Source organism: Plecotus auritus (genome assembly GCF_963455305.1).
Source record: "Plecotus auritus genome assembly, chromosome: 4".
NCBI lineage: Eukaryota > Metazoa > Chordata > Mammalia > Chiroptera > Vespertilionidae > Plecotus > Plecotus auritus.
In genome coordinates, this window is record NC_137775.1 from 25,805,384 (window position 1) to 26,063,171 (window position 257,788).

At 39.7% G+C, this 257,788-nt stretch overlaps 2 protein-coding genes across 15 annotated transcripts in view; both read right to left on the reverse strand.

Annotated features, from left to right (window-relative positions):
* Window positions 1-13,725: 13,725 nt before the first annotated feature.
* MAP7 (microtubule associated protein 7) lies at window positions 13,726-163,079 on the reverse strand (the record flags this gene model as incomplete). 14 transcript variants are annotated; one of them, XM_080665970.1, is made up of 19 exons in its annotated part: window positions 148,272-148,332; window positions 147,761-147,900; window positions 71,439-71,540; window positions 66,679-66,756; window positions 52,007-52,170; window positions 50,318-50,435; window positions 46,705-46,815; window positions 41,224-41,337; window positions 36,160-36,311; window positions 32,677-32,792; window positions 32,082-32,365; window positions 29,618-29,852; window positions 28,377-28,539; window positions 28,031-28,132; window positions 27,404-27,454; window positions 27,248-27,305; window positions 24,608-24,710; window positions 16,643-16,866; window positions 13,726-15,001 (listed from the first exon to the last, which is right to left on the reverse strand). In XM_080665970.1, the coding sequence occupies exons 2-19, from the start codon at window positions 147,891-147,893 to the stop codon at window positions 14,991-14,993; spliced, it is 2,319 nt and encodes a 772-aa protein (XP_080522096.1). In that variant the 5' UTR covers window positions 147,894-147,900; window positions 148,272-148,332. The 14 variants fall into 14 exon arrangements, with proteins under 14 accessions (XP_080522096.1, XP_080522102.1, XP_080522101.1 ...); XM_080665976.1 differs by lacking the exons at window positions 147,761-147,900; window positions 148,272-148,332 and adding an exon at window positions 162,946-163,079 and having other exon boundaries at window positions 36,160-36,287; XM_080665975.1 differs by lacking the exons at window positions 147,761-147,900; window positions 148,272-148,332 and adding an exon at window positions 162,946-163,079.
* Window positions 163,080-170,734: 7,655 nt separating this feature from the next.
* The window catches only part of MAP3K5 (mitogen-activated protein kinase kinase kinase 5), a 167,488-nt gene continuing 80,434 nt past the window's right edge, over window positions 170,735-257,788 (reverse strand). The window contains exons 8-30 of the mRNA XM_080665978.1: window positions 245,442-245,554; window positions 239,802-239,961; window positions 237,411-237,564; window positions 231,430-231,537; window positions 226,865-226,914; window positions 224,358-224,453; window positions 221,611-221,692; window positions 216,420-216,553; window positions 209,436-209,563; window positions 208,876-209,012; window positions 207,598-207,703; window positions 202,547-202,704; window positions 200,048-200,225; window positions 199,277-199,297; window positions 198,001-198,178; window positions 197,742-197,910; window positions 192,246-192,431; window positions 188,947-189,052; window positions 180,565-180,808; window positions 174,726-174,838; window positions 173,943-174,052; window positions 172,397-172,473; window positions 170,735-171,719 (exon numbers count right to left, since the gene is read on the reverse strand). Coding sequence (XP_080522104.1) covers window positions 171,647-171,719; window positions 172,397-172,473; window positions 173,943-174,052; window positions 174,726-174,838; window positions 180,565-180,808; window positions 188,947-189,052; window positions 192,246-192,431; window positions 197,742-197,910; window positions 198,001-198,178; window positions 199,277-199,297; window positions 200,048-200,225; window positions 202,547-202,704; window positions 207,598-207,703; window positions 208,876-209,012; window positions 209,436-209,563; window positions 216,420-216,553; window positions 221,611-221,692; window positions 224,358-224,453; window positions 226,865-226,914; window positions 231,430-231,537; window positions 237,411-237,564; window positions 239,802-239,961; window positions 245,442-245,554 — 2,881 coding nt within the window. The 3' untranslated portion in view covers window positions 170,735-171,646. The remainder of the gene's footprint in view (window positions 171,720-172,396; window positions 172,474-173,942; window positions 174,053-174,725; window positions 174,839-180,564; window positions 180,809-188,946; window positions 189,053-192,245; window positions 192,432-197,741; window positions 197,911-198,000; window positions 198,179-199,276; window positions 199,298-200,047; window positions 200,226-202,546; window positions 202,705-207,597; window positions 207,704-208,875; window positions 209,013-209,435; window positions 209,564-216,419; window positions 216,554-221,610; window positions 221,693-224,357; window positions 224,454-226,864; window positions 226,915-231,429; window positions 231,538-237,410; window positions 237,565-239,801; window positions 239,962-245,441; window positions 245,555-257,788) is intronic.

The following is a 257,788-nucleotide window of genomic DNA, read 5'->3' on the forward strand; positions in this document are numbered from 1 at the left end:
AATTGATATTTTACCTGGGTTTCTGCATGTCACACAACACAAAAAGGGTTAAAACTATATTTTCTTTTTAAATCCTAGTCAAGACAAGCAGATAAGTGCACTTTGTCCATGCTAATGATCTTTGCAAAATACTCCTACAAATTCAGACACTGTATCTCCAGCTTTGGGCTTCCTTCTATTGTCATAATAATAGCAATAGTAGCAGCAATAATTATAGTAGCTAATATTTATGTCAAGCACTATTGTAAATGCTTTCTTCATCTTATTTCATTTAGTCACTATTTACCCTAGGAGGTGGGTACTATTATTATACCCATTTTACCAATGGGAATACAGGAACAGATAAGTTACCAGGCAGCTCATAAATGCCACAGTCAGAAGTGAAACAAGGATTAGAACTCCCATTGCCCCAAATTTCAACAGGATGCGTATCCCTGCCAGTTTGAGTCTAGCTTTAGAGATCTTTCAGATTTGCAGCATCAGGGTAAGAAGGCTCTGAGGTCACGCTGCTGAGCTGCTTTGGCCTCATCTGGATCTGAGTTACTGGTCCCAGATGGAGTGATATCTGCTAGTGAGAATTAAAAGCAAGAGGCTTTTCATGTCCTCATAAAACCATTCTCTGGGCAACACATAACAAACTTTCAAATTTGTAAGAAGTATAAATCTTTAGTGAGCAACAGCTTGGATTTTCTCTAGAGGTGAAATGTGCTGTATCTTCATCACTCCATAGTGAGGCTCATTTTCTATGTGGATTTTAAAAAATTGCCTTTGCAGTGAATTCTGAAAATGTTTAGCATATTTTTTTTCTCTTTCTTGCTAGATGCCATGAAGCAGAACTTTTTCTCTCTGAAATGAAATTTAATATTTATGTTAATTAAAAACAATGTTTTTAGTTATTTTGAAGGAAGTCTTAACATGATATTCATTTGTGCAAATTTGTGCATTGTACCATTTACCTGCTATTTATCCCTCCATTTTTATACATTTGGAGGGATATGTATAAAAATGGAGGGATAAATAGCAGGTAAATGGTACAATGCCACAGACTACAATCCATAAATATTGACTACCACATGGTATAAAAGAGTTTAATAAAATTAGAGGTAGAAGGGAATAAAGGAGAAAGAGAAGGAGAAGGAGGAGGAGGATGGGAAGAAAGTAGAAAAAAAAAACAAAGATGATGGTGATGTGATTGTAGGACACAGATTCTTCATTTGAAATAACCCTCGGAAAGCAACACGTATTTCAAGTCACCTCACAGAACTGCTGAGAAATATTAGAGCCCATATCAGACTGGCTTTTGGTACCCTGGGGTTTATTAATGACTACAACAAAATTGTGCTTATTTACAAGGCTTGTGGTCCTCTGAATAGTACAGCTCTGGTCTTGAAAAACACACGCATTTACATAGCACATGATTTTAGAAGGCCAATTTTACCTGAAATTATTGTGGAGGCTTGATTGTTCTTCATTTAGGCCAAAAGCTTGAATAACACATTTAGCCCATTTATTTTATTTCTTTCCCATTCTGCCTTTTGTTATTCATTTCCTGAGAGGATAAAGCCTAGTGTAGAAGGAGCCGTGACAAGGGCATACAGTATACTTAATAAAGATTATAGGCTGTGTTCAGAAAGTGCCCAGTGTCAAAACGAAGGTTAGAAAGGATTTCTTTGCTGGCTGTGTTTCCTTTAATCCCATTTTCTGTGGCCTTGAATAGGATTAGTGCTCTAGGGCTCGGGGAAGGATTGAAGGAGGTATGAGATAGAGGGGGAAGCAGGGCGGTGGACAGTGTGTGCAAATGCTTTCCAGAATTGCTCTGTCAGCCTTTAGTGAGGACACTTTCAAGCTTATGAGCTGCAGTGTTAAAATATCACTATGTTGGTGGAACTTTCTAGTACAAGTGAAGTCACCCTCCCTGATGGGAGGGGGGCTAAGATTTGCTTCACTCCTATTCTGTGCCAAGCACTTTATTATATTAGAAAAAAAAATCTTCTCAATCAGTTTCCTTTTAGCATAACACACCTAGTGTCAGGGTATAGAATGAACATTTTCACACTTTAATCATCATGTTTCTTATACTTCTGATGCTTAAGTAGTTGAGTGAGAGCACGAAGTGGTAGAAAAAGAATAACATTTAGAGTGAGACATATCTAGGTTCCAATCCTGCCTCTGGCTTTTACCAAACGTGAGACGTGTGTAGGTTCCTTAATTTTTTCTGAGCCTGTTTGTTCATCTGCAAAATGTTAAATGGTTTTATAATTGCAAGTCTTGCAAAAATGTTGTGAGAATTGAATGAGAAATGCAAATGAAGAGCTCAAGAGCCTGGCTTGTGGTAGGCAAAGCATTCATGCTGTAGAAGCCATGTTTGTTTTTATTTTCCTATTCAATGAGATACTTATATATAGGTCAGGACTGAACTTTGATTCTCACTCCCTTTCCAATTTTAAGGTCATTTTTCCTATTGGTAAGGCAGAGAAGGGGTAGGAAGCTCAAAGATTCATAAAAGTCTTCTTTATAGGCTTAGGATAACAAGGAAGAGAGAGAGAAAAACCAGAAAGAAAAATAAAGACAGGAAGGAGTTCACTTAGTTTTTTTCTTGTTCTATTTCTTTTTTTAAGATAATTCAATTTGACTTTTATTTATCATTGTCATTAGGTTTTGCCTTTGAATACTTACGTTTTTAGCCATTAACTTTTGTATCAAGATTTTGTTCATATACTAAGTATTGACCCTTTTGAGGGAGAGCAGAGTTGATTTTTGGACCTGTTTCTCCCCCCTCTCCCACCTTACCTGTCTTGAAAAACAGAAAGAAAATAGTGCCAGAATGGCCCAATTACAAACTTATCTGTTATAAAATATGAGGCAGCATTTGGTTCCACATTAGATCACAACATTTTATCTAAAGGTGATTTCTGTTTTCAAGAATCCCTGTTGTTTGCAGGGAATGGAATATATCTCAATGTTAAAATGGCAGCATACGTGCTTTAATTAAACTAGTGCTCAGAATGGGTGAGGAATGCTTAATTAGGCCCGCTGGGTATGAGTGATGTCTCCCCGGTCCAGGGTGGCTCCTGGCCCTGAGAGAATAGCTTCTCCGAAAGCAGTGGCTGCTCCCACCAGACTCAAGTGGCCAGTCACCATAGAGGTTTCTTTTTCTCCCTGAGAATGTTTGCCAATAGAGAGGTATTCTACTGAGTCCATATCTCATTACAAAATCCATGTCATCGTCAGTTCTAATGAAAACGGGAAGAGGGGAAAGAGAGAGGGAGAAGGAAAAGGAATGAATCTGCTTAGAGGGGCTGAAGCTTTGCAGAGTGTCTGTCTCCTCCCGGCCCCTCTCAAAGCTCTTACAATCCTGTCCCCTGGGTGAGGTGAATTCCACACAAATTGAGGAGCCATGTCTCCATGGGAACAGCATGGAGAGAACAAAATGGGGAATAAAGTTAATATTTATAGCCCATCGCTATTGATTTTATGTGCTGGCTTTATTCATTAAGTTATCCCAGGGTTGTGTTGAGTACAGGAAGGTACGTCTCATGGGTGCCTTAGTTCTCAGATCTATTTTTTCATTTCCTTTCTAGCCCATCCCTAAACTGTCAAGCACAGATAGTGAGCATGTACCAGCTGTGGCGTTTATCTGTGGACCTCTCCCTGTGTTTGGTGGACAGGTCACAGGCTTTGGAGCCAATGTAACCTGGGTTCAAATCCCAGCTCTGGAGCCCGGTTTCTTTATCTCTGTTATAGGAATAATGATACTTACCTCCACTGGCTGCTGGGAGGATTCAAAATGCTGCGGAGTCCCTGAGTCTGGTGCAAAGCGGGCCCTTGACAAATGGCTGCTATTGTTCATGTTATTGTTGACCCTCTGCTCGCTTAAATGGTTCTTGTCCCATTAGAGCTTATATCTAGAATAGGAAGAAAACATTTTCTAATTAAACATCGGGATTCTTCAGGCCTGAGAAGCATAAATAATGACTTTGTTTTCAAGGTCTTATTGCCTTGATGTATGTTTTTAAAATATCTTGTCAGTTGCCCGTGACTTCTCTATTTTACTGTTATTTTCAGGCTGCCAGACAGTCTGATTTCATCAGCCCTGAAAGCCCAAGACACAGGATACACACCCCACCTACAAAAGCCTCTGCCAGCAAAGCCTATTTGTTTTGTCATGGCAACCCTTGTCATTTCGAGCTGGAGCGTGAATGATGATGTCATTATCAAGAGAGGACCAGGATGCAGGCTGAGAAGCCAGTCTGAAATGTAGCGTTAGAGAGAATTATATCTCGGAGTTAGACGATCATGATACATAGGGAAGCCATCAGCACAAGGCACTTAGGGTTTATATAAACAACCTCATGCTTTGACAAGGAAAGAATTGGGTTTTTACCTTAAGAGTGATACCTGTGTGTACGTGATTTTAAGATCGAATGTATGAAGCTCCTTCAGTTGGCAGGTAGATCTCTGCTGGTGTTCAGTGAAACTATAAATGATTGTCACCGGGTGTTGGTTCTTTTAAGTTTTGGAGACAAAGTGTGATGTGGTCTGATCAGAGATCTGCTGCCTAGAGATAGGGACAAACTGGGGAGGGGGGGAGAGGGGTGCATAGGAAACAGATGGCCCACAGGGGGGTCTGACAGTTGCAACCAGGAAGAAGGGCTCTGGCCTCCTGATAGACTCTATGACCAAACAGGGACCATTTGAAGAGTGAAAGTGGGTGCTGTTAGCATTCACCCTGGACAGCGACATAAATGAGGACTGTCCCTGCACACCAGATTGTGTGGTCATGGCACATACATCATGGCCACAACCTGATTTCCTCCTAAGAGAGGAGCTCTGATGTTTTAGCATTAGAAGTGCTGCCGCACAGCAAGACACCTGGGAGGGAGGTGCTGGCCACCCACATGGAGGTCAATAGAAAATACTGGAGAGGAGAGGGAGTTTTTCCATTATTCCCTGCTAGCGTCTTTGGCTAGCCTACTAATTAAATTGACATAAGACAGATTAACAGGAGAAAAATAAATTTAATTTTGCCCGTCATATGGAAGCTAATAGAAATATGAGGCTCAAAGAAGTGACCAAGACAGGCAGCTTTTATACCTTTCAAACAAAGAAACAATTACTTGTGTGAAGAATTGACAAAGGGGTTTGGGCAGTAAGAGTCACCTGGAACACTCTCACAATCATACCAAATGAATGATAATCCTCGGCAAAGAAACCTGGAAATGTGTCTAATAGGATCATAGTGCTAAGAGGAGGTTTAGCAGTCACCTAGTGCAATTGCGTGTTTTTACAAAGCCATGCAGCCGCACTGCAGTTAGCCTGAGCCGTGCATGAGGCAGGCCTGAATTCACAGCCTGCTCCTGTCTCTTAATAGCTGTGTCTTCCTGGACCAGATGCTTAGCCCCCTGAGCTCATGGCTTTGCTGGGATGATGGTGTAATGTATATAGAGTGATTTGGCACTGTCTCCACACAGAGTAAGACCTCAATAGATGGAAGCCATTGCTACTGAATGACTTGCTTGAGATTATAGTGTCTGTTTATGGCACAGCTGTGGCAGGAATCCTTCAACAGGTCAAAATTGTCATTATATTTTATGTGCTAATGGCAGGCAGAAGAAACAGAGAGCATTCCAAACTTGTGTACATATACTTTTTAGCTTTTATTTTGGAACTAGAGGCCCGGTGCATGAAATTCATGCACGGAGGGGGGGGGGTTGTTCCTCAGCCCAGCCTGCACCGTCTCCAATCTGGGACCCCTCAAGGGATGTCCAACTGCCCGTTTAGGCCCAACCCCCTAACCACTCCCTTGCCAGCCTGATCAACACCTAACTGCTCCCCTGCCGGCCCGATTGCCCCTAACTGCCCTCCTCTGCTGGCCTGGTCCCCCCAATTGCCCTCCCCTGCAGGCCTGGTTTCTCCCAACTGCCCTCCCCTGCCAGCCATCTTGTGGTGGCCATCTTGTGTCCACATGGGGGTGGCCATCTTTGACTACATGGGGGTGGCTATCTTGTGTGTTGGAGTAATGGTCAATTTGCATATGACCTCTTTATTATATAGGATAATTTCATATTCTAGAAAAAATTACAGGAACAGCACAAAGAACTCCCATCTACTCTCATGCAGATTCCCAGTTGTTAACTTGGTTCTCTCTCTCTCTTTCTCCCTCTCTCTCTTGAGCTGCACACACACACACACACACACACACACACTTATCTCTTATATGTATATTACATATATTTCCCCTCTAAGTTATTTGAGGATTACAGACATATGCCCTAGTACCCTTTAATATTTCAGTGTGCAGCTCCTAGTAAGAGTACTTTCTCACCTATGAAAGTAGAACTATGAAAGTCGGAAAAATTAACATTGATCCATTACCACCAATTAATTCAGGACCCCATTTGTTTTGCCTATTGTTCCAATATTCTTTTAGGAGTATAGGTTGCATTTAGTTGCTGTGTTTTCTTTGATATGGAGATGTTTTTGTCTTTCCTTATCTTTCATGGCCTTAACGTTTTTGAAGAGTACAGGCCTGCTATTTTGTAAAACGCTCTTTATTTTGGGATCGCCTGATGTTTCATCATCATTAAATTCAGGTTATGCATTTTTGGCCCTCTTAGTAGGCAGAGCTAAGAAATAAATGCATATATATGTATTAGAGGCCTGGTGCACAAAATTCATGCACTGGGGTGGGTGTCCCTTAGCCCGGCCTGTGCCCTCTCACAATCCGGTACCCCTTGGGTAGGGTTCCTAGGCCTGGCCGGCGATCAGAGCCTATTGGGGCTTTCCATCCCTTGGCTGCCGGCAGTTGGCCCCGCCCCTGCCTCTGCCACTGCTTGCCATCTGTGCGGCGCTGCCCCCCTCCCTCGCCACCGGTCACCTCCTGCTGTGGCAACAGGCGTGGGGTGCAATCGCTTGACTGGCCTGGGCCTCCCTCTGTGGGGCAATTGCTGGCTGGACCTGCACACCCGCCACAGTGTTGCTGGCCAGTGGTCTGGGCTTCCCTCTGTGGGGTGATCAATCACGGGGCCCCCAGATCGATCGCCCCATAGAGGGAGGCCCCACCCACCTGCTGCAGTGCCATTGGCCGGGTAGCCTGAGCCTCCCTCTTTGGGGCGATCACGGAGGGGGGCCCCCCCATCAATAGCCCTGCCGGACGGTGGTCTGGGCCTCCCTTTGTGGGGCGATCATGGGGCGATAGCACCCGCATCACACCTGCATTGGCTGGCCTGGCACCAGTGCATGTCATAGTGTGGTCTTCCAAAGGTCATCTGGACTGTCGTTCTGCTGTTCGGTCATTTGGTCGATTTTCATATTATGCTTTTATTATAGTCTATAATAATAAAAGCATAATATGCCAATTAGACTGGACAGCCGAACAATCTTTCAGACATCCTTCCGGACGACCTTCTAGACGACCACGCTATGAAACCCACTGGTGCCAGGCCAGCCAAGAGGGATGTGATGCAACTGGTCAGGGGCCCAGCCATCGCCCCATGATCACCCTGCAGAGGGAGGCCCAAGCCAGTGGCTGGTGGGGCAATCAATCAAGCAGGGGGCTCCATGATTGCCCCAAAGAGGGAGGCACAGGCCACCTACTGGCGGGCTGCAGCAGGTGGACAGGGCCTCCCTCTGTGGGGGTGATCCATTGCGGAGCCCCAGCTGGGTGGGCAGGGCCTACCTCTTTGGGGTGATCGATCGCAGGGCTCCTGGACTGTGAGAGGGCACAGGCCAGGCTGAGGGACCTCCCATCCCCAGAGCATGAATTTCGTGCACCAGGCCTCTAGTATATATCCTATATAATAAAAGTGTAATATGCTAAGTGTCCAACCAAGTGGTCGACTGTTTGGTCAACCACTTGACCAGTTGCTATGATGCACACTGATCACCAGGGGGCAGACGCTCTGACCAGTACGTTAGCTTGCTGCTGGGGTCTGGCCAATTGGGACTGGGCAAGATGGCCTTGATCAGCCCATTCGCTGGCCAGGCTGAGGGACCCCACCCATGCACGAGCACTGGGCCTCCAGTATATATATATATGTATATATATATATGCACACACACACACACACACACACACACGTTACCCTTGTAATTAGCTAGTTATTAAAAATAAGAAAAGAGGAAAAGGAAGGCCAGACATTATAAATATGGCTACCTGGAAAGCTGCAGCTTTACACTCCCCAGGGGACCACTGGTCCATTCCCTGCAGATCACTAGGGGAAGGGGTCCAACAAAGGGGAAAATGGGTACATGTGCAGTGAGTTGGGGTGACATAGGGAAATTGCTTGCTTCCAGTCAAACCTGGGAACAGAGATCACTGACTAGAGGGGGTGGAGCCAATGCAAGCCTGTTAAAATTTGGGAATACATAATCCCTCAGACAAAGGAGTTCAATCACTCTTGGCACTTTTGGCTCTTGTGGCTCTCTTTCCCTCTGGTTTTCCTCCTGCTTCCTTGCATTCGCTGGTGTTCCTAATAGCTGCATGGCACATGGCCATGCAGACACCACACGCAATGGACTGATGGACTGCAGCTGGGAACACAGACTAAGCTAGCCTGATGCTGGATTGGACTATGCTCCAACATGGAACAAAAACTCTGGGCCATGGCTTTGATCTTAGCCCTACTAAAGGCACAGATGGACTTCTTCCTTGGTGGGATGAAGGGAAATAGGAACTTGGAAATAAGGGTTTAATTCCACAGAAATAAAGCTCTGTGGAAGGGCAGGAGCCTAACTTTGATGAGCCAGTTAACAAACCCTGACAGGGCTCACTGGATCACACTTTTCCAACATTGTCTAATTTTTCACGTCCCTGCTCAGCCCTTTCCCTCCTAATTCCCTTTAAAGATACCAAATCACCTCTTTTCCTTATTGCAGTAGTATATTATTAATATCTGTCCTTACCACTTTATTTAGTGTCTGACTTTATTTTTGCCTTCATTTCTTTACAAAACACAGCACTTTTTTCATTAACTATTCATATTTTCATACCACTTCTACTTGATCCCTATAAAAACATCTTAAAAAAACAGCTTTCTGACTAGCATTTTATATAAGTAGCAGTAACAATTTATTTTTTTTAAAAAAAAGTTAATAATTTTCTGAGTTTAAGATGTTATTAGAAAGGTTGTCTGATTTTTTTTCCCTTTTGATTCTTTCTTTCAGAAAATGCTACAAACTCAATACTCCAGCTCTCCCAGAACTCAGCAGAAGCAGCACAGAGACGATGTCTTGGGGATTAGGAATGATCACACCGTGAGAGTCTTCAAGGACTGTGAAGAGGAGTAGGGTTTTAAAAAAATGTAGTGATCTCAGTACAAAGGATCTGGGACATCAGTACAAGGTGAGAAAACAGAATTCAACACTGGAACCACTGGCCTGAAGATAAAGACTAAAAGTAATGATGGAAACACTTGGATGATCACAGACGATCACAGGCCTACATCTACCCAGAAGTTAAAACATGTTCACTATTGTTAATTTATAGCTGGTAAGCACTGAATTATGCTGCAAATATTTGTCACTGACTGGGTGTGATGTAATGAGAATGAGAACACTCGAGTGAGTTTTCCAAGTTGAATTTATTCCTTTATTCAAGAACAAGAGCTGTGTTCTTACTTTTTAGGGGATAAAATGTTACTTGTTTGTAAAGTTATGCTAATAATAACCTTAGTTCCAGTTTCCCAGGAAGCCAGCCCTCTAGCAAGGATTTGAGAACAAGTAGTTGATCTGGCTGGTAAAGGGAACGCCTCTCAGATAATGGAGGTCAGGTTCAAGGAGAAAGGCAACCCAAATGGAGTGTTATCAAGCCAGCTATCACAGTGACAGGAGCTTAATCCAGTGAGGGAAAGATGTACACTGTGCACTTACCCAGCTCCTGACATGTCAGTGTAGATGTATGGCCTGGGGAATGGGCCACTGAGAGTGGCCTTGAGAGTAATTTTATTTATTTTTGCTGTTCTTACCTTGCAAGATGATGTCAGTTGATGTTGGTTCCCCATTTACCTTTTCCAACCCTCCCCCAATTAAATCCAAACATCCGAAAGTCTGGGACACTGACTTTCCAGCCAGAGGTCATGCCAGTTGGCAACATCAACGGCCTTGGGCAGGTGCCGCTCCGAGGGAGGCATGTCCTGCTAACCATTCTGAGGAGGGGGAGGATGACTCCAGTGAGAGCAATAGAACCTTCCAAGGTCCTTCCTGATCCTCAATGCCAATAAGGAACTCCAAACTCTTGCTTTCCTAATCCCCTTTTTTCTCTGATATCTGTTCGTCAGACAACTCACTTTAGAAAGGGGAAGGAATCGTTAGATACAGTCTGAACATGATTTGCTTAACTCTCCTCTCAGCAACTTCTTGCTGTGCCATCCAGCCTTCCTATAGCACTTCCTGAGGGCCAGCCAATGTAACTTATGCAGAAACATTTATAGTCATCCCTGTGGCCAACAAGGTAATTCCCATTCTGTCAGTGGATGTCAAGAAGTGCTTCCCAACACATAAAAATATAAAGTAACTATAATTATTTTTGGAAAGAACATTTTGGGAGGGATGGAGGAAGGAATGATTGGGAATTTAAACAGTAATATGGTAACACTAAAAAATGATTAGAAACTCTAAAATTGTAATACTGTTCTAGAGAAATGAGATCCCATCTGTTTAGCTTGCTCTGTATAATACCCTAGAATGGATAACGTATTTATTTTTAAGAGGAACTTAAGGCCACTATTGAAAAACAATGGTGAATTCCCACCTCTAAAGCAGTGTCCCGCTGGCCTTGCCAGAGGCCCTCAAACGGAAGAAAAAAAAAATTAACCTTTATTGAATAACTACTGTGTTAGAAGCGCATTTAATTCAACTTTTATAATGACTATGACAACCCAATGAGATGGACAATATTCTGGCATGTACAGATGAAGAAATGGAGACCTGGAGAACACAGGTAACTTACCAGGCCTCAGATGGCTCACAGGTGTCAGACCTGGTATTCAAACCTGTGGAGGGCAGCTACAGTGTTTGGACAGGTTCAAGCCTCAGACTAATGAGAGGGCACAGTCCTCTCATGGCCGCGTGCAAGTCCCAGCTTGGAAGGCAGAGCCCTCCCAGCACAATTACAGCCAAAAGCTATAGTTGTAAGCTTGAACCTATGGTCCGAACACGTGGCCCCACATGCCTGAGTGATGTGGGCTTGATAGAGTTCAGGTGCATGTAATTGAGTAGGATTGAAACTCACGAGAATGTTGTAAACATCTTGACCATGCCCTTACTTTGCCTCATGGAATCTGGCTATAAAATAAAGACACGGCTTGTAGTCCGTGGCGCTGTCGCTAGCTCTCCATCAGAGAGGCTCTCCATCAGAGAGGACAGCGTCCCACCCAGACCCAGCTTTCATTCTCTTGTCTGTCTTTTCTCAATCCTTCACCGCCCCCTCTCAGGGTCACCGAACCTGGCTAAGCTGGCGCGGCACATAAGGCGCTCAACATGGGGCTGAGTATGCCATGGCAGTGCTGGCTCCCCACACAAACCTAAGTCTAACACCAGATGCTGGCCCTTCACCATTCTTCTGTTGCTTCCATCATTTGCCCTGTCTTCTAACCCTCACCTTTAGTCTTCTGCAAGGTCTTTGAGATCCAGTAACTCGAAAGTGATTGTCAGTCCTAGTATTTTATGTGTACATTTTAAAGCAGCATTTAAACATTTTTTTTCTTTTGAACGTAACCAATCTTGACACTACTAAAATTATTTTTATCTTCTAAAATTGTAATAAAACCTACCAACATAACAAGTCATCAAGGAAACAGTTACTAATACAGTATTTTATTGGTAGCAGACTTTAAATTGCCCCTTCTGTTCACAGGCAGGCCCTTTTCTCATCCTCCTCTTGGCCTTCAGAGCTCCTCCTCCAAACCAATGAAGTGCCACTGTGAGAAAATGACAACCCAGAGCATTTCTGAGAGGTTTTACGTGTTGATGAGTAATAACAGCATGAGGGGTGGGTATGATGTTTCTTGGCAATGAGGTCATTTTTAAAAGTTGCTTTTTTCCCTGGCCGGTATGGCTCAGTGGTTGAGCATCAATCTATGAACCAGGTGGTCATGGTTCGATTCTCGGTCAGGACACATGTCTGGGTTGTGGGCTCGATCCCTAGTTTGGGGTGTGCAGGAGGCAGCAGATCAATGGTTCTCTCTCATCATTGATGTTTCTCTCTCTCTCTCCCTCTTCCTTCCTCTCTCTGAAATAAACAAAAACATATTTAAAAAAATCCTTGTGGAGGAAAAAATAAATAAAATGTTGCTTTTTAATGTTCTATGCACAGTATAGATGAAGGCCAATAATCAAATACTTTTCATCACTTTTTTAAATGCAAAAGGTGGAATTTATTGATGCCTTTTAAATTTCTTTTAATATACTATTTATTTTAAATTGTTTTAATATAAACTTTGTGCGCATGTATAATTGAACTTTAATCTCACCCTGGGAGTAGGCCAGATAACATTTGAAAGACCCCAATCTGGTGGTTAGGTGGGTGCTTTAAATATGGTCACCTAAATCTACACCAGTGTTAATAAGCATAAGGGATGTAATTTTTCATTAATGAGAGGAGCTTGAAAGGTAAGTGGTTGCCTAGACTTTTAGAGACAAAAAAATGGATGAAATGGGATATAAGAATATGGCAGATCTTGCAAGCTCATGACTTTTGATTAATTACTCGAGTCTAGAGCTGTTTGCTCCTCTGCCACCTTCCCCTGAACCCCACATTTAAGACTGTTGCTGATCCATTTAGGTTTCCTATTTGGGCCTTCAGAATATCACTGCTTCTGCTTCACTGTAAATCCTTCAGTCAAGGTGACTGTGATTACAAGCAGGGAATCTTCGCCAAGTTTTGTGGCCTTGCTTGCTAATATTTGTTCATGTGAAAGAACTCTGTTTTGCTTTTATTGTAGTATACCACCAGGTTATGCAAGGGACATATAGCCTTACCATCCAGTAAAATATGGCAATTAATCTATCAAATGAATCTGTGATTGGTGACTAAATTGTCCTAGATAGTCTGCAATGAGGTGGAAGGGAACTAAAAGTCCATCCACCCTCATTCCATGGAGAGGGCCATATTTGATCCCTGAGCACTGCCTTTAATGTAGTGCCTACTGCAGACCTCTGTGAGAACTCTTAACTGATCTTCAAGAGCTGGACAGAAAGCAATTCAGCCATTCAGGTCAAGGTCATCCTTTGGCAGTGTCATTCTTAAGACAGAGTTAACAATTTTATACCACTTCTAATTACAACTTGATTACTCAGAAAGCTTTCAGTTTGCTAATGATTGCTCAAATTTAAAAATATAAATTAAAAAAAAAGCCAAAATAGAAAATTGCTCTAATTTTAAATAAATCTATTCTATACACCTGTTCAGAAGAAGCTGAGAAAAAATGTCATTGAGGACAAATGAAGGGCAATTTGAAAACTCAAGAATCAACCTGAGTGAAATTATGAGAAACCTAAAAGTAAAACTATGTCAAACACATTTCGGTGTTTCATGCTGGGTCAATTTAAACAAATAAAACCACGTTGTTGAATAGATCTTTTTAATATGATTATGTGTACATGGACAACTGGGTATAGGGAAAACCCCAAATTAACGTTTTAACAAATTACAGCTACTGTATTACTAAAGATGATATGCTTGGATTTTAAGGAAATAGTCCAACAAATGAATAGTCTCTCATTCAATCTAGATTAACCAATCTCTCTTTTAATAAAAACCAATACACTACAGTGGTAGAAGTTTACTTTTTTTATACACTCCACATAGAAACATGTTTTCACTCCCCTTCAATATTTAGTTATTCGTAGCCTCTCAAATGGTAAAATAAAATGGAATTTTTATTAGTAAAAGAAAGTGCAAGTTTGTACAGCTAAGCTCAGCAGCAAAAGTGAAGAATGAGAAGTGAAAGCTGATGGATGCCACGCAGAAGGACATTCATAACGGTGTCCTGCAGTGTCCTGTGTGCCAAACACAGTCAACATTCCATCATTTTTTCATTGCTCTTAAACGAGCAAAACCAAATTCTTTTTTTATTTAAAGAAATAGTAAGTCTTTATTCCCCTTCCCCCAACATAATTTGACATCAGGTAAGGCAAAGACAAGTCCCACCATCACTGGGGACAGCAGCAATACACAGACTTTGGAAATAACCCTGAATCATCAGTAACATTCTCTCATGGTAACATAAGGAATGAATCTATCTGCACTGTTGTCAGATTACTCTAATTTATTTGATTAGCTTTTCTGGAAAAACTTTATAAATACATTATTTAAGAGGACAGTAAATTATTTTCTTGCTCTGAAAAAATAATGTATTTTTCCCCCCTTCACATTTAAAAAAATGTTTAGTATGCCTTTGGAAAAAGAGATGCAAGAATGTGACTGCTGGGTTTGCAGAATGTCCATGTACAAGTTGCATTTACAAGAACCTGGTAATCTGCCTATAATTTGCCTCTACAAATAGAGCTCTTTGCAATATTATTTAAACAGTCTTAATTTAAACACCTCTCCTACTCCCTCTACTTATAGAGCAAAGAGGTACTTGTTTTTCAAGTATTGTATTGTAAAAGGTAAATTTTTTGTGCCAATTTTACCTGCTAGCTTTTAAACATCAAAATATCTATGTGAAAAGTCATGCCAAGTCAGCCCATTTCTTTTACAGAGAATGAATTAAAAAACCCCTTGATTTGCTAAATGGGGCTCACGGGAAAAAGCCATTTTAAAGTACGGAAGAACAAGGAGCATTTCTTTTTTTCTATTGGCGAAAATTATTAGAAAAGCTACCCAGTCTGTTGTCTTTAGCTGGTTTTAATAAAGTCTTTGCAAAATGATGGTCAGAAATCTTTAGAAAACTGGAGGATGGGGGGATGCTCCTTTACAGCATGGAAGGAATTTCTTTAATTGTAGAAATTCTTATTAAGTTTCAGCTTTGGTTCTTCAGAAGAAATGCTCATATAACTTCTATATTAGGAGACAGAAAAAAGAACCGGTTAATATACTTATTTAAAATCTTATTTAAAGAATATTCTAGTAATTATATCTTACATTTCTAAAACTTTACCATGCTCCAAGAATAGGCAATTTCATCAGGATCCACGATCACATATTTTAAATGAATTCTACCACCAATAGGAAAACACATGTCCTTTACTTCAAGTTAGGCTTTCTTTGAGGTTAAGGACTTACATATGTCTTTGTATCCTTGGTACCTGATGCTTCCATCTACAAACATATGTTGGAGATTAAATAAATGTCTGTCGATAAATAGTCGTGACCCCAAAAGAAACCTTACATCACTTAAGATCACAGACATTGGATTACTTTCTTAGAGAAGGTCTGGAAGGGTGGGCACAGTGAGAACGGAATGACAGATAAATCAAAAGGTGATTTAAGGCCTGGCAAGTGAAGCAGAAAGTCATCTTAGATGTTCCTGCCTTCTCTATGAAGCTGCACCAGCAGTGTTTCCACCAACATGCAAGTAACCAGACTGTTCCCAGAGGCTTAACAATCAGAAAGTCAAACCTGGGATGGACCTTACAGCTCCCTTTTACAGTCTAGAAAAGTGGATCACTAAAGTGAAGTTATACTCCCAAGGTCAGTACAATAGAGAAGCAAAAAAGACTTAGTTGGATAGGTGGTTCAACATTGGCGTTTTCAACAATTTAAAGTGGAAAATATTTGTTATAAGTTCACCGATGGAATGTAAAAGAAAAACAATTTGACCACAGATAACTCCTTCATGACTCCATCTAAACATGCTGAATTTGGCCAGCTCAGTTCATTATAGTATAATAAAGATATGCTGGTCAATACATGAAAGTGATCTGCTGGGAAGAGAAGTTGATAGAATTCGAAAAGATTTGATAAAAGATGGAGCTGGATTTATCCTAATTGTCTTTAAGATTTATGGGACCATGCTGTTGAGTTGCTATGACTACTAAGTTGGTAACTTTTGAGGTACTCCTTATTTATTTGAGTCCTGTAAAGCTATTGTTCTTGTACAAAGACCTCAGATCAAATGTGAGTCCCAGAGACAGAGTATAAGAGAGTCACTGGCAGTTTTAACTACAGCTACAGCCACTCAACAAGGAATGGAAGATTCTTGTGCTCCCAGTTCAGAATATGGTCACATTACCTAAATCGTAACTCTCTTCTTACATGTAAAAAGGACAATAGTATATGGTCCAGGTTGCTTAACCCAAACAAGAGAAAAATGATGGAAGAACATGATGGCAATCTTCAAATATCTGAAAATCTGAGAAAGATGGAATAAAAACCAACTAGTTTCTCTAGTGGGCAGAACTAGCCCAATGGTCCCCAAGTTATGGTCAGGCATTAAGTGTATGTCTTTATCTAACCCTTGTTGGGCAAAGGGTGTTGCACGCTGAATTTCCACACTGAGTGGGAGACTAGCAGGGGCCTTAGAAATTGCCCAATCCAACTCAAAATTCAATTTCTATGATCCCTGCACAATCTTGTCCTTGTGGCTTATTTGGTCCATTGAAGGACAAAGTGTGCCACAATCACACTGAAGAAGGTCCATGCCCTCTTGGGTGTCACATAGATCTGATGATTACTGAAGGGAATCCGGGGCAAGCTTACCTGCAGTCTGTTGTGTTTGAACACCATCCACCTGAGGCAGGGACCCAAGCGTCCCTTCATCCTCAAAGGCCAAAATTGGATTCAAAGGAATCTCTGGGTTCTCACTGTTGGCGACATCTAATCTGGATGGCTTAGATCCAATGGGTAAGTTTATGATTTCTTCAAAATTTTCATTCTCAAGAGAAACTCCATTTTCATTTGGCTGTTTTTCCAAATTGGGATTACTGGGAAATTAAAAAAATCAAAATTAAAATGAACTCATGTTAAAACAAAAACATATTTTTAGGACAACCAAATACTGTTTTATAACAAATAATTTTATAAATTTACAATCAAAATGTTAGACTAACTGCATCATTACTAACAAAAATGGTAAATTCTCACATATTTGTATATTAAATTCTTATTTAAAAAAAATCTGTTCTGAATCAAGCAATGAATGCATCAATAAGTGGAACAAATCAATGTTTGCATTTCTACATTACTTTGTCTGATAAAGAATAGCCCTTATTAGGATCTTCACTTCAAAGATAAGAGGTTTAGAGTTTGGAGGTCAGTGGGATGATCTACATAAAGTCACACAACTACGACGACAGTCCAGACTGTATGCATGATCTCCTGATCTCTGGTCCTGTGCTTTTCTCATTATGCATTCTTTTTTAAAAAATATAATTTTATTGATTTCAGAGAGAAAGGGAAAGAGAGAGAGAGAGAGAGATTAAAACACCAATGATGAGAGAGAATCATTGATTGGCTGCCTCCTGCATGCGCCCTACTGGGGATCAAGCCCGCAACCCAGGAATGTTCACTTGACCAGAATTGAACCCTGGACACTTCAGTCTGCAGGCCGACACTCTATCCATTGAGCCAAACCATAGGGCTCATTATGCATTCTTTACACTCCTGACTATTCAAATTCTAGCTCTTCCTGGCTATTCCAACTTCCTAAAACACATGTATAATTTTATAGGTAAAATGTTTAAGACCAACCTTCTCATCTTTGTCACTTAAATCTTTCTCTGACTCTACCTTGATTCTCATTGATTAATTCATGGTTACTTTTTTTGGATTTATTTTTTGAGGTACCTTAACTGGCCATCAAATACTTAATTTTCTACCTACAATTTCTCTTAGATTTTTCACCCGCTTCACAAGCTTCATAAACAAATGGGCAGTTCTTTATATTATACTAGAGGCCCGGTGCACAAAATTCGTGCATGGGGGTGTGTGTCCCTCAGCCCAGCCTGCACCCTCTCCAATCTGGGACCCCTTGAGGGATGTCCGACTGCCCAGTTTGGCCCAATCCTACTGGGATCGGGCCTAACCAGCAGTCGGACATCCCTCTCACAATCCAGGACTGCTGGCTCCCAACTGCTCGCCTGCCTGCCTTCCTGATTGCCCCTAACCGCTTCTGCCTACCAGCCTGATCACCCCCTAACCACTCCCCTGCCAACCTGATTGATGCCTAACTGCTCCCCTGCCAGCCTGTTTGCCCCTAACTGCCCTCCCCTGCAGGCCTGGTTCCCCCCAACTGCTCTCCCCTGCAGGCCTGGGTCCCCCCCAACTGCCCTCCCCTGCAGGCCTGGTTGCCCCCAACTTCTCTCCTCTGCCGGCCTGGTCACCCCCAACTGCCCTCCCTTGCAGGCCTGGTCCCTTCCAACTTCCCTCCCCTGCTGGCCATCTTGTGTCCACATGGGGGCAGCCATCTTGTGTGTTGGAGTGATGGTCAATTTGCATATTACTCTTTTATTAGATAGGATGCTTACTGTTAAGCTTTACAATGCAGTTAAACCATGCCTGTGCAGCAAATGGATGCTAGGTTAATTTCATTGTTCACTTTATCTGACTGCAGCAATAGACATATATTTTCAAGCTGATAGTGGACTATTTAGTTATAGAAAGAGGTCTATGGTAAGAGACAGGCCAGAGACCAGAAAATCAGTCTCTAGTGTCACTAATGCCAAATGCTCTAACTTTAGCAAGTCAAATACTTTTTCCATCTCCTTCCCAAATGATAAAAGAAAGCTAATGTACATCCAATCTTTCCATTGCTGTTTTTGAGGAGTCTTTGCTTTCCACCCCCCATTAGGGAAATATTTGCTTTCCTTAATCAATGAGAAGGACTGATTTTGTGGAACTCATGCTAAAGCATTTCTGATTTGAATACAGGATGGGGCAAAAGTAGGTTTACAATTGTTCATATGAAAAATAATACAATAATTAATAAATAATAACACAAGAATAAACTTTGTTTTGCATACTCACAACTGTTAACCTACCTTTGTCCCACCCTGTGTTTTGGTGCATTTTAAAGTATCAAACCTTTTCTTCTAGAAAAACAATAAAGATGCCTGTCCTAAGTATGTCACAAGGCACTGCAAGGTACTTGGAAAAATTGTTTATAAAAGAGCTATGAAAGAAAAACATAAAAATGTTACACAGACTCAGAGCATGATGGTGCTTTTCTGGTATTTCACCAAGGAGGGGAGAGGAGGTTTGGCATCATAGTAGTCTGCATGAGCACGCACATGCATGCACACACACGCACGCACACATGCTTAACACCTGCCCTTCCAAGTGCTTGGGCTGCCACACCTATCCTCCTACTCTTTCCCAGTACCAATGGGCTTTCTGTAACCAGGGAAACAGTCCTGATTCTCATCCCAAAGAAATTTTAAGAAGTTTTGGCAAAAGATAAAGCAGAGAAATGCATCTGCAAAGCCCTCATTCCTTGGCCACCTCAACTGTCTGGCCCTTGTAGGTGGCATGTGCTAACAAGCTGCAATGGCAATGCCAAACCCAGACTTGTGTCAACAGCTGACTTCATTTCCCCTTCCCACTCCTACCTGGCTACCCCACCCATTCTTACTTGTCAGCAATTGGAGGAATAATTGTGCCATATGCTTTGGGTAAGCAATTATTAAATGTTCAGAGGACACTGACCTGCAGAAAGTATAACACTGAAACTGAAATCACTGGGTTATGAATCTGTGTGTACTCTCAGAATAAGAGCACCAGCTTTGAAATTCCCTTTCTTTGTCCACTCTGGAGGTTGGAGCTGAATGCAAGACTCTTGAAGCCTGTGTACTTTGCTTGTTCAGTCCAAAATCCAGAAAAGAGGGCTGGGACCATGGCAGCGATCTGATAGTCCATACCACTTATTGTAGCTAGGGCCTTATTTTTCCTTAATGTTTATTATCATGTTATAACAAATAATTAAAAAGTGATAAATCTTTTTCTGTTTGAATGATAGCGGCTTGGGTATGTTACTTTTTAATTAGGCAAAAACAAAAAAAAACCCACAAAAAAAACTAAAACCCTAAATACAATGATAAACTCCTAAGATTTGGAGGAAAACCATTAGGTCAAACACCAAAATTACTACAAATCCCTTACTTGAGAGAAGAAACATTCGATTGAAGAGATAGCTCCCTAGGGCTAAGAACAGCATAAAATGTCTTCTGGGGCATTAGGACGGTAAGATAGTAGCCTGATATACCCATGAATTTTTAGCTTCTGTAATAGAGATTCTCAGCGGGGCGTGGAAGAATCTATCAGAACGACCTGAGAAATTTAAAGAAATTTCCTGCCTCACCCCTTGTGTTTACACCTTTATCTTTTGTTTCCTGTTCTAAAGCAAGTTTCCTATTCACAAGAAAACACTCTCCTCCATTAACGGGCACTTCCCTCTGTAAAAACTCTCTCCAAAAAGGGCTTCTGGAGAAGAATCATCCTTGCTCAGGTTTACATATTTCTTTGAAAGCTGGCCAGAATTTTTATAACACCAATCTTCTTCAATTCTACCTATTGTTAGTGGGGAGCCTGTCAGGCAAGGATAATGGTCTTCAGGCTTTAAAAGGATTGCACCCCAAAAGCTGAGAGCCAAAGAAACCGGAGAGGTTAGCCATGTGACTCAGGACCCTCAAGGTCAGGAGTGAAGGTCAGGGAGTTTCTCTGCTCCAGGAACTGCTGCTCCTCCCAGCTACAAAAGCAACCTGAGGAGGACATTACCAGATTTCTGGGGTTGGGTATGGCGAGTGTAACCTAGTTTACAGCATTCATTTATTTTCTTGAAGAGAAAACAAACCAATGTATTAGGTACAGGAGACATTAGGGAAAGCGAAACTTCTCCCATTCTGAATTAAAGGTATTGATTCTAAGGAGTGGAATTTTCTAGTGAAAACAAACCGGACCACAGTGCTGATAGCATTTGTCATGGTGGATTTCCACAGAGTACTAACCACATCAAGGTGTTCGGAAGGGGCCCTGGCAATCTGCAATTTGTGATTTAATTCATGGCGGGCAAGCTGGAGGCATCTATAACTCTACATTGGGTGTATAGTAGGGTATTTAATACATATGTTGAATCATTATGAGGATTATGGAATGCTTCATTAAACATAATGCACTGAGGTGAAAAACTATGACTTTGATAAGTGATTTCAAGATCACCTTGAAATTGGGAATAAAAAACATAATAGATGTGACTCAGTTGTAATTTTAAAGTCTTTAACAGGTTTTCAGATGCAAAACTGTTTAAAAATGAAGGTCCCCACTGGAACAAAGTGAATGTGTATTCATGAATAGGAAACTGCCTTAGGGAAGGGTATTAGAGGGAGTTATAAGCAGGTCCTTCTCTAGATGGAAGAGTATGAGTGGCAGAGAGCCCAAGGATCGGTGCTAAGACTGGTTTAATAATAATCTAGAAGGTGTGCAGGAAGAAAAATGTAAGTATGCAAATAAAGTTTATTCTGGGAAATGGTAGTCATAAGAATAACCCCTTGAGGATAAGAGGGAAAATCATCCAATACAGGCAAGGTAAAAGCAGTGAGTTTAAAGAACTCTACGATGAACCATCCTTAAAAGATAGTGAGCTGTCAGTCACAATGGAATTAACAGATCTTGGAATTACTGTAAACTGTTTCCTGGTGATTCCTTGTTTCGATGGTGAAAACAAGACCAATAAAATGTGAGGCATAGAAAGATGGGATACCAGATACAACACAAGAGCATTTTTCTACAATGTCACAGTGCAGCTACACCCAGTCTGTGTACTGTGTGTCTTTTGGACACTGCACCTTAGAAGCATAAATAAGCACGTGTTTGTGCACTTCTTTTGATGTATTTGTTAATATAAGAGATGATGCAAAGTGAAAATACAGATTTTTCAAGATAGAATGGAGAAATTTAAGGGAGATAGATTTAAAAATAATGAAGGGAAGCAGAGTTTCTTAGGCTACATATCACAAAGTTTGTGTCCCAAGCAATGGAGAATAAACTTAGCAAGCACAGTAAGCATTCCCTACAGGCCAGGGTCATTCAGTAATGGGTGATGTTTTTCTAACTGATGTCCAAGTCTCTATGAATTTTTACAAATTTATGTTTTTACTGATAATTTTTAAACCAATAGAAAAATAGTATGACGATAAATAGGGCTGACTGTCACAAAGCTAAGTCTTATCGCATGATTTAGTGCTCCATTTTGCGTTTGTACTTCAGAGTATACTGATAAGAGGTGGTATCAGCTTATGTGACAAGGGCTAAGGACAAATGAACTAGGTTCACTGGGTAAATAAACATTGCGTTAGTGACAGGTAAAAAAGTCAAGTGCCATCATGGCACACTATCTGAGGAGATCTGAGGTTTTAGAGCAGATTAAATAGAGAAACGCAATGGGTGAAATGAATCATCAGCAAATCACAGTAGCATAAGCACCCCTAAAGCAAAAGGGCTTGCTCAGTACCACATGTATAAGGTTGACTTAATTCCAGAAAAATAGCGTTCTTCACAATAAATGACTTGTTGAATTTGAATGTTCTTGGTCTAAGCAGTGTTATTTTATTTTTAATCCTCACCCTAGAAAATGTTTTACTGATTGTAGAGAGGAAAAGGGAGAAAAGAAAAGAAAGAGAAAGATTGATGTATAAGAGAAACATCTATCGGTTGCCTCTCCCACTGGGGATCGAACCCATAAACTAGACATGTGCCCTGACCAGGAATTGAACCACCAACATTTCAGTGCTTGGGACAATGCTCCAACCAACTGAACCACACTGGCCAGGGCTAAGCAGTGTTATTTTTAACTTCAATTTGTGATTTGTTGCTTTGGCTTTCCAGATAAATAATAGCTATCAAAATTTTAAACCTAAATTTATATTTATAAAAATAAAGTAATTCTTGGATAGTTTCTTTTTTCCTTTAAAGGAGAGACACACTGGAGCCAAAGTATTAAATTTGTTAAGGTGATTCTTGTATTATATCCTAATGTTTATATTTGGATACTAATCTGGATCTGCCTGTATTGATAGGTGAAAGAGTAGAAAAAGCATATGCTTGTATTTCTCCTAGTTGTTTGATAGGGATCATCTTACATGCATGACAAAGGACAGTTTATTACTTGGGTAAAGATGGAAGACACCAGTAAGTTGACAGTGCTGTATGTTTAAAATATAAATTGTGTATGGAGGAGGCTAAAAGAAAATAGAACTTTATTATCTATATCATTTTACATAGTAAATTTATGTTTCAGGTTCTTATATAATGATTAGTAACTTGGTGATTTTACCTTTGAAGACAGTCAGTTAATGTATAAACTAACTTAGGTTACACAGTGGCTTAATAGGCCTGTTCTTTTTTTTAAAATATATTTTTATTGATTTTATACAGGGAGGAAGGGAGAGGGAGAGAGAGAGAGAGAAACATCGATCAGCTGCCTTCTGCATACTCCCTACTGGGTATGTGCCTGCAACCAAGGTACATGCCCTTCACCGGAATCGAACCTGGGACCATTGAGTCCGCAGGCCGATGCTCTGTCCACTGAGCCAAACCAGTTAGGGCAATAGGCCTATTCTTTATCATAATGATGGCGTTCACTCTGTGATTTTTTTATTCCTTTCTAAGAATCTCTGAAATTAATGAATTGAACATAAATTACAGCAGGTGGAAACAAATATTTTATATGAAGAACAAACTGTAACTAAAAGAATAAAATATCATTTAATATACATGTTAGGTAATTATGACAATAAATTTACTCAACAGAATTGAAAGCTTATCATTAAGATCTCTCTCAGGAATATTATTATCTTTGGTATTATAGTGGGCAAAATAACAAATATTTCACTGTCACAGAAAGAGGTTAATAGATATGATTTTGGACATCTTCGGATGACATCTTTTCATTGCTGTCAATCATGCTGTAAAATGTGTAGTGTGTATTTTTAGATTTAAAAAATTAACTTGAGGACTGTCAATTTTCTGATGCAGCAGAGATTCTGGCATTAGAAACTGGAAAACTCATTAAATAATTAAACTCTGAAAATGAAAATAAGTCATAGCTGAACATTTGAACATTATTGCAATTATTTCTCAAGTTCTTCATGATTGTGTTTTTAGGTACAGCTATGACTGCCCCCATTTTTCATTTTTGAGTGTGCTCTTATGATGTTGTCGATATTAATGCAAGGAAAGAGAAAGGCAATCTTTCAACACATGCTCCTTCCTTGACTGTTAGCAACTGTTTGAATCTTCAATAAACCCCACTTCTACTAACATAGCATAAGAATTACTGGTATCGAAATTAATTTGACTGTGGAACCAACACTGCCTTATTAAATATTATAGTAAAAATACAGTTGTTATATATACCATTAAAGGGTGTGCACATGGTCTAGATCATATTAAATATAAACAGAGAAAAGTAAATTATTCCTTGTAATTTTCTTTAACAGTCACACAAAATCCTCACTGCCATATTTAAAGACGCAAGAAAAAAATATTTTCCCTTTCTCACAGAATTACTAGCTCAACCAAAAATTAATGAACCTAGATAAAGATAAATCCTAATGTTAAAACTCTGAAATCCCAGCAGGCCCAGGAAATTCTGGTGGGACTGGGGTGGGGGTAAAAACAGTAGTGACTGTTCTAATGCATATCCGTAAAAAAGGCCCCGGTTGCTTGACTCACCTCTCCACAGTCACTTTTGATTGGTGTGAGGTAACCACATGTGGGCTGGCCGCTGGGTCTCCATTTCCTGGAGAGTTCATCATACCCGGAAGTGCAGAGACTGCTGGACGTGGCAAAGAAGATGGAACAAAGGGTTATTAGTACCCTACTGTCAAACCCACACCCCAGGAGCTAGAATGCCCGATTTCGGTACTGGCTCTGTTAGTTATCAACTGTGTGACGTTGGGCAAGTGACAAACTCTCCGTGCCTCAGTTTCCTCAGGGATAGTGCCTACCTCATAGGCTACTGTGAGAAGTAAATGTATTAACACATGTGAAGTACTCAGAATGGTTTCCGGCACAGTGTCAGTGAAAACGAGTGTTATTATTTTTGCTTGCACTAAATTGACTCTGGACAAAAGGTATGTAATACTGAAAGCAAAGCAATTGATGACGATTGCAGTAAGCTGACTTGATTAGACTGTCGCTGAACATCTTTACTGAAGGATTTGTAACAAATCCCCATGAAATACCTTCAGTGATAAAAAATATGTTTTAAAACTCAGTTTGGTTCTAGTCACACTTAGAATGTTAGGGATTTCATGAACATTACCTGACTGTGCCACCTTATTATTCAATGCTCAATGTCAGAGTCCAGCTTATGCCAGCAATACTGATGACTTATTCTAAAACTGGGGACAGGGTTACTGAATGTCTGTTAAACCTTCACAGAGGTCAGAGTTGCAGGGAAATTTGTGGCAGTTTATGGTTTTAAGTTTGATGTGAGAGAATAACTGAGATAATTCTAAAGAAGTGTTATTTCAACAGCCTGGCACAAATTCAATAAAACCGTCAGAGGTACAAAGAGTCTGATAACAGAAGTAAAGAAGTGATTGATAACTTTAAAAGCTGCCAACATTTGCAAAGCTGGTAACAGGCAGCTTCGGAGAAGACTTCGGATGGGTCTGTAAACTCACCTGCCCGCCCGCCCGCCCTAGAATCCTCTTTGGAGCACTGGTAACACCACTCAGCCCTCAACCATGTGGGGCCAAGAGAGGAGAAATACTTGTTAGCCAGATAACCTCAGGCCTCTTTTTAGTGGTATTAACTCAAACCAATTTCTTATGAGTATTGATAAATAAAGATATAACAACTGACAAGTTTAACCTTCCTTCTTGCCTTTTGTTCATTCTCAGATTGAGGTATAAAGAATACTGAAAGAAGTGATAGAGGAACAGCAGGGAGGGGAAAGATGAACAATTAACAATATGGAGGCAGGCCATGCACACACTATAGCATCAACCCCTCAAATAAACCTGAGCTGGTGCAATTTACATCCTGATACCCTTATTCTGATGGCTCACTGGGTGCTATACCTCCTAACAACCTATCTAGTACAACATTCTCGAAGACACCTGCTAAAAATGCAATGGTACAAATATGTTACCACTAGGGCTACTCTTCAAACAAATACAATTAGGGCATCTTTCACAGAGCGTGAAAACCCCACTATAAAGCAATCATGACCAGAGAAACTAGGATAGTTTCTATTGAAATAAAACCTAATTCCACAATACAAATATTTTACATTTGGAAACTCCCAGAACTGACAGAGAATATTCTTTCACATAAATCATTTCATTTGATCTGTACTCTGATCTTTACAAATAAACAGAAAAACAAACTGAGGTATCTCTGGTTCTTTCTTTTCATATTGATATTATAGATGAGGAGAGAGGAAGACTTGAATGAGGAGCTACCTACAACCACCCGTATGTACAATCATGAAGACCACGTGGGATCACGGAGGGAACAGAATTAGCAGCTGGTGACTTGGACTCCAGCTGTGCAAACTGGCCTGTCACTCAATGTGAGTGCTCCTGGGAGGTAGGGATCTGCCTGTTTGGTCACACCGAATCCTAGCACCTACTACTGGGCCTGGCACATAGCAGGTCTCTGAAAATGCTGTTGACTCCAAGATAAAGCACCATCTCCCTCACAAGGCGGCAGTGGAAATTCAATAAGCAAATGCATACAGGATGTACCTGACACAAAAAGGGCATTTAATAAATACTAACTGAATCTTTACTTAGATCAAATCTGGTTTAAAATCACCAAGAAATTAATCTCTCTGTCTATAGCATATGAATAACCTTCTAAAGAAACTATAACAGATTTTTAACTCTATTCTGAAGTCAGAACTAAAAGAAATACTATTTAATTTCCTTTTTGAGACTTGCCATATGTACAATTTGCCAAAAATATGTACGTTTAAATGAAATTTAATTTTGTAAATGTAAAGAAAAAAGTTTGTGTGTACACATATATACATATCTATCTATATAGCCATATATAGGTATATATACAGATATATACAAATCTATCTATACACACACACACAGATGTATATAAGACTAAAACGATTTAAGATATTAAGTACTCCATTTGTGTATAAACAAATGTGAAAAAACATCGTCCAGAAATGCTAGAGAGTTTTACACAGGGGAAAATGTGTGGACTAGATGACATACACCTAAGTTTCTGTGAATCAATTCTATCTTTTTGTGTGTTGTTTTTTTTTAATCAACCAATGACCATCTTGACCTCTAGAAAGTCAATTCAAAAATTCTATATTTGAATTGAGTTCTTTGAAATAAATACCTGTTCCTCCAGTGAGAGCTCCCTTGGCTATATCTCCATTTCTCTGATCAACAGTTTTCTACCAAAGAAAATAAGGAAAAAGACTTTTTAATGTTAAAGTTACAAGTGAAGTAAAGAAAAGCCATTAGGAAGAGCTAAAAATGGCCATCTCAATACCTTATCTGTAGCTTCTGTTCTCCTGGTTCTTTTCATAATCTCCTCAAGTCGCTATAAGAAAGGAGGAATTGAAGGAACAGATCAGATATAGGAAGAAAGCTGGCCTGGCACATTTCACTTACTAAGCAAATAGTAGGTCATTAAAACACACCTGTTATTTTGAAAAATATAATACTCCCTGCTTTGTCTTAATTGGAGTTATTCCAAAATGTTAGAACTGCCTTAAACCATATGAATTGGACCTAACTTTTTGAAGGGTGAACTATAAATGGTGATTTCTTTGGAGGAGATTTTTTTTTAAGATTTAATATATTTTTATTGATTTCAGAGAGGAAGGGAGAGAGAGAGAAACATCAATGATGAGAGAGAATCATGGATCGGCTGCCTCCTGCACTGGGGATCAAGCTGCAACCTGAAACCATGACTCCTGGTTCATAGGTTGAACGCTCAACCACTGAGTCACGCCGGCGGGCTGGAGGAGATTTTTAATATTGAGAATTACTTTAGTTTATCCGGAATGGGCAGAACACGTTTGTTTTCTCATGGCAATAAGCTAGTCTCTAGATCTTTAGATGGCTTCCAGTCTAGAAGGAATCAGAACCGTTAAGAGTCCCAGGCTTCCGCTACCTTCTTTCTCTCCAGGCGCTCCTGCTCTTCTCTCTGGAAATGCTTCTCCCGTTCCTGCCGGGCCTTCTCTGCTTCCTCACGAACACGAGCTTCTTCTTCTTTCTAGAAACAAGAAGTGGGCAGGTGCCTCTTACAGGCAGGCTTGGTCTGCTGCCCCAATCACTCGGGGCGCCCAGGGGTGGAGGCGAGAGAGCAGGTGGACAAAATGCAGAAAATGAGAGCACGCACAAGACTCAGCAATTCTAACGACCCACTGCCCAGTTTCCTCTGCTCATCGGGGATGACCCCTACCCATCGGGGCAAGGGGCAGCCCTGAGCTGTGTCGCCCGGCGCCCCGGGACCCCACCTGTTTCTGCAGACGCTCCGTCTCCTCGCGCTCGCGCTCCTCCGCCTGCCTCCGCAGCTGCTCGGCCCTCTCCCGGGCCTGCTCTGCTTCCAGCCGGCGGGCTTCTTCCTCCCGGCGACTTCTCTCTTCCGCCACCCTTTGAGCCAGTTCCTCTCTCTTTTGTCTGGAGAAAGAGAAGAACCAAACAAAGATATGTGAGGGGAATTGAGTGGAGAAAGGGGCTCGGGTGTATGGCTACTGCCTGGACAGTTTTGTTCCGAGTCTGGCAGAAAAGTCTCCACAGGATGCATTCCCTGCCATTCAGAGACAAACTGGGAAGCCACTTCACTCTTCCTCCTCATCTTCCCCGTCTCCTGTTGCCTTGCGGCAAAATGCAACCGTTTATATGTGGGAAAGAGCTTGCTTTGTAAAAGAATCTGCAATTTAACTACCTCTAAAGGCTGAAAGTTATTTGATGCTCCTTTCCCCCCCTTACCCCCCGCCCCCCAATCTTTGTCAGTAAACAAAGGTCAGGATGTTCTGTCACAGGACAGGAGGAAGACGGCCTATGAACATCCTGTGGGGACCAAGCTCCAAGACAGCCCATCCTCCCAGGGGGCAGCTCTGCTTATTTGAAGAACAATTTTGTTGACATTGGCCTTACTAGCCCCAGAAGGAGACCAACTATGCAAACTGTCCCTGGCAATACGGTCTGGCAGGCAATCACCTGGCACTATCTCACCTAGCCACCCTCTAAGAGGACGTCTATCTGGAAAAAAGAAAACACGAACTTTTACTATTCAGCTTTAAAATGATAATTAGAAAGATAATGAAGAAACATGGAGATTAGAGATATGTTAAGTAAAAAAACCAAACAAACCCAGCCTTGTACAATTGTATCTCTTCTGTAGCTATAATTATGTAAATATATATGTGTATATACTTATGTATGAAAAATATAACTAACTGCACACTATTCACAGAGACTAGAAAGGATTATTCAAAATGACACAATTATTGAAAATTGGTTAAGATTGTGGATTTTTTTCTTTAAACCTTTCTTCATTAATGTTGTTGTATTGTCAGTGTAATAAGAAAATGTGATTTTAAAAAATCAATAATTACAGGAACACCAGGTAAGAGTAAGTCAGAAATAGTCCCATTCACCTTTCTCACTGCTACCACCTCTTCTCTCACCAACTGAAGACTGAATCCAAGTTATGAAGGTATCCCTATATCACTTAGCAATGCCACTGCTTTACCTTTCAAGCTCTTCCCTCTCCCTCTTTTCCCTTTCCTCCTTCTCTCTCTGCTCTCGGGCCAGCCGCCTCTTCTCAGCTAGCAGCCTTGTGGCCTCTTCTGGGTCGGTGGTGCCGGCCGAGATCTTAGGAGAAGCACTGGCAGTCACAGTTGATGATGGTACTGGGACTGTCGCTGGGACCGAGGCTGGGACGGAGGCTGGAGTGGGGGCTGGGGCTGGAGCTGGGGCTGGAACAACTGTAGAAAAAGATACAAGGAGAAAACCAATTGGAAACAAAACCCAAAAAACAAAACAAAAACTAGCATTCCCTACACCCCAGACCTAGAATTCATCATTATAAGAGAAAAGGGAATGCTTATTACTGTGTGTTCTCACGGTTTCACTGTATTCTATCTGTAACCAAGCAACAGATAACAAAAAGCTGCAGGTGTATGTGAGACATCCAACAAAGCTGACACTTTTCAACAAGTCTAATTTTAAAAAAAAATATATTTTATTGATTTTTTACAGAGAGGAAGGGAGAGGGATAGAGAGTTAGAAACATTGATGAGAGAGAAACATCAATCAGCTGCCTCCTGCACACCCCCTACAGGGGACGTGCCCACAACCAAGGTACATGCCCTTGACCGGAATTGAACCTGGGACCTTTCAGTCCGCAGGCTGACGCTCTATCCACTGAGCCAAACCGGTTTCGGCAACAAGTCTAATTTTTATACAAGTTAAATCAGTTAAGAACATGTGTCATGTCAAATGTGTACTGAGCATAGAGCCTCACATTAGGTTCTGTGGGAAGTTATACCCTGAGCAAAAAGAAGGTGAGACCTTCCATTTGCCTTTGATTAAAAGTTAAAAATCCTTCTCTTTTGTGACTATTCCTTACTAGAGGACTAAAGCTGACCATCCTCAGCATCCATGCCACAAACCAGACTCAGGCTGGGAAGATAAGACCCAGTGAAGATGTCCCTTTTGTCTACTCAGAGCTGTGTCCTGGTCGGAGGCAGGAGGAGCCAAGAACCACTTCAGGAGCTGGCACTCCTCTACCTTACACATCCCGGTCCCCACTGTCAGTCCCGATGCCAAGATGCAGGATGGGAGCAGAAGTTCTCTGACCTTATTCAGATTCAGGAAAATGACCTAGAGAGCTGGCACAGCAGGGAGCACCACACAGAGGCACTGCAAGGAGTGCACTCTGGGCACTGACCATTCCAGACGCTCCTGTCAAGATTTACATTTCTCCTTCCACTCCCACGGGTTTTTCTTTACGCTCAGGACTCTCTTTGGCCTTTCTTTTCTCTTTTGCATGCAAACAAACACTGGACTCCTCCATTCTCTAACAACCCTATTCGTCTTGAGCCATCAATTCTTTCTTTGCTCTTACCCTCAATCTTCAAATTATCTTCAAATTATTAAGGAGAAAACTTTTTAATAAAGACAATTTTCAACAAGAAATACTGAATTCCTAGGTCCAGGTGATTTCAAACTTCTAAAAGCATCTAGTTAGCTGGGAAGAGGAGATCCACTGAATCTTCTGAAAAAAACTCTAACCTCTGTCAAGCACATGGGCTAAGCCAGTGGTCCTTAAACTCCAGAAGCACAGGAATAGGATAACTGGCCACTCTGTATTTTACCTGGCAATCCTGCACAGGAGTCACATGGAGAATTTAGTATCTTTTTGAGAACTTGGATCCCTCACATATTCTGATTCAGTAGGTTTGATGTAGGGCCAGGCTTCTGAAGTTTGAAACGCCACAGATATGGTGGTTTAAAAATATCTGCACAAATTCTTTGACAATCATCCCTTTAAATGGTGGAGACTAATCCCCTCCACTTGAGTGGGACTTGCTTCCAATGACCAGAACATGACAGAAATAGTGATTTTTGTGTCTTCTAAAACTAGGCATAAAAGATACTGTGGATTCCTCCTGATTCTCTCTCTTAGATCACTCAGCTTATGGAAAAGCCAGCAGAGCAAGCAGACAAATCGTGAGGACATCAAGCAACCCTATGGGGAGGTTCACATGTCATGCAGCCAAGGCTACCTGCCAACAGCCATGTGTATGAGCCACCCTCCAATCATCTAGCTAAGCTGCTTCCAAATTTCTGACCTGAGACTCTGTGTCATATAAAAATTGTCGATTTAAGCTGTACAGTTTTAAGATAATTTGTAATGTAGCAACAGATAACACAAGTAATTCTGATGCTGGTGATCTGAAGACCATATTTTGTGAAAATAATAAAGGAATTAAAAACCATAACTGAATTAATATGCCATGACTCATCCAACAGTAGGGTTTTGGATGTACAATTCTACTTTCTTTATAGGTAAGAAAACTATACGTAAGAAAAGGTCCCAAAATTAGCCTCAGAATAAAATTTCTAATTCCCCAAAAGGGGAATAAAGAAGGCAGAAGAAAAGGGGAAAGAGCAAGCAACCGATATTCCACCACAAGTGGGTTGATTCTTACCAGAGGCATCCTCTTGTTCACCAGGTGTCCCCTCTTCAACTGTTGCTTCTTCCACCTTCACTAAAGGTGTTCGACCCTTTAGTGGGGGCTCATTGGCAACTTTCTGAGGTTCCTTCTCGGGGTCTTTTCTCTCAGGCTCCACTCTGACTTCTCTCTTGACAGGGCGGATGTTGCCAGGGGATGGGGGCCGGACCTGAGCAGGGGTAGCTTTGACTGGTCCGGGAGGCAAGGAAGATGTAGGTCTGGGTGTGCCAGGCAAATGAGGAAGGGACTTGGATGGGAGCCTGGGGAACAAACACACAGCATGAAGAGGAGGGAACATGCCAGAACAGGCTTGCCAGAATCTCCATTCCCCAAGCTCCTTATCATATAATATAAAAAAGAAATGAAGGTATTTAGCCTTGTATATTTGTCTTTTATGTGACAAATGCAGAAATATTCCTGTTAAAGACCCATACCAGTTTTCTTGAAGAAAAAAATGTTATTCCCTAAGTTAAGGTCAAACCGTGTAGGGGGAACAGCTTCCTTTCAGAGGACAGAGGCTACCACTTCTCCAGCATGGAGCAACCCCGCCAGCCTCTTACATGCCACTTACCACAGTCGGGGGGAAGCTGGTGATCTGGCTTTGGGATGAGATGGAGACAAAGCCCTTCGGATGCCGGATGTGCGGTGGAAGGGTACGTTTTCTCTCTCCCTCTCTCTTTTATGGCCCTAAGTTCAGAGAAACACAATAATTAGATTTTTTTTCCCCATGCGTCAGACAATCCAATTCAGGGTATTCAGCAATGGAGCTGCAATCCATCCAGTCACATTTTAGATATTTTCTAACCTTCCTTATATATCTCCATTCCACCCCAAACAAAAGGCCTGTGTTAGCTTTAAAGCAAACATTATACTAAAGTCACATAATGTGACACTAATAAGAAGGTTCTTGATGTGTGATTTGGATTTACATTTGTAAGAAAAAAAATACACTTATATTTTTAGAAAACACCTATACTTTGTATCTAAAATTACTGGGAGCAAAATCTCTTATAATCTGGTTTAACCCACACAAATGTCAAAATAGAAGTCACTTCCAGTCTCCCCCACCTCAATTTTTAATTAAAACACACTTTATATCTTTAAATTCTTTAACACTTTTCTGGAACATACCATAGCTCAATCTTTTTTTTTTTTTAATTTACATATCAGCTATATCAGACTTTAATTAATATTTTTATATTGATGTTATACTAACAAGTTCTTAGTGTCTTTCTGCTCTTGAAGAAAAAGTCAGGTTCAAGGTGAGGAATTTTAGATATTTTTAGTCTTCTTCACTAGGGACGAAATTGTAATCCGAGGGAGGGCCAAAACATCAGCCCTCCTCTGACTGCCAACCAGGAATCCAGCCAGAGAGATGACACCTTCCCTAAGTTGGAATGGTCAAGGGGAAACCCAGACAAGTGTTCTAATCGCCTAACATTAACCATGACAAAAAACTGCACAGGGTACAAAAGGCTCATTTCAAGTGTTCTGGGATGGAAATGGATGCTTGCTGGAGGCACCTGTGTGAGCACCTGGCAGTTCTTCACTCTGCGGGACCCTTTCAGGAAAGCAGACGGCGGGTATACAAGGAAAGGGGCACAATATTATCTAGTCTCAGGGCCAATAAGTTTGTAGTGTACCTTCTCTTCTTTCTTTTTCTAGCCTGGTTCATGCATCAACTCCTGTCTTCCTACCTTTTTTGTTCCTTCACTGTCCCTTCTAATTGCTTCTCTCCTTTCCTTAGTAGCATCTTAGTTGATGGACGGGGCCATGGGAGTGAGGGCAAATCTAGTATCAAGTAATACTCAATGTCTTCCAGAATACAACACATAAAGAGTGGGCAGCAAAGATCTTCATAAGATGCGTGGCAGCTCTATATCACTGGAGGCTTCCATCACCACTTTTTGCCCCCATCTCTGGTCTCAGTATAGGAGGTGGGGCCTCAGACACCAAATGCAGTCCTTGTGTAGCAGAAGCAGCAGCCACCATATGGGACCCTCCTGACAAGTGTACAGGGTGGTAATTATGTCTCCCTGGGGAGGAAGGCTCAGGGCTCTTCACAAGGGAGGCTGGGGTTAAGCACTTCAAGTAACCTTGTTTTCCCTTTTTATTTAAAACATTTTTATTTGGCTGAAGTCAGATCAAGGATAGAGCTGAATGGGAAAACAAGGAAGGGCGATTTGTGATGTAGAGGGTTTGGGGATGACTTTCATCATCTGTACCTTGATAAGACAGTTATCAGAGAATGAAACTACATATACAGGTGTACAATACTCAGTCTTTTTTTAAAAGTAGCAGTGAACCAATTTTTTCTTTCCTAAAACTGACCTCCTTTTAAATCACCTTAAAGGGTTAGGAGAGCAGTGGGAAAACAGTTTGGAAAAATGCTCAATACTTGATATAATACCCTCCCAGGCAGATAGATGTTTTTATCCTTTCATTGATTTTGTTCCCAATCAATCTCTTGTTTGGATACCACACATATAAAGGTGCTCTTAATTCTTATCCTGATCTGAGTAAATAGCCAGTGGTCTGTACAATAATCTTTCTTGTTAACACTTTTCATAAGGCTAAGGTGGAACTCGTGCTCATGTCAATGATCTGGACAACTTCCCAGCAAGACAATTAGAGTTAGGTTTAAAATACAAATAACTCTAAGAGAGACAAAACAAACAGACACTCAAGGCAGCACTGTCCAGTAGAATCTTTTGTGATGACAGAAATGTTCTAAATCTATGATGTCCAATATGATAGCCACTAGCCACATTTGGCTATTTGAATTTGGTCTAAATTAATTAAAATTAAATAACGTTAAAATTAAATTTAGTCTCACAAAACGTATTTCAAGTGCTCAATTGTAGCCATTTGAATTTAGATCTAAATGAATTAAAATTAAAATTGAAAGGGAATTAAGAAAACAATTCCATTTATAATTGCATCAAAAAGAACAAAATACTTAGGAATAAACTTTACCAAGGAGGCGGAAGACCTATACACTGAAAACTAGAAGACACTGCTGTCAGAAATTAAGGAAGACACAAATAAATGAGACAACATCCTGTATTCATAGACTGGAAGACTTATTAATATCAAGGTATCAATTTTACCCAAAGCGATCTACAGGTTCAAAGCAACCCCTATCAAAACCCAATGTTATTTATTTTTTAGAAATAGAAAAATCCATCTTAAGTTCATATGGAACCTCAAGGAACCCTGAATAGCCAAAACAATCTTGAAAAGAACAAAGTTGGAGATGTTACACTTCTAATTTCAAAACATATTACAAAGCTACAGTAATTAAAAGTGTGGTATACCCCAATAAACTAAATTTTAAAAATTTAGTGTGGTGCTGGCATTAAGACAAATATATAGGCCAATGGAATAGACAGAGAGCCCAGAAATAAAACCTTGTGACAAAAATCAAAGGATCCTTGAAAAGGCTGCCAAGATCAATCAATGGGGAAAGACAGTCTCTTCAACAACTGGTGCTTGGAAAAGTGGATATCCACATGCAAATGAATGTAGCTGCACCGTTACCTTATACCATATACAAAAATTATATCAACATAGATAAAAGACCTAAATGGAAGGCTTAAACCTATAAAATTCCTAGAGGAAAACATAGGGGAAGCTCCATAATATTGGATTTGGTAATGGTTTGGATATGACACCAAAGAACAAGTAGCAAAAGCAAAAATAGGCAAATGGGACTACATCAAACTTAAAAGTCCTGTGTAACGAAGGACATAATCAACAGGGTAAGAAGGCAACCTACAGAATGGGTAGTTCAGTCACTCAGACACGATTAAACAAAGAAGAGTTTTTATGTTCAAATTCAAATTTTTGGGAGTAAAATCTCCAAGTGGAGAGGAAGTATGGGGACACTACCACTCAGCCAACCAGATTCAAGACTGGTGGGACAGATGGGATGGTGCGTGTCACCATCTCCCAATCTTACACCCACTCTGCACCTGGGAGGGCGGGGGTGTGTGTGTCCATTCTGCACAAGAAATAGCACAGATTTGCCTCGTCACCCCCAAAGGCTACTCACCGCTGTGCCGTAGAGAGTCCTCCTTCGCGCAGAGCCATCAGGCGGTGTTACTAAGAATTTTGTTCGATCCATCGGATTTCTAGAGTGTGTAGCTTTGTAGGGCATGATGTTGATGGGGCTGCAAGATGCTGAACGAGGACAAATGGGGATAACTAGGGTGCAGGTGATTGTTTTACACACAAGAGTGCCAGAGGAGCAGTTGAAGGAAAGCCAAAAGCAGGTTCAGGAAAAGGAGCAAAGCAGAGATAGAGAGAAAAGCAGGGAGAAGATGTTATTACCTACAGATATCCAGGCCCTCATACTCAACTCTCCTCAGTCCTGTCAGTTTGTGGTGTGTCCAAGAGGAAGGCATGTCCAAATGAAAAATCTGGAATATATAAGCTCTTTGGCTATTTAAATACTGATTAAAGAAAAAGATGTAATCCAATAATTATGGAAAGCAATGGCCTTATATTCCTATAAACTCATGGTTTGGTAAAATGCTACATTAACGATAGGTAATTTTTATAGAAGGCCTGCTTTATAATCACATTTTTCCTAATTAGCTTTAAGAGTGAAGAAAAGGTGGAAAGACAGGAAGCGAGCAAGCAAGCAAGCGACTATTTCAGGAGTAAAGTTCAATAGGCAGTGATAAAAAAAAAAAAGCAACTAAATTTTAAAAATGTTAAACAACCATGTCTTACCAAGTGTTAAGACTTGTTTGAAGGATAACTAATAATTTCTAGAAAAAAATTCTGTGAATGTTTTATCTATTTAAAGGCAAATCAAATGCATGCTTGTGGATTTTCCCAGAAGCCAAAGCATTTGAAGGTTCATAACAAGCAGCAGCAGACTGTATGGGGAAACAGGATGTCATCATTTAAAATGGTGAATAGAACACAATTATGTTAGAATTGCCAAAAATAAAGTTGAATCATGCATAGCTTTACAGTTTTACTCAAAATGGAACTTTTTTGAAAAACCACAAAGTTTCTGACCATTCACCTTCAAAGGAACATCGTCATTAATCAAGGGATTCTGAGCAACGATGGTTTAAAGACATTCATACAATAAATACTGCAGAGGTATCTAAAGTGTGGTCACTAAAATTCCAAGGCTCATTTTCAGATCTCATTCAGAAATCTTGTTCTCCAGCAAAAAAATAAGACAATTAAACATGACCACTGAGGAGAATTGTATGTAAGTGAACTGTTGTAAACATGGTTTTACCCAATTCTAGCGATGGTAGCAACTCTTTTAAAGAGACCATTCAAGCCAGCTGAATATACTAACAGTATTAATAAATTAAAAACTCAAAAGTTTACAAGACAAATTTGGGATAATCTTAATTTCAGAGTTAGAGTTTAAAAATATTTTTATTTTGGTTTAATCTATAGACAGAAAGTGGATCAGACTGCATCTTTCACCAAATGCCTGCCAGGATCTTCTGGTTATCAATGGTCAAGGCAGTAAATAGACTGTAAATTGCATTCTCTTTTCCCATCATCTGAACACAGGACTTTATTTCTTCAGGGTAAACAGAAATATTTTGCATTCCCTCAGCTCTCCTGAAAAGAATATGTGTGTCTTACTTGGGAGTTGACACAGAGCTTTGTTTCAGATCTTAATGGTGAAGGAAGATTCCTCTATATTGTGAGGAAGGAGGACCTTCTCTCGTTTCGTTTATTGTGGTAATAGGGGAAATAACTTGAAAATAACCTTTTCTCAAGTGCCACAGCAAAGCATTTGCATTTCCCAGACAAGGAAATAGTTCATTAATGTAAAACTCTTCCAAGCCAATTAAATATATTTAGAAAATAATATCCTGGCATGAGGCACTTCTGTAGGATTAATGACCAGGAGAGGCACACATTGTCTAGGGCGCGACCAGAGGGCCACTAACTGTGCTAGGGGATCAAGAAACTCTAGACAACAGCCTTGGCTCTGAGGCCATAGGTCTGACACTGAGAAGAATAAAGCACAGAAATATGATTTCTTTTTCCTCTAGTGAAAAACGGTTATTTTGGGGGTATTTATGGAGCAATTTTGAGACCATCCTGGATGTAAACCAATCTCATCATGCCTCCAGTTTATTCTTTATTATGGTGCCGAGGTAACATTAATCAAAGGATGAAAATGTCTTAAATCTATCAGTGTAGTTTACACTAAAATCTTCAAATTTAACTGTTCAAGGAACATTGCCTGGCTAAAATAAACACTATAAATTCCTTCTAAGGATATTACATTTCACGAGCTTCACTGTTGTTCTTAATAGCAACTACTGAAAAACCTGAAACTTTACGTCAATTATTCTAATACTCTTGCTCTTCTGAAGAAATAGTAAGAGCAATCTATAGTTGTCTTCCCCATCCCCCCAGAATGTTCTCCTTATCTCAAAGTAAATTTGTTACACATGAGAATTCTTCTATAGAACTGTCATTGAGAAAGTCTTCCACAATATCTGTATTTTCTCTATCCTTGGTAGCAAGCGTGCCTTAATTTAAATCATTCAAGATTTTCTATATGAAATGATGGGTGAAGAGAAAAGACAATGCAGTTCAAATGGTTGGAGTGTGGCATGGAGAATAGAAAAATTACATAATAGAATAATAATAATATTAAATTTATTGAGTGCCTCCTATGTGCAGGCACTATTCTAAGCATTTTACATATATTAACTCTTTTAATCCTGAGCCCTAATAATCACAATTATTTTAAATGTATTTTTTAAAGTGGGCATGGAAAAGTCAACCCAAAGCATTAGGTACAAATGAGATTCTGATTTTCAGTTCTCAACTGCTCTCATGGCTTGTTTTGGAAGTTTGCAATCACTGAACATCTTAGGGGTGACTGTTTTGATCTGCTACTGTAACCCTGGCTCTGGATGCAGGTCATCCTCTTGCCAGTGGCAATTGGATATAAGATGAACTCAAGGGGCAACACTAAACTGGGAAAACAAGAAAGAAAAATCAATGAGAGCAGATGGAAAAGTGTTTCTGACAAGATACATGTAAGAGATGTTTACACATGTAATTTCATATGGGAAATTTTAGAAACCAACAGTTTTGGTTCATTAACCATAAGCTGTACCGATGCAATAACAGGTAACAACAATCTAAGGAACATATTAATGAAACAGGCAACTCAAGGAAAGGCTATGCATTGCTTCACACTAAAGTAAATTAAAGAAATGAGTCAATCTGTGACAAGGAGAATGGAAACGTTGCAAAGTAAAGAAGAACCACTTAGGAGGTAAAAAGCACCTGACTGAACATAACAATGGAGAAGGAAGGTGGGAAGATGGGTGGGTAGAAGAATGGGTGGAAAATGAGGAAATGGTGTTGGAAAAGACTAGAGGAAGAGTAAAGAATTGACAACAGTTAGTGATGACAGAAATAGCAAACAAAGACAATTTTCTAGCTGCAAGGCAGTCTTTTAGTATGAAAACATACAATATGGAGATTCATAAGCACGATAGCCATAAACTATTGTTTAGATCCTATGAAAGAAAACTGAAAAGCAGTTTTAGAGGTTCTTCAATTAGCTGGACCTAAAGAAAAACTTCCATGACTTGTATAAAAGTATGCCATTCACAGGCATAAGGAAAGAAAACTTCCTTGAAATAAGCTATACTTTTTCCTCCAGAAAAATCTCAGATGTGCCCTAGCCAGTTTGGCTCAGCGGATAGAGCGTCGGCCTGCGGACTCAAGGGTCCCAGGTTCGATTCTGGTCAAGGGCATGTACCTTGGTTGCGGGCACATCCCCAGTAGGAGGTGTGTAGGAGGCAGCTGATCGATGTTCCTCTCTCATCGATGTTTCTAACTCTCTATCCCTCTCCCTTCCTTTCTGTAAAAAATCAATAAAATATATTAAAAAAAAAATCTCAGATGTAACATGACAGCTGACAAGTTACTTTACAGAAAACACAGAACATTGTGGTCCAGCTAGTTGAATGCACAAGGTACACAGAGCATCACAGGGGTGCCATGGATGGAGGGTAAGCTAGTTTAAGGTCCAGTCTACTGATTTCCTAAGTGGCTCCGGTAAATCACTTTAGTCACTGGGTTCCACAGGCAGGTGGTGGGAATGCCTAAACGTGCTTTCTTGACTACCTCCCAGGGGTACTGTGAGAATTAGTGTTGATATTAGCTCATTGGCAACCTGAGATGAAAGACACCATAAAACCAAGAATTATTATTTGTAAAGAGGGCTAATGGATAGGAAGAGGCCCGCAGAGGCAAGGTGTTTTTTAAAGGGAATTTTGTGAAGAGGTTATGCAATTTCTTAAGTGCCAACGACGAGGGCTAGTAGACTGGTTATATCGATATACCAGCTGTGCCCAAAGATAGCTGGGAATATCTAAATGAAATCACCATGTGATGTTGCCAAAAGCCTAATATGTATCTTCCAGCTAGATATATTAAATTAATTGGCTCATTCAGGAATGTTTTGCATTTCAAAAAAGTAAATGAGTTATAATTAATTATAATAACCAGTACCTGGTGCATTTTACATACTGTATTTTCGAAGTATATAACAAATAAGAACACTATAACTAGCCTTCTCCACAAGTCTTAAGAGTTTTGGAAGGGTACTCTTCCGAGATGACATATAAAAGACTGGCACAGGGAGGGTAAGCAGCCAGCCTACAGCCACATTATGAAACTGTATGCTTAAATCGGCTTGTGCTTTGATTTTTTCCCCAAGTCCACATGTTAGCATATTAAATTATTTCTGCCTCTGATCATCTGCTTAGATGCAAGGGCAGAAAGAAAGTTAGGGAAGGGGAAGGTCTTTCTGGGAATGTTCTGAACAGACAGAAGTATCTGAAGCCTCTGACCACGGGGAGGGGATCCTTTGTCTGCCTGGCATCTGGTGTCCAGATAAGATGCTAAGATGGATGTGAAGAGGAAACAATGCCAGGGCATGAAACCAACACCAATAGACACATTTCCAAAGCTATTCCACCCGGAGGAGAGAGAAGCACACGCTGGGAAAAACGAAGATGTGATCAGATGGAGGCTCAGCTATGCTTCACCAGGAGGACTTTCCGGCCCCAGGCAAGTTGCACCTTGACAGTTTTACCTGAATCTCCAGACAAGGCAGCTGTGCTTTTACTCCTGGCCAGGAACGAGTGCGTGGGCGTCAGCAGTCTGTTAACAACGCTGCTCTCCCAGGGGCTGAGCTGCAGGCGGCGAGCTAAACGTCACCACATAAGCAAGATGTTAGAAGCATTCCTTCCAGGGGCAAGAGGGTGCAGAGCATCACACCTATCGTTTCCACATGCCGGCCTTCGAGAGAGATGGGCTCTCTGGCGAGGACAGTGGGTGAGGAGTCAGGGCAACAGGAGCCCTACCCAGAGGAGCCGTTATTCTAGAGCATTGCCTCTCTTCAAAGGTTCATTTTGTGGCAGGCTCTATTAGTTGTACGGACGCAGTTTTTGCTAACCACCCTCCTATAGCAGTCAACAGATAACACAACAGAAATGTTATTTCCACGACAGGCTTGGCATGTATCACTGACTCCAGTCATACCTATCTGCCGTCTGCCCTTATCAGGATGGGCAGTGCCTGCTAGCACACCTCAGCCAAAGGGCTTCCTAAGTACCCTGAATAATCAGCTCCACCAGTGGCCATGCCAGCTTAATGCAAGACTGGATTTATAAGTAAATAAAGATAGAAAGGTCTCCATTACATTTTGATAGATCTCCATGAATTGTTACATGGGTAAATGGGGGGAAATTAAAGATAATAAAATGGAAGAGGACTCATGCACAATTCTGTATAGAATTTCCTTTTGACTTTTCCATTCAGCAAGTCAGGTTCTTTCAGGTCCCTGTGTGACAGCAACATAAAATTTTGGGGGAGCATAAGGGTAAAGTTGAAGCAAGATAAAATTAAACAGAAAAGCCAAAATCCAATATAAACATAAATGAGAGATTACTAGTTGGTGTGAAGAATCTGGAAGGTAAATTTAAAATAATGAAGTATGGTCCCAAATTATATTGGGGCTTGGCAAGCCCACTGTTAGGAAATGCATGCCAATCATAAATAATTAGCTTCCATTGTTAGCTTCCATTGATGGCTCATGAAAATACAGAGGCTACTTTCTAAAATTCCAGGAAAGATGTCTACAAAAATCACTCAAGTGATAAAATATCTTTATTTTAGAATGCATTTCCAGTGACTTATAAAAGACTTTAAAACTGTCTAAACCTGGCAAGGCCACTCTGTTCCTCATGGTAAACAGCAGGTATAAGTCCCTTTGCCTCTGGAGCAGTTGTTCTTATAACAATCTTTTATATAACATGTTTGAAATAAATGGCATTTATATTCTAGGAAAGTAGTTTTAGTTATTAGAAGCCATCCAGTATTACATGTATTATAGAAAATATTTGCTTCTATTTCAAAGAGGTACCAACTTCCAATAAGAACCTTAATTATCTGACTTAAAAAAAGAGTGACTATTTTGATCAAGGCTCTGGTGAATTTAATAATCAGTGAATTGTTTATTAGATTTTTCTGGTTATTCGGAGAGCCTTCATGCTTAAATTAAATCTTATCTAACAGCAAGACATTAACAAAAAGATCTATTACAAAAACCAATGTAATAGGTACAGAGGTAGTATAATGTACTAATTGAGAAACATGCTAATTACAAATTGCAGTATGGTAGTGTATGTGTGTGTTGTGTATCAACAACAAAAATATTGTAATCTAGAATTACAATACATCCACAGAAGATCAATGGGGGAAAATGATTAGGATTAAATTAAAATCTTCCACAGAACTCTATTTTTAGTAGATGAGAAAGGGAAGAAGAGATGAATGCTTCCTTTTTTAGATAAAATAGAATTGCAGAGATGGTTTATCATCGAAAAGACATGTCCCTCTACCCTACCCCTTCATTAAGTTCAATTAATCTTTATTTCTGTGCATCCTTAAGGCATCAACCAAAATTTGCCTCAAATGAAGATCATTAAAAACCCTCTTTGACTTGTGTTTAAAGCATATCTAAAGAGATTATTTAAAAGCTCCGACCTGTGAATGAATGATTTTGCTAAGAGACACGTTCCCTCTTCTACCACCTTCACAGCTATGCCCTGAGCAAAAGAGAGATAGATCTCTTCCATAAGGTAACTTTTTAGTAAAGATATGGACAGGAGAGTGAGTTTATGTTTTTTTGTTTTATTTTTTCACTTAGAGGGGCCTGATTTTAAGATGATAAACTCTGGAATGAAGAAATATTAATTCTCATGAAATAACTCTAAAGTATCGATCCTGTTTAAGCACTTAAAATGAGTTACTGACAATCCTCATAATAGACCACCTGGACCAGGGAGGCAAACAAACATGCTAGATATTTGCACCTGCATATTCCCCATGAGCAGAAAACCATTATTCGGTTCTAGACGATGGAGAAACCAGGCAAGTGTTGCCAGGTCCTGATTTTTCATTAAAAGTAGAAAACCTAAATTATATATTCCATTTTAAAAATGATGCCAATTAATTCAAATGAAAAAACAACAACAACAAATCCCCTGCTCAGGTCAAGCAGAACATGCCTGTGTGCAGAATTCAGTTTGAGGTCTACCACACCATGCCCTCTGTCCTAGACTCTAGGAAAAAATGTATAGACTAATTTTAAGCAAAGAGTAGGTGACTTCATTCTTACTTTAAAAAAAACCTCATTATTTGCCCTTGAGAAAAAAAGCTGGTTAAACAGGTAACTGAAGTTAATAAGAAATACACACGTTTAATGTAAAAATTTCCAGTGGCAATATTCACTCTATTGCAGCAATTATAGGAATCTTTGGTAGTCAGGGGTTTCCTTCTAACTCGGGTCATTTTATCAGTCTATGATGCTATATTCAGGTGTGATAATCAAAATATTTAAAAACTGGTAGGACATGGATGCCACTCATTAGCTCTGGAGGACCCGGGGAAGCATAGTTTGGGGAAGTGAATACTTACCAACTGGTATGAAAATATTTGAGTATTTTTAATAACCAGTACAGCATTCCAGCTGAATATCAACCTTGAGAATATCAGAGCCTCAGTTTAATACGAGCTCCCAGGCCTGTGCTGTGAGGTTGAGAAAGCTCAAAGCACCTAGTAATGGTATATGGATATATCCTCTAACAGATTAGTCTGTAAAAGCCTCTACTTTAGTAATTTAATAAAAAAGCTTTATAATTTGATGATAAAGCATAACCAACTTTTAAAAATAGCATAAAATAAACTAAGTAAATTACTTAAATTTTTAAATTAGGAAGTTCAAATTCAGGAGAATTTCTATTTTCTTTAAAAGACCCAGGCTTCTCACTGTCCTCTTGAGGGTTTTGCTTAACTTAAAAAAACTGCTTCCTGGAACTGAAGGAAGCCCTGGATGACCTAAATCTGTTAGATCCAGAAACTTTTTGATAAATGGGAAAAAAACAGAACTCCCCTATTTAGCATCTCCCTCCTATCCTATTGGTCAGCTTAGTATTCAGTTTTATAAGCCTGTACCATGATTCAAGGGGCAGTTTCCTGGCCCCAGTTATGACTTGTTTATTAAACTTCCCTTGACCCTTAACCTTTCCCAAAGGAAGAATGCACAGAGTCAGGGATGATCTTAGGAAGGGCATCCATGAAGGTAAAATCTGAAGATACAGTGCAGCAACATATAGCCGTGGGCAAACTACGGCCCGCGGGCCGGATCCGGCCCGTTCGGCTGTTCTATCCGGCCCGCAGAGCCGAAAGAGCGGAGGGTTCTCTTGCTCTCCCCTCCGCTCCTTTACTTTGAATTTATATTAGTTCACACAAACACTCCATCCATGCTTTTGTTCCGGCCCTCCGGTCCAGTTTAAGAACCCATTGTGGCCCTCGAGTCAAAAAGTTTGCCCACCCCTGGGTTAGGAGCTGGTAATCACTATTCTAGTCCCTCTTCTCTAACTGTCAGCCTCTGGGATACTGGTTCAGGCCCTTCACCTATTCGGGACTCTTACCCCAACTAGAGTAGATGAGTCATCCAACAAATTCCCCAAGTTTTAAGACCCTTTTTCTTAAGAATATCCAATCAGATATTATCATGCAGAATCTATAAAACATCTTATTTCTCGTTGACTCAGCATTGTCCTTCATAGGAAGTGTGAACAGGATGTTGTCTGGCTTATTGCCCATCTCCCACTCTCAACCTTACCCTAACTTAGCCCTGTCCTGGAGGAGGCAGTATGCAAGGTTTAACTTAAAAGTAGTGTAAAATCCCAACTGTAACTTGTCTGATATCTAGGCTCCCCAAAAGTATGAAATTAGAATAAGTGACCAGTTCCAAAGAAGAGAAGAATAGACAACTGTAAGAATAGCATTCACATGCTATATTTTAGGTTATATTAGGAGAATGAGTTTGAAAAGAAAGGCTATTTATTAAAGGCCTCTAATTTGACTACATGTCCAATATTGATTTAGGCAAATTAGGTTAAAGAGAAAAAAAGGAATGATTTAAGTTAAAAGGCAAGAACAGGAAGTTGTTCAAACATTTACTGTATTAAGTGATTAGTTATAAAACAACATCAGCACATATAATATTGTACATTATGACACCATAATTTTATACAATATAAAATACACAAATACACATACGCACATACAGAACATGCACACATTACATTCTTTTTCAAGACTACTAGTATAAACACTGAGCCTTTCCCCATCAGTTTCTTAATAAAGCACTTAAAGTAACCACAACTTGTTACTTTTAAAGAGTATGTATTTTTATATTGCACAATAATATTTTTGTTTTGTTTTTTAATGTAAAATCATTTAAATTATGTAAAACAAGTAGCTTATCTTAAAAGCTTGGTTTTTCCTACCATGATATATAAAAATATGTAAAATAAAACTTTCATTTAATAAATAACATTCATGTACTGTAAATCCATAAGATGAATAAAACTCAAAATTAAAATAAAATTTTAATTGGAGGATTATGATTATTAAAATTTTTAGGAGGCTTCACTGATGATATTATTGAATTTAGGCCAAATCCCTTAAGAGTAAATGAATGGAAACCAAAAAACCAGTCACACACACACAAGAAATGTGGCAAGAAAGGTTTGGTTAAATGAGAAGTTAGCAAAATGAAATCTACTAACATGAATCAATTAAGAAGTATTTTTTTTAAAAAAAGAAGATCAAAGACTGGAATTCCCAAAGTACAGATGAAAAGTCAAAGACAGTATGATTGAAGTAAAGTAAATGTTCATAACAAAGATTATTTGCATGTTAGTGGATAAGTGGGTGATTTCTGGAGCTGTAAACTCAGTTTACTAAAGAGTTGAGAGAAGCACCGCTTTCATCACTGCTAAATGCAATCATTCAGCCAAGTTCTAAAATGAGAAATGTTCTTGTCGCAAGGAAAATGCTGCTCAGCCGTTTATTGCTTTTTTATTCTGAAGTTTTTTTCTTCCTATTTAAGAAACGTAGGGAAAGCAACTTCAGATGCTTATTTTTATCTGTAAACATCCAGAAAAAAAAGCATTAAGTAAATAACAGAACACTTTTTTCGTTTTCCTTTTGACTGTACCTCTATCTGGAGAATTTAGTAAAGTTGCAGATGAAGAGGAGAGCCGCTTGCTAATGACGGGATCAACATGTTTCGAAAGATTCATGGTGGAAACTGACCGCCTGTCTGGATCTAAAACAAATGGAGATAATGCTAATTGACAGCCAGCATGCAGGATTGCAATTTCCTAGTTCGCTGATGGAAGGAAAAACTAGGACTGGATGCTTTCAGCTCTATCCCTAGATCTTTCGTGATAGCACAGTTTTCCAAGTGGACATTTGAAAGGTAACTTAAAGGGTAGAAATAAAATCATTTTTCTTATGGGATAAAATAAATGTTCAGCTCACCAGTTTGTCAGCCAGGGAAATTCAAGCATGTTATAATATGACGAATGAAGGCCAGTGGAGGGCAACTAAAACAATGGAGGCAGATTGTGAAGCAAAGAGAGGGCCATACATGTGACAGCCTTTATCATTTCCCAAAGCAGGAACAATGGGTAGACACAGTGCTGGTAAAACAGAGTAAACTCTAGAAGACAAAGAACACCAGGTTCTGCGAATCTGCCGATAGCTCGGCTCGCAGGGTCATTTGCACCCAGGGCATGAAAGTTCATGATAGGAAAATAGATTAACCAGAAAGAAGAGGAAGCACTATAGCATTTCTTTCTAAAAAGTCTACTAATAACCATATCTCTAAGCTGTTCTAGGCCCTAGAACATAGAGTTTAGTGTGGTTTACAAAGGTAGAAACAGCCCACAAACTTGCCTGACAAAATGGACGGTAATAGAAAGAAAATCAGAATTCCTTCCTTTAAGTATATTAACAATATTGTTCATCCTGCAGTCGAGTAATTTTGGAGCAATTCTTAAAGTTCAAGTCAGAAGAGAAATAGCAGTTACTTAAAAGGCAAAAATCAACTCTATTAGTTTGCTGTCTGTGCAGTGGAACCAAGTTGTAACAATACTTGGTAGCATAAATCATATTCCCTGAATAAAATTGTGTATATTAAAAGTCTAAAAATCTCATCATATTTATTTAGGAGGCAGGTAGATGGTCTATAATAGCCAATGGGGCTTAGCCATATTTTTTTTTATTTTCTATTATTCACATCTTCTAAAACCAAAAACAAACCAAAATATTCCTTGTGGGAGAAAGTCGTTCAAAACCTAGTTGCTATTGATCTAACTAACCTTGGTAGTACAAATTTTACAGTAAACTTTCCCCCACAGAATAACCATTTTTGGCCATTATTTACAATATAGAGGGAATAAGCAAATCTTCCACCAGCATCAGACATTTCTATCTCCTATTGGGGCTCATTTTATGGTTGAAGCATTTAGTTATTTAAAAAAAAATCCAAACATCATTTCTGTGACTCAAATTTATTTATAACTGATGGGCCCTTAGGGTGTTCCTAACATAAAGATTCAGGATAAAATGTCAAAAGGAACACCTTAATTATGAGGTTCAAGCACACAAGGAAGGATAATGAAAGATAATTCCAGGTGATTTTATAGCAATCCATTTTCTGATATTGCTTTATATGTTAAGCTCTAATTAGCGAAAAATTGTGTCTACATGCAGGCCTATCCTGCATGGTTAAAATTATGGGGGTATAATATATATTTATTACATTACTTTATACATAATAAGATAATTTTTAATCATTTCTTTTTCTCACTGAACCAAACACAAATTCACGAAAGGATTTTTGACGAACTGGCTTAAACATTAGTACAAAGTTTACAAGCCAGTGCTAGTTGATGTGGGAGCAGTCAGACAACACACTGATTTAATCTGATTAAATTTATTTTTTAGGGCCTTTTGTTGGTCAGTGAACACTGAATGAGTACCACCAGGAGTCAGGCATTGCTGTGTAGTAAGGGGGTATTCAAAATGAGGAAGGTCTGATTGTTGCTCTCGAGGTCACAGCATATCATTTTGACCTTTGAGAATTTTGGTGTATTCCCATTATTTCCAACCTTCTCTCATCTATGTAGCAGCAATTTGCTCTCATCCACAGCCCTTATAAAAACGAATTTTATCCAACATTTTACATTCTCTTGCTCTGAGTGGCAGTACTAACAGCCATTTATTGAACTCTGAATGCGAAAGCAAGAATTAAAGCTAGGGAACTTTATTTCCCTTCAAAGAAAATCTGTAACAGAGTATACTTCTGCCTACACATGAAAAACAAAGCCAAGGAAAAGAAAAACAGTAAGGTTATAAAAATATGACAGCTTTTCTACATGGAACATATGTGTAAAACTATCCCTAGAGTGAAACTTCATCTGTAAATGATCCTAATAATCATAGACTTGATAGGTGCCCCACCAAATAAGAGCCAAGAAAACTGCTTTCAATTTTGATTCACTCTGATAGAAAAGTAAATTATAGTAATATGACTTTAGACTTTTTTAACATGAAGGGGTTATAAAAATACACTAAATGTTAGAAATGAAAGAGAATAGAGCAAACAAACAAAAATCCATTAACATTTAGATTACAACTACAGGTGGCTACACAAGGATGGAATGGGAGTGGGGAGGGGAAACCAAACTGGATGTGCTTTGATCCCAGGTAATTTATTCGCTAAAAAAAAACACACCATTTTTTAAAAGTCTTATCTTAAAATGATCATTTAAGGAGAAAGTAAACATATCACATGTAATTATTTCAACAGCTTTAAGTCACCTGAGTTATATTATCACACTTAAGAAACACTGTGCTATATCCCAGATCTAGGTCTATGCAATAGGATATTAAGCAAGCATTATGACTAAGGTGGTGATGGTCCAGCTATTGATGAACTCTGGCCCTAGGTCTGAGGTGCTAGCTACAGGTCAGGCAATCAGCAATCACAGGGAGGTCTGTACCAGACTTTCTAGTACCACCCAAAGTTGTGAAGTGGTGGTCCAGGCCTGCTAAATCGAGAAAGGTGAATGATGATTCAACAAAACCACCTGGGGACAGAATGTAAGACAATGACTTTTCAAAGTAAATTAAAAAAAGAGGCTATCAGACTCACACAAATGAAAAAGAACTGACACACTATATAAAATTCAAGGTGGATTGAATTTACAGTACAAAAATAAGGCCTTTCACTAATTCCAAATTTCAGTATTCTCATGTCTATTTAAGAACAAGGGAATAGCTAAGATATCTACTATTTGTAGCCTCAAAACCTGCACTTTCTCTTACAAAGCTAGTGTTGCATACCTTTAGGGTCAGAATACATAAGCTCATAGTATTGTTTTTAATTAGTCAATAGGCCTATAATTCTTCTAGTGTAAAAGGTAAAACTGGCGAACCAATTTCATAATCCTGAAACCCTATGTAAATTAATTAAACTAATGTAGAGGTGAAACTAGCATGTTTATTTAGAAGCATTGCATAGATTTCTCTCTCCTCAAGGACTTTTATAACAAATGAGAAAAGCAGTCTTTGTTAAGGGGGAGAATCTTATCTTCTTACCTCCATCACCCTCTTATCCTCAAACAGTAGAAGCATCATTTAATTGTAGTGTCATTGTTTCAGCAGGATTTTTGTTTTGCAAACACAGAAGGAAAAAAAAGCAACTGCACTGCTCAGGAAAAACAAAGAAGGGACTGTGAAAGTGGTCACCGCCAGTTTACCTGTACTGTGAATGCTGGGGCTCGCATGGAGAGGGCCTCCCCATGACCATCGGTTATGCTTCTGTTTTGGCTTCTGGCTCCTTTCCATCGTACGTCGTACAACAGCTTCATGGCGCTCCTTAAATGGAACAGAGCAGCTGATGATTACATTCAACCTGGTTGTTTAAGGTTTCTTTAAATATTTTTTTTAAAAAATTGATTTGAGAGAAAAAGAGAATGAGAGAGAGAAACAATGATCTATTGCTCCACCTACTGATGCATTCATTAGTTGCTTCTTGTATGTGCCCTGACCTGAGATCAAACCCGAAACCTTGACGTATCAGGACAATGCTCTACCAATTGAGCTACTCAGCCAGAGCAAGGCTTCTTTAACATAAGACAGAGTGAGAGGGAGTACTTGACCTCAGTACTCCTATTTCTTAACATCTAGGAAATAGATTTCTAAAAAATATGGTTTTATTGACCTTTTTAAAAAAATGTTTTTGTTGATTTGAGAGAGAGAGAGAGAGAAAGGGAGGGGTGAAGGAGGGAGACGGGGAGAGATAGATAGATAGATAGATAGATAGATAGATAGATTGATAGATAGATAGATAGAAAGAGAGAAACATTGATTGGTTGCCTCCTGCATACACCTGATCAGGGATTGAACCTGAAACCTGAGTATATGCCCTGGATGGGGAGTCAACTGGTAACCTTTAGATGCATGGGGATGACATTCAACCAACTGAGCCACACTGGCCAGGGTTACACCTTATCTTAAAGTGAGAATATTATCAACCTCGGACGGTTACTGAAATCATTAGGAGTCAGTTGAAAAAGCCTGCTGCGTACAGTAGGTACCTAACAAATGATCTTTATTATTACTACTGGGAATGTGATGCTTTCACGGTAGTGCAGGTCTTACCTTACACAGATGTTAAACACATGTGGTACCATACCTAAACAGTGGAATTTAGAATCTGACTCCATAACTTACTGAGTTGTATAACCTTGTTATTTTACCCATCCTAATTCTATATTTCCATTTTTGCCAAGATTCAAGGGTTGAATAGGGATAAATGAGACAATCTAGCATGTGAAAAAGTTTGTCGATGGAAAAGCCCTATAGAAATCCAATGACTTGGCCTGACTGGTTTGGCTTAGTGGGTAGAGCGTTGGCCTGTGGACTGAAGGGTCTCAGATTTGATTCCGGTCAAGGGCACATACTTGATCCCCTGAAGGGTTGCAGGCTTGATCCCCAGCACCAGTCAGCACACATGTGGGAGGCAACCAATTGATGTGCCTCTCTCACATTGATGTTTCTCTCTCTCTGTCTCTTCCCCTCCCTTCTACGCTCTCTGAAATCAATGGAGTAAATATCCTCGGGTGAGAATTAACAACAACAAAAAAAACAAATCCAATGACTTGGAATGATCTTGATATTTCAGTATAGATTAACTGAACATAAAGAAGTTATAGGTCTAGAGCAGAGAAAATGGGCTTTTAAAGTTTCTGTGGAAATAGGAACAAGCACACCATTCTCTACAAGACTTCCACACTTCAACCTCCTTCCACACTGTGTCTGTCTGTCCAGCTGCTTACTCTGAGACAATTTTGCCACTCAGCACCTTAATGGGAAGTTTCATAGCAAGTCTGCTGCATTTCTGCAGTAGATGCACCTCCCACCCATTTCCCAGAGCGGCACATTACTTTGTCCTCCTCTAGTCTCTGCCTTCGCTTTTCCTCCACAGCAGCCCTCCTCCGCTCTTCCTTCAGCCTCTGCTCTTCCAACTTCTTCTTCCTTTCTTCCAGGTGCTTTTCGTAGTGCTGCCTGGCTCGCTCTTCTTTTTCTAACCAGAGTATTTCTCTTGCAGCTAGGAAGAAAGACAAGGCGAATCAAACACAGGCAGCTTCAAAACTTGAACAGTTAGGGCTGTGTAAGTGGCGTGCAATTAACACATATGGGTTCTTCGGTTTTGTAGTAACAAGCTGGCCTGTGCTTTCTTCAAATTTTCAGGAAAAAAGTACTGTGGTTAATTTTTAGCATTATTTCATATGCTAACAATGAGTTGAAGAAGATGAATGGAATTCTGCTCTTTGGGAATTCCTACAGTCTTCTAGTTTGATATACAAGTTGTCCCCAAAAATGTATATGCACTTTGAATAATTATCAATTACCATGGGTTAAACCTGAAAAGAAGGAAACATTAATTGAGCTATCAGCTGATAAAGTATATATACATTTTTGGGGGACAACCTGTATTATTACAATATATATATCACATGCTCTGCTCTCAATTAAGATAGTGATAAGATGCCCTAAAAACCAACAGTACTATCCGTCTCTCTCTTTTTAAAAAATGATATATTCTTCAGATTGAAAATGTGACTACATTTGTTTCAATAGAGCACTGGTTCTCAGACAGAATTAAAAGGACTTGGGAGAAAATCCCAAAGATTGATAGTTAATAAAAGGTATATTAAATGCCTCACAGACACACATATCACACTGAGTCAGATAAGCAATGTGAGGGGCCAAATCAGGAACTGATCTTGTGTCTGAAGAGCTCATAACCTAGTTAGATAAGAAAACATCACGAAATGAATAGAAACACAGAATTCAAAAAATAGTGTTTAGTGACGAAATGCTTCTTTTCTTCCTTACATATACATGTTCCTTCCTCCTGTTAGGGGAAAATATACAAAACTAATTTTTTGAGCCATGATAACTAAACACACCTTTAATATGAGTTACTAAAATTATAGGCAAAAGTAGCCAAACAAAATTTAAAGCATAAACCCTGAAACCTGTGGATATGCAATATAATACATCTATTTCTTAACACTTAGCTTGCCAACTACGTGGTCTTTGACTTTTATATCCTGTTTTGAGGCAAATTTCAGATTATTTGGGGACATTTATGAATGTAATATATTGCTTTTCTGTACGAAATCCAAAAGCCAACAAGATAAAATAAGAGATAAACATTTTTATGAAATATTAAATATCTTTAAAAATGGTAAGGTAAAATAAGAGTTAATTCACAGATTGATTTTCCTTAAATAATGTTTTTCATCAGATTACTTTCTTGCTCATGAATGTTTATTTTACTATTTCCTCATTAAATTTCAAGTCCCCCAGTTTCTCAAGTCCTACCTACACTTGGCCTTAATATTGTTATTTGGCCTTACTCTGTAATGCTCTCCATAGTACCCATTTCATTCTTAAAGTAGATCTGTCTCCTTACTACACCTTTCAAACAAACCATGTTTCTCCCATATCTTTGCTGCTGTTGTTGTAAGTTACTTAACCTTTCTATGCCTCACTACTGTTATGCTAAGTTGTGGATAAATATAGGCCCCTCCTCATAGATTTACTATGAAGATTAAAAGAATAATTTCACTTAACACAGAGTAGTTCTCTGCACTTAGTAAACTTTCAAGAAATATTAGTTATGACTGTCATCTTTGTCACTATCATCATCATCATGGTTTCAATCCAGAAAATTAAATTTGGTTCTTAAGGTTGTGTTATCTCAATAGGAATAGACATTACTACAATTATAATTACTATTTATTTATTTATTTATTTATTTATATTGTCTGAAGTTTTACATATGTTTCCTTTTCCCCCAATTGACCCCCGCCCCCCAGTCATTCCCACCCTGGGTACCACTGCCCCAGTGTCTGTGTCCATTGGTTATGCTAATATGCATGCATATGAGTCCTTTGGTTGCTCTCAAACTCCACCCCCCCCTCCTCTCCCCTACCATTTGTCTCTGGATCTATTCTTGTTTATCAAATTATGTTGATCATTATATCCCACATATGAGTGAGATCATGTGATATTTATCCTTCTCTGACTGGCTTATTTCGCTTAGCATAATACTCTCCAGTTCCATCCATGCTGTTGCAAATGGTAAAAGTTCCTTCTTTTTTATAGTGGCATAGTATTCCATTGTGTAGATGTACCACAGTTTTTCAATCCACTCATCTGCTGATGGGCACTTAGGTTGTTTCCAAATCTTAGCTATTGTAAATTGTGCTGCTATGAACATAGGGGTGCATATATCCTTTCTGACTGGTGTTTCTGAATTCTTGGGATATAGTCCTAGAAGTGGGAACACTGGGTCAAATGGGAATTCCATTTTTAACTTTTTTGAGGAAACTCCATACTGTCTTCCACAGTGGCTGCACCAGTGTGCATTCCCACCAGCAGTGCAGGACAATTATACTTACTTTTAACCCAAATAATCTCTTAAAGGAAGAACGTATCTTTATCCATTAAACTCTTATCAAGTGCCACTTCCATTTTTTTCTACCAGGAAGTCAAGATCCTATTGCAGAGCCTTCTTTAAACAACTGTCTTTTTTTAAAAACAGTCATACAGAAAATAGGCAAACAATGGTGAAATAAGCAAACAACACTTTCATATTATTGCAGAGTATGCTGGTGAATCCTAGAATTATTACCAAGTACAGATCATGCAACTTTTTAAAATTGAAGTATAACATATAAAATATTTCAACATTTAAATAAGAATTTAAAAGTTAATTTATCCTAAGAGGTTTAGCTATTTAAAATATCTCCTAAGGATGCCAGATAATGTGAAAGTCTTAAATCATTAAAAAATGATATTTTTGAACACAAGAAAAAAAATCAACAACTGCTGTGGACTGAAGTGTGCTCTGCCCCACACCCCCCATTCATATGTTGAAACCCTAACTACCCAATATGACAGCATTTGGTGACAGGGCCTTTAGGAGGTAAAATGAGGTCATAAGGGTAGGGGTCTAATCCAATAGGATTAGAGGCCTTAAAAGAAGAGACACCAAGTGCTCTCTGCACCCTACTCTACATGTTCAGATGCTCCTTTGAGAACAAAGCAGGCTTCTGCAAGCCAGGAAGAGAGCGCTCATCAGAAACTGAACCCTGCTGAACCCCGATCTCAAACTTTCCAACCTCCAGAACTGTGAGAAAATAAATTTCTGTTGTTTTAAGCCACCCAGTCTATCGTATTTTGTTATGGCAACCTGAGCAGACAACTCATTCAGTATTTAAATCATTAACAATCACTAATTTCGTAGAGGCAGCTCTGTAAAAGTATAATAGCATGTCCAAAAAGAAACTATGATGAATATTATTAACCTTTACTCATGTGAAGTTAATATCCCCCCCTCCAATTCTGGGATCGTAATATAAAAAGAAATGAAAACCCACTGTAGCCCCCGAAATACTGGACATTAACACGTCAGTCCCACCCTTGAGCTGCTGCCACCAGGATTATACTTTAATGACACTGTGACAGTGTGTCAGTGCCACACGAAGGGGAGCTCCACTATCAATCTGGACTCCAGTTAGAAACACACAGCGACTCTGGTACTGAAAGAATAAAAAATAAAAAGCAGGGCATTGTAGTGGATAGAGCACGGGGACCTGAGTCTACCCCCCGTCCCGCTTCTGAACAAGAAGTGACTTCTGTGGTCCTGCCTGTCCCCTCAGATTGCTATGGTACCATCTTCCTGACAGAGTGACCAGGAGGGTCCACGGTAACATACAGAGCACTTAGCACAGTGCCAGGTATGTCGTAGGGACTCAATACATGTAGGTAATTATAGTGAGTGAATTGTTTTGTTTTTTTTTACTCATTATTATGGATTTATTAAAATATTTTCAATAAATAAGAAATAACAGGTTAGTAGCATTTATAAAGAACTGTAGTCTATAGCAGATATCCAAATGTTGTAAAATTCCAGTGGACATCATTTTGAATAATTTAACATTCAAATCTAACCCAGCAAGTTTAACAGCATTACACAAAAAAATCATAATTCAAAATCATTAATTAATGAACTTATTTTGCTTCCAAAAATTATTTCTTGGAACATCACGCTTAGGATCTGCTTAAAGTATAAAGTATGTCATAAAAAGTTATAAAGTTATTGATATTTATTTTGTTTGGGAGAATGCCTCGCTATACAGGACCATGAGCACATCTTAAAAACATGGCAACAGCTACAAGCCACACAGACCAATTCCTGTGTGACATCTGCGGCCTGCTCCCAGAAACCTTCCCTCACCCTTCAACTCTCCTGCTAGCCTTTCCTGATCTTGCTTATTAATGGATCCCTTGGTGGATCCCTTTATTTTTTGAATTTTTATTATTTTTTGTTGTTGTTCATCCTTGCCCAAGGATTTTTTTTAAATTTTATTTTATTGTTTAGAGTATTACAAATAGTAGTATATATATCTCCTTTTTTTCTTTATTGACCTTCCCTCAGCCCGCTGGCACATGCCCTCATCCCACCCCCGCAGTGTCTTGTGTCCATTAGTTGTGCTTATATGCATGCACACAAGTCCTTTGGTTGATCTGTGAGTGAATCTTTTTGATGGTCATATTAATTCCTGTCCTATTGCTAGAGAGAAAATTCAGCCAAGGGGAAGAACACAGGTAGGACAGAGAACTCAAATGGCGCATTTTGCACGCATGGGCTGGGTGGACTCCCCATTCAGTCACATTCAACAATCTACTGCCCGGTCTGGTCCTTCTGCATAGGCTTACCTTTGTGTAGGTGGAGTACAAATTTCACTATCAAATGAAGGAAAGAAAACCATGACACTCAGAGAACAGAGTAACATTATCACTTAATCTCTGACACACATACAGCTGCTGTCCTAGTTTCATACTGAGATATACAAGGATATAAATAGGTTACAAGTAACACTGGGTACCAGAATAGCCAGTAATATCCTGAAGAGCCAGAAAATGATAATATCTGAGTTCAGGTACAGATTCTGTCAATGATCCTGTGTGACCTTGGGGAAATTACCTAACCTATCTGACTCTAAATTAGGAAGTGTGTACAAAGAGATCTTCAAGCTCTTTTCAATGAACTCCCATGACTCAACTTTTTGTTTTTACCTTTGAGGACATGTGTGGGATTATAATTAGGTTTCTCTTTTACTTGCTTTTTTATGTTAAAATTTTAAATCTTTGTACTGTATGTTAATAATGATTGATTACATTCAAGTAAATTTCATTTTAATGTTGCTTTGAAAACACTGACTACATGTGTTAAATAATAACTCTAAGGGGAAAAAAAGGAATCTAATTTGGCTAACCCTACATCATTAACCCTAGGCGGTGGAATGGAAAAATAAGAAGAGCATCTGTGCAAGAAATACTGATTAATTTCATTTAATAGTCAAGAAATGAGAATGAAAGGTAATCACCAGTAGTATAGAAAATTACAGCACCACTTTCACATTAATAAGGGGAATCATGGAAATTCAATGCTTGTATCAAACCAACCCCTACCACTAAAGCTACCCCTCCAATAAAAAAGGAAAAAAATAAAGTTAAAAAAATAATCTAAAAGGAATAAAATCAAGCCTATTACTTACGACTGAAATTTTTAGACCAGGCCAAAACAAAAACATGAAGTTATTTGTTGTTGTTGTTGTTGTTTTTTAAACTTACAACAAAGTGTCAAATAAAGCATAAAAATAATGAGCAAATAGCTACCAGGCAGGTAAAAACAATGAAATAAATGTAGGAATAGTACTACCAAACAAAATGGAATTGAAGATCAAATGAGGGGGAAAAAAACCTCAAAGGAGTTAAATAGCTCTCCCAAGATCACATAATCTAAAAGAATTGCAATTTTACTTCAGCTCTGATTCCAAAGCCTGTACTCTCAGGTACCACACAATACTTCCTCCAGAGTCACATGCCTCCTAAAATTTCCACTTGAATTTCCCAGTCAGATGCATCACATAACTGTACTGATTAACTGCATATTCATCCATACCTCAAATCAGAACCTGCTGTTTTCTATATTGATAACAAATTCACTTAACCTCCAAATGCTCTACAAAAGGTCCTCCTCAATTTCTCCCTCATAAAATCAATTATATCTCAACAAAGCAGTTTTTTAAACAAAATTTTTCCTTCATGGATGCTTCAACCTAACTCAACACATCTAAACAAATGACTCTATCATTTTACACCAGAACTATCTCTAAAACTTTGTATCTTCTCTCAATCTTCTCCCCTGGAGGCTAATGGGACTGAGGTGCTGGGACAGGGGAGTATCCCTGTGGAAGACTTTCCTTATACAATGGGCTGAAGGAGTTGGAGATAAGAGAGCCACACAGTGTCAAACCTTATCTTCAGGGTTATCATCATCATGGTGAGATGTCTTCCCCTCTTACTTTGTTCTGACACCCACATGATTTACAGGTATTATCTTCACAGTCACTCTGTGAGGTAGACACTGCCATTAAACATTTTATTATGAGAAGTCTGGGACACAGAGAGGTGAAGTAACCTGCCTGACATCTCACAATAAGCCAGTGGTGGAACTGGAATTCAAACTCTGGACTGTCTGATTCTCGAAGCACACAATGAGCCATTATACTAAAAGACATGATTTGGAACACCTCCCTATGACTAAAGCTCCTCCTCTAAATTGGGACAAGTTGGTCATCCATTGGGAAGATCCTGATCTCCTAATGTCACTCTTAGTCTTTATCATCATCTGTTTATAAGACCCTTTACTTTTCAGATTTTAGATCTTTCAGCCTTCAAGGCAAAGTAAATTTGAGAGAAACAAATAATGTCTGCTTAGTCATGATGATTCATTTTATGTTAAAGCTTCAGCCTCTGAGTTACCTAACTCATCCCATAACAAGCATTTATTCTTTTCAGCCCTGAGCCTGACTCATGATATAGCTCCTTTGGTATGTGCTGATGTCCATATCCCTCCCACTATCGTGTATTCAGATCCCTCAGATGCTCATAACCTGCCTGACAGCCTTAGGAGCGTTTGTGTCATACATTCATTAAGTGATAACTTCAGGAGACCAGATGCCAAGATTGACCATAGATCTGCCCAAGTTTTATCCAGAAGAAATTTGGATTAGAAAGACTGCTTTCCCAAAGCCCACCCATTTTTATTTATTTATTTATTTATTTATTTATTTATTTATTTATTTATTTATTTAGTTAGTTAGTTAGTTAGTTAGTTAGTTTTTATTTTTGGTGCGGGTTCTGTCAAAAGCAAGTACTGTCCTAATCAAATAATGTGAAGTATGGCCCTAACCGGTTTGGCTCAGTGGATAGAGCGTCGGCCTGTGGACTGAAAGGTCCCAGGTTCGATTCCGGTCAAGGGCATGTACCTTGGTTGCGGGCACATCCCTAGTAGGGAGTGTGCAAGAGGCAGCTGAATCAGTGTTTCTCTCTCATCGATGTTTCTAACTCTCTATCCCTCTCCCTTCCTCTCTGTAAAAAAATCAATAAAATATATTATAAAAAATAATGTGAAGTATGAAATCAGGAGCAGTGCCATTTATGACTGTAATCAGAGGCACAGCATTCCTGGTTATTTACTAATTAACCCTAACTTCCCTATCAACATTTTTGAGATAAACATTCTAAGTCAGATTAAAACGATCATTTATTACTTGTCTACACCCTTATTATTAATATACTGCTGTCCCTGAGTTGACAACCCACTGACATTAGAAAGAGAAAAAAAGGCAAAGTAAAAAAGCTGTGACTGGATGGGAAGGAACTCTGGTGAAATTATCTGAGAAAAGAAGAACAAAACTCAAATATAATTTAATTGACATATGTTTGAAGGTCAAAATCCTTTGTCCATTACCTTATTGTTGTTTCTAATATATTATATTATAATACATCTTTTATAGCTTTGAACTTAGCTATAAAATCCAATATAAATGAACTGAATGACAGAATTTATTAGCTCAAAATTTTCATCATGAGCTATATGAGTCAATCACCTAAGCCTTTGAGAATCTTCCATAATTTTATAGAATCCCTGAAAGTCCTGTAGGGAATGTGACTCTAATGACATCAATAATTTGTATCACCTTCCAAAAGGGAAACCCTGAATTTCCCTAAACACAGAAGACTATTTCTGTGGTAAACATTCCTTAAATATTCTCTTGAGTTTTGTCAGCATACTATAGGACTATTGCTTTTATAATAACATATACGAAGAACAAGCAGTTTTAAGACACAACTATTTGATAGATTACCTTTGTATATTTGTTCCTCTAAGAATAAGAATTTAAGACTTGCTTAAGAATAAGAATTCAAGACCTGTTTGACTTAACAATTATAAAGACAGGTATTAACTGATAATTTGGCAATGTCTTAACTAATTTGCAGTACACCTGCTGCATTCGTCTCTACTTATATTCAAGTGCACAGACTTACTATGCATTTAACATTCAACAAGTAATTGTTAGACACTGACTATGTGTTCTTGGTACTAAGCTATAGAAATAAAATAATGACAGTCCTTTTTCTTATGGAGCTTATATTCCAGTGGGGGCAGACAGACATATATGGAATGTGTACATGCTTAGATGTTGAAACTGTTGAAAAATAGAGAGTGCTAGCCCTGACTGGTTTGGCTCAGTGGATAGAGCGTTGGCCTGCAGACTGAAGGGTCCCAGGTTCGATTCCAGTCAAGGGCATGTTCCTTGGTTGCGGGCACATCCCTAGTAGGAGGTGTGCAGGAGGCAGCTGATCGATGTTTCTCTCTCATCGATGTTTCTAACTCTTTATCTCTCTCCCTTCCTTTCTAAAAAAAAAAAATAAAAGAGTGCTAGTGTGAAGTTTGAGTGAGGAAAGGCCTCACTGAAAAGATGGAATTTAAACCACACCTGAAGGAGGAGAGGGAATGAGCTATGCAGGTGGAAGCATTCCAGCTGGGACACAGCAATTTAAGTTCCAGAAGGTTGATCTTTTCACTTTAATATTCCTGGTCCTGGCTCAATAGTAACCACACATTAAATACATTAAATATTTATTGAACGAGTAATTAACTACAATAGCATGAAATTGCTAAAAAAAAATAAGAGTGGTGATCGTTAGTTTTCCTTTAAGCTACATAGGATAAAAAATTATACTGTTACACAAATTCTACATGCTCTGATCCTCGTAAATGTTTTTGAAGAAAAATTGGTAACCAGGATCTATTCCTAGTTCATACAGACAGAATTATGTACTCAGTGGACTCCAAAGCTGACAAATGATCAATTCAATGAAATTTTCTCAAAAAGTTGTCAAAAACTGCTTGCATTTTGCCCTCTCGCTGTGTCAAATGAAGCAGGCACTTGGCACTCCTGCATCGCACTTGAGCGGGGAAGTAGTCTAACCCAGTGGTCAGCAAACTGTGGCTCGCGAGCCACATGCGGCTCTTTGGCCCCTTGAGTGTGGCTCTTCCACAAAATACCATGGCCTGGGCGAGTCTATTTTGAAGTGGCATTAGAAGAAGTTTAAGTTTAAAAAATTTGGCTCTCAAAAGAAATTTCAATCGTACTGTTGATATTTGGCTCTGTTGACTAATGAGTTTGCCGACCACTGGTCTAACCTTTCCTTCATATGATGGTTGCATACGTGCCCAGCTTTGTAATCTCAGGAAGTCCACTGCCAGCATGGAGGGCACAGGGATCGGTTTCACTTAACACCGTCACCATTTGTTGAGGACTTTTAACATGACAATGTCACTACTTGCTGAGAAATTTTAACAGGGATCTTGATGACCCCATACAAATTAAAAACATGCTTAAACAGCTGATGTGGCAGAAAAAAAGAGGGTCTATTAACTACTCCATTTTTCTAGATTCTTTCGGTTCCTTCCTTAAGCTAAAAATAAGATAAGTGACATTGTATTAAATAAATTACATTATTTGATAAGCCCACACAATAAAAAGTACAACCACTGTGTTAATTTGCTACTAAATGTGATAATACATAGTGAAGTATTTAGAACACTGCTCAATAAACATTGATATTACTGTTTATGAATAAGGTTAGGGTAATGTTTTTTTTGTTGTTTTTTTTTTAAAATATATTTTATTGATATTTTACAGAGAGGAAGGGAGAGGGATAGAGAGCCAGAAACATCGATGAGAGAGAAACATCGATCAGCTGCCTCCTGCACACCACCCACTGGGGATGTGCTCGCAACCAAGGCACATGCCCTTGACCAGAATCGAACCCGGGACCCTTCAGTCCGCAGGCCGACGCTCTATCCACTGAGCCAAACCGGTTTTGGCTAGGGTAATGTTAATATTAGTACTTAATTAAAAACTAGGGTTAAAATCAATAAAAATCAAGAAAATCAGTAAATATTTATTACACATCTGTTTATATTTAGCACTGTGCCACATATTAGCATACAAAGAATTGGAAAGCAATGGTCACATCCTTTAAAAGCTTAAAATATAAACAGCCACGGAGGTCTATAAAATCTAACTAGAAAAAGTTCAGCGGAGTATAAAAAGGTGAAAGATAATGAAGACTAAGAAGGTGTCAAAAAGAAAGACTGGTACTAACTGTGACAGAGCTGGACTGATGAAGTACATCAATCAGATAGATTTGGTGACTGAGATATAAATGCATTAAGGCCTGGACTAGGATTATAGCAGAGGCAGTAAATTTAACGTCATGGATCTGAGATTTATGCTGAAGACAGAGGAAGCTAGTCTTATGAATAAATGGATTAAGGATAAAGGAAGTGTGGCAACTTGCACTTACATACTGGGCTAGAGAGAGCTGCAGCCTGAGCTAGAGGACTAGGCTGAGTCCAGATTGACCACTGGTAGCTACAAGTGGCTCAACAGGCCAGTGTGGAGACTGGTCAGTGCACAGCATTGAGCCACCAAGGAAGAGAGAACGTTTTAGTCTTCAAAAATCCCTAATACTAGCACAGGTAGAAAGATACCAGTTCCTCTAGCAGCACCAGAAGTATCAAAAATAGCTAAAAGGAATAATTTTGGGGGCCCCCAAAAATACTGGTGCAATTGATCAGAACAGAGAAATGACCCAAAGGAGTAAATTTTGGAGTGAAAGTTAATGAACAATTTAGTTGTATAGAAGGTGAGTTTCAGATAATAGGAATACATCGACTGCTTTATGAGTAGATGGAGATGTTGAAACCATTTGAACAAATAAGATTTCCCCCCTCTAGGAAAAAACAAAATTAAAGTTCAGAAGAGAGATGGCAAAAAAAAATGCAGAAGTCAAGAGGGAGAAGTTTGAAGAAATGGCCTGAATAGAGTCAGATGGAATAGAATGGTTGTGCGATTCCTTCATGTATAAATCTTTTAAGGCAGAAAATTAATGCTTTCAGGGTCCAAATGTTCAACCAAAGAGAGAGAACAATCCCAAACATGAAAATTTATGCCTGATTTTATGTGATAAATGGAAAGATAATGTAGAAAGAGCTGGCCACATGACATAATCCTACCATAAAAGCATTGAAGCATGACTCAGAGGTTTAACACACAGAAAGTCATTAATAGGGCCTCCCATTTGCAATCAGTACAAACATGACATGCCACCAAAAAAACAAAAAAAAAACAAAACAAAGACCTTCATTCTCTCTACCTTGCTTTTTAAAAAACCGTGGATTAAAGAGAATCTTTTAATGTTAATTTCAACCCTACATCCAACAGTGAATAATCAGTTTCACTGGCCAATCACTTTAAATTTTGCTTTGTTGGAATTTCTGGAATGGGTCCCCCCCTTTTTCTTTCTTTTTTTTTTTTTTAACTTGGAAAGCTTAAAATTTAAAAACTTTGTAATACTGATGTTACCAACTATTTTTTGTTTTCAAAAAAGCACAGTCCAAAGATATGCTATTCAGTGACAGGCAGTCTCTCACCCCCTTTTAAAAAAAAATTCAACTGCTCCCATAGCTTCTGCAAAGCACAGTTTATGGGTAGTTCGTCAGGTGTGCCCTTAGATTTTCTTTTAGTGCTAAAGATTTTTTAAATCAGCCTTATGTATTCAAAGGCACAGCTTAAATTAGATGCTAGACTTTACATGGCTCTTTACGAATGCATGTAGTGCATTTGCAGAATGTTTACTTGTATATTTATGAAGATTCCAGGGAGCCTCTCAAGACTTAGTTTCTACTATGATGGCGTAAGTGGAAAAGAATAAGCAAAAAGACACTTACAAAATTTAAAAATACAATGCGACTAATGCAAATAAAAAATTAGAATTTATCTATTTCATTAACATTATGATTGTTAACAACAACAAAAGAGATGAGATCAGAATTAAGGAAAACTATATTTAACTTGGCAGGGTTAAGAAGAAAGAGAAACACTCGATAGTATATATTGGTTCACCAAACAAGTAAACATGTGATATTAGGGTAATACAATAATATGAACATTACTTTGACCCATATAATAATCTGAGGAGCATGTTGGATCTGTTACCAAATGCCTTCTTCGCACCTGTCTTTGCATCACTGCCCTCCAGTCCCTGCCTCTTCTGTCTCCTTGGATGACTCTGCTTCACCCTCTGGTTGGAAGCTCAGGTGGCACCGGACATCCCCAGGCTGGGTTAGGTGCTTCTGTGGTTCTCAACACCCCTTTGCACACCCATTCAACACCAGCCTGTATTATAATTGCTTTGTGTTCATCTGCTTCCTCACTGGACTGCAACTAGCCCATGAGGGCTGGGTCTCCACCTTAACTCACCTTTTTAACACAATACCTGACAAATAAAAGTTCTGAATATATAAATTAATGAGTCATGCTCTGCACCATTGATATGAATTGAAATATGGGACTACATCTTAAGAAAAAAAGCTAGCCATTTAACAAACAAAGGTAGGCAACCTGTAGGGAGCATTTGTAGGCTCAAAGCCATGAGTCTTATAACTTTATAGAATAAAAAGTGAAATCATTTTTGTTTATCCAGCATATTCATGCTTCCTGCAAAATAATTAATAATGCATGGCTTTGAAAGACAAAGAACCCAAAGGGAAAGGTATGACGTAATGTGTAAAAGCTAACTCACGATGGGATTTAAGTCATAAAGGAGTAGGCTGATGCTGTTGAGCTGCTTCCACTCAAGCAGACATGAATCCACGTTGCAATTCTAAGGAGACATTTAATAGTGTAGGACCTGGTCCCACTGGAATGGGGTGGAAAGTGGAGATGAAGGATACAAGTGCTAATACTTGGGTGGATCCAAAACCAGAGTGCAAATACCAGCCACCCAGGCAGCCGTCAGTTTGTTCTTTTTGCTCATCTGGAGTCTCTTCCTGCTTCAGTAACGCTGTTTTCCCTCTTTCTCAGTTCTGGTCCACCTGTCAAACCAAACTGGACCAGGGGCAGTGGGCACAGTCCACAGACAGCCCTACTCTCCAGGAACCTACCAACCTGCGGAAACCCACAAGGGACAGGGGACTTCAAGACTGGGCCAAACTCTAGGCACAGAAAATAGGAGAGTTGTTCACTTCCAGCAGGTCGTTGAAATTTGTGTCAAAAAAACGTTGGCAGCAAAAGGAATGACTTCATATGATCATTACAGCAAGGCAGAGAAAGAGGCCTGTGTTCAGAGAACGTAAATAATGCCAATAGACTTTGAAAACCATATTCTAGGGAATTTCACAAATTTGGGTTCTTGAATAAGAATTTAAAAAAAGATGGGATGCAAGGGCTGGGTTTCCCAACTGAAACATGAACTCCTAAAAAATAGAAAGATTTTGGCAACCTAAGTCAGCCCTGGTCTTAAAATACCCAGACACTTCAGAAACACAGACATACTGACCAGGCAATTCATCTTCTCAACATACATAAAGAGAGGATCCTGTTTTAGCAACTTTGCATAATGGACTGCAAAGTAAAGAAGGAGCTGGCACCAGCATCCTTGCTCAATGTTCTGGAAGACAATGATCATGATTGCTGAGTGCTCTGATCTTGGCTTCCTGGTAAGCTAGTCCTGGGACCCAGCTCTCTATGTGATTATATGGCAAAATACTGCAGTTGCTAACCTTTCACAAGGGCCTCAGGTAACAAAAGAAAAATCAGAACCCTCAGCATGAGATCTTGTGCTTTTCCTGGCAGCAAAGTGGCAGCATCTGTCTATAAATTCAACAGCAGCATTATTTTAAGATGGAAAGCAGCAAGTGCCCCCTAGCAGTGTCTAGTGTCTCATAACTGTTCCCATAAAAAAGAACCATAAGCTTACTGTCCTTGCATTTTTTTAAATTGTAAAATGTAAGCTGAGCCATCACAGCTCTCATATATACATTTCCCCCAGTGTCACATTAAACTGTGATTACAATATAAGAAGATGTGCAAATGACCTTAATCCTGGGCCAGACTTGACCGTTGCTTCAAACCTGGTCCTATGTTTATATCACATACTAAATTCTGTTTCACAATTAATTTGCAAAACTCATAAAGGCATGCTAGAGAGCATGGTTATGATAGTGATGTCCATTTGCTTAATGTTAAGTGTCCATTACTCTAGAGGGGAGAAAGTACCATTTCAACAACAGTGTTCCTGAAAGACTGAGCGAGGGATAGAAATATAGTACCTAGCTGCTTTTCCCGTTCCTCACGCCGCTCCCGGGCCAGTCGCTGCCGGTCATCAACCCGTAGCACAGGTGGAGGGTCTGAAAATGAGATAAAAAACATGGTATGAAGAACATATTTTAAAAAATAAACTAATTATATATGCAGATAAGTATCTTTTTATCCAGTAAACTTGATAAATAATATAATGCTACATCTTATAATTTGTACATACGACTATACTTTCAGTGATAGAATTTGCTAGAATTTTTTGAGAATTTCCTAGCTTCTTTCTTCTATTTAAAAATATTATAGCCCTGGTTGGGTAGCTCAGTTGGTTAGAGCGTCATCCCGATATTCCAGGATTGCATGCTCGATACCTGGTCAGGGCACATACAAGAATCAACCAATAAATGCATAAATAAGTGGAACAACAAATTGATGTTTCTCTTGCTCTCTCTCTCTCCCTCAAATCAATCAATCAATATAAAAACATTACAAAGGAGAGTAAATCCTAAGAGTTCTCATCACAGGGAAAAAGATCCTGTTTTTTGTATCTATAGGGTATCCCAATAAACATATACATACACTTTGAGTAATTATAAAGGCAGTGGTTATTAAGATACATTTCATTTTCAAAATTGTGTATACATTTTTTTTTGATACCCGGTATATAGATGATGAATGTTAACTAAATGTATTGTGGTAATCATTTCCTAATATATGTAAGTCATTATGTTGTACACCTTAAACTTACACAGTGCTACATATCAATTATATCTCAATAAAAATGAGAAATAATAAAAATAAAATCAAAAGACACATGGCAAACAATTATGTATAAACATAACACAACTGTAGCCTTTTGGCTATTTTCCTCAAACAATATGTACGTATGTTTTGTGTTCCTAAGCTGCTACTGAACTTCTATTATTTTTTATGCTTTAAATGTCTGTTCCTTAATAACAAATAGAATCCCCAGTACAGTTATTCTGAATAGACATTCACCAATTGGATATGAGAACCCGGCCTGCAGTCAGATAGGTTGAGTTCAGTTCCTGAACTGTCACTCAGTGGCGGAGCTACTTAGCCACTTCTCTAACTCCCCAGCTATGACAGGGGTTTCATGGGTCTTTACTTATTACCTATAAAATAAAGACACATAGAACCTATCTCACATCATTGTAAGGATTAAACAAAATCATTCTGTACCAATGTTAGTATAGCGCCTAGCATATGGTTAAGTCTCAGTAAATTCATTCATTCACTGAACATATGAAAATAATTTAACATTATGACCATCCCGCATTGTTTCCCAATAGACCTAACATTGTCAGAATAAAATTAAGTTACTGATTCTCAGAAGGAAACGTTTTAAGAGAAAATAGAACTTTGGTATAAGTAACTTGCAGCTGTACTCTCATTCAATGTCCAATCTGTGATGATTAAAAAGTACGGTGACCACCCAAACTGGGGCACTTTTAAGAGTGAAAGGGAGTGCTAGTAATATTCTGTCTTCGATGACATGCATACACCTGGACTGTCCTGCACAAACTGGAACTGAAGAACCATTCTCGAAGATCAAGCAAGCCAATCCACATCTGCAAGACTTCTCTCTGAACAACTACTATTTATACGACAAATAATTTCTTCTAGGGCTTTGCATTTTACGCAGCACTTTCACATATATTATTTTACTCTTCACACAAATCCTAGGAATTAGCCAAGCATTTATTCATTCAATGAAGAGTTAGTCTACCTATTTTCCAAGGAGAAAACTGAGGAAAATATATATGACTAAGGGAGATGGCACAGTTAAGTGTCCAAGTTAAGACACTTAAAACCAGATCTCTAACTCAATTCTGTGCGAATGGCCTGATGGAGCAGTGAGAGAGGAGCTGCACGATTCCAAGTCAGGCATTCCTCTGTGAGGAAAAATTATTTAGAAACAATTAAGTAGAACTAAGTTTCAGTGACTCTTTTGAAGACCTGTGGTGGAGGGTTGGAAAAGGATAGGGATTGCGGGATGTTTAATGAACTTGAATTTCTGCTTTTCTCAGGTACATATAGTTCATGAAGAAAATGCAATTTTCTCTTCTAATTGGGTCAAACTCTTAATCATTTGAAAGCAACTGATGGAGTTATAAAGAACCATCTCCCACTTCTGTAGACATGGACAGTTCTGTGACTTTGCAAATTGTCTCTTTTGGTCTGGGTTCAAGCATTCACTGCTGAGAGCACTGGCCCTTCTGGATAACCTGAGACACCATGTGCCCATACTTATAAAAACACCACAAGAGCTTTCCATTCATGCTTCAAAGATAAAAGATGAACAACCTGAATGTGAACAGATGCTTTCTAAATCAAAGAGATGTTCTAGAGTTTTCTAATGGGTTTAAATTCTCACAGAGTAAAGAAGGGAAGGAAACGAAAATTTACTGGATTACAAGGGCCCCTTAAAAAATCCTTTATATGATCAGGATGCCCTTGTCTGGTTAGGGCAATATTTAAAATATCCCCAAATTGAGCAAGTATTTTTTTCCCCAAGTTCTAGAGAATGAAAATTAACAACCTACTCTACACAGACATTCCCATGACTCATATCCGATAAAATGAAAGGGTTTTACTCAAGCCTAGTCCTCCAACATGGACCCTCTCATATTATCATTTGGAGATATGCAGGAAAATAACATGATGGTTTTAAAAGTAACAGCCTTTTTTGTATCTTTGCTTATCTCTATATACAAGAAAGCAGACATAAGAATGCTTAAAATATACAATTAACCTGAAATGAAATGTCTCCTCATTTAACCTGACTTTAGCAACGTAAATGAAATGGCTCTGTAAAGAGATGGCCAATTGGGGTGGAGAGTTTTTGGCCTCTATGCTTTCTCTGCACTCTATGCAGCTGTGTCTTATCACATTGGATTTTGTGTTAGAAGTATCTATTCACATATTAGTTTACTCCACCACAATGCCAACTAGAAGAGTCGGGTTTGTGTCTTTTAATAATACTAGAGGCCCAGTGCATGAAATTTGTGCATGGGGGGGTGCCCTCAGCCTGGTCTGCACCCTCTCCAATCCAGGACCCCCAGGGGATGTCTGACTGCCAGTTTAGGCCCGAACCCACAGGGATGGGGCCTAAACCAATAGTCGGACATCCCTCTTGCAATCCGGGACTGCTGGCTCCTAACTGCTCACCTGCCTGCTGGCCTGATCACCCCTAACTTCTCTCCTCTGCCGGCCTGGTCACCCCTAACTGCCTGTGCCTCAGTCCCTGCCACTGTGGCTTTGTGCGGAAGGATGTCCGGTCTAATTAGCATATTACCCTTTTATTAGTATAGACACCCTTAGTACCTACACAATGCTAACACCAGATGAATAAATGAGTCATTGGGATATAGAAGTATAAATTGCACAGTCAAGAATGGAAGAAATTTTCATTGAAAATTTCAGAATGGTATAAAAATTGATTAGGATTGATTGAAGGGTAGAAAAAATCATAAGTGATTATTGATAGGGAGAACAAGGGGAAAATAGTATAAACCATTTAGTTATATTCAATTCTCATGGCAAAACAAATGGGTTTTCATACTAAAGAACTTTTACTTCCACAAGGATGTTCACTTGAATATAAGGAACAAAAGCCCTCCAGAATAAGCCCAGTGAGGATAGGGGTCTCATTGTTTTGTTCATACACTATCTCTCACAGTCCCAGGCATAGAACAATACATATAATTATAATTAGATGGTGGGTGGATAGATGGATGGATAAATGAATGAATGGAAAGGCAAAACAACTAAATGGGGAAATCTCGGCTTGCTAATTGAAACTCCACTGAAGGCTACTCATGCAATATTTGTAATAGTACTTATTCTTCTTCTAAGTGACCAGCCGATTTAGGTCTTATTTAAAAGTGTCTTATGTAAGACCTTTTCCATGTGGGATAAAGCTCCACAAAGGTAGATATAATGGCGACTGTTTCCTATGAGGCTAGATGCAATTATTTCTATCTTTATTATTATTATTTTAATTTATTTATGTTTATTGATATTATCTCACTGATTTCCTGTTCTTGAGTAACTTTGGCCTTGGAATCAGCATGAAGTAGACTTCCAAGACTCTCGTATTCGATTTGCCTTTACCTTCCTTTGGTTATCTCTCATCATCATACAGTCCATTAGTCTCTCCCAAGAACCACACATGGTTGTTGGATACCTGGAAGCAAATGCATTGTCTATCCAACTGTTTGTATTATGTTTACAGACCGCTTCTTTGGATCACCGAATAGAACAGACTATGAATCATAGGTTATTAAATGAAATTACTGTATAGCTGTGCAATCATTGTAAAGATTGATGAACAAAAACATAATTCTATGCCAGCTTTTGTTATGTGTAAAGATGTTCTTAAATGGTTTTTGAAAAAGTCACAAAAGTGATATGCAATAATGCTGGGCATACTGAAATGTGTCATACCTATCACTTCAAACAGGATAGTAAAATTATTACTTCTTATACACTGCTTGACAGTAAACAGTGCATCCACCTACCCCATCTCAGACTATCAAAATGATTCTGAGAGATAAATAGGGAATGCCTTTGAATGTCCATTTTAAAAAGAGAAAATCAAGGCTTTGAGAGGTTCTCTAACAAACTCGTACAAGTCAGTACGAGTGTGTGTTTTGGTGGCAGAATGGAACCATGCTCCCCTGAATCCTAGCATGTCTTCAAGGTTTTTGGGATAACCTCCCGTTTCCACAGCAAATGCACTGCATCATACCTGGCTTATTTCCTGAGTGGTTGCTATTTTGTCCTGAAATAGCAGAGGGCGGCCGGTTGGAGGCAGCAGTTTTCTTCTCATGTACTTTGTAGCTGTCAGGCGCTACACAGATGAGACAAGAGAAAACACATATTTAGTTGCTTAAAATTTATTCAGAAACTTTCACCTACTCAATATTTTACTATTAACCTTTGTATCGGGTACTAGGCTAGATTTAGGAAAGATAAAAAAAGATGACACACACAAAAAATCTTGCCCTCAAGGCTCATGCTGTTCATTGGGAAGGACACATCCAAAAAGCAACAGCCTTGGTGTAAGGAGCCAATCCTGTAGTTGTGGCATGTTCACGGGTCTGTGAAGCCGTTTACCCTGCTGTCCCAGTTTTCACATAAAACAACCGTGTGGAAACATGATTGGAATCTAAAACCTCTGATCTTAGTTCTTACAGAGTTCATGTGTTAGGCAGCAAAAAATTCCAAGAACACTACCAAGTAGGTCACCAAACGGGAACCAGGATATATAATGTACTATGGTTTTGAAAAAGCTTTGGACAAAAGTTCAACAGCAAAGACTATTAAAGAGACTAAGGGAAGTGTATTCTAGGAAAGGAATGAAGGGCAGTAATACCAGGCAGTTCTCTGGTTATATAAAGTATAGGGTTCTCCAGGACCAAACGATTTTTCTTTACCTGTATTACTTTATTTAACGTATGTCCAGAGGATATTTAAAGGATGTTTGCTACACTTATAGACAGAAATCATGTCAGAGCCTTTGCAATTACCTGAAGTGTTTTCCCAGTTATCAACATGGATCTCTCCTTCACTTTCTTTGGGTCACTGCTCAAAGGTGACATTAGAGAGTCCCCTTGACCCGTTTGAACTAGCACCCCATCACTCATCACTCCCTACTTCTCCTTACCCTGCTGTTTATAGCCCTTGCTTCCTGACTACCTCTTTTCCATTAGGCTGATATTGTCTAGAAAACGGAAATCATCTGCTCAAGGTTTTTAAACCTGAAAGAATGTGATAATTATTGTGCTTCAAGAAGACTAAATTTAAAAATGTTACCCAAGATGTACTAAAAAAATTACTAAATTTACAAAGTTTACCTTTGATCTCTGAATGGGGAATATACTGAATTTTTATGGCCCTCTCTCAATTACATATACTATCAGCTAGCATGGAAAATCAGACTAAATAGTAAAAAATATCTCATGCAACTTAAATATTGCTCAGTTTCAATTTATTTGCATTAAATGCTCAAGCAAACATTGATTGGTTTAACTTTTATCCAATTGAGCTTTCTTTGCTTTATTTTCAGGGAAAGGTCTATAAAGATATAGTAAGAGAATGGGCAGGCTGCTAATAAACAGTAAAAGGTCTCAAATCAGTGGTTTCTGATAGGATTTTGCCACTTGAAATTTTACCAGGAAATTCACCACTGGAAAAAGGCTGTATTCTGTGTGTACACACTCAATGCTGGGGGATGGGGACACATCTAGGGGGGCATGAGTGAAGCCAGAATAGGCTCTGACTCTGACCCAGAATGGAAATCAGAAAGTGTGATGGCTTCTAGTAATGGTGAAAACGAGTTGTCAGCTGTCATCACCTAGGCAGGTGAAGCCCATCCTAGTTAGTCTTGCCTATAGTCTCACAACTTTAGAGGCAGCCCCTAAAGATCAAAAATTGTACTTGGAAACTTTGCCCTTATTCTGCAAAAGTTAATCTTTTAAAACTGCTCATAAATAAGTTAATAATTAAGAAAGATAAACAGAAAGGAGTGCCACCCAGATTTGGAGTGTTTTCATTATAATTAGTAAGCTGTTTAGGGATCTTCTACTTATTATTTTTAATTAACTGAAAGATGATTAGGACCACTTGTTTAAACTATATTTCAAATGTATCCATTTCTTTCTTGCCTTATTATATTTGACATAATTTAAACTTTCTCTGGTAAATGAATATCTGCAGTGCCCCAGGTCCTGACAACAAATATCACCCTAACCGAATATTATGTCACAGTGGGACACAAAGGAGATTAAAAAGACCACAGCATGCTCCAGCAGCTGGAGTCTAGCTGGTTTGGCTCAGTGGATAGAGTGTCAGCCTGCAGACTGAAGGGTCCTCGGTTCGATTCTGGTCAAGGGCACATGCCTGGGTTTTGGGCTCAATCCCCAGTAGGGGTCGTGCAGGAGGCAGCCGATTGATGACCCTTCCTCTCTGAAATCAATAAAAACATATTAAAAAGAAGATCATAGCACATTCAGTACGAGTGACTTTTCTGAATAATCCCTGATAAAAGTATTTTTTTGTTGTTGTTGAAATTTGCTTTATTGTCTTGAACCTCAAATGTAAAAAATAAATTGCAATTAAACTACAGGTCTGGCTACTTGGATTCCAATTTATTTTTATCTGTCTTTTATTAGATCCACTCTAATCGAACATCTATCTACTAACTTACTATCATCTGAATCTCAGAAATTCATTTCTATCCCAGAACACGTACTCAAGACAATTTTTGAAATCTATTTTAAGATTTTTTTATGTTCATGTAAAACAGGTTAAATTTAGTAAAATAAAGGTAATTAAAAAATTGTCAGCTGTTTAGTCCAAGATTATATACTGCTAATTTCTTACAATTCAGTTGGATATTTGTTTAGTTTTCAAGCTATCTTTCCACATTTTATCAGTTTTTTTTCCCCCTCTGTTATTACTGTAAGATTCCTTATTTCTCCAAAAACCTCTCTGGTTAACACTCTATTTTGGTAAGAGGGAGGACACAGACTCCAAGAGACCTGCGTTCGAATATGAGCCCTGTTACTTACTAACTGAATGACCTTCAGAAAGTTTCTTGACTTCTCCGAGTAGGTAGTAAGGGGGCGAGACTGTGTAACTCACAGGGTTGTTGGGAGGATTAGTGGAGAAGATGGATGCTAAAAGTCTATCACAGGGCTTGGCACACAGCAGGTATTAACAGCCATCCAGTCTCCTTCATCTTTTATGCCCTTCCATCGAGGTGCCGGGCCTCACACACCCACAGCTCCTGTGCAGTGTAGGTGTTTGGAGGTTAGTGGGGTGTACGTGCTTTCAAGTCAAGCTGACCTGGCTCTGCCGTTTAAAACTGTGAAGCCTCAGTGTGCCACTTAGCCTCAGTCCTAATCCCCATCTGTAGAGCAGGAAAACACACTTACTTTCAGAGTTGTGAAAATTAAATGGCAGGCTCAATAAATGGTAAAATGTGCTCTTTGCTCTCTATTTATTTCCTGTGCAACTGTGGGACAGTGGGTTCCTATTTCCGCAGGGCTTTGCTCACCCAGCACAAACAGGGAGAGCAAACTTATGTAACTTGTTGACAGTGGTCCTGGGGAGCAAGGTACCAGGGAGGCAGGAAGGTCTGGCTCGGCTGCTGGGTTCAGAGGTTTTCAGCTCAGCCACAGCCCTGAGGTAGGCTAAACTTACTGGGAGGTTTATAGGGTACCCTAGTTTGGAAAGAGGTGATCATCAGTCTTTCTGAGACTTAGCAAGATGACAGTTTTCTGAGATTTAATGCTCTTCAAGTTATCATCACATTAAATAAATATAAGCCTTAAAAAACAACAACCCCTTAAGCATAATGAGAAAATAAAACCTTATGAGACTTTCTTTTTTTTCTTTTCTTTTTTTTAAATGAAGTGCAAGGACTTTCATGGCTTAGGAACACAAAGAGAACTCGAATTTATTCATGTAAGATCTCTGACATTTAAATACCTGGAATGCTAGGTAAGTAGCAGATAGGATCACATATACCATTTTTAAATTTGCCATCCTATCTAATAAAAGAGTAATATACAAATCAGGAGAAACCAAGATGGAGGCATAGGTAAGCACCTAAACTGCTGCCCCGCACAACAATTTCAAAACTACAACTAAAAGACAGAACGGACACCATCCAGAACCACAGGAAAGCTGGCTGAGTGGAAACTCTACAACTAGAAGGAAAGAGGAAAGCTCACGGAGAAGGAGCGGCAAAGAGCTGAGGTACGGAGACACGCGCGCGCAGAGAGGAAGGGCGGTGGAGTGCCTGGCTGGCTTTCTGTGGCGGGAGGGGGAAGGAAGCCCCCGACCACTGAACCCCAGTTCCGACTGCACTGAACCTCAGTTCCGGGCGAAACCCTGTGGACCCAGGCTTGTACAGGGGGAGTTTGGACTGTCGGGTGGAGAGAAAGGCACACGGAGACTCAGAAACTCAGAGACTCAGGGGAGCCGCGGCGGCAGGGGTCTGGAGGCGCGAGTGTGCACAAGGACTGACTGCGGAGGTTACCACAGGCTGACCCTAGTGGAAGGGAGTCAGAGGCTTCTGACTGCACTGAACCGCAGTTCCGGGTGAGCCCCTGGGGACCCACACTCTCACGGGGGAAATCTGGACTGTAAGGCGGAAACTCGGGAACTGTGGAAGGCAGAGGTCTGGACACTCCCGAGCAAAGGCAGGGCTGACGGGAAGCCAAGACTGTCTGCTCCGCCCTGAAACTCCGCCCCTTCCAAGCTGAGCACAGAGGCTATTGCAATTTGACAAGGCTAATCCTATAAGGCTGTCTCCAGCACCGAAAAACTCCCAGTGTAGACACAGCTGATCCTCACAGCCAACTGGCCTGCAGGTCAATTCCTCCCAGTGATACCAACAACAATCAAGACTTAACTACAACAAGGCTGTACACACAGTCCACAAAGTGGTGCACCAAGAGTGTCCACCTCAGGTTAACTGGGAGGCCGACCCACTGGGCCATATAGGAAACCTAGCACACAAAGCTACCCTACCAACTCAGGGAAGCAGTGAAAAATGGGGAGACGAAGAAACAGATCACAAACGAAAGAAATGGAGGAAAAAAAACGACTGGATATAGAATTCAAAACCACGGTTATAAGGCTTTTCAAGAATATCCTAGAAAAGGCCGATAAATATAATGAGACTCTCGAAGATATGAAAAATGACCAAGTAGAAATTAAACATACACTGACTGAAATAAAAAATATTATACAGAGACCCAACAGCAGACTAGAGGAACGCAAGAATCAATTCAAAGATTTGAAATACAAAGAAGCAAAAAACACTCAACTGGAAAAGCAAAAAAAAGAAAAAGGAATCCAAAAAGTTGAAGATAGTGTAAGAAGCCTCTGGGACAACTTCAAGCGTACCAACATCAGAATTATGGGGGTGCCAGAAGAAGACAGAGAGCAAGATACTGAAAACCTATTGGAAGAAATAATGACAGAAAACTTCCCCCACCTGGTGAAAGAAACAGACTTACAAGTCCAGGAAGCGCACAGAACCCCAAACAAAAGGAATCCAAAGAGGACCACACCAAGACACATCATAATTAAAATGCCAAGAGCAAAAGACAAAGAGAGAATATTAAAAGCAGCAAGAGAAAAACAGTTATTTACCTACAAGGGAGCACCCATACGACTGTCAGCTGATTTCTCAACAGAAACTATGCAGGCCAGAAGGGAGTGGCAAGAAATATTCAAAGTGATGAATAGCAAGAACCTACAACCAAGACTACTCTACCCAGCAAAGCTATTATTCAGAATGGAAGGTCAGATAAAGAGCTTTACAGATAAGAAAAAGCTAAAGGAGTTCATCACCACCAAACCAGTATTATATGAAATGCTAAAAGGTATTCTTTAAGAAGAGGAAGAAGAAAAAAGTAAAGATAAAAATTATGAACAAATACATATATCTATCAACAAGTGAACCTAAAAATCAAGTGAATTAAAAATCTGAGGAACAGAATAAACTGGTGAATATAATAGAATCAGGGGCATAGAAAGGGAGTGGAATGATAATTCTCAGGGGGAAAGGGGTATGTGGGGTGCAGGAAAAGACTGGACTAAAATAGTACACCTATGGATGAGGACAGTGTGGGGGGAGGTAAGGGCAAAAGGTGGGTTGGGAACCAGGTGGAGGGGAGCTATGGGGGGAAAAAGGAGAAACAATTGTAATAAACTGAACAATAAAGATTTATTAAATTTAAAAGAAAAGAAAAAAAAAGAGTAATATACAAATTGACCATCACTCCAACACAAGATGGCTGCCCCCATGTGGACACAAGATGGCCAGCAGGGGAGGGCAGTTAGGGGTGACCAGGCTGGCAGAGGAGGGAAGTTGGGGGCAACCGGGCCTGCAGGGAAGGGCAGTTGGGGGGAACCCAGGCCTACAGGGGAGAGAGTTGGAGAAGACCAGGCCTGCAGGGGAGGGTAGTTGAGGGGGACCAGGCCTGCAGGGGAGGGCAGTTAGGGACAATCAGGCTGGCAGGGGAGCAGTTAGGCATCAATCAGGCTGGCAGGGGAATGGTTAGGGGATGATCAGGGTGGCAGGCAGAAACAGTTAGGGGCAATCAGGAAGGCAGGCAGGCGAGCAGTTGGGAGCCAGCAGTCCTAGATTGTGAGAGGGATGTCCTACTAGGATCGGGCCTAAACGGGCAATCGGACATCCCTTGAAGGGTCCCAGATTGGATAGGGTGCAGGCTGGGCTGAGAGACACCCCCGAACCCCCCGTGCACGAATTTCGTGCACCGGGCCTCTAGTTAAAATACAAATGACTCAGGTGACTGCCCAATAGTTGAATTACTTTCCTTCATTTTTTAAAAATAGAGAACTTAGCCACATACTATGATGCTCAATAAGTCTTCGCCTGCTGCATAAAATCTTTATTGATCTTCCTGCTAGCTTGAAAGCTTTATTCCATTAGTGTCATGTGTGCATGTTGGAGAAAAGACAAGATGAAGGATACAGAGAAGCACCCTGGTGGTCTGGGACTGTCTCTAAATCATTCTGAGCAAAACACAGAGGCAGCATACATACAGGTCTCTCATCTAGCAAAAATTTTGCAGCTCCAGTGGGTGCCCCAACGTGCCTCGATGCTCCACATCCTCCGTAACTCACTGCATTCCGTGCAACGTCCTCCTATGAAAGTCCTGGGCTTCTCACTGCTTAGTTCCTATTGTTTGCTTGAAGAGTCTTCTCTCAATTGATCAAAATAACTAGTCCAACAAATGCTTCATTTAGTGAAAAGTCTTATTAGAGTAATAAGACTTCAGAGGCCATCCTAAGTTTAAACCTCACTGATGTGTGGTCTTCACATCCGCAAGGATAAGTATCTCTGTCACTATCTTAAACAAAATGTGGAATGTGGGTGGGGAAACAGAGAAAGTTTCACCCCCAGCTCTGCATGGGCTCTTCTGGACTTTGTGGACATACCACCCCCAGGTGACACACATAGCTCTGGGAGAAGACAGAACTAGGCTTTGAGCCACATGCGACTGCCATATTTTGCAGTAGGAAAAGCTGACTATTGCAACTTCAAGTTTCAATCTCATAATTTTGATCTATCTATGAAGAAAAGAGTCATAGCAGGACTGAGAGTGCTATCCTTAGACATGCTTGATTTTGCTACAGTGAATCTTAGCCACAAGCATGACCATCTGCTGAGTTCCGAGTCTTCCTAGTGATCACAGGACCTGGTGTGGTCTTGGGGGATCTCCAACACCCTAACAAATAGCTGATTTGAGAATTTAGCTGCAGAATACTGTTATGGCAATTGAAGAATATTAAAAAAAAAGTTTAAAATCATAATATAATTTAGGGTGTTTCACCTAAAAGTTTCTACTTCACAATCCTTTTGCTTGTTTGCTTGACATTTCATTTTTCTTCTGATATAGCTGCCAGGAGTATTGTAATATTTGAATCATAGATTGTAAATATTTTATCCAATGTTACTTATGAAAGTTGCATTAGAACAAGAAGGACATAATGCATTCTTGTAATTCCTAATGACTTTTCTGATTATTCCACATGATGGAGAGCTTGCCCTTAGTTTATAATTCTTCACTGTTATATGTGAAGTTGCGTAGTAATGATCAAAGCTCTTGGAAGTTAGCATCAGAAAAGAAAGAAAATGTTTAATGAAATTCTAAAATGGTTTTGACATTGTATCAGGCAAGACTTAAAATCAAATGACTGTTTTTGCAGTACATAATAGAAAGGTCGGCCCAGTATGACTTGTAGTACTTCGGGAATTTGCGTGATATACTCCACATACAACAGTATCTGACTTACACGGCTTGGGGAAAAGCATGCGAGCATTATGCCTCTCCTGGAAACATCAGAAAGGCTACAAAGCAGGCATGTCAGCTTTGAGAGATGTGTAAACCCCAATCTTTTCCCAAAGCAATTTAATAGATTTGTTTGTTAATCTGTTCAAAAGGCAAAGAAATATCCATCTTTACTGAAATAAAGAAAAGCATATTTCAGAAAAACACATGTTCCATATATTTATTGGGAACTATTGGGAATCACTTCTTAAGCTGATTTGTTTAGCTGAAAGGAGTAAACATACACACTTTAAATTCAACCACAAAGGCTTTTATCTAAAAACAAGCAAAAAATAAATACAACAAAAACCTTCCTTCAGCCAGATGGCAACACTATAAATAGAATAGAAAATGCTGTATTTTCCACCTGATTAATATAAACCAGATTAAAAGGCAAGCCGTCCTGTCCCCACAGGTAACACACTTTCCTGGAGATTTGCTCCACAAATTATCTCTGCCCCATAATATGAGTAAGGTTTATGACTAAGCAAAGCACAGGGCAAAGTACAGAAAAGAGGGGAAAAGCCTAACCATATTAAAAGTTTTCCAGTTACACTGAGAAATAGTAAATTAGAGAGATGTCGTTAATTGTCCAAATTTCAACAGCTGAATAGGGAGTTTATCAAATTAGATCCAATTCAATTAAATACAATGTGTAATTAAAAGCAACTATTTAAATAACTTGGGAAAGAAAAATAATTAGAATTCAATTTTATTATAATCAGCTTCAATTAACCAACTAAAAGAAGTTGTTTTTACTTTTAACAGGATACTATTGTACGTTAAAGAAAGCTAAGCCCTAGCTGGTTTGGCTCAGTGGTTGGAGGGTGCCTGTGGACTGAAGGGTCCCGGGTTCGATTCTGGTCAAGGGCACATGCCTGGGTTGTGGGCTTGATCCCCAGTAGGGGGCATGCAGGAGGCAGCCAATTAGTGATTCTCTCTCATCATTGATGTTTCTATCTCTCCCTCTCCCTTACTCTCTGAAATCAATAAAAATATATTTTTTTAAAAAAAAGAAAGCTATAATAGCTAATGCCAGTGTTTTACAAAATGACTACTATAAGCCACAAAATAGAAAAGGTAGAAAGTGCAAAATAAAATGATCAAGGTAGAAAACGTATAGTTCTTAAAGAGTCCCAAGTAATCAGTGGAGTCAGTTTTAAATACCAGTTTTGCAAAGAAATGTGACTGTAACTTTAATTCCGTATTAGTTGACTGAATGAGTTTAATCTGTGAAATAAAGACACATATACACAACTGCAGAATATCAATAATTAATCATTCCTCCTCTGCAGAAAATATAGCAAATACTTAGCTTTAAATTTTCTTATGTAAACTCTGAAACACTAAATAGGAATGAGTGATAATGAAAGGTGACATTTATTCCAATTCATTTCATGTAACCACTGAACACTTAACTTACAGGTGGTTTAAAATTATGGGCCAACCCAGTCTCACATGCTGCAGTCACTTCTACACCAGCCTCATCATCACTCCAACTATTTAAATACCATCATTCTTTCTTAGAAAAAAAAACACAAACACCTTGAATTGGTATTCACAAAATAGTCACGGGGATGTAAAGTACAGCATAGGGAATGTAGTCAATAATATTGTATTAACTATGTACAGTGCCAGATGGATACTTTAAATATCAGGGGGAACACTTTGCAAAGTATATGATTGTCTAACCATTATGCTATACACCTGAAACCAAAACAAAATAATACTGAATGTAAAGTGGAATTGAAAAATAAAAAGTAGCCTTAAATTTTTAGAGCAGTTTTAGGTTTCAGAAAGCACAGCGTTCTCATGTACGCCCTTCTCCATTTGGGCACAGCTCCCCGACTATAAACATCCTGCACAGAGAGGCACCTTTGTTTCAATCAATGAACCTACACTGACACATCGTCAGAGTTCACTCTTGGTGTTCTAGGTTTTGACAAGTGCGTAACGTCAGGCACCCACCATTGCAGTACCAAACAGAAGCCAATCCATTTCTCCAGCACACTTTTGACTTTTACTACACTCCAGGTCTGCCCCACATTGCTATCTATGATATTAAGTGGGGGGATGGGGATAGTAAAAGGCTACAGAGGACAGTTCATGAACTAAAAAGGAAAGAACAGTGCCCACAAAACTAGGTGGTGGTTAGAGAATAAAAATATCTTAGGTGTTGTGTCTTAGATAATGGTGGCTATTCATTCAGGGTGTTCATATGAAGGCTGGACACACTGAGGGATTCTCTACATGTTTCCAATTTTTTTTAAAAAAATATGCTTTTATTGATGTTTAGAGAGACAGAAACATCAATCGGCTGCCTCCTACATGCCCCCTACTGGGGATCGAGCCCATAACTGGGAATGGAACTGATGACCTCTTGGTTCATGGGTCAACGCTCAACCACTGAGCCACACTGGTCAGGCCATGTTTCCAATTTCAGCACCTCCTTTATTAGGCACATCATGAATCTTACACATTCTAATTGCTTCCAGAAGTCGGAAAGCAAAACAGGTGCTGGTTCATCACATTTAAGCAAGTCAGCATTTAATAACAGAAGGAGCAGTTAGAAGGAAAAAAGTGAATAAAACATACCAGATCAGGGTTTGAATAACATCTTTTGTGATAGAAATCATTTCCATAGGGTTTCAAACAACTTCAAAGCCAGTGGGTTTCTGTAAAGAATGTGCAGCGTTCCCAGAGCAAACCTAGTCACCTAGAAGAGCTCTTGATAAGTCCCGAGCCACAGTCCTTCATTCTCACAGCTAGTACCGTAAGGCCCCATATATGACTGCTTATTAACTGCAGGGAAGGACTCAGGGGTTGGCTACAGAAGGACTAAATTAACTTCTCCACCAGCTATTCTATAAGTATCAGCACAGAATGTATTAATGCACACTTGCCTATAAAAAGAGATAAAAATAAAACTTTCAATTTTGCTTAATTTTATTTTTAAAATAACACTTATTAAATTTTTTTATACTACAGAGAGACTATGAAGATAAACATTTGAAAAACCCAGAATTCCATCACCCAGATAACCTGCTTATTCTTTTTATCTTAAAAAAGAAATGCCTTTCATATGGTTAGGAAAATCAAATAGTACATAAAGCTGTAAATAAAAATAAAAAGTCTCTTCCCTCCCTCCTTTCTTTCTGAAAAAAAAAACACAAAAAAACAAAAAAACAAAAACAAAAACAAAAAAAAACACAGTCTCAATGTACATATACATTTGCTTTCTGTTTATTCACAACATCATGCTACTTACTCTTCTGTCCCTTTCTTTTCTCATTCGGTAATCCTACTTGGCCTACTTTTCAAGTTCCTTCTTTAATTACACAGCATTTCATCATTTCCAATACATGTCCGAAGTAACCAGATATCCCCTATCGCGCCTTCTCTGCAACTTTAAGTCCTCTGAGTCTTCATCGATGTGTGCGAGGGGACCCCGGCCCGAATTGAGTGCGATTCACCTCCCTGTCTCCACGCCAGCACCTCATCCCTGGCCCCCTGTTGGTGTATCAATTAATCTCTTGCAGTTGGGGCCTCTCTGCTTCTGCCAGTCAGGACCCCACTGAGAAGGCAACCTCTTCTAAAGGAAAGGACTACAAAGAAAGAAACTCCAAGAGGCTTTGCCTTCCTGGGAGATAGGGTAATGTGAACAAAGGCAGGACTGGGACCCGCAAGGAGCCGCAATGTTAGAACTGAATCAGAAGTATAAACTAGGTTTGTTCCACGTGGATACATTTACCACTTCTTCCTCTCTCCGTTTTGCAAGCCAAACCTGTATCGGTTCAAGCTGTGGCTTCTGCCAACTGATGGGAGACGCTGTGGGCTGGGCTGAGGATGAATTGCTTCTCTGGCATCTTCCCTGCTTAGGAAATGGAGCAGCACAGCACAAGGGTGGAACACTTCCCGGCCACCTCTGTGACCCTTCAAAGCCAGAATCATAGGCTGTTGAGCCTGGGGGTGAGGAGAGGAGCAGAACTCTGACCACCCGGAGAAGAAGGCTGGTGACACCCACATGGACGGACAGTGCTGACTCCCACTGAGCAGCTCTATGCAGAGGCTGTGTTGGGACTCTCACTGCTAGCGACTTTCAGGGGTATGCAGTTTGTGGCCTGAGAATACTGTCGGATCTATTAAATAATGAAGACTATCATCCTGGAATGCCAAGAAATGTGACTAAGTCCGGACTTTGCTATGCTCAGAGTGGCAACCAGAGACTCAGTATCGGGCCAGGAAAAGGGATGTCAGTCACAAAGCATTCCTCCAGTCTCCTCCAGGAAAAGTAAAAGCGCGATTTAAAACATGTTCTGTTCTCTTTTTTATTACCTTTCTACTAGACATGGCATTTTGTTTATTCAATTTCTTCCATTTGCCACACTCCAAATGTCCCCAAATAGAGGATCTCAAATTTTGGAACCTGTCAAATATCTAAATGTAGTAACAAGTGAAAACAAAACAAACAAAAGGAAAGGATCCCAGTCTGAAAACAAGAGAGCCGTTTTACAGAGCTCTGCCAACTCTCAAAAGCACAAAGACGACAGTGTGGCAGGCGTGACACCCTGGCACACAGCATCGGCAGACGGAAAGGCTCTCTGCGAAAGGACAGAGCACTAATGGCTATTCGGTTTGTAGACTGCAACTTAGATGCTCATTTTCCAATATGTGTATGTACTTGAAGTAGGCTACATCCATTTCAAACAGGAGAATACTACCACAAAGTCCAAGTCTGCCTAAACTATAGCTCCTTCAGGGTCACGTAGAGCTAAGCCACAACTAAGCTGATAATCTGACTCCTTTCCTCTAAGTGCTTCTGGAATGCATTAAATATGACCATTTCTCACTTGACAACCTCCACTTGAGAGTTGGTAGCTATTGCAGTTAGCGAAGCCAGAAAGAGGGTGAGGGAGATTGAGAAAGCAAACTTGTATAGACAGCTCCTCCTAGAAGAAGGGGGAAAAGTCAACAATTACCAAGAGGAGGTGGGAGGAACACAGATGTTAGTCAGACTGTTGCCCTTCCATTCCAGGGAGCCCTGGACTGATCAATGGCCTGGCCTGTCTCCCCACCCTGTTCTTTATCCGAGAATCTGCTCCTAGACAACCGGCTCTATTTTCAAAACCCCCATAAAGTCATTGTCAGACAGAATAATATTTAAAGAACTGTCTGGGTTTTCTAATGAAATGTAAATGGATCTCACTGTAATCTTTGAGGGTCCCCTCAAACCTGCCACCTTTCCTGGATACACCAGAGAAGTCTATGAATGACATAGCATTTTGGTTTCTTTTCTTCTTCTTCTTCTTTTTGATTCTTTATTGTTGCAATATGGTTTCTTTTAGTTGACAAATGAGACCCAAGCCCACGACTTCTCCAAACTTTTTTGTTATTCTATTTCCTTTGACTGGAAATCAAACCTACAACCTTGATGTATTGGGACGATGCTCTAACCAATTGAGCTACCTGGCCAGGGCTTCTACCTCCTTTGTTTTATAGCAGTGAAAAACCTAAGAAAATTTTCACGAGAGTGTGTACTCTCTGTAAATAGTGGGGCAGAGAGAGGCTGTGATACTGAGCTTGATCTCCATGTAGACAGAGGAAGGAGAAAAATTATAGTTTGGTGAGGATGAGGTAGGAAGAAGGAATTAGGAGAGAATCAGCTTTCGAAATCCATTATGATCAATTTGAGGGTACAGAACAGTATTATTAGCATAAATGTTTAAAAACTGTTGAATGAATAATTCTGAACATTTTCTTTGAGATTCCATGAAAACATCCTATCTAATAAAAGAGTAATATGCAAATTGACCATCACTCCAACACACAATATGGCCGCCCCCATCTGGTCAAAGATGGCTGCCCCCATGTGGACACAAGATGGCCACCACAAGATGGCCAGCAGGGGAGGGCAGTTAGGGGAGACCAGGCCAGCAGAGAAGGGCTGTTGGGAGTGACAAGGCTGGCAGAGGAGGGCAGTTGGGGGGGACCAGGCCAGCAGAGGAGGGCAGTTGGGGGGGACCAGGCCTGCAGGGGAGGGCAGTTGGGGGGGCCAGGCCTGCAGGGGAGAGCAGTTGGGGGCAATCAGGCCAGCAGAGGAGGGCGGTAGGGGGTGACTAGGCCAGTAGAGGAGGGCAGTTGGGGGAGACCAGGCCAGCAGGGGAGAACAGTTGGGGGGGACCAGGCTTGCAGGGGAGGGCAGTTGGGGGGAACCAGGCCTCAGGGGAAGGCAGTTGGGCAGGACCAGGCTGGCAAGAGAGGGCAGTTAGGGGCAATCGGGCTGGCAGGGGAGCAATTAGGCATCGATCAGGCTGGCAGGTGAGTGGTTAGGGGGTGATCAGACTGGCAGGTAGAAGCGGTTAGGGGCAATCAGGAAGGCAGGCAGGCGAGCGGTTGGGAGCCAGCAGTCCTGGATTGTGAGAGGGATGTCTGTCTGCCTGTTTAGGCCCGATCCTGGTGGAATTGGGCAGTTGGATATCCCTCAAAGAATCCCAGATTGGAAAGGGTGCAGGATGGGCTGAGGGACACATACACACCCCCACCCCTGTGCACGAATTTTATGCACTGGGCCTCTAGTTACTACATAACAGGTTAAATGGGCTTTTGTGGTTTATCAGTTGCACATGTAATATTCTTATGATGTGAATATGTGTTTCATCTTTCAAACATCCAATTTATCTGGAACACAACACCATATATCATTGAAAATTTCCACTTCTTTAAAACACTACAATAGTCTGGTAAATATGTATAAGGTGAGGGTCACATGTGGACATTAGAGATAGTTGAGAATGGAAGTTCATTTAATAAATAAGTACAATTTGACATTTAGACTTAAAAATATCTTGTCTTAGAAATAGTATCAGTACCTCTGGATATGCAATTTAATTTTCTTTAGGCAAGATTTTCTGGCAGGCAAGCTGAACTTAACTTTGCAAACAAATATTCAGGAATGAAAGTATGGTAACCACTGATGCATGACAAAACTTGATTTTTCATTTATCTAAAAGACAACCTTTTTCATATCTAAAAACACTGCACAAACATTTACTCCACCTCAAAGCAGAAATGGGAAAGATGAAAGGGATGGCTGATGCTTATCTCATTAGTGAGAGTTGTATTTCATAAGGAAACATTGGCCTTCTCTTTCTATAACTCATACCAAATTGATTTTAGAACAACTTAAGTCATTAAAAAATCACATTAAAGTAGTACATGGACACTGTTCTTCAGAATGATAAAATTAATGTGTGACCACATAAAAATGTGGTCTTTGCATTGAATAACCAGTTATATATAATTTTTGCTATATTAACATCTATGCCCTATAATACAAGAGCCTCAACTATACGAGCATTAGTGGCATGAAGGTATAACTCCATCCACTGTATAGAGAGATAGAAATAAATGCAAATGACATTATTATGTTTCATCTTCATCATCAAGGTTGCTTTTTTTTTCTTTTGTTGTTGTTGTTGTTAATCCTCACCTGAGGATATTTTTCCACTAATTTTTAGGAGGGAGGGGGAAAGAGGGAGAGAGAAAGAAACATGGATGTGAGAGATTCACACGGATTGGTTGCCTCCCACCAACTGGGGCTGGGGATCAAATCTGCAACCCAGATACGTGTCCTTGACTGGGAACCAAACCCAATGACCCTTGGATGTATAAGCCAACACTCTAATCACTGAGCCACGCTGGCCAGGGCAAGGCTGATTTTTAAATCCTCCACCTGCACTTGTACTATGCTGGGCTATAGTACCAGGTGGGTTAAGCAGATTAGACAGGTGAAAATCTGAGACCTCCTGGATACCTGAAATTTTACTTGCTATCTGGTAGAGTAATAGTTCTATAAAAAAGAAAAATATTTTGCAATGACATAGATTATTGTCAGAAACACTTGCTTACGGTAGAAATAATAAAGAAGGTACATTCTATTTTCTTCAGATTCAGCAAAAAACTGCCTCGTTGCCTCTCCTTCCTCCCTCCACTGACTGACTGGAAAGCTGTCCGGTCCATGTTGGAGGTGCTGCTGCTTCTGATCAGAGTGAGGTGTGCATGATGAGAACATAATTAGCCCCATTGGACTCTTTGGTAATTGGAACTGGATAAGGTCTGGAGTCATTCTCAAGAGGCCTGCACATATGTATGCGTTTCAGCTTTCAAACAGCCCATTTATAAATGGCTGAGCATCTCAGCACTCACCCAGGGCAGACAGAGGGGAAGTTCCTTCCAACCTCCATGCCAGAGCCCTTGGTCCACGTCACAGAGGTGCCCAGAGGCCAACAGCTGTGTTCCTAAGAATTTAGCTAGCTGATATACCACCGTGTGGCGCAGTTCTTCCCTGGAGTCCTGCCAGCACCATCTCTGTGAGCATGTCCCTAAAACTCGCTGCTACTTACAGAAATCAAAGTGCTGGGCTATAAAAATACCGATATTGATCTGACTTACAGAAGTTTGAGGTCATTTAGCTAAGACTGCATATAAGAATGACAGTTTCATCTAAATTTTTATAGATACAGACAGAATTCACAGCGACTTCAGAGAGGTCTACAAAACATCCGCTGACAATACATGTTAGTTCCCATTGATCTGGTAATTATTCTAAACCAGCTTTAAAAGCTTGTTCATTCTCACATCACAGTGAAAAAAATATAAGCCCTTTTATAAAACCCAACTTTAACAAAAGTTCAGGCTGAATTATAAAAGCTAGAAAAGCGATCCTAATACTATAAAATGTTCAAAATGTTAATTATAAATATTTATATTTTGGTTTTAGATTATTATAAACTTTCTTAGATTATTTAAAATCATGCTTCAAATTCTAATTAGTTAAGTCCAATTTAGTATATACTACTTCTACTCATTCAACTCCTGCTCAGCAGCCTTTGAGTCTCCTCTCTCTAGTATCAGATTAACTCAATAACAAAGGAAAAGACCTAACTCTACAACACTCTGAACCAACACTGTAAAATGGGAGAAACACTGACAGCTCATTATAAAATCCAAGCTTTAAAAAGAAAATAAGACAGCAGAGCCACTGTATAGGAAAACATATAATATTAGTAACAAAAGCATTTAAATTGTGAGAGCCATTTACCAAGCCCCATCTAATATATATAACAAGCACTATGCTAGAGACTTTATGTACATCACATCTAATTTCTATGGTCACCTTGCAAAATAGGCAATTAGCATCCCCATGTTCAATGGAAACATAGAGCAGAGAATAAGAAGTGATCAGAATAGGGTATCTGGTTTGATTCCAGAATGTGTGGTTTCCATTCACCGTGCTGATCTTGGAAAAAACAGTTAGACAAACTCACCTGCTGGACTACCTGGAGAATAACTGAGACCTGGTCCAGGGGCCCAAGGGCAGACCAATGGCTTTTTCTTTTGTTTGTTTTATCTGAGGAAAGAAACCAACTATAGGTCTTGGGCTTCGGATGACCTCTCTTAACCCTTGAGAACTTCTGTGTCTGCCCTGTGAAAGGTCAACCATGCATGTCCAAACACACCTAAAGTCACAGCAGTTGTACTGTTTCACAATATTTCATAATACTAGTAAATACATAATAGAGTCACTGGTAGTTTTAAAGAGAAATTGAGAGGTCTCCAAGAAATAGAAGCAGGACCTTCAGTGAAATTAGAGAAAATCCATTTGGGATGGAAACTGTGTCTTTCTCTTTTTCTTACATCTCCCCCTCCTAGCTTAATTAAAAGGTATAAAATGGAGAGAACAATAAGCAATTCTCATAGTAATCTGATAGTAAGTACAAGATAAATGTTTCAAGCACTTTCTCTGCCAAAATTCAGGCAATAGAGCACAGTTGATAAATGCAGCTTGGTCTTAAACTGTACTAAATTGTATTTCACCAAAGCCAGACATTAATTTTATGTTCAACAGCATTGTTGATAAGTTAATACCTAAAACTGTACAGCAGGTCCTCAAATAACATCCCTTTGTTATAACATTGATAAAATGCCCTAGGAACTTAAGTCTCATTTATATCAATTAACCTATGGTAAAATTCGTTTCCTTATATGTCATTTGGCTTAAAGTTGCAGAACCTATTGATGATGTAACTGAGGACTTAATGTACAGGATGCATAAAATCTTCACCATGCACCCGGAAGCCTCAGGCCTGTGCTCTTATTTTCTGGAAATAAAAGTAATGTGAGCCCAGGACCACGTCTCCTTTTAATCTCTTTTCAAAATAAAGCACAACATGTTCAGCTCTATATTTCATTTCCCTCTAAGTTTCCTGCACTGTCATAAGAAGCTGATTTTTTTCTAGCACAGAATTAAGCTTGGGTTATATTAATAGCTGAGTAGACACAAGTGACTTTTTTAAAAAAAAAAACAAACAGTGTAGGCCTGGAAAAATAGAAATCTTGGCAAGACAAGGAAAACAGTGACAAGTGTGAGAGTCAGGGGCCAATGTAGAGATATAAATAGGGACGGACTAGCTGGCGTAGCAGTCAGCTTCACACCTGGCCTTGCTCTGGCTAGAAAGGGTAATCTTGGACCGATGGCCTGTCTAATATTGTCCGATTCAGTTTGGACTTAGTTTATTATAATGAGCTGTTGGTCTGGCTGAGCAGGTTAGCTTGGCTGGCTAGAGCAGGAGCCTGAAGGCCAAAGCACGATCCCTTTGCTGCCTCGGCCGTGCATGGTTGTGGGCAAGTACAATGAATAATGGGTGAGAGGTGTGAGCTGGGTGGTTATATATATAATGACTCAGCAAAATATTTAATGAGCAGGAACCATTCCCGGCATAGCACCACAAAGATACTGTGTTGAGGTTAAAGTCACCCAAGGGAGGCAGACGCAGAATAGGTAAAAGATAATGTGGTAAGTACTGTGATGGAGGTATGTACAAGGTCCTATGGAAGCATAGAGAAAGGTGAGGGAGACTTCCTGGAGCAGGAGACACCTGAGCTGACCTTAAAGAGTGAGTAGACACGGGCGGGGAGAGGGCTGCGTGTGGCACTCTGGCCAAGGAGAAGGCATGATAACCAAAAACAGAAAGGAATTTATCATCATAGGAAAAAGGGCAGAGATATGCATCAACCTTCCATCATACCAACTAGAAAACCTCTCAACTACTTTTTATAAATGAAAGATTGCACATTTTCTTTATATCCTTAAAAATACTTTGCTAAAAGATAAAATTTTTCTCTCACTTGTTGCAAGGAGGAAACAACACATTTCATATGTTACTGCTGTTTTAAGTAGTTACAAGCTCAAAACTACAGAGTCAATCTTCCTCATTTTTTTGCAATGGAATTTTTCAATCAAAATAAATCTTTTAAAATGTGACAAAACAGTTCTTGTAGAACAAGCTTTCAAAGCACTTTTGTTTAAAGCAGTAAGTAGTTCTCATATGAGGATTTGTATGAAAAGTACCTATGGGCCTTTAAAACAGGGATGGCCGGGTGCCACCCCTACCTGCTGAACTGCAATCCTGAGGCATAAAGCTTACCTGTATATTTTTAAATAGCTCCCTAGGAGTATGATGTACATTCCTGGTTTAGAACCAATGGATTGCAGCATTTAAAATAGGATTTGTCTACCACAGGCTTAAGTGACTTTTCATTCCCTTGGCAAAAAAGGCAAGTCTGGATTTCCTGGGGTAATAGTTTAAGAGTTGGTGGGCTTCAGCCTTCCTCTAGCCCAGCAGCCTTCAAACGGGGGTAAGCATGCGTCTAAGGGTAACTTGTACTCTTCCCATAAAAGGATTTTAACTTTGTTTCTGCTTTGGACTCCCTTGACAAAGGTCAGGCTGGATCCCCTGTCAGGATAGTATTTTTAAAGAGTGTAGGACTGGAAAAAATAGAAATCTTGATAAGACAAGTAATACAATGGCAAGTTTGAGAGTCAGGGGCTAATGTATTAAAATTATATAATGTATTAAATTACATAAAAAAGCATAAATTAAAATACACAGCATTTAAAAAAACACAACCATATTTAAATTATATTTACAAGGTTATCAAGATGTTAAGATGTGTATACTATGAAAATAGATGTGCTTATTTATTAACCCATTAAATAACAAAATCTAAGGACATGCCCAATAACTGCCATGGTTTCAAAGCAGTGATCAGTTTAAACTGTCTTCTGAGAGATCTGAAAGAATGGCAATGTGATATGAAAATATCTGACTTCTACTGAGGCAAATGCTACTCTAGATTTGTTGTTCACATTCATAATGAAAGGAAATGTTCAATTTCCAGGAGAGGTTACTGGAAATAAAGATGCAGTTGTTTTCCACATTCTCAAACTCTGAGTTAAGAACCCTTGTGAAAGGAATACGTGTACATGGAGGGTTTTAAGGGAATCAATTTCCAGATTCTTTCCTAAAACCCCTTCTACCTCGCTTTTCATATTCCCCTTCTCCTACTATTATAAGAACAGCACACCACTTACGCATCCTGAGTGCTATGAGGTTCGTGGTTCCGGGTGTAAATCCTCTGAAGTGCCATGAGAGTGGTGAGAAAATGCTCTGCTCCAGAGAAGGATTCTCTTAAGAGCAGGCAAGAAATACTATGGGAGCAGAGCCTTGCTTTATGCAAGTGAAGTGGATCAGGTTCTGCCACCCCCAAATGCGACACTTTGGCACAATGATTATTTTGAGCTGAAGGCAAATGAGCAGGGCATAAATTTCCCTTTGTGAAAGTGACAAATTTCCATTTGTAAAGGTGTTCTTTCCCATAGCAGGAAGAGGAGAATGACTCATCACCAGAGACAACCTGAGTCTGCACTGTAAACCTTATTAAATAACACTTATCCACCATTAGTTTCTCTCATGTATTTGCCTTCCGACAATTTACCTATCTTAGGTACCCAAACACCTTTTCTTTTGTCTAGTCACTTCTCCACAATTTATCACCCTTTGTTAAAATGGCATATAAAATCCTGGGCTTAACAGCCTCTTTGGGTTTTCACTTCTTTGCTCTGAGGCACCCATGCATGTAAAAATATTAATATCAATAAAGAAACATATGCCTTTTCTCCTGCAACTCTGTCTTTTGAAAGTTTAACTTGCAGAACCCAGTTAATATATCTAAGAGGGTACAGGAAAAGTTTTTCTATCCCTACACAAATAAAAAGGTTTGCTTTGCCTGCCTGTCTATATTAATGCGTCATTGCCATAGAACACAGATTAATATACTTGTTTTCATTAAAAATAAAATCAGTCTTTTTCTGTTCAAAAATTCATAAGTATGATATGACTGACTGTTAAATCAATCAGCTTTTGGGGGTAAATGAAATAAATGAGTTAAATCTGTAGCTTCAAGGTTTTGATAAAAAACGTATTAAAAGCATGCATATACTATATAATTTTCTTCTAAAATTATATCCTTCAAAATGACAAACTATTTTAAACTAAAAAATTTGTATTTCAATTTCTAAGTGTATAAAGGGGTACATGGTTTTAAAATTTCTTCTAGTACTCATGCAATTAAAAATATGTGAAGGCAGACCAATGTTTCTTAAGAGTATGGCCCACAAGCCTCCTTCATCAGAAACACTTGGGTATTTGTTACAAATGCAGATGTGTATGCCCCACCTCAGACCCATAGTATTTGAATCTGTAGGGTGGGGCCTGGGAATATTCACCTTTAGCAAGCATCATGGTTGAATCAGATGTACACCGAAGTTGAGAACCACTGTACTTAATGTTACTTTATACTCTTTATTGCCTTTTGGTGAAATCTTCCAGAAGCAATACAATAAAGTTTAAATCATTTTTTGGACTCATTTATCCTTTGACTTTCTGCCCAGGCATTTGTTATAAGCTAAATTATACAAACTCAACACAGGCTACTGATACCTATTCAAAATTTATATGGCAGAGTCAGTGTCAGTGGGAATCATCTCTTTATGCATCACTTCATAATTTTCAGCAATATAGAATAGTGGTATTTTCTTTAATATGTTCTTCACTTTATTTTATTATATATATATACATATATACATATATACATACATACATACATACATATACATATATATATATATATATATATATATATATATATATATATATATATTGATTTCAGAGAGGGAGAGAGAGGTGGAAACATCAATGATGAGAGAGAATCATTGATCAGCTGCTTCCTGCACACCTTACACTGGGGACCAAGCCCACAACCCGGGCATGTGCCCTGACCAGGAATCCAAACGTGACCTCCTGGCTCATAGGCTGATGTTCAACCACTGAGCCACACCGGCTGAGCTTTAATATGTCCTTTAAAAATTTGATGACATTTTTGGATACGCTGTAACAGGAAAGTAGGTATTCCCTTTTCTACAGGCATGACCCTACCATATGTCTTAAAAATAGACTTAAACAATGAACCTGCTATTTATTATTGTCAGAAAGGTGGGTTAAAGCTCAAGGTGTCTGACATTCCATGGGTGATTTTTAAGATTTCTAAAAAATTTCCTAGGCCAAAATAATATTAATCATGCTACTTGGAGCTTCAGTTTTTAGACTTTAATGAATAAACATTCAGCAAATGACCTATTTTAAAATTATTCTTGAAGAAGTTTGGCCCTGCCCTCTGTTACTCCCTAGAGGCAAGTGTGCTGACTGATTAAGCATACATCTTTGTTAGTTTCTCAGTTTTCATGTGATTCCACTATTAATTGTCAACATAGAGTGTATGCCAGAAACGAACCACAGAGTACAAGATCTTGTACTCACTGTTACTCAATAGCTAGCACATGCTCAGTTTCAAGAAACTATATTTACGGAGACTATACAGTTGACTAATGCTTGTGGGTGTGTATTCTAAAATCTAACGCTGCATTAAGTCAAACTAACAGCTATGTAATGAGCCATATTGTCTTCTTAAAACCTCCTTTTAAGGTCAGTCCTACTTTAGCATATTAGATACATACACTCTGGGAAATTAATCTGTATTGTATGCACTGGATGTTCAACCTGTTTTTAATATTTTAATACTTATTTCTACACTAAATAACAGCCATGGCTAAAAAAGAACACACAAAACCTTAAGTACTTATACCAAAATCAGCATATTTTAAAATGCATACTCTCACATGTATACCCCACAAACAAGTTAAAGAAGTTTTTAAACTAAATATTTCTGTTTCTTTTCTTAGAACATCTCTTCTTTTTCCAACAGAGCAGAAATAGGATATAAAGAGATTTGTTTTAATATTATTTCAACTAAGGTTTATACTTTATGTTTTTAAACTGTATTACTTAAAGACAAAATAAATCCTCAAAGATTGGCTGAATAAGCATCCTTGTTTTTTAAAAAAACACTTATATACTTGGTGCTTTAAGAAAATTGAGAAAAATACTGTTCTTTTCATTCAATTTATCCTGAAAGTTATCACTCAAAACTTTTTAAAGCAATAACCTTCATATGTTGCTGTGCTAAAATACAATATAAAAGAAAAAAAAAAAGCAAGGAAGTCCAAGCAATTAGAAATAAGCTATTTCAAGACTTCTGAAAGAATATGCAGATTCTGGGACTTAAATAACCATGCTCTGGGATCTGTGCTGGTGATAGGGTTCAAGGCAGGCCACCCCAATATGTTCCACTTTGGTGTATTGATTATTTTGAAGTAAAGTTACTCATGAAACAGCGGGTGCAAGGACACTCGGACCCTCTTTCCTCTGCCTGAAAGCAGGAAATAAATCTCATGTAAAAGGTACCCTCCCTGCTCCAGGAAGTAGAGAGGCATCCTTATCACCAGAGAGAGAAAATTCAAGGCTGAGAAGGCTCTGTAAACAAACCCTGTTTAGTTTCTTCACAATGAGTACCCAAGCCTAAATTTCTTTGTCTTGTCAGTTCTTTATAAATTTGCTTCTTTGTCTAAAAGGTATACAAACAGCCTGCTCCAGCAATTCCTTAGATCCCAGACCTCTGTATGCACAAAATTAAGTTTGTCTTTTTTTCTCCTGTTAATCTGTCTTGTGTCAATTCAATTATTAGACCAGCTACAAAAACCTAGGAGGGAAGAAAGGAACAGTTTTCCTCCCCTTCACTGAGAAACATACATGAGCTTCGCTGCAATAAGGTCCACTTGACAACACTGTTATTTAAACCTTTGTATGTACAATGAGAGTCAATCCTTTCACAAGGCTGTGATGGTTAAAGAACAATGAATTCTCATCAAGCATTCCCATTCTACAAAACGGAGTTATAGCAATGTCTGACAGATCCAAGATACAGAAGGAAAAGTAATAAAATGATCCTTTCAATCAGTTGTTGAGAAAGAAAAACACAACTATTAATATTTTATTACCTTTAAAGAGGCTTCATGACTAAAAGTATCCTCGCCTTGGCCGGGTGACTCACTTGAAGCACCGTCTCGTTAACCAAAAGGTTGTGGGTTCGATTCCAGGTCAGAGCACATACCTAGGTTGTGGGTCTGATACCCACATGGGAGTTAACCGATAGATGTTTCTCTCTCATATTATGCTTCTCTCTCTCTCCCCCTCCCTGTCTCTCTCTAAAAATCAATAAAAAACGTATCCTTGGGTGATGATTAAAAAAATTAATGAAACAATCCTTCTCCATCCATCCTTTCCAACTGCCCACTGTACTAAGTGCTTATGCCCTGGGGATACAATGGTGGGTGGGAGCAGGCACCAGCCTGCCCACATGGAACTTAATGCTACAGGTCATAGGCATCTACCAAATGACCACACTGATGAAGGTTACATCATAAACTGGGATAAGAACTCTGAAAGGAAAGAACTTTCTATGGTGAATATGTAGCAAAGGAGCCTGAATAAATGCTATTTAAAATCAGTGGGGCTTCTGTTAAGCCTTTGGTTCTCACCACAATTCAGGACACAACTCTAGGAAGAAAAACAGTACAACTAAAACAACTTAGAATCCAATACTTATTTCCAAGGAGATTTGTTCATTTAATTTGTTTTTAAGTAACAATTTTACCCCTACCACATCATAAATGCAGGGTTTTTTTTAATGGAATGTAATTCCCACCATGGAATACTATACCTATCCTACTAAAATTTTAAGATTTTAATACTTCAGTGTAAAAACAGTATCTTAATTAAATTATTTTTAAGAGAGGCTTTTTTTGGGATATACGACATTTTTCCCCCCAAAGTGGCTAAATTTTCTCGGAAGAGGAGAACTAAGTAGCATAAATCAATATTCCATTTTTTGAAGGTTACTACAAAACCAGCAAGCAACTGCAAATGCATGGAGGCAAAAACCTTTCTATTTTTCTCATGGGTATAATTTCAAACCATTCTGATGACAGCTATTGGCTGCAAGACCTGTGTACAACATTCAGCAAATTTCAACAAAGCTTAATAATTAATGAACATCCTATGTCATTAATTTATAATAAATCAAAGCTACTTTAGAGTTTTCAAATGCACTGCTTAAGATTCTTCCCAAATGTAAACTAGCTGATGGTGACAGCCCTAAAATTCCTTGATTTGAATGTGTCATAATATACCTTCTGAAAAATCCAGCCAGTGTTCAAGGAGTGAGTTAAGGGTCTGGAAGTGGGCAGGCTGCCTAATTACTTTCTGGAATTAGTGAGAGGCTCTTCCTGCAACTAAATAGATGTGGAAATAAAGAGACTTCCTTCCCAAAACAGGAGAAAAATTATTTTATTATTATGATTATTTTAGCCATCAGGATTCTCACCTCTTTCCTATGAGATAAATTCTGGTGAATTTTTTTTTTTTTTTTAATTCTTTATGTCCATATGGAGCATTTGATCAAAAAAATTTTTTTAAATCCTCACCCAAGGATATTTTTTGCATTTATTTTTTTAAAGAGAGAGTTGAGGGGAGGGAGGAGGAGGAAGACAGAGAAAGAGAGAGAGAGAGAAAGAGAGAGAGAGAGAGAGAGAGAGAGAGAGAGAGACATGGATGTGAGAGAGACACATCAATTGGTTGCCTCCTGCACATGCCCTGACCAGGGCCAAGGATGGAGCCTGCAACCAAGGTACATATCCTTAACAGGGAATCAAATCTGAGACCCTTCAGTCTTCGGGCCAATCCTCTAACCACTGAGCAACCGGCCTGGACTGGTCAAAAATTTTGACTGCATTTGGTAAAATAATGAACTTTAATATAAAATAAGGCAACTGAGTGAAAAAACAGCTTCAGAATATTCAGCCTAAATAATTTATTATTGCTACTTATATCAACAAAGACAGACCACTTAATTTTAACTGTCACTATTGACAGAGAGAAACCTTATTACATTAACCCTTAGCTTCTGTTAGTTGTCTCTCCGAGTTCCAAGTACTTCCCCACAATTTGTTGTTCCCCGAAGCCCTAATCCCTGTTTCCTTTGTTAAAATTAATTTCTTTTCTGTGAACTCCTGGGTACACAGAAATGAATAAAAGTGTGTACCTTTTCTCTTCTTCATCTGTCCTTTGTTAATTTAATTCACAGGCTGCCAGGGATTTAACCAAAGAGAGCAAAGGAAAACGTTTTTTCTCCCCAACAACTACTTATAACTGTAAAAAATCAAAAGCAACAATGGTCAATGAGGGAAAATTCTTCCAGGGATTATTACCTAACCAGTAAAAATAAAAGTACTAAAATAGAAGTAGGCTGTACCATCAATAACTGCTCATAATATAACAATAAAAATTATTAGATTTTAAATATACACATTGATACTGAACAGGGAATACACGAAAATTGCTAAAGGTACATTAGGATGACAAGATTATGGGTGATTTTCCTTTCCTGATTTTGCCAAACTTTCTGGAATGCTTTGTTACACATTGAGAATTTCAGACATAAAAAAAAAAATTTAATAAGCATGCTTACAAAAAGATGATTGAAAAATAAGCTGATATTTTTGTCACTAGAAATAGGTTTATCTTCCTAATTCTTCACCAAAAAACATTTACATATCACAGAAAACAAAAGGAAACAAGTCTATCCTGCTGTTTTTCATTTCAAAGATTGTCTGAGTTCTTCAAGGTAGAAAGAGTCCTCCGTCCCATCCCCTCTTATTACAAGCAAATTTACCATGTCCTGGCTGGTGGCTTGTAGAACTGGCCTCATGCAGCATTGTGGAACCACAGAGCTCATCCCTTGCTGTGAGGGAGCTGCCTTAGCACATACCACACCAAAGCAAAGTCCAAGATTTATCCCAGGATTAAAAAAAATATTAACTGCTCTAAACCTACAGCACAATTGATAGTTCCTGAAGAACACAGCTCTTCTCTAGACCTCATAAAAACACATCATTTCCATTTCACGCTTTCTAAGGCGTGTGTAACTCTTAGGTTCCCATGACAGAATTTCTTCCTTCCTGTTAATCCTCACCCGAAGATATTTTTTTTCCATTGATTTTTAGAGAGGGTGGAAGGGAGGGAGGAAGAGGGAGAAAGAGAGAGAAACACTGATGTGAAAGAGATATATTGACTGGTTGCCTCCCCCATGTGCCCTGACGGGGGGGCCAAAGATCCAACCTGCAACCCAGGTACATGCCCTTGACCGGGAATCAAACCCAGGACCTTTCGATGTGCGGGCCAACGCTCCAACCACCGAGCAACACAGGTCAGGGCACAAGGTTTCTTCAATCAACTTAGTTGCTATTGGTTACAGCCGGTATGATGTCTATGAAAAGTCTAAAACACTATACAAAATTGACACAACTGCCTGGCCAGTGTTGCTCAGTGGTTGAGCATCAACCTATGACCCAGGAAGTCATGGTTCAATTCCTGGTCTGGGCATATGCCCGGGTTGTGAGCTAGATTCCCAGTGGGGGGCGTGCCTGAAGCAGATGATCAATGATTCTCTCTCATCAGTGATGTTTTTATCTGTCTCTCCCTCTCTCTTCCTCTCTGAAATCAATAAAAATATATTTTAAGAAAACAACAGGAAAAAAACCTGACACAACAGAGGGTTACCTTAGTTTAAAGGCCCCATCTTATTCCTAACACAAACTGTACAACTTTAAAGACATTTAAGAAAATACATAAATATTTAAGAATATACTTAAGAATGTTTTACAAATATGCCAAACTCCACATATTTGATAACTAAGAGAACTCTCACATATGTATAGATATACTCATGTATGTAAACAGCTTTTGCTTAGTTCTTGATGTTTTCACCTAATCTGAATCCAACTAAAATTCCTGAATTACATACTTAGACCATGGCTATTGACTAGTATTGATAGCCCTGAATTATAAAAGCATCATACTTAAATGCTTATTTAAATTATGTATTTTGGTTATCAGAAGTAAAATAGAAAATTCAAAGCAAGAAGTCTTTAAAAAATGTTAAACTTTGACTCAGTACTTTTGTAACTCTTGTGTTACAAAAAACCATGAAAACTGGGCATTGTTAATCTTAGATCAAGCAAGTAGAAAGCTTAAATATTAACTTTTACCTTCTTGGTTCTCCATCACATGTACTTGCTATTTAGGCAATGTTATTTCATTCTGTCTGCGATAAGATACCAAGAAAAATTTGTATAATATAACAGATTATGATCCAGAAATGGATTACGGCACTGTCTTTTTAAATAGAATAGGTCTTGTAGAATAGTGCCTTCTAATTAAGAATGATTCTCATGTATTAAAAACTTAACCTATATTTTGAAACTGGCCTATAGTTCAATTGCAAGTTATTTACTCATGTCACCTTGAGGTTCTGATAAGAAAAACAAAGTATAATGTCAAGATAGTATACCAACGCTTGCAAATTTCGGTTCAGACAATATTCACCAGACGCTGTGAATGACTCAGTGAAATGCTACGAAAGAGGATTGGTGGCTTTCAATGTGTGATTTGCATCTTAAGTGATAAGTGGTAAATCTTGGAAACTGAAATTAACATCTTTAGGTTTTGTGACAATGTGTTACTACCTTAATGCCCTTCTTATTGATTGAAGTTTGCCTCTGTTCTTTCATTTTATTTCTAGATCATATCCAGCAGATTTTTATCTCTGAACTTGAGCAACTCTGGCTGGACAGCGTAGATTTACTCGCAACACACATTTCCTAGAAAGAGAATTTTTCACTTCTGTCCTTGATACGCCCCTGCCAGTGCTCTTTCCTTTGGAATATGTGCATTTTGTTATAGAGGAGGAAGTTACTCCATTCAACCTAAGATACTTTGAGCTCTCAGGAGGTTTAGGCAAGTGAATGACGGTACCGAAAAATTTAATTGCATTGATGCTTATTTCAAAGATCACCCAATCTAAAGAATCCTCAGGCTCAGAAAAGTAAAAGTTATAGAACATCAGAGAAGTATTTTCTCTGGAGAAATTTCTACCAGATTTTTATACAGAGTAAAGTGGCCAGTTAATATATTTTTAGAAGTTTGATCCTATATCATTTAAAAGGCAAATCATATACTAAATGATATGTATAGAGTTAATAACCACAACCACAATGGTCATTTACTGAACACCTATTATGTTCCGGACTATACCAGATGTGCTAAACACTTTGTCTCATTCACGTAGTCTTCACAGTGAGCCTGCATGCTAAGCAATATCCTCCCCACGGCACAGAGATGAAAGCCAAGGCTCGAAAAAGTTAAGCAATTTGTCTAAGATTAATGTCTAAATTGTGAATAAAATCCACATCAATTTGACTTTAAAACCTAGTATCTTAACCTCCATGCTACAGTATTTTCTAAAAAAATTTTTTTTCTAAACATGGCAGTCTTTTTACTGTTTTGGTTTCTGTCCCCACCCCACCCTCCGTTAATGATATTTTGACAAATATATAATGTATTTAAAGTCACAAAGCCTTTAAATGATCATTTAAGGAAAGAACTTGCATTATTTTTTAGTTTCGGGTAAGACTATAATTTGCTGTATGGGTTAAAAGTCACTTTCTTGGTTATAAACTCACTTGACCATCTTTTTTTGTTTTGTTTTGTTTAATCATTTGAGAATCTTAACTTGAGTTGGCAGGTATGACTATTGTCATCTTATAGGGGAGGGATGGAGTTCAGAGAGATTAAAGGATTTGCTTGTGGTCACACAGTTTGAGCTGTGTGTAGAAATCTGCTTTCTGACTCTAAAACATTCTTGATAAAGGTATAGATTCTATGTAAGTTTGAGAATCACTAGTGTTTTGTGGGTGATTTAACAAAATGTTTAGCTTCTAGAAAAATATGCTAACATAAAAATTCCCGGTAAAGAAGCTTGGGTTTGCCTGGCTGTGTGGTTTTCACTGAGTGTGTGGAAAGGGCTGCCCCTCTGAGCAAAGTTCTGACCTCGCCCGGGGCTCAGAGGACGAGGGATCTCTTGTGGCCTGGGACCTGGGATTTTACCACAGAGTTATGTTTTCTACAGTCCTTCATGTAATTCTTTCTCACCATGGAAGTCCACATTTTGGTTTTCTGTTCTGCTAGGCACATGGTTAATCATCTGTCACAGGAAATAGAAACATTTCCTGCTGACTTTTTCTTTTATTTTTTCCAAAAGTTGAAACAAATCATTAGTGCGTTGTCAACCATTAAAAAAAAAACAACCATCATGTTCTACTGCAGTAAGACCCTTGGTTTTTACATAAAACCATATTCTCATTTCTGTTATCTTATGTGTTTTATAAATAGAATAGGTGTGGCTTTGTTGTCCTACTGAAGACTAGATATTGATTCATTAGACAGAACGATGAGGTGCCTACTGGTTGCCAGGCACTATAGTAGGCGCTGGGGACATAGCAGTGAACAAAATAGCCAAAATTCCTTGGCCTCATCAAGCGGACATTCTAGTGTGAGGAAACAGATGACAAACACTATTGTATCAGCGAGTGCTAACTGCTAAGGTGAGACTAGGCCAAATAAGGATAGAAAGCAGTTCTTCTGGGGCATTGGGGTTGGGGGGTGAGGGGAGATTACTCCTAAATCTATTACAGTTACTGCAGAGCAGCTTGATGAGGAAAACAGGGTCTGCCCCCGCAGCTGTATGGACTTGCCTGAATGAGCAGGGGGTGCCATGGGAAGTGCAGAGCACAGCTCCCCCTTTCCTCTCCACCCCCAAAAGTCATGTTTTTACATTAAATTTTAATTTATGGAAACAATAAGCCTCTATGTTTCCTACTTTTCCAAGGTCTACTATATATATCAAATTAAAAGATGGACACTGGACAAGTAAGCTACAATCCAGCATCTTAGAGAAATTTAGTATTTTTAAACCACTTATCTAAGAATTTTTTATCAATTATCTGGATTTTTAAAAATATTTCCCCTCTATTTAAAATTTATCTATTGGACATTTACCCAATTTTCTTACTGAGTAACCCATATTTTAGTCAACTCAAGCAATCTTATTTTAGCACATTTAAATAAGTTATTATGAACCCAGAGCTTATTATGCATCAACTGTCTTATGCTAATACATTAATACTGTATGTAAATATGCTTTCTGTATAGAAAGATACGTCTCCATAAAACAGACTCATTAAGTATAAGATGAATTTGAGAGTGACTTACCTGAACAAATACACATCATAACACCTGGAAAACCAGGCATTAGGTGTGGCACTTCACCTCTTCTCTAATGTATATACACAGTCCTACAGAGTAGAGGTTATTCCCATTGCACAGTGATGACACTGACACACTTATAGCATATAAATAACTTGTCTAAAGCACAGAACCAGGGTCAGAGCTAGAAGGCAGACTCAGATCCAGTTCCAGGGATGTTTCTAACATGCCGCTCTGACTTTATGTTTTATAATCATACCAAAAGCAAACCACTTATTGACACCAAAAGCCATCTCCTAATGGTTACTGGATACTGACATTATATATGACATATTGCTTTCCTAGATCAGATGTGTTTTTATTCTGAAATTTGAAAATATTATGTATGAAAATGAAGATATATAATATTTTAGAAAAGGGCAAGTTATTTAGTAAATAAAGCAGCTTTGTTATGCTTAAAAGGTGATTAAAAATACCCCTCCAAAATGAAGCACATAGGATTTCAACGACCATAGTTTTCTCGGTAAAGCCCACACGTGATTGAGTTTTTACATGCTCTGGAAGTGGAAGCATTCTGGTGAGAAAAGTTAAAACAGAGCTCCCCACAAACATCCCTCTAAATAGGAAAGCAATCATCTTTCAAAATCTTCCTGATCTGATCCAGATACCAATATTAGGAGCATTAAGAAATCATCAATAAATTATGTCCTAAACTTTTCTTTGGACAGCAGCATAATTATGCGTGTAGCTTGCTACTACCTCAATCCAGTCCTTTCTTTAAGAAGATACTTAGAGTTTTTAAGAATTTTCTTTCTTTCTTTTTTTGCCAAAAGAAAAAAGGTGGGAACATGGAAAATGGAGAATAACAGTGGTTTGCCTTTAATTTTTATAGAGGCTCTAGGACAATGAAGACAAAATATAAATCCATTATCTCTAGAACACAATAGAGTGATTAATTTCATTAAAATTTCCACTCTTTTTCTAAGAACATTAAAAACAACAAGGTTTCCCCCCACAAAAAACAAAAGGATCTATTAAAAGATTTCCTACTTTGCACCTGTTGAAAGTGTTAATTTGACAAAACTGGTTTAAAGAGTGCCCAATTCCTGTATCCCCTTACTAAGAGTTTCAAAACACATTTTAAGCCCAAGAACTTACAGTCCAGCTTAGTGTCTTCCATCCTAAAATCCTTCTTTCTTGATTATTCTGCAACATATCTGAATGTCTTCCTCTTGCTTTGGGCTCCTCAGCCAGGCAAAGACCAAAGAATCAGGGACGGGGCCATTTAATAGACTTAAGTATTATCTTTTCACACAGCTCGAGGTACACTCAAGGGAGACAGGCAAAGGGTGACAAGACATGCAACTCTACAGCCACTGTATTTTAAACAGTAACCTTGTTCACTGAACCAAGCAAAAACCGAGAAAGGCTTCTGTTCAAAAGAGCCAGTGAGGCTCAAATGGGTGTGGGTTGGGAGCAGGGGAGGCCTTTTCTGGTTAAGAAATGGTTGCTACACATCAGTTTGATCTCAGGGATTCAAACTCAGCTGGGCCCCAAACAGTTCGTGCATTAAACCTATATTAAAAACTGAATTGCTTACCAAAATCATCTAAATGTTATTTGTTCTGTTCCCAAACTCTTCTGCCTTTTGGTTTCCTGATGTATTAAAAATGACATTTAAAACCCTGAAGATTATGGCTGATTTTGTTCCCACACCAAAAGCATCTGAAAAGGGTGATCATTAAGAATTAGTCAAGCAGAGAGACCTCTGTTCTTTTTCTCCCTTCATTGAGAACAGACAGAGAGCTGTAGAAAAAAAAAAAATGCATGAAATGAAGTTTCACTGCCCTTTAAAAGGTCCAGAAGATTGACTTGCTGTAGCAAGGGTTGAAAATTCTGAAGGTCTTCAAAGAGTAGAGGAAGAATAAATGAATATAAACGTAAATGTTTTAGAAATTATTTCTAGATAAATTAAGTATAGATCCTCAGAATTTGTTTCTTTCCAGTCCATGATAAATTGCATTATATACTGAATTCGACATCTATCACGACTTTACCTTAGGCTTGTCTTTAAAAGGACTTTTTGTCTAGGAGCAGACATAGAGAGGGAATGAAAAAAGGATAATGTCAAGTCCTCACTGTGCCCTTATCAAATTTAAAAACATGTGACATGGGGGCCAGAGTACTTTGATTAAAACCAATTAACTTAAATTAGTTTGGGTGAGTAATGGGGCTGCTTTGGAAAAGGAAATGCAATGTTTAGAAAAAATAACTTCTTTTAAGCCTCTCTGAGTGGTGGGACTTGAACCAGTAAAGAAACTGCACACAGGATATCTAAGATGTAGGAGGGTCAAGCGCCCACCGGACTTGGCAATGAACCTTTTTAATGCCCTCAGAACTACAGACTACTTACTAGGAGCCAGTGGAATGTCAGGTGTAGTCCAGCACCATCCCAACCCCTCCAGGGTTCCAGCATCACAGCGGCCAAAGGACCATCACTCCCCTTAACCAGTTGCTTTTATTTTCAAAAATAGCCTGTATAAATATAGACACTATCTCCAGTGCAGTGTTTCCAACATGGTACTATCGACATTTTAGATGGGATGACTGCTTACTGGGAGTGGCAAAGGAGTGCGAGGACGCTGTCCTGTGTGTTCTAGGAAGTTTAGCAGCATCCCTGGCCTCACCTGCCATATCTAATGGCACCATGGCCACACACTCCTCCTCAGAACTGAGTCCATCAAAAAATGTCTTCAGACATTGCCAAATATCCCCTGGGAGACAAAATTATTCCTGGTCAAGAAACAAAAAATCACAACCCTAGTGTCTCCAAATCCATGGTGACCTTGTTCCCCAAGCAGGGCTTGAGTGGGGGAAATAAACACAGACACTTAGAATACAAGTGCTTTCAACTGCTGCACTGCTCTAGTTGTTGTTGTTGTTCTGAGCAGACCTTAACGTTGCTAAGAGGGGTGTGGGATGGACTCTGCAGGAAAGGCTGGTCAATGTTCTCCAAGCTGTGACTGGAGGTCATAACCGTGCCCAACGTGCCCCCCTGGGCTCATGTTTGGTACAGTAGCTGGGATGTACTCAGATACTGCCTAAATGTCTGAAGAAGTGGAAGAATTCTCTAATTCAGTCCAATCAAAGCAACCAAATCCATGAGACAGCATAAGCACTGACATAAGAAACAAGTTGGCTACTAGTTTCAGGAATTTTTGAGGTATGTTATCAAGATATTAACTTATTTCCATAATTCCACACCCATAGATTCAGTTGGGCACCATGTTAGGACTGATACCTTAAATTGCCTGGTAGCTCATTTAACCATAACCAGGTCAGGAACCATGAATTTATCAAACAAACAAAAGTACTCCTATTAGCAAAAAAACAAACAAACAAAAAAACCAACACAAAAAAACTTTTCATTCCCTCCTTCAGAATCTATATATTCTTCAGACTCAAATGTACCTAGCTCAGCTTTGTACTTTCCAGTTCACTGAATATTAGAAACACCCAGTATTGGGGGGACAAAAAGTTGTTATGAGGGGCTCCTAGGTAGTTTATACCTTCCAAAGCTTGATCTCCAAAAACAATCATCCAACACGGCTATGAGATTAATGTTTCTAGAATGCAAATCTGGTCATATAATTTCTTTGGATGACTCAATTTTCCTTGGGACCCACTCCAGCCCCCTTAGCATGAGATACCTGCTCTTCATGGTCTCACTGTGGCTTTTCTCACCACGTTAGCGGCACCACCGCTGCTTGTCTAGCCTTAAAACAACTGCTTTCGGTTGCATTTCCCTGAACTCAGTTTTCCTCTCACCATCAGTTGTGTACATGCTGCCACTTGAAGAACCATCTCCCTTCGGCTGGCTGGGTTCCATGAGCCTTATTATCTCCACTTTCCATCAGCTCCTCAGGAAGCCTCCCCAGTGCCTCCCCTGCTGTGGCGCCCATCCAGGGCACTGCGATCAGCAGCGTGCACAGCTGGGATTTAGAGATGGGAAAGAGAAGGGCCAATGGAAGAAGACTCTGCCTTCGGAACTATAGATTCTTCCTCCCATAAATGACATTCTTAACCTCACTGATCGCCTGTCAGAGGTCAGACATGCTTCTCAGGGCCTTTACACGTATGAACTGGTCTAATCTCACAAACCCTATTATCATGCCAATTTTAAGATGAGAAAACTCAGATATACCGAGTAGAATAACTTGTGGAAGCTAGTGAGTGGCAGACTCCATCTGCCCTCTGCCTGGGTGACTTCCCACTTCCAAGTGCCCAAGAAGCATCAGGCCAGAGTCGCCTGCTGATGAGAAATGACTGGTACGGCAAGCAGAGAAGACAGGCAGGGAAAGGCAGGAGGTGACATTGTGTGGAGACAGGGCACCATTCTTCCCTTAGGAACGACAGTTTGTAACTAACTGGGGCTGTATTCATCCAGAAAAACAGCTGAATGCTAACAAGAGAGGAACGAGAATAAAGGGTTTTGTATATGACAAGTGGCTCAAGGAGATGTCTATGTTTGGTGCATGGAGCAGTGGGTACCATCAATGACGCATCATCTGACACTGTAACTATCATAGAAAGAAGCACATTTCCAACATCACCCAGCATTGTTCTTTTCTCAAGTTTAAGGCCTTGGTGTGTCAGTCCTATTTTGGTTTAATCTTCAATGCACAGCAAAACTATTTCAATGTAGAAGACTGGCAGATGGATGAAGGCAGAAAGGATAGTTTATAATTACGAATTAAGGAAATGGAAATCACTCTTCAAATACTGTAAGTTTTTTAAGATAATAAGTACATAAATCCTGAGAAATTAAGGGTAAATAAGAATTTTTAAAGTGTATCTTACATAATAATCTCTAATGAATATAAAATACGGCACATATTTTGTAAAGGGACTTGAATTATAAACTAGACTACAGAATAGCTTTAGGAAAACTGAGGAGTCTACCTTCTTCCATTTTTTTATGCTTATGCATCTCAATGACCAGCTGCTTGTCTGAGAGGCCTCCTCCAACTGCTCTGTGGTAGAGGCGATGACTCCTCAGCTCTTTGCTCCAACCTGAGTCCCCACTGTTATCCTTAAGTCTGCAGAGCACCCTGTCTTAACAGGGGAGCACGTGGCAGAGGTTCATGCCCTTCAGCATTTTCTTTCTCATCACATCTGCTAATTTGTCACCTGTTTCCTTTTTTTTTTCCTTTCCTACTATTCCCTCTTAACTTTGGGCTACTAATAGAGAAACCGGTTCTTATAAAATAGGAACCTTTAAGCTTCAACAAGGATTCTATGAGATTATGAGATATCCAGTAGTGTTTTTGTTTTTAACAAAGCTTCATTCCACAGGAAATTGTGTGATCCAGCATTGTTTTTCACTCCTCCGAAAACAGACGGGGAGGCTTGTGTGTATATGTAATAACAAATATATGAATGAGTAAACACACACACACACACACACACACACACACACACACACACAGAGATGAAGAGCTAGCTGCTCTACATAGCTACTATGAAAGGATAAAGTTGATGGAGTTAATGTACTCTGGAATGGGGTCCCATTTGGTTTCTGTCCCTAGGACCTAGGTGACATGGAGCAAGTCATTTACTCTCTAGAACTGTAGTGTCCACTACAGTATCCCCAGTCACACATGACCATTGAAATTAAATTAGAGTTCTGCTCCTCAGTTGCACTAGGCTCAACAGGACATTGCTCATAAAATGGACACAAATGTAGCAGTAAATTCTCTTTGTAGATCAAATGTACTGGGATAAGCACATTGATCGGAAATTTAGGGGAAATCAAATTTTGAAGTCACCTGATTGCCTTAATAGACGGTAACTAAATTTGATGAGTTAATGCTCAATCCCACTGACTTTTTTATTCTTTAAAATATGAACCCATAATGCATTTTTACAGATGACAAAAATAGATATTAAACTCCATTAGTGGGCTCCACAAGTCTGTTGCGGATGAACATTTTCTTCCTCTTCCTATAACCCTGTGAAACACCAAGTACATCTAATGGACCAATTAGAGTGATAAACCATCACAGCCTGTTCACTGCTATAGCTAAACAAACCGCTCTGAGAACAAGGATAACTGACTGCGAATGAAAATTCTCTCTCTAAATCCTGGACGTAGGAAAAACTGAGCAGCTATCTGCTCAGAGCACCAAAGTCAATGGGAAATCACAAAAGTATGCAAAAGGCTAAGAGGTATATTTGGGGGGAAAAATTCTATTGGGAGGGCAGAGAAAAGGGAAAGCACTACATTCAAATCCTTCATAAAGTAATATATCAGGAGGCAGGCAAAATCATTAACCAGCCAGGAGACCCTCGGCGATCACCAGGACAGGTCAGAGGTCACCAGAAGACAAAGCGGCCTCCCGGAAACAGAAGCAGTGCCGGTGTCATAGCTGTTGGTCTCCCTCGCAGCCCTTTACTTCTCTAATAGATCATGTGGGTGTACCTACTCTGCTTTTTTTCAGATTAAATCCTCTGCACATCATTTCGCTAATAGCAACCATATGGGAAGCAGCTGTAGCTTTTCTCAATTCTAATTTTCATAAGCATTAGAAACATGGACAAAAATAGCCCCGCAGCCTGTCAAAGCCCCTACAGACTGACCTAGTTGGGCGCAGCAGGCAGAGTGCATCTGAGCTGGTTAATCCTGCCCAGCGTGGAGGCTGCAGTGCCCAGGGCCCCGCAGCAGCTTGCAGGGTCTTCACAATGTATGCGGTTATCGCTGAGGGGTCGCTCACACTTGGGCCTTTGAAACCATTTTAGCGTGGGTTGGACTAAACTCCCTACCACCGTCTCCAATTCAATTGCGAAATAGGGAGACTTCTGAAATCACCATTCTCAAAACAACAAAGATTTAAACGAACAAACAACATAAATCCCTAACAATATTAAATTGCAAATGCTAAAATGGGGATAGTATCTGTAACACGTGTGGCCATAAAAAGGTCGGGATCCTTTATTTATTAAAAAAAAAAAAAAAAAAAAGAAGAAGATTAAACACCCCAATAGGAAACAGCAGAAAAATAAATCTGTAATTCAAAAAAGAAAGGAAAATGCTAACAAGCATGTAGAAATATTTAACATCACCAGTAGTCACAGAAATGCCACTTGAAACAATAAACCATCATTTATTTGCCCATAAAACCCACAGAAAACTCAAATAACAGGATATCAATCTTAGCTATTTTAGAAGAATGTTTCAAAAATGCTTCTGACACTAAGTGGAAAGAAAACAGGTTGTAAAACCATAATGTACAATAATACAAGTTTGTAAATACACACAACTTTGTAGAGTTTACAAAGGCCAGAATATATATAAAAAATGACAACATAGCTATAAGTAGATGGTGGGATCACGTCTGATTTAAAGACAACTTTAATCCTTTCTTGCATTTTCTAAATGTCTCAATATTCATTACTTCTCTTATTAGAAAAATGCACATTACATTTAAAATGCTTCAGCAGTCACTCGTAAGAGATGCCTGGGGACTATTTCTGTTCATTTTCTGTGCTCCTGTTGTTAGTGTTGGTAGAAAAGATGCTTGAGGTTGTACCACTAACATGGGCACTCACTTCTTGGGCTAATGTGGGAGCTGAAAGTCCTGGTAAGAGGCATACTTATTCTGGGAAAAAGGTTTCTCAAAAAAACAAAACAAACAAAAAAACACCCTCTCAAAACAGACAAGCCTTAAGATAAAGGGGCAGCTTATACTTTACATACTTTCACATTATGTTCTTATTTAGAAAATTATAACTTATTTCACAAAAGGCAAATTTCTATAACTGATTTCATTTTCAAAATCCCTTTTAAAAGTTTCAAGTAGCTTCTAGATAACATTCCTGTACAAGCTTTTCCCCTTTTGAAAAAAAGACATATGCTAAGTATTAGCTTCTCTCACATTTTCATTCATTTTTTTCACCTCTGAAGATGGTGGTGACACTAACTACTTTGGCTGTCTTTTAAAAAAGATTTTCTTTTTTCCTTTTTTTTTTGTATCATCAAATATAGTGAAAGAAAATATGATTCTACGTTTATTTTATAAATAGTATGTGCTCCCCCACCCCAATTATCCTCTATAATAAAAGGCTAATATGCAAATCAACCAAACAATGGAACGACTGGTCGCTATGATGCGCACTGACCACCGGGGGCAGACACACAACGCAGGAGCTGCCCCCCTGCCAGTCAGTGCACTTCCACAGGGGGAGCTCCACTCAGCCAGAAGCTGGGTTCATGGCTGGTGAGCACAGCGGCGGTGGCGGGAGCCTCTCCCGCCTCCAAGGCAGTCGAACATCCCCCAGTCGGACATCCCGAGACCTCCCGTGCCCTGGGCCTCTAGTCACTAATATAAAATCCTACTTTGCTTATAAAATAGAAAGTAGTGTCTCTTCCTGTCAAGCAACAAGTATGTATTGATTCTTGCTGTGTGCCAGGCACTTCTTAGGTTCTCATGTGCTATGAGAAATAGCTATGAAACATTATAGAAGACACATGCGATACATTTTCACAGGACCTGTGTCAGTCCCTACAAAGGCCATGCTTTTTCCTTCACCACTGCTCTCTTTTTGCAATTTTCTTCAGATTTCTGATTTTAATAGGAACATGTCTCTAGTAGATTCTAATGTCCCTGGTAACATCGAAGAGGTTCCAAATTAAGGCCATTTCTCTACTTTCCAAGAACTTTGTATCTTTTCATGACACTTCAGAATACATCTCCCCACTTGTGGAAAAAAAAATCAATTTATACATTTACTTAAGTCTTGAAAAGCAACTCAGGCACCTTCAACTAGAAAAAGGTCTCTTTTTAAGTTGCTACTAACCAGGGAATGCCTGATTAACATCCGCCCTTTATCCCCAACACTAATAATTCTGTTCTCTTCTTTTCCAATCCTTTCTAAGCGTATAACCTTATTTTACCTCTTTATGCTAATTCCTTTTATTTAGTACTCTAGAATTCCTGGGTAATTATGTAACACTAGAGGCCCAGTGCACGAAATTCGTGCACTCATGGGGGTTCCCTCAGCCCGGCCTGCACCCGCTCGCAGCCTGGGAGCCCTCATGGGATGTCCAACTGACGACTTAGGCAAGCAGACCTAAGCCGTCAGTTGGACATCCTTAGCGCTGCCACGGAGGAGGCAGAGGCTCCCACCACTGCCACTGTGCTCACCAGCTGTAAGCCCGGCTCAGGATTTCTGGCTGAGCGGCACTCCCCCTGTGGGAGCGCACTGACCAGCAGGGGGCAGCTCCAGCATTGAGTGTTTGCGCCCTGATGGTCAGTGCATGTCGTAGCAACCAGTCGTTCCACCATTTGGTTGATTTGCATATTAGCCTTTTATTATATAGGATTGGATTTATTACACTGAGGACCTAGATGATCCTGCAGACCCAGCCCCATGGCATTCTCTTGTTTTCTACCACGGATGGATGTACACGGAGTAGGATGACCAACTTAAAAAAACTGCCAGCACACTGGTACACAAAGGCAGACTAGGAGGGGTGATGGCATCCCACAGAACTTTTTGAGCACCTTATCTACTGTTTTAAGATTATGAGGAAAAGAATAAGCAATGGGAGCAGTGCGCCTGGGGAAGAAGCATCGTCTTCAGAAGCAGGAAAAATTAAAAACACTGAAATAGAAGACCGTGAAGAATTTAAATGATTATTAAGAGGACTATGGATATCAAGAGGAGATGATTTGTGATTAAAGTAACACGGTAATATTTAGTCAAACCTGAAATCTCAGGAATTACACATTTATTTCAGAATAACATGATTTAAAACTAAATATATGCTACCCTCAACTAAGGGGTATTTTTTCCTCTTTTAAATCTTTATTGTTGAAAGTATTAACAGATGTCCCCCTTTTTCCCCCACTGCCCTCCTCTCCCCCCCCCCCCGCCCGCCTCCCTCCTTCCCCCCCAGGCCTTCACTACATAATTGTATCCATGGGTTAAGCCTATATGCATATAGGTTCTTCGGTTAATCTCTTCCTGCACCCACCTCCCCCATCCCTCTGAATTTCATCAGTCTGTTCCATGCTTCTATGTCTCTGGATCTATTTTGCTTATCAGTTTATTTTGTTCATTAGATTCCACATATGAGTGAGATCATGTGATACTTGTCTTTCTCTGACTGGCTTATTTCGCTTAGCATAAAAGGGTGCGTTCTTAACCAAGAGCATAGTTCCCTCTGCCAATATGGTTTCCTAATCTGAAGATTTAAAATCTGTTTTCCATATTCCGGTTGTGAAAAGCTAGTCAGAGTTGCCAAGGCAACAACACAGCCCTTTACAAAAAATGAGAACAGCGAGCTCAGGATACCAAGCTTGTGGAAGCGTTGGCTATGGCACAGAGTCCACAGGCACTTCTGAACTGGAGACAGCCAATTCCACTTCCACAGATAACTGTCCTCATGAGCTGGCACAAGAAAGACTTCGGGAGCTGGTGAAGAGTGAAAAGTCCTTCTATATCTACGTGCAAAGTCACAAATGGTAAAGTGCATGAGTCACGAAGCCTTCAGCAGCCCCATGCTGTAATTGCTAATCCTGTAGTTTTTAAGCTCCGCCTTCAGAACAGAAGTGGCACAAGCAACACGAAGAGCCAAGCAAAGAAAATAACCAGGAAGCTTTTTAAAAATCCCACTTAAAAGCCGCCAGGAAGATTTTCTGAAGCAGCTGGATAAAACTCTGGTAATGTAGGCATGTGGAATAAAACATCCATGGGAAAGCCTTGGTTATTCTTACAACGTTTGTTTTAATACTACAAGTATGCTAAAATAATGATGTTCAGATACCCTATGCCCTCAATTAATTAAACTTTACCTTTGTATGTTGTAAATAGCAAAAAACAGCCAGTTCAACAACAAACAAACAAAAAAACAGGAAAGCCCATGATAGTGCTCTTGCATTATTCCCAAACCTCACCACCATGTGTATAGATCTTCAGTAAGCACCCTCGCTTCTCTATTAATTCCCCCACATCCAAACCACCAAAGGATCTGAGGAGGGATTTTTTAAACCATTATGGAGTTGATTATATTTCAGTGTTATCAAGTATGGCATGAATTGGTTTTTCTTTTGGACACTTATATTTTAACTTTTTAACAGCTACACACACACAAAACGCATCCCTTCCAATATGTAATTTCCAGCATCAGAAGACAACATGATCTTCTGGGGTCCGAGTCTGAATTTATCCTCTCAGGATAAATGGGAGCAAAGACTATTGAAATGCCCCACTTCTCCCCAGACACCCACCTGTGCTGCTTGGAAGGTGAGCTCACCTTGGTGACAAGCATATTCCCATCATCACTGCCTTTAAGGGGCTAGAGTCCCATCTTTTCCAACTACAGGTCTCCCTGACAGGCCAGTGCCTGCAGACCCTCCTCCACCCCTGTGGGCATTCGTCTCACCCTACCCCTAAGTATCCCTCCTTCTTTCTCCCCATGACCACTCCTCCTGATGAAGAAAAACAAGCTGATGCATATTTAATACTGCACAGACTTCTGGCATTACTATAGGACTTTGTGATGTTTTGTACTTTAATAAATTTCTGAAGTCCTAGAATCTGACTCTACCTTCCTATGTCATTTTTGCCATTAATAATGATGCTTCTGTAAATGAAAGGTATTGACTATAAATTCTCAGACTACTGACTGCGTTTTTACAGAAAGAATTTTTTAATAAAAAGGTTTTAAAACTGCAAAAGCCTAACATTTCAACAGATTTCTTTCCTTGTGTTTTGTGTTATGCTGAACAACACAAAATTGCCATTTTAGGTACATAATGGTCAAATATGGCAATTTCACATAGTTTGACTTAATATCTGACCCAATTTATGCCAATAATGTCAAGTGCCAAGACGAGCCGTTTGTGCAAGACAGATGACAACCAGTGAGCCTCTTGTTCCTGGGACAAGGCTTTTATGACTAGTGACCTAGATTTCACACCCGGTGAGGCCCGAACCCAGTCTATTAAATGGCATCACTCAGTTTATCATGACAACTACTTCAGACTATGAGCAGCCATTAGTCACACAACAACACAGATGAAGAAACACAAGCTGATGAGCAAACTGTATATTCCTTGCATAAGGTTGCATCACCAACAAGCAAGGACCAGAGCTGAGAATAAAACAAATAATAAAAGTCGAGATTTAATATCTCTCTCCTCTCTTAATTTTATTTTCAAAATCAATTTTATAACCCATCCTTTTAGTGGGTCAGAGTGAATGGAAAGCCTAGATTTAAATACTGAAATGAACCTAAAAGCAAATGCATTAAAGTGATGCTCCTGTAATCTTCCCCACAAGAGTGGCTGACTCCGTTTGGCTTCACATCTGATCTGAAAGAATGGCTTTAATGGAAAACAGCAGAATACTCATATTCTAAGTGCATTCATTTTGTACAATAAATAATCACCACTGAGAACTTCTATATTATTTACCATTTATATTCTCAACATTTAACTAAGTTGCTAGGAAAATTGGAAAATAACAACAATAACAAAAAAACATCTTCTTCTGTCCTGCTCCCTTACCCATGAGCTTCTATTCCATAGGAGATGATTAGGATATATAAACAAAGAGCTGTAATGCAAGACATTGTGAATTTATAAACTACTGGCAGTAAATATAACACATATACAATAATTTATTTTAGTCTTTGGATTCAGTAATATGAAACATAGTATTGCACCCAGTGTCTTTACATAACTTTTAAGCATTCTTGAATTTGAAACTTATATTCATCCATCTTGCTGGCCCCATCCAATCTACTAATGAAGGAAGAAAAATGCGAAAGTTTCTTTCAAATAAGCATGGTTTGTTGCAAATTAGTACATAAGATTTAAAAATATGTACAACCTTTGCTCTACTAGTTCCCTTTCTTTGAGAGTTTGAGAAAAGGCATTTACACTTCTCTTTTGTCTGAGTTTTTATGTGAAAAATAGAGGATTCATTCTGATTACTCAGTTATATCAGTAGGGTTGTAAAGATATAAGATGAATAATGTATGTAACTCATTTCCAAATTATAATAGGTACTATCTCCATACAAGAAGTATATAATATAATACAGCAAAATTTAATAAAAATAAAATTATACATCTTAATCTGGTTAGATGAACCCAAGAAATTTTTCTGAAAATCAAAAGAGTTATAGAGGAAATGTCAAATGATGTTTTCATTTAAAATATTCTCAGATAAGAGCAAAGGCAGTAGATTACAGTAGCAAACAAATTACTTCACATCTGTTTACTTGAAAGGAAGAAATGCCACTGAACAAAAATTGTGTGCATACATTTACACATTTTTTTATGTAAAATTCATGGATCTTATGTTCTAGAATAAAACATTCTGTTAAAGATTGAAAAAAGCCTTTTGAATAAATTCATACAAAGTGTAACTCTATTATGCTTAGTGTTAAGAAGTATCCTGAGTACATATGTCTTCAACTTCTATTTATTTATTTATTTATTTATTTATTTATTTATTTATTTATTATTTTTATTGATTTCAGAGAGAGGAAGGGAGAGGGAGAGAGAAATAGAAATATCAATGATGGGAGAGAATCAGTGATCGGCTACCTCCTGCACACCCCACACTGGGATGAGCCTGCAACCCATGACCTCCTGGTTCATAGGTTGATGCTCAACCACTGAGCTACACCAGCTGGGCTGTCTTCAACTTTTAAAAATAAATATTTGAATAAGGGAGACCAAGGAACTTTCTGTCAGTAAAATCATCACCCTTAAAAGTCAAAATAATTACCTCAATAAAGTTTTGCAAAGTTATTTCTATGAAACATATTCCAAATCTATACTGAGAGCATATCTTTCTCCTCATGATTCAATTAGTTTTCAAAACTCTGAAAGCTATGAGATGAGTGCTTTGCTGCATAAGCGTGCTGGTCCCCATCCTCCCTTTAAGTCTAAGAACGCCATCAGACTCTATCAGCTAGCATTCCACAGCATTTTACAGGGAGGCAGCATAAGTTGAAACCCAGCTCTACTACTGCGAGGCTATTATTTAGCCTTCGAGCCTCAGATTCCCCATCTATAACAGGGGAATGGGGATGGGAGTGGTACAACCTACCTACCTCTCAGGTTATAACTAATGCAAATCTTTCCAGTTTTTAATATCTTACCATTTTTAATTTGTAAGATATAAAACCACTTCTCTTGACATGTGGATTGCTTGGAGAGAGCCTGTCTTTGCACACCAGGCAATCAGCATTTGCTGGGCTGAGCTGGTGGTAGAAGGGAGCGTGCTGAGGTGGTGCCTCTGTTTTGCAGCCTACCTCCAAACAGACTGTCACTCAGGCAACAGGAGAGGGCGACATGGGGATCTGCACAAGAAAGGCTGCATTCACTGGGGGTGATATGCAGTCTCGAATTAGAATTCTGACAGATTTAGTAACAGATTTGGTGGCAGCTGTAGTATTTTTTATTGTAAAAGTTGACACATTTTACTTACATTGTCCTTTGGGTAAGGCATATGATTTTCTGGGGAGAAATCTCTGACTAAGCATGGTAGAAGTATTTGCACAGAAAATCCCATTGCTAAAAGTATCCTATGGTTGCACAACAGAGTGACTATACTAATGCCACTGAATTACATACAATTGAAATGGTTAAGATGGGAAATTTTGTTACGTGTATTTTACCACAATTTAAAAAACTCTTCAAGAGTCACTATCCTCTTTCTCTGGTAGTTTCATGGATACCAAGGGGCTACAACTAATTTAAAGAGTCCCTTTATTATTGAGTCACGGTTAATGAGATAAAAGTTATATCAACAGGAGACAGACAAAATACAAAAAAACTGGTGAATTAAGAAATAAATTGTTGCCCTAGTCCAGTGGTTGGCAAACTCATTAGTCAACAGAGCCAAATATCAACAGCACACGATTGAAATTTCTTTTGAGAGCCGAAAACCGACTTCTGCGCATGGGCCACGAAGTTTCAATTGCACTGTACATGCGTGCCCGCACGTGGTATTTTGTGGAAGAGCCACACTCCAGGGGCCAAAGAGCCGCATGTGGCTCGTGAGCCGCAGTTTGCCGACCACTGCCCTAGCCGGTTTGGCTCAGTGGCTAGCAGCTGTGGGCAAACTACGGCCCGCGGGCCGGATGCGGCCCGTTTGGCTGTTCTATCCGGCCCGCGGAGCCGAAAGAGCCGAGGGTTCTCTTGCTCTCCCCTCCGCTCCTTCACCAGCAGCAGTGTTAACATGGCAACATCGGGAAACACTGCGCAGCTCCTTCTTCTGAGTGGGCGGATTTATATCTGCCCATTCAGTAGAAGGAACAACCTCTCAATCTTCCAGAGGCTCCTTGTAATGTCCTCGGACACGTCTCCCGACATCACCCTGGGAATGAGTAGACACGTTATCGTGGTGATGTAGGGAGACACTCCCCTGGAGAGCACAGTATCAGAGCATTAGCTAAAAAGGAGACCAACAACACTGTTCCCACTGAAGTGGATGTTTTAAAGACCAAAAACCTTTCAACCCAGTCTACATTGCCATCTACATCTACGTCCCGGGCATAATTTGGAAGTTGCACTAAAGAAAATGTTTAATTTACTGTTTACACATTTTGTTCTTTTCTATTTGTTTTAGTTTTAAATGATTTTATTATATTTAAGTTTAATTTGAAAGGCTTTTGTACCTTTCCTTTGTTAGGCAATTTTATTTTGCCTTTGCCTTCTTCAATATAAGGTATGTTATTGTGCTATGATTCTCCATTTTTGGAAGTTTCAAATTATAATAATTAGTGTTTACATTCTTCTTGTTAAAATGTTTGAAATGAATAAAACTATTGAAATAAAAAAAGACTGTACCCTTTTATGTAATGATGTTTACTTTGAATTTATATTAGTTCACACAAACACTCCATCCATGCTTTTGTTCCGGCCCTCCGGTCCAGTTTAAGAACCCATTGTGGCCCTCGAGTCAAAAAGTTTGCCCACCCCTGGGCTAGAGCGACGGCCTGCAGACTGAAGGGTACCAGGGTTCGGTTCCAGCTAAGGGCACAAGCCTGGGTTGTAGGCTTGATCCCCAGCAGGGGGCGTGCAGGGGACAGCCGATCTATGATTCTCTCTCATTGATGTTTCTATCTCTCTATCCCTCTCCCTTCCTCTCTGAAATCAATAAACATATATTAAAAAAAAAAGAAATTGTTTCTAGCTTTAAGAGTGGTCCTATGAAACAAAACATGAGATGACTGGCAGTTTCACACTGCCGAATCTGTGACAGAATATTTTCTCGTGAGCTTCTGGATTCAGTAACATGGAATATAAGTAGTTCCAGATCAGGATCGCACTGGTGTACCCTGAGACCTCATATACATACCTGATGACCTCATGCATAAACACACATGGTCACACCCCCAACACACACACACACACACACACACACACACACACACACACACTAGCAGAGAGAAAGTATAACAGCTCATTTTATAAAGCTAAGATCTTCTCTGAAGCTTCACATACAGCAGCTTCAACCTGATAAAAACAAAGCTATTGGCCTAAGAAAAGTTCTGAAAGTTCTGTTTGATTCTCTAAATTGCATTGACTCTCTTTTTATTTAACACTGTTGCTCATCCTCTGAATATGCAGAAAATTAAAGATTCATCCAAAGACTGGAGAAAGACATTATGTAGGTCCACTATCTAACTTCCTACAGAAAAGTAGTTTCCAAACTGTTTGTGTCGACAGCTTTCTCTAAGAGAAGTTGATGAACTCTGAATCTTCTCAGAAAAATGTACACCCAAACAATTGGGTGGGGACTGTTCCAATTTGGTCAGAGCCCACCTAAACTCATTCATGGCTCCTGTCCTCCAGATCCTTGGTTTAAATCAGGGGTGGGGAACCTTTTTTGTGCCAAGGGCCATTTGGATATTTATAACATCACTCAAGGACCATACAAAATTATGAACTTAAAAGTTAGCCTGCTTTATTTGGTCAAACATTTAATTAACTCACCCCTAATGCCTTGGCAGGGCCAGATCAAATGATTTCTCGGGCCATATCCAGATGTTACCCACCCCTGGTTTAAATACATAGGCTTATTTTCATGGCCAGTGGGAATAAGTTTTAGAAGTTTAAATGCTTCTTATGCTACAAATTATAAAGGGCATACCTTACATCCCCAAACTACTTTGTGTGTCACAAACATACTAGACCAGTGGTCGGCAAACTCATCAGTCAACAGAGCGGCAAACCGTGGCTCGCGAGCTACATGTGGCTCGTGAGCCGCTGTTTGCCGACCACTGTACTAGACCCATCTTTCTCTATCCAAGAGGTAAGGCCAACAGGAAATTCATGAAAAAGTTGGCTTTTTTTCTCCTTTAAAGAAGAAGAGATGTCCACGATGGGTTTCATGACCCAGGTCTTGGCAGGGTGGGGCACTGCTAAAGCTCATTCCTAGTAGCAGCTCCTAGTTACCTATGATTGGAAGGGAAGCTGAGTTGTTGCAAAAGGAGACTCAATAAGTGTCCTCTTACATGCCCTTCATTCCATTATGTCATGCAATTAATGAATGGGTAGGACAAGTTTTATGTCCAAACTATATGGCGAGAACACTCAAATGAACAATGGGAAAAAGTGTAAATATTTGTCCATGTCATGTTTCCCTGGGTCTCCTTTTCTTTTTGCCTGAGACTGCAATTCCTCAAGACCTTATCAATTTCCATATACAATAATAGTCTCCAACATGTGAACATGGCACTTAACTGGAATGCAGAAAATAGTTCCCCCATAGAAACAGTAATATATATATGTTGACTCAGCTCCTAAGCTGACACACTAATGGCCCATTTGACCCACAATCCAATCCATAATCTAAAGCTGAGTACTACTGCCTTCATTGATGCCACATAGCAATATTTCCATGGACCAGAGTTTCAACTTGAACTGCCAGGAACACATCCCCTGTGGTATGAGGACAGAGCGTTCCCTAATACCAAAGCCACAGTGATGGCTGTCAGAACCTCGGGGTGAAATGGAAGGGCCTGGTTTCTGGAAGGAAGGAATAGTGGAACCATAGAGGCTACACTTCTTGGTCAAATAGCCCCTGCATCATCTCCCACGGCCAGCCCCTTTCTGGTCTTACAACCAATCCCTGAACAGCAGCCTCATCATCTCTAAAATATAATAATAATAGTTACTATTATTTAGTGCCTAAAATTTCCATTAATGATACCATCTTCAAGCAAATTTAGTAAGTGCTGCTCTCCACCTCATTTTACAAGTAAGAGGTCATCGAGCATGCCAGATGACACTCAGTTAAGCTTGGAGCCAAAGTTTAAATCCGGATCTCGCCGTTTTTCTCTCTAGTTCTGAAGCCTGAGCAATTCCATCAAATCAGTCATTGTTAAGTTGGATTAAATGAAAATATCAGAGAATGTAGTCCAAATCCTGACACGTGGGAGATACTAAATGTGTCCCCTTTTTCCTTCTCTTGGGAATTGGCTGCAATGTACCAGTGATTTCTCCTCCTGGCTTCTTCCCTACCTTCATGCCCTGTACTAAGTACTTGGCAGAAGGACCCTGCTAGGTAATATAGCAAAATAGATATAATTTTTTTCCTCCTGTATCCTTTCTCCTCTTCTTTCTATTCACTGAGATCGCACAGGGTGAAGGGTTTTGTCCTTTTCTTAGGTCATATGTCTATTTGAGAATCTAATAAAAGCTATAGACTTTTTTGGAAAAAATGCACGAGGACATACAAACATACTTTGTATTAAAATTCACAAATCCACGAGTCCTGTGGACTCCAGCATTTTTAGGGAATCCCTGTTAAGAAACTCAACCACAGAGAAAGAATTCTATATTTAGATTCTTACACTCCAAAGTTACACCTATCTGCCTTTTAGAGGAACACCCAAGAAATGTAGAGTTCACCATCAGCTTGGTGGTGGAAAGCACAGAGTAAACAGGGCCTGTATGTGGGGCAATGGATGCAACTGAGGACATGGAACACAAGGACCTGCCTGCTGCAGGGACAGGGCAATGGGACTTATACACTTTTCTTTCCCATTGATTTTGATCAAATAGTACATCCATTGGCTCTAAAATGAAATGAAACCCAGAAGGCTGTGTGTGTCTCGGTGCTCTCAAGTGTCTGCATCTATGTGAAAGTGCTTGTCTGTGCAAAGGAACTGGATGGAGAAGGCTTGGAGGTCGGGAGAAGAAAGGTCTAGTCCCAGACATCAGTTAAGAGGGAACAGATTGGTGATGGAGGAGATGGAAAATTGTGTAAGCAGAGAGATCCCACTTGGCTTGGGTGGCTGTACCTACAACGTATGTATTTATAAAGAATAAATGCTTTAGCCCAGCCAGTGTATAGCTCAGTGGTTGAGCGTCGACCCAAGAAACAGGGGGTTGCTGGTTTGATTCCCAGTCAGGGCACATGCCCAGGTTGTGGGCTCAATCCCTGGTAGGGGTGTATAGAGAAAGCAGCTGATCTATGATGTTCCTCTCTCATCAGTGTTTCCATCTCTCTATCCCTGCCCCTTCCTCTCTCGATAAAAATCAATAAAAAATGTATTTTAAAAAAGAATGCTTTAAATACTGTTTATATGCAGCTATGCTTGAATGTACATTGAATATGAATATATGAATGTGCTAGAAAGTAACCTCAACTTTGATCCAAGAACCTCATTTATTACGTTAATGACAATGCATTCTAATAAAGATGAGATGTTTGAAATCATTTAGAATATCAAAGGTAATATTTTAATCGGCTTAGGAAAGATTTATTTTGCAACTTCTGGCAAATGTATATATTAATCTTTTCAGCAATTTATTTGCACAGCCCAGTTGAAGAACCTTGCTAAGTTGGCTGTAATGATGTAGGAAGGAATTTCTGAATTATATCCTCTTAGGTGCCAAATATAAAATACAAACCTGGCATTTAGTACATACATGCTTTAAAATATAACATGCACCTAGGTACACTTAGAAATATATTGGGAGGAAAAATAGACCGTGCATTTGCATATAAGCCTGACATACTTTCCCACCAGTATTCCACATACATCCAATCACAGATGCTCTGAGGTCAGAGAACTCCAGCAGCTGTGGCAGACTGACAACACAGTGCCTGGTGAGCCATGTCTAGGCTCCTCTGCAATCCACTCCTCCCACCAGGAGCTGGGGTCTCTTTCCCTACTCCCTGAATCTGCACTGGGCTAGGGACATGCTCTGACCATGCTCTGTACATGACAGAATGACCTTGGATGACTTTCAAAGCTAGACCAGAAGAAGCCTTGCTGGTTCTGTTTTCGCTCTCTTGGAATGCTTCCCTGAGATTACCTGTCCTAACAGGTCTAACAAGAGGCCACAGGGAGGAGAACCAAGGTAGGCAGTCACCATGAACTGCCTGGCAAGTGAGTGAGGGCATCATGGACCATTGTGCCCAGCCGACACTCTAGTTCAATGTAGCCCATGAGTGAGTCCAAGCCAAACTGGTAGAATAATCACAAAGTTAGAACACGGAATCATTAGAAATAATAAATTGCTGTTGGTTTAAACCATAGTTTTGGATTGGTATGTTGCACAGCAATGGTTAATTGACTCAGTAATATTTAATATAATTTGAACGTTGTGTTATGTTGTGGAGCTCTGTTTCCTTTAGGCCTGACCTAATGTTTTCAGCCCTTCAGCTCTTTCCCCTGGACGTGAAATGTCAGCCTGACTCTTTTGCAATGATGCACTAGGAGGTATGGAGACTTCCAGGTGTGGGATGTAACCTCTGGGCTGGTTAAATGTCATACCTCCTGGAGGCTCAGAAATACACAGATGGCCTTTTAAGAGTCTTCCTGGACTTGCAATAAACAGGTTGAAAACTAATTATCTTACTTGTTTTTATTAATATTTCTTAAATTTATGTACAGCACACATTTACATCAATATTTAATACTAGAAGTGTTGTAGGTCTTTATTTAGAAGTTAGGCGATATTTTTATGACCAGAAACATGCTGTAGGAACTTAGCTGTTGTTTATCACAATTAGCCTATGGGAAAATTGGTTTCATTCTATATCATTTCACTTAAGCTCGCCATTTCCAAGAACCTATCAATGCCATTAAGTGAGGACTTACTGTACTGACTACATCAGCCCCTGTCTTACCTAAAGAACCACAACCAGGATCTTGCCTAGAACTTAGGAGAAGGAAGTGCATGAGATGCAGCTGAAAGACATGTAACAGAAAGGATCCAAAGAAAGGAGGAAAAAAAACAAACCCAACACCTATAATATAGCTCAATGTTGCAAAATATCAAGAGTAATATTTAAGAGTGTGAACTTTAGAGTCACAGACGTGGATTCTAATTCAGACTCTAGCACTTCCTAAGCTGTGTGATCCTGAACAAGTAATTGAACCTCTCTGAGTCTCAATTCAATCATCTGAAAAGAGGATTTCAATAGTTATCTCTAGTCACAGGATTACTGTGAAGATTAAAGTAAAATTATCTATATAAAGCACCTGGTACAAAGTGCTCAAAAAATATTGTCAATTAAACAATTATCCTGATAAAAAGTTCCACATTCCACAGGTTTCACTGGCATCCCAGGCTGGGAAAACTTTTGCACATAATCTCCAAATTGTTTCTTCAAATGGAATTTTCCTCAATTCCTTCTTTATGGAGCATATTGATAATATCTGACGTGTTTTCCAGTTAATCCCTACATATAAGTGCACTTATACACAGAGGGAGGATTTGTTGAGCTGTTGCCTGGAGTTGCCTCAAGTGTAGTAAAAGGCCTTTCACTAATCTTGAATCATTTTGGAACTAACTCTAAATAAATTAAATTCTCTCCAGGTTTTAGATTAATGTGAGAGACACTATCATCCTGTAAGAAAAGGAGTGCTAAAGTAGTCAAGTGTTGTACTGGTGGTTATACTACTAAGAGTTTCTAGCTGGCTCCCAAAGGGATTTGTATGGCTGGAAGCAGACCTCTGATTAAGCAGATTCTCACAAGGCAGGTGTTCCCAAATCTGCTATGATTTATAAGCAATCACATACTCCAATCTTAAACGTTTCTCTAAATTTTTGTTTTAAGAAGAGTATAAGTTCATCTTTTATAAACCATAATCAAAACATTTTCTAGCAATGTCAGGGAACATAAGCTTAAAAATAATTTGGGGGGAAATGTTAGGTAGCATAACATTTAAAATCTACCACTAGTAGATTTTAAAGCAGAATATCTTTCCAAATCATTGGGAAGATGCACAGAAAAAAGACTGGGAGAAAATACACCTAAATGTCAACAGTACCTTCTCTCAATGATACAATTATTGTGATTTTTTTAAGACTCTTTTTAATATAAATTTTGCATTTTACGAATTTGCTAAAAATAATCACATGCTACTTTTCTATTGAGTGAGGAAAAATACAGAATATAATTTCCAAAGCAGAAGTGACAAAGTACAAATTTGTCCTCATTCATTTGCGTGTTGAAATAGTTTACCAAGTCTGACATTTTACTTAAGTCACACTAATTTAGTGCCAGAAGGAGAACAGTGACAGTCACTGCGAGGCTTTGGGGAATGGACCCCCTAAGGCGATCTCCTCACTGTAAAATTCTGAAGGATGTGGGTTAGAAGAGCTGGCTTCCCTTCCAGATCTTACCATATCACTGTGAGTAGAACAGAAGGTGGCTTGGAGTCTGACAGGTGTCTGAACACTGGTCCACCACTTACTGGCTGTGTTATTTTTGGCTCATTGCTTCACCCTGGAGCTTCAGTATTCTGTGTGAAAGAGAGCTCAAAATCTTCCTTAAGAGAATTTTGTGAGAATACATGAGAGAGAACACATGGAAAAGTGCCCCTCGGGGCCTCTCACGTGGTGAACGCTCCATTCATAGTGGTGGCCCTCATTTCTCCTACTTACTGAGTGCTATACAGCTGGCAATGGAAACATTTTCAAACCTTTCTTTCCATTACTTTCTCTTCAATCTTACACATCATTTATTTCACCCCCATTATTTATTTAAATTCTCGGTCCCAATGTCTTTTATTATATACATGCCAAACAAGTAATTTACAGAATGATTAAACCATAGCATGACTTAACTTTCACGGCACTTATTCTTCCAGAATACAGAAAACAAACAGGTCCACCATGGCTGGCTCACATGCCGCTCTCAGATAAAGCCCCAGGAGAAACACTTAAGTCCCCATCACAAGTTTCTTTTCTACGCTCATCGGAACATCCACATGAAAGGGGAATCAGGGTCTGTGCATGAGGCTGCAGAATAAAGAAAGACCCATCCCACGAATTCAGAGGGCCAGGGGCAGCCAAGGCTTCATGGACCAGGGCTGGGCACCCATTGAGGTAGAATCTGCTGCCAGCTTCCACAGCAAGAACAAGATAAGGCTAAAATGTTTTCTTTGTGCATTTTTCACCAGCAGCCAAGTTAGGTTTATAGACTTTGTTAGATGGCAGGGGTTCAATTGTGACACTCAGAAAAATTCAGAAGTATCAGGACTTGTCAGAGAATCTACCAGAGGCCATTTAAAAAGTGGCTCAGTTGGTAGAGTGTCATCCTGTGCAACCAGAGGTCAATGGTTCGATTCCAGGTCAGGGCACATGCCCAGGTTGTTGGCTTGATCCCTAGTAGGGGCATGCAGGAGGCAGCCAACTGATAGTTCTCATCCACGTTTCTCTCTTTCTCCCTCTCCCTTCCTCTCTCTAAAAAATAAATAAAAACATTTTTAAAAAATCTAACATTCATTTGCAACAGACCAGCTCACAGCTTTGGTACCATGTGGTGGCAAATGAAGAATTTCCTAAATGGTGCTTTGCACCCGTGCAAACACAAACACTACAGAATTTCCTAAAGTGGTGCTCTATGTGCAGCTGACACATATACCCCACCCAAAATTATTCCCTGGTCAATTAAATCCAGTAAATTCCTTTTTTGGTGAGTCAGAATAACATATTAAATGCCCCTACAAGTCCTGCAGACAAGAAATACATTTCCTAAAGTGATCTGAATTAGAATCCCTCTTTTGTTGGAACACCCATTAACATGCTGCAAAAGGTGACCTCTGGAACACCAGTTTGGGAAAGCCAGCTTCACAGCATGCATGGTGAAGCAGTGCATGGCAGAGCACTAGCAGGGAAGGTGCCTTATGGATGCAGGTGGCCTTGTTTGTGAGCACATCAGACACTCCCAGGGAAATGCCCCAAAATCTGGGAGGGATACTCTGTCAGGGATAGAGGTCCTGAATCAGTAAGTTAGAGCAATGACCAAGGTAGTTTTAAATGATAGGTATAATAATAATTAGACTTAATTTAGTATGATTATGCTAAGGACAGCTCTCCTCCCAGGAATTCAGATTGTACCCTTATAATTGACATAGAGAACACGAATACTTTTTTATTTCCAGCAAAGAAAATTCCTTTTTTTCCAGGAAAATAAGACACCCATACATGTGTCATGACATGTCGTTGAGCTGAGAGCACAAGTGCAGCAGCCTCCAGACACGCAGTCTGGTCTGCAAGTCTATGCTTCCTCTGGTTACTAAAATAGCGCCCACGATAATAAAGGAAAACCCACAGTCAGGTATAGCAAACTCCCTACCTTTTAATTATTCATGCTAATGCTTTGCATGGGTAGACTTTATACTTTATAAATGCTAATCAGACCCAAAGATTAAATGAATAATGGAAAGCCACAGATAATGACCAAATTGGATTTTAACAATGTTTTCAACACATGCTCTCCCCAGAAATCTTCCCAAACACTGCCTCTGCTCTCCCCTCCTCTTAGAGTCTTCATCCTAAAAGAAACCTTAGTATAATTAGTTTTATCAAGAAGGCCCACTTAACTTTTACATCCTTTGCTTTTTCTCTAGTAGTGGTGCTAAATGACCAAAAGGAAGAAGCAATAAGAAGAGAAAACCCAAAATGCTCAGGCCCATAAACCATATGCACTGTTCAAGAAGGGGAATGTGAAACCCGCTCGAATGCCCCAGCACCCTGTCAGTGGAGATGATCACTGCCCTCCCTTCAGTTCCGCACGGTGGAGGTACCATCTGTTTCTCTTCCCCGTGACTCAACATCCCTGCCAAGAACAATGAGCTTTAAACCAGATTGCTGATGCAGTAGTCTCTCTGTCCTCTTCCAAGGGGAAAAACACCTAAACAATGCTGGTGTTCCCATTATTTAAAAAAATCTACTTTAGCCAGTGTCCAATTTTACTAATTAAATCCAAGTGTCATTTCATACCAACCTAACTGGCAAAAATCTAAGTCTTACTAAATCCTGTCTAGGATATGGGGAAAGGTGGACCCTCGTATAATATAAGGGGGACTATGCTGAGAAACTATCTTGGAAAGCAATTTGGCATGTGAAATTGCACATACCACTTCTAGAAATATACAGAGAAACCTGCACAAATGCCCAAGGAGAATTCTATAAATGGTTAATGCAGCACAATTTGTAGCAGCAACAAGGCAAAACAAAACTACACTAATCAACTTCTCTGTCCACCAGTTGGGGAATAGTAAGTCAACTGCAGTAAAGTCATATTAAAGAATTAAACTGTGGCAAACTCACATTGCAGAATTCTGGACATCAGTTAAAACAAACTATATTGATCACTTTCGGTAGGTGTTTATTTCAAAACTTAAGCGAGGAGAGAGAAAAATGGCGGCGGAATAGACAGACGTGTTCCGAGCCTTGTCCCGGAGCAGAAAGAAAGAATAGCTGAGGGTCGCACTAGGAGTGTTTGTTGGCAAGTTGGGGGACAGCTGAACTCCAGAAGAAGGTGGGAGACTGCTAGACGGGGTTCCCCTGACCTGGCAGCTCCCACTGCGGCTGGGTCCCCTCCCGGAGCTGCGGGCTTGGACGTGGAGTCTGCGCCATCTTGGACCGAAAAGTGGAGCTTATCGGAAGCCTGAGAATCCACAACTGCGGCACCCACGGAACAGCTGCGAGCCCCAGAACAACGCTCCCCAATTGGCGCAAACACACGGGTTCAGAGGAGCTCTACACTCCACCACGGAAAGGTCAGATTTCGCCTGAGATAAGGTGAGGTCTCTGGTCCCAGCACGAGAGAGGAACGCGTGTTTTGCGGGAGCTGGAGGACCAGGGAAGTCTGTGCCTAGAAAAATCGGTGGCTGCTGGGGCTGGCGTGATCTGTGAATGTGGAAGGGGGTCCTCAGAGCTGCTAACAGAAGGGCTCTCTAAAAAGCAACCCATTTTGATCTGAAGTGCAGGGACACCCTAAGAATTTCAGGGGTGTGCTAGACTTACGCGCAGCCACGGAGTGCGCACACTTGGGCTTTTTCCTCTTGAAACTCTTGCTTCTGATTACTAAGCCCAATTCATAGGTTCACCCAGTTGGGGACACCCTGGGAGACTGCAGGGGAAAGTTGTTTTTCTGGAACCTGGGGATCGGAGCGGGGAGTGACCATCGGAGAGCCAGCTCTGAGGCAGACCACTCCCACAAACCGGTAGTGAGTGCCACAGGGAAAGAAGGCTCTAACACTCCCTAGAGAGGCCATAGATAAACCCGGAAGTCAATCCAGAAACACTGCCACCCAGGGGCTGAATCACAAATTGACTCTTGTGTAATCAAAAATAAAGGAATACGAATTAAGACACACCGCCTGCTTAAAATCAGGACTGGCTTACATCACTGAAGAGCAGTGGAACACAGGGAACTGCAATACTGTCCAGACTGAGAAACAGGCATGCCAAACAGAACAACAGAGGAAGTGAATGACCTTCACTACTCCACATTTTATTTTTATTTTTTATTTTTTTATTTTCATTTTTTGCATCTTTTACTCAAGAAACTAATTTTTTTCCTCACTTGATTTTACCTTTTTAATTATTACATTTTTATTTTCAATCCGTATTATTACTACTGCTATTTTATCTTTTTTTTTTTTAAGTGTCATTTTATTTTCTCTTCATTTTGTTTTGGGATTAATGTTCTACATTCTATTTTTATCTTTCCTTTAGCATCATTTTACTCTATCTCAAATCTACCTTTATGCCATCACTCTCTTCCTCACTTTTCCCTTTTCAGCGTCCTGTTTATCTTACCCCTTTCCTGCTTTAGATTTTCCCTATTTTTTCTGTTTACCCCCTTTTAAAATTTCACCCTACTTATATATCTAATCTCCAATCCCCTGCTCCAAGTCCATACACACCTCTCTCTTCGCTGTCTTAACTATCCAAAAAATTGTTCTTCTCTCTGTCCTTTTGTTGTTGTTCGTTTGAATGTAGATTATATCGAATTTTTATGTTTTTGTGAGATTGTTTTGCTTATTCTTCTTTTGTTTATTTGTTTGTTTGTTTAGTGCTTCTGTTTTCCCTTGCCTCACTCAATATTAGTTGGTGTTGTAGTTTGTATTAATCCCCAGGTACTTGTTACTGGCATTTGCTGGGATAAGTGATTGTTCTATTGGAGTTTTATCCCCAATATATATAGTCTGTTTCCCTTTCTCTCTTAGTCTCTTTCTTGTCTCTCTTACTTTTTTTTCTTCTTTTTTTCCCTTTTCCCAATTTCATTTTGACACCCCCTTTTTTTTTCTTCTTCTTCTTTCTTTCTTTTTCCTCTTCTTCTTTCTCTACTATCCCCTGATTTGTCTTTCTCTGGTGGTCACCTTTATTGGAGGTTGTTAATATCGTGAATACATTTCTGTTCAGTGCCTTGTGTGTTGTACCTGGTAGTGCTGTATTTTGTGCCTTTAAATCGACGCAGGAGAGAGAGAACTACATAACCAGACACCCAGAGAAGAGAGACCATGGGGAGACAAAGACACAGCCCGCATATGAAAGAAAAGCAGGCATCACCAGAAAAGGAAGTAAATGAAATGGAAGCAAGCAACCTTCCAGAAAAAGAATTCAGAGAAATGGTCATAAGGTGGCTGAAAAGAATGGAAGACAAATTCGACAATATGAGCAAGAACCAAGAGGAAATGAAGAAGAACCAAGAAGAAATGAAAAATGACATCGCTGCTGTAAAGAACTCAATAGAAAGCATCAAGAGTAGACTAGAAGAAGCAGAGGACCGCATCAGTGAGCTAGAAGACAAGATGGGAAAAAATACCCAAGTACAGCAACTTCTAGAAAAAAAAATTAAAAGGCAGGAGGAGAGTCTAAGGGAACTTTGGGACAACACGAAACAAAACAACATCCGCATAATAGGGGTTCCAGAAGGAAAGGAAGCTGAGCAAGGAATAGAAAACCTCTTTGAAGAAATAATGACAGAAAATTTCCCAGATATAGGGAAGAAAAAACCCACACAAATCCAAGAAGCTCACAGAGTCCCAAGCAAAATGAACCCCAAAAGACCGACGCCAAGGCACATTATAATTAAATTGGCAAACACCAACGACAAAGTAAGAATCTTAAAAGCAGCAAGAGAGAGACAGAAAGTTACATACAAAGGAACCCCCATCAGACTAGCAACTGATTTCTCAACAGAAACTCATCAGGCCAGAAGGGAATGGAATGAAATATACAAAGTCATGCAAAGGAAGGGGCTGAATCCAAGAATACTGTACCCAGCAAGGCTGTCAATCAAAATTGAAGGTGAAATCAGGAGCTTCACAGACAAAAAAGGACTAAGGGAATTTATTACCACCAAACCAGCAATGCAAGAAATGCTAAAGGGTCTACTGTAAAAAAAAAAAAGAAAGAAAGAAAGAAACAGGAAGCGAAGAAGTAACACAGGGGTAAAGAATAGGAATGGCGACAAATAAGTACCTATCAATAATAACTTTAAATGTAAATGGATTAAATGCCCCAATCAAAAGACATAGGGTAACAGATTGGATAAGAAAACACGACCCATATATCTGCTGTCTACAAGAAACCCACCTCAGAAAAAAAGACGCACACAGACTGAGGGTGAAGGGATGGAAAAAGGTTTTCCAGGCAAATGGAACTGAAAAAAAAGCTGGGGTAGCAATACTTATTTCTGACAAATTAGATCTCAAACTGAAGGACATAACAAGAGATAAGGAAGGCCATTTCATAATACTAAAGGGAGCAATCCAACAAGAAGAAATAACTCTGGTAAACATATATGCACCCAATACAGGAGCACCCAAATACATAAAAAAACTCCTGGAGGATATTAAGGGAGACATTGACAGCAATACAATCATAGTAGGAGACTTTAATACCCCACTATCACCATTGGACAAATCCTCTAAACAAAACATCAGCAAAGAAACATCAATCCTAAATGACTCACTAGACCAGATGGAATTAATTGACATCTTCAGAACATTTCACCCCAAAGCCACAGAATATACATTCTTCTCAAGCGCACATGGGTCATTTTCAAAGATAGACCATATGTTGGGACATAGGCAAAGTCTCTTCAAATTCAAGAAGATAGAAATCATATCAAGCATCTTCTCAGACCACAGTGGCATAAAACTGGAAATCAACTACAATAAAAACAACCCAAAGAAATCAAACACATGGAGACTAAACAGCATGCTATTAAACCATGACTGGGTTACCAGAGAGATCAAAGAAGAAATAAAAAACATCATGACAACAAATGACAATGAAAACACTACAATCCAAAATCTATGGGACACAGCGAAAGCAGTCTTGAGAGGGAAGTTCATAGCTCTACAAGCCTACTGCAAAAAACAAGAAACAGGGGTAATAAATTACCTAACCCAACAACTCAAAGAGTTAGAAAAAGAGCAACAAGAAAAGCCCAGTGTAAACAGAAGGAAGGAAATAATAAAGATCAGAGCACAGATAAACGACATAGAGACCAAAGAAACAATACAAAAGATCAACAAAACCAAGAGCTGGTTCTTTGAAAGGATAAACAAGATTGATGAACCTCTAGCCAGGCTCACCAAGAAGCAAAGGGAGAGGACCCAAATAAACAAGATCAGAAATGAAAGAGGTGAAATAACAACAGATCCCGCCGAAATACAAAGGATTGTTAAAAAATACTACGAACAACTCTATTCCAACAAACTGGACAACCTGGAGGAAATGGACATATTCCTAGAAAAATATAACCTTCCAAAACTCAATCAGGAAGAATCTAAACAGCTCAACATGCCAGTAACTATGGAAGAAATTGAAGCAGTCATCAAAGAGCTTCCGGCAAACAAAAGCCCGGGGCCAGACGGCTTCACAGGAGAGTTCTACCAAACATTCAAGGAAGAACTAAAACCTATCCTCCTCAGACTATTCCAGAAAATTCAAGAGGAAGGAACACTTCCAAGCTCCTTCTATGAAGCCAGCATCACCCTAATACCAAAACCAGATAAAGACAACACAATGAAAGAGAATTACAGGCCAATATCCCTCATGAATGTAGATGCCAAAATCCTCAACAAAATTCTAGCAAATCGGATCCAGCAGTACATCAGAAAGATCATACACCATGACCAAGTAGGGTTTATCCCAGGAATGCAAGGATGGTTCAATATCCGAAAATCAATAAATGTGATACATCACATAAACAAATTGAAAGATAAAAATCACATAGTCATATCAATTGATGCAGAAAAAGCATTTGACAAAATCCAACACCCTTTCTTGATAAAAACTCTCAACAAGGTGGGAATAGAAGGATCATACCTCAACATAATAAAAGCTATATATGATAAACCCACAGCTAACATCATACTCAATGGGCAAAAACTAAAACCATTTCCCCTAAGAACAGGAACAAGACAAGGATGCCCACTCTCACCACTCCTGTTTGACATAGTACTGGAAGTATTAGCCATGGCAATTAGACAAGAAGAAGAAATAAAAGGCATCCAAATTGGAAAAGAAGAAGTAAAGCTGTCCTTATTTGCAGATGACATGATATTGTACATAAAAAACCCGAAAGACTCTATCAAAAAACTAACAGACTTAATAAATGAATTTGGCAAGGTAGCAGGATACAAAATTAACGCCAAGAAATCTATGGCATTTCTATACACCAACAGTGAACTTACAGAAAGAGAGACTAAAAAAGCAATCCCATTTTCCATCGCACCAAAAAAATTAAGATACTTAGGAATAAACCTAACCAAGGAGGTAAAAGACCTATATGCAGAAAACTACAGGACACTGAAAAAAGAGATAGAGGAAGATGTAAACAGATGGAAGAACATACCATGTTCATGGATTGGTAGAATCAACATCATCAAAATGTCCATACTACCCAAAGCAATCTATAGATTCAATGCACTCCCCATTAAAATACCAACAGCATATTTCACAGACTTAGAAAGAACTCTCCAAAAATTCATCTGGAATAAAAAAAGACCCCGAATAGCCACAGCAATCCTGAGAAAGAAGAATAAAGTAGGAGGGATCTCAATACCAGATTTCAAGCTGTATTACAAAGCCACTGTCCTCAAAACAGCCTGGTACTGGCACAAGAACAGACATATAGATCAATGGAATAGAATAGAGAATCCAGATATCGACCCAAACCAATATGCGCAATTAATATTTGACAAAGGAGGCATGAGCATACAATGGAGTCAAGACAGTCTCTTCAATAAATGGTGTTGGGAAAATTGGACAGATACATGCAAAAAAATGAAACTAGATCACCAACTTACACCATACACAAAAATAAACTCAAAATGGATACAGGACTTAAATATAAGATGGGAAACCATAAAAATACTAGAGGAATCCTCAGGCAGCAAAATCTCAGACATATGCCAAAAGAACTTTTTCAGTGATACTGCCCCTAGGGCAATGGAAGCCAAAGAGAAAATAAACAAATGGGACTACATCAAAATAAAAAGCTTTTGCACAGCAAAAGAAACCATCAACAAAACAACAAGAAACCCCACTGTATGGGAGAACATATTTGCAAATGGTATCACAGATAAAGGTTTAATTTCCAACATCTACAGGCAGCTTATACAACTTAATAAAAGGAAGATAAATGATCCAATAAAAAAATGGGCAACGGACCTAAATAGAATCTTTTCGAAAGAAGACAGAAGGAAGGCCAAGAGACACATGAAAACATGCTCAAAGTCACTTATTATCCGAGAGATGCAAATCAAAACGACAATGCGATACCATCTCACACCTGTCAGAATGGCTATCATCAACAAATCAACAAACGACAAGTGTTGGCGAGGATGCGGAGAAAAAGGAACCCTCGTGCACTGCTGGTGGGAATGCAGACTGGTGCAGCCACTGTGGAGAACAGTATGGAGTTTCCTCAAAAAACTGAAAATGGAACTCCCATTTGACCCAGTAATCCCACTCCTAGGAATATATCCTAAGAAACCAGAAACACCAATCAGAAAGGATATATGCACCCCTATGTTCATAGCAGCACAATTTACAATAGCTAAGATTTGGAAACAGCCTAGGTGCCCGTCAGCAGATGACTGGATCAGAAAACTATGGTACATCTACACAATGGAATACTATGCTTCCATAAAAAAGAAGGAATTACTACCATTTGTAGACACCTGGATGGAATTAGAGAACATTATGCTAAGTGAAATAAGCCAGTCAATGAAAGAAAAATACCACATGATCTCACTCATTTAGGGATAATGAAAAACATTATAAACTGATGAACCAAAAGATAGTTACAGAGGCAGTAAAGTATCAAACAGAGTGTCTAATTACAGCGGTAAGGTTAGGGAGAGGTGGGGGAAATAAGAGATTAACTGAAGGACTTGTATGCATGCATATAAGAGTAACCAACGGATGCAAAACATTGGGGGGTGAGGGCAGGTATGGGAGTGGGGTGGGGGGGGCAATGGTAAGATATGTACACATATAATACCTTAATAAAAAATTTGAAAAAAAAAAAAAAAAACTTAAGCGAGGAGAAAAGTACAAAATAGTAAATCGATACATTAATAAGATGTAATTTATATCATTTTAAACACATAAATGATATTATTTATAGGGCCATATATATAGTAAAAGTTCAGGAACAGACAGGAAGAGTGCATGTTAATCTCCCTGAGAAGGACAAAGGGAGGCGGGAACGAAAGGAGACAAGACCATGGAAGGATACATAGGGAAATATAACATCAGCTATGCTATAATATTTTATTTACAATTCCCATAAATATTATATATATTTAATGCCAAGTATTTAAATATTTTTAAATGGTCTGGGTCCCAGGTATATGGATATTTATTATGTTAGCTCTCTGCTTTTTTATGGTTTTTCTTAAAATAATGATTTTCAAAATATTATAAATTATAACTCCCTTTTAAAGGACAAAATGTTAATTTTTATATATGGAGACAAACTGTAGTCTAGTTTCATTCTTTTGCGTGTGGCTTTCCAATTTTCCAAGCATGTTTATTAAAGAGGCTTTCTTTTCTCCAATGTATGTTTTTGGCTTCTTTGTTGAAAATTATTTGCCCATATACATGTGAGTTTAATTCTGGGCTCTCAATTTTGTTTCATTGTTTTTCTAACATAGGGGTGCATATTTCTTCTGTGTACATGTTTTCAAATTTGGGGGGTACATCTACCCAAAAGTCATTTGAAAACATTTATTCACAAAGATACATGCACCCCTATGTTTATTCAACATTATTCACGGTAGCCAACACATGGAAACAACAGAAGTGTCCTTCAACAGATGATTGGATAAAGAAGATGTGGTGATATACATACAATGACGTACTACTCATCCATAAGAAAAGATGAAATACAACCACTTGTGACAACATGGATCGATCTTGAGAACATCATGACTAAGTGAAATATGTCAGACAAAAAATGTCAAGAACCATGTGATTACACTTATATGTGGGATATAAAACTGAAAGAACAAATGAACAAACAAGAAAAACAAACAAACAAAAACTCAGACACAGACAACAGTATAATAGTTACCAGAGGAAAGGGGAGAGGGAGGATGAAAAAGTATAAAGGAGATCAAATATATTGTGATGGAAGAAGATTTGATTTTGGGTGGTGGGCACACAATGCAATACACAGATAATGTATCATAGAATTGTACACCTAAAACCTACATAATTTTATTAACCAATGACACCACAATAAATTTAATAATAAAAAAATAAAGGCCAAAATGAAGGATAAAACAGCAGACCAAAAAATTATTTAACCTTACAACAATGTTTAAGGAGAAAATGAGTTGGGTTATCAAGCCATAAAATAGAATTGGCCTGAATCTTGCCTTAAGAACATAATAATATATTATAATTTCAAACACACTTGAGTGTCCTCATTTTTGTGTGGCTGATATAAAAAGTGCTGTTTGGCTCACAATGCTATTATAAAAGTAATTATCAAGGATAATGAGTTTCAATAAAAATATTTGCTATAGCCATACAATCACTAGGCATCTGAGATTATTTTCATGTTATAAAAAGTAAATGTAGGAGAAACATAACCTTTAATTGATCCTTACTGAGCAGGTACAACTTTCTTTTAACTTGTTTCAAGTGTTCTAAAATTTAGAAGTCTCAGCAGAAATGCTGGCTTTTTTAGAACTCTTACAATAAAGCCATCGAAATAAGAAAATTTTCCAAATAACCTTCACTACATTTACATGTTAGCTTGTTAGTGCCAAGTACAGTTACAGCACATTTCACATAGTCCCACCTAATGCTTCACAACCCTGTTATTAATAGGTGTTGCTATTATCCCTGGCTTATAGATGAAGCAGTAGACACAGAATTATTTAGTGCCTTGTCTGAAGTATACAGTTAGGAGGTGGTAAAACTGGCTCCGGAATCCAAGTTATTAATTCCTCCACCACATTTCCTCCAGGAGACCATGGCGACGCTGCTCAGATACAAGTGACCTCAATGCAATATTGACATATAATCCTCGATTTTAAATTTCAGAGATACTTCTATTACATTAAAACCTGACTTGCTCATTTTGCCAGTTAGAAAATTTGGTTTTCATGAGTTGGACTACACTATCAAAGACCTGTCACATCATTAGACATCATGATGTATTACTGTGATTCTAAGTAGGAGATCTTCAAAAGCACCAGGAAAAGGAAATTGATTTTTCTCAACCTGTTAACGTATCAGAGGTCAAGTATTCTGAATTTTGGCACCAATACATTCTGCCATCCTAATTGTTCTAAGCTATATATTGATCCAGTATATTTGCTGTGGCTTCACACAGGGATGCAGGCTCTTCGTCAATCACCATCTTAGAAGAATGAACTCTAAGTGTCAGGGCCACAAGGGAGGAAGCAGATAATGCTCAATGCTACAGGCTTGTCGGGGATGAACCATCAATCATAAACCAAGATGGTTTCTTTTTGTTCTTTCTGTTTTAACTTTTCCACTAAAACATCACAATAAAGTTTTAAGATAAAATATGCTAGAGGAAAATGGAAATAGCCACATATTCAGGAAAAAAAATTCCTATTACCTAGAATCATTAAAGAGACCTTAATCTTGGAAGAACCAAATCTAGGACAAAGGGAATGACTAAGTAGGCCTCCACTGTAATGACTAAGAAAGGAATTCAAGAAACACCAGAGTCCTGAATTACAACTTTGCTTTTTAATGCATCACCTGAAAGTAGTATGGCCTCATTCTTTAACCTTATTCTCTCAAAGTAGTAAGATATAGACCAGTAATGATATTAACGCACTCATGAAGCATCTACAGTAGTAATGATCCACAAGAAATGATCAAGACATTCTCAGATGCGGCCCAGAGCATTCAATTTGCATTTCTCTTATCTATAATGCTTCACCACAAATCATATCACTATCCACATAATTGTAATCATCCTTTGGCACTAGGATTTAGTTAAATCCAATGTTGGTGGCCAATAGTCACTTAAAATCTTACCCTCTTTCCTTCTCTAAAATCACAATAAATGAAAACAGTTCTTCTCTTTTCTATCATTTAGTTTTACTAATAATACAGGCAATATATCTTTCTACCTATTTTCTCCCTCTATTTTAAGCAAGTAAACTATAACCTAGAAGCTAAATTAATACATCCTCAATATTCATAGCAAAATGTCAGAAAATGCTAGAAGAGTGAGGTAGAGTGAATGAGACATGGGGTCAATACCACCTGCAATGTGATCTGACTAAAACAATTGGCCAGTAGCAGCAAGTAAGGGTTTGCTGAGGGCTGGAGAACAAGACAGTGGAACAGACGCAAGTACTCTTACAATAACACTCTGCAGCCTTAAAGAAGAAAGAAGAGGCTATGTGGGAATACTCAGAGCCTGCAAGGAAGGCCCAGGCATCATTCCAAGTGCATTGTTGAAATGGCCATCCATGAGTTCCAGGCTTGAAAAAAAGGACAAGTGAATTGGAAGAATACTAGTAACTGTGAGAACACAGAGGGTTCACTAGCCTAGGGTTCATGCAGAGCATGAAGGGTTCGGGAGGTATGAGACCATGGTGCAGGTAGGAGGCTAAGTTCACATATCTGGTAATACCCAGCACATTGTCAACATGAGGTAGACACAAAAATCAGTGTTTTCTTCATCTGAAGTCTGTAGGTGCCTTGGGGGATTTCAGAGTTTATGATAATGTAGGTGGAGTGGTGGTAACAAGTCCCAGCAAAGACCTACACTGCTGGCTGGCTGGCTAAATGAAGTTGAAATGAGGCCATGTAGCACCAAAATAAATGTCAATGTCACTGCAACTTGTGGCAGTGGAGTAAAGATGATTTTCAAAGTCACATGGATTGTGAGAAAATGTTGTAAAGTTGACTGATGATCGGAAGTCTTGACCCAAGTGGCCAATTTGGAGCTCCATTCATAACGAATGCTAATGCTAATGCTAATGCTAATGCAATAGTATTCTAAACTACAAGATGGACAAAGGGGAGCTATACGATAATGAGCACCACCAAGTAAGAATTAGGAAAAGGATTCAAAACTGCAGTGTCAGAAGAATCAGGTGACAAACATAAAAAGGAAACGTGATTCCCAAAGGAAGCCGAAAGGGAAGACCCAGAGTGCTGAGGTTTTGAATCCTAGAGTCTCTGCATCTTTCCACACTGCTGGCTGAAAGGTCTGCACCAGGAACTATCTATCTAAAAAGAACCTGCTTTTCTGGGCCTTGAAAAACGGCTGATGCAGAGACAGTATTATAAAAGAGAGGCGTGAAAGGAAAGTTCTGCAGGTGGCTTAATGAGATGCACTGGAATGGGTGGGGAACCGGAGGAAACCTGACTAGGAATACGCGGGACTGCCGAGTTCACAGCAGCTCCGTTCTTACTCCCAGATGTTTCCTAGTCCCCAAAGGACTGGGTGGAGTGGGAGACACTCGTCTAAGAGCTCTGGGAGAGTTTTAGTCAGCGAGGATTTGTCTCTCATATAAACTCCCACTGGCTTACAACTTATGCTTTATAGTCATGAAAGTGAATTTCAGTTGTTCAAAAGGGAGGTAAGTGCTTATAATATGTGACCATAATGAGTACATACCAAAAACACAAAATAAACATTTTATAATGAGCTCTAGCAGTTGAAAGAAAGATGGTAGAAAGTGCTTCTGCAATGGTCTGGCCTGGAATTTGGTCAAAGTAAGCCACTGTAGAATTCCATACATAACGTCCTAGCAGAAAACTATCAATGTGTCATCTCTGCATGAACACTGTGGGCAAAGTCTTCAATACAAAAGTCGTTGTCCCATCACCAAGCAGGATGATGACTAATCTGTTATCTCCAGGTCTTTCCCAGATTCAGACCAAAGTCCTGGACCCTGGAATGTTCTAAGGCCTAAACAGCTATGTTCTCTCATTTTCTTGGGCTGGCAGTGCCAGTGTGTCATCTCTTGTCAGTCATGTAACAAATACGTAGGAAGCCTCCACTATGTATTATGGGCTAGGGGCACAGTGAGAATGAAATAGTCACACTGCCCTGTCAGAACTTTAGTCTAGTTGGGGAGACAGACATACAACTACTCAAACAAATGCTTAATCTATAGTTTGGTTGGTGCAAGAAAGGACAAGTTCATGATCCGAGGAGAGCCTAGAAGATGGGACCTAGCGTGACCTGGGACAGTCAGGTCAGGAAATGACACTTAAAGGGAAGGACAAGTAAAGCTGACCAGGCACAGTGATGCGCAGGGAGAAGCTGAGTGCCCACCAGGTAGAAGGAGGAGCCCTGCCTCAGATACACCTGTGCTTAACAGCAGCGGCGTGTGTCATCCACGAAGGCGCTTCCACCAAATGTGCCCTGACTGGTGAAAGAAAAGAGACCACAGAAACAAAACAGAGAAAAAGGTAGAACAGGAAGTCCTGGTGCTAAAAATAGCTGGCAGCCCCAAATGTGAGCACCTACAACCTGAGTCACTGGTGAAACACACACACACACGAAGGCAAAAAACAACACAAAAAGTACAAAACATAAAGTGAAAAATATTCCTTTTGCTTGGTTTCCAAGACAGCTGAGACAGGCAGCCACCATTAATCTCAAGGAATACAAGGTCTACTCCCTTAATCGTATTTAAAATAAAAAGTGAGGTGATCCGACATAGTATAATTTATTTCCTACACTTCACACGACTAAATTACAGGGCATAGCAGTGAGTATCTACCTGTCACCTAGTACACCTGACCCGCATGAATGAACACAGGACAGGGATCCAGTCACACAGGCCCCCTGTGGGGAAGGGACTGCACAGGCCTGAGACAACAGGAAGCCTTCCTGGAAATTTTCACTCACAAGCAAGTTAAGGTAAAAGGTAGGAGCTCAGACCATAGAAAGAATCTCCATAGAAAAGAGACTGATTAAGGGCCTGGAACAGACAAAAAGAATATGTTGGCAGAAGTGATCAGAAAATGCGGGACATCGGATTACAAATTACCATTTTAAAAACTATCATTGAATGAGCCCCAGTTATTTTCCAGAGTGTGCTATTATATATTATCTTTAATCCTCACCACCACCTGCGAGCGTGATTTTATTCATCTCATTTGACAACTGAGAACCTGAGGCTTGGAATGGTTCAACGACAGGAACTTACCTGTTTCCACAGGCAGTGCTTTTTCTGTCACATCAAACAGTCTCTCACCCCAGCCTCAGTCTGAATTTCTAATAAACATTGGCAAATCTCGACTGTGGCCACTCACTACTAGTTAACATCATTAAACTTTTCCAATCATATGAACTAGCATCCCTGATAGTGTCAGGTCCTGAATTTCTTTTTTTTTAAAATATATTTTATTGATTTTTTTTTTTTATGGAGAGGGATAGAGAGTTAGAAACATCGATGAGAGAGAAACATCGATCAGCTGCCTCCTGCACACTCCCTACTGGGTATGTGCCTGCAACCAAGGTACATGCCCTTGACCGGAATCGAACCTGGGACCCTTCAGTCAGCAGGCCGACGCTAGCCACTGAGCCAAACCGGTTAGGGCCTGAATTTCTATAAGTCTATAGTAAAGGGGATCAGAGGCAACAGTTTGTAAGGAGGAAACGACTCTTGAAGTTGCCCTTTTACTTAAATTGTGTGTTTACCTTGTTTTAAAAGGGGCCTGCAGAGATTCTGCTTCACCCCTTCTCCAGTCACCCCTTGACAAATGCTCTTGATTCCTGACCTTGAAAGCAATCCTATGAGGAGTACAGATGTGGCAGCCTCCATGCTGTTACTCCCAATGATGATTTTAGGGTGACAGGTTCCACTGACTATCCTACTATTTTATTAGGCCAGCACCTTAACTTAAGGATGAATCTAGCCCCGAGAGCCATATATATTCAAGATCAAAACTGTGAAAAGAATTTTCCTTGGTTTATACTTCTAGACTCCATTCTCATTTCACACTCCACCTCCACAATGGACCTGGCATGGTAAATTCTTTGGAATCTAGACAGAATCTATTAGAATTCTCTCACTAACAAAATCATTGCTGGGAAGACAGCCTAAAAATAGAACTTTCATTATATAGTCAGCAAAAATATCCAGTGGTGTTCTGCTAAGTATTTCAAACACAGTGTCTGTGTCCATCTGTGATATGTTCTGGGCCTTTGCATCTGGAGCTGAGCTATAATGGGGTGTCTTGCCTTTTGAATTTGACAAGTCTAGAACATAAAGCTAACACAGAGAGTGTCCAACATAACCTGGGCTCTTTTTAAATGCCTAGAATATCTGAAAATGAAGATGGACTCTCTCAATAAAATTACTTTTGTTGCTATGAAGGTATTAGTTTCTGCAAAAGACAATATTGAGGTACTGCAAAATCACCTGTAAAATCTTAGGTAACAATGAATTAAATTTGAAGTTGCTCCTGGAGACAAGCTGATATTAGTGGAAATGGATACTCCATTTAACCTTCCAAGAAATAATGCCTAAGATTTACTGGCTGGGAGATTCTCACCAAATACTTGTGTTTAGATCCTATGGTTGGAACAATCAGCTATGTTAGCCCCATCAATTACAGCTCTTAAAATAGCACACAATTTTTAAGCCTTTTAGTTTTACCTAGCAAGCCAATTCCATTATATATGGTACCTCAGTATACAAAAAAATTGGTTATGTACAGGTTAAATCCTCTTCCTCTTGGACATGGTGATATGTATGGTAATTTCTACTTCTTAATAAAGAATGCCTGGGAGACAGTTATACTCTCTTAACAGATATTTATAGAGAATCCACTAAGTATAAGCCATACATTAGATATTATGAGCCATGTTCTTGACATCCCCTATTCTCATTATTTTTATATAAATGCTTTGAACAAAACATTATATATAGAGTCTCTTTAGCAAATATAAATTGTACCAATCAATTTGACTTTAAGATTTCCTTCTCATAATAGGGATCTTGGATATTACTGTTTTTCTAAACTATACTTTTGCCTCATTAGCTGTGAAGTTCTGGCGCTAAAACCTTTTGCCTAGTACTAAAATGGCACAAATAAGGACACTGGGAACAGACAACGGCCCAAGTCTTACAGGACAAAAGAGGAAAAGAAACAAGGAAGCGTGTGATAATAATTCTAGAGTGGCATTCACACTTCTTGACACAACACTCCTCTTTGAAAAGAAAAAGACTCATGATTTACAAAGAGGACATTTCAGTTGCTAGATCATCACCTATCCAATAGGAACATAAATGGTAAATGGTAGATTATATTTCATTTGGAAACCTTAACTGGCAGAAATTCTACCTTTGCAGCGGACACGCCAAAATAAGAGAAGCCACTGCAGGCTCCATAAATACACATTTTAACAAAAAGGGAGGGGTGGGGGAGAAGGAGAACAGTTTCTCAGGAGTACTGTGTCCTGATTTCAAGGAGAAATTTTATTCCTTTACAATCCAACCTGCAGTTAGCTAGCAAAAGAGACAGAAAGCATTAACTTAGATATTAATAGTAAACTGATAACACCTTGTAAACATACACCTTCATTTTTCCTACAAAGAAAATGATAAATAGAAAAGATAGATACAGAGGCAGTAAAGCATCAAACAGACTGTCAAATTACAGCGGGAAGGTTAGGGAGAGGTGGGGGAAATAAGAGATCAACTGAAGGACTTGTATGCATGCATATAAGAATAACCAACAGATGCAATACATTGGGGGGTGAGGGCATGTATGGGAGTGGGGTGGGGGGGTGCAATGGTAAGATATGTACACATATAATACTTTAATAAAAATATGTAAAAAAATGATAAATAGTATGATGGAAAACAGAGAACACAGTAGAATCTCTGGTATACTGTAAGATAAGTTCAGTGTGGCAGAGAGTAATATGATTAATGTATCAGACACATCCAAACATAGTACTGTCTCCTTCAGAGTAGCTACCTTGGAAGGACAAATCTAATATTGTCAACATTTCTTATAGTTTCTATGTGAGAAAGACCTTCAGAGTCTGTGAAAATTACATTTGAATGTTAAATTTACCTATAGTCAATAACGTTCCCTGCACTCTACCAGGTACTTAGAAAGAGGAGTAGTCCTGGCCTGTAAGAAACTCAGTCTAGAGAAGGGGACAAATGTGTGCATAGACAATTTCATTACACTCTCAGCCCTTCCCTGATTTCATTTATATTCTCGCATTCTTTGTACATACTTGTCCTCCTCCACTAGGCAGTTAAACATTCTGAGATCAGAAACCATGCCAATTATCTCTGCATCACTGCCACATGCCCCGGCAGTCATCTGCACAGAGTGAGCATTTAACAAATGTGGGTTAGGGAAAAAAATGCCTTATTACTTAATCATCACACTGTACTCAGCAAAATTCACCGTAAGACAGGTTTGTCTCAAAAAGTATCCAAGGGAGGTAGGCACTGCAGTATCTAGTCTCTCCTAAGCCGGTCCGAAGGTCAGCATTTCTCGGAGACTTGGGTTCTGAGGCATAAGAGCCACAGCATAAGCCCAACTCACTCTCAACTATGCTCTATCTGTCATAGTCAGTAATAGCAAGGCACATAAAACACTTACATTTCTATTGATTACATGGGAGAGAAGTCTCTCATTCAAGAATCGATCCAGTCTACCAGCTCACCAAACTCCTGTCTCACCCCATCAGGTCATTTTAAAGCCATTAATTATGGAAGTCCAGATGGTCATCGGCATGTTTGTTCCTACCAACAGGAGAGTACCTAGACCCAGGCAATCCTGGACAGAGCATTTAGCTTACTGAATTTAGAGAGCAGGCGTCGTTATTCCTAGTAATGACAGAACAAACATACTAAGCATAAAAACCCGGTTTGGACATGGTTGGCTGATTATAGACCAGGGAGTGGGCAGAAAACAAAGTTTCTGAAGGGTTAGTCGCGCATGAAAGATAGCCTGTGTATCATTTTGCTGTGATGCTTTGGAAATAACAATTAAGAAAATAGAAGTATATTAAAAGTTGTAAAAGATGGTATAGGCAACTACCTGGTGACTGGTAAGAACACTCTTCAGAGCAGGCAATAACATTTAAGTGGAAAAGAAACAAGGAAAATGTCTCTTTAAAGAAGGGAAAGAAATTGTCTCTAAATCCAGGTTACTGTGATCCCTTGCAGGGAAGAGACTACCTGCTCCGTGACGCCCTTAAGCACCTTCCCCTCAGGTCTCTACTGTATGTGACACCAGGAAACAATTAAGGATGGACATAACAGAGTATGCAAATTCAGAGGGTCACAGCTCGACAGATGAGAGCTATGTTGTCTAATAGTCACATGTGACTATTTAAGTTGAAATCAACTAAAATTAATTACAATTTAAAAATCACTTTTTTTTCAGTTGTAGCTTTATTTCAAGTGTTCCTAGCCACAAGTGGCTAGTGGTTTTCATTCTGAGCAGTACCTACACAGAATATCTCCATTACTGTCCTACGGATGGACAGAGCTGGACTTGAAAGTGAACACTGCTATTGCCAAAAGGCCAAATGATTTGCTACTCACACTGTAAAGTATTGTTTTTTCATCAAGAACACACTCTGGCTCAACTGTCTAATTCCTGTGCAAATAAAAGAATCAGTTAAGTCACCTCCCATTCATAATAGTATCATTAGATTCCTGAGGTCATTTGGTCCTTGGATAGAAGCTATGTCTGACAGTAAAGCAAACATCAACTATGGTACTAAGATTTCTACTGATTAAAACTTTCCTGTATATATGTTTTTTTAAATGAAGAAAAAAATATACTCTTGGATTTAAAGTAGACAGTTCCAATTACATTTAATAAAAGCAAACTAAGATTCTGTCAAGAGCCAGGAAAAAGAAAGCCAGTAGTCTTCGGACAATGCATTCGATTTAAACACTCATTCTATCATTGCTTAAATACTTACTTGCTGCCATGTACCACACAGAGGAAAATTAGGTATCTCTGTGTGTGACAGAACAATTTGAATGCGAGCTAAAGTTTAATCAGCACATAGAAACAACAAAGCATATGTATTAACTTAAGAGAACAGCTTATATATTTTTAGGGAAGGGGACGGCAAGGATACTGGAAAACTTAAAATGCAAGACTTAGAGCCCTTCTTCAAAAATGCATGATGTTGCCATCTCTGATATTTACAGCCTTGGTGGTGCATAGCCTGGATGGGTCTGAGACGAAGCCAGAGATGATGCAGTACCCAAGCCTTGAGAAGCAGGCAAGCTGCTGCTGCATTTCATCATTATGGAAACAAACAAACAAACAAAAAATAGCACAAGATGCAGGCCTCTCCTTTCTGTTCAGGAGCAAAGTTATCATCAGAAAAGTGATAAAACCTCATGGTCCCCTCCCTGTTCCCTGGTTTTGCCCCCTACAGTAGCACTCTGTTTGTTTTCCTTCTCTTCACGCTCTTGGCATTTCAGACTAGAAAAGGAAATAACATCTTGACCTTCTGCCCATGGAAAGGCTGCAGTCCTAGGTCACTTGATCTAACTCATCCCTTTCAAGGGAAAACTCACCTCATTTAACAAAAATCACCTGATGTACCCAAGGAAGGTGGGGAGAGGTTCATTTCAAACTTGATAACTCTTATCTCCTCCTCCTGATGAGGACAGAGTCATTGGTAGCTGTTTAAGTGATCATGTGCAAATTAAAGCTCTCTGGGCCAGGAAAGTAGCTCCTGTCAAAAAGGCAGCTGCTCTGAAACCTACCAAATCTGCTAAAATCTCTTCCCCCTTTCAAGCGTACCCAGCCCTCGAGTGTGTAAATAACACCATCAAATTGGGCTAGGTCTAGGAGGTCACAAGCACTCACTCCACACAGCATGCACCACAAACACAGTTTGTAAAATGTGCTATAGGCAGCGTGGGAAATGAGCTGGCTCCGACCAAAGAGTAGAGCTAATGCATACCTTTCGGTCTTCTGGAATTTCCATTCTTTTGCTGTTCATCTTCCTCATTAATGGTGAACAAACCAAGAGGAATTGGCCTTGCATTGGTCTTCTTCAGTCTCTCTTGTCGGAGAGCTGTAGCTGATCCAGGCATACCGCTGCTACTTGTTTTTTAATTATTATTGTATTAAAAATATATGCTTATGTAATTGCAGCTCCCAGGAAGCTGCTAGTTTCTAAGCTGCCCGTTCATTTGAGCACTTGTAATAGATCCCCTATGGGTAAACAGTGTGCAGACAGCTGACAGATACGACCAGCCAGTTGGCAACTGAGGCCCTGCAGTTCCCCCTCACCTAGCAGCAACCCCCCTCTAAAAGCCCCCTCCCACTGACTCTCCACAGGCACATGTGCTAGCTCTGGCTCTCTCTTACACACACACACACACACACACACACACACACACACACACACACCTTCCAGAAAAGCCCTATTAAAGGCACGCAGGTTCAGATGCCTCCGTCCACTGCCTAACCTGTTCACTCAGATCCCAGGTTCTCCTTCCTGCGGCAGCACCTTTGCCCAATCTTCTTCCTGACACCGCACGAGAAAATATTCAGCACACAGCACGGAGGGGAAAATAGGATCCACTGACATTAACAGTTGCCCTGACAACCCTGACATATCCTAATCAAGGAGGGCTGGGAGCGGCTCCCTGTCCTCGGAGAGAAGCGAAGCCGCAGCCTCCAGGATGCGGGTCCTGGGAACTCACCAGCAGAGGGTTACAGAGTGAGGCGAGGCAGCCAGTCTGCAGGGCAGCTCCCTCTTCCCCTTAGCAGCAGCCGCGGCAGGCTGGGAGGAGGAATGCAGTTTTGCTTGCACAATCAGCAGCAGAGTGAAAAGAGCTCAAGGCAGGAAGGCCTTTTCTTCTTCCGGGGGCCAGATTTTTCTCTGGTAACAATGTTTGCCAGTTCCTGGATGAAGGAAGGCACGCTGGTACCCCCACAGCTCACTTCACACTCGGTAACACATCCCAACTTTCCGGACATTCTTACAACCCCAGTGTCTGTATAAACACAGGCCTGGCCACACCTGAGACCCTCTAGTGAAGGCAGGAAGGAGGAGAACCGTACCTATTCTCAAATCACAATTTAGAATACCCTTTCTACACGGCAAATAGATACAAATGAGACTACAGTCCTCCAAAGGGACAAACAACTGCCTGGATTCTATCCAGCAAACTGTCGTCCCCCCCTGGCCCCCCCACGGCTTCGGGAAAGGCACTACCAGCAGTGCAGGGCCATTCACAACACTTGACCCAATTCCAGTCCCATTTTGGACTGTTTTCTCCAAAGCACACAATCATGTGATTATTGTTTTCTTCTGAAATAAAAGCTTTCTCATTTTAAAACTCTTCGGTTCTAGGCTGCCTAAAAGTTATGCTGTGTATGAAAAAGATTAAATTTACAATAAATGATGCCAACTGCCAAATTCAGAAATTAACTTTTTTCTTTTTTTTGCCTTTTAATAAAATTCAAGTCTGCTTAGAAAGTCCAAATCCTCTCGCCCTACACCACTCTCATACTTTTTCTCAATAATTAAACCTCCAGATCCAGAAGGGGACCTCAGGACTCTAGGGCAAGTAAAATATCCTCTCTAAATCCTTTGTGAACAATTCACTTTCCTGTGTCCCTTGGTTTTCTCTGTGATACCGGGGTGATATCATTTACCTTATTGGATTAAGAGCAAGGATTAAATTAGTAGTATTAGCAGTAAGAAGTACTTAATAAATATCACCTGCTTTTATGATATTTTATAATACATTTGTTATAAACTAGTCCATTTTTGGTGCAATTATTTTCAAGGTGTTTCCAGTTCAGCTATTAACTCCTTCTAGGAATACCTCTATTTTTTATGTACTCATATTGCCAACCCCAGTGCTGCAAATGTACTAAATGGTTAGCAAATCCATGCTTGGAAAAAATTAATTCTTTCCCTCCAAAGGCTGGGCATTGAATTAAGTTAACACGTGTTTAACTCTGTGGCTTGGAGAAATGCAGGACATTTCAGACATGGAGTTTATTTAAAATCACGTTAATGCATGAGATAGAGATTTGCAATAAATGGAGTTTTAGAGCTGAATGGGTATGAGAAAGCTCCTGAATCAGTGTCATTTTACAGGTGAGAAAACCGAGGTCCATGGAGCAAAATTTCTTTCCCAGATCAATGTTAGCTGGCAGGAGGTTTGCAATGAAAATGTAGGTCTCCGTCTTCTTAGTCCAGGGCTTCTCCTTAGCACAAACATTTGGCCTACATAGTTTAGATTCCTAGATCCGATGGCAAGATGTGGAGAGGGAAGGAGAGGGAGGACCTATGCCTCAGTGTTCCAGATCTTGTTGTTTGAGAAATGAAAAGTGGCTACAAATTGGTCAAATAATTCCATAATTCTCTGTTTGATAAACTCATCCTTTTTTCTGAATTAAACATGATTTTTTAAAAGTTACTATTTTTCTTTAATCAGGTGATCAAATAAACATAGGCCAATATTATTTTCATATCCACTTTGGTTTCTTTCTTCTGATTCCAGAGAATCAGGTGAAGATTTACACTAGCAAGACACACACAACACACACACACACACATACACACACACACGTACATACTGCCTTTTAGCAGATGGGCCTGGGTTTAACCTTGACTCAAAAGTAGCCACCATTGCCCAGCCGGTGTGGCTCAGTGTTTGAGTGTTGACCTATGAACCACGAGGTCACAGTTCGATTCCTGGTGTGGGACTGCAGGAGGCAGCCGATCCATGATTCTCTCTCATCATTGATGCTTCTATCTCTTTCTCCCTCTCCCTTCCTCTCTGAAATCATTAAAAATATATTTTTAAAAAAGTAGCCACCATCATACAACCCATGAAGTAGTGTGGAGTCAAATAAAGGAATGTAATAATAGCCCATCATCTGGGAATGAAGGTGTTCAACTTCATGTCAGATGCTGTGCTAGGTGCATTGGATATCTCATCTTTGTCAGTTACAGTGGCCCTGCAGATCAGGAAACTGAGGCTTACAGAGGTTAAAGCCACAGTGAAGTCCTTGAGTCAGGGTTAAACCCAGGCCCATCTTCTCTGAAGCCGAGGTGCTTTCATCCTGCAGCCTTGTAAATTCCGACTCCAGCGCCGACTGGCAGAGTCCCAGTCACAGCTGTGACCAGTCACTGGGAAGCAAACAGTCCAAGATCAAATAACCATAATAAAGGAAGGATTTTCCCCTAACCCATGAAGTACACATTTTTCACCTCATTTAACACACATAAATACATTTGAGAGTAGTTTCATAAATACTCAAACCCAGTCTTTAAAGGATATAGGAGTTAACTCTTAGTTAATTTCAGAAGCACTGTGGGTTTGACCCGGCGGGGGCATGGGGCTATAGTCCTCTCCCTTTTATACTCTGACCCAAAACAAAAGCAAATATGGAAAGGGGGACGGTAAGTCTTAAATTTAAATGCCCCCACAAGTAAAAGATATACTACTCTAAATTCGTTCACTCTTCCCCAACACTAATACGCATTTTCAGTTTGATGTGGTACAACCGGCCTTGCGTGTCACCTGCAGATACAGAACCTTAATTCAGTTCCCATAGGAACTGGTGTCTGCAGACTCCCAAGAGTCAACTGGGTTTTGCAACTGTTTTGTTTACATTGTTAAAATAAGAAATGATGTATTAATGGAGACTGTACAAACTTGAGAGAAATGAGACACTGCCTAGAAGAAGGGTAGATCTTACAACTAGATTGGCTTCATACAGAGAAAAAAATGTTTGCCGTATCATCATAAAATGTACTCACAATCACAGGTGAAATGGGACTACTTTTCACCACGATGAATGAAACAGGCCGGCAGGCCTTGAACAACTGCTGTTCCCACCTCACCCCACCCCCAGCCCCAGCCCCACTCCCTTGTACACAATGATTGGTGTCTGTCCATCCACCCTGGCTGCCTGATACCTCTGGCCCAGCTCCAACCCCTGAGGTGGGTGAATATGGAGCAGAGTCAAACTCGCTGATGTGCAGGGGACATCAGCTCATGACTGGGGCCTGGCTGTCACAAAGTTATATAAATGACTAAATGCATGTGGGCACATGCATGCGTGCACACACACACACACACACACACACACACACACCTTCAGGCTTCTGCTCACATTTATGCTTCCTAAGCCCTTATGTTCTGACGATAAAATTGGAAAACAGCATAGCCCATGAGTGAAGCCAAAAATATCCTCTTGCAAAGAGAAATCTGCTTAACCAGTGAGAAGCATACCCAGGTTTTCCCTTCTAAACGCCTAGTGAGCTGTACAGAAACATAACTAAAATGGGAAAGAGCCTGGTTCGTACTAATGAGGACCATAGTTGAAAACAAATTATTACTGCTGCATCCAATGGCCAGGCACTGGTAAATTAAATTTCTAGATACATGTAAGTTAATGACTTGTCAGAAGAGCCCAGAAATGCCAAAATGTATTTGCGCGTTTCTACATTAGAGGAGTTGATTAATAAGTCTTCAAAACTACTGGACTTCAGAAATCCTTTAAATATTTAATGCATCTCTCTAAGCTGCAATTTACTTCTAGCAGGAGTTTTTTAAACCCACATTTTAAAGCAACTTAAAAACACACACCCTGTTACGGTTTGAAAATGACAAAGCCAGTGCAGGTTAACGTGGAACCAAACAACCCCTGGGGAACAAAAAGGGTCCCCGCTGGGTGTCTGTCGTCCCCATACTTGAAGTTAAAGGGTTTCCTAGAACGGTGCTACTTCCCGATGGCTTCTGTGCCATCTGAAAGCATATGCAGAGCTGCCAGCAGGCTGCTGGACAAAGAAATCCTGCCCCAAGAAAGACTGGCCCTTTGAAAGGAAGAGAAAAAGGCAGGTTTGCTTTGATCTTCATTTTACCACCTTGCGCTAACAGGCACATAAGGAAAACAGTAAATACTACTGTGGTAGTGACATGCCATCAATGAAGAGGTGCTAGTCCCTGCCGTGCCTTTTGTTCCATTTCTATAAATCGTTGCTGCATGGTGAACAATGCACTGCGGCAGAATCCACTTTCCCATGTCTGCTCCACCACCAACAAATGTTAATTAACCCCAAGGGTTCATTTATCTCCACGTCAGGTGTGGATACTAAGCTTTCTTTAAAACACTTTCCTAAATGTTAGCTATCACTAGCTAAGTTGCATATATTGTAAAGTGACACATTAAAGTTTAACCCAGGAACAGACGTTAGAATGCCTGTAGGCCCTCCTGTTCATTATTCTCACTGGTAATAGTTTATTCATGTACATTACATGAACTCTTGAACTTGACAAAAGTCAAAATGTGCCCCATAAGTCCTCTCCTAATAGTAATACCCTTGTTAGGTTAGAAACCCAATTCTACAGATTCAAAATGAGGCAAAGAAATCAACTGCTGTGTTCAACAGAATCATCAGGCAGATATCCCAGGACTGTATTTCTAAACGTGATCTAATTCATCATTGGTCTGTAAGCAGTCCCATGCTGTTTTATTTTTGAGCCATCCTATTAGAAAGATTAAAAAAAAAAAACACAAAAAAAAAACACACTAAGAAACGGTGGTTCCTTGTCTGGCTTTAGGAGTCGCAAAATCATGTTAAGGATGCAAAATGAGGTGCTTTGGGGATGACATGAGAAGGGAGGCAGCGGCCAAATTATATAATGTTCTCCCACTAAGCAAAACAAGGGGAGCCACACAGGGGTGTTGATGAATGAAAGTGTGGCCCAAGCAGGCCAGTCTGGAGAGGATGGGCTGCAGGAAGAAGGAGTGAGACTTGAGAAAGAAAAACCAGTTACATAACTACGTTGTCCAGGTGGGGAAAAGGGATCTCAAGTGATAGCCAAGGGACTGGATGGCAAAGACAGGAGTACAAGAATACCTCACGTTTTTTTAACAGGCATCCCCAGGCAGCGTGGGAGGCTTATTTCAGGGGGTGATCATGGATACCAAGTTCCTGCAACAGTTCAGGGGAAAGCTGGAGAAAGGGGCAATGGAAAGGAAAGATGATGAATGTTTTTATTACAGATTTAGATGAGAACAAGGCCGTATGCTTGTAGATTAAACAAAGCTGAGAGATGCCTAGCATCAGGTCCAAAATGATCTCAACAGATCAAAATAATGGGCTATAGCTAAAGAGATTAATTTAGTGATACATACAAATACCTCTTTTATAAAATATTTTTTTATTGATTTCAGAGAGGAGTGGAGAGGGAGAGAGAGGGATAGAAACATCAGTGATGAGAAAGGATCATTGATCGGCTGCCTCCTGCCCGCCCCCTACTGGGGATGGAGCCTGCAACCCAGGTATGTAACCTGACAGTGACCTTCTGGTTCATAGGTCAACACTCAACCACTGAGCCATGCCAGCTGGGCCAAACACCATTTTTTATATTAAAAAGTAAAACTGCACAGGTACAGCATGAAGACCTCCCCAACCTTCATCAGGTACAGGAAGGAGGGTCTTTGGACAGCAAGCTCACTACACTTGGCCAACGGGATGAGGCAGTAAAGATCCTAACAGTATCACGGGCGCTATCAGCAGACGTCCAGGATGCTGAATGAGGGGAACAGCCTTCTGTAGTTCTGGTCCTCTGATCACATGGTCTGAGCTAGATACTTCTAATGGAATGATGAATTAGAACACATCCAGAAGAGAGCAAGCTAGGACTGATCGCAGGATCATTTGAAAGAAGAGACATCTTCCTCTGGAGAAAATAAGACAAGACTCTGAAGGATTGAAATAACCGAATTAAAGGTTAATGTGTGGAAGGATTTCTACTTTTTGTGTAGTTCTGGGACTGATAATTGGAAGTTAGCACATAACAAGCTGTGCTTTCCATCACTGAAGACAGCTGTGCACATACACCCATCTGGGATGAAGTGTTGCGTTCATGCATTGTAAACAGGATTTTTAAATCTCCAGAGTCTCTTCTGATCCTGTGATTCCATGACCTGATGAAAATGGGAACTGAAGCTATATATCCAGTGGAAAACAGTCAGGCGGAGAGGAAAAGCCCAAGAGAGATCAGACAGCCCTCCCTCTTGCCGTCACTGTCCCTCTGCACTTAGACCTCACATGGCTACATTTGAAGGAAGCTCCATTGTATTGTTTTACTCATTCGACTGATGCCCCCCAGAGGTTTCAGACTTAAAGCTAAACAACAACGAAAGCCTCACTGGCTGTTCTGGTTAGAGGGGGCCACTATGATTCCCGCACCTGCGGCTTGCAGGCTTTTCTCACTCTCTCACCTTCCTGCCACTTAAGGAAAACCAACTACATGAAAAACTCTTATTAGGGAGGTAATGAATAAGATACACAGGCTTTCCCTCAATGACACAACTTTGTATGGATGGATCACTACCGCTATGTGACTTGAGAGATGACATCTAAAGGTTTGTGTGAGAAAAGCAATACAGAAGAATGGTAAACCAATTCAGTTTATTAGTTTATGGTCACATTAAGCAGAGTGACAACCAGGAGTCTTTAGGCCAGTAAAGAATTGGACAGGTGAAGAAAAATACGGCTTAGAATGTATGGAGATGTTTCCCCAATCCTATCCTTAGATACTTTGCTGCTCTTCCCAATTCTTCCTACTAAAACTCCCTGAAATTAAAACTGACATCAATAAAGATTTTTTTTTTTCCAATTTAGGAAGGTTTACTATTCTTTGTTTTGACCTTAAAATTAGATTAAATTATTTTAAAATTTTCTCTTAAAAATAACTAGGATGTTTTTGCACAATTTGGGGGGTAAACCTTTGATTTTCTGAGGATCAATATTTCAGTCATGGTTCTCCTACAGTTTTTTTTTTTTGGTTCTGTTTCTCTGGAGAAAAATATAATATATATTATATATATGTAAAGAGATTTATATTAAGAAATAATGGTTATTACCATTGTGGAGGCTGGCAAGCCCAGAATTTGAAGGGAAGGTCAGCAGGCTGAAGACTCTGGTAGGATTTCTATGTTACAGCCTTGAGGCAAAAGACCTCAAGGGACTTTTTCTTTCTGTTTTTTTCTCTGAAGGCTTCAGCTGATTTGATGGAGCCTCAATATTATCAAGGGTAACCGCCTTTACTTAAGGTCAACTGACTATAAATGTTAATCTTATCTGCAAAATACCTTCGCAGCAACATCTAGATTAGTGTTTGACTAAAAAACCAGACACTGTGGCCTCGTCAAGTTGACATCAAATTAACCATCATGGTCAGTGACCCAAGAGAGATTAAGATGCTCTATCTCCACACTAAAATCAACATGCTGCAAATAAAAGCATGCCATTCCAAAATCTAAGGTCATATTCTTCACTAAAAACTATTTTCTCAAATCATTGCCCAATATTGGAATGCTCTGTTAAATAATATTCATAAACTGGGACCAGGGCTTCGCAGAATGGACCCCTTAACTCCCCTCTCTAACGACATCTTACTGAGACTCCAATACAGGTCAGCTTCAAAGCAATACCAAATAATTCCTTTTATCACTATATAAACCAAGCAGTCTGGTTGTCTCAACATTAAATGGTTTAGAAAGTACAGTAATGAGGACTTAAAAAAAACAACAACCTTCCTTGCTGTCATAGAAGAAAACTAAAGTATGTAGACATGTGGATGAGGGTGGAATAAAACATGTTTTTCATAAGAAAATAAAGTGTGTATGAAGGTTTGAGGCACAAAACTTTATATAGTTACTGGTTCATTTGATAACTAAAACCAACGCTGACAAAAAAAAATTATATACAGTTCTCCAAAATAGTTCTGAAATCAACATAGAGGAAAGAAATATCTAATTGAAATGCCAAATTATATAATCATAGTGAGTAAGTTTGAGGCTTGGTCATTTTCATTCTGTTAAAGGTGCACACTGAAAAGGATTAGCATATCCACTATAATTATCATCAACCAACCAGAACACCCAAAGCCTTAAGCTAAATTATACAGATAAGAGACAAATATACTTAGGATTAAATAGCAAGCCCAGAAGCTTTTGAAATTTGCAACTGCTAAGCCAAAAAGATTACTAATGCATCAATAATTGCTTTTAAATAAGATATGAAGCATTAATTTCCAAGAACTAGATATACAATATGTTGATCTTGTTTTAGTCTTGCCTAACCTCAGGCCATTGAGATTTTATATAGAAATAACATCTCAGAAGGATGAACAGGTTAATAAGCACACTTAGGACCACCCAAACCTCATCTCTAAAACCCTTTCGCCTTTCACATCCAAGTTTTAAGCCCCTGCCTTAAAATTCATGTGAATTTTAAACAAGCAATTGAGGAAGAATTATAATCACAAAGGAGTCTTTTCCCAAACGTCCCCAAACACCACAAATGGACCATTTTACCTTTTATCATAATGCTACACTCCCATTGTTAATGGCACTAAAATCTTTGATGTATTAAAAAGGGACTGTTCCAGACACATGCAATATTGCAGTGAAGAAATCAAATTTATGCCTCCCGGTTTGGGTCAGTGGACAGAGCATCAGCCTGTGGACTGGAGGGTCCCAGGTTCAATTCTGGTCAAGGGCACATGCCCAGGTTGCAGGCTCCATCCCCAGTAGGGGCATGCAGGAGGCAGCCAATCAATGATTCTCTCTCATCATTGATGTTTCTATCTCTCTCTCCCTCTCCCTTCCTCTCTGAAATCAATAAAAATATTTTTTAAAAAAATATATCTCTTTAAAAAACCAAAATCATAAAAAATTTCTCCCTCTCTGTCCTAACCGATTTGGCTCTATGGATAGAGCATCGGCCTGCAGACTGAAGGGTCCCAGTTTTGATTCTGTTCAAGGGCATGTACCTTGGTTGCGGGCACATCCCCAGTTGGGTGTATGTAGGAGGCAGCTGATCGATGTTTCTCTCTCATCAATGTTTCTAACTCTCTATCCCTTTCCCTTCCTCTCTGTAAAAAAATCAATAAAATATATTTTAAAAAATTTCTCCCTCTCAATTCTTTATTTTATTTTATTTTATTTTATTTTATTTATTTATTTATTTATTTTTTCTGGAGACAGTACTTCCTGGTTGCTATATCCACATCAGCACACAGGAAGTGACTTGTCCTAAAACAAGCAGCGCCCATGTCCCTATAGAGCCCAGGCTTCATCCAGCTCACTGGAAAAATACCTTCTTCTTGTTCTCGGTTTACCAACAAAAAGAGGGAGGTTTACATAACCAAAAGATGTGTTTTAAATAAACTGCAAATTGTTTTATGAACATGTTTCCCAATAGGTTCATCCATAATAGAAAACAATATGCTTTGTAAAGCAAAAAGTCATTGTACACTTTACAATGGTTGGGAATGCCCAGTTCAGGTGTCTGAACTCCATCCACCTGGTTTATTCTAGTGTTTACGTGTATCAATATATAATAAAACTATCTTATTTTTAAAAATACATTATTTTTATTGAAAAAATGATATAAATGTAAATGTTTCAAGGGTGGCTAAAGGCTTATTTGTGAGCCAGTCACCAGATTCAGAATAGCCTTTTGCTCCTCCTCCTGACATCCTTTGGGCCATTTTTTGTCCATGATTTTATTCAGTGAGTAGCAGGCCAATACCAATGTTGGACCTGATCAGTTTGTAAATAAATGGAATGACACTCTCAAATTTGACTACTTTAGTTACAGCTGGACCACCAATGACTCAATCTGAAATGCCAAACTACAGTTGTTCCCTGTGAGGTTTCACTGGATTATAAGACCATGCGGTTTTCCTATTCAAAAGCAATATGCCCTCCCATAGCTCTCCTACACTAAAAATAGTTCCACTCCCCATTTCTCAATTTATTTCAATGCTTTCTTTCTACTGTAGAGCCATCTCTTCTACTTCTATTTTAGCTCCTGACACTGGGAATTATGCAAAATCACTTTACAAAGCATATAGATATACCTTTCTATATATATAAGAGCATCTTCACAGGGAAGGTAAGAGGTAAAAAGCCACTGTTGCAAAATAAATTTCTGAGTTTATTCTAGTGTCAAGTGTGTTAATATATAATAATACTACCTTGTTCTTAAAAATAAAACTTTATTGAAGAATGATATAATTTTAATATTTTTAAGGACGGCTTAAGGTATATTGATTAATCAATTGCCACAGTGTCTACTATATAAGAAAAATCGGAGGGCATTACTCAGAGCATCTAAATCCACAACCCACCTGGATTTTATATATATAATATATTTTAAGATTTAATGTTATTAAACTTTTAAAAAGATAAAAATCTAAATTAAAAATTGAACTGGACATTATTTTCTTAGGGAGAAAAGTCTCTCACCCATCACACGCCCACACACGATAGGCCTTGTAAATGAGCCCCTGCAATTTGAGAAAGTATCTTCTAAAATTGGTGACTAACAAATAAGATGGCTTACTGATACTTTCTTTTTCATTTATGTGCTTTGAAGAAACCCCAACTGCTTGCTTCTCATGAAAGTCGTGCAGAAGCAAGCTGTATACGCTTCCTCTATTTTCCTTGTAAAGAAACATATTCCATGAAGTGACAGTGAGTGCTTTAAAGTCCAAATAGGTCTGGGACGTCCATCTTTGTGGTTTAAAGGGAATTAAAGTACACCCTAATGATTTAAAGTGTAACAATTCCATAGCAATAATATTTTAGGACACAACTTAAAATTTGGAACTATGGTAGAGTAATACAAAATAAAAAACACGCGAGCACCATAGAAATCCAAGAAAAATAAGTCAAGACGGGTTGGCATGGGTGCCAACTCAATCACAACACAATCTAAGCGCCTCCCAGGGAGCATGTAACCACCTTCTGCTGGAACACTAGTACATTTGACAGGTGAAAAGCAAGATATAAAGGTAAGCGCTAGCCACAAAACAATGGGAAAAAGTCATCTAGGCACCTCAACGAAGCATTACTAGCTTTGGGACCTGAATTTCAAGAGGGACAAGTTTAACACTAAGTTGTAGTCTGAGCCTCTTACAGTTTTTATTTGTAGATATTCGTAGACCCTTAGAGCTAAGTGAGACCTTAACGATCACTTTTGAATTTGGAAAAATGCAGTGAAAGGCATGACCAAGATCATAAAGAAAACCCATGTTTTTCTACCACACAGCTTGCTAAAGTGAGAAAAAGCCCAATTCCAGGTACTAAGTCATTTCCCCAAAGGAAAAGCAACAAAATGCACAGATTACAGGCATTAACTATTACCTGTGCATGAAAATTTAGTCTCATGAATTAGTCAAAAGCAGCTTGGAATTTGGTCTCAATCAGTAGCCTTCATAAAAATTACGTTATCGAATTAGCTCTGCACACTCCCTTTCCACTGTTATTGGGCACAAGAAAAAAATTACATATACAAAGCTTGGGCAGAGGCAGTTTTGTGAATATCAATCACTGGAACTATTCAAAATAATAACCTGAAAAGGACTTGACGTCCTCTAGTGGTGAAATGGAAACTTGTTTCCAAGACAATTATTTTTTTCGGTTCTCACTTATCACCTTTGGCTATTGAAAAATATATGTGAAGAACTGTTCATCCTCAAGAAAAAAACAATTCACCACAAGTCATGTTATTTGACTACCTTTGAGGAGGAGATAAATATATGCTGAAGGATATGTAGTTTTTAAAATGTTAGATTTATATAGTACCTTTGAATATTCTTAACAAATGTCTTGTTTTATAGGCAGTATACCACTAATGTTCAACCCATCTTTGATACACACACATACATATGTATTTAATTATGAACACATTATGGGTGTTATTTTAATAATTATCTGAGATTCTAATATAAATTGCTCTGAAATTAAACCAGTCTTTGCACAAGGACACTAAAACTAAGACATTTAGGAATGGACTCTACTTGATAATAACTAGATCTAAAAAAAGGAATAAAACAGACCCCTCAACAAATGTTGCCTCCCTGGAAAAAAACCACCTCAATATAAACCTGTGATTGTTAAAAAAAAGAAAAAAGACTTGCAGCATTTGGATGTGTATGTGAAATATGTCCCTAAGAATAAAGTATTACATTGAAGTCCTGTGTGTACAGATCACATGTTTTAAATATATGGAAAACTTAAGTTGTTAAAATCCAGGCAATCTGCACTTATTCGATCAAAATATTGCTATCTGGGTTTTAAAAAATAAATTTTCTCCTTTGCTCTTTCTTTGGCCCCTGCTCACACACATGCTTCTGAACACTAAAAACATTAATAGTAATCAAGGGGTAGGAAAAAAACACACAACAGAAAGATGTGGGCCAGAAATAAGTTTTAGTTAAATTATAAAGTACAATTATTCAAAAGGCCATGTAAAATTGTCCCTTGGAACTTGAAGTGCTAGGCAAAGATATGAAACAACTGTTTTCTGTGAAGAAGATGGGAGCCAATTAAATTCCCATTTTCATAAAAGAAAATATTTCACTGACAGCCACATGGCTGAATTGTATGTTAATTGTTAGAAACCTTGGTTCGTTAGTTAACCTGCCCAGGCAATGAATAGGCTACCTTGCAATTCACTTATATATGAACCAGTTGTTCATGGGCAGATTCTAAAAAGTATTTTGTTTCTTGTTTGTTTAGCACAAACTGGTGTGTATTAACTAACTTGAACAATTTTGTTTCAGAAGCACCATTTACATTCACAGTGAGGACGCTGCTCTCCGGTTGCCCTCACTTGGGTGAGTCTAACCCAGGGCACCCAGTTCATCAAGTTCTCTAAAAGCAATTACAAAAGCATCTCCACTTAGCCACTCCTTCCCCACCCCGAACCAAAATAATGATCTACAAATCTCTCAAACCACTCTACTGGAAATAGCATGACTTCTAAGTAAACAAGTTCAAGGCACCTTGTCGGACTAAACCGCGGGTATTTTGGCAGGAGGGATTAAGTTATTAGACTTTAGATGTCCCAACTCTTCCTAGCAGAGCAGATACATACTTTGCAAATACTATTATAGCTTTTCTGGACCTTTCACATTAAAATAAGCATGCCATCTAAATCAATAATACATTTTGGTGGGGTGGGTGGTGGTGGGGTGAGTCTTACATTTAGGAAACAGTTGTTTCCGATTATGTATGTATGTAAAGCAGCAAATGCATGGCCATCTGAATTTCTTTTAAAAATAAGAAACTGCCTCACCGCCCCCATTTCAAGTGTAGGAAGGTACCAGAGTTTACCGGCCAAGAATAGAATAAAAGGAGAGGAGACTAAGAAAGAGGGGCGGGTTTGCAAGGCAGTGTCTCCAAAACAACCTATCAGGAGCACAAAAATCGTCCACATATTAGATGTGGGGTGCGGGGAGACTGCTGCTTGTCTCGGAGTCGTGAGCGCCGGTCCCCGAGTGTGCTGTGGAGGCTGGGGCGGGGTTGGGGGCGGCCCCCAACACAGAGCCCTCTGGGCTGAGCCACCCTTCTCACCCAGGGTTGCTGTATGGACTTGGAACATGACCTCAGAGGGCCCTTTCAAGTCCAGTCTGAGCACGTCGAGCCCCCACTCGCTGGTCCCCACCGTCCCGCAACCAGCCCCTGCCCTCCCGAGCCCGCGACCTCAGTCTTTCTGGGACTCGGGTCGGAACTGCGGACACCAGGGCGGGGGACGGGCACAACACACCGCATGTCCCCCGCGCCCTTCAGCACCACCATTGTCCTCACCACACACAGCCCCGAGGAGCTGAGTGTGACCCCGGCAGTGGGGGAAGACGGGAGGGGGTGCCCAGGAACGGAGAATCCTGCCCGTCGCACCTGGCCGAGGACCTTCCGGCTGGTTGTTTGGTTTGGGATATACGATTTCCCCATTCAACTCGGCAGGTGGGAGGGGAGCAGCCGCCGTTTCTCCATTTCCTCCTCCCGCCCGCGCTCCCTGGCGCGTTTCCACCTGTTGTGGGAAAGTCGCGGTGAAGCGCCAAGGGGCCACCGGAACCGGGCCCGCGGCGCTCGGCACTCGGGCACCTCCGGGCCGGCTGTGGCGGAGGGCGGAGGGACTGTGCGCTTCGATCCCCGGTGCGCAGAGATCGGGGTGGCCGTTCCCCGCCACGGCCCCGCGCAGGCAGAAGAGGGGGTCACCGGCACCCCGCGCGAGCCCACCAACCGGTTTGCTGGCCCCTGCCGCGCTCGCTGGCCCCCCGCCTGCCCCGGCTGCGCAGTCACCTGTTTCGCTCTGCACAGCGCCATCGCTGCCCCTGTGGCAGTCGCCGCCAGCTCCTAGCTCCGCCATGGTGCTCGGATGACGCGTCCCGAGAGCCGCTCCGCCCTCTTCCCCGGCTTTGCTCCCGCCGGCCCCCGCCTCTGGGGCCCGCACTCCAGACAGGTGAGCGTTGTGGCGGAGGGAGGAGGTGCGAGCGCAAGCGAGCAGGAGAGGCCTGGGGCCCGGCGCGCCCCCTCGTGGGCAGGTGTGGCGTGGCAGCCGCTCACATGGACGCCACAGGGTCTGGGCTGTGAGAGCTTCACCTGGCCCCAGCTGCTGGCCACCGCCGCACACCGCAGCCCACTCCTGGAGGCCTGGAGTGGGGTCGGCGACTTTTAGTGGCTCTAGGATCTGGGACTGAAGAAAGCAGATCAGCCCAGGTGAGACGAGGACATCGGGACGCCCAGTTCCACGATGAACTTTGAAGCAGCCAGGTCAGTTTTGTAGTTCATGGTGACAGGGCAAAAAGAGTACGATGCCACGTGGAAAGCCGAAGTACACAGGCGGGATTCCTAGCTGCGATCCGGTCTGGATCTGTTTCTTAGGCCGCCATTGCTGCTGACCAATCTTTTCACCAGGCCTATGTGTCTGGCGAGCCGCAGGGCATACAAGTTAGTGAAACTTGTGCCCAGTGATGTGGCTTTTCTTATTCTTGGTTTCCCATTAGTAACTACCTTGTGACTTCCGTCCAGCTTGCTCAGGAAGACCAGGAAAAAGGCAACATGCAATAGTTTCTTTCTCTTCCTCTCTCTTTTTTTAAAGAAACAGATTATTAGCTGAGGAGATGCCAATTTCTGCTCCAACAGACAAGTACAGGATAGCAACAAAATGCTGAGGGGAAAAATGTGGCCTGCAAAAATGGAAACATAAGGAACAAAATTGAGCAGCGACCAGTGCCTCTAGCTACACAGAAATGCACTCCCACAGCCTGGGTTGGTTGAACATAACCAGCAAGCTCCCAGCAGCTTAAAACCCTCTCAAGGACTTGAGCAGAATCTATTGGACGCCCAAGGGTGCCTGAGAAGGGTTGGATTTCTTGCTAAAGTGACAATCCCCACCGTCCTTTAATGAAAAACCTGCCACTCGGAGCCCAGGATTGGACTGCTTGTATTTGGTTTACTGGTTCACTGGCTAAGTAGAGGATTTGATTAAGAGACACTTCACCGTGGTGTACTTAAGGATTTCCCCATAGTGCCATTTCTACAGTGGATTGGGCAAACTAATCACATTCAAATCACTCTTGTCAGACTTCTAATAAAAATAAAGCACCAGGTTTGGGGAGAGGGGGTTAAGATAGTTTTAAACCTCAGCTTGGGCCCAAGCAAAGGTTATTTTTTACTACATTAAGTCATCAGAGTGTAAAATGCTGCGAACATCAGAAAGAGTCTATTAGCTGAATTTAGAGAGGTGAACTCTGGAAGAACCTTGGGAAAGGGAAGTGATTGATTTTCAACCTTCTGATTTACTACCTACTTCAGTAAACTATGAGTACTCTCTCTGACCCCCACCCCAAATTAAGACTTAGTGTTTATTTTTCTGTGTTCATGTTTTTGTTGTGTGCTTCTCCCTTCTCCCATTCTTTGGCTAATTTTTTTTAATCTGTCACCAGTTACACAGAAACACACCGAAATTCTGCCCTTAGGCCCTGAATAGACTTCCAGTTTAATGTGGCATCTGTAACAAGGACTGCTACATGAAAATGCAGGAGTGGGTGACATCTGTTAAATGTCATACACCATCACGTTGTACTGTGTGTTGTACTTTACTTAGAACACGGAAGCCATCTGTCTTGAATTCCCACCTCCATCTCAAAATCTTTCATTCATCACAGTTCCCCTCTCCAGGGGGAGGAGCTAGAACTCCTAAAGCCATCTGCTCCCCTCCTGCCTCCTTTGAAACATCATCCTTTTCTTCTCCCTACTCCCAAAGGCCTATCCATCCAGGGATTCCACCCCAACAAACACATTCAGGACTCTATGATTCTGAAAAATTTCTTCCCTTGACTTCCAACTCTCCCAAATCTATTGTCATAATTTTGTTCACCAAAGCTAATAAATGTGTGGACTCTGGTGCATTATTGTCTTACTAGGGGCCCAGTGCATGAATTCGTGCACCCTGAAAGGAACTGTGGGCCGAGAGGCTGTGGTAGGCACAGGGGCAGGTCTCGGCTCATCCTCCATGCCCCCGTCTGGCCCCTCCTGCCGCAGCCCCCTGTCCCCTGTCGGCCAGCAGCCCCGCTCCCACTGCTGCCGCTCCCACCTGCTGATGGTGCCAGCCCCGCTTGCACCCACTGATGGCCTGGTGCTGGGGTGGGGGGTGCAGCTTGAGGTCCCCTGTCAAGCCCCACAGGGGCAGGGGATGGCATAGCCTTAGGACCCTGCTGATTGCTCGTTAAGACTCCTTATGAGAACTTGGCCTCAGCTGTGGGTGCAGCCATCTTTGTGACGGAGTGATGGTCTATTAGAATATTCCCTTTTATTAGACAGGATTATCTTTGTTTAACCAACTGTAGTCTTTCATGTCTAGGAAGACTTTCCAGGGCATGAAATCAAATTTAATAATTTTTAATCTGTCATCTCCCTAGATTTTCTTCACTCTATGAACTGATCGTCTTCCTCTTGGCTTACACCACTGGCCTGTTTTTTTCTAATTTCTCTTCGGTTAGTAATTTTTCTTCTCTACTGACTTAAAATCCCTCCTCCTTCTCAAACCACCCCAAAACCATCCTCCTCCCAAAATTGTAGGCCACAACCTTCCTCTCTCACAACTATCATTTAATGTTATCTCCATCCAGGGTGACCCCTAGATCCAGAATATATAACCCTGACCTCAGTCCTGACTTCTACCTATAAGTTCTCAATGGTCTCTGCCATTTCTATCATTGAATCATCCTACCATTAATTCATCATGTCCAAACCAGCTTCCCCCTCCAAAATTGCCTGTGTTTGAATTCTTCTCTTACATAAATTCAACATCTAGCCTTTCCTCCCGTTGTCACTGCTCAAATCATGGTTCCCAAATCTTGTTAATTTATTTTAATCTCAACCTCTCAATTCCTATTGCTCTAACTCCTACCAGGGGTGGGCAAACTTTTTGACTTGAGGGCCACAATGGGTTCTTAAACTGGACCGGAGGGCCGGAACAAAAGCATGGATGGAGTGTTTGTGTGAACTAATATAAATTCAAAGTAAAGGAGCGGAGGGGAGAGCAAGAGAACCGGATAGAACAGCCGGATCCGGCCCGCGGGCTGTAGTTTGCCCACGGCTGTACTAGACCCTCCTTCACATCTGTAACACTCTGAGCTGTTCTGTCCAATTTCTGTTCCCTCTAATTTACCCAAAACAATTTCACCAGATTAATCTCACACACTACTGCTTTACACATGCACCTCTTGCTCAAAAACCTCAATAGATCCCCCAATTCTACATAATTAAATACACTCCACTTTCCTCCCTGGCCAACTCCAATCACACTGAGCTCTATCTCATTTTCCACCTTTTACCTCTATAATTCATATTTCCAGCCAAATATGAGTTAAATGAGTCAATTCTAGGTGGGGGGTAATGTAATATAAAAATGGTTCACTTTCTCCAGAACACTTTGCAAATCCCTACTTTCTGCCTTTGTTCTTGTTGCTGTGCCCTGATTGACTTCCCTGGTTCTGACTTAATAATTCTTTCCTTCTAAGGCCTTGGGTGAGGTCTGCCTCCTCAATGAAGCCTGTTCCACCTGACCAGGCTCCCAGCAAGCTTGTCCTCTGAACCTCTCCAGGGGCTTCTGGACTTACCTTTCATCTAGACTTTAACATAGACTAGGTGTGAGTTACTGCGAATTTGTCTCTTCAACCTGATCTGAATTATTGGTGGCAGGGACTTTGTCTTCTATGACTCTCCAGGGTGTCTATAAAGTCTGGAGCTATCCATGATAATTTTTACAAATAGCTGATGTCCTTGCCTGTATTCTAAATTTAATGGGTATCATGTATATCTCTCCTGCTGCTGCCCTGCCTCACACACAGCAGGCATTCCAGGGGGTTAGCAACAATTCTTCATTGCCAAGCGTTTTTTGTAATGGTTTAATAATGAATGAAACAAAATATGCAATGATAGGATTTGGAGAAAGAGATCAAAATGTGCTTAAAAAGAAACAATGGATCTACTTTCCCTGGCAAATTCCGGTTTTGTTTCTTGTAAGGCTGTGCACCGCCCAGGTGTGTAACTGTGCTATCTGTTACCATCTTTCCAGCCTCAGCTCTGGGCCTTCACTTCTCCAGGAAGCTTTTCTTGATCCCCTCCAGTAGTCAGATCACTCAGCACTTACTGCATGTATTGTAGTTTCTGCTTGTCTTGATTTCACCACTGACAGTGAACATCGGGGCGAGAACTGTGTCGTTTGTGTACCATAATATACTCACCCACTGAGTTTTTAATGACTGCTTTGAATGAATGATAATATATAACAATAGTAGGCAAGAGCTAAGTGCTTAGTATCTGCTAAGCATTGCAGTAAGCACCTCACTTGCATTACTTTATTTAAATCTTACAACAACCCCATGAGAAAGGTAGGCGGTTTTCCCCATTTCAAATGAGGAAACGGACTTGGAGAGGTTAATCGGCCCTAGGTGAAAAGGCAAGTGGTAGTTTTGCTCCAGGCCTATGTGCTTAGACTCTTGCTACACTGAATGAACAATGAATGGTAACCATCTTACTATCATCACTATGGATGATAAAAGGGGCTTTCCATTTATCTCTCCGGGTACCACTTTGAATAAAGAGGTGGGACCTGATAGTAGAGATTTTAAAAAGGATCTCTGAGCCCTACCCCAGACCAATAAAAAGTTTCTCTAAGGTGGTGGCATCAATATTTTTAAAAAGTACACAGGTCACTTTAATGTGAAGCTGGGTGTATGATCTGGCATAGATTGATGCCAAAGGCCTTTTAAGTGAAAACTTTCATGAAACTTGGAACATAATGGAACTGCCTTCTTTTGTGACTAAGACCCACAATGATGTCTGGGAATGTATTATCAACCATGTAGGGATAGAGGAACATTTGATCATGAAGATTGGTTACAGTGAGGGCCCCCGCAGAAGACCATCATTAAAGAGTTGGTTGAGTCTGGCTGGCATGGCTCAGTGGTTGAGCATCAACCTATGAACCAGGAGGTCACGGTTCGATTCCTAGTCAGGGCATATGCCCGGGTTTCGGGCTCGATTCCCAGTGTGGGGCATGCAGGAGGCAGCCAATCAATGATTCTCTCTCATTATTGATGTTTTTATCTCTCTTTTCCTCTCCCTTCCTCTCTGAAATCAATAAAAATATATTTTAAAAAATATCCTCACTCCTTGGGTGAGAATGAAAAAAATAAAATAGTTGGTTGAACATGGGTTCACCATTATTATCGGGCAGATGAACTGTGGCTTCATAAAGAAATTACCCTGTATTTCAGTATGAATGAAATGACTTGACACTTAATTTACACTTCACCTCCCTCAAAATTTCCCACGGGGTGCAAGGGGGCAGGGCAGCTATCTGTCCTCAGGATTGGGAAGTAAGACAAACAAAGATGCAGCTATGTTGTTGCAAATATCAAATGAGAAAATACTGGTGAGAACTTTCTGGATCATCAAATACCTAAATGGGGATATCCTATCTAATAAAAGAGTAATATGCAAATTGACCATCACTCCAACACACAAGATGGCTGCCCCCATGTGGACACAAGATGGCCACCACAAGAAGGCCACCACAAGATGGCCAGCAGGGGAGGGCAGTTGGGAGGGACCAGGCCTACAAGAGAGGGCAGTTGGGGGCGATCAGGCCAGCAAGGGAGGGCAGTTGGAGGGGACCAGGCCTGCAGGGGAGGGCAGTTGGGAAGGACCAGGCCTGCAAGGGAGGGCAGTTGGGGGCAATCAAGCAATCAAGCCTCCAGAGGCGGGAAGTTGGGGGCAACTGGGCCTGCAGGCAAGGGCAGTTAGGGGTGTCCAGGCCAGCAGAGAAGTTGGGGGCAACTGGGCCTGCAGGGAAGGGCAGTTGGGGGGTGGGGTGCCCAGGCCTGCAGGGGAGAGCACTTGGAAGGGACCAGGCCTGCAGGGGAGGGCAGTTTGGGGGGACCAGGCCTGTAGGGGAGGGCAGTTTGGGAGGACCAGGCCTGCAGGGGAGGGCAGTTGGGGATGACCAGGCTGGCAGGGGAGGGCAGTTAGGGGTGACCAGGCCAGCAGGGGAGGGCAGTTAGGGGCAATCAGGCTGGCAGGGGAGCAGTTAGGCATCAATCAGGCTGGCAGGGGAGTGGTTAGGGGGTGATCAGGCTGGCAGGCAGAAGCGGTTAGGGGCAATCAGGAAGGCAGGCAGGCGAGCGGTTGGGAGCCAGCAGTCCTGGATTGTGAGAGGGATGTCCCAGATTGGAGAGGTTATAGGCTGGGCTGAGGGACACCACCCCCCCCCCCCCCCACATGTACATGAATTTCGTGCATTGGGCCTCTAGTCTATAATAATGTCAACAATAAAAATAAAGTTTAAAAAATAAAAATAAAATAAAATATATTGTACCTGGATTTTCACATAGAAATAAAGATGACTCGGCAGTGCCCTGGGCCATCCCAGATCTGTCTCTTGTTTCAACAGTGTTTGGACAGAACAGACCCGGGGACGCCCCTTCTTCGAGCCTCCGATCACTCTCCAGCGTCTTATCCAGTCACCACCTTCAGAACCACCTCGGAGACCAGCCAATACACTGCTTTGGTTTTTTTTTCTACCTTAACTCCTTATTGCCGAACAACCATGAGCTCCCAAATTCGTCAGAATTATTCCACTGAGGTGGAGGCTGCGGTCAACTGCCGGGCCAACCTGCATCTGTGGGCCTCCCACACCTGCCTCTCTCTGGGCTTCTATTTCCACCAACGATGTGGCTCTCAAGGCCGTGGGCTGTGTCTTCCTCAAGTTGGTGGAGAAGAAGCTGAGGGCGCTGAGCGTCTCTTAAAGATGCAAAAGCAGCACGGTGGCTGCATTCTCTTACAGGACGTGCTGAAGCCTCCCCAAGGTGGTGGGAAAAACTCAGGATGCTGCCCTGGCCTTAGAGAGGAACCTGAACCAGCCCTGGGTTCTGCCCGCAGACTCTCACCTCTGTGACTTCCTTGAGAACCACTTCATGGGTGAGGAGGTGAAACTCATCAAGAAAATGGGCTACACCTGACGAATATCCCCGGGCTGGCCGGCCTCCAGACTGGGCTGGGCTCACCCTCAAGCATGACCTAGGAGCCTCTGGAGCCCAGAGGCCTTTGAGGGGCCCCTCTGCGTTCCCCTGGTGTCTGGCTTTTACCTGAGCCTCTCCCTGAAACTACTAGTCATTCTTTGAACCACCCTGAAGCCTCTCCCATGCATGGGACCAAATGAAACAATAAAGCTTTTTACAGCAAAAAATAAATAAGTAAATAAATAAACAAAGATGACTCCTGTTTTGTCAAAGACTGTTACATATGGGCCAAGTGAACAGCTCTGTATTATTTTTATCTTGCATACTAAACAGTTTCCTCTGTATTCAAGAAATTTGTTTATCTCATTGATCCATCGAAGAACTTCAGACTTCATCCTTTGAATACAGGCAGGCTTATAAAATATAATATTCACCTTAAAATAAAATATTTCCCTCAATGTGAGAAATTAAGGAGATAGAAAAGGCAGTGTTCTCCACTGAGATGCTGTTTGTAGACCCCTTGAGACACACAATAGTCATTCAAGATAACTCAGGGCTTTGAGAAAAACACAGTGACTTTCTTTTATTTTCTTTTTCCTTTTCTGTCTTTCTTAACCACTCTGTTACCACGAGGAAGAACTTGAATATAGGTTTTCTTCGATTACTTGAGTAAAAGACAGATTCTATTTAATGTTATAGCTGAAGAAACAACTAGAAATTTAATACAGTAGTTTGGCTAAACAAAATGAGAATTATTTAGAATTTATCAAAACAGTATGTTGATAGTCTTTTTTACTTTTTAAAGTAAATATGAGACAATGGATAGCTTTAGAACAAGCTAACTTTACTATGATTCAGGCATGTGCAACTGGTACAGTTCAGTAGTAACAAAAATGACTCAAACCAATGTACTATAGGCCAGAAACTTAAGTTACAAAATGTATCAATATTACAATTAACACAGATAAGTATAAACCATTGCTCAGATTCTGCATATTAAAAAAAAACATAAACTTTATGCAACAATTGAAATTATGCATTTCTACTCAGATTATTAGAGCATATTACAAACACACATAAACCTAAAAAGTTGTGGTCACATTTTGGTTTTGTTCCAGTGATGCGCAATCACATGAAATGTTACATCCATTTTGTGTGAAATAAACATTTGGCTGAAGTCTAGTCAGTAGCTGCTGAGTTCAAAATATTTCCATTAAAATGTTTAGAGTAAAATAATCCTAAACATCCTAGTGAGAGTCCTTACAAAAAGTCCTTATGAATTATAGAAATAGAAGCATTTAGGAAATTTCAGTGTATTTTGCTTTTTTTTTTTTTTTTTTAACACGAGTAAACAAATACTGGGTTTAAAGTGCAGCTTCTTTCTCCTCTCCCTGGGATTCTCCCTCCTTCCAAGATCAGTTCTGTGTTAATTGTTAGAATCTCCAGGGAGGTTGGAAACAAAGGAGTGACAGTCAAGTCTGTTTGTCTCTCTGCTTGTCCCGAAAGTCAGTGATGGCCTTCCACAGTGTGCAGAGCATCCCTCCCCTGTTTAAAGACACAAGAACATGGGGAAGGGAACACTTCATTCCAACACTGCCCTTGTAAAAGAAAAGTGACTGCTTAGCTTTCAAACGGCTCTGATCAGAACATGAAGATCCCAAAGTCTTATTAGTCATTACGTGTTCTTTTTGTACATATTTTCTCATCATCCCCCCATGCCTTTCCTTTCCACTCCCACAATCTACCAGGTCCCAAAGCAAAAAGGTTTTCAGCCTTTTTGAAATGTCTTTGTTAGACAAAGATGGGCTGGTGTTGAGAAAATTATGCATATGCTTGGCCAGATAAAAAAAAATTATTACAGGAAACTCTATCAGATTATACCAGGTATTTAGATGGCAAATCAGCACCCCATCCTAATATTTCCAAGTACAGTACAATCATGAACAAAATTGGGGGATTTGTTTAAGGCAGCTTAAGAATAACTGCATGGTCTTAGTCTGAATTATTATCAAAAATATTCTTCCAGTTGATTTGCATTTACTAATATGGAAATATTAGTTATTAAGGTTCTCAATAATAGTCTAGTCTGGTCCAACCAACTCAGTTTACTCAGAGCAACTGAGAACCAAAGAGGTCGGCCCAGGATTGCAGGGTCCCAGACTTCCTGATCTCAGCCCAGGACTCTTGCCATCAGGACAACTGAACAGAAAGAAAAGTGATACCTTAGTCTCAGGCCTTTTAAGTCATCACGTGTAACACAGTAGAGAACATCCGCTAGTGAATAATCCTCAGCCAAAAACTGTGGATAAAGTAATATATGCATAAAAATTAGATATTTTATACACCTTTAATAGCAAACTCTATCCATAATGTAAACACTGGCAATAATTAAAAATGAATTTAAAAGCAAATCCACTAAAAATATAACCTTCTGGAATTATTAGTAGAAAGTTCCCTCCTATGACAAAATAATTACAAAGAGATACATCCATGACTTACAAATGCAGGAAAAGTATAAGCAACAGAATTTCTAAATGGCCGTCCAATTACATGTGCTGCTCAGAAGATAATGGTTGTCTTTACGAGGTTTGCTGCTGGTAGCTTTATTTTTCTCGAGTAGATAAGAAGTGTTCCAGAAAAAGTAGTGCTTACACTTAATTCTGAACTTACTTTACATGTCTCATAAAAGGTACTTTCAAATAATTATTAGAAAATCAGAGCCCTGAATTTAAAATGAAGCTTTTAATTTTAATTCTAAAAAATGGGGGCAATGATTTTAGAGGATCATCAGTTGCTACTCCTTAATTGAGATCTGAGTCCCAGTAAGAGGGATATTTTGGAGAACTTGATTGCATGCATTACTTTGCACAGGCACGAGAGTTGTTTAAATGTATGTAGCAGTAAGTTATTAAATGCAGATTTCTAAGGAGACCCCATATTTTAGTGGTCTAATAAATTATCAAGTCAAAAAAAAGGACATCTTTATTCACAGTTATTTTTAAGATTTAAATATAAAACTGAAATCTAATACTGTATTAAGATACCTTTTCTACAAAATAATAAAAATATAACATCTTACTGTGTGAATATGTGTATACATATATGTAGTCTTAAACATAAACAAATGCTATTCATGCTGATTACGAAGTCCATAAGGAGCAGAGAAGAATTGGGTTATTATAGATATAATATGGCTTATACAGGAAGTGTTCCTGATGTAAGTTCACTAAATAGATCTATTTTATTACATAAAGAGCCAATGCCCAGTGGAGTTTAATAATGTCACAAGAGAATTAAAAAGTTAATACACAAAAGAGAGAATTATTTTAGTTCTGTCTTGATTTCTACACTTTTCATTATTTTCAATTCAAAAATATAAAATTCCTTAGGGGTCCTGGATGACAAAGATGATTGTTTGCAAATGCTGCACTTGAATGATTTCCCCTTCTTGTCTGCCCGCCCAATACATATAGATGGTCCAGTTTATTCCTATATATTTACCACCTTCTCAAAGCACCTTCCCCAACCTCTCCCTCCCTCTGTCTCATAACATCTGATAACCTTTCTTTCACAGCATTTACCAGAGCATCATTATACTTTTATCTGTGGAATTATTTGATTATTGTCTGCCTACCCTAGTCTATAGGCCTTAGGAGGGCAGCGTGGGGTCTGAGTTGCTCAGCAGTGTATCCCCTGTGCCTAGCATATAGTGGACACCTAACATTATGAAATGAAATGAAATAATGCTTGTCCCACAGTTTTCTCTACCTGACTTATAGTGTCTTCATCAGCTCCATTTTCTCTCAGCCAGTCAGTAAGTTTAGAATCTTCAGTATTTCTGCCAGCGGTTGAGTGATGTGCAGGCGATCCAGGAATATCTAGGAGAGAATTGGGGGAAAGGGAAGCATTCTTAGCTTCACCTAAGAGAGGTAATTAATACTTCAAAAGATTTTGCTCTAAATAATTAATAGAAACAATCAAGATTGGCAGTATGAACTATAAATAAAATGTTTAAAGAGTATTTAATCTACTAAGAAATGGAGAGTCAGTAGCAAGAATGTAATGATACTCCCACCTTTAACTTTCACATCAATTTTATAGTATCTTAGAATAAACTTTGTGTACCAAATTGTACTGTTTTTCATGCAACTAAGACGAGTGTAATTAACCAGATAATTATAATAATCTTTTCCCACTATTTGCAATAATATGAAAAAAGCTAGAATACACAGAATACAAATGCAAAAATGACAAAAACAGTATTATTTTCTTCTAGTTATCTCATTATGAAATCTTTAAAAAGAAAAAAGTGGAGAGCCCTATTTACTCAATAATTTATAATCTCAGGAAAAGATGGCTATGAATCATCTTATTTTTACTGCACTTAGAAGAAATGATAATTTGCTACAATTAAGAATTAAAAGCAATCTCTATTTGTAGTTGTGGTACAAGTAACAGATGCTGATTAAGCCATGAAATGAAACTGCCTGTTGGCTTTGCTTTCTGTGGAAGCCTGGTTGAACAGTTTTCCTTGAAAATTTTCTTATTCACCTATTGGTTGGGACTTAAGCTTCAGGTGTTTAATTTCTTGGTCCTTTTCTTCAATCGCATAATGAAGGAGTGCTTGTAATTCTTTCTCTTTCTGAACCAATGCTTCCAGTAATCTGCAGAAGAAAATTATAGTGATTGACAAAATAATAAAGCTGGTGCAGCCAGAGTGACCTTCTATTCCAGGGCTTCTCAAGCAACAGTGAGCAGACACCCTGGCACTTCACTGAAATGCAGATTCTGATCCAGTAGCTCTGGGAGGTCTGGGATTCTGAGTTTCCAAGGAGCTCCCAGGCGGTACTCCTGTTGCTGGTCCACAGATTCCATGTTGAGCAGCAAAGCTCTAGAAGAGTGTGCTTCCAGACCAGAATTCAAAACCTCCATCCCCAACTGTCCGCCCCATCTTCAGAGATGTTGTTCTATCGTTTCTTTTATGCCCATAAATGGCAAAAAAAAAAAATTATACTGTTATTTGTTTAGTTTAACAGACCTATATTTTACATGTATGGCCCCTTATCAAAAAACATTGGTCAGGCCAAAACCGGTTTGGCTCCGTGGATAGAGCGTCGGCCTGGGGACTCAAGGGTCCCAGGTTCGATTCCGGTCAAGGGCATGTACCTTGGTTGCGGGCACATCCCCAGTAGGAGGTGTGCAGGAGGCAGCTGATCGATGTTTCTCTCTCATCGATGTTTCTAGCTCTCTATCCCTCTCCCTTCCTCTCTGTGAAATATCAATAAAATATATTAAAAATAAAAAAAAATAAAAAACATTGGTCAGTATGGGTAATACAGTAATCAATGCAAAGGAGAAAGGTGGTCATTTTTTAAAACTATGAATATTTGAGAAGTAACTATAGGTGAGGCCACCTATAGTATCTGGCACATGATTCAATAAATGTTACTGATCACTGTGGTTGTTACTATTATTCCTCTCCCTTCTAAGGGAGTGGCGAAGTGAGTTAAAGGATAGCTGTGTTCCTGGTACATTCAGTTCCTAGTTGGCATCTAATGCATTTTTCAAAGAAACAAGGAGAAACTAAGGTATCGTTTATACCATGGCCCTTACCCATGGAAGGTTCATCATGAGAGCCAACTGATAACCTACTTGCCTTTTCTAGCACTGTTCTCTGTCGAAACGTTCCAAGTGATGAAGACAGATGTTCTGATTTTTTAGAGAACTATCTTTGAGTAATTTGATTAGGAATTATAATTTTAAGATATATAATTATCCATAAGATTTTCAGGATAAATTGTTGCACACACTATAGCTCTTTGAAAACTGCATTTCATTTTCTGAGCATTGATAGATTTAACTCAGGACCAGATTCTTTTGTTTCTGCATCAGCTATCATGTGCTGAAAGGCAGCACCTAGGGCAACTGAATTACAGCTCTGGGAACGTCCAGGTTCAGCCTGTACTTCCTATGCAAACTTGGACAAATTACTTCACCCTGCTGGGCTTCAGTTTTGTCATTTGTTAAAAGGTAAAAGGAAAATTTCCTGGAAGAATTACTGTGAGCATTAAATGAGACAACATAGCTAAAATGCTTGGCCTTTAATAATGGCGATTCTGTTGCCTGCTGCAGTCTCAGGCCCTGGAAAAGAGCCCTCCCAGGGCTCAGGAGGGTTTCTTTCCTGACCCCTGTCTCCCCCTCTCTATCCCCAACAGGACACAGAAAACTGTGGCCCTCGGGTAGGAGAAAGGAACCTTGTAGAGTAGGCAGGGGAGGCAAAATAAAAGGAAAACAAATGGGGGCAGCCAGAGAAGGCATTTGAGGAAGACAGGTTATTTACAGTAAGCGGTGAACAATAAGGCGGAATTAAGAACTGAAAGTGGAGGGAGGGAAGGATGAAGGGAGATTTTTATTTACTCCGACAGGAATGATATTCAAAGAAATGGATAGCAAGCTCAGTATGAATTTTTAACTTGGCAGTTTTTTGATCTGGTATATATTTTTGTCTGCCTTGCTCATCTACATGTATGGAATAGTGATGGTACCGGTATATTCTTATTGTTTCCTCAAAGACCACAGTGAAACTTTCTAGAATCTAACCAATGGCTGTCCAGACTCTATTATTTCCTTTTTATCTTTAAAACCAGAACCTAACATTGGAAGCAAAGTATTGATAGGCCACCTCATTTGTCCCAAATCCATCTCTCAAAATTATTTATTTTCAGCTATATCCAGTCCATCAGTTTTGTTTTTACTTTGTCTTCAGTACCATTAGTAGGAAAATCCTTAGAAACCAAGGCATTTGCTGCCTCCGTTCCAGAAGTTTGGCAAGGAACTGTGAACTTTTTAACTCGGATGGGTGGGGACAGGTAATTCCAGAATTGTAGAATAGGAAAATTAGATAACCATTCCGCTCCTCCTGAGTTAGATTTGAACTAAATTCATTACTGTCCCACCTCTCTGTGTGAAGTTAATTATCGTCAGGACATTTTATGTAAGCAAATGTTTAAATGTAAGTAAATGTGGACGAAAGGGGCCACTTGCTAACCTGACAAGCTCAGGGGAGGCCTGCATGGCGGTCTTGCAAACTCAGAGACCTAAAGTAACCACAAAGGATGGCCTGAAATTAAACTTTAACTAAAAGCAGTTATGGTGGGTAGTCACCTCCTAGGCCAGCATCTTCCCTGACAAGGTCAACCTTTACCTTAACCGAGCCTATCTGTCTTTTTGCACCTATGATAACATATCCTTGAAATGTCAGGGTAACCTGAACTTCCCTTTTTTCCAGACCCCTCAGGCTACAACCAAATGCCCTTGGCACCAAGACAGGAGCCATAAATTCCTTCATTGTTATTGTTATCATATTAATTGTCGACTTTTAACTATCCTGCACCCACCTAAGTATGTGTCTATCATTTTACTTTTTTTTTTTTAAAATATATTTTATTGATTTGTTACAGAGAGGAAGGAAGAGGGATAGAGAGTTAGAAACATCGATGGGAGAGAAACATCGATCAGCTGCCTCTTGCACACCTCCTATTGGGGATGTGCCCGCAACCAAGGTACATGCCCTTGACTGGAATCGAACCTGGGACCCTTCAGTCCGCAGGCGACGCTCTACCCACTGAGCCAAACCGGTCAGGGCTATCATTTTACTTTTTATCCAATCTCAGAGGTCCGCCCCCCCCCCCCCCCCCGCTTTAATCTATCACCAATAGATTTCATGTAACACATCTACATCTTCTTTTATTGCAATGTATAAAAGTAGATGAAAAACCACCATTCTCTGTAGCATTATCCCAATACACTGAGAGATTCTACTTCCCAAGCAATTATCGACAGTTTGGCTCAAATAAACTCACACAAATTCTTTGCAGGTTTGAAAGTTTTTATGTTAACATAAAACAGAAATTCTAAAGCCATTTTGTTACTTTTCCCATTTAGTATTATTGATCTAATAATCAAGAGCTGGATAAACCTGATTTACTTTCATCGGTAATTATCCTAACACAGTGACTCAACTGGCAAGCTGTAAAAATTTTTAACACATGCAATATCTGACTATTTAGTCAGGGGCACTAACCTGTTTTCCCTTAGATTGTCAAATTAAGTAACAACAGCCAACACAACAACAGCTGTCTGGTGTGAATGATTCAAAATTATATCTATTTTTTGGTGTGCCCCAGAATTTTAGTAATTGGTTTATGTGTGCCATGAGATGAAAAAGGTTGAAAATTGTTGTCCTAAATATAAGATTTCTAACATGAGGGCTACAACCTTTTCTTAAAACACACTAACACTTTTTCTAAGCTTGTTTTGCAATAAATGTACCCCAATACGTCAGGTAATATTCAACTGAAAAACAAAGGGTCAGTATAGGCATGACCAGTCCATTACTGCCGTTGCTTAGGACTTGTGCCACAGCAGCTGCCCTCTCTTTAATCACATGAAGTGAATGTTGGGCCTCGGCTCACTTTTCTGGGGGTGATGGAGAAGCTGTGGGAGATATTCCTAGAAAAAGATAAAGGAGGCTGATAATCCTATAGATTTCACCAATTTAAGTGTAAATATGTAGAGAAAAAGCATAACTGTGTGGGCTTTTGTGAAAAATGCAATTCCTCCTAATGCAATAAAGAAATGTGGCAAAGCCTAGTCTTTTTACAGAGATGGGCAGATGTGGGCAGCAGGCCTTCAGCTAGCTGATACCCTCAGAAAATGGTGAGGCCTTGAAGAGGGCGGCTGGCGAAGAGCAGCCCTTGGGCACTGTAGATGGCACAAGCATGGTGGACAGAGGGCGGGGACAGGGTGGTAAGACAGGAAACGCAGATGGGCGAAGGAGAGATGGAAATGGCTACATTTAATTTAGGAGAGGCAGGTTCTATTGACATAAGCCTCAGTTCTGTAGACAGAAGGTTTTAGGGCCAGGGGAGCAAATATACCAGCTCATTGGTAAATAAAGTAGCTTTACTGTCTGTAAAATTCTGACTGGAAGCCAAGGGCAGAGTGGGGTGGGTGGCTGGACCAAAACAGTAATGAGTGAACTTCCCCCTCTGGAGATCAGTAAAGGGTATAGAAACCAACTCCATTCAGGATCGGAGGACAGAGAGTCAACTAAAGAGAAGTGACTAAAGTTACTACCTACTGTAAAAGATGGAGTATCCTAACTGATTATTTATTACTTGAGAAAAGGAGGAAATAAGGGACACAATGATTAAGACAGACATGTCAAAGGCCAAAAAGACTCAAACTCTTTTCTATTAAGCAGTAGAGATGGCCAGTAAAGAGCTGGGGAAAACCTCAAAGGACAAGATTGGGGTATGGAAGTCTGAAAGCCACTTTCCCTTTATTCAGAAGGATTTCTATATGCACATCATGGAAGATATGTTTGGAGTTACTTAATCGTGCAACTGCAATTCATGTTTCTAAATATAGGGTGAGTTTTGTACTACTTGTATTAAGCTTGATATTCAAGCTTAACCTTAGAAACGTAAACTTATAAGCAGAAATACATGTTTTACCTCCCTGGTGAACAATTAGAATTTTCAACTAAGGTTTCTAAATATTTGAACAACTTTTATTGATTTGCTAAAAACAAAAAAAATTTTTTTCACTGTAATCCCAGTTGCCCACATGTCAACTGTAGCCGGCACAGGAAGCTATAAATCATCAAGAGTCAGACCTTGAACTGTGCCAACATCTGTGAAGAACCGGAAATATTTACTGTTCACTTAATAACCTGATCATGTAGCTTCTATGTTATCAAACTCCAAAGAAAAATTAAACTCCAGATATGACTCACCATATTAAAAATAAAATAGAATCACACATGTAGTCAACTGATCATCCTTTTAAGGTTCTAAAATGCAAAGCTTTTGCACCATTAGTTTTATCTCCTCAAGAACAGAGACCTTCCTCTCCTGAAAGAACTTGATATTCCAAATCCTGGGCTTTGAAGAACACGGGCTTTCTGTCTGTCTTTCAGCTATCTGTTGGACGGCACATGCTGCTCCGAGTCTGTGTCCAAGGCAGTCCATGAGGTTACACCAAAGTAACTCCAAAAGCCTCAGTGCAATGGGTGATAAAGCAGTGGTTAAGGAAAAGGTGCTGGGGGCTTGAATTGGTAGAAACAAAAAATGTATTTGACTAAAGAGACTAAAATAAATCTCCCTCCCTCTCTCTCTCTCTCTCTCTCTCTCTCTCTCTCTCTCTCTCTCTCACACACACACACACACACACACACACACAAAGAAAGGCTTTAAATCAAGTTTACATGGATAGGATAAAGGAATCATATTTTGTATTTTCTGTGGACCAAACTGTAAAGTAGACCCAAAACACATGTACTTAAAGTCAGAAAAAAGAAACCTACCCGTGTTAGAATAGGACTTACCTATTAGTTTCTATTTTCATTCTTCCAAGCTGTACATTCAGTGATCGGTGAGCATTCTGGGAATTGTGGGATACAGTAGAACTGAGCGTGCTCACCCCTGAGGTAGCCACAGCATCTTCAAGAATGGCATGAGGTCTTCTGACAATTCGATTTGGAGGCTGTTCCTCATGGTCATCTTCTGCATCCAAGTCTTCTTGATCTGCTGTATCACTCTCAGATGCAAGGCTAAAATGTGGCCTCAGTTCTGTCAAGCATAATATCAACAACAGTGTTATTAAAACATGACCGATTGCCTTAATTTCTTAAGACATGGATGTCATCTTCCCTGCTGTCAATAAGATTTACATTCCAAACTGATTTTCCAAAAGTGAGGATGGATTTCTGTGCAGTAATTCAGGTTTGTTCTGCCAGTGAATTTACAAAATTCACAAGATATATAAAGTCAATGATTTACCTCAAAAAGAAGAAATATTCACACAGCACATAAGATAAATGCTAAAATCAGAAAGGCACTTATATAAAAACAGAAAAATTTATTTATACAAGTAGAATTCATTTTTTTAGATTATATGATATCTGGTAACTATTAACTCAGAAATGAGGAAACAGATATAGAGAGATGATCTAAACCAGCCGTGGGCAAACTACGGCCCGCGGGCCGGATCCGGCTGTTCTATCCGGTTCTCTTGCTCTCCCCTCCGCTCCTTTACTTTGAATTTATATTAGTTCACACAAACACTCCATCCATGCTTTTGTTCCGGCCCTCCGGTCCAGTTTAAGAACCATTGTGGCCCTCGAGTCAAAAAGTTTGCCCACCCCTGAACAAATGTAAGTACACAGAATGCTTTTTGCCTGTAACAGTCAAAATGTAAGGGGATAGGAGGGGGCTACTGAAAATGCCACATGCTTATATTCACTTTAGCAGGACTATCTGAAAGTCACAGAGGTTCTCCCCAAAAGAAAAGCACATTCATACAACATTTTGCCTAGATTTCCTGAGGGCTCACAGACACCCTGAAGCCTGTCCCAAGAGTCCATGAACCACAGATGTGTGGGGGAGAGGGCTCTGGAGGGAGTGATGAAGACCCCATCCCACCACTCCAATACAGTCACTCTGGCAAGACAACCAGAGGCTCAGTAGTTGCCAAATCTTCTAGGTAACTCTCTTTCCTTACCTTACCCGACCTATGTATAGTTAGTACCTTCCTCGAAATCTTTGGCTGCTGCTTCTCTTCTTCAGAGCCTTTTTGCCTACGACCTGCCTTTAAAAGCTGGAACTTGGAAATCTATCCTTCACTTTTTCATGTTTCTATTTACTCTATATGGGTGAGCTCATTAAAATCTATGAAGGTTAAATACTTGTAATGTGGGGATAACAAAGTATATTTCTGGCCCTGATCCTCTTACATCCAACACCTCCTAGATATTCCTGTTGGGCAGGCACTTAAATTCAACAATCAAAACAGGAACTCACTGTTTTTCATAACAAAAACCAGAGTGCCCTTTTTAGGGTCAAGTTTATGTAGCCCTGACTTCTTTTATCTCTCTCTGTTTATTTATTTATTTTTTTACTTTTTTGAAGGTTAAAATGTACATGACACAAAATTCACCATTTTTCACCATTTCTAAGTGTACAAATTGTAGTGTTGGGTACATGCATATTGTTGTTCAACCATTCTCCAGAACTTTTTTATCTTACAAAATTGAAACACTATACCCATTAAACAACTCTCCAATTTCCCCCTCCCCCATATCCTTGGCAACCACTATTCTAATTTCTGTTTCTATGAATTTGATTACTATAGATCCCTCATATAATCAGAATCATACAGTACTTGTCTTTTTGAGATGGGCTTATTTCACTTAGCATAATATCCTTAAGGTTCATCCATGTTGTAGTGTGTGTTGAAATTTCCTTCCTTTTAAGGCTGAATAATATTCTACTGTATGTATGTACCACATCTTCTTTATCCATTCATCTGTCAATGGACACTTCCACCTCTTCCACCTCTTGAATAATGCTGCTATGAACTTGGCTGTACAAATAACTTTGAGATCCTGCTTTCAATTCTTTTGGATATATACTCAGAAAAGTAATTGCTGGATCATATGGTAATTCTATTTTTAATTTTTTGAGGAGCCACTACTGTTTTCCATAGTGGCTGCACCATCTTACAACCCCAAATAAAGGTTCCAATTTCAGCACATCTGTGCCCTTTATCTTTTAAGATTTATCAAAATCCACCTCTACTCTGCTTTCTGCATTATCAATTTCCAAATTCTCTTTCCAAAATTCCATTTCCTAATTCATCTATAGTAGGAGTGACTCGAAAACAAATGTTTTACTTTGTAAACCCAGCATCTAGTCTGGAGGCCAAGGCATATTAGCCTCTCAAGAAATGTTGGCAGAGCCGAAACCGGTTTGGCTCAGTGGATAGAGCGTCGGCCTGCGGACTGAAAGGTCCCAGGTTCGATTCCGGTCAAGGGCATGTACCTTGGTTGCGGGCATGTCCCCAGTAGGGGGTGTGCAAGAGGCAGCTGATCGATGTTTCTCTCTCATCGATGTTTCTAACTCTCTATCCCTCTCTGTAAAAAATCAATAAAATATATTTAAAAAAAAAAAAAAAAAAAAAAGAAATGTTGGCAGAATGGAGGAGTTATCCTACTAGGATTATCTGTATTTAAGAAGGAAACAAAATAATGAAAACATATTTTACTTTAAAAATAATTTTAAAAAGTAGAGTTCTAGATTAAATTAGAACATAAGATTAGGCCTTTTAAAATTTTCTAAAATTATTCTTAAATTCCTTTTATGGTCTCTAACTGAAAATTTTAAAACAATTAAAGTTTTATAATCCTGTTGACTATAACCTTTTGGGAGGGAAAATTTCTGATATTTAAGTATCCCTTATATTTCCTTAATTCTATATACTTTAAATTATCATTTTATGTATGACTAAAAAAAAATCTCAATTTGAAGAAAGTAGAAAATTATAAACAAATACAATACTTGGTTATTTTGGTCTTTCAACACATTGTAAAATATCCAAATGAGATACAGCATCTGGTCCTTGTCCCCAGAGATAACAAGCTAAAGGAAAACTAGGATGAATATACAAGGAGCCACAGGAGCATGTACAAAGCTAACATGAAATTATAAGTACTAATTAATACAGCCAAAAATATCTTAGATGGTCTCAGGCATAGACCTAGTTACATATATAACTCTGTATGCATGTATTAAGAGTGCTAAGGGGTAAATAAAGCACTTTTGCAATAATTAAAGCTAGTGGTGGCTTACTCTCTGGTGGATTCCTGGAGGAAGAGGGCCTAAGCAGGGTCTGGAGAAGGGGAAAGTCTTGGCTGGTGGAGAGAGAGGGAGAGGCTTTAGAGAAAAGGAAGCTCAAATGGTAGCCCAGAGGCCTCTGAGAAGAAAGGAGAGCAAAGTAGACTGTCAGGAGAGAGCCAAGTGCCAGGAGAAAGGCAGGGACTTGGGGGGGGTGGGGGTGGGGAGGGGCCTGTAACAAGTGGACGGTGATTAATTCATGTGTGGGAAACTAGAGCCAGTGCATTTCCAGAACAACAAGAGGGGATTAAGCAACAATACTATCCCCACCTCCCTACCCCACCCCACCCCACCCTAACCCAACTGGTGTTTGCCCAGAGGAAAATAATTAGATCAACCTGCTTTAACATGGGGTATTTTTGATGCCAAATAAAATCAGTGCACAGGGTATGATACCTACATTAAGATCCTCATATGGTATAGAATGCTGGTCGGTTTACATTCATGTGGACGTGGGTCACATGACTGATTCAGCTTAACAACTGGTAGTAATATCAAGTGTTTCAGCAGGTTTAAAAAATTATTGTTAATATAGGAAGTATGCCTGCATTATCAGTTCTCTCTGCCTAAACACTGCCAACATGGTCTCTATACCAGCATTTCTCCATCTGGTCACCTCCAGCAGCCTGTACTTGATGTTGCCTGTCATCTAATGGCTGATTCTTGAGGACACGTGAGAAAACGGCCTTAGAAAAACCTCTTAAGGAGCTTGCACTGTACTCTCTGTTCCGTATGCTCTTTTTGGAAGAAAGAAGATTGAGCACTTTTTTATTTTTTTACTTTTGATTTTGAAGTAGTCAAGAATATCAAAAAGTTGCAAAAATAGTACAAAAACTTCCCATATCCCCTTTAGCAGCTTGCCCTAACCTGACATCTTATAAAGCTTTGATGCTATCGCCAAAACCAGGAAATTAACATTGATACAATACTATGAACTAATCTACAGACCTTGTTTGAACTTCACCAGTTTTCCCACTGATGTCCTTTTTCTGATCCAAGATCCCACACTGCATTTAGTGCTCAAGTACTGCCTATTTCTTTATCTCCCATGACCTCCACCAGGAGTACTGGCCAGTTATTTTGCACTATGTCATGTTTAGTTCACCAATGTCTTGTCATGATTAGGTTGAGGCTATGCATTTTTGGCAAGAATAGCACAAAGGTGATGCTGTGCCAAGTGCATCACTTTAGGAGGTACATGATGCTGATGTATCTTACTATCAAGATGTTTACCTGGATTGTTTGGTAAAGGTGTCTTCCAGATTCCTCCACTGTAAAGTCACTGTTTTCCCTTTGTAATTAGTAAATATCTTGTGGGGAGATATACTCTGAGATCATTCAAATACCCTGTTTCTCGTCACTCCTTGGCCTACTGATCTTAGCAGCCATGAATGGTTCTTGCCTGAAATTGTTATTACTGTGGTGTTTGCCTAATTTTCTATTTCCCTCATTCCTTCTACTCTTATTAATTGAAATTCTACTAAAACAAAGACTTGCCCCTTCTTCTCCATATATTTATCAATTGATTCAATTACTTATAGCAGTATGGACTCATGGATGTTTAGTTTATTCTATGGGCTAGAATACAATGCATTTTATTTTATTGCTCAAATTGCTCTGGCTTAGACTTTTGGGAACACCTCAAGCTGTTTCCAGTGTCCTTTCAATAAGCCAGCCTCCATCCTTCCTTTTGGGGGCACTTCCTTACTTTTTGGCATCATAAGATGTCCCACATTCATCTTGAATTTCCCCCACTCCAGGCCTTGAATCAAACATTTCTCCAAGAAGCTCTGATTTCTTTTATTAAAGAAACTAGAATGGGCCTTCCTTTCCCTGGGTGCTGGCACCACCTTAGCTCTGGCCGGAGCTGCCTTTCCACCTTCCTACGCTGCTCAGAGGCCTGGAGCAGTGGCGGGGCGGGGGGGGGGGAGGAGGGAGGGGGCCGCATATGCAAATTAACCCTTCATCTTTGTTGGGTTAATTTGCATACTCACTCCTGATTGGCTGGTGGGCGTCGCTAAGGTACAGTAAATTAGCATGTTACTCTTTTATTAGGTAGATGGTGTTTTGAAACCAAGATCTGGGTCCTCTCTACATGTATGTGCTCATGATGACATACTTTTAAATTTGTTGTTTTGTTTAGCATGTCTTTCAAAATTTGGTAGGTTAATTATAGTAATTTGTCACCTAAAAGGAATTTTTATCAGGAGAATATGAAGACAGGCATTTTTAATGTAGCTCCTTTGAATCTTAACTGTATAACAAAATAGGGACATTTAGAATTTTGATGGAACTGTCAAATGCTTAAAATCAGGTCATCTTGTCATACAGACCCATCAATTACATAATGGTAGGTAGTATACAGTACACATTGTCTTCCCCTATCCTGCTAGGAATATAAAAAATACTTTCTCCATGGAATTCTCCTCTAAAATTTCCACTTTAAAAAAATCCTTTCACGCAGTCATTTCAATTGTCATCTGAGACTCCCAGGGGCCTCAAAGACACCAATTTCACAGTGGAAAGACAAATCACTTTCCTTAGCAAACTCTTTTCACAAAAGAAGCGCCTTGTTCCACACATGGGTTGGGTAAAGCAGTGCCCATCACTGGGACACCCTTGGGAGAAGATAGGCCTCTCTGCACTCACCCTATCCCTTTCCTAAATGTCACCGCATTTCACCGTCAGTGTGGTAATCAGTATGCTTTATAAACTTCCTGTTTTGGAAGAATTTTAGATTTACAGAACAGTTGCAAAGGTAAGTCAAAGAATTCCCATATACCTTCCACCCTGCTCCTTTCATACATCTTATATCGCTATATCTGTCAAAAGGAGGAGCACAATTCTATTAGCTAAACTACGGACTTCATTTAGATTCCACTGGTTTTACATTGACGTTCTTTTTCAGTTCCAGGATACAGTCCATTGAATTTAGGCAATCCATTTTAAAAATCTGTCCTGTCCTCATTTGGGCATTGTTTAAATAAAACATATATATATATTTCAGAGAGAGGAAGGGAGAGGGAGAGGGAGAGAGAGACAGAAACATCAATGATGAGAATCATTAATGGGCTGCCTCCTGCATGCCCCCTTCTGGGGATCGAGCTTACAACCCGGGCATGTACCTTGACTGGGAATTGAACCTGGGACCTCTTGGTTCCTGGGTTGACCGCTGAGTCACACCTGGCCGGGCAGGGCATTCTTAATTTAGGTTACTAGTGCATTTTACTTGTGGCCTATATGTATCCCTTTTATTGATACATGCCTATTCCCTTTCACCCCTTGTACTTTTGAGTATGTAATTCCTTTATAGTACATCCCCCACATCCAAGTTTATCCCAATTCAATCCTTTAAATATAAATATATGTTAACTTCCTTAGAGCATTATATTAGGTTTACATTCCTTAGGTTCACATCCAACCGCTAGTCATGTGTTTCAAAACCTCGCTGGATTTTTTTCTAAGTTATGTAACATTTTTGCTCTAATCTATAATAATAAAAGGGTAATATGCTAGTTAGACCGGACATCCTTCTGGACGTCCTTCCTGATGTAGCCGGGGCTGGAGGGAAGCTAGCCCAGGTCCAGGTGCCTGCGGGTGGCCGGAGGAGGGAAGCAGCCCGGGTCCCAGGTGCCGGAGGGAAGTCGGTGCCGGCAGTGGGTGGCGGGGGGTGGGGGGGGTGGGGGGTGGAGGAAGGTCTACTCTTGCATGAATTTTTGTGCATTGGGCCTCTAGTTTGTTATAATCACGTGAAACTCATTTACTTATTGTTTCAAGCAATATTTTTCAGGGATCTCTTGCTTTCCAGACACTGTGCTAGACAATATGCTCAGCACAGAATAGAATAAAATGGACACAATTGCTCTCTGGTGCGGGAATCAGCCAGTAGACAAGAAAATAAAAGTAGTTTCAGATTGTGGCAAATGTCACAAATGGGGAAAAAACATTTCCAAGGAGAGAGAATAACAAAGAGCCTAATTTAGACTTTGTGGTAGGTCAGGAGTCTGAGACCTGGAGAATGCAAAGGTGCAAGGATGCCAAGGTATGAGGGACATTTCTTACATAAGAAGGAAGAAATTAATGTTTACTAATGTTTAATGTAAAGATTGACACTGGTGCCCTCACTCTCAAGTCAAACAGGCATTCTGAGAGAAGAGAGGAACTTCCACAACTTACAAGTATTAATGGTGACTTAAAAGTTCGCAGAACCATTTATAAATAATCTAAACTTTAAAATAGTTTATATTTACCTTTTAAAATTTCTACTTTAGAATGCTTTAAAATATATGTACAAATTGTGCAATAGAACACGCTTCCAATTTATGTATCTAAAATCTATCTACACACACACACACACACACACACACACACACACACACAGAGTGGAAGAGCTTTGCTTAAAACCTTTTATTATTGCGTAGACTATCAAAACCCTTTGGAAGTTTGCCTTAGAGTATGAATACACACCTCACTCAACATCACCCCTTTTGTATCTCACTGCAAACATAGACCAGCACTTTCCAAACCTGGCTGTGTGTCAAAATGACCTGGGAATTGGATTACAATCAGATTGCTGGGCTTTCTCTCCAGGAGAGTCTCAACTCAGCCTGGGAGGAGCTATGAGAGCTGTAATCCCAAAGGACTCTTCATATCATTCAAGGCAACTGCAGGTTTGGGAACCTGGTAAAGACGGCACAGGAATGTGTTTATGTGCTTTCTGAGCACAGATACCTGTATATTGAAATGCACATGTATTTGGGTCACTTGTATAGTTTTCTTTCCCTTCATATCCAAACATGCTCTTTAAAGACAAGGAAGCAAGTCTTACTTGCAGTAAACATTCTGCTTGTGGGGCCGTGGTTCAGACTGCATGCCCTAAATAAGTGACATTTGCTAACTGAGAAGATTAATAAAAAAGAAGGCTAACCTGCTTAGTCTGGTCTTAAACGCAGTAAGGAGACACCATAAATGATAGATGGACAGTAATATTAAACATCAAACACTAAATATTTACAAAGTAATTAAGTATTTCTGACCTGGAACCAGAATGGTAATGGCTGTCTGCACTGCCTTCCGGATGATACTGTCTAAGGCAAACATCCAGTGTGGCTTGATGTTATGATTCCGAAGAACTTTATTCACCTGAAGAAAAAGAGTGACATTTTGATTAATTTTTAATTGCGAATAACCTAGCTGATGCAAGCATGTGGATTTATCAACAAAATAACAAAAAGGACTCTTCACCTTGAGTTGTGAATAACTTAAGTCACGTGAAAAACTGCCACTTCAATTTAAAGTTCAGTGAACCCCATGTAAGCAAATGAGATACATTATTTAAATGAAAGGCAGTCTGGTTAAACGAAAAGGGTGCTCTATTAGAACAGAGAACATGCAGCTTCCACCTTTCATGATGTCTACAGATTGAATGTTGGAGGAGATTAGGGGGAAAAAGAGTCTGAGGGGCTTTTTAAAAATAAGCACTTTTCTTAAATGTTGTGATCCTGCTGTTTAATCCTACCAAGTGCTTTGCCATACTCTGGTGCCCTGCAAAAGCAGGTAAAGGGGAGAAATGAGCGTGTATGTGCTACCTACATATTTGCCACAGTGCATGCCTTGGCTTCCTTCCCCCAGTTCTTTACATCTCTGCAAATGGGAATAATCTGTTACAACACTCCAGAAAAGCTGTTCACATTAAAGCTCTCTGCTGTAAGGGCACCTTTTTAAACTGAGTAGTAATATTTCACACATTTCTTTATTTTTAAAAAATATACTTTTATTGATTTCAGAGAGCAAGGGAGAGGGAGAGAGAGAGAGATAGAAACATCAGTGATGAGAATCATTGATTGGCTGCCTCCTGCACGCCTCCTACTGGGAATGGAGCCTGCAACTCAAGCACATGCCCTGAGCGAGAATTGAACCTTGACCTCCTGGTTCATAGGTCAATGCTCAACCACTGAGCCATGCTGGCCGGGCTCACACATTTAAATAGACACTGAAATAGATATACAGATTACTTTAAAAAAATTGTGTAAAATAAACATAACATAAAATTTACCATCTTAACTATTTCTAAGTGTTTGGTTCAGTGGCATTAAGTATATTGACACTGTTGTGTTACCATCACTACTGTCCATCTCCAGAACCCTTTTCATCTTGTACAATGGAAACTCTGTACCCATTAACAATGACTCCACATTGCCCTCTCCCCACAGCCCCTGGCAGCCGTCACTGTACTTTCTGTCTCCATGAATATGACTACTCTAGGTAACTCTTGTAAGTGGAATCATACAGTATTTTTGTGACTGGCTTATTTCACTTAGTGTAATAAGTGAGAACTACCTTTTTAAGGGTAAACAATATTCCACTGTATGTTTAAACTATATATATATGCATTACCTTTTTAAAATAACCTTTATCGCTTATTTAAAATGTGGATTAACTCCACTAATTACTGGTTGACCCTGGCCTCTAAGAAAAGAGGCTACTTTTCTAACAATTCTCTGACTAGAGATCTTAGAGGCAGCTGGGGAGGTGACTTCGCTGCAATCCTGCACTAAAAGCTGGAGCTCCTTCCCTTGCTCCATCTTCATCAAAATCTCTCAGGTAGAGGGGAGTGGGTTGGAGGAGTTCCTCACAGTAGTTACTCCCAAGAAAATGAGTCAGGGCTTGGTTCTCACTTGCTCTAATAAATCCTATCAAAATGACTCTGTCCCAGTACCTTCATTTCTTAAAGGAGTTTCCTGCTTTTTTGATTTAATACTGGGTATAACACCTGGTAAACTGAGTATTTCTTCCAAGAGTCACACACAGAAGATGAAAGAGGGAGTCCCTATGACCATGACTTGCTCCTCCTAGTTTTTCATTAAACAGTACATTACACAGGGCCCATTCTCTAGGTTATTCCCATTCTGGACAGTGAGTGAACAAGGGTGGTTTGTGTGTGTGTGTATGTGTGAGATAACTAAAGCATTCTCAATCTGAATTCTACAAGCCAATTTGCTTTCCATCCTCCAGGCTGAAAGCCAAATATGTGGGCAAGTGCAAATTCACTGAATTATTTTATTCTATTCCCAGATGGTTGGATTTCCCTACTTGCAGTGTAAGTGTGCCTTTAATGTTGAATATTAATGATAGGCTTTGCCAATTGCTTTCATGACCTCAATCAAGTCAGGAGTCTTGTCCCCACCCACAATAAAGCCCAAAGACGAGGTGGTTTACACAGAGTCTCAGAGAACATCAGTGGATGCTGAAGGATTATAATTTGGTTTTAAACCAGGAATCATTTGATGCTCCAATTATAATTGTCAAGATAATCTATAATAATAAAAGCATAATATGCTAATTAGGACAGACGTCCTTCCGGACAACCTTCCAGACGAAGCCGGGGCTGTGAGGGAAGCCCGGGTCCCGGGTGCCAGAGGGAAGCCGGTGCCAGCAGCTGGGGGAAGGAAGGCCTACTCTTGCGTGAATTTCGTGCATTGGGCCTTTAGTTTTACATAAGAGCAATAAATACATTAGGGGTGAATTAATTTTTTGAACTTAAATAAAATTATGCAAAGTGCTTCTATATTCATACCACAGACAGTGTCAAGAACTCTCTTATCTAAATCTATATCCTGTAAGGGCCTTCTAGGAACAGCTTCAGGCTTTTTTGGTACAGAGCTCCACAGATAAGTCTCATTCAAGACTAGCATATGGTTTTGAATCAGGCTCTTGGAAGATGGACTAGCTTGTGTTGCATAGCAGCTGTTTGACAGAGAGGAATCCTCAGCAATGTCTCATGAGATCATGTGTATTAATTTTCATTCAGTGATGCCCTGGACTCTGAAGTATATTGCTGGCTAGAAAATAGTGAATATTTATTAAACAAACATGTTTACTAGTAACTGGGGTGGAGTGGGGGATTATTGGTTTTATTCAGTAGTGGCCATTCCAACCTGCACGGTCATTTTCTCAATGACCACTAGATGGCACCTCTCATACAGAATGAGAGCATGCATGACTCAAGTGTGGTCTGTTGCTCCAGTCACCAAAATAGTGACCCTACATGATTTCATAAGAACAAAGTTCAGCCATGGAAATGTTTATGAGTTTTGCTATTTTACATGGCGTACAATTTTATGAATATCTAACTCTGGGGGATGCAAACATAGAAAACACAAATCTCACACTGACAAGCACACAAAAGGGCAACTATCCCACACTTACCCGAAGAGAAGAGAATTCATTGACATTATTAAAGAAAGAAAGGTAAGAGGACTTAAGTTTCATCCTATTTCTCTGACTAATTTCAGCCGGAGTTTGTGGAAAAACACTGGCAAAATTTCATACTTACAGCATCTTGAAAGCTGAAGAGCACCACCTGGACCTGACTGATGCCGTGGCTGTCGAAGTCCAGCTCCAGCTTCAGCTTGGACAGTGTGGTGGCTATGATTTTTCGGTCGGTGGATCTCACAAATTCTCTGAGGCTTGTGATGAGGGTTGTGATGTGCTCCCATTTTAGTTTAGGTTCTTCGGGCCCCTGTGAATAAAAGCCAGTAACCTGTCAGTCGGTCAGTGGACTTAGGAACGTGGGCCTGCCATGCTCACAGCCCCTGCTGGGAAGGACTGGACTGCCAAATGGTCCATCTGAGGAAGAAAGACCGTATTTGAACAACATGGCTCCTTCCCCTCCTCCTGTCCTTTCCAAGAAATAATCAGGCTTTGGGAAGAAGGGTACCTACCCCATACGTTAGCCAATAGCCGTGGCACAGTTAGATATACAAAGCTTTGCCCAAACAGGGACAGCAGAGGCAGTAAGACTCTTACTCTCAGAAATTTTAATCAGGAACTAAGGAGAGATTCAAGCAATAAGCATAGGACCCCAAGCTCAAAGTCTGCCCAGAGAGAGAAGTCATAAAACAGGAGCAGAGTACATCTAGTCATAAGGAAGGAAGACAGAGCAATGGGTAGGGAGAGAAGTGGACACAAACAGAAATGGCACACCCAAAGGGCCCATAGCCACCGAGCCAGGAAAGATGTACAAACTCCTGGAACTTGAAGTCCCTTGGACTCACACTCTAGGCTTGGCTGGGCACTATGGTTGGAACTCCTTCAGAGTCCACTTCTCTCATTGCTAGGTGTCTATCTACCTGTCCCCAGTACTTCCACTGCCCTTGAACCATGTCAATTCCTTGCAACTGAAAGGGGCTTGCTTCAAACTCTGTCCTTGAAACAATTCCTACCCATCTATAAAGCAATTACTTATAGGAATTGACCAATTGAATATTTTATATGTTAAAAATAAAACACAATTAAAAAAATTCCCTCGCTCAAGTTGAGTTTCTTTTTACTTGCTCAAGCATCATTGCTTCCTTAAAGGTAACATAGTAGGATGTTATTTATTCTCTTTTTAACTTTAAGAAACAACAGGGTTTCCCTGGCTGATTTGGCTCAGTGGATGGAGTGTCAGCCTGCGGACTGAAGGGTCCCAGGTTTGATTCCAGTCAGGGGCACATGCCTGGGTTGTGGGCTTGATCCCCAGTGGGGGATGTGCAGGAGGCAGCCAATCAATGATTCTCTCTCATCATTGATGTTTCTCTCTCTCCCTGTCGCTTCCTCTCTAAAATCAATAAAAATATGTTTTTTAAAAAAGAAACAGGATTTTTATAATGCTCATGTCTATCTCACATTATACATTTTGTTACTAAATCATTAAAATTAAATGCATCAACTGGGCTGTGAAAAATCACAATATCTAGGATTCTATGAAAATGGAAGAGAAATGTACCATCAAGCTCTTCCTCTCAATACATTTTCATCTGGAGGCTCTCTCATATTGATGTTTGCATGAGAAAGATTATATTGAAAATCATGAAGGCTGTCATTAAGGTAATATTTTAAAATGAGGCTGGGAACAATTATAAATTGTTTATTTTCTTACCACGAACTAAATTACACCCAAAGTAAACATTCACAGGAAATACCATAATCACATAAAAACATGTTCAAGAAGAAAAATGTGACTTATTCAGGAATTGGAAGCTTAGCTTAGTGAAAAATCAGTTAATGTTTGTCAGCAGTTTAAATAGCAAACATTTTTTTGACATTAGCATTGTTTCCACAACAGAAAAACATGTTGCTTCTGGGTTTTGGATGTGAGTGCCACTGTCCTACAAAGGAACGCTGTCTGCTTCAGGAAATGTAGTCTCTCTAGAGTATTTCAGCCGCTTACACAATCGTTGTTTCTGTTTTAACTCCCGTCTCTGTGCGCAGTCACTACTGTGCCTTCACAAATGAGCATCTTAGTTATCGGGTAACAACTGACTCGCCATCAGAAGGTAGCATCTGACAGGGTGCCTTTTTCTAAGCATTCCTGGTATCATCACAGAATCTTTTGCAAAGGTGCTCTCTATTCTGTATCCTTTAAACTTCCTTAAAAATGATGAGTGGATTTCAGAAGATGCTACAGATTGAAAGGCCTTTTGTGAGCTGATTTGAGGACCTGACCACCATCTACGTTTCAGTCTTGTTATAAAGGGTAGGCTTAAATGTAAAGATGTACCTAGAAATATGTAATACAATGGAAAGAATTATTTCTATCTGGTTGTAGAAAAAATTTGAAAGATATTAAATATTGCTATTAGCTTGTTTGATGATAACAACAATATAATAGTTAACATCTGTGGGACATTTTCTATTATCTCAATTGCTCATGATCTTAGTTATTCTTTTTTGTTGTTGTTGTTAATACATTTTTATTGTTTTCGGAGAGGAAGGGAGAGGGAGAGAGAGGTAGAAACATCAATGATGAGAGAGAATCAGCTGCCTCCTGCACACCTCCTACTGGGGATCGAGCCTGCAACCCAGGCATATGCCCCTGACCAAAACTGAACCTGGGACCCTTCAGTCCACAGGCTGACGCTCTATCCACTGAGCAAAACCAGCCAGGGCTTAGTTATCCTTTATAGCATTTCTTCTCTTTTATAGGTGAGGAAATTCAGCCTCAGAGAAGTTAAATAACTTGCCCAAACACACAGCCTTTAAGTGGTGGAACTAGGTCTGAGGTAAGTTGTGGCTGAGCCCAAGCTCCCAATCATTACATTCTTCTGCCCAATTAGCTGGGTCAGGACCTGCTCTGCCACTAGACCATCAGGTGGCATCACAGGCAAGGATTCACAGTCGCCTCAGCAGTACAATCAGAAGGACCCCCACTATTACTTGGATTTAGCATGTGATTCTGACCAGTAGTTTCTGGTCCTCACTGGTCCCTCCTGTTGGTGCATCAAGGCATGCCCTCTGATGGCTTCTTTTAATAAGGTTTTCTTTCATGTATCTTTTTATAGAGAACATTCAAGTGTGCTTAAAAAACTAGGAAATCACACCAAAAAAAAAAAAAAAATGTAGAGGATTAACCAACATAAAAATTTATGAATTTCAGCAAAGTCATGGAGGTGGAGTTTCTTTCTTTCTTTTTTTTTTTTTTTTAAATATATTTTATTGATTTTTTTTTACAGAGAGGAAGGGAGAGGGATAGAGAGTTAGAAACATCGATGACAGAGAAACATCGATCAGCTGCCTCCTGCACACCTCCTACTGGGGATGTGCCCGCAACCAAGGTACATGCCCATGTCCGGGATCGAACCTGGGACCTTCCAGTCCACAGACCGACGCTCTATCCACTGAGCCAAACCGGTTAGGGTGGAGGTGGAGTTTCTTGCTAGGCTCTGTGCTGAGAGCTGGGACAATGACAGTGATCAAGGTTGTCTCTGCCCCAATGGACCTATGATCCGGTGGAGAGACAAAGAAAAACACCAAAAAACCAGACATCTTCTGTACTGGAATAGCACACCCTTTGGGGATGAATATGAGATTTAAACAATCCCCGAGTTCTGTGTTCCTGGCCTAAAACAGGTATCTTCACTAATGGCCATAGGAGAACCTTCACTCCACAATGATTTTCCCTGTCCCCTCACCCCAAATACCACCCCCTCCCCTGCTTTATGTTTCTCCCATCACTTGTCATCATCTGTCATCCCAGGAAGGAGAGCAGTGTGGTGTTTAAGAGCACAGACCTGGGGGCCAGACTGCCTGGCTCTGTCCCTTAGGCCTACATGGCCTAGGCAAGACTCCTCACCTCCTCTGTGCAAAGTGAGGATGCCAACACAACTATTAATAGAGCACTATTCTCATGGGGATTAAATGAGCAAATACCTAGGAAATACCAAGAGCAATAGCTGGCTCATAGAAATTGCTTGCTATTATTATATGTTTAAAATTTCTTATATTTACAATAATATTTATTATTATTACATATTATAACTATATATTTAACTATATATGCTATTATACAGGGTGAGGCAAAAGTAAGTTTACAGTTGTGAGTATTCAAAACAGTTTATTCTTGTATTATTTGTTAATTATGGTATTACTCTATTTTCCATAAGAGCAACTGTAAACCTACTTTTGCCCAACCAATATATTTAAATACATATTTACTCTTTTTTATTTAATCCTTACTTGAGGATATGTTTTTATTGATATTTAGAGAGGGAGGGAGGAAGGGAGGGAGGGAGGGAGGGAGGGAGGGAGAGAGAGAGAGAGAGAGAGAGAGAGAGAGAGAGAAGAGAGAGAGAGAAGGGAAGGCAGACCACTTGTGGGCACCTGGCTCCACATACACCCCAATCCAAGCTGAGAACAATGTAAATTGTTAGACTGAGAAACTAAACACTTGACCAACTCCTCCAGCTCCACGCTTTTTGCAGCTGTTTCCCCGGGCCAGAAGGGAGGGAAGAAGGTACATGGAGTCTACTCGGATCTGGCAGGACAGGTTGTAGCCACAGGAGACAGGGCAGGCCTGGGGCTCCTGCTCGTATCTATAAGGAGAATCCCAGGGAACAAAGTCCCACGTGTCATGGACTGAACTGTGTCCTCCCCCTGCCCGAATTCCTATGTTGAAGCCCTAGCCTCTGTATTTGCAGACCGGGTGTTTAAGAGGTAATTACAGTTAAATGAGATCACAAGGGTGGGACCCTACCCAGATTGGACTAACGTTTTTATAAGAAGAGGAAGACCCATCAGGAATGCACAGAGAAAAAAGGCCGGTGAGAACACAGCGAGAAGGCGCCACCTGCAGGCCAAGGAGAGAGGCCTCAGAAGAAACCAAACCTGGGGACACCTTGCTCTGAGACTTCAGCCTCCAGAACCATGAGAAATAAGTTCCCGGCATTTAAGCTGCTCAGTCTATGGTGTCTGTCATGGCAAACCTAGCAAACAAATACATGAGGGAACCAGAGGTGGACTGGCCAGATTTGTTTTTTTCATAGCACACACGGCCCCTCGCCCACTATGTAATTTACTGGTTATTGCCCATCGCCTGCCACCTGAATGCAGCCCCTCCACCACGGGCCTCTGCTGTATCTGCAATGTTTCCTTCATGCTCAGAGGAGTGACTGAGAGGCAGTTGTGAGCTACGGTCAGAATGAGCAATTCACGTTGCTCAATGTATATTTATTGATTGGTTGAATGTATGAATAAATGAAGGGTAAAAGGGGCTGGTAGGAACTAGTGGGAGCTTTACCAACAGGAAAACTTGGTGTTTGACTTAGAGAGAGAGGGTGAGAGAGATAGAAACATCAATGACGAGAGAGGATAACTGATTGGCTGCCTCCTGCACGCCCCCTACTGAGGATGGAGACCACAACCTGGACATGTGCCCTGACCAGGAATCGAACTGTGACCTCCTGGTTCAGAGGTTGACGCTCAACCACTGAGCCACACCAGTTGGTCCACTGGTTTTGACAGTTAAAATATGTAAACTCTGAAAACATGAAGCATCCGTGAAAGGTTTTACCTGAGCCAAAGATTCCATTAAGTTTCTCACAACTTTGTCTTGGTCTTCCTTCAGGATCCTGTAAAGGGTGGCCCGCCTCTCGCTGTCCTTCCTCAGCATAAAGAACCCAGAGTCCTTTTCCTCCGGAGAAGGGGGAGCACTGTGATCTTCAAAATTCTCATCTGGAATGCTGTAATAATTCACACAGCACAAATCACACTCTCCTCTATAAGATGACACACCACATACTTCCTTCACCCAAAGTAAGTCAGGTCTTTACCCCAAAAAGAGGGTCCGCATTCCTTTCACATCCTTTTCTCCGCAGGATCTGGCTCTTGTTTTGAAAGAGAAGGGGTCCACCTTTAGCTCCGTGTCGGGAGAAACTGAGCCGTACTCACTGCTGCTGCTCGTGTCCTCCACCAGGACGGGGACTGGCAAGGATATGCTCCTAAGGTATTCTGCTTGTCAGGAGCGGGAAAGAGAATGAATGCTGGGAAAAACGTATGCATACTGAAATGCCTCCTGAAAGAGAGCAATCTTAGCTGTTAAGTGTCTCATTCCAACCTAAGAGTCTGGTCATGATATTCAGATTGCTCCCATGCTCAATATATGACCCCACCAGGAGGGGTCAGCGAGCAAGGGGCCTCGTGGGCCCTGTAAGGGAGATCTCAGGGGCATGAAACTGTGGAGGAAGCATCAGACCCAGCATGCCTTGGATTCCAATCCCTCTGTTTTCATTGTCCACTTATCAGATTTCAGGAAGGTCATTTTCAGATCTGCTTACTCTATAGAGGAAAGGACAAGATCACTAAGTTTTGAACCATGTTCCTCAGAGGTGTAAGCGTCCACCTTAGCATCTTGGGGCTGCCTTGGATAGGTAAGTAGGATTCTGTGATTCTAGAATACAGGTTCCAAGCCTGTTTTACCTAAAACAAATATGCTGTGTGTGTCTTATACATCAGGGCTCTGCCTGAGGATTCATATAAAAAAGGGTTCTCTGCTAAACACAAATTTCAGAAACCAATGGACTAGAATTCAGCCGTGGGCAAACTACGGCCCACGGGCCGGATCCGGCTGTTCTATCCCGTTCTCTTGCTCTCCCCTCCGCTCCTTTACTTTGAATTTATATTAGTTCACACAAACACTCCATCCATGCTTTTGTTCCGGCCCTCCGGTCCAGTTTAAGAACCCGTTGTGGCCCTCGAGTCAAAAAGTTTGCCCACCCCTGGACTAGGTGATCTATTTCCCAGTTCTCAAATACTATGATTCTATGTCCAGCTTGCTCCAAGCTAAGAAAGTGTAGACTCCACTCAAATGGAAGATTTCAAAAATATAAACACCCTCGTGCATTTAGGGAGGAACAACTGAAGCTTCCCTCATGAAAGAGAAAGGTGAGGGCTGCTCACAGAATGAGCCCCGCCCGGCTTGCAGCTGCACACATCCCTAGTACCAGCAGCCACCCCTGAAAGCAGGGAGAGGAGGATAAGTCTATTTGATGAGCTGATCACATGACCCACCCAGCTTCAGCTCAATAGAAAATATAACAACACACTCACCATTTGATCCAGGTGAAAGAGCTGTGGGAAGAAAAGCAAAGAACAACATAAACACACATTGAGGTTGTTGTTAAACTGAGAAGCCAACAAAAAGTGGGGACTTGACATGGGAAGCAATGCCCTTTCCAAGCATTCAAGCTGCCCACCCTCATCCCATAGAAACACCAAGACACCAACAACGAATAGATCATTTACTTGTTTTTTTTTCCTCTCAGAAATGAGTTATGGAAATTCTTGCAAAAATGCAATTAACATTTTTACACTGCTGTTTTACTTATAACTGGTAATGTTTCTTTCTTTTTTTGGGGGGGAGGAGTTAATTACTCAGAAAGGTATTTTCTAAGAAGCAATAGGTATTTTCTACTGCCTAAAATGAAAATAACATATTATCTAGACAGATTGAAAATTCAACAGCTCAGCTCTCTAATAGCCCTGTAATTTGGAGTTTCAGCTCTAAAAGGCTGTATTTCACCCTTTTCCCACTTTAACCTTTGTTATAGCAATGCTAGAATGCTGTAGATACGGACACAGTAAAAATACCTGTTAACCGGATGATGAAACACTATTATGCATGAGGTCCTAGCGTTCGTGAGGGTAATGGTAACACAGCTTCCCTATACTGACACTGGGTGCCTGAGAACACTGCCAGTGTTTACACCAATTTCCAGTGACATCTACAGGCAGATTAGCTTGCTTCTGGAAAAATCGTCCATCTTAAAAGCTTAGGATTTAGGGACTCTGAACTGTATCTCCTTCAATGCAATCACATACCTGAAAGCTTAGGTTGTGTCTTTTTCTTTTTGCTTGAAACTTTTAAGAACTCATCAATAAGCAAGTCGTTAGCACAGGCTCTCTTGTCAGGGTCTGGTTCAAAACACTTCAATATGAATGCCTTGGCCTCTGCTGACATGGACTCCGGGATCTCCGGGTGGACTTTAAACATTCCCACCTAAGAAATGGCACAATGGGGCTTCTGAGTGACATCTCATCTCAGGAGCTCCCGGTATCATAACTTGGTCTCCTATTGTAACAAAATCTTTTATCATATACTACGAACTCATGGGTTTTCTCAAAGGGAGGTAGGATACTTTTTCTGTAGGCTATAGAAAGTTTCCAGAGAGCTTTTGCAACTTTATCAACGACATAGGCAGAGTGATTAGCTTAAGACACTGAACAGCACTATAAAGTAGCAATTCAGTCCTCAAGGCTTGAGGACACATTAGCACACTAGGGAGAAAAAAGGATGTTTTTAATTGGACCATTGTGTTGGTCATGATAGTGATGTGCCAGGAACTGTGCTTGGCTTTTTTCATTTTCATTCAATGAATCTCATGAATCCTCCCAACAACCCAGTGGATTAAATATTATACTTGTTGCACCAATGAGGAAAATGAGGCTCAGAGGGGTCAGGCTATATGGTTATAAAAAGGAATGTGTTTGGCTTAAAATTCATGTTCTTTCCTCTACTCCATAATTTATGAATATTTTCCCCGTCTCAAACTGCCTACAATTAAAAGGTATTTAAAAATACTTATATAAAATAGAATTTTTATAACAATTCAATTTTCTTTTCATTGCTGCCATTCTAAAAATGTTTTTCAATGTTTTCATGTATTTAGTAGAGAAAATTTTCTAAGGAAACCTTTTATGTTATATAGTCTATATAAGTGTATTATTACATAGATAACATGTAATTGTTTGTAATATTTATATAGCCTTTACTATTCTAAGTGATTTGCACATATTATCTCATATACTCCTCAAAAACCTTTACCAGATAGGTACTAAATTTATACCCAAGTTAGAGATGAGGAACAAGACGGTTAAGTAACTTGCCCAAAGTCATCCACTAGCTTGACTGTGTTGGAGCCTGGATTCAAACATTGTAAATCAGTGCCAGAGTCTACGCTATCTCGTCTGAAGCACATTGTATTATGATCCCTGCATTGACGGTAACAGCAGCATTTCAGGGTGAAGTCCTAGACATTGGTAAAAACTTCAAAGATTAGCCCAGAAGAGAAAGACATTCATTCATGTCAAAAAGGTAGCTCTCATTACTCTTCAGGCTTGGTTACACTACTCATTTCTGAATCAGCAGTGTCCCATCGCATCATCTTCAAGCTCAAAGTAAACCAAGCTCTGCACAAAAGCAGAAGGTATGCAACACCTGGCCTCTCCTGAGAGGCTATTCACAAATGGAGTAAGTGCCAGAGACATGTTCAGAGGCAGGGAAAAAATAAATGATCAAAAGCCTTCTGCCTTAGAGAACAGAAGAATGTGAGCTTTACATCTCAGGAAACAAGTTCTCAGTTTATTTTATTTTTAATTTTTGTTTTTTAAAATATATTTTTATTGATTTCAGAGAAGAAGGAAGAAGGAGAGAGAGAGAGAGAGAGAGAGAGAGAGAGAGAGAGAGAGAGAGAGAGAACCATCCATGATGAGAGAGAATCATTGATCAGCTGCCTGCTGCATGTCCCCTACTGGGGATCGAGCCCGAAACCCAGGCATGTGCCCTGACAGGGAATTGAACCCTGACCTCCTGGTCCATGGGGCGACACTCAACCACTGAGCCATGCCGGCCAGGCCAAGTTCTCAGTTTAAACTTCACTCTTGTGTGGTGGCGTAGCAGATGAGAACTGCAGGGACTCAGCCACAGGTCACTGCTTTGCCCAGTCTCCAGATTTGGAAGCTGTGGCCCAGGGTTCTCTCAGCTCTATTTTGATATCAGATGCTCCCTATTTGGGCTGCTTCCCACTCCCAGAAGAGTTACTAATGGGCAAATTAGGAGGCCAGAAGAGTAAGTGTATGAGAGTAAGACGTGTACTTAAAATAGCAAAACCATGCCTTTTTTAAAATGGAGATGTCAAACTCTTATAATAAAGTAAAGGAAAATATTTCTTTGGTTTAACACTTAAATGGATAAAAAATGTTCTTATATCTACCTCCACGGAAGCTTTTTAACCTGTGTTTCCCAAAGAGCTTACACCATCTTCAATGGGGTGGTGTGTTCTTTACACTGCACTGCGAAAATGTGGTCAGTGGAAGTTCACTGCCTGTCTGTCGCCTTATAGCTGAGAAAAGTAAGGCGGAGAGATCCTCTTGTGAGGCACTGACTGAGGGGAGTGAATCATCTTGAACTATACCATGCTCTCAGATGGTGCTCACTTAGGCTCCTTGCCTTCTGGCTAAAAGCAGATGGCATGCACACACGGAACAGCCAGCAGCTTTACCCATTGGTTTTTAGGATATTTAAGACATACAAAATGTGACCTTGAACATCGCTGCTTGTGGTTCTCCCAGTTCATAAAAGGGCGGTTTCCCTGTGGCCATTTCGATGATGGTGCAGCCCAAAGACCAAATGTCTGCTGCTTTCCCATAGCCTCTGGGTCCTTTGTCTATTATTTCTGGTGCCATGTACTGAAGGGTACCTGGGAAGAGTTCAAACACAATCCCACTTCAAAAGAGAACATCTAATGACAGTTTCAATTTCTCTACATAAATAAGACACTTTAAAAGTATGGTTCAGGTCTTAATAACGCATCATTTTTGAATTCCAGTTTTTCTCTGCTATTAATAGAAGAGAAAATAGCAGTTTTTATAATGGATTTTATTAGCGAGGTAGTTTACCAATATTACCTGGATATGAACCGATACGTTTTCATTTCTTAAGTAGTATAATTAAGGCATTATTTCATTAGGACCTCTTAGAAACTTCTAACAACTGGTCATTTGAGAACAAGAGAATACACCAACACACATTTTCTAAAATCAGTTTTTGAAGCACATGAAAACTCTTATTATGAATACTTCTAATCTTTTCCAAGAAAAGTCTAGATCATTCATCCGTTTCCTTAGATTTATATTTCTCAATTCCTGAATTGAATGCTTAGTTCTTCTGTCTTCATTCTTATTTCTAACTCATTCAAGCATGCAGATTCTCAAAGGTATTGTCAAAAATAATGTAAATCTATAAATCAAATATTTACGACTTCTGCTATGTGTCTGTGGTCCATGAAATAATGGGTTTAACAGGTCAAAGACAGGCCATGAGCCATCAGTACAGACAAATCACCAGATACAGAGTGAAGAATAAAATGAAAAAAGAGGATATTTTATATAAAGAATCAGAGAATTTAAGAATGCAATATGATGGAAAGAATCATTGATCAGCTGCCTGCTGCATGCCCAGTTAAGTGGGGAGCCAAGATCCCGTGGTTCTAGTTCTGGTCTGGTATGTCTCTGATAAACACTCAACTGCAGTTGTATCACTGGCTCAAGTGAGAGGCTGGATTTGTGTTTCTAACACCTGCTGCAGTGATTCCCCAAAGTCGAGCAATGAGGACAGAGTGGGAAGAGAAACAGATTATTGCCACATCCCCTGCTTCTGATATATTCATACAAATGATATAATCAGCAAATAGAACTCCTCCACGATGCCATCTTGAATTATTTCAAATCTTGAGGCATTTGCCAAAAGTGCTACTTCAGTATTTTCTGATTCATAACCAATGATAGACATTTTGATAAATACAGACAACACCTCTTACAAATGCCTTGTGCATGATTTGTAGGTGAAAACTGCTATGCAAAATCCCTCTAAGTTGTTCCTATGAAAGCTACTACTGTCATGAGCTAGAAACAGGCTGTTGTCATAAAAACAAATAAAGTCTATTACTTTTCCCAATTAATTTAGTATTGTTATGTTGGCAGGTTTATCCTCCAGACCTCATCATTACATAGCAGTAGCTCAAGTTCATGTTCAGATACAACTGCACATGTCTGCTCTCAGATTAAATCAGCAAAATTCCTGGACGGAAGCATTTCACCAGGCAAGGATCAGGTAGCCACACTCCTCAAGTCACCTATACTTGGGAGAAAAGTACTGTGATTTATCTTCCTTTATAGCTTCCCCCACAAGTGATCGTGTTTTATGATATAAATTAAATCAAGTGGTCTTTAAAAAATATGTTATGAAGCCTACTGCTCCTTTCTGTTATCTCTGGGTCTAAAGTAGAATGAATGAGAGAATTTGAGATGTTTTAATATCTGAGTAGGCATCACAACTGATCAACAATATACGAATTGAAAAGAATTGGACAATTCAGGTAATATCTTAATAATAAATTATGCAATGTTTTTATTCATCAGATATTTCAAAGAGCGCTACCTGCCAATTGTATTTAATCATCCCCCCTTGAGCAAGTGGCAATAAAAACAGGTTTGGTCATGTGTTCACATCTGCTCCCTTCACTCCACAAAATGCATGACACATAATATTTTATATAAAGAGATTTACAGAGCTGGATAACGAAGCTGCAAGCCAGTCTGGGGAGCCACTACAGCTTAGTAGCTACAAGCTTAAATTTTGACATCACACTGTATCCATTCATTCATATGTCCAGCAGTTCCATATTAAGGGCCTACTGTGGACTGGGCACTGTTCCAGGCATTTAGAATATAGCTGCAGAGTAAATAGACCGAAATCCCTGGGCTTGTGAAGCTGACATTTTTGCAGTGGGAGATAGACAATAAATTACAGCATAATAAATAAGTAAATTGCATAGTATGTTAGAAAGTTATGTATTATGACAACCACCTCCCCCCCCCAAAAAAAAGAGTAAGAAAGGGTAACAGATGTGCCCAGGGAGGGCTACCATGCAAATAGGGAGGGCCTCACTGAGATGACATCTGAGTTAAGATCTGAAGGAGAGAGACTTAGCCATGCAGACGGCTGGGAGAAGAGTGTTGTAGCAGAAGGAAAAGCATGTGCAAAGGCCCAGCAGCACAATGAAGGAAATGTAGGAAGGCCTAAGTTTCTGGGACAGAGTGAGCAAGGGGGAAGAGTAGGAAATGAGGTCTAAATGGTGACCAATTCCAAACTGTCAACCACTGTAAGGACTTTGATGTTTGTTTTCTGTGAAAGAAGTAGCAAGCCACTGCGGTCTCTGAGTGATATAGCTGGGGTTGAGGATGGACATAGAGGGCAAGAGAGGAAGCAGGGCTCTAATCAGTTTGGCTCAGTGGATAGAGAGTCGGCCTGCGGACTGAAGGGTCCCAGGTTCTATTCTGGTCAAGGGCATGTACCTTGGTTGCAGGCACATCCCCAGTAGAGGGTGTGCAGGAGGCAGCTGATCAATGTTTCTCTCTCATTGATGTTTCTAACTCTCTAGCCCTCTCCCTTCCTCTCTGTAAAAAAATCAATAAAATATATATTTTTTTTATAAAAAGAGAGAGAGAGGAAGCAGGGAGAAGTTATTGAGGTAACGCAGGTGAGAAATGCAGGTGGCAGTGGAGGCAGTGAGGAACTATTCCAATTTTGGACACACTTTGAAGGTAGAGCCAATAGGTTTCCCTGATGGATTGGAGTGTGAGAAAAGAGACGCACCACGGATAATTCTAAGTTTGGAGTGGCCATTAACTGTGATGGGGAAAAGTGTGGGTGGAACAGGTCTGAGGAGGAGTTAATTAATTCCATTCAGCATGTTACGTCTAGTTTGAAGCGTAGCTCTATGACTGACTAGCTTTGTGACCTTGGGCAAGCTACTTAACCTCTTTGAACCTTAATTTTCTCACCCTAAACTGGGATAATAATACCTAAGGATTAGGGATGATATAATAATTTCAGTGAAATAACATATATAAAGCACTTAGCACAGTTGGGTATACACTCTATAGATGGTGGTTGCTGCTGCCTTCCCTCTCATCACATGACCAGGCGGTGAAATGGACCGAGGTCTCAGCACAGTTCATCAGAGGCTGACTAAGCACCAGGGACGTGGCTAGTTCTGAGGCCTACTGCTGAGAATCCAGGTCCGCACACCCAGCCTTCCTGACCAGCGCTGGAGACAGACTCAGCACATGAATCATACGTGTCACCACGGGAGGCCACTGAGAGAAGTACAAGCACAGGGCTCTGGATGACCACTTGACTAGAACTCCTTCGAGAACGAACAAAAAATGTTTTCAAGATTATCAGGAGATATTAAATTAACATCTTGCCCAAATAAAGTGTCTGAAAGTAGGGATTTTCCTCTCAGAAGTTACTGAGTATTGGAAGCATCTAAAATGTCTCTTGCCAAACTGAGATTGAATGAGAAAAAGAAACGTAAATACATGTAAAGTTACTAATAAATTAGAACCAATTTTGCTAAAAAAAAAAAAAAAATGCATTCTAAATGTGTTTAACTCTTTACCCTGAAATTCCCGTTGCTGTGAGAGTAGGAACTAGGCCAGAGGTGTCACTGATGGGATGTTCTGAGGAAAAAGCATATGGAATTTCTCTCTTTTCCCCCTTCCAGGCTTCCAGAATAGATACTTCAGCAAGGTGGAGAGAAATACTGACTGAAGCAAGAAGGTCAAAGCAGAGAGCAAAGGGTAGATTAAAAAAAAATCTGAGCCTTATCATTTATAAACTGTTGTGACTTCGATGTCCCTTTTCTCTCAATTTCCTCATCTGAAAAATGGAGGTACTACCACCTACCTCACAGAACTAAGAAATGGGGACATCTGGCCATTTTGCTTAATTCATTATCTTCCCCCCCCCCCCCCCAAATCTTTCTCTCCTAATAATAATACTTCACGAGAAATAGCAGAATGGAGTGCTAAGAACTTGGAATGGAGAGCAGGGCTGAGGTTTCAGAGGCCTCCCGGTACAGTCTATACATGGTAGTCATGAATCTCTCTGAGCCTCGATTTCCTCTTGGCCACTGCTGCCTTTTTAGAAGCCCCTGTTTCTCCGCCCTCCCAGGACTTTGCTCTAAAGGCCACGCAGTGGTTGCATTGCCTAACCTCGGAGGAAAGCTCTCTCCCCACCCCACTTCTGAGTTGGTGAGTCACTTCCTCTTTCAGGATTGAAAGGGACTGAAATCCTGCAGTTATTTATGTTGTGAGCAGGGGAATGCATCACGGGGAGTAAACAGATTAGAAAAGAGGGAATTCATAGGCCACAAGGGAAGTGATTAAGGTATGAGTAAGAATCACAGAGAGGTTAGGCTGAAAAATGTTTTTAAAAAATCTTGTCAGAGTTCTATTGATTGTAGGCCAAACAGGAGAGAAGTAATGACATGAAAAGAAAAACGAACAAATGAAGAGTTAAAAAAAAAAATCTTCAGTAGCATTAAGTAAGGAGACTGAATAGGTCATATAAATACAAGATGAGAAAAGGGCCAGATCAAATTCTGTATATTATTTTTCAGTAATCATCAAAAGATATCAACATTAGTATTTGCGAGGACAACTAAATTTATCTCTTACATTATGCTCAAACACAGCAATTATTTCTTTAATTACATAAGATCTGTATCATCATTGCAAAAACATACCAGTAAAAGTTTCAGTGCTTGGGTTTATGCCAGCAAGCCTCTTTGATGTCCCGAAGTCAGAGATCTTGAGAACACCACTATAGGTATTAATCAACACATTGTCACCCTACAAAAGAGAGGCCTTTAATAAAAAACATGACATTTCTTCCAATCCTGTGTATTGTTGGCTCGCAAATCCAATAAGAAAAGGTGTCCTTAGAGCAAACAAGGACACGAATTCTGTATTCTTCATTAATAGTTAATCTCAACAAGGAGTTCTTGACACCATTTTTGTTCATATGTTATCAGTTGTCCACAATTGCCGCTTGGGTCACAAGGTCAAACATGGTTAGTTAGAGCTTGCTACAGTTTACAGACAGCAGGGGTTGTCTATGCATGGTACATGTATAATAAGTTCAATTATGATAGTCACAATTCCCCAGTCACTTTACTTTCTTTTCTATGTTGTTTTACTTATTTTTCCAGAATAATAAGATATATCACAAATAAATAGGCATTTGGGTTGATTTTAGGGTAAAAATATTTACTTTCCATAGTCCAGCCTTTGTCAGAAATTTAGTTCTGAATATTCGCATTTTAAAGAGAATCTACTAAGTTTTCTAATATTAGTTTAATCCATGAATATGTGATGGTTGTGAGAAACGAAGATTTCTTTTTTCTCTTAATATATTTTATTGATTTTTTTACAGAGAGGAAGGGAGAGAGATAGAGAGTTAGAAACACTGATGAAAGAGAAACATTGATCAGCTGCCTCCTACATAACCCTTTCGGGGATCGAGCCCACAACCAAGCTACATGCCCTTGACCGGAGTCAAACCCAGATGCTTCTTCAGTCCTCGGGCCGATGCTCTATCCACTGAGCCAAATCAGTTAGGGTTCTTTTTTCCTTCTAATCATTTATTCATTGATTCAATAAATATTTACTGAGCAGATACCATGGGCAAGGATACAAAGATTAACCAGCCTCTAAATTCCCAGAAGCAGGGACCATCCTCCTGTTCATTTTGTTCTGCTGTGCCAAAACTCACACGGAACAGTGCCAGGCACATAGTGGAAGCTCTATCTTTGCTGGTTGAACATAGTTAAGGAGTTTATTCCTTACATAGGTAAGATATGAACATCAATAACTGATTCAAGACAGAGCAATATCTTCTATTTCTATTTCTAAGATTTATTTATTCACCATTCTAAGTTAATACCCATAACATAACATGGTTTTTGCAAATAAAACAATTACCCAATAAGGAACATACAAAAATGAATCCCAATTCATCCTACCTTTATATCCCGGTGAACTATCTGATTGTCATGGAGGTATTTTAATCCTTCGAGTATTTGCTTTGTATAAAACCCAATTGTCTGCTCATTGTCTTTCAATGGGCCCCATTTTGAACGAAGGAGAGCCGAAAGACTTCCTGTAAAGTAGGGAAAAACAGCGGATAAAATCTTAATCCAAATGAGTTCTTTAAGTACATTAATAAAGTAACACTAATTTAAGCTAACATTTATTGGTTATTTACAGTGGTGCAGGAACTGTACTGATACAAGGGCTCATATATGAAGAGGCAAGTGTCCTTGCTCTGAAGATGCTCATTATCAAGTAGTAAGTAGTAAAAAGCCATTCATTTGCTAACCTTAATCCAAGTCACAATGATTGATATTAAAATTATTTCAGATACTTATGTTTTCTAATAAAATGGAAGGTAATGCAATGTGGCTAACTTTTCTTTTAACTCAGACCAATTAAGACCTGTAAACCTGTAAATCCCATTCAGGTTTACTCCTCTTCAAGGCCCTAGAAATTTGTAGTTTTTAAAGGAAAAAAAAACATCTCTTACCTCCTGGAACCTGCTCCATGAAGATTTTAATGAAACCATTCTCACTGAAAGAACCCAGATACTGGACAATATTCTTGTGCTTCAGATGCTTATGCAATGCTATTTCTTCATGTAGGGGCTGGGAGTATCTAAAAGACATGCAAATGTTGATGAGCCAGTTGTGTTAGCCGGACTTTAGCATATAAGTTTACACAATGTAAAATGAAACTGTCGCTATTATACCCATATATAAAATCAAATATGACCATCTGAGGCCTTTATTTCTAATAACATAAATTCTGTGAAGTTGAAGGCCTGGTAAGGTCTGAGGGGAAATGTGCCAGGCACTTTTCTAAGCCTTTTGTATACATTAACTCATTTTTCACAACCACTCCATTAAGGCTATTAAGATGATCATTTTACAGATGAGGAAACTGATTCATAAAGAGGATGACTAATCTGCCCCAGATTGCAAAGCTAGTGACAGAATTAAGATTTGAACCCAGGAAAATAGAAATAATCCCCATAGCTTGCTGTCTCATAATATAACTTAGTAGGGCCTCACTGGCCATAATTCCATTGGTCTCATAACAACGTAACTTTACTATTCCATTTATATTCCAAGTTTCCTTGAGCCTCTTGCTTTGAAATCCTCACATTACTATGTTCACCAATTCTATTATATCAGGCTTTAAAAAAAATTAAATCCCAGCCAAGACTATACACTATACAGCTTTAAACCAGACTTCAACATCATGTACTTGGTATATGTTGTTTTATCAAATTATAAAACGAAAGTATTTCATATTTCTGGAACAGACAGAACAACACTTTTGATGACTACTTGAGGAACTATAAAACTTTCAGAATCTTAGCCTTGAACCCACTGTAGCTCTAATATAATTATTATACAACTAACTATGGCAAGATGTCAGCAATGATAAACAGACTATCAAAACTATTCCCGAATTTTTTCCCCTGCTCTACAATGAAGGCTACAGGTGTGAAAGGCACTAACTACTAAGCCATATTAAGTACAAATGTGATATCTCATAACTTGCTTCAGTCTTACATGCAAGCAGAGCTCAGATCTTACTATGATAAATCCATATAGGCAGGATGGATTTTTTTGAATGTCAATAACAAATATTAGAATTGGTTAGTACTGAATAATACTATATTCATGAAGCTTTTCAGGATAAACTAAAGCAATATTAGATTACAAAAATCCAAATTTGTTTAATTTAAACAAACTTTTATAAACTGTGAACTAATACTCAGAAAACTGCCAACAAGAAACAATTGACTTTTAGTCCTTTTATCTTCCTTTAGAATAGCTCTAGGAACTATGAAGGCAGCTATTAACATGAGCCCTTTAAGAGGATATCAGTGAAGAACACCACCATTTTGATAATTGCTTGAATGAGCTAACACAAAAAATACCAGTAAAAAATGTTACCAATAAGATGCTTAGGTAATGACTCTAAACTATGAAGACATTTGCAAGTTATTTTTTCCATGGGTTGTAAATCACTTTAATAACACTAGTTAATAAGATTGCTCTTGATATGCATGAAATAAATTAGTGGCAAATATTGGCCTTATTGTACAGGTTTATCAAGATGACTATATGACCTTAATCAAGTGACTAACTCAGTTTGTGATGAACCAAAGGTTTCCCATCTCCTAACCCTCTATTGAAAATCAATTATGATTGTTTAAATGTAAGATCCTGGAGAAACAAACATATGCCACCCCCTTACCTCCTCATTAGGTAACCAAAGGATAGCTCAAAAATTACAATAATAATCAGGATTCATTCTAGTTAAGAATAAGAATGCTTCTCCAATGTGGAAATGGCTATTAACACTCAGCAATTCTCACTAAGTGTAAATGAAAGTATAAGTGCCAAGCGCTGCATGAGCACGAAATTATAATTTGTTCAGGTCAATAAGCTATGCTTATCTATGGGACTTATAAGGAAATCCTATTTATTTTCAATTAGCTGTAACAATGGAAAGAAGAAATGATATAGATCAGAGATGCTTACATATATTCTGCTTTGAAAAGTCATTAATCTACTAGAGGCCCAGTGCACAAAATTTGTGAACTTGGAGGGGGGTGGTCCCCTCAGTCTGGCCTGCACCCTCTCGCAGTCCAGGAGCCCTCAGAGGATATCCAACTGATGGTTTAGGCCCGCTCTCCCTTGGACATCCTTAGCACTGCTGAGGAGGCAGGAGAGGCTCCCGCCCCCCGCCACTGTGCTCGCCAGCTGTGAGCCCAGCTTCTGGCTGAGCAGTGCTCCCCATGTGGGAGCGCACTGACCACCAGGGGGCAGCTCCTGCATTGAGCATCTAACCCCTGGTGGTCAGTGTGCATCAAAGCGACCAGTCATTCCACCGTTGGGTTGATTTGCATATTAGCCTTTTATTATATAGCATATTGTCTCCAGAGCAACTACTCTGAGTCAAATTCCCACTACAACCATCTAAACCAGTGGTTCCCATATTGGATGGACATTTGCATCCCTTGGAAGGCCTTTAAAAAATATCATAGGCCCAACCCTGAATTTTTGGGGTAGGACCCGAATATCAGTATTTTTACAAGTTCCCCAATTAGCTCTAATATACAGCTGGAGAGAGAATAACTGATCTAAATAAATAGCTCAGGGGTGACTAGACTGTTAGAGGAAGAAGCCAACCTGAGATTAACAACTAGCTGGGACTATAATAGTGTATTTCCTCTAACTCACTCTTACTACACTCTGATTCTCTAACAAAATGTTTATAGAGTGTGAAGGAAACACACAAGATACTTTTTACTGCTATGATCCTTCATTACAGATGGCAATGTTTAGTGTATGCTGGATCATGCATTATTCACACCCATCCTACTACTTCAGTAATTATCCTAACTGCTATCTTTTAAAATGCAACATCAAAACCTCTCCAGGGCACACAGATGTAAACACCCTTGTGTGTTGCATCTCACAATAATATGATAGACTTTATTGTAATCTTCTTTTTTTAAAAAAAATATATTTTATTGATTTTTTTACAGAAAGGAAGGGAGAGGGAGAGGGATAAAGAGTTAGAAACATCGGTGAGAGAGAAACATTGATCAGCTGCCTCCTGCACGTCCCCCACTGGGGATGTGCCTGCAAAGCAAGGTACATGCCCTTGACCAGAATCGAACCTGGGACCCTTCAGTCCACCTGCCAATACTCTATTCACTGAGCCAAACCAGTTAGGGCTGTAATCTTCTTTTATTGATAAAAAGAAGATGCCCTGTACCAGGTACTGAAGAGAAGGGCCTGTCATGCATGTTCTGAACAGCCCACATTACGCCAAATGCACTGTTACAAAATACGACCTTGCTGCTGTTGGTGTGCTTTGTGTGCATAGTGGCAGTTGAATAAACATACGTTACAAAGATGATTTTAAAAGTGGCTTTCTTCCAAGTACCTACTTACTAGTATATTCATCTGGGGGTAGAAGGGGAGGGGAAGTTACTAAAGATCAGTGAGTTTGCTGTAGCAATTTGATAGTGACAACCCCTTATTATTTCAAAATATACTCTATGCATATATTACTTAGGAACCATTAGGAATATTTAACAAAAAATTTAATATGACAAATTGACACATATTATTCTAGGTATTTAATGAATAAGTTCTATCACCGTTTTAAGAATTCATAAATATATCTCAAAGAGGAAATGCTGCAACAATAGCATAGAAAACATGAAACCATGCGTGGCAGACAGCAACAGCTGTGTGCCTAGCAAGCATCTGTTCTTCCTCTTTCTATTATTTTGGTTGGAGAAACAAATGGTCAGCTGGATATTTCTGGAAAAGTTTATCTTCCTTTTTCTTCTTCCTGCCTGGAATGTGGATCTGAAGGCTGGAGGCAGAGAGGTCACCTGTGCAAGTCACACCCTAAAGATGGAGAGGCAGAAAGAGATGTGGGAGCTGGGACACAGGTTTCATGTGTCTTTTTCAGCCTGGGGTAGTTAGAGAAGGCTTGTCTGATGGCTTAGAATTTCAACTGAGAACTAAATGATAAAATGAGGCAATCCTGCTGAGTTTTGGGGAATGAACCTTGGTGTGCTTGATGGATAGGGAGAGGTCAGTGTGGCTGTAGTGGAGGAGGTGAGGCCACAGAGGGAGGCAGATGTCTATGCTGAGGGTTCTGGTTTTACGCTGGTTACAAGTGAAGGGTGTTTATTTTTTAAAGAGTTTGGGAATGATTTCTTTTTCTCTTTTAAAAAAATATATTTTTATTGGTTTCAGAGAGAAAGGGAGAGGGAGAGAGAGGCAGAACTATCAATGATGAGAGAGAATCATTGATCAGCTGCCTTCTGCACACCCCCTACTGGGGATCAAGCCCGCAACCCGGGCATATGCCCTTGACCAGAATCGTCGGCCAAACCAGCTAGGGCACAATTGAAGGGTTTTAAGTGGTAGTGACAAGATGTGATTTCAACTTCAGAAAGGTCTCTCTGGCTTCTCTGAGGAGGGATGGAGTTGGGGGGAGGAAACAGTGAAAGCAGAGCCTAGTTACAAGGTATTTGCAGTAGGGAGTCTGGATGAGAGACCTGGAGGCCTAGAGTTGTGATGGGAGTGGAAAAATTCAGAATAGACTGCAGAGGCTGAGACAACAGTACAACTTGCTGATGGAGTTGATGCAAAGTGAGAGAGAGAGGAATCCAAACGAATCCTAGGTTTTAGCCTGAACAGCTGGATAGAGGGGGTAATCTTAACTGAGACATGGAGTACTTCAAGTAGAGTACATTTGGGTTTGGTAAAAACTCATGGTTCAGTTTTTACCATCTTAACCTGGAAGTGCCTTTTAGACTTACAAGTGGAGAGGTTGGGAAGACAGATGACCCAGGAAGCTTAGGAGAGTGTCTTTTCTAAAGAAAACTGGACATGTGACCCTACTACCATGGACACAGAAAAGTGGACTCGAGGAAGCCTAAGTAAGTCCATGATGCAGCCCAGCATTAAAGTCTGGCCAAATAAGGACTTTAATAACACTGGACTCAATGCAATCCTTTCTCTTTCAGAGTGTGAATGCACAACACATGGAAAATGTATACAGTTTTTGTAGGAGCAGTATCTCATGGAGAGAAGACACAACAAAAGCCACTAGGGCAGCAGAAATCATGAGGTCGGGAGAAGAGATAATGAGTGGTTGGAGAAGCCAATGGTAGAATAGAACAGTAGAGCCAGGAGCAACAGAAAATCCTGTTACCAGAGCTGTTTCTCCCCTGAACAACTTTCTTGTTTCCAAACAAGTCCCCACTATGTGTGGTTCATACCATTTCTTCAAAAATGTCTCCTGTTCTTTTCTCTCTCTTTCCCTTCTGTTATTCCCACTAGGCAGGCGTGTGTTACACCTCTTGCAGTTGTCCCACAGTCTTGGATACTCTGTCCTCTCTTTTTCAGTCCTAGCTTTTCAGTTTTGGAATATTCTACTGACATAGCCTCAAGCATAGAGATTGAGCTAGGCATCCACCCCATCAAATGCATTCTTCATTTCTGTTACTGGTTTCTCACTAGTATGTCTATTTGGTTCTCTCTTAGGATTTCCACCTCTCTGCTGGCATTGCCACCTGTTCTTACATGCTGCCTACTTTATCCAGGAGAGCCCTTAGCATACTCATCATAACTGTTTTACATTCCTGGTCTGATTATTCCAACATCATGGCCATATCTGAGACAGTTCTGATCCTGGCTCTGTCTCTTCAAACTGTGCCTTTTGCCTTTTAGTATGCTTTGTAATTTTTGTTGAAAGCCAGGCATGGTATGACAGGTAAAGGAACTCTTGGAGGGGAAGCATTCTAGTATTTTAGTGAGCCTGTGCCACTGGGCTGTGAACTGCACCAGTGCTCCTCAGTCCACCCCAAACCCTTTAGGTGGGCCAGGATGGCTAGAAAGGGCTGGAGTTGGGCATTTCCCTTCGCCCAGGTTGGTTAGGCTCTGACAACACCCCAATAGGCGAGGCCCTGGTAAAAAATGCTTTCTCCTGAGGGCAGGCCTTGTTAAGAACAGAATGCTCTGGTGTATTTCAAAATTATTCCTTTCCCCCAACCCCTCAGAAGTATGAGGGCATTTTCTTCTGCATGCACTGTGAGGATCGAGTGGTGCTCCTGAAGGCAAAACTCACAATAGTGTGGGTCTCCTCTATGACTGTCTCTCCAATCTGGGGGGCAGCGGCTTGAGTGATCTTACTTCTCTGATGACTCAACACACAGAATGGTTTGAGTTAGTCATTAAAAAAAAAAACTGCCGAAACCGGTTTGGCTCAGTGGATAGAGCGTCGGCCTGCGGGCTGAAAGGTCCCAGGTTCGATTCCGGTCAAGGGCATGTACCTTGGTTGTGGGCACATCCCCAGTAGGAGGTGTGCAAGAGGCAGCTGATCGATGTTTCTCTCTCATCGATGTTTCTAACTCTCTATCCCTCTCCCTTCCTCTCTGTAAAAAATCAATAAAATATATTTAAAAAAAAAACCAAAAAACTGATTTCTAACATTTATAAGCAGCAAATTTAACATTAATACCAACAACTAACCCTTAAGAAGAGCTGCCGATTTCTGTGTGTTTGGCTTTCTATTTGTTGTTAAGATGGAGTGACAACTTCCAACCTCCTTTAACTGCTGAACTGGAAACTGGAACCTCTGCTTAGAACAGCTTCAGATAGTGCTGGTTCCCCACGTCCCCCTATAACAAACCACAGCTCTCTGACATAACCCGGGCCCAACACACACAGGGCCATTCTTTCTTCCACTCTTTAGGAGTCCTGTCCCTGTTACCTCAGAGATGCTGTCCTTTCCCACCAGTCTTGTAATTAAGTCACTGATGATGCAGCAGCTTAACCTCACAGGGAGCTCATTAAAACCACAGAGTTTTCAGACGGCGTTTCACCAAAATATTCTCTAAAAGGCTACACACAACCCCCAAATACCTTAGAAAACAGCTCTTTATTAACCACAATTACTATACCTGCTATCTCTCTCTGGGATTTCCTTAATGGCGATTCTGACTTGGTTGCTCAGGTCTCGACCTGCATAGACTATCCCGTAAGTGCCTTTTCCTAAAACGACTCTGTCACCATTTTCGTCATATTCATAGTCATACTACAAAAGGAAAAATGGAGAGAGAATATTGAAACATTAGTTGCATTCTACATTTTGAACATCAATGTTTTCCAAGAGCATTTTTCCTTATTTTAGCAGATGGCTATACAAGGGAAACAATAAGATGAAATTCAAAAAAAGCAGCTTTAAGAACCAAAAAATAGACATTCACAATATTAACCAGATTGTGTGCTCATGTTTTCACAGCTGGTACAAATACAGTGGGGACTAGGTATTTAAATCCGTAAGAGTTTTTTTCAAAAGCCCACTTGGATTCTTTTACCCACTAAATCCTGTTTTTCACTGACTCTAGAGATAAGCATGGTTAGTATCAATACCTATCACATCTAATTAATCTTTCTTTTGTTTTTCAGCTTCTGGTGCTATTAAAGCATTTCACACTCTACTAGGAGGATAAAACCACTGAAAGGCTTTGGGTAAGAAGAAAAATGTGAGGGCTTACTAGTTTGCCTGGCCCATAAAGGACAGAGAGTTATCTAGACGGTGGTCAGAGAAAGTAGAACAGAGCTGGGACAAGAGCCAAGGGAAGGCAGGGTATGTTAACTCACAGAAATGGAGAAAAAGAGGAGCAGCGGGGAAAGGAATGTTTAAAAAAAAATAAAAGGTAGAATTACACCGCTTATGTATTTTGCATTTTATTTCTATGGCAATAGGCTAGCAAATCGGGTTGTTGCTAAGGGAAACGGCTGCATTTTGAAGCAACGATGGGAATACTTCTGGAATCATCCCTCTATTGTTGCCTGCCCAGACCAATCTGAACTGGAGCTGGAAAGAGAATCAGCATAGGAAGGCAAATGACAAAGTGGTGACTCACGTAGTCCTTGCATGGTCAAGGGACCGACAGTAAAGCGACCTTGGAAAAAGCCATGCACTTCCTTCTGTACTTAATCACATTAACGGAGTGGTCACCTCAAAGACCCAAATAGTACCTTGGTTAATTTTCAGTATCGCCTTCTTAATAAAGAAATATGAAAACAAGAAATAACTATTAATAATATCAATAGAATGCTAAAATTGCTGCAGGTACACATATCAGGTTTGATTGATCTCTCCTCCCTCAGATCTTTACTCAACTATCACCTTGTAAGGGAGCCTTCCCTGGCTGCCTTGTCTAAAACTGCGCACCCCATTACACTGTCACTTCCTAATTCCTTCCTTGCTTTTTCTCCAAACATACGACAAGTTTTACTTATTCATGTTGTTTATTGTTCACTAGAATGTAAGCTCAGTGAGGGATTTTCCTCTGTTGTTCTCTGCTGTGTCCCCAGCACCTAGAACAGTGCCTACCGCATAGTAGGGGTCCAATAAATATTTGAGTGAATTGATGAGATACACTTGGACCCACAAATGTGGTATGACAATTACTTTAAGCTGAATGAAAACATCTAAATAAGTAGCAGCTGCAGAAAAACCCTTAGCTAAACTTCTTGTGCTGACTTAAGCAAAGCCTCTTGAAAGCTGCCATAACCTCTCTCTGGGAGGTTTAGGACCACTCATCCCTGGATGAGAAATGACAAAGGCAAAACCTTTCCAAAAGTTTCTGTACCTTCCACTTGCTTCTACTTAGTTTCCCTTGCTTTTTTCCCCTTGAAGTCCTATTAAGGATTTTTCTTGGTAAAATAAATAAACTCTTAATTCTAGCCGTTCAGGAGCCACTTCTTTGTATGTTCCCATATACATGAATAAACTTTATCTTTTCTCCTGTTAATGTGTCTTTTGTCAGTTAATGTGCAGGTCCCCATCAGTGAACCTAAGTTGGTAGAGGAAAAACTTTCCTTCTGCCAACAGGATGAATGAATAACAAATTGACACTCATATCATACAACACTCTAAGTGACATATTTTCTCAGACAGAGTGGTAACTGGGTATTGAGCTTTAGATATGAACAAAAATAGAAAAAGGATGCTCAAGAAACTTGATGATTCCAAATGTATTTAAATGAATTCTAAACTATAATTCACTGTTTGTGAGAGCAAATCATCAGGAAAGGAGATGGTAAGGTATTTCATCATCCTGCAGATGTTTGAGTCAAAGGAAAACCTTGCTTTTATCTTGCTTGTCCCCACTCCATCCCCAAATGGGTCACCTTTCCCTTTATGCACACTATGTATAAAACAGGTGCACAGGGCCAGCTGCTATGACTGTCTCAGGCTTGTTTCAATCATAAGCTCATTTTGATAAAACAGTGAGGTAAAAATGCAGAAAAAGAAGGATGTTGGGGGAAAAGAGAGAGAAGAAAGGAGGGGGAGAGAGAGAGAGGAGGGACAGATGGAAGGAGAATATATCTATGTGTTTGGGAGAGGAGTGAAGAGGGAGACACAACATATTTTGTATTGAGCACCAGAAGTACCTCAGTCATTTTTTTTCAAGCAAATAAGAAAAGAAGATGAAAAGATAATGGGTTGATAATGGCTGGATTATGGTATTCAGCTTAATTATGGTATTCATTCTTTCATTGATTAAACAACCTTCAAGCCAATTTACCAGCATTTATTCTGCCCCCTTCAATCCATAGCCCCCTCCCCTCAGTTTGAGATACTGCTTAAACAATTCTGGTTTTGTCATACCCACCCCCACCAGCTTCAAACTTTTTAAAGCCTTCTGACTGTACTTCTGCTTGGATACCCGGTACCATGTGAGACTATGTGATTAAAACAGGTAGAATCTTGGCCAGGTGTCTCAGTTGGTTGGAGTGTCGTTCCGTGTACCAAAGGGTTGTGAGTTCAATTCCCAGTCAGAACACCTACCTAGATTGCAGGTTTGATCCCCAGTTAGGGTGTGTACAGGAGACACCCTATCGATGTTTTTGTTTTTTTTTTTTTTTTCTCTCTCTCTCTTCTCTCTCTCTCTCTCAAAAACATATTCTCAGGTGAAAATTTTTTTAAAAAAGGGGGCTATAACCATGATCTAGCCTTGGGATGTTAAGAGTTTGGTGCAGACTACCAAATTACAATGCAATGAGAAGAGCTAGGGCAGAGGAGTATAGGTAAAAATGTTATGAGAGTAGAGCAAAGTGAAAAGAGGTGTTGAAAACTGATTCAAAGAAAAAAATGACATGAATTGGATCTCAAAAAATTAGGGTGCAGCCAATCAAGTGGGACAGAGCAGAAAAAGCATGTGGAGTTGGACATCTGCAGGTCAAGCCCCAAAACAGGCTGTCTGGAAAACAGAAAAGAATTTGGCACTGCCGTACCGTAGGGTGCAAAGGAAAGGGTAAGTTATAGCCAGACAGTTAAGAACATCGTTATAATTAGGGGAGTCACAGGATTAAATCCACAAGAGATCTGTCTGCTGATGACAGAGACAGTTTATTGACAGAGGAGAGAGATCAGGCCACGCGGGAGATGATAAAGACCTGAGAATGAAATGAAGGGCCTGGAGGGAAGACTGGGTGTGGGGGTAAGACAGGCTGGAGTGGCAGTTTCTCTGAGATGTCTGGCTTGGGTTATTGGGCAGATGTCCTGCTCTTAGTGAAGCTATTGGATGGCTGGGAGAACAAATATGGGAACCACAGATGGTAAGTGTTAGAACCCTTATGATTAACTGTAATCTAATCAATTATGAACTATATTCAATTGTTCAGTGATTTCAATATAAACTTAATAATACATTAAATTATTTACAATATGGGTTCATAATCCTTCCATGTCAAAATACAGCCTTGAGTCAAAAAACATGGCTTGGAATCAAAAGAAGTTGTTTCTGTTTCTGTTTAAAAATAGAAAAGTCCTCCCAAAGTGATATTGAGCTATATTTGAAAAACCTTGTACAGTTTGTACTAATCTTGAAATTATAAAATACTTGAGCTAAGAAAGGATATTTAAGATCTTCTTGTTCAACTCTCATTTAAGGAATGAGATCATCTGAGCCCAGTGGGAATATAAATGTTGTCCAAAGTTATAAAACTGGCTGTTGGCAAAGTTAAAACCAGAGCTCAAGGCTCCTGTTCCCCGCACAGGGATCTCACAAGAGCCAGGTATGATCAGAGAGGGTTCTGACCATGATCCAAAGAGGCTACATCTCTCCCACAATGGGACTGCCTCAAAGAAAGCTTACTATTTAAATCAGAAATAAAAGCAAATATTAACTTGGGCTTTGAATGAAAGTTTTCAAACATCAAAAATTCTAACGATTAGCTTAAAATTTGTGGCTTACAGGACCACATTAATAGCTAATATTTGCTGAATGTTGACACCACTCTAAGTGAAGTTAAAAACATCAAAAAATGTCTGGCTTTTCCAACATTTTAATTTTGTTTTGGGCCCAGGGACCTAAAAGGCTTCAGGAGTTATATTGAAACAATTTAAATTCTATCTCAAATTGAAGTAAAGATCAGATAACAATTATTCAGCATAAAAATCTTAATCAGCAAAGTCATCTTTCCTGTTTACAGTGTAAGGAATGGGAAGTGGAGGAATTATTTTTGGTATGTCATTTACAGGCTGAAGTTTGAGTTTAGTTTACAGTAATGAAATTAAGTCATTTTAACAAAATATTTAGAATACTGAAAAAATAATTGAACTAAGATGGCTGAAAACATCTAAGAAATGTAATAAAAGATATAATGAAATTATCATAAATTGTGCAAAAATATAAATTGAGGCTGTTTAATAACTCATATGGTGAAGGTGCTCTGGCCATGAACGGCACTGAGTGAGCGTGGGGGCCAAGGCAGAGCTCATGGTCTTCACGGCCCAGAACATCACTAGACCCTTTCACTAACGTTAAGCTGATGGAACACCCACGAAGAGAATGCCAGCAACCTCAAGAGTTGTGGCATGATGGCAAACTAAGCCAAAATGCTTAAGACAAGTATGTGTGAATTTACTGTATAGACTATCCAGATCGTTGGGAATACTGCAGAAGCCATTCTACGTCACAGATTTGAAATTTTTCGATGGAATGCCAAGGATAGAAGTCATATGCTCCTCCCCCACAACACTCTCCCTTCCTCAGTAAAGCTTAAAATAGTTCACTTTTTAAAATCAGTCATGGAGAAACTTTGTAAAGTTAACATGGAAACCTCAGGCATTACCTCCAGGGAGTCACCTTCACAGTCTCCTTCCTCCACGCCTCTCCCCTTCTCTTCGGTAATGGTGTTCACCATTTCAAAAAACCTACGATGAAAGTTGGAATGTGGTCACTCATAGTACATGAAACAAGTATGTTCCAAAGTGATTTCAGAGCAAAAAAAATAGGAGCTAAGAATGTCAGGCAATAAACAAACCATCAGTGTCAGAGTGAAAAATATGATTTTTCAAAAAGAAAACACAGGTTGGTAGGCTCTTCCAGAAATTTCCAACCTCATGCCCCACTTCATGTACAGAGTAATGTATATATAGTATAGAATTAGAACAGTGAGGCTGAGCTATTATTGTTTTGCTGCTGTTGTTATTTTATTTAAGTGGGACATAAAATAATACCCATATTCTAGAACAGTGTCTCTAAATTCTGAGGTGGCTATTTGATACAGTGTTGGCCACTACAACATTTGATCTCAGTGACTTAAATCTTCTGCCTGAGCACCTCAGTATCATACACACACGGCCCCATAAATACAGCCTGCAAAACGCTAATGTGAACCAGGAGCAGGCGCGCTTATATGTTTGTGACAGAAGCCACCTCTCTGTTGGTGACATTTTCTTCAGGAACTCTTCTTATAAAGTTTTCTTTCTTCTGGAGGCCGACTCAGAGCCAAGAAAAATAATTACAAGTGAGAAACCGATGTGCCCCGTGGAACGCTAGCTGTGCTATCCGTTCCAAGGAGATGCGAACGGCCTCCGGACATACAGTAAGGGAGGCACTGCGAACAGGTACTGTGAGAGCTGATGCTCTCGCGGGCAGGTCGTGCCGCGCACTGCCAGCCCAAAGGAAGAACAGGTTACCTACCAGGTAGAACCTTTCTTCTAACTCTGTACCAATGAGATAATAGAAAATATATACTGGTCTGTTCCCAGTTCCTGGCACAGGGCTCCTAAAACCCTCGTAGTTTTCTAAGTGGTAAGAACACTGCAGGCATCCCTTGTTCTAATATTTGGTCTTTGACCCCACCCCTGGCACAGGGCTCCTAAAACCCTCGTAGTTTTCTAAGTGGTAAGAACACTGCAGGCATCCCTTGTTCTAATATTTGGTCTTTGACCCCATCCCTGGCACAGGGCTCCTAAAACCCTTGAACAACCCCTAAGTGATAAGAGAAATAGCAGCATCTTTTGTTTTAGCAAGACTTTGCATGGGCACCTGGATGGGGGCTGGTCACAAGAAAGAACAAGCCATAATTAGGAACTTGGACTCTCAGCTTCACCTTTCATCTTCCATAGAGGGAGACAGGAGCTAAAAATAATGATTAATCATGTCTATGTGATAAAGCCTCCATGAAACTCCAATAGTACAGGGTTCAAGGAGCTTCCAGACTAGCAAATACATTGCTGCCAGGAAGGTAACACACTGCAACTCCATGGGGACAGATGTTCCTGTGCTTTGGGACCCTCCTGGACCTTGCCCTATGTATCTTTTCATCTAGCTATTCATCTGTTCCCGGTATCATATCCTTCCATTAAACTGGTAAACATAATCAAACGCAAGCAGGGGCCATTAGAACCTCTGACCTACAGGCAGTTGGTCAGAAGCTCAGGTGAGATAACCGGGGCTTGCAACTGGCATCTACAGTGGGGGCAGAAAATCTTGTGGGACTGAGCCTTTAACCTGTGGGATCAGACACTATCTCTTAAACAGATATTGTTAGATATGAGTTAAATTGTAGGATACTCAGCTGGTGTCACAGAGAATAGCTTGTTGGTAATCAGAAATAAAGTAATTTATTAAAGGGAGTCCCCAAAATTCTGATAAACATACCACATAATTATAAATACTAGAGGCCTGGTGCACGAAATACATGAATGGGGTGTGTGTCCCTCAGCCCAGCCTGCACTGTCTCCAATCTGGGACCCCCCAGGATATCCTTGTGGGATCGGGCCTAAACAGGCAGTCGGACATCCTTTCACAATCCAGGACTGCTGGCTCCCAACCGCTCGCCTGCCTGCCTGCCTGATTGCCCCTAACTGCTTCTGCCTGCCAGCCTGATCACCCCCTAACCACTCCCCTGACAGCCTGAATGACACCTAATTACTCCCCTGCTGGCCCGATTGCCCCTAACTGCCCTCCCCTGCCAGCCTGGTCACCCCTAATTTCCCTCCCTTGCCAGCCTGGTCACCCCTACCTGCCCTCCCCCACAGGCCTGGTCCCCTGCAACTGCCCTCCCCTGCAGGCCTGGTCCCCCCCAACTGCCCTCCCATGCCAGCCTGATTGCCCCTAACTGCCCTCCCCTGCAGGCCTGGTTGCCCCTAACTGCCCTTCCCTGCCGGCCCAGTCACCCCTAACTGCCCTCCCCTGCCAGCCTGGTCGCCCCTAACTGCCCTCCCCTGCAGGCCTGGTTCCCCCCAACTGCCCTCACCTGCAGACCTAATTGCCCCCAACTGCCCTCCCCTGCTGGCCTGGTCCCCCCCAACTGCCCTCCCCTGCAGGCCTGGTCCCTCCCAACTGCCCTTCCCTGCTGGCCATCTTGTGTCCACATGGGGCAGCCATCTTTGACCACATGGGGGCAGCCATCTTGTGTGTTGGAGTGACGGTCAATTTGCATATTACCCTTTTATTAGATAGGATTAGCCCAAATGAAATATTTACATAGCCATGAATTCTTTTCAGAAGCTATATGTTCACTCATTAATTAAGAATAATGATCACACAAGAATAATCTTTTTTACACAAACCATGACTAATACGTACTTTTTACAATGAAGTTCGGTACAGAAATAGATTTGGAAATCATCAGAATTGTGAAGCACATAAAGAAAACAGCATCGTTCTTCAAACTTAGAAATACTGAAACAAACAGAGAGAATTATTCAGGGAAATCCCAATACTTCAGGAATTGTCATGAAAAATAAATATTTTTTTATCTGGTCCCAATTATAAAATCAATGTTGTTTATGACAAAAAGTTAAAAAAGTAGTACTTTAAAAAGCAGTACTTCCTGTACCACAATACTAAAATTATTGAATTTTCTGAGAATTGTCTTCCTCCTCATGTCTGTAGACAGAGTTGCTCTAGGGTTTGGTGCACACAGAGAAGCTGTGTCCCTCCACCTCAGCGTGAGAAAGGTGTCCTGCCTTCTGCAGCACTGACCCGTGCCGGGAGGACAAGCCTAAGTGTCCACCTGCTGACTGACCTTGGTGCTCGGTTCTCTGAGATCTGCAGAACAACAAAATGCTTCCAAAGCTAGAAGGGCAATGTGTGGGGGCAGGAAAAGCAGCTCCTTAGTTGTAGAGATTTTAAAGGAAGGAAGCAACTATGGAACATCACTTGATTTGGACTAAGCAAGTGGTTTACTTCATAGCAATTAGAACAGTTTTGAGATTACTGGTCAGGCCATGCTGTTTTACACCAAGGGTTGGCAAATATATTCTGTAATGGGCCAGAGAGTAAATATTTCAGGTTTTGTTTGGGCCAAATTACTCAATTTTGCTGTTGGAGCAGACTTAGACAATACACAATGAACAAGGCTGAGTTCCAATAAAACTTTATTTACAAAAACAGGTGGTGGGCCATATTTGGTCTGGGGATGTAGTTTGCTAATCTCTATTTTATGCCTTTGCATCTGCTGTTCCTTCAGTTTAGAATGCACATTATTTTTTACTTTTAAAAGAAATTCTACTCATCATTTAAGACCAAGCTTAAACCTTACTCCCTTCCTTACTTCTATCTTAAACAGAAAGACTCTCTTTTGCACCTCTTTTCTTTGAATATAGTTCTATCATTGCTCATCTCACTCTGCATTATCACCAGTTGTGAAGTGTCTGTTCTCCTGCTGGACCTAGACTCTTAGAGAGCAGAGTTGAGGTCTTAGTTTTTTGTATTCTTATGGAATAGAACTCAACATTTGACACACAGCTGGTTCTCAATAAATGCCTGTTGACTGAGCTGAGAAAGTTCTGAGGTGATGTAAGACAAACTGCTGAAGTAGTTGGATTTTCTTCTATAACTTGTCATCTCTTTATAGAGGAGAAAACCCAGAAGAGTTCACTCTCTTTGAAGTCACACGCTGGAACTCACATTTCCCAATATATAAGCCAGCAGTAGCCTCATGTAAGCATTCTGTGTATATGTGTAAACCACAAGAAAGATTATGTAGGGATGCCATGCGTAAAGAAAACGAATTCATTGGAAAATAGATATGATAAAGTGAAATGTATGTTTACCATACTAAGTGGATTGCTTAAAAATGCAGCTATAAAAATGAGTGTTTTACTAATGACGTGTTTTAAAAATTAAATATTAAGAGTATAAAGCTTTAGTTGAGAAGGCATGTATTGGAAAGATATATAATGAGTCAATCCACAATTTTGCATGTTTCTCTTCAGATCATTCATAAGGTAACAGGTGGTATTACCAGGCAAACTCCAATTACCAGTTCATGTTCCAACAAAACCAATTACTATTATGCCAAAAGCAACAGGTTATTGCACATGTGGCCTTCAAATACTCCCCCACAACCACCACATTTCTATTATGTGGGGAGAAAAAGTAGTAATCACAACTAATTTGGTGTAAAATTCGCAAGAGTTGGTCTAGCATGAGTTTCTATAGAACAAGCATTTAAACATTTAATTGGTGGCTCTTCATTCTGAAAAAACAAACCAAAACCAAAACAATCTCATTTCTAATTTCCAGGAAATGGCATTTCCTGAGCCAATGGCATTATGATGCAATGAGCCAAAGTGAAGTGAGTCACTCTAATCTCAGAACGCTTCATTGATGGTAACCTCAGAAAAAGTTAAAAAAAAAATGATTTCCCTATAACCACACCCCATTAGTATGAGCTATGGGACACAATCTGGTAGAAGATGTTTCGGATCCATTAAGGAGAGATTAGTTTCTGGCATACCTAAAGACCAGAAAACCATCCTATAACATAAACTTAGACCACCTAGAGAGAACTCACATAGCTCACTTTTATTTATTCCTTGATTCTGACCCACAGATCACATTTACCCCTCAGTCATCATATTTTAAGTTAGTGACAAGCACAGAGTCAATTCAACTAACTGTGGAAGTTTTTGTTGCAAATCTTTTAGTAATGGAGATAGTGAGTCTAAAGAAGGTTGAGCATTTCATTAATAGAAGGATTGCTGAGGTTCTTGGCATTTTTAAGTCATGACTAGAAGTCCTATTCAAGACAGTCATATTCTAGAAAAATGTCTTCCAAGAAAATGAAATACACCAAGGAGACTTACCTCACTCCCCTGATGGAAGAAGCACTAAAGTTCCACTCATGTATACCATTCTAGAATATAAGGAAAGAACAAAAAATGTTCAGTAATCTAAACAGTAATTTTGTTTTATTCTTTTAAAAAAAGATACACAGAGTAATTTTTCCTCATGTATAATTCTTCACAAACAAATTACAGTGGAACCTTAGTTCTCGAACTTAATTCAGTCTGGAAGACTGTTTTTGAAATGATTTATTTAAAAACCAAATCATTTTTCCCATTAGAAATAATGTAATTTGAATTAATCTAGTCCAGACTCCAAATTATTCCATTTTAACCTTTACTTATATTCAGTGCTGTCTAATGCACTGTTTAATCTGTAAATTAAACACTTTTTTCTTAAATTTATCAGACCATCCCCTACTAGCCTCACATGAATCACTTTTAGCACTTGTTCCAGGAGTGTCTTTCAGGAGGTCAGCAAGCAGAATCTTCACTTTTTCATATACCATTGCTTCTGTTGATTATCCAAATCAACAACAATTTTTCTACCGCTTCTATTGCCTATGATCGTTGTTTTGTGAGCACTTTCATACCCTTATCAACATCAGCACTCTTGATGGCCAAGAATCTTTACAATTGTGCTAATTGTCTATTTTGCAAGCAACAAAAGCAAAAAAATCAGGAAAATATTCACAGCACAATTTCCTGAGATGTTAACAATGCGAGGTTTAGTGATAGATTGACTCATATTTGGGCATTTTCTTCTTTGTCGCCTGGGAGACGCTTTTTGTCATGTCACCTGAGAGATGCTTTTTGTCATGCTGAGGTGTCAGCATGAAAAGGTTGTTGGGTCAAGAACCAAAGTTTTGTTCAACAACTAGTTATTTGCTAGGATCATGTAACTTACGATAAAAATAGACTGTCAAGCCTGAAGTAGATTTACTAAAAAACTAGTTTCAATGCACATCAACCAGGTCACGGGGATGTGACCTGAATTACCACAGAGCAAACGTTGCTGTGCACGAAGCCCAGAAAAGGCAGAGGCCATAGAAAGGGACACCTGGAATGTGGTTCTCTTAACCAGAGTGCACGGGGAGTTAAAATAAAATAGCAGCCTGTAGCTTCAGCTGGTAATTTGGAAATTGCTTCTAAATCCCGTTGGCCTCAGGTGACCTAAGTATATGCGACCCAGGAGCTGCAGCTGTTAACCTGCACACAAGGCAGCCTTAGACATACAGCCTGCACCTCAGTTTCGTTCTAAGGCCACCCCAGGATCAGGAGGCCGGGTTGAGTGCAGAGCTGATAGGCAGCGTGCAAACCTGCAATTGAACACAGCAACTGACAAACACCAACAAGACCGCACTGGTGAAACCTATCTTCCATCAGCCCTGCTCTGGGAGCAGCCACGGAGAGATTTCCCAGGTTGATTGGACCAGTTTTAGAGGAAAGGAGCACAGCATTTCAGAATGTTAGGTTCCTGAAAGGTTCAAGTGCTGCCAGGGAATTTCCTTTCAGTGGAGTAAAGCCCAGAGCCTGAGAGATGAAGGGATCTGGAATAAGGCCTCTCTCCACCTCCCTTACTAGCGGACTCTCCACATGGAGGCGCTAGTGAGCCACAAAGCCACAGGTGAGGTAAAAGGCTCCAGGGCCCATCTGGGAATCAGGGCGGAAGGGACACCAGAGGCAGAGCTGGAGTGCTATTTAACACCAACAAGCCCCAAACCAACACTCAACCTTATTTAATCAGCACAAGCACTATTTTCTAGGAACTGCTTGGCCTCAGATCCCGTGCCGCAACTAGGGCAAGAACAGGAACTAGGAATTAATATTGAGGTAAGGTGGCAGGAATTATATTCTGTGAGACATTATTGGTGCCCTAGGCAATGGCCCTTCCCTCTCTTCTTTACTAACAAAATAATGAATTTTGTTCCGGCTCAGGTGACAATGCTTAGGGACAGTGAAACTAATGAGTCTACATTAGCCATGGTAAGCCCATTTCCCTTGCTGGTGGTTGGCTTAGGCATGGTCACCTGATGCAACTTTTTGCAAAGGAAAGAGCCAGACCCTCCTCCTTTGGATTTGGTCTGTGTCAAGTGATGCTAGAGCTGCTACTTAAGATCATGAGTGAAAAACCAAGAGCATGCAGAAAAGCCAACTCAGAATTCTGACACTGTCAAGCCACTGAAATCAGCCCCAGAATGAACCCACCTCAGAAGTTCTTATAATATGAGATAACATTTCCTTATTACTTAAGCCACTTTTAGTTGGGGGTTTTGGAGTTAAAAGTATATTTGAGGGATGAGAACATCATATCATCAAAATCTATAGTCCTAGGTAAACATATTCCCGTCCTAAATTCCCAGGTCTTCTCAGAATGGCCATGGGCTGGAGCTGGAGTGAGGTCAGCACATCCTACTCCATTGGGTCCCTGTTGTCTGAGAAGCCATCAGAGAGGGTGGGAGTGCTTAATCCCCAAACCTAAACGAGGAGGGTGGGGGTTGGGGGGTGTGTGGAATTCTAAATAACAAGCATTTAAAGTATCTTGCAAAAAACTTCTCTGTTCCTCAATCTAGGTTTTTCTTTCATAGTCACGTGCAGACTTTCTTCAAGTACTAACTTCAAGTACTAACTTACTTACTTAAGCAGTAACCATCTATTGAACAAAGGGAGAACAGTTAAAATATTGGAATTTCAATTAATTTTGTCCCTGAATGTAGAGTAACTCTCTGAGAGTCCCTGAACTCTTGGGAATTTGGGTAATGATCTTAAAATTTTTAAAGTTGCAAAATGAGGTTAAATACTTGCTCATGTAACTGTTCATTCCAGAGTTAGAATGAAAACATTGAGAGAGGAAGTAACAAAATAAATATGATAGATGAAAAGCAACATTCTCTATTATTCTACTTCTAGAAAAAAAATTTTAAACATTCCATGACAAAAACAATCCATTTCCTGTTTAACATAAGATGTATTAAACCTGTTGCTTATCTATTATTTATAGTTATTACAGTTGCTTTAAACTAACAATAATAACAAAGTGATCTTATTTTTATTGCTTGTCCTCATTTCAATTGTAGCACTTCTGTTTTTAAAAACAGAGAAAATGGCAGTGCTAATGAATGGATAAAACTAGGGTTTGCAAAGAAATTGGCAGATTCAGCCAAAACCGGTATGGCTCAGTGGATAGAGCGTCAGCCTGCGGACTGAAAGGTCCCAGGTTCGATTCCGGTCAAGGGCATGTAACTTGGTTGCGGGCACATCCCCAGTAGGAGGTGTGCAAGAGGCAACTGATCGATGTTTCTCTCTCATCGATGTTTCTGACTATCTATCCCTCTTCCTTCCTCTCTGTAAAAAATCAATAAAATATATTAAAAAAAAAAAAGAAATTGGCAGATTCAAAACAGAAACTAAATGATTTAAGAAAGCTTAAATTTTTGAACAAGAAGAATTTTTAGCACTAAAGGTAACAGGAAATGAGCAATATGCAAATGCAGAAATTCTACTTGATCAAAAGATAAGAAAAGACAATTGACAATAAAATCTTTAACCCTTCATTCATTCACTTCTACCCTAATATGTTTATTTCTTAGCATAACATAAAAACTGTCTCTACAATTGTTGCAAAACAAGAGAATCAATACAAGGCTAACTTTACTGAATGAAGAACCTCCAGAAAGGAAAAATAATGACCACAAGCTAGAAATAGTACTCATTTTCCAAAAATCTTTGGTTTACTTTCTGTTCTTTTTCTGTCTTCCAAATACTTCGGGCTCTCCACTCCTTTTCTGGGGCCTTGCTAATTGCTAATTCCTTTAGCCCCATTCTGTTTCCAAGTGTCCTTGGACAACCTTGCTCTTTCCAATCAAGCCTTTGAAAAATCTCCTCTTCCAGATAATAATGCTTACCTCTCCTAACCTCTTTTAGTTTTTGTGGTTCAACTGGGTGGCTACTCTACTTCTGCTATATGATACATATCCATATACTTTAAAATAATGTGAATAAAACAATGGGCACTTTAAAACAATGTTATCAACATGTAAACAGTTTTACTAGTTAGTACTAATTTTGTTTCTGGTCAGTTACCCTTGGAATAATGCCATCATGGCAACTATAGATCTGAACTTTCAATAACCCCTTCCCTAAGTTTGATTAATTTGCTAGAGCAGATTACAGAACGCAGAAAAACATTTTATTTACTAGATTATTGGATTATTCTAAAAGGATATCACTCAGGAACAGCCAGATGGAAGAGATGAATAGGGTAAGGCATGTGGGACGGGTCATGGAGTTCCTGTGCACTCTCTAGGTGGCCACTCTGCCCACATCTCCATGTGTTCCCCAATCTGGAAGCTCTCTGAACCATGTCCTTATGGGTTTTTACAGAGGCTTCATTACAGTCATGATTGATTAAATCACTGGCCAATGGTGGTTGATTCAACCAGCAGCCCCTCCCCTAGCATAAATACATTTTATAATATAATCAAGCTGTTTCTTCTTAACTAATGCAAATTTTGCTGGAACATATAATTGTTGAAAGGGTATAGTCCTTCACTATTAATACTCGTCTTAATAATTGCACAATTTACCTCATCATCAGGAAGCACGTGCCAAATAGATATTGTCTTTTCCTCAACTTCATTGTTGATAGACAAATACGAAGGTTGATAGATTTTGGTTGGTTCTAATATTAATACCTTGAAAACATAAAACAAAATAAATTAATATTAGTGACTTAGGATTCAAACCATGTAGAGCTGACATAACAACAAGGCACTGATTATTGGATAAAGTTCTGGGTCCACCACTAGAATAAACCATTTAAAGGTCTGACTATTGCCATTCTATGGGACTTTTGAATATTTTATGGTATTATACAACTATCATAAGTTCCAAAATAATACATCACCTTTTATTGCTAAAAAACTTGGAAATAAATTTCTGAAGACCATATATTTGTTTGGCTATCCCCAATCAATCTACTGACAGTACTTTTTAAAAGCTTTTATTTTATCAGGCACTACATACTCTATTTCTATAAAGGTAAATGTGCCAAATAAAGGCAGCAATGTGGTAAAACAAATAATTCTGTACAAGGAAAGGAAAAGACTCCATATATAGAATGTCGTATACTTTAGGTTTTCTGCTGCCACACCTATGATCAAGATGCATGGTTTTCATGCCCATGTAAATAAATGGATTGAGAAATTATTTTGGTTATTATTGAAAGAGTTTACATATAAATCAAAGAAATGGATATAGCTGTATGAAATAAACATGTTTCACACTGACTTCATGATACAACTGATATCTTTAATAATGATGTATTTATAATCCTGTGATAAAAATAAAACTTGCTCTTGTTTTGGAGCTATATGAGGGGTATGTGATAAGTGAGTTGAAAATCTCCATTGAAGGAGTGCATGATGTATTATATTATTACTAATATTTCATTTTAGGAGCAAATAACATTAAAATACTACACATGCCCTTATTTCAAAGGTGCTGCAATTATTATCTATTTTGCACCGATGTTTAAAGGCACCTGCCTAGCTCAATTTTCCTATGCAGACTTAAGTAGGAATGTTAAAAATAATAAAAAATAAAGCTAAATGCTTAACTAGCAGAGAAACTGGAATAGTTCTTTCTGCTCCACTGCTTAAAACGCAAGATAGTTGCCTTTTTAGAAACGATCTTGAATCAAGCAAGGTTTCCCAAATAAAAGTGAAGGAAAAATCCTGCAGAAGGCTCTGTCAAGAAGGAATTTACAATACATTCTAACCTAAAGTGCAGCCTAGACAAAAATCTGGATCAGAAATTAACTCAGCCACACACTGCAAACCTACTGTACTTATTTCACAATAAACTTATCATAACAGACTTTGAGAAAGGGGATTAGAAAAACAAATTTTTCTTTATGCTTTACTATAAAACTGTAAGGGCATAAAGAATTCTTGGTCAGGCTCTAGTTAAGAAGATATGATAGAATATACCATAAATAAACACAGAGTAAGAGCCCAGAGGGGAATAAAACCTATATTCTGACTCTGGAACATACCAGGTAAATCAAGGTCCAAATTCCAATCAACAGAGTTAAGTGGTACTAGTTAATAATGAAAATAAATTTTCAATCTAAGCTTTACAGAAATAGTGCTCTCCAGTCTGAGTATCCTAGTGCTTGTGAAATGAAAGGAATAATACGGAATAAAAGCTGGGTTCCCATCCCAAAATAGCATCCAAGTCACTGCACTGACAAATGAGAACATACCTCATTCCCTAATTACATGGGCACATTATTTAACATTTAGAAAAGCACAGCACTAGGTTCTCTTCTGTCTTCTTAAATTGTGTTTATTGTCTCACATATTTCTAACAAATAAAATCTGAATTATGTGTTCCTGCCTTGATATAGGGAATAAACACTGGTTGCAATTATCATCATCTAACATTTGGTAAGCCCTTTGATCTGCCCTAGAAATGACAAAATATGAGGGATTTGTAGCATACATTTTGGAGGTCACAGAAAAGTTGAGAAAAGACTCCTCCCCCCAAAAAGAGAGGCAATTTGATAAAACCATCATAATTCAACTCAGTCCATAGTATACACATTTTCACTTTTAGTTTCTAGTCTTTTATACTGGTTAACACTACAGCCAACTGCTAACTTTATGTATCTGAAGTGGGAAGAAAGACAGCAAGGCCTATAACCTATAAAAAGTAGACATTTAACTGAATTATCATGCTCCACTTCCTCTCTCCTGACATTAGTTGATGAGTTGATGGTCACCTAACTTTTTAATGTAGGAAGGAAAGAAAATATACAGGGAAGAGAGGTGAGAGAAAAAAATAAATTGAACTGAACCTAAATAATAATAAATGATGGAACCATTAAAATAATTTCCCAAAAGAAATTAACACGTGCTTTCTGTTGCTCAGGGTCATGGTTTTTCTTGGAGGAATGAGACTGTAGCAGTGAGATAAATGGACACAAATTAAATTATTAACTAATATAAGTCATCCTCGTCTTAGAAAGATCCACTTCAAAATAAGGATAATGTTATCACCTCAATCAAGACCTACTGCAGCCTTATTAAGTGTGAGCCACAGAAAATGCTACTCTAAGGAAATGACAAGACACAATGACTGATATGGTCCCACAGGAATCAGAAACTTGCCTTTTTCTATGCAGTGGAACCTGGGTAGGAAACGATGATTGCAGAGAGTGGGCCCGGTGGGACAGGTAAATGAGAAAAGCAGGATGAATGGGACTATACTCACCATCTTAAATGGGAGCAGCCAGTTGGGCTCTGTAGATTGTTGTTTTTGAAGTATGCAGTCACAAACTGCCAGACCCTTTCATTTTTTAATTAATTAATTAAGATTCCCTTTTATTTAATAAAATGTTTTTATTGATTTTAGAGAGAGATGAAAGGAGAGGGATAGAAAGATAGAAGCATTGATGAGCAAGATACACTGACTGGCTGTGTCCTGCATGCCGTACTGGGGATTGAGTTTGCAACCCAGGCATATGCCTTGACTGGGAATTGAACGGGCGACCTCTTGGTTCATGGGTTGGCACTCAACCACGGAGCCATACTGGACAGGCCCCTTCCATTTTTTAAGAGCAGTTGAAAGTCTGGAGTTTTATGTGAATTCTCTTGATTTTTCACTTGAATTTTTAATAAACTTTATTTTTCAGTTGAAATAACCACTTTTCACCCATTTCGTCTATCTTTTCCTCTTCTTTAATTAACATGATCATTATGTTATTTGAAGTCCTTATCTGGTATCTCCAGTATGTGAATCACCTGCGGATCTGCCTCTATTGGCTGTCTTAGTTCTTCATTATCAGTTACTTTTTCCTGTTTCTTAACACGCCTAGTAATCTGATTAAATCTGAATGACACTGCATATGCTTTGAATTATATCTTTACAGAGATTTTTTTTTTTCCTAGTTAGCAGTTAAATTATCATTGTATATCTTGATCCTATCAGGCCTTATTTTTATTCTGGTTTTGTTAGGGTGGTCTGTTTTAGTTTTGCAGTTACTCCTGGGGCTTGGGTTTCTATGTATCAACTAAGGACTTGGGATATTCACCAAGGTCTCATCAATCTAGCTTGGCCCAAACTCCAACTGCTTATCCCTGCCTGGTGCAAGCTCTGGAGTATCTCCTCAGCTTTCAGCCTTCCAAAGGACGTTCTCTGCCACTTCAGGTCAGGATCTCTTAAATAGCAAGGGAACTTACCTTTATAAGGTTTATTTACACCATATGCGTCTCATCCAAAACCCAATTTTCGTCAAAGACTGGGATCTATAGTTGTGTTTATTCACAACATGCTTACCCCTTTTTCACACTATCTGAAATAGCTAGGCAGAATCCTGGGTTTCATTCTTCAAGGATCCCCCTTTTCCAACTTTGCCTGCCCCTCATATTCAGCTGCCTTAGAGCCCCAAACACTGATACGTGTCTGCTCTGCCCAGTGAGAATGTCATTCCCAACCAGGGCTCCACCTCCTTGGGTTGCAGCCAGAAAAATGACCCTGGGGGGAAAACTAATGGGTGAAGGTGGGACTCAACTCCAAGGATTGTAGTACTGTGATAATAGCTGTTTCATGCCTCCAAATAGTTGTTTTGTGCATTTTGTTCAGATTTCATAGGTATTTTTTAGCAATACCAATACCATTTACTCCATCATAGGAAGCACTGAAGACCCAACTCTTTATTTTTAAATGGTGGCAGCAAATCCTTCTTTTTAAAAAAGGTTGTCTTTTAAACACATGAACTTAGACATATGCACATCCTCACACATAATAAGAGAAACACTAATTAAAACTACCCCAATATACCATTTTTCATCTATGAATTTAGCAGAAGTTTAACTCTGACAATACACTTTTTGGAGAGACTTTGGGAAAGCAAATACGTTGATGATGGGTATGTCAAATGATACAATCCCTATGGAGGCTAGGTAGCATGGCACTATTAATCTATTCCACTTGTGGGAATTTATCCTACAGATATATTTGCACATGTGCAAAACAGCATAGATATAATTTTTTCCCTTTATTTGACTACTCAATGATATTAATTTTCTCTTCACATGATTTGCCCGTATTTCTTTTGTGTATAAATTAGGAGTTGGTTGAGGTTTTTTACATATTAGGCAAATTGATCATTTTGCAACATTAATATTAAGTATTGTTTCCCTGTCTCGCATTTGCCATGTTCATGGTGTTTCATACTGAACAAAAATTTTAATTTTTAATGAAATCAAATTGGTCAATATTTGCCTTTCGGGCTTATAGGTCCTTTTTTTTTGCTTAAGAAGGCCTCTCTCACTTGGACTACATACCTATATTCTACTAACTTCTCTCTTCATATTTTCTGGTTTTATTTTTTACATTCACATTATGACAGACTGATTCATATTAAGTTAATTTAAATCAGATCAGAATAGCTAATATGAGTGCTTTCCTCTCACAGATAATTTTCTAGTAGATCAAGTAAATAGTCAATAATTAAATACTTAGATCTGTGCTGTCTTCTCTCACCACCACGTTTACTAGCCTCAGCGCACCAGCTCAAGGCAAGCTGCCAGCTCACTCTGAGATAAGTGTTTTCCTAGCTACACATAATCTAGGCTAGAAAATAAAGTTAAGTGTTTTAGTATGAAAGGCTTTTCAACTAAAGCTCCTGCTGCGTTTAAAGCTTCATCTGAAAGAGTAAAGAAAGCCTGTTAATGCCAGCAATTGATTTAATTAAATCAAACAGATGATGCTATCAACAAGAACTACAGAACAAGATTTTGTGAAAAGAACTGAGTTGTCACCACCTCTGGGTATGGAAGATTGAGACCAGGAGCTCAAACAGCGAGAGGTATGGCATCACTTTAATGTGAGAAGAGATTTATGCTTTAGATGGTATTCTGAGAGCTATCAGGGTGGGAATGGCAATGGCTGAGAAGACGAGCAATATATTTTTTAAAGTGTTTGTGTGTCCATTATATATATAAAGTTTGATAGAGACTAGCCAAAATTAGTTGCAGACCAAAACCTACAAGTCATCATTTCCCATGATCTAAAGCATTGTAAAGAGTGATTGTGGATACTACATCTAACTCTGACTCATGTGGATAATGAGTGCTGGAGATGGAATAACAATGCAGGTAAGCCTGACACTTTTCACCACGATAATGGCAATTGATATTGATGACAATGTCAACAAAGCTGTAGTCTGAATTAAAATTACCCATCTGTCTGGTCTGAAGAGATGTCTTGACTTACTGAACTAAGAGACAATATTTTCTTGGGAAAGTGCACTTTACAACTTATGAAAAGAAACCTCCAAATTTCATGGCAAAACATAAAAATGTATCTCATTTCTCTGAATTTGAGAAGTTAATTTAAAAAGTAAACTAATGCAAACCAATGTGCAGAAAATAAATGTATTAACCATATGACTGTTGTTTTAGGGCATAAAAATCAGCATATAGAACTATTACAACCACAGTGCAAGATAAACTTTAAATGAAAGAAACAAAATAGAACCATAATTAGAGTTTGTACTCACTGGAAACCTAACTACAGTAACATCTGTCTTTGTGGCCTCGACCAGGAAGTCCATCCAGAAGTCCACGAGTTCCTGTATAGCCACAGGCTGTTCTGTAGTCAATTTCACAAAATGTTTATATATCAAAATTGTCTCTACAATAGACTTGAGGTACCTAAACATTAAAAGATATAAAACACACGAGGCAAATTTAGAACCACCTGTTCCCATATATCCCAGTCTTACTCTCTAAGTGTAAATAAGGCATTAAAATTATGCATTCAGATTCACCAAACATTACCCATTATTTCTTACATGTCATGGACTTTCACACATTATCTCATTTAAATCTCACAAAAATGAATTAAAAGTACCTATCTGTCTGGTCTGAAGAGATGTCTTGACTTACTGAACTAAGAGACAATATTTTCTTGGGAAAGTGCACTTTACAACTTATGAAAAGAAACCTCCAAATTTCATGACAAAATAGGCTGGTTTATACCCATTTTAAAGATGAGGAAACTGAGGCTTAGAGGGTTTAAGTAACTTGGACTGCGTGATACATCTACTTAAAACATGACTTTTAAAATAATGCCTATATCCTAATTCAAGGAAGTGGTGAATGCATTTATTTTAAAATACACTTCCTTAAGAAAGTTTTTCTAAATAGACCCTTCATAAGTGATCATTGTTTTACCTGAAGCAACTCAGTTTATATATTACACAAAAATCCCCAAATCTGATAAGACAGCTGGTACCTCTAAGAAAAGAGTTAGCAAAAATGAGAAGCAAGGTAATTATAATGAGATAATGGGTATGCAAGCACACTGAACACTATAAACATGAAAGCTAACATTAAGTTAATGGAAATTTAAGGCACTGTCTCATGGTTATTACTATTGAATAAAACAATGTTTGTTTTCTTGTCAATAGAAGCCAGGATACCTAAAACCAAATCTCTTTGTACCTGTGCTTCAGTGTCGACCTCCTCTACCATCAGAATGGTTATCATGAAGAAATAACAAATTTGGCTACATTTAACGCATGCATTTATTAGTTCGTGTATTTCATGTCATTTGCTGAATGCCCTCTGTAAACATACTACTAACAGCACAAGTCTGTTCTCCAGTTGTGCACAGTGCTGAGGAGACAGAAGGTAAAAGGTATTATAGCACCATGTGATCAATATCAACAAAGCTAATACTAAACAGACATGACTAACAATATCTGAAAGAAGAAAATTTCATGAGATGAAATAATCACACGTGTATGCAATGATATCCATGAACTTGTATCTGGAAGCGGGGAAGGGTTACAGGTCAGGGTCTGATTTTGAGCAGATATGATTTATGAGTGTCCCCAGGTGGAGAAGGGCACTGCAAGAGGCATTCTCAAGCGGCATGGCATGTTCGGTGTGAATGGACAGCAGCGTAACAAAAACAGGCTGGAATGACTAAGGGCAAACCTTGTTTGCCAAGCCAAGGAGATGGACTTGATCCCTTAGGCTGAGGCACCAGTGAACTATATTGATTTACGGATTTCAGTGGAGGGAGAAGGTCAGAAAGATCACAATGGGAGTGATGCTGGGGAGGATTTGCTGAAAATGAGAAAATCCCTTAGGAAGGTATGAGGACATAACAGGGTGGTCATCTCCTCAAATGTTTCCTCTGAGGAAAACAAGTCAGTGGCCTGGGCTCAAAGCTGCTCTAAGCCTTTCTCAGTATCATTGTTAACCTTTTAAAAGTCTTTATGGCTAATGATAAATCATTACATGTGATGCATAACAAAATTAGCACTGTTTTAAAAGACAGTCCTAAATGCAGATGGAATTTTGTTTTCATCTCTCCAATCATCACATACATAATGATGAGACTTGGGTGCATGCCAAGAACAATTTGAAATTAGAAACACACACACACACACACACAGAGAGAGAGAGAGAGAGAGAGAGAGAGAGAGAGAGAGAACACCAAAATGTGTCAGTAAACCCTATGTAAAAAAAATGGTAATTCCAAAACTGAGATTTGATCATAAAGGAAACAAAGGGCATGTATTTGGAGCAGAGGCCTGGGAGGCTGAGATGGAAACTGTAAACCTGCTGATTAGATTTGTAGGTGTAAAGTTTGAGGCTTCTGCATGATTTATGTGGGTAACACTGGGTTAGTGGGTTGGTCAATGTGAGAGAAAGGCGAAGCCGGTAGCCGGCAGACATCACCTATGTCCAAAATCATCAGATCCTATATCCAACACATTTTACTTATAGACATCACTTTTTTCTCTCTATATTCTGCATTTTATTCTCTAAGCAAATAAAATAATCTAATTGTATATTCAACAAATATAACAATTTGGAAAGAAGTGATAGGAGCTGTTTATGAAAAACAATTGTATAAACACGTAACAGTTTATTACCATGCTGGTGTCTTCAGTTTAAAAAGCTTTTCAGATGCTTGAATGACTCTCAAGTGGTCATTGGCCAGAACACTGGCCCCCAGAAAAAATCCAACTTCCCAGTAGCTCTGGAGTTTTTCCAAGTTTCCCTTTTTACCAAGAAGGCTACTAAGCTTCACCCCTAGAAGATGGACAGGAAGTAAAACATTACAAACACACAGCAGGTAGGCAGAGCTGACTTTTTATTAAAAAACAAAATGAAGCTTTCATTCTTCCTTTCAGATTAAAATAGCTTTGTTCTGTTTCAGATTATGAAAGGGGTTTGAGTTCATTGTAAAAATGTCAGGCTAATCATAAAGGTACACAGAAGAAAGTGAAACTTACCCATTAACTTAAAAACTCAAAAGTAACTGCCACTGTCACTTTGATGTACACCATTCAAGAATTTGTATGTATGTCTGTATATGCAAAAATTAAAAGGTGCTAACACCAAGTGTCTTGTTGTATAACCTCCTTCATTCCCTTATTATATCACAGATTCTTTAGTTACTTGAAGGGAAATATGCTAACATTCTATCAGTTAGTTGAAGTATAAATGGGTACAGTATATATCTTTTGTAAGAGTAAAATGCTACAATAACATTATATGCAAAAGGAATTATACACTACAGAGTTAAAAATAAGAAAGCTGACAGAAAAACGTTCTCTTGATTAATGTAACAACACTTGAAATCAAGTAATCCAAATCCTCCAACTTTTTTACAAAATTGTTCTTTTTTACAATGTTTTGGTCCTTCTAGATTCTTTGCATTTCATTAAAATTTTCATCTCTACTCTGTCTTATATTATTTTTGCATTTGTAATTATTTTGCTTAAGAAGAATATATCCTTGCAGAATTGTTTAGTGCCACTAACATCCATAATTGTCAAGAAAATTATCAGATTTGGGAGTCAGATAAAAAAAAAGGGGGAGGCATCATTTCAATATTACATAGGGGTATATCCACTCAAGGAGTGTCTAGGAAAAGTGTGGTTAGTTCATCTATTTAGTATTTATTAAAGATCTCAGACTTAGAGAAGTTTACTTGTTAACTTGTGGGTTTTTGTTCAATAGAGACGCAAATAATTTCTATCTAGTAAAACAGATAATCTCTAAGATTATGACCTCTTGAACATAAACCATTTTTTAAAAATCAAACTCAGAAATCTTATCCTAACATTTCTTTGTTAAATTATTTGTAAATACCCTACTTCTTAAATGCTCTTTGAACTGGACATATTCTCCTACTAGTTTTGGTATCAACTGAGTTAACTAAAATGTCTTACATGTGTCCATTTTATAGTTTCTGATTATAAATTTATATTTTTTGAAAATTATACTTTAACAAAGCAAAATAATCTTTAAAAAACTTTATGCTACTTTTTATTATATAATTCCACTTAAGCCATGACTATTTCAGAAAGAAGTCCACTCTTCACACTTTGTGATAAGTTAAAAAGAAAATAGCTTTGTCACTTTAAAAATTTATAAGATAAAAAATTACACATGTATATGCAACAACATCCATGGTCTCCTTTCCAAACATAATAAAAAATATAATGAATACAAATGAAAGAAGAAAGTGTGTGAGAAAAATGAGATGGGAAAAACATGTCTCTACCAACCTCAGTTGAAAATGAGCATCTCTTTATTGTACATTACATGCAGAACAATGAACCCAGGACTGATCTATCATCAAACCATGTCAAACATATATATAACTATTATTGATTTTAGAGAAAAAGAGAGAGGGAGAGAGAGAGAGAAACATCAATGATGAGAGAGAATCATTGATTGGTGCCTCCTCATGCCCCCCACCGGGGATCAAGCCAGCAACCCAGGCATATGCCTTGACCAGGAATTGAACCATGAATTCCTGGTTCATAGGTCGATGCTCAAAGCCTGAGCCACAGCAGCTGGGCCATGTCAAACATTTAAGTATGGACTAAGAAAATGTTTAATAGTAAAGGGAGTTCAATAATCCTATCTAATAAAAGAGTAATATGCAAATTGACTGTCACTCCAACACACAAGATGGCTGCCTCCATGTGGACACAAGATGGCCACCACAAGATGGCCAGCAGGGGACGGCAGTTGTGGGTGATCAGGCCAGCAGGGGAGGGCAGTTGGGAGGGACCAGGCCTGCAAGGAAGGGCAGTTAGGGGTGACCAGGCCTGCAGGGGAGGGCAGTTGTGGGGAACCAGCCCTGCAGGGGAAGGCAGTTGTGGGGAACCAGCCCTGCAGGGGAGGGCAGTTGCGGGGGGACCAGTACTGCAGGAGAAGGCAGTTAGGGGTGACCAGGCTGGCAAGGGAGGGCAATTGGGGGGACCCAGGCCTGCAGGGGAGGGCAGTTGGGGGGGGGACCAGGTCTGCAGGGGAGGGCAGTTAGGAGTGACCAGGCCTGCAGGGGAGGGCAGTTAGGGGTGACTAGGTCATCAGGGGAGGGCAGTTAGGGGTGACCAGGCTGGCAGGGGAGGGCAGTTAGGGGTGACCAGGTCATCAGGGGAGGGCAGTTAGGAGTGACCAGGCCTGCAGGGGAGGACAGTTAGGGGTGACCAGGTCATCAGGGGAGGGCAGTTAGGGGTGACCAGGCTGGCAGGGGAGCAGTTAGGCATCAATCAGGCTGTCAGGGGAGTGGTTAGGGGGTGATCAGGCTGGCAGGCAGAAGCAGTTAGGGGCAATCAGGCAGGCAAGCAGGCGAGCAGTTGGGAGCCAGCAATACTGGACTGTGAGAGGGATCTAAACAGGCAGTCGGACATCCCTCGAGGGATCCCAGATTGGAGAGGGTGCAGGCTGGGCTGAGGGACACCCTCCCCCAGGCCGTGCACGAATTTTGTGCATCGGGCCTCTAGTAGTTTTAAATAAAATTTCAGATTTATTCTTCCATGCCAGAAGTTCAGTCTGTGAGGGTGATATTTAGCTTTGGCCTTGGCATAAATCTGTGATTATGACACCAAGCCGTTCAGCATTTGGACAAAATGTTGTCTTTATTGCAAATAGTATTTTAGCATATGGATATGTCACAATTTATTTACCCAAATGCAGCAGATGACATTTTATTACCACAAACATTCCTGTACACATAGTTTTGTGCACTTATTCGATTGTTTCCTTATAATAAAGTCGTAACCCTTGGACTTGCTTCATGCAGATGCACCGATTTTAAGTTTTGATACATTTGCCAAGTTGTCCTTAGAAATGCTGCACCAATTTATATTTTCACTGGTGGCACCTGACGATAATCTCTTGCCCGCACTTTTCCCAATTATGGATGCTATTCTGTCCTTTCATCTTTACCAATCTGATAGAGAAAGAAAATTGCCTTTTTTTTTTTTTTTACCATTGAGATTGATTTTCTTTTCATGTTTATATTTCTTTAGTGTATTCACTTTTATGTTCTTCCCACATGCTGCATGAACCCTGTTTCTACATGAAGATATTAATCTTTTAGTTATGAAGTTATGAACGTGGCTTTAATTTTTATATTTAGAAGCTCCCCCCCCCCTCAAGGAATACAGGAATAAACATCACATGCCCTTCTCCCCCATATTTAGAGACCATTTCCATAGGAACAAGACCCAGAGTAATGTCGTACTTAGTGCTCGGCAACAATATTTTTAAGCGTCTTGATCCCTAAGGCCAATAGCTAAAGCATTATTACTGATATACCTTTTTACCACTCCTTACAGCTGGCTATTTTTCTTTAAAAAATTCTGGCTAAATTTATACACAAGGAACAGTATGTCACTGCTGTTTCAATTTTTTGATTCAATTGTCTGTTTAGATCATTTAAATAGACAATGCTCTAATTAGAAGTGGTTGACTTCTAAGAATTGAAGATTTTTTTTAATAGTTTAGTTTTATGATAGATTTACAACTTGGAGCCACTATTAGTTCCAAGGCTGCTTTAATGGAGAAATGTAGGGAACAGAGCCTTTATTGAACACTCATTAGATGCTCAGCACTGTGCAAAGCATGTTGGAAACATAACTCATATAACCATACAATGAATTAGAGATTTTCTCTTCTTCAGTAAGGAAAAAAGAGCTTGGAGACATTTAACAACTTGTCTAAGGTCATACAGCTTCCATAAATAGTGGCGATTAAATTCTTTCCGTTTCAATTTTCCATTACAGAGAATTTCAAACATACATGAAAAGAGAAAAAATGTAACAATGAATGGCCATACTTTCAATTATTGCTAACATTTTGCTCTTGCTTCTTCTTCCTGAATATTTTTGTTGCAACATTTCAAATTAAATTACAGACATTATGACATTTCACCCTTAAGTGTTGCAGCATACACCTAAAAAATTCTATTCAATTATTGCACCTAACAAAAATAAGGATCCCTTAATATTATGCAGTATCAAGTCCTAATTCAAATTCTCTAATTGTTTTCCAAATACCTCCTTTGGCTTTTTTATCAAACCAGAATCCAATCAAGAATCATTAATGGCATTTGTTTATTTTGTTGCTAAATCTCAGTAACCAATCCACCCACACTTTTTCCCCATGATACTGAGTTTTTAAAGAGTCAAGGAGGACTGTACTGTAGAATGTTCTCACATTATGGATATGTCTGATAGCGCTTCATGGTGATGTCTGATTTATTTTTCTAGACACTGATTCCTATTAACTGGATGTTAGATCTTAAATTTGGGCTGAACATTTTTGGTGAGGCTATTTCACAGCAGCTGCTGTTTGCTCCATATTCACCACATCAGGAGGCCTGTGTGGAACCATCCCACTAAGGATGCCAGTTGGATCACTGACAGCCTGGTCTTTGAAGGGGATGTACAGGTACGTTTGTTGCTTTCTGACTAACAAGCAATCTGTGAGTGAGCTTTGGTACTGTATAATTATGGCAAACAATTATTTTTTACAAATAAACATTTTAATGAAGCTGGCCAGAATCATTACTTAAACATCACTATCAGTTTTATCATGCTTTCTACTCTATTAGCTAGCACTCTTTTGAAGAATACATTCTTCTGAACAAAATAGTATGTAGCATGCTTTAAGATGAGCTTTTTCTCATCAACTGGATGAACTATAGAATGTCTTTAAAAGAAATGGAAAGCACTTAATTTTTCCCCTATAATACCCAATTTTCTGAGAAGTTGGTCACCTCCACAGATAACGAGTTGATTTGTGCTTGGTGATGAATTTTATTTTGATTTCTTTTTCTTGATTATCTTTATAGATTCACAGATTTTAATATTCAGTAATACAAATTTTATTTTTATTACTCTTTGAAAATGAGATTCAAATAGTGATTTGTCTCAATTCCAATCAAATTGTTCTTTTATTACATCATCATTACTGATGGAGATCCAAATCTATAATTCTGACTCTCTCCCATAACATGTTATAAAATTCCACCGAAAAACGGAGCCTATATTTTCTATGTTAATTTGTGCTGGAACAATAAATATTAACCAGGGTGTTCTTCAAAACAGGTAAAATGGAAACACTAAACAAGGAGATATAATAAAAATGTTTTTTCAGGAAGTCAGATGAGATAGAAAGCAAAAGTCTATCTACCAATGATTCTTTTTCTTTGTATAAAGTTGGCTCCAATTTATGGATTTCCATGTAAAATATCAAGCTATAATTACCAACTTTCCGGAGCTCAAAGGAAGATTCAAACTGCTGCCCAGCTGCCAGAAGGAGAACTGCATAATTAATTCCCGACTGTAGTGTAGGCTCACTTTCAAATGCCTTTTTGAACCTATAAAAAAAACAACAACCAATGAACAAGTTTACTTTCTCAATCATGAAACTCTTGGTGTGCAATAGCTTCTGTTTGCATAACTTCAACGCCTGAGTAAGTAAAAATATTCTACTGGCCTTCACCCAGAATCAAGTGTGCTATTAGGATTTAATGCTTAAGTGACTGCATATTCTCACCCTCTGCTCCATTGTAATCCACCTCACCATAGCAGCCCAGTCTTTGGAAAAGTCCTCTCTTCGATAGTTTACCAGAAATGTGAGATAGTGTGTATGTGCACATGTACACGCAGTGGAAATTTTAAAATGAGAACTGTGCACATATTTTTAAAAGTGGTTTTATAAAAAGCCTTAAAAATACACAGAACAATGAGGAGGATCATCTGGGTAACATACTAAAACAATCAGTTCCATAAGAGTGGTACAGAAATGAAATAAAGAACGTTAATTGTACTAAGAAGTTAAGAAAAACAGAGATTGTGCCTGTGCATACTAATTTTAACTCCAAGAGAATAAGAAGCCTTTTCTGAATATGCATGAAACTAAATATCAACCTTTGAAAACACTTCAGCATTGTAAAAGACTTCAGTGCTTGCATATCCACTGTATTTTCAAGGTAACACTTCCATTCTAGGGTTTTTTTCACATACATCATTCAACAAGCAACAATATTCAATCTTTTCATTTGGTTGCATGGAGAAGAAATGTAAAATAAATGCCCAAATGACTAATAGAAACTACCTAAGACAAACACAAAATGAAATCTTTATTTTAAAAGAATCAGAATGAGGACAATATAAGGATTAAATACCTTTGAATGACTATTTAATGACACAAGAAAAGGTTATGTAGAAAAAAATACCTTATAATTTCAAGATAAAGGTGTTCATATATATATAATATACATATACACACATATATATGTATGTATATGTATATTATATATACATATAATGCATATTAACTTCAAACAGAATTGAAAGAAGGACATAATACAGAGCAGAAATCAATGAACTAGAAAGCAGATGTGCACCAAAGGTTATCAGCAATGCCAAAAGTCATTTCTACAAGAAAATTAGTAAAATTGATAAACTCATAGGCAGCAGACTGAGAGAGAGGAGAGGAGAAGAGAGAAAATACAAATGGAAAGTCCTACTGGCATTTAAAAAGAAGTAAAAGGATATTCAAAACAACTTTATGACAATAAATATGGCAATTTAAGTGAAATAAAAAAATCTTGAAAATCACATATTAGCATAATACAAGGGGGAAAAATGGACACTCTAAATAGTTATCTATTACAGAATTTATAACAACCTGAGATTTTGTCAACTATCTTCCCCGATAGAATGTAAGCCCCTTGAGAGTAGGGAACTTGTCAGTAATGTTGAGCACTAAATCTTCAGTGCCTGAATCATCAGGCTGTCTGACACATTGCAGGTGGTTACAAAATACTTGCTGAATGAAGGAAGAATACATCTATTTCTTACCAAGAACTGGGCTGAGACAAGTGATAAATATAGCAGTACGTAGAAGATAAAGGTAATCTATTCACTTCTTTCAGTAGTCTAAATCCTGACCTTGATAAAAACCTTATGATCAAAAAGCTACTACATCCTTAGGCCACATTAAATGACTGAATTACATATCACCTTCAGTGCATTACATTTTAACATTTTTGGAATTCACCACTTTATAAAATATTGACAGTGTATATAGCTTTCCTTGATGCCTACTTAGGGTCCTTTCATTTATTGCTAGGGAGAGTTCACTTTCCTCTGAAGAAGTGGTATATGATCTTTCTTTCATGCAACTACTAAAAAGCTTGAAGCTCAATTATACCAAGCATGTTGATCCTTATTATTGGCATATTTGTATTCTCTAGTTCCTTGGTGCTGATTTTCCATATATATTTTATCATTCCATTACATTTTTTAAAGATTCAAACTTGATTAAAAAAATACATATAGCTGTTAAAATACTGAAACCATCCATTTTGGCTGAAGATGGTGCATTCTGGGTAAGTGTGCCACAGTATTAAATGGCAGCAAACCCCATGGCTTGAAATGCTGTTCACACCATGTTCCTGCATTATTGGTTTAGCTCCGCTCCATACGCTTTCCCTCTGGGATCTAGCTTGAAGGAGCAGCTTTCTCTGGGAATTAGCCAAGGAAAAGTACACATAGCATAACCACAACAGGGCTCTTAAACTTCTGCTGATAATCAATTAAGACACACCAAAACCTGATGCCAGGGGGTGGCAATATATACTCATCCTACAAACGGCAACAGTGTATCTCTAACAAAAAATACAACATAGCACAGATGACATTTGAAAACCTGGGATTAACACCAAATGATAAGAGGAAACAATAATTTTAGCTGGCTGGGATTACTAAGCACTTCCTAGGTATAAGGCATTATGCTTGACCCACCAGGCTTAATTCTTCTAATTCTGACAACTCTTTAAGATAGGGAGGATTTTCTCAAGTTTACTGATCAGGAAACTGAAGCATGAAAATATTAAGCCATGTAGTTTAGAAGTGGTCAGGCAGGAACGTTATCTAGGTCTGTTGGATTCCAAGGCCTGAGCCCTCTTCTCTGTATCACTTTGCTTACCCATTGGTATGTGTTAAAAATGTTTTTTTAAGTCCTTTTTCATTACCTTTTTTTTTAGTAAAAGGGAGTTGGGTGAAAAAGGAAAGATAACAATCTACACTAATAAAAGAGAAATATGCAAATTGACCATACCTCCATGATACCCACCAGCCAATCAGGAGTGATTATGCAAATTAACACAACAAAGATGGTGGGTTAATTTGCATACGCAGGCGTGAAGTGGCCAGGCGGGGCCTGCTATGAGGGGGAGGGGAGGGGTCAGGGGGAGCTACAGGAGCGGTGCTCTGGCCGGAGCGGAGAAGACTGAAGGCTCCGGCCGGAGCGAAGACAGAAGGCAGTGGCCAGAGCAAAGGCCTGGGTCCCGGATGCTGGAGGAAAACTGGTGCTGGCAGCCAGGGGAAGGAAGGCCTATTGCATGAATCTTCGTGCAATGGGCCTCTAGTAAAAATAAAGGTAAGAACTGTTTTCATATTAAAGATAAAGTTTGTACTCTATAACAGAAATAGATATTAATGAATTCTTGCAAAGAATGGTGTTTGTCACAAAATATATTTGATAGATCTTATGAGACTGAAGACTAACATTTGCAAAAGATTGATATGACAAGACTGCTGAATGTGCCCATAAAAATGCACCAAATAAAAAACTTTATGTCGTCAAAAACATCAAGGTTTTTAACTAGCAAGAGGATAAACGAACATGAACAATAAGTTAGTCCTTACATAAAGAAATATCTAAAAATGATTAATACTTTAAACCTGTCTATAAAGATAAATAAAATGCTTATATGTGAGTGAAGCTAAATGAAAGAAGACTTCATGAAGAAAGCAAATCTTAAGGATGGAACCAGACATTGACATCTTAAGAGAAGTCCAGTGGCTTTGAGTAACTGCACAAAGGTATTTCCACTACTGTTGATTTTTTTCTATTTTAATACTAAATATTTGTAGAAAGAAGATAAGTAATTTGTATTCTTCAATTTATTATTAGATTAAAAAGACGAAAACTTCTCGTTAAGCTTTCAAAGCAATAGGTTTTGTTCAAGGGTTGCCGCATTAGCACTGCATCTGTCAGCTGACTGCAAGCTAGCTCTAAGTACTTGATTATGGAGTGATGTCTTCATAAGAAAGCCTTAGTTCACTTTTGGCATCTGCACTGAGACGTTCAGCAAAGTCAAGAATAAAGGAAATATTCTTGAACTGGTTATTTCTACCTAAAGAACATGTACTTGCTATCAAAGAAGAAGCTAAGCTCAAGTCAAGTTCTTTCTATTTAGCTGTCATTTTCCCCTCTCTGTGATAAAACAGCTGTGATTCTTTCTGAAAGACATACAAGTAATTAAACTGAATTTCATGGTGCTTTACATCTCTAGGGATATTTCTAAAATTATCATTCTCATAACCCAGAGGTAAAGCAGTACAGCATTAGAGAAAGGCTATTGCCAGATCACTTTGTTCATTCATCTGAAAATGGTGGGGCCCTCTATTTAATTGAAACTATGTATGTGTATATATTCCTTACAATAGAAAAGTCAGAAAGAAAATAATTTTATTATGTGCATACTTCCCTCCCCCAAAGAAGAGAATCATGCTCTTTATAATCTTTTAAACTTTGATATATTAAAGATTTTTAAAACCACAATTTCCTTCTGAGTATATATCCAAAAGAACTGAAAGCAGAGAACTCAAACAGATATTTTTGCACTGATGTTCAATAGCAGTGTTATTCACAATAGCTAAAATGTGCAAACAACCCAAATGTCCATCGACAGATGAATAAACAAAATGTGGTGTATACATACAATTATTCAGCCTTAAAAAGGAAATTCTGATACATGCTACAGCATGGATGAAATCAGAGAACATCATGGTAATTAAATAAGCCAGTCACATACCCAAAAGACCAATACCATAAGATTCCACTTATATTGCTAGGGTAGTCAAATTCATAAAAACTGAAAATAGGATGGCAGTAGCCAGGGGCTGGGGTGAGGGGAGAATAGGAAATTGTTGATCAGCTATAGAGTTTGAGTTATGCAAAAAGAGTAAAGTTTTATATGGAAAGTGATGATGGTAGCACAGTAATCCAAATGTATTTAACATCATTGAATTAATTGCGTGATTAAAAATGGCTAAAATGTTAAGTTTTATGCCATGTATACAGGGTAAAGGTGAAAGCAGGTTTACAGTTGTTCATATGGAAAATAATACAATAATTACTAAATAATAATACAAGAATAAACTCTGTTTCATATACTCACAACTATAAACCTACTTTTGCCCCACCCTGTACTTTTATCACCAAACCCCTCCACATCTAAATGAATGACATTCCATCACATAGGGATATTATCCATCATTTGGACTTTTAGGTTTCTTCTAATTTTTTGTTATAATAAAATTCACTGTAGTGAACATTGTTGATTCTTATCTTTGTTTCTATATGTGCTCTTTCTTTAGGATGGTTTCCAAAGGACATTAAGTGGACTAAAGAACCTGAATTATTTCAAAGCACTTGATGTACAATGCTCAATTGCTTTAGAGAAAGGTTTTACCAATTAATATTCCCAAGAGAAGTGTAGGAGAGACACTTTTCCATTGCACCCATGCCAAAATAAAGTATTCTCATCTCTTTTCATGTTTGCCAACTGATCACAACAAGAAAGCATAGCTCAGAGTTTTAACGTACACTTGACTGCTCCTGAGAATGAAGAGTTTCTGTATGTTTATGATCAATCTAAACTTATCCTTACAATAACTGCCAATTTTCTCAACTTAAAATGCAAAACCCATGTTTTAAGAAGACTGGGGAGATGGATGGAGACACTTCTGGGAATGCTCTGAAGAGGAGATAGAGGTGGGGCCAGGGGCTTAAATTTAATCAAAGCTTTAAGGATATCAAGAATAGTAAAGATTTAGGAGGAAGGAAGTAACAACAAAAATATGGAAAAAATATAAACACTTAATAAAAAGAAATAGTCATATTATCAATTATGGTTTACTATTCAATAAAATGGACCCACTAAGTAAATCTCCAGGGATAATGAACATAGTATTGTGAAAAGCTCCCCAACTGATATGATGTTCAGCCAGGCTTCCATATTCTTCCATAGTCTCTTTTTCAGCATAATGCTGGAAAACTTCTAGTTCTCTCACTCATCCCTCTGACAACTACGTTACATAAAGCAAGCCTTAGCTGCTCTCTTTAGGTGCTCAATACTTGTTAGCCACAATTAGGAAACCTTCACAGTGACATCCATCTAATAATAGGGTAATATGCAAATTGGTCAGGATGCCGTCACGTAACAACCAATCAGCAGGCTGCGTGCGCAGCAGGAGCGGGTGGGCAGGGACTTGCAGCGTCGGAGGGCAGGAACTTGTGCTGCCTGGGGATGTGAGACTCGCATCCCCACCCCCTGCACCAGCCCGGGACATGAGGCTCACGTCTCTACCCCCTGTGCCAGCCTAGGAACATGAGGCTTGCATCTCTGACCTGGCAACGAGCCCCGGGACGTGAAGCTCGTGTCCTCACCCCCTGCACCAGCCCTGAGACTTGAAGCTCATGTCCCCACCCCTGGCAATGGGCCCAGGGACGTGAGGCTCACACCCCACCCCTGGCAAAGGGAAAATAGCAATATTAAAATATTTCCTCTAATTAATTCCCTTTTAATGTGCACCAATTTCACGCACCAGGCCACTAGTATTAAGTATTATCATTCTTGCATTTCAACTTGATCATGCCATAACATAGCTTCAGCTAATCTATTATTTGCTTAATGCAGTATTAAATCAAAGTCAAGGTATCAATATACCAGGGTGCTTGTTTACAAAGCAACCATGGGCATACTGTGTGTTTTACACAAGTCTCCAGGTCATCTTGGGATTTCTGGCCCTTTAGGAGCCATCTACGCCTGCACACCAATGAGCTGGGAGTCATGCTGAGTTACTAAGAACTCTTCAGGCTTTGAGTTCTAAAAATAAAAATCATCCAAAAATGGGAAACTCACCTCATAGACACAATAAAAAACTAAATAAAAATGATGTCAATGGAAAAAGGGTGAGATAAAACTCTGGGGGGGTATAGAGGGTAGTGGAAATAGAGATAACACAGAGAAAGATATCTTAAAGCCAATAAAAAGAATAAAGGACTAATCCGGCAAATGGAAACTAGACATAGATCTTTATTTGTAGGTTGACTGGTTTGTTACATAACTCTTCCAAAGTAAAGCCACCCCATCAATAATATAAAAACTGAAGTGTTATTGGCACACACTACTGTTTGAACAGCACTGTCACTGACGTAAAAGAAAATTAGTTGATAAGGCAATGCTGTCTGTTCTATCTCAAATTACTATGGAAAAATGAACACATTAATGCTAAAACAAAACCTTAATGGTTTTAATTTCCTGCCTATAGATCTATTTTTGGCATTATAACAGGAGAGACATGGTTATGCTAATACAGTATGGGCACCTATTTTGCTTTCAAACTTCTGAAAATGACTTTGTATCTCCCCTTAAGAATGAGAATATCATCATCTCTAAAACCAAATATGAGTCCAATCTCTGCCTATCCCTCATGACCCCATGACAGCCCTGGCATGTGAAATTCAAACAAAGCCTATATAAAAAGTATATAGAGACTCTATAACTTTTCCATCACCTACAATATTTAGCTATATCCAGAAAGAGAAAGAAAACTGTTAGGAATGTTTTAGGAAAAGGGAATTTTAATCTCATTAATGTCCATTTGAACAGGGATAAATATCTCTATATATAAAAGCCTAAGAGACAGTTACAGCGGAATGATTGGAATGACCCAAATGATTGGAACGACCGGAATGACTAGAACAACCAGTCGCTATGATGCACACTGAGCAGGCAGGCAGGTGAGCAATTAGGGGTGAGCAAGCAGGCAGGCAAGTAATTAGGGGCAAGCGGTCCTGGATTATGAGAGAACGCAGGCCAGGCTGAGGGATTCCCCCCCCCCCTACATGCACAAATTTCGTGCACCGGGCCTCTAGTAACAATATATAAAGAAATGCAAAACATTTTCACATATTATATACTAAGGATATAACACCAAATGCCTACTATTGTAAGACTTTAACATACATTGCTTTATTTAATCCTCACAACAGAGCATTCATTCCTAAAGTGATCATCTAAACCAGCTGTAATAATCTTGCCCATGATCTGTATTGGGCTGATGATGAAATACTAGAAGCATAAAGAAATGTAAAGACAGTCTGGTGTAGGGTTCCTTTCCCCTATTTCTTAATTTTATTTTTCAATTACAATTTATATTCAATATTATTTTATACTAGAGGCCCGGTGCAAAAAATTCATGCACTTGGGGGCTGGGGGGTGTTCCTCAGCCTGGCCTGCTCCCTCTCGCAGTCTGGGAGCCATCAGTCGGACATCCTTGGTGCTGCCACCAAGGCAGGAGAGGCTCCTGCCACCACCTCTGTGCTCACCAGCCGTGAGCCCAGCTTCTGGCTGAGTGGTGCTCCTCCTGTGGGAACGCATTGATCACCAGGGGGCAGCTCTTGTGTTGAGCATCTGCCCCCGGTGGTCAGTGCACATCATAGCGGCCGGTTGTTCCACAGTTCAGTTAATTTGCATATTGGGCTTTTATTATATAGGATTAGTTTTAGGTGTACAGTATATAGTGGTTAGACAATAATATACTTTACAAAGTGTTCCCCCTGATATTTCCAATATCACGTAGGTTTTTATGAACGTGTTTCCTCAGTCCTAAGACAAAAATACAGAAAAGGGTGTCTTCCTCGCATCTCCAGAACTTGCTGTAGCTAAATTGGGTTTATGCCTGAAATGGCTGTAGGCACCTACAGCACTAATGATGGAAAAGATCTGGCCTACCTTCTTAAGCTGCCGACTCAACCTACGCCAGGCCAAGCCCTATTTCTGAACTTCATGTTTTGAAAGATACATTTCCTTTTTATTTAAATTCATTGGAGTAAGGTATTCTGCTACTTATAGGATGCTAAGAACATTCTAACTCATCTAGGTAGGTATTATTCTTATTTTTTAAATAAGAAAACAGAATTTCCGCCTTGGCCAGTGTGGCTCAGTTGGTTGAGCATTGTCCCATGTACCAAAAGGTCACCAGTTTGGTTCCTGGTCACGGCACATGCCCAGGTTTCGGGCTCAATTCAATGTTTCTCTCTCACATAGATGTTTCTATCTCTCCCTCTCCCTTCCTCTCTATCAAAAATCAATAAAAACAACACACACACACACACACACACACACACACACACACACACATATTTTTTAATCACAATTTTCTAAAGGTTAAGTACTTTGCTTTAGATTATACTGAGTCAATTTTTATCTCCTGTCAGTTTCCCAAAAGTCCATGCCTCTTCAACAAAATGGTATAGGCATTCCTGGAAATGCCTGTTCTTGAAATGTAATAAAAACAACACTGGATCTGAAAAAAAAAACACACACACACAAAAAAAAACACCCACACCTAGATTTTAAATTTAAAAAATATAAGTTTTGTGTGTTTTTTTTATTGATTTCAGAGAAGAAGGGAGAGAGAGATAGAAACATCAATGATAAGAGAGAATCATTGATCGGTTGCTTCCTGAAACCCCCTACTGGGGATCGAGCCCGAAACTCAGGCATGTGCCCTGACTAGGAATGGAAGTACATTCAATCACTGAGTCACATAGGCTGGGCTAGATTTGAAATTTTATTAGTCACAGGACATCAAGAAATTCACTTAAGTTCTTTGCGTTTCAATTGACTCAGATGTAAAATGGGAAGAAAAATGTCTGCTTTGCCTAAGCCTTCAATATAACAAAGTGTTCTGAGTGAGTCCCGCTGCATGGAAACTCAGCATAACTATTTCTTAGTTATTTCATTTTTAGATTAGGTTAAAAAAATTGTGGACATAATCTTGGCAGTGAACTCTCCAGGACCCTCCAAATTATGGTCCGTAATATTTCCTTGGGTCATTCCAGTTAAGTATGCTACTTCAGAAACCGTGGCCTTTTTTTAGGGTGTAAATCTAGGCTCTTGGGTCACAATATTTCATACTTCGAAAGTTGAATACCTCCCAGGTTCACTCTCTCCTCTTGCTCTTTATTCCATACCAGCCCCCAATATCCTCCAGTAAGACTTATGACACGCACCACTGCTGCTTTCTCTAGCTTACTTAATAGTGAACAGCTATGATAAAAAGCTACAATCTTTTGTAACTGAAAGCTAACCTCAGTTTCTCCAGAGATCAAAAAGGTATTTTTCAGACCTTAACTTGGATTATAGAAATTTAAAAAGATAAAATGGCATTATTTTAGACATCCACAAGAGAGCTTCAGTGAACAAAATTAACTAAGAAAGTGATAATTAGAGCACTATTTTTTATACTTACTAGTATATCAGCAGGATGTGTTCATTCAAACCATTCACCTCCATCCATGCAAACTTCAGAAAATCTTAAACCATAAACTTTTTTCGTATTTTCTATTTTTGCACAACTCACCCTCTCTTCCAGATAAAACTCAACAATGAAAGTTTGTTCCAACATATTACAATTCTGCAAACTTTAAATATCTAAACTATAAACATTTTTCTTAATTTTCTATTTTTGCATTCTGAGCTCCAGATCTGCATTAGAGGGTCATCTAGAAGTAAAGGGGTGCCTTGGCACAGTACTTGTACCAAATACAATGCTCAGCGTGTAAGACTTTCTCCCTCTAACGTAGGAGAGGGACACTGAGCTCTTTATTCAGTTAGAAAGGGGAACTGCCAGAAAGACCCTATGAGCCATTGTGATCACAACTGCTTGGGACTGTTTTTCTGCTATGTTGAAGATCTTATCCTTAAACTTTCTGTGGTCAGTAGATTGCTGTCTGTTCAAGCCAACAGAAAATGAGTCAGACCATGGAGAGTGTCAGTGGGAAGAGCCTGCCATGACATCCCACTCCTTATCCCAGCATCAGTATTTGACAAGTGAAAACCCAGAGGCTCAAAAAAGGGTCAGTTGAAAGATCCCTTTGGGACCCATGACTCAGGAAATGTGGTATCCAGGGTAAGTATGGCCAGGAAGCCTAATAACCACAATGATATCCTTTGTGACAGCATATGACAACATGCTTTTACTTCACAGCTCTAAAAGAAATGGAGCTTGGGGACAATGCCAACACACCAACACGAATGAGTGGGTTTGCAGTACTGCGGGAGTTGGATCAAAACACTAAGAAACACCAAAGTAGCTTTACAGTGAGAGGGCGTGGGGAAAAAACACCCATGCTAAAATGGAGGGAAACCTTCTTAGCAACCATTAGGGCAAAGGATATAATGACAATAGTGGCAGGTTATAGATAAGTAATCTACAGTAAAAGTGACATTCTTATGTTACTTAATAATCAGTGAGTGACACACACAAGATCAATATAAGATCAACTCCTAAGGATCCTCCCATTGGAAGGCTTTGAGTTCTAACAGTCTTCCCTGTTCTTCCTGGAAAATTAGTGGATACCTTAAAATGAAATAGAAACCTGACATCTTCAATTTAACCTGAAAACCTTGAACATAGAGCTCCTTTGAGAGACCGTTAATGTTCCTAAGCTAAATGGGAACCATAAAAAAGGAGCCAGAATCTGGAAGTATAGAAAGCCAAAACAAAAGTACAACCAGAAAAAATTGTTCCTTACCTAAACTTTATGTGACCTTGAAAGCTCTCTGTAGTATAAATTCTTTGGTTTTCAAATGGGGAAACACTTTTATTTTATTCCTGTGCACAATGCTCACTAACTTCATAAGAGATGTTTTCCATTTAAATTCACTGACCATGAAGATCACGCCTTTAAAGATTACCTCTGCATTTCACCACCATATCAAAGCATTTATATTGGCACAGTACTGCAAATAAAAGGTTCTAACCCCCCAACAATTAAGAATTTTCTTCAAGTGTAAATCTTCCGGCAATGGACTGCATAGTAACATTCCTCTTTTGTAAGAAAAAAATTTGTTAAGAGAAAATGTAAAACTCTCTGGGTTGTAGTAAAAATTTATTATACGAATGTAAATGTCCAAACCGAAGCTTTCCACAAGGATCTAAGAAAATCCTGTCCCTAAATTGTCCTCTCTGATTATAATCCATTATCCTAATTTCAGCTCCCCATTAAACTGCTGAAATGCTAAAAGACTTTAAAAGTTAAGATTTCTGTTTCATAACTTTAAAAATTTTATGGCTATAATGGAGGAACTCCTGAAGTATGTCAACCTCCTTTAGTATACTCTTTAATTAGGGGATATTTTAGGCATGCTTTAGGAATACTAAGAAGTACAAAAGAATAATATAAGAAACACCCTCACATACCCATCACTCAGCCTAAGAAGTAAAATGTCTTAAATATTCTTGCAGCTGCATGTAAATCACTCCATGATCCTTTTCTACTCCTTCCACACTGGTAACTAATCTACTGAACTGGGAATTTATGATGTGAATTCATGCATATACACTTTTCTTAGATGCGTATGATTGTTTTTAAAGTTTCTATAAATGATAATTGTACTTTATACATCCTTCCATTTGCTTATTTTGCTCAACATATTTTATATATATATATATATGTATAC